At 46.0% G+C, this 249,502-nt stretch overlaps 4 protein-coding genes and 1 non-coding gene across 20 annotated transcripts; 3 read left to right on the top strand and 2 right to left on the bottom strand.

Moving 5' to 3' along the window:
- Positions 1-16,062: 16,062 nt before the first annotated feature.
- LRRC56 (leucine rich repeat containing 56) lies at positions 16,063-94,466 on the bottom strand. Of its 12 annotated transcripts, XM_069017054.1 has the most exons (17): positions 94,286-94,466; positions 92,715-92,796; positions 90,843-91,046; positions 78,051-79,127; positions 74,781-74,919; positions 65,155-65,319; positions 55,440-55,527; positions 48,622-48,682; positions 31,748-31,844; positions 31,152-31,349; positions 26,825-27,002; positions 24,498-24,701; positions 23,095-23,159; positions 21,848-21,978; positions 21,050-21,138; positions 18,257-18,617; positions 16,063-17,528 (listed from the first exon to the last, which is right to left on the bottom strand). In XM_069017054.1, the coding sequence occupies exons 6-17, from the start codon at positions 65,308-65,310 to the stop codon at positions 17,336-17,338; spliced, it is 1,821 nt and encodes a 606-aa protein (XP_068873155.1). In that variant the 5' UTR covers positions 65,311-65,319; positions 74,781-74,919; positions 78,051-79,127; positions 90,843-91,046; positions 92,715-92,796; positions 94,286-94,466; the 3' UTR covers positions 16,063-17,335. The 12 variants fall into 12 exon arrangements, with proteins under 12 accessions (XP_068873155.1, XP_068873156.1, XP_068873158.1 ...); XM_069017055.1 differs by lacking the exons at positions 78,051-79,127; positions 90,843-91,046; XM_069017057.1 differs by lacking the exons at positions 90,843-91,046; positions 92,715-92,796; positions 94,286-94,466 and adding an exon at positions 82,204-84,792.
- Positions 94,467-94,588: 122 nt separating this feature from the next.
- Positions 94,589-135,203, top strand: HRAS (HRas proto-oncogene, GTPase). 2 transcript variants are annotated; one of them, XM_069017070.1, is made up of 7 exons: positions 94,589-94,963; positions 115,776-115,843; positions 124,733-124,886; positions 129,424-129,602; positions 131,830-131,989; positions 132,706-132,830; positions 134,905-135,203. In XM_069017070.1, exons 3-6 carry the CDS (start codon positions 124,776-124,778, stop codon positions 132,823-132,825), a joined length of 570 nt encoding a protein of 189 aa, XP_068873171.1. In that variant the 5' UTR covers positions 94,589-94,963; positions 115,776-115,843; positions 124,733-124,775; the 3' UTR covers positions 132,826-132,830; positions 134,905-135,203. The 2 variants fall into 2 exon arrangements, with proteins under 2 accessions (XP_068873171.1, XP_068873172.1); XM_069017071.1 differs by lacking the exon at positions 115,776-115,843.
- Positions 135,204-141,938: 6,735 nt separating this feature from the next.
- On the bottom strand, positions 141,939-218,407 carry LOC138111390 (USP6 N-terminal-like protein). Of its 2 annotated transcripts, XM_069017069.1 has the most exons (18): positions 218,304-218,407; positions 205,160-205,241; positions 186,792-186,882; positions 184,772-186,514; positions 173,188-173,471; positions 167,355-167,428; positions 166,755-166,840; positions 165,888-165,927; positions 165,072-165,152; positions 157,115-157,222; positions 154,039-154,148; positions 153,392-153,440; positions 152,199-152,319; positions 151,217-151,311; positions 149,567-149,632; positions 148,077-148,176; positions 146,739-146,891; positions 141,939-146,548 (listed from the first exon to the last, which is right to left on the bottom strand). In XM_069017069.1, exons 6-18 carry the CDS (start codon positions 167,418-167,420, stop codon positions 145,254-145,256), a joined length of 2,370 nt encoding a protein of 789 aa, XP_068873170.1. In that variant the 5' UTR covers positions 167,421-167,428; positions 173,188-173,471; positions 184,772-186,514; positions 186,792-186,882; positions 205,160-205,241; positions 218,304-218,407; the 3' UTR covers positions 141,939-145,253. The 2 variants fall into 2 exon arrangements, with proteins under 2 accessions (XP_068873170.1, XP_068873169.1); XM_069017068.1 differs by lacking the exons at positions 184,772-186,514; positions 186,792-186,882.
- Positions 218,408-218,480: 73 nt separating this feature from the next.
- On the top strand, positions 218,481-218,553 carry TRNAA-AGC (transfer RNA alanine (anticodon AGC)). The gene has a single exon. It is a non-coding gene; the product is annotated as a tRNA-Ala (tRNA).
- Positions 218,554-223,956: 5,403 nt separating this feature from the next.
- Positions 223,957-236,766, top strand: RNH1 (ribonuclease/angiogenin inhibitor 1). 3 transcript variants are annotated; one of them, XM_069017074.1, is made up of 10 exons: positions 223,957-224,058; positions 227,757-227,857; positions 229,092-229,262; positions 231,127-231,297; positions 231,944-232,114; positions 232,900-233,070; positions 233,550-233,720; positions 234,653-234,823; positions 235,596-235,766; positions 235,974-236,766. In XM_069017074.1, exons 2-10 carry the CDS (start codon positions 227,772-227,774, stop codon positions 236,059-236,061), a joined length of 1,371 nt encoding a protein of 456 aa, XP_068873175.1. In that variant the 5' UTR covers positions 223,957-224,058; positions 227,757-227,771; the 3' UTR covers positions 236,062-236,766. The 3 variants fall into 3 exon arrangements, with proteins under 3 accessions (XP_068873175.1, XP_068873173.1, XP_068873174.1); XM_069017072.1 differs by lacking the exon at positions 223,957-224,058 and adding an exon at positions 226,115-226,151; XM_069017073.1 differs by lacking the exon at positions 223,957-224,058 and adding an exon at positions 226,252-226,270.
- The last annotated feature ends 12,736 nt before the right edge of the window (positions 236,767-249,502 follow it).

A 249,502-nucleotide genomic window follows, 5' to 3' on the forward strand; every position in this document is an offset into this window, starting at 1 on the left:
ACTTCCTCATGGCTAAACAGCCCCATGGATCCCAGCCTTGTCCCAGGATCAGAGCTGTGCTACAGTTTATCAACAGGAAAGCAGAACACCGAGTGATTTCTCCCTGTAGTGTGTGTCCTCAGCCTACATCAAAGAAACTCAGCCACAGCCTCAACCAACTTATTTCTAAAGTGTGACTTACTATACTTAGACACAGAGTTCCTCCCACTGAAGAATCCCACCATGCCTTCAGAGGATCATCCATCTCTCACACGGTTCAAGCTCCATCTCCAAGCTCATGTGATCCCACTCAGTCCATGGCCATGGCCGTGTTCCTCCACCACCAAAAGCACACTGCTCACATCAGGCGGCACAAAGCCACCCACCTTCCTCCTCCCACCCCCTTGTCAGATGGGAACACAGTCTTGCCAGATGCCAGATGGGAAGAGGAAACCTTTGCCAGCCCCATGCCAACCCCAGGGCAGCAGGTATCCCTGCCAGCTTCAGGTGTACTGAACCATATTTGTCAGCTCAGGCAACCACAGAGCTTTCATGTTTAACCAAGTGAAGGCTGCAAGGGCCTGGGGGCAGTAGATGGCTGGCTGTAGGTCAAGATGCCCATGTGCTCCTTGTCCCTCCCACATTATTTCTTCCTCAGCCATCCCTATGACCTTCCTCGGAGTACACATGATGTGGATGTGGGATGCGATGTCAAACCAGAAACTGCAGCCTGGCTTTTATGGCCTTGTGGGATCGCCAACCCCAATAAGAGCTGCCAGGCACCAGCCAAACCCATGTTGGGTCTGTATCTTGTGCCTATTGGGAACCACCTCATCCTGGCACACAGAGGACCTTGCAACCTCAGAGAGGTCTTTGCAAGTTCTCATGAAGCCAAAAAATGCTGATGCTCCTGCCTGAATTATATTTTGCCAGCTCAAGGACCCCAACCCCAAAGCACAGAACTGCAGAAGCTGTGGCAAATCCCTGTCCCTGGACATCCTGGGAAGGGCACAGCAGAGGAGAGCTGTTTGAACTGGAGCTGCTGCACTCCCTGTGCAGGATAGAAATCTTGCCTAAGCCAAATGTTAATGAGATGGCAGAAGCTCTGGGCAGGCTTTGTGCTTTTTTTCCTCCTGGATTAAGCAGCGGCATGTGAGGATCATGGAGCTGAATGGCTGACAGCTGAAGGTTAACATCAGGTCAACAAGCCCTTTCTTCCTGCCTTTCAGTTCTGAGACCCCGAGGTGGGAGGGTTACCTAAAGCAAACATTTTTAAAAAGGCAGTTCTCATTTCTTTCCTGTCTCTTTCCCTTTCTTGCAGAGGAGCCGCCCTGGGTTTGAAAGCCAGATTGGATGCTGCTTTTCCATGAGTGTCAGGATTTGGGAGCAATGGCAAGCCATGGCTGTTCTCCCATCTGAAGTCCACTGGTCTCCCTTTCCCAGGACGAGCTCACTCCTACGCACCTGCAAGTGTCTGCAGGCACCTGAGCTGTGTGCAGAAAAGCAGGCTTCAGCTCCTGACTCTGCAGCTGATCTCCTGGGAGATGCCAGGTGTGTTGTTCACAGCCTGACTCAGCCACCCTTGGATTTCCTTGTATTGCAGAAGTGTGACCGAGGTCTGCGCTCTGGCGTCTCTTCTCCAAAGCAAAGGTCTTTGCCCTCCCCTCCTCACCCTCTGGTGTGTGCCGAGATAGTGACATTCCCAAAGGAGTGGTGGTTTCTGTTTAACCACCCGGGTGGTACCACAACTCAAACACCACAAGTGGCTTGTTTCCCCCCATCCTCCTGTGCAGAGGGCCGGAGGCTGCCCTGGCCTGCTCCCAAAACCACCCATTCTCATCAACGGCATTAAGGACAGTAGAGCAAAACATGGTACCTTAAGGATCTTTTTGCAAGGCAGAATTTGATGACTCAATTACTAGGCACCTTTTGAAGCAGTGTTCCAACAGCTGCACTGGATGGGGGGATCCAGGGCAGTTTCTCCTGCTAAGAGAAGTGACTTGGGGGGGGGTTTCCTGAAGGGATCCAGCTGGGCAGTGAGGAAACTTCAGAACAATGGCTGTCCAAGCTGCACCCAGTCAAGTGTGCTATGGGGATGAGAAGAGGTTTCCCAATGCTTCCCGCTGCCTCTGCTATGGATACATCAATCCTGAGCAGTCAGAGAGTACTGAGCAGCTGGGAGAGGAGGAAGAGGGGAAGGAACAGGAGGATAAACATGTCATAAACCACCACAGATGCTTCTGTCATCACCTTCTGGCCACTGCTTCAAGCCTTGCTACCATTCAGATGTTACACTGATTTAAAGCTGTTGGAGTAATCAAAGTGGAACAAATTTCCCAGTCATTGTTTCTTCACATAGACACAGGCACAGACACACACACACACACACACACACACACACATATATATATTTGCAGACACACACCTGTGAAATGGAAGCATGATCCTTTACATTGCCATAGCTTTTTCTTGCCTGAGAAGGAGGTACCAGTACAGATTCTCAAAAGATGTGCTATCAAGAGTTGCACCCCTTAAAAGGCAAAACTATTTCACTTTCAAAACACCTGCTACATTTCTGATTGGTTTTTATACCAATAAAAATGTCATGTGTCCTCTTGGAAAATTAATCCAAAATAATTTAGACAGCAATCTAAATTAGTGGAACTACATTAAGTCATGCTGTATACACTCTCATCTTAATTCAGGTTAATTTGTAATTCTTTGAAAAAATCCTTAATTAAATTGAAGGGACCATTAGTCCACTATGTTCCAAATAAGACTGTCAAATACAGCTCTTGGCTGATTTTAAATTGCCTGTCATAATTACACCAGAAGAGAAGCACCTGAGAGTTTCCCTCTTCTTTGGGCAGCCAAGAAGCCCTCAGGGTCTGTGAGGGGACTTGGGGACAGTGATAACACGTCCAGGCCGTTTCTTTAAACCTGGTGCTGTGGACAGAAGCACGAGCACTTGAGCAGAAAAACAGACCTTTTGGGCTCTCTATCCTCCAGTCTCAGCCTCTTCCCACCACCTGCTGATCTCTGATGGAGCTTAGGAATCACTCACTTCCTAAGGGTGTGTGGGGAGGGAAAAAAACCCAATGCAAAATAAAATTGAACAGAAGTGCGGTTGACATGACATGGGATAATTATTTGGACAAATGGAGGACAGAGAGAGTTGTTTTTGCTGGAATAGTCAGCTGGACAAGAAGAAGAATTTCTATAGAAAAGATGTTTTTGATCATAGTCTGTGATATGGGTTAATAATGCCTTGTTGGACAGTTCAAAACATGTCCCTTACACGCTCTGTGCTGGTAATGCTTGTCAATAAAAGTAAGCAATGCTCAAAGAGAGCTACGCAATCAGATAGGGACTGAAACAGTGAGGTGTGCTGGTAAAGGAATTTGGATCGTTTTACCAAGGAAAGGGAGGGCTTTCAAAACAGAATGGGCTGTGATGGACACCAGGGTTGGTGCAGGCAGAATGAAAGCAATGCTCTGCACTGGGGGCAAGGGTGCTCTGGGCTAGAAGGGAGAAAACATCTCTGTGTAGCTGCCAGGATAGCAAAAACAGTGCTGGTGCTACACTGGTGGGAACTGGCAAGGAAAAACTGTCAGGAGAGCCAGGACAGGGCTGGGCAGCATGATGTCACCTCCCCATGCCCTTTCCCCTTGCTCCTTTCCTCCCAGCCCAACAAAACCGCATGTTTCGTTTGACTCAGGCAAGGAAACAACACAGGGGATTAGCTGCCTGGTATCATGACAAGGCAGGTGAGAGCAAACAACAGCAAGGAGCTTATCATGAACTTATCTTTATGTTTGGAGCTCATTGTTGCCAGCTGGATTTCACTCACTGACCATGTGGTTTGTATCACGGAGATGCTGCAGCCTGCAGAAATGAAGGAACAAGGAACAGTGATGGTACCCAGCTCTGAATATTTCCATTTAGATCACTGTCCCTCAGCCTTGAATAGTGTTGCTAGCTGATGAAGGGAAGGAGACTTTTCCTAGAGCTACCAGCGTGGAGATGAGACTACAAAATTATTCTGTTCCTGCACGCCAAAGGCACAGACGATTACAATTTTTCTTCTGACTCCTACTCATCCCGCCTCGTAGAGATCAGATTAATCATGGCACATGATCAAAAAGATTGAAATGAAGAAACCAAAAACCAAATGGCTGCAGTTACACTGCTGAAAAACTTGGGTGCAGATAAGGACTGTAATTTTGCTGTGCAATAGCCTGGGCTCAGAGATGTGAAGAACAGAGTGCTAACCCCATGTGTTTTTATCCTAGCAAATACCCTGGCTGCCCTGTTTCAACGAGAACTCTCTTATCACATTGCTAGCTTCAAGCAAAAAATCACTGCCTTTTGGGAGAGTAAAAGCAAGGTGCGAGACCCGTGAAAATGAGCAGAGCTGCAAAGAGACTTTGCCATGCGGCAAATGCACGTGGTGGCTTCGAGCACTTGTGGGCTGAAGCTCCTGCACACAAAGCCTGACATGTCCCCAGGTCACTGTGGGGTCACTGTGCAGTAGACCCTCCCCTGCACCTGAGCACCAGCATCATACCACACACGAGCCCCTAAACCCACCACCCTTCTCCTGGGACAGAGCAGCTGCTTTAACAAAGGATTACCATCCTGCAAGGGAAACTTGGCAGTGTGGGGCACGTGTATCCCACCCACTCTTCCTCCTTCTCATTCTCCTCCTCCTCTCCTGCTCCTGGCACACCACCCACAGGCCCCGCTCTGGCCACCCTCGGCAGCTCCTGGGAGAGCTCCTGCGAAGCAGAGCCAGATGGAACTGCCAGCTTTCCCGTACGAGATGGCACAGGCTTTCCAAGCCGCCTCTTCCTGGGGCTGCCTACTCCTATGTGGGAGGTGCAAGCGAGGCACGTGTTGCTTCTCCTGGTGAGGTTTCCTCCAGCGTGTCCCAGTGCCACCAGTGCCAGCACTGAAGCCTGTGCTTGGTGGTCCTGCACAGCTGCCAATCATCAAAGCCAGCTCAGATAAGCACCATGTCACCTCTTCCAAAGGCCCTCTGGGTGGAGCACAATTCAAGGCCAAGCATTGCAGCTGGTGACCCAAAAGCCAAGGAATACAATTTTCATGGTCACCCTGCTGTGTGAAAAGTGTCTGCATGCACAAAAACCCCATCCATGGACCCTGGCCCACCATTGCTTTGAAGTGGTGCCAGCAGCAGAATTCCCAGCCTGGGAAGTGAAATTCCTGGGAAGGCCCACCTTCTTGCACACCCCCAATTTGCATTCCCACTTACATCTTTGGGAGGACCACAGGGAAGATAATCCACCACTGCCCCTTAGAAAGACCTGCCCTAGGCATCCTGTGGGCTCTGTTGCCTTGAAGGACAGCTGGCAGGGGAAGATGTCACCTGCTGTGATATGTATCAGATGTGCAGATGACATGTTTGTGCAGGGTGAGAAGAGCCAAGACCACTGTGGGCTGATGGCTCTGGCAAATCCCATCCTTAGGTAAAATCCTGTCTTTAATTCCCAGCATTTACTATGTCAGTAAAGCCTAGCAGACACAAGGGAGGAAGCACAGGCACTCTGCCTGCACTGCAGTTTGCCAAAAATGAATTCAGGTGCTGGCTGTGCTACAGACACTTACCTCATGTTGCTGTGGGGGCTTTACCACAGTTTCGAGCCTGCTGCCACCAGAGGTGCTGGGACTGCTGCCTTTGGAATATGGGAAGTGACCAGTATGGGACTGCATGGGAGCAAGCAGGCGGGTGTCAGGTTTCCAGCGCTTGGGAAGCAGAGTGCACCCTTTTGTAGGCTGGATGAGACCACCCGGCACAGACTCTCATGTCTCTTGCTACCATTGACAGGGATCAGGCTGTCTTGACAGATTTCTGGGAATCTTCATCTGTGCTGGAGAGGCACTTCGGGCCTTGGTAGCCTTGCTGACCGGGGACGGACTGGAATGCTCAGGGATGCAGCATTTCCTTTGTGGGGAGCAGGCAGAAACATCTCACCCTGACATATTTCCGTGCTGAGCTTTCAGCAATTGGATAAACTGCAGGCAAAAATCTCTTGTAAAAGGAGAAAAAAACCCTTTCACATCCAAAATGGGAAGCCTGGGTGCTGCCCTGGGCCCCAGGGCTGCTATTGGGGGTCTATCATCTCCTTGGGAGCCACCACCACTCTTGCACAGGAGGAAGGATGGCAAATGGTTCAGTTTAGCAATGTGGACTTGGTCCACTGTATGTGATGGTGGCATCTGCCACACCAGGCCTAAGGCCACCACCTTCTCCAGCAAGAGGGCTTAGGGGGTTCCTAAGGTGTATTGTGACCAAGGGTGGTGGTTGTCACCTGCAGCAGACCCCATGAGTGACAACAGACACATGATAATAAAACAAATACACAAGAAAATCCCTTTCACCCCCTCTCTGCTGGCCTTCACCCAGGATGCAGGGTGCGTCCCTTCGCTGGCTCAGCTTTCTCCATGGCAACAGATGGATGTCGCAGTCCCATCCCCCTTCGTGATACTGGGGCGGGCGGGTGGGAGACAGATGGCAATGGAGGGGAAAAGAGTCCAGATCCTCTTGAGTGGCAAAAATTGCAGGAATCCCTGATTGCTGGAGCCAAGACGTTGACCCAGAGCTGTGGGAGGGAGGGAAGGTGGAGGCGCGTGGCTCTGCTGAGCCCGGAATAGCAGAGCAGCTGTTAAGTTATCACTTGTAATTATTACAGCATATGGGAGGGAAAGAATAGCTCTCAAAGGGAGGAAAACAAATAAGGGAAAGGCGGGCTGCCGCAGGGCTCAGCTGCGGGAAGAGGGACGCTCGGCCCTGAGGAGGGTCCCCACCAGGTGGGCAAGGGCATCGGGGGACAGCTTTTCCTCTCCACAGGCCTGGCAGGAATTTGAGTGCAAATATTTGCACCTGCAGCATCACGGGCTCACCCATCTCCCAGGGTGCCCACTGGACACTCAGGAGCATGGATATGCTGGGGACAGGATGACAGTGGCCAGGGTGTCACAGAGGGATGGAGCCTGGCATGCTCCCCCCATCCTTCTCCATGCACAGGTCCTACTGCTTGCTCTGTAATTTGAAGGATGCAGGGCCATGGGCAGCAAGTGACAATGCTAGAGCACAAAGTGCCCCCGTAAACCAAAGGGAAAAGCCCTGCCTGGGAGAGCCTGCTCCTGGAAAAACATGGGACAGGGAAGAGGTCACATGCAGCAGCACGAGACAGCGTGGGGAAATTCGGATAACAGTCTGTGAATGAGTAGCAATGACAGTCTCTCTTACTCCACTTGGAAAACAAACACTGTATCCCCTCGTAGCAGTTGTTATTCTGGGCTTTCAATATTAGAAAGAAAAATGGCAATAAGTCCTTGGAAATGTGGAGCCATTGGCAGTTGCACCAGCTGCATCCCAATGTGGGGACAAGGAGTGTCAAGGGAATGCTACCACTGCCCACATCCCTGGAAAAATCCTGGGAGCCTTAATGGAGAAAAATCTAACCATATCTGCTGTGTATTAAATGCAAGGATTTAAGTTCGCTGATGAAATTTACAGCTACTGAGCTACAGATTTTCCTGAGAGCCAGAGCATTTTGGGCCCATTTTAGTGTTTACTTATCCTGCAACAGGCATATAGCCACAGAGGTGAGACAAGATGAGGAAGAGATGTTACTTGTTACCTGGGCATTTGCTACTGCCTACAGTTGGAGATGATGCAGGACAAGGGACAAAGGGTTAAGGGGTTAGAAGGTACTCTGACAGAGAGATTTTTATACTCTCTTATACTCACCTCTCTCCTACTTTTCAGGTATATTTATTTGTCTACTGCTGCCTTCTCCCTGGCAGCACCATGAATTCCCTCAGAGCAGATGAATTGGCACCTATCTGCTCACCTAAGTGAACTCTAGCTCATCCCTGGGTCTCTCATCCCAAGCCAACTTGATCTTTTTGTGAAAAGCTTGTGGCTCCAGTGAGAAGCACCAATATATGTCTGAGCAGGAGACAGGGAACCCTGGACACACTGGGCTGATATGTCAGGACCAAAGCACACCACTCCCAGACTTAAGCCGCGAGCTTGGAGCAGTGCCACCCAGAGGTCAGCAGGACACAGATACAGATGGGTGCTGAGCACCTGCGGGTCTCATGGGAGCCTGGGAGATGCCCTAAAGCTCTGGTAGCCGACTTGGACATGCAGCACAGGCAGCTGCTGAACGGCAATGCTACTGCAAACAAAGCTGTGCCAGAAGCATTGGAAACAGGAGATGGTTCAAACTCTGTGATCCAGAATAGGAATGAATCGCATGTGGCAGACAACAGCCCCAGCACCCGTTAAATAAACCAGCCAAACCCTGCCAGCCCCCCAGGATCCTTGCCAAGACAGGCACTGTGCTTGGAGATTGAAGGACCAGCTCTGCAGCTAGCACATATAAGCTAGTCTGGGTGAAAATCAGGGAGCCACCAGCAGTTTGCACCAGAAGATGCTTTATAAACCACCGGCCCTTCCAGGAGGGCTGACCCTGCCCCACGCACCCGTGTTGCTGCTCAAGGGCTTGCCTGGGTGACATCTCCATGGGTGGCACAAAAGGACTTCTGCTGCCTTCCTCATGAGGCTGAAATGCTGCTTGACTGCTGATGTGTGGGGTGACCCCACGACGCAATTGAAGCTGGAGGTGCTCCCCACTACACTGACACCTCAGAAGAGAGGAAAGCAGCAATGCTGAGATTTGCAGAGCTGCTTGGGCCTCGTGTCCTCTGTCAGCAGTGACCCTAAGCAGGGAAGGGCTGTGACAGGGCAGATAGGGAATGTGCCTTGGGCTAGGACACAGCTTGGGGCATCCCTGCCCACGGCATGGGGCTGGAACTAGGTGATCCTTAAAGTCCCTTCCAACACAAACCATTCTATTATCTAGAATGAAAGGATTCTCACAGTCTTCGAGCCAGAGACTCCTTGGGAGACTGTGCTGGCTCAAGCATCCAGGAGGAGACAAAAAGCCTGCCAAGAGCTGCAAATGGAGGAGGAGTGTGTTTGCAGTTCTTTACTATCTCCACGGCTCTGGATTGGCAGTGGCTGAGCTAGAGACCCCAGCAGGGTGTTGGGGACTAAGCCCTCCTTGTACAGGATGCTCTGCCTAGGTGGGGGTAAAACAGCTCAGACTTTACCCTATTTGCAGAAGTTATCAAGTTATCAGTGGCAAATGGAGTAGGAGGGGTCAGGTTGCTTTTGGTGCTGAAGAATGCTGAGAGGAGGCTGACTCATCAAGCCCAAAGTTAAACATTCTGAGGATGTGAAGAACAATGTTTCCTGACAGAAACTGGCACTGGTGAGGAGGTGGCAGACAAAGCCCCTGATAAAGAAACCAACAAGTGCTAGTGCTGATGACTTATCTAATGGTGCTGAGCTGAAGGCTGCAGAGCTGACACAGGTGGCCTACAAACATATGTTTGACAGTCAATCACTTCATACTGTAAAAACCCAGTCCCACTTTTTAATGGCAGGGTCCTCTAACACCCCCCTTCTTGGGTCTGTGTGGAGATTCCTCTCTTGAGTGGGGATGCCCCTCAAGGCTGAGCAAAAGAGATTTGCCCATGGTCATTGATATGGGTGAGTAACATCAATCTTTACTAAATAATTATTTTGCCAACTTTAATATAATTGTTTCAATATTCATAAAAAGTGGTGCACTATACTAGTAGTTAAAACTATCTGTATTATGTAGTAAACAATTCTGATTAAAGTTTTTTTAGTCTAATCATTAGCATCAACAACTGAAATAAATAATTTATTTCATCCACATAAATATATTTGATTAGCCATCCTTAATTCTGTAGCACAAAATTATATAAAGGCTCAACTACACCTATATAATTCTTTAGACATAAACCATTGACCAAGTCTGGGACTAGGATTGGATCTAGATTCCTCTCTGAGAAGGAGTTTAGAAACCAAGGGGGTCCTTTCTGACCCTTGTGACTTAATGGGAGGGTCTCCATGACAGACCTTGTCTGAAACTTCCATTCTGCCTGCAACAGTCCTGCCTCCCAAACCAACCCTGCAGCTCTCATTCGACCTCCCATGCCCTCTGCTCTTGTCTCAGGGCAGTGTGACAGTGATGCCAGAGCCATCCCTGCCAGGGCTTAGCACCTGGCAGGGAGCAGACATACACACACATGCACACACACACACACAGGTGCACACACACAGTCTCCCTCTTGCATTTTTGGCCACCTTCCTAAATGCCAGCATGACATGGCAGCCCCTTCCATCTCTGTCCCTTCTTGTGTACCTCACTTGCAAAGTTGCTTGATCTTAAGGTAATTGCTTTTCCCACAGCAGCAAGGGCCTCTCATTTGTTTTTACATGCCACTAATCTCATCCACAGGTTTGTGTCTGGACTCCTGCTTCCCCAGGACTGTTCATAATAATTAAAAAAAAAAAAAAAATCAGGATTGGGCAATAGCAGTTGAAAGGGAAAAGTAATACCGCTCTTTTTCTTCTTTAAAACCACCAAAATGACACTAGATAAAAGAGACAGGAGAAATCAGGGAAAATAGAGGCTTTGAGGGCTTTTCCCCTATTTAAAAATTAATTTTGTTAGTGATCATCCAGGGGAAAGAAGTATTTGTTGCTTTGACCCTACAAGACCTCTAAATATTTTTAATTCCTTGCTATCACTGTGAAGCCCCACCTGGGGAGGTAGCAGGAGACATTCCTTGGAGGATCCTAGCAGCTTTTGGGACTGAGCTTCTGAAAAGAGAAGATTTGGTGACTAATCCTAGGAAATCCCCTTCTCCCGGACAAGATGACCTGTCCTGATCCTGACTGTTGTTCCTGGTGTGCAGCATTTTTCTAGTAAGGGCTGACAGGTCCATACCCAGACCCTGGAAGGTTCTTGCCTTGGCAAGACATAGCAGTCATTTGGGTGTTCTGGGCACACCACGATCTGCTCTAACCCCTCCACCCTCGAGGGGCCAGAGGAGGATCTATCACCCCTGCCTGGTTACTACCCCCACCTCTGATCCAGCAGAACCAGCTTGTCCTCCTGTGACAGGACTGCTGGTGCTCCCAACCTGACCTTTGCTGCTGGTGTGTCCATCTCCCCTGTGCTGCCCACTGGAGCTTCCTACTCTGCTTGCTGAGTGCCTTTCCTGGGACAGACCTCCCAAAAGCTTCTACCACTACCTCCCACGGCAGTTTCACCTCTTCTTTCTCCCCTGAACCTGACATCTCTGTGTCTCCTTTACGTGGCAGACAGTGCAGCCACGCTTGCCTGTATCCTCAGTCAGCACATGCCCAGCACAGCCCTGGTCCGGGCAGCCTTGATCGGCCCAGGGCACAACCAGGAGGCAGCACAGCCAGGGCTCATGTGTTTGGGCTGGAGAGGAGAAAGCAGATGCTGTGGTACTCACCTTCATGTCCCTGTCATAGCTCTAGGTGTACCCAGGGGTGTGGATGATGCAGGTTATGGGAGCCTGCAGCAGCAAAGTAGCCCAGGGATGGAGAAGGGACTGAGCTGGTGCTCTCTGTTGGGGAAGAAGGGTCTGACCCTGCCCACAGAGCAGCAGAAAGAATGTGGGCGTTGATTTTTGCCAGCTTCCACATGGGGAAAGGGTTGGGACAGAAATTACACAGGCTGGGTGGTGGCAGATGTTGAGGCCTTGGGACTGGCCTTTGTAACCTGCCAGGGTCTCCCAGTGCTGTCTGGACATCAGGAAGAGGGCCAAGGTCCCTGCAGATGGAGCCACAGAAGAGAGAATAAAAGTAACAAATGCAAACCATGCCTACCTCACACCACTCCTCCAGAGCGGTCCTGCCAGGGAGGCACCAGGGTGCCAGCAATTGCTTGCAGGTGGTGGCTGAGCTGGGTGAGAACCAGGAGCAGGGCAGGGGAAGGGCAGAAGAGACAAGGGTGGGGATAAAGGGGAGAGAAGTGGCAGAGAGCTTTTGCACAGCCAGGCTGGGAGAAGGCTGGTTTCAGACTGGAAAGCAGGGACTTGCCCAATGGCACTGGGGAGCACAGTCCCCGAGGAAGCTCTGCCTGCTCTGCTGGGTTCCAGAGATGACAGGTCCCTGGTCATCAAGGGAGGAGAAGCTGGAATACAAGCCATGCATGGTTTTGAGCCTGTTTGCAGCTTGTAGCTCTAAGCTGTGACAAAGAACATATCTTTGAGACATGTTGGGGTTGCACACAGCATTATCATATGGACATGTCCTATAACACCCCAAAAGCACCTCAGCTTTCCTGTGCCAAGGTGGGTCTGGGATGTTCTCCATTACTCTTCATGGGCATTGCAGGTTTCCTAAGAAAGTATTTCCAAATACCTCAAAGTGGTGTGTGATACAGCAAGCCACTACCAGCTCGGTGCATTTGGGGCACCATAGGAGGTCAGCACATCGGATGCTGGATAGGTAAAAAGAAAATGTTGAGCCCACTGAGTGCCAAACTCCTCCTGAGCGCCCTGGAGCTGCTTGAGTTTGGTTTCCGAGTCTTTTTTGCTTTTGAAAGTTGCACTTGTGACACTCTCTTCTTCCCTCTAGCGTCCATTCCGAGGCATTCCTCTTGCTCTTCAAACCCAGTTGAATCGGCGCTTGCCTGGTTGCACTTGCACGCACTCAATTCCTCAGGCACAGGGTTTACATCTATAAACGATACTGCAACTCTCCACCCGGTAATCCGACCTTTTCTTTCTCTGGTTTACGCTGTGCCATGCAGGAGGATCCTGCTGCAAGGCCTTCGTCTCCTGGCAGCTTAAAAAATTATCTCAGTTACCACCTTAGTTTTAGCACGATCACTCTGAACTCCAGCCGGGGATGCGCAGACACGAGGCTTCTGATGGCAGTGTGGAGAGGACGCCTCGTTCGAGGCATGGGTCAGAACGTGCCCCTGCACTTGTTGCCTCTGTAAGACCATGCTACACCTCCTCTGAGATCACAAGATTTGTCCTTGGGCTGTAGGAAACCGGGGCAGAGATCAGAAATTACTGCCCCTAAGGCTGGATCAAGGCTGTCACTGAAAGGTGGTTTTATTTCTGGTGACAGCAAGAGACCTCCAGGGTAGGATCTCCATCGCCTGGGTCACCTCCCAGCTGGCTGAACTGGTTTCCAGAAGTCCAGCTATAATCTTCCTCTTTGAGGAGAGACATCCCCCCTCTTCTGGGGATGGGGCAGCAGATCTGCCCTCCCAGGTGTACCTGCACCAGGCCAGCTCTCCACCAGCTCAGGGTCTGCTCTGGCACCTTGAATTCAGTCCAGGACAAGCCCTCCTTGCAGTCCTGCTGCCGTCCTGCCCTACCTGCCTGTGCCTCTCTGGAAGGTCCAGAAGCTTCCCAGACGGCTCAAAGAGCCACGAGCACTGAGGAGTGCTGCCCCAGTGCCCACGCACTGTCTCCAAGGCTGATCCTTTGTCTCAGCCAGGACATTTCCAGTATCTCCTGGGATAATTTTAGAGGAGCAAGACATAATAAAAACATGGCCAGGATTCTCTGGTGTAATGAGAAAGCCATTGCAAGGCAGGATTCATCTCACCTGGCATCGGATGGTACCAAGCAGACATCTAAGCCATCACAAACCCTATTTTATCAGTGGAGAAGCTGGCACTACTGGAGCATGAGCCATCTGACTCATCATACCCCAGAAGTACCTGTGTTCTACTATGGGTGCAGATAGTGCCCATGGCAAGGAGCCCAAGCCTGTCAGGCTCTGAACAAGCCAAGGAACCATGTAGGGAATGATCCTGAGTTGACCTGTCACTTGTGTGTGTTTGAAGAGGGAACATGTATGAGATTTTCCTTCCTGAACATCTCCTGGGCTTACTCCTCCTTGACAGCCAAAGAAAATATCTTCTCTTCATCGTCTAACGAAGATTAATTTGTTCCAAGTGCAAAGCAATCCCAGGCCTTCAGTGAGAGTAATGGCCTTGGCACTGAGCACAACAGCCATGAGCCCTGTGCAGGTGGGCTGTGCACACAGCTGCCATGGGGACTGGACAGGGAGAGCATCCTCTTTGGCCTGTTCCCAAATGGGATGCTAATGTGTCCACAATGGACTGGGCTCTGCAGAGCTGGGAGGTGCAGAGCCCAATCCAGGTCTGAGCAGGAGCCACCTTTGCTTGCCAGGGCCCATTTGTCTGGGTGGGATACTGTCGCAGACATGCTCCCCTGCAGGGGGAGGGATGATTCTTAGTCACTGAAATAACTGGCTGGCACACAGCTCCCTACTTCTTTCTCCCAAGTTTTTTTTAAAGTTCCGGCTAAGCGGAGCCTTTCAGTGTGCAGGGCACCGCCAGCCACTTCAGCAGGGCTGTTTGTGGGACACTAGCTGAGTGATGCTGAGAGGCCTCCTGGATGGATCACTCTTCTGCTAATGCTGCAGCATTGTCACTTTGGGCCAAATCCCTTTGCTCTGAGCCCAGCTCCCTGCAGGGCAGCTGTTCCCAGCTAACCACCCCCTCCCTTAGCAGCATGTACTGGTGAGACTTGGCTCCCGGTAGAAAACTCTTCCCTGCAGTGCTGATTTATTAATAGGTGAGGGGAGCAGTTCTCGCCCTTCTCTCCAGCTTACACACTAGATATCAATTTGGCAGCCAGCAGCAAATCCCATTAAGGCAGTGAGATACTTAAAGGCATCAACAGCTCCTGGCCCATTACAGGAATGAGGGGATGGACTCTGGTAATGTACATCTCAAACTGGTCACATCCAACTGGAAGCAAGGATCCTACTGAGACAAAATATTAAGAGTCTGCAAAGGCAGGGATGGGAATAAGCTTATTCATTAAAGGACTTTGTCTATACTCAAGGGACTAATGCATTATTTTAACAGAGGAAACAGTGGCAAAATCCCCACACAATGTAACACCCCACATATTTCCCTTTTGGGCCAAGAGAACTGAATTCACAAACAGCCCATCATGCCTTACATTTCCTAATTAGCCTGTTAAAGACCTGACTGCCTTTTCCATTTTCTAGATGAAAAAGGTGAAAGATGGACAAGCAGAGGCTAAGCCAGGGCAATGATTTGCACTATGGGTCTGTTATAGCTGTGCAGACAGCAATGACCCTGTTTATTTTCCTTGTCCTGGAAACTGCAATAGACAACAGCATGGCAGCCCTGGGAAACCCTGAGGTGTACCTGCTACTGGCAGAGAGAATAGAGTAGGCTACCAGCCCTTTTTCCCCATCAAACTGGGCTGTGATCACAAACTTGCTCTCTCAGCAAGCCTCCCTGCTGCTCCGTTCACAACACCCTGGCCACTCAGTTCTGGACACCAAATCCCCACAAACACAGGAGCAGATGGCATCCAGCCTGTCATACACATCCATCCCTACCAATACACACCTGAGGAGGTGATGGGCCACCAGCTGATGTGGTGATCAAAAGGTAGACTGGACATCTCCTCCTGGCCCTTTGAACACACCACACCACTATGCAGCATTTGACCTTGGTTAGGCCACCAGTGGGGCAGAGCTGATTAGTGAGGGGCAGGTGGCTGTTCTGACAGTCACACATGGCCTGCACCCCTGAGAGTTATCGCTGGAGGGCCTGATGGGAAGGTATAACAGGAAACCCTGAGTTAAATGGTTTTGATGAAGCCCTCAGGCACTGATTTCCCACACACGAGGGCAGAGCTGTTTGTCTGACCATTTCTCATCCTCTCTGCCAGCTCAGAGAAGCTTCTTGCTCTGTGCACATACAGAGCCAAGTGGAGTTTGCTGCAAGATGAATCTGTACCCAGAGTTTGTCTCTGCAGATGCTCATGTCAAGGCCCAGTTTACACACCCACTGATCCTTCTTTTTCCCTCCACCCCTTTGAAATGAAAGATGTCAATTGAGAAGGAGGGTCTGAATATCTGGAGAAGACAGTCCTACCCACCACCCCCTGGTACAACCCTGGATATAGAGAAGATTCACTGCTGTCAGTGTCTTCTTTCTTTTACAAGGCTAGCTTTCTTTTTCTCTTTTTTTTTTTTTTTTTTGATGGTATGGTCAATGACACTGGCAAAAAGTCAAATTTAGGAGCCTATTGAAGGACACAGGCACTGTTGCTAGGTGAAATCCTGCCTGCATCCATAATATCACATAGAATAACATACCACACAGTTTTAAATTATTTTTGATGGATGGTTTCTGCTAGGATACAACAAAACTGGGCAAACTTGCTTCAAGCTCCAGACTCCAGTGCAAGGAGCACTGTGACAAAAAGAAGTTTTATTTCTTTGTCTATTATTCTGCTTCTCTAATTTAAGATGGCCAGCAGAAAGGAAACATAAACCAATTCATTAATTCATCATGTAATTACTGTTTTATAAACTGATTTAAAAATATAATCTAACATAGTAATATAAACTGGAAAAAATGTGATGATGCTTGGTTTCAGACTGCAACATTAATTAAGTTGTAAGGCACAGTCATTTGGAACAGCCTCTCACAGACTGCAGTCACTAAAACAGATAATGTGAATCTCACCCGAACATAAAACAAATGCCCTATTGAAAAAACAAGAGATTATTCCCTTACTTCCCTGCTTTGTGGCATCATCACTTAAAATTATCCAATTATAAAAGTTGGAAAGTCTATTTGATCAGAAAAAGCTAGAAGTGAGATGGAGGTGGAAGGCACATGCAAAGGATGCTCTGACACCTGGGGACAGAGGTCAGCTCTGCTAGAGAAATTCTGGAACGCAATCTCTACTCAGAGGAAGCGAGACAAATCTTCCAGGTAGCTATGGAGCAAACAAACGTTAATATTGGGATAAGCCACTTGTTCAGCATTCGCACCCACAGCCTACAAGAACCTCCATTGCCTGTGCATGGGGTGAGCTCCTGTGGGGGCATAAATTCTGAAACCATCCAGCCTTCCTGGGCTCTTCCTCAAGCAACCCACCCTCCCTTAGAACGTGCTCTACAAAGAACACTTCCTCTCAAGCCCTTGGTTTTGGCCCTCACATGTCAAACATCCAGGGCTGCAAAAGACACATTGCACGCCTGCTGGTAGGTCACCTCCAGCCCACTCCACAAACAGCAGGCTCCATGCTCTGCTTTGTTCAGTGTCCCTGCCTGACTCACAGAGATGGGCATAGTGTGGATGAGAGGAAGTATGATAGGATTTATTCTTTTTTAGTGTGTGAAGCTTGCAAAAATAACCACATTTTTCTGTAATAAGAGGTTAATTATCTCATTGGTTGATCAGTGGTTGCTCTTAAAATATTTCTGGACCAGCTGTATCCTGAATTGAGGCAAATCACGTCATTTGTTTGAACTGCTCTATTTGTACAGCTCTGTGTTTAGCTTGCAGAAGAAGCTGCAAGATAGCATTGATCCTTCATGGCTGCACTGTGTACATGGCTCCAACACATGCTGGTAACTGGGTATCTTCTAGGACTGAGGACTTCTGTTCTGGGATGTTTTTGTGGCAGTGGACTTTTTGGGCAATGACTGCAGAAGGGATCTGGCAGTCAGAGGCCAAGCAGAATTCATTGGCCTAAACCTCTGGGAGGCTTTTGTGGATGAGCGGGCAGCTGGACACTGGTGGTTGATCTCTTTAGAAGGGCTCTCATCCATGAGGGGCCTGAGGAAAAGAGAAAAACTCTGTGGTGAGACTGCACTCTGGATTTAGGTATCTGCATTCTCCTCACCTGCTCTGAAAACTGAACCAAAAGCTGCCAGGCCTGGGAGAAGCCCAGGCACACAAGCTTCCCACATAAGGCACGTGCTCTCTGCCTATGCTGACTCCAAAGTGACTACATCAGCTTCAAACACAAGCTGTCATGTCACAAGCCCTCAGTTGTATTTCTTCAAAGAAGCAACAACATGATGCTAAACTTACAGCAAACAGGTTCAGAAATAACCATGTTTTGGTGCATGTGACACTTCTCTAATGCCTACTTTATTTTCCAGAGCTCATTCTAACATGAACTCGTGTCAGGGAGAAAACCCAAGTGGGATGTCAGGAACTTGTGCTGGGGTTTGCTGGAGGAGGATCTTGAACAAGTGCCACAAGATCTTTGCAACAGACACAGCATTGGCTCTGGGTGGAGAACATGAGAATGGAGCAATAAGAACACAGCAAATTTCTGGGCTATTATTCAAGAAAATACAAAATGTACAGCACTCAAGCTATAAGGAACATGGGAAAATGTTTCATTTAGCTTTAGACAGTCAAAGGTAAATGCCAGTACAAATAAATGGAATTCTTTCTACAGAACAAGCAGGAGACCCCAGAGACAACAGAGAAATCTGCTTTTTCCTGCCATGAAGTCCTTTCCATTTTCCCCAGATACACTGCAGTGCACATACCTGATCCTTGATGACCCAACAGCTGCTGGTCCTAGAACAGGCCTTTTCTGGCTGCTGCAGCCAAGAGGCTGGTGCTGCCTTTGGGATCCAGAGGCAGTGGGCAGGCTGTGCAGGCCCAGGAGAGCAGGTTCTTTGTCCAGAGGCTGGGCTGAATTCTCTTGATGAGCCTTTGACTGGCATTGCTGTGTACACTGCCTGTACTCCTCTTGGGTGGGTATTTTTAGGCCTCTGTGGTTCCTTGTTTTCCAGGGTCTTGTTGCAACATCCATTGCAGAGGCAGGTGAAGGGTTTTTTGGAGGGGATGGAATTAGATACCGTTTTGTGTTGGAGAACACTGCACCCTCCTGAGCCTGTGATGAACCTGAAACAGAGTGGAAAGCACAGTGATTTAACAGCTCATCTGACTGCTAAATGACTAACCCAGGGAGTGAAAGGTTTTGGAGACACTGGGTGATGGAGCTGGGTGGGCAGATGTGTCCCAGTGTTGGGCATGTTGAATTGCTTCCTCTGATAGTTGCTTTGGGTTCACTGCCAGCCTCCCTGCCAGCGCTGCTGGTGATGTGCCAAGCATGGAACAGTTCACAGGCAGAGCTCAAGGGGGACACACGAGCTCACCCACCCTCCTGTTCTCAGGCAGGATCACACCTGCGTCATTCCCTGCCTGTGTTTGCACTGACTTGTTCTAAATACCTTATGACTCCTTCCAGTGATCTGAAGTGCAAGGCACAGGAATAAGCACAGATGAGTGGATCCACTTTTTAAATCAGAGGCAGAGATCACGGAATCTCCTAATAAGTGCCTGACTGCTGGGGAAAATACTGGACTGCATGCAGGGCTACATCCTGGCTGTTCGTGTTTCAGCCATGTAATTCTCTCCATGTAATATGTGCAGCACACAGAGAAGAAAAAACTTGCTGCTGACTTATAAATATAACAAGCAGGCACACATGCTTAGAACCATTCTATAAATAGCAGGGATCTGATTGCTCTTGTCTATTGAAAGAACCAACCATTCTATAAATAGCAGGGATCCAATTGCTCTTGTCTATAAAAGAACCAACTGTATGTAAGTGCCTGATGTGCAGGGTCCAGGGCAGCAACATAATCTAAAGAATTTGCCACCAAAACTCAGGCCTAGAAAGTTCATCTTTGTGGCTCCCAATTGATGGGCATGTATTTTACTGCCTAGGTAAAGCTGATAAAAAGTTTCCATGGAACAGTTTGTATCATTCTATATGCTTTTAAAATGTCTAAACTTCATGTTTGTTTTTAAGTATAGCCACTCTGAGAGACTGGTATGTCTGACTCAAGAGCCTGAAATAACATTCAAGGCCTTCCAAAAAATGCAGTTTATATGGATCTGATGCTGCAAACGTTTTTATGTAAGAGTGGCTTTGCTCAGATGACTTGTCCTTTTCTGGTCAGAAGGACTGCTTCCAGCAACAAGTTCTTCTGTGAGAAATTTATATTGGACTGGCCACATTTCTGGGTGTGATTTAGGATCTGGGTCAGTCCCCCCTGCCACCTTAGAAAATTTGAGATTTCAAACCACTCCATCATCTCCCAGCAGATTTAGTTAGAGGCTGGACAGATGCATGTCCAACCATTGACTTTCACAGTGCCAAAGGGCATGACACTGGTACACTGTGAGGAGTTTATGACACTATCTTCTTAATATACAAATATAATATAAATGAGACCAACATACTCAATGTAAAAAAATAATAAAAATCTGAAAAAGATCAGATTAAATCTAAAGAGACCATGAGATCATAATCTAAGACTTCTGCGGTCACTGGACAATAGGCCATTCCTGTAGATTTTTCCAGGCAGCTTTCATCCTTGTTAGGGAGATATTGTTTATAGGACTGTTAATATACACAGAGACTTCAAAAAGTTTCATGATATTTCCATTATTTTTTCCCAAAATATACTATATTTTTACAAATTTTAGTAGATCCATTTTTGCCCTTTAAAGAAATGTAAAATGAAAACACACATACTTTTATTTATTGAGGAAAAAAAAAGAGTTGCTATTATTAACAATGGAAAAGAGATTGAAGATGTAATTATGTAATGTCCTCTATTTGACATGTATTTGGAATAACCATTATTAATGTTTTTAATATTCTTAAAGACAATATTCAACAAGTAGTGAAGAGTGGGAATTCTGCTTTCATTCATGTAAATGCAATTTCAGAGAAGCCTTTGGCTTTATTCCTGAGTAGAAGATCATGTTCCATTTTTAAACCCTTTATTGAATGCATCCTTTTTGTTGCATATCTTTCCAGAATTCCCAGTTGCTCAGTTAAACCTTAGTCATTAGCTCAGCCATTATGTACATCAGTGCCAACTGGGTTCAAATACAGCTCAGTAGGAATGACAGAGTTTTAGACTCACCTGGCACTGCCATAAATTAGTGACACAAGGTAAAAGACAGAGACGTGTCCTTCTGCTAGACTTGAGGTTAAGCTAGTGTGAGATCACCTTTGCTCCTCTTAATTCTACATACTCCTGCTGAAATATCTCTGCTTAAAAACTGGAATGGATTGCTTAGGGTCTGGCTCTGCAATGGCATTTTCCAATTGCTGCTCTAGGGCACAGATGCCAGATCTCATAAAACACTGGGGTTACCAATGCACCTATTACAAACAGCACTTAGTGCCCAATGCCAACCCTCCCCCAGGGGTTTAGGTCCAGTACCTGAGGAAGAGTGGGAGAAACTGGAGTGGGAAGAAGGCTCAAGTGAAATCCTTTCAATGAGCTCCTCATCACAGGCCTCCCTCAACTCACCCTGTGAGCTGTCAGTCAGGCTCCAGTCTTCACCCTCAGTCACCTTCAATGCTTGGCTGGTTTGTTCTTGCAGACCTGTTTGCAGGCACCTGGACAACACCAAGGATCACACCACTAATTAGCTTTTGAGTGTGGTCAAGTGCAGCTTGGCACGGCCACTCAGGCAAACACCCAGGCAGTGGATTTAGTTACCCACTGTTATTTCACACCTTCCCGGAGATATGAAAAATAATTTTAATTGGATCAGCCATCAAAGATGCCTGTGTGTGATTATCTCAAGTGTCTTTATCAGGTGAAGTGGAGTGGATTTAAAATTCTACCCAGTGAAGTAAGCGCAGAGAAATAAAACTATTTTTACTTCCAAAATAACCATTACCTGTCTGTGAGATCTATAAGATCTCAGCAAGGTGGTATTTGTCTTTCAGCCTTTTGTTTGCTTAGGCCAATGTGCTGCTTGCAGAAAACCTCATCCCCTTTCAGCTCTTTTACTGTCTGAAGTAGACACGGTCAGGGCCAAGAACGGCTCACCAGTTATGAAAAGTAATTTCCTTCTCTTGCTAAGGAGGTGAGCCCATCCTGCCTGTGCTTCAGAGAGAAGGTAGAGGATTCTTCTTCCTTGCCATCCCGCAGATGCTCCAGGCAGGAGGATTGCCGCCCAAAGCAGGGACAGGAAAGCAGGAGGCCGAGACTATCCCTCGAAACCGCCACCAGGTGGCCAAAGCGCTGATTTTAATTTTGCAGCAGAAAATGAATGCACAGTTTATTTAATGAACGGCAAGATTTCCCCTGCGGTCTCACCTCTTGTGCTGCTCCGCCCATGCTGTCTGGTCGGGGGACACCTTTTCCTGGTGCAGATCTCTTCCTCCTCCAGAGCCACAAAGGTTTTCTGTCGGCAGGCCAGACGGTTTCAAAGGGCTCACAGCAGGTGGCTGCGGAAATGGCAGAAGTTATCTGGATATCCCTCGGAACTCTTCCCAGCTCCGTTTCTAGATGTGGATTTTAGAATGCATCAAAGCCCACTGCTGTTTCTGAATTTTTAGATCACCCCTCACCATTTTCTAACTCCTCAGTTTTAAGAAGTCCCACTCCCCAGTCATGTGCTGTTACAGCCTGAGGAACCCAGGGTAGCAGTTAAAAAATTGTTCATTTATATTTCACTGGATATAAGGCTATAGTACCTATACCAATAGGCATAATAAGAGCAGTACCACAGGAACTGCATCACGCAGTATATGACCACAATCTCATTCCACATCCTAGTTTTCAGCACACAGTAATTCACTATAAGGTTCAAATTTGTTTCAGAAAAGCTTCCTATACTGAGGCAGTGGCAGCAGAAGGACAAGGGTGATACATATGTTTTCCCCTGCAGTTCTTTAACATCTGTTGTCAGCATTAAGTCAGCATCCTGTGCATCTCCCTGATTTACCACAACCTGTTTAAACCCACACATGTGCAGCTGTGCTGTGTTGAACCTGAGAGCCCACAAAAGCTGACCATGACAAGCCAGGCTGCTCCCCTTTACACACATGGGTATCCTCTTACTAAATTACTGCTGAAATGAGCAGGCTAACCCGCAGGGCAGGGGTACCACCCCACTGCCAAGAGGAACAAACTTTGGCTTTGTGTTTGTTTAGTCAATAGGAATGACCTTGCAGTATTAGCAAACTAACTGTTTATGCCAACATCAAAGAAACACTGCTGAAAAAACTCTTTTTCTTAATAGCTGTTGTAGAAATACCATCAAATTTTGCAATCCGGCCTTGTACTTGCTCATTGCAGGATGATAGGAAGTCTGCCCCCAGCAGCTGATCTGTGATTTTCACGTGTTCCCTTGCAGCTGATAGTCCACTGCTGCTAACACATGGGCACATGCAACATCATGGCCAGAGACCCTCTGTCCTCCCCAAAGGCAACAACTGCATGTTGGGGGTTCTTGGGCTACAGAAGAGAGGGAGCTGCCACAAGCCACAGTGGGAGTTCAGTTTATCCCAGGAGTTATGGGGGTCACCATGCAGGAATATGAAGTGTACAAAAAAACATACACCTAGCTTTTGCCTCCTTTCTCGAAGGGCCTTGGCGGGGTTCCCACATATAACTTGACGGAGTCCTAAGAAAAAGAGGAAAAAAGAAAACATTTTACTCCAGCATTTAACAAACAGTGCTGTCTTTGAAGCCAGTCCATATAATTTCCCACAGACAGGAAGTTGTAGTATTTCATGGTATAGGTTCACAGTATCACCTGGCATGGCCTGCCACTGCTAAGAGGCAGTTTCTCTCTTTCCATCAGAATCTGTCTTCTTCTGCTCCTGCCCTGTCTCCTTAGTTGTGCTGGTGCAAATATTTGTGTGGACACGTGCTAAGTCAGATCAGGGAACAAATCTGGATTAAAGCAAAATATGATTTTTTGGGGTTCTTTTTTATTTGTTTTGCTGGATCTAGATCAAAATCAGATTAACAAGGTAAGGCAGCTAAGGGTCAGAAGAAGCAGTGAACACTGGGTGAAAAGAAGAAGCAGTGAACAGTGAAACTATCAGAAGTGTTAGCTGCCTAAAAGTGCATGTAAAATTACAGTCTCATTCCCTGACAAGCTGTACTTGGTTTCCATGTACATTTCCAAATGTGCACTCAGCTGTTGACTCTGCATTGCTTCATCTAATCCATCATCCTGAGTCCTACCTAAAGGCAGGGAACTGAGGAGAGATTGGCATCTGAGAAAAGCAGCCCACAATGCCTGGAAACAAACACCATCTTCCTATCTAATCTGCACTCCGTGGGCTGGTGGAGTTACACTGTCAAGGTGTTTTCAGGAGTCAGGGAAGGATGGGTAGTATTTCCAAGTGACTAGGGTGAGAAGGGCAGTGGTAGACCTGTGTTTTGGGCTAGCCTGTAGATCGAGATGTGAAGTTAAGGAACTGACTCCTCTTGCTGAGGGACCAACCTCTGGAAACCCAAACCAAAGTGCTCATTGACAGCAGCGATGCTGCTGCAGTATGACACTACAGCACACACAGTCTGAGCACATGATCCAGGGGGGAGTAAAGGTGCATCACAACACCTTTCTAGGGGACTACCTTGGACCACATTCCTGTGGCTGAACAGGATGTGCCGTCACTCAAGCAGGACAGCTGCAATGAGGTCTGAAAGGCAGCACCAGCAGGGGAGCACCATTGCAGTACGGGGCTGGGAAAAGGGACAGCAGCACACGGTGCATGGGGGCGAGGGGCTGAGGAGTGGGCAGCCCAGGCGACTTGCACCTTCTGCTGCAGGGGGAAATAAAGGAAAGCCTATGCTAGAGCAGGTGAGTCTTATGGAAGAAAACATATGCTGAACCTGATTAGCAGTGGCATGGGTGGGTGGTATTCAAAGCACCCTGGCTTTCATCAGTAATAACATTCAGAAGGAGGTGGAGGTGTGGGAAAGAACAGGATTAAAAAATGTACATTACCATGTGTCAAATCACTGGAGTCATCTTCTGTGAACAGCTTATCAGGAAAAACAGCAGGATGTGGAAGAGGACAGCTACTGGACAAGAGGCTGGCACCACTACACGTCCCTATGTTAGCAGAACACTGTGCATTTCCAGGTCTGGAAGCTGTTGGGGGTTTTGAGCCACATCCAGACTGCTTTGCTACTGCCCCAAGATAAGGATCTAGAAGAGAGATTTTGTTAGTGTGAGCACAGTTGTGCAAGGCTTCAAGCCACACCATCACTGTACCTTGCCAATATCGTGATTGCTGCTGCACACCTGGAGCTAGAGGGACAGAAGAATATGTAACAGCAGCTACAAGAAACATGCTGGAATGGGTCCAGCCTAGAGACAGAGGTCTTCCTGTGCTGCACAGTCATGGCAGAATCTGGGGATCCCTAACTAAACTGATATCCCTTCCCACCCTTCTCTTGCTCCTGGGGACCAGAGACAGACAGCTGGGGTTATGGGTCAGGAACTGCTCTGTGCTCACCACCCACCTCTGATTGTCTCACAGGTGAGCCTGGATGCATCCACGGCTCTGCTACTTTCCCTGCCTGCATGCCCAGAATAAGTGTAAGCTGCCTCTCATTTGCTGCCCACCTGCCCAAAGGGGAACCACTGCAGACTTGCCACAGGCACAGCCTAGGCCCCTGTCTTAAAATACATTGCTTAAATGCCCCGGCACAATGCAGATGGTGATGGACACCCGACCAGAGCTATCAGTCAAACAGGGGAAACTGTGTACCAGGAGTTACAGAAATCTGGGAATGGCAGTGATAGATTTTTCCAGTACTGCCCCAGGGACAGATACTTTTCTACCACAGAAAGAAAGGTGAAAATTGTTTTTGTAATGCTACAGGGCAGGAAGGTTTATACAAAAACTAGCAAAGGCAGACAGAGCCTTGTCCTCTTAGACAGAGCCTTACCTGCTCGACTGCTGGCTGTCCTGGGAGCACAGCACAGCTCTAAGAGCAGCATATGCAGCCAACCATCCACAGGAGAGAGAATTTCATTTCAGTGCCCAGATGAATAACGTGCTTTGTAAACTGTTGAGCATCTACCAGCTCCAAAGTGAGGAATCAGCTCTGTAATAATATGGCCATTTCCTTAAAAGCTGAGTATTAGGGACCTTTAATGTATCTTGGGCTCTGCTGTTAATAGGAACCCATGAAACACACAGCACATGAAAAGTACCCAAACCAACGTTGCTACTGGAAGGGAAAAAGTACTGGGATGTCTGAACCTGACCATATGAACTTATTGGTTTAGAGCTGCAGGCAAGAATATAAGTCTGGTTACACTACGAAATCACGTGAATTCACAATTTTGTGCTCTGCCCCTACTGTTTCTGTCAGCAAATTTTGTTAACTGGTTTTCTGAACCTCAGGTGATGTTGCTAAAGCAGGTTCACTGAGGGATCAGGTTTTAATGGATTTTTTCCCTACCATGACTACTATTACAACTAATGATTTGGACCCGTAGGGATTAAATAAATGACAAATGTACGTACTTATTCCAAAACAAACTAAATTTTTAATGGACTACAGTTGGCAGGCAAACCACAACTTGGGGAGGGGGCTGGGAAGCCAACTGCATTGCTCACACTAATGGGAAGCAACAGGAGCAGTTATAGGAAATACTTTGCAATATTTAATAGTATGTGGTAAAGTGCATGTAGCATGACACATAAAAGCATGGACATCCAAACTATTACCAAGGCTACAGGCAAGGGGACAACAGATTTACTTTCAAACCATTTATTCTCTACTAATGAATGTAATGAACTTAATCATAGTAACAAAGAAAGTGGAACAGATTTCTTACAAGACCATGCAATCTTCCTGAGATGTTGCTACCACTGAAGGGTGGTAATCAAATTGACTTTCCTATTATTAAATTGGAATTGGAAATTCTACTACATCCATGCTACACAGGATTGACTATTACCATGGAAAGAGCTGTGAACAGCTGTTGTTGAAACATTCCTTTCCAAGCTTTGCTTTTTCCCATCAAGCAGAATGAGCCCTAAGTACAGACTCCCAGCTACTGCTGGATTTGCTTGATGCTCTAGAAGTTGTCTGCATTTTTTGATCTTGATTCCCAGATTAGGACAAATTTCCATTTAAATCTGCACTGTTAACTGCTGAATTACAGATTTTTTACTTCCCAAGTGAAGAAGACTACATCCTTTGTCCCTTTACTGTAAGTAAAGATTGGCTTTAAAAAGGTTGGCTTGCTCTTCATCTTTCTTTTTTTACACATCATAACTTGAAAAATGAACCCCAGCAGGAAACCTGTCATACCTAACCATGAAATGTCTCTGGCTAAACCACCTTCCTTGATGGATTCCTTGATGATTAGAGAATCCTCATGCATCTTCTTGGAAGGAAGGTGATCAGTCTGGCTTGCTGGTATTCTGTCCAAATACTTCAAGTGGGGAATGAGTTTTTTTACTTCTGCTCTGTAATTATAATCTGGTTCCTGGAGAAATTGAGAAAGTGGTCAGTTTATTTAACAGTTTGTGGACTTCATTAGCACAGTACTGTTCAATTTGTATGACTGCCAAACAATTTGAAATGCTCCTCACAATTTCTGCTTGAACTGATCATGAAAATGTCCTGAGCAGGGCAAAGACATGGCCTTCACCCAAAGGCTCTTTTGCTGTTTACCCACTGATGACTTTGCTATTTGTCTTTGTTATATCATGTATAACGTGCAAAAGCATAGAAGGCCACTGATGCCCACAGAAAGCTGGGGCACCCTCAGCATTCAGCCAGTCTCTCTCCCTGTTTTTGCAATTCTCTGGTGGTTGCATCAATACTTAGGTGCTAGAAAGATTTGAAAATATGTTATGAGTGTTGCTACACCTGCTGATGGTAAAAGAAAGCATTTCCACGGACTGTGGTTTTAGGCACACAGTAAAAAAACATACAGAGCAAGAGTGCACTGCTAGTGGCAGAATACAAATGGACAGCTACCCACCAATCAACTGCTTCACCCAGGCAAATCTTACGCTTTTCAGGACATTGCATGCAATATTAGAAACCCCCACAAAGCCAAGTCCTCACTCAATACAGAGTGATCACAAACAGAAATCTTTCTGTGGGACCTGGCTGGCTGGCTGGCTGCTCCCTCCCTCTGCATGATGCAGCACTGATGCTGGCAGAGGGAACTCACCAAATAAAATGTGTTAGTTGTTGTTAAGAGGCAGACACTAATTTTCTCAAACTAAGTCTTTAATCTTAATTTAGAAAATGAGGCAACCATTCTCAGCTACAGCCAATTCCCAGCCATGTCCTGTTGGAGAGAAGAATCATGTTATGCTCATGTTACATTACAGCAACAGAGGCTGCAGAATTTATCATCAGGTTCTTGCTCTTGGTTTAGATAACAGGGGAAGATGAGCTCATCTGAAAATCAAATTACAGGGACCAAACAGGCCATCTGAAGAAAGAGCAGTAAATTTAGCTGGACCATTCTGTAGATTAAAAGTAAATAAATAGGAGAGCTTTTACAGACCTTTAGCAAGGGCCAGACTACAAGAAGGAGCTTGAAGAATTAGAGCTGGCCATGAAGGACACACCAAAGTAAGCCCACATCTACTCTTTTCTGTATGGCTTTTCTATACACCAAAAAAATGCAAACATCCATTGAAATCAAGACAGCAACAAAGTCCATGGAGAAGCTCTCAGCAGCCACGGGCAGGCCCCACTTTGTAACCCCCTGAGGGCAAAGCATCTTCCCAACACAGACACTGGGTGGGAGACTATAGTGAACTCAGTCTGCCTCTGCTACAAGTCGGTGTAAAATACACCATTGTGATGACTCCCCCAGCAAATTCTGCCTGGCAGTTGAATGCAGCTACTGTAAGGACTTAAAGAGCACAATTGCCTGTCTCAAACACTGTTTAGGCCACAGAAGGACTTTGCCATGAGATAAGCACAGAATGGAGTCACAGGATGGCACTAACTCCAGGGTGAGGCGAGATCTGGTTGGCACATCCTGGATAATGCACCTGGACAAAAATTCCCCCTGTGGCAAACTGTGTAAAGAAGCAACTGCTCATACACATCACCAAAGACCACCCCAAGTTATGGGACAGATGCCATCTGCAACCAGCAACAACCACTGAAGTTTCCCCAGATATTCCTTTGTGGATACTTGGAACTTGGACTGTAGATAAGATAAAGGTGGTACTGTTGTCCGGGTGTTATCTCAGACTTAGGGGGAGGTTAACAAATCGGGGAAGAAGAATGTACCACTGATAATGGACACACAAAATGCAGAATTTACAGGCCATAAGGAAAGACAAATCAGCAACTGAGATGAAATCAGCTCTTGCTGGGTACAAGAATTCCTACAGGTCGAGACTGAGATCACTGACTCAAAAGAGAAAAAAGACTAAGCACCTGGACTAATTAGCATTGGAGGCAAGAGAGAATCATTTAACCAATGGCATAAGAGAACTGTGTAGTTAATGAGCTTTAATTCCGTTGTTTGCTAAAATGTATAGAGAGGAAAAAGTTTTGAATGACCTTGGGACCCCGAAACCAAGAAGCCCAGGTTGAAGAAGGACCAGCAGGGATGCCACTCAATCCATGGGTGGTGACAATATTCTTCTCTCTTCTCTCTTTCTTTCTATTTCTCTACCTCACATTTACTGTTAAATAAAATCTGTATTACTGACTTTGGCATAAGGTTTGCACTGTAATTTGGGCAGAGGCATCTCTCACTAATCAGATCTCAGCACCTACTTGCACAGGAGTAGAGACAGCCATTCTGCATGGAGAAGAGCAGGAGGGCACACCACCACGAACTACTGCTCTTTGCAATTCCATTATGTGACAACATGCAGAGCCAAGGACTGATTTCCTCACCTGAACAAGCCAAGGGAAATCTGACATTTCTCCATTACAAGTACACTTAAGGACTGAAGATGCCAAATTCTCCAAAAATCCCACTTTCATTGAGCAGCAACAAGGGAGTAGAATCAGACCTTCTGTGCTGTCAGGATACACTGCACCATTTCCATGGTAGGAAGCTATGCTAGGAAGTGTCAGTAGCTGTATTTATCTCTGTGGGAGTAGAAACAGTAAGCAGGCATGCCTTGTCCATCACAAGCAGGCAGTGCTTCCTTACTGCAGAAATATGGTTTTTCCTCTCATGATTGCATCTTCCATAAGGAAGAAATGTTCCAAAATGGAGAAATAATTTTGGTTACAAGCAGTTACAAGTGTGGTTCCTTAAGTATAATTTTACCAGTTCAAACTAGAAAGGCAAGTATATAATATTTTCTTTTGAATTCCAGAGAGGAAAATTATGATAGATAAAGACCTACCTTCCATGGCCCCTTTTACTGAGCAATAAGATCAAGCAACAATTACATCTGAAAAATGCTATTAACTCATATATTTAAGAAGTGCCAAGATTTAAAATATATGTCTATTGCATGATTGAGTTTTAGTGTTAGCACCTGTTTTGAAGTCTAAGTCCAGGAAAAATATCAAACCCAGCCTTTTAGGCAAATTAACAGCATGAGCAAGACCATTTTGAAATACACAGGAAAGCTATGGAATATGTCACAGTAGGATAACAGCATCAGCTCTGATTTTTGAACTCTGCATTATCAGCTGTTTATGGTGCCATTGGGAATTGCACCATCTTTAGTGAGACCTGTGTTTTACCTAACTCTGTGTGTCCACAGACCTTCCAAAAGACCTGGATGGCAATATATTGGTATTTTAATATCCCAACAATGCTTTTTATGAAGCAGGAGAAAGTGAAAGAGAGTAATACAGTTCTGAGGCTGTTCATGTAGAGTTAGATCTCCCTTGCTTTGCTCGCTGAATGCCCTGAAACCCAAATCAGATCATGTATTACTGTGTTCTCATCTTTGTGACACAGAGGCTCTCTCATGCCTTCAACAAAACACCTTAGAAGAAATTATTCTATCATTTCAGTACGTAAGAGGTGAATCACCGTATTTTGTATCTTCAGCTTTTTCTGAAGGTCTTTTTGGTCATTTGATTTCAACCTTTCAGGAGAAAGGGTAACAAGCAGTTCCTACATTATAGCTTTTCCTAGTTACCTCAAGCACTGTGCTTCTGAGGACTCAACTTCTGAATCTGGTGGTGTTGGAGCACTTGCTTTTGGACTGGAGACCCTCCAAAATAAATGCAAAAAACTCAAAACCAGGTATCTAATCACAGAATCACCAAATAGTTGGGGCTGGAAGTGACTTCTTAAGATCACCTAGTCAGGTTCACCTGGAGCAGGCTGCACAGGATTGCATCCAGGTGGGTTTTGAGTATCTCCAGTGGAGGAGATTCCACAGCCTCTCTAGGAAGCCTGTTCCAGTGCTCATACTCCAAGTAAAGAAGTTTTTCCTCATATTCCTGGGAAACAGGCCTGAGTCTTTACTAGCACTCTTTTATTTCATTTATGGTCATCTTGGAGACTATACTGATGAGATCACAAAATCAACAGAAATTAAAGGTGAGAAATGCCATGTCCTCCCACGTCATCATTTAGAATGATGCAATAGGAAGATGCAGAAACGTTTCTCATTTCCAACTCACAGTTAAAGCACTGACAAAAAATTAACACAATATGTGCAAACCAAGTCCTCACCTCTTCAGATTCTGCATTTGGTTTCAGGCAAATAAGGTTGCCCTCCACTGTCAGGTGGCTTAGCTTGCAACAAAGTCGCAGGTACTGCATCTGGTTGATGTCCTCAATATTGTTCCCTTCCAGGTCCAAAACTTCAAGGTGATCCAGCCAGGTCAGCTGGCTCAGGTCAGAGATATTGTTATAAGCAATGTAGAGTTCCTCAGCAGAAATAAACAGAATAAATATGTAAACCATGAGCTTGCACAAGTACCATCCAAGCTTTGCAAAACGTTTTCTAATATTTGAAATACTAAATGTCACAGGATAAAACTAGAAAGGAAATTAACATTTTATAAAGTGTGGCTGCTGCAGCCTTAAATAACAAGTGCTAATTTAGGCATATGCTGCTTTAGGCATACTCAGGATCAGAGCCGAATGTTACACCTCATTTAAAAAAGCTATATTGTAACATCTTTTAAACTAACACATGCAATTCAAGGCATCAGACCAAAGCCAGTCAGAAAAGCAAAAGGTGAGGAGAAGGAAGACTAAAAGTAAAGAGTATCGACTGCAGATAGCTCTGAGATTGTCATTTGGCAGGACACATCCATACTTACTTTCAGAGAGCTGCAGGAAGAGATCCCATCTAAATCTGAGAGCCCACACCGAGCCATCCACAGGACACGGAGATGGGACAATGAGGTTCCAAGATCCCTTATAAAAAACCAATTCAAGCTCTATTTGAATAAGTGAAAAAAGCTCAAGATTTGCTTTCTTTCTCCTAAGACTAGACCACTGCTACTTCCTTCAAATGTCACATTGTTTACAAGAAATTCCATAAAAAATGTTCACCCTCAAAAGTGGGGAATAAAATTATACCCCTCTTTACTTAGCCCACTGTCATCTTTGTTCTTGTATGACAACATGTCACTCCAGCTCTGTTTAATTCAGATTATTCCAAGGGCTACATCATGGTAATTCTGCTGTAAATAACAGGCAATTGCTAAGAATTAAGTGAGATTTTCTTATGCTGGCATCACTGGCTGTACACATATAACCCAAATTAACATATCTGAGCTGACTGCATGGCCAGTCTCACTCTGTCCCTCTTACCTCTGTTCTGATTTGGCAGTTGAAAGGAATAACACTTTTGCCAGATAACATTTTTTGAATCAGCAGAAAATGATAATCCTTTCCATCCTATTTTCCCACCCTTTGGGTGTAGCAAAATATAGCAAAGAAGGATCATTTATAGGAACTTTAAACTTTTTGGTCATAACCCAGAAAATCACACACTGACCTGCTTGAGGCTGCACATGTGTAATGTCCCACTGACATTACAGTGGTGCACAATACAAAGGTAATGCAAAAAGGGTGGCAAATCAAACTGGGAGCTTAATCACCTGCCATCTTTGGTAACACTAAGTTGCATAAAGCCACTAGTCTAACATAAACAAAATAAAACACCTTATCAAATCCAAAACCAACCAAAAGCTCAGAATTCTCTACTGTAGCCATGACATCAGAGTATCTGAATAATAAAGAACTAAACAGTGGGCAACTAAATACAAAGACAGTTTATCAGAGGAGGTAGAGACTAGCATGGAGTTCAAAGAAATACAGTAATGGCTGAGTTGGAAGGAAGGTCACCTTGTCCAACATCCATACTCAAGCAGGGCCAGTTTCTCAGGACCATATAAAAAGCTAAAATACTTCTTAAATAGAAGTTATTGGACTTCAGAATTTTGGATTACCTATCTCTTACAATATTCATTCTTATAATACAGAGAAGAGTAAGTTTTCTACAGAAAATTGCAGAAGATAGAAGTCATGGGGGCCCTTGTGATCTTGGAATAAAGGTAACAGTTCTTGTACTCATGCCTTCTCTTTGTGGATGACAGGGAACAAGACCAGCTTTGCATCGCTCTCTGAGAGCCTCACACAGCTTTGCTACAGCTTTGCAGCAAACCCTGGTAGTCAAGCTGCCTGCTTCAGGGATACCTGGCATCCAGCCAGTCCAAGAGGTCATGAAGGAGTGCTTTTATGAGTGGGGATAGACATATTCTTAACTGTATTTTTTATTGTTTCTGTACCATCTGAGTACTTGGGAAGGGTCTTGTCAGGAGAAAGGAGGCTGCGTAAGGCTGAATAAAGGATGGGTGCAAGGAAAAATATCCCCAGATGCCTCTCTTCTGTGATGGGCCAAATACAGGGTTGAATGGGAGTTTCTAGGTGAAATTGGGGGTTTTCATCCCTCTGCCTTCTAGGGACTGGTATGCCCATGGGCATCATTCAGACCTCTCTCACTTCATCCATCCTCTACTGCTGCAGGGGCTGCAGGCATTGAGCATCTCTAATTATCCCTTCCCTGGATGCTGCCCATTAAGTAAGCTCACAATGGATACACCATACAATGTGTTTATGTAACATTTTATAGCTTTTGAGGTACAAACAGTGCAGCTGTCTCAATGGCTAGAACTAAGCAAAAAAGAAAAATCTCAGTCTCATTGCACATCTCTTTCCATCTAAGGCTATTCGTCCTTTGAGGAGAAAACCCTCAGCTGATATGAACCAGAACACCTGCAGTGAATTTTGTGCACCCAGGCAGCTTGCCTCTAGTGACACAAGGATAAAGAGAGCCAAATCCTTATCACCACATCCCTGGCCTTGCATAAGATCTTTCAGGGTCTATTTACATTGTGTATATTTTCTAAATAAAACAAAAACTGGTTCTAAGGCTTCCTTAAGGAACAGATGCCTCCCAAAGTAATATTTACAGAAAATTTATTATTAGATTTGCAAGCTGCATGCCTATAATAAGAAAGAAATTAAATTAAATTACAAAACCAGAACCTACCATCAAGCAAGGCCAACACATCCATAAACACAAATATGGCATTAGGAATTATATGAAGGGATTGCACTGCTCACTTCATGACCCTCTTCAAGCACGGATGAGGTTTTCCAGTTTTGGGCTAATTTTGGTGCAGAATTTTCTCTTCTGTAAACCATTGAACATAGATAAAGGGAAGTAGTCACTCTCATTTTTTGTGTCATTACAATATTTCTGATAGATGCTCTGTTTATTAGGCCAGCAAAATTGAAGACAATCCTAACCTGATTACTCTACATATTGGAGAGCAAGATATGGTTAATGGACTTTATTTCCCATTTTTAATTTGTCTTGAATTTTCTAACTGAAGTGTTTTTGCCACAGAAGGAGATTGCAGTAACATGCTTGTTCCTAATGTTTCTCTGTCAATATAAAGAATGCCAAAGCAAAGCAGAGGATTAATTCCCAAGCAATTTTTACACAGGGCCCCAAGAATAAACAGTTATTCCCTCTAGTCCTTGATCACTCCATGCATTTGTGGAAGCAGTTTCCTGCTCCTACTCAGAGGTCTAAGACTTCCAGAGTTAAATCCCATTTCTCTTTGTCAGAGTTTTCTGTTCCAGAGCTGACTGTGGTTAAACCCAGTGCACACAGACAGGGTCAGTTCCTGCACACACCATGTGCTAGTTCATGTGTGGCACATGGTCACTATGAATTATTAGCTAACAAGTCCTTAAAGCATTCTCCTGCTGGGCACACCATCAGAAGAAGACCCTAACTGAAATGACTTCTAAAGCCTACTTACCTTACTCTTCACAATTTGTGCTGCCAAGTTTAGCCTCAAATCCATTCCAGTTTCATTCATGGATTGCAGCTCTGACTCTCCTACAGCTAACTGGCATGAGTTAGGAGTAGCACTTTTAAGGTTAATACTAATCAAAGTTGATGAGGATTTGTATTCCAGACAGAGGAATTAGGTTGTACATCCCATGTCTTGGGTACTTGCAAAAGACAGAACCACTGCATGTCTGCAATGCAATCCAGTGTTTGATAATAGGGTCTTGTTATTAAAAGAATGCTTAAATAGACACTTCAGAAAAGAGAAAAATATGGAAGCTAATGGGAAGTGGTTTCTTACAAGGCTGAAGTTGGCTGTCCCAAAGCTCATCTTTAACTCAAGAAACAAAATACTAAGAAAGCGTGAACTTTGTTGCAATGTTTGGCCCAGTTTTGCTCTCTGTTTCAGGGAAGAGAGTTAGCAGCCCAAGGTATCTCTTCTCCTGCCCCTCAAGAAAGGCACTCCAGCTCTTATGAAGAGCAAATGACTGTCATCTCTCCTTCCTGGCTAATGTAGAGGCAGTGAGGAAAAGCAGCAAAAGAACTTTTTCCCCTTTGGCCCCTACTGCAGAACCAAATTCCTCTTGCTGACATCGGGGTCATGCTAGCTGCTAGAGGAGGCTAAAATTCTGGATCATGCAGTCACATTTTGGCCCTGCAGATCTTTACTCCTGCATCTGTAATGAGTCATCCCCAGTCAGAGATGTTATCACAGCAAAGTACATCTGCAAACATTTTATTCAGTAACTAACAAACTAATCTTTTGGAAGCTGCATGACTCATGCTGCAGCATCAGAGAAAATTCCCTTGTTAATTACTACAGAGATAATTGCCCTTGAGAGCATGGCTGCTGTAAGGTGAAATAGCCATCTAACTCAAAGCAAGCTGCTCCTGACAACTGCACGCACCTGCATTTCTGAAAATTCTTCTGAAATATTTTGGCTGGTGAGAAGAGAACTTAAGAGCTTGCAAGAGGTGGGAGTGTCTCCTCTGGGAGCAACTCTAGAGCATCTGGCACATCCACCTTGGAGGGGGTGAGAGCAAAGTGAGGAGTTGTTTGAGCACACATGACCACCATGGGTGTGCAAGTATACACACAGGCATGTTTTCATTTATGTTAAGTGCAGAGGGTGAGATCAGCCCAAACTGGGGAGAGACATCTATTGACTTTTTAAAAGGAAATGGAATTAATGGGAATCTGTGTTCTGATACTGATTTACTAGGGTAAACTATTTAAATATAATCATAATCTCTTAATAACAATTTATCAGTGTAGTAAGAGAGAAGATCCACTATAATTATACATATAGTGTAACAAAACACTCCCCCCAGAATAATCATTGACCAAGGCCAAAATTATTGAGACACATGTCAGAGACCAGGATTCTCCTGTACTGGGCATGATATAAACATACAGAAAATTACAGTACCTATTCGAAAAATAGAAAGTAGGATTGAAAAGTTTGACAGCTGAAAGGAAAAACATGAGACATTGTAGAAGGCTGGTGGCAACTGGTCCTATGATGCAGCACAGGAGTGCTCCAGTGATGTGCAAACAACAAAGAGCTTAGAGAAGGAAAGACTAAGAGGAAACATAGCTGCCATTAATATACACATTAATTCCATTCCAGTGGACAAGTGTCCTGTTCTGAGTGACGTGGAAGCTGGGAACTTTACAGGAAAGGCAAAGAATTAATAACCAAAGCCATTATATATCCTGCTCACCCCTGCTATGCTTCATTCAAGACAGGTCTGAGGCAGAGAGATGGAGCTTTGGATGGGAATGTGTATATCATAACCTTTGGTTGTGATAAACAGAGGATTACAGCCCCTGAAGCTGCCAAACCAGAGTCTTCCTGAGTAATTACTCCACATGTGCCCTTACACACATGCTTGCCTGCAAAACACACACTGAATATCACATCATGTTTTTAGTAACCCAAAGTGCCAAAAAATCAACATAGACTCACCTAGTTTCACTTTTAACCCACAAATTAGCATTTTTAATTGATTTTGAGAAAATAATATTAATAAACTGAAGGGTTTGAAGCCTGGGTTCCAACTATATCCAAATAACTGCTGCAGGGATGGGAACTCATCAAACAGCTCTGTGTTTCTGTGAGGGTCTTGGCAACACCCTCTGCACTTGTGCACAACCATTTAGTATTTTTTCCCACAAAATCTGATGCTCCCATCTTGTCATCACTCCCCCAGGCTGGGGAGAGAGCAGAGGGGCAATGAACAGTTTGGCTCACAGCACCTAATAACAAGTTTGAGAAATAATGTGTTCTTCCATTAATCCAACATCCTTGCTCTTCAGGGACTGATTTGATCCAGCCAAATTTTTACTGGATGAATATCAGACCTAGAGAGCCAAATCCTGCTCTTGGTTTCACCACAATAAATCCTGAATAGCTCCACTGAGCTCAAGCTACCCAGTAAACACAACAGCACAACCCTGAACATATTCATCTGTTTGAACCCATCGTTTCTTCTTGAAGTTGGTTTTGAATCATTTACCTAGAAATGAAGCCCTAAATCCATGGAACTTGGAAGCAGTATCTCAAAGCACACTCGCATCTGTTGAATAAATCTCCAGAAGCAATACATCTAAAACAGCCATTGACACAGATTTTATTTATTTTAAAGATCGCTCTGAAAACAAATGCACTGGTAATTAGAGAAATTAAGATTGTAAGAGAGTGAGCAAACTACAATCTTACAAAATAAAGGCATAAAACAATCCCACCTCTGATCTACAGAAATCAATTTATCAAGCCGCACTGTGATAACATCAATATGGTCGATGTCGGCACAAAATGGTTTGGTTGTACAGATAATTCTGACATCTGAAACAAAAACTTTTAAAGCCTGAATGTTATTTAAATCAGTAACATATGTTCTAATAGGAAGCTTACATAATAGTTTCATTGTGTTCTCAAATAGCTGTATTCAAAATTGTAAAATTGATTGTATGCATGTGTTCCTCGTACTTGATCAAATCCACGACACAGCCCCCAACTCTGCAAGCAGTGCTGAGGCCATGTCCTTATTGTCCTTGCAATGTCCTTCCACAGTTGAACAAATGTCATGTGAATGTGAAGACCTGCCTTGCTTTGCAGCATTGCAGTCTTTGTTGGCTTTGTATTCACCCTTCCAAATTCAAGTAGCAATATGCCGAGAACTGTTGGCTTGGTTCTCCTCGGTCTCACATCTTATAAGGATCACCATGACACACAGGTTGCCTTTTGCATCTTACGCTCCCTTGGGCCAGTGTTGAACCACGGCCCAAGGCTCAAGGTAACAAGGATCATATCTCATCTTTTGCTGCCAGAAGGCCACTTTTTGGCTGAAATACCAGGGAATTGTAGCACCTAATAATCTGGCCTAATTCTGCCTTCTGAACTGTGCAACTTTGCAACAGAAAAAGTTCCTAATCCTGTTGAGACATGTTGTCAGAGACTTCAAAAACTAAGCAAAAAACGAGTTTACCAGGCAATTCTTAAGTACATCAGAGGAAGGCTAGCTTGTTTTAGGCTGAACAGAAAGCATGCATTTACCAAACATCTTCTTAAATAAAAACTGTGTCTATGAAATTCTGTTTTCATAACTCCCTTTTACATGCAAATGAAGAATTTCTGTGTGAACAAAAAATTATTGTTGCCAAAGGTCTTTGCAGTAGCATGTCTCACTTGTTCCAAATTTTTGAGGCAACCTTACTATGAATAAGAAGCTGCTTTCAAAATGGGCTGCAGTGCTAATGCCCCTGGCAATATTTCTCCCAACAAACAAATTTCACTATTTTATTCCAGGGTTGGAGGGGGCGGGGTTTGCTGGTTGGTTGCTTGTGTGTTAAGTTCCAAGTTTGGAAAGGGGCAGAGATCTCGTATATTGCTTTTTTTAGCTGTGGATCTGTGCTGAACACATCACTGACAGCAAAATGGGTGTCTGGGAGGAAATGCAACTGCCTGGTGCTGCACCAGGGGTAAATAAATCAGGGAGAGCATTCAAGGTTTCAGGCAGCCTGTGACTCTGCCTTCTCATCTTTTTTATGCCAAAGGGAGAGACACCTGCCACAGATTTTGTGGGCCCACTAAGGCAAATCACAATTATCAAGGAGCCACATCTTTTGGCCAGCACTTTCTCTAAAGCAAAAGCCTGAAAACAAGGACAGGAGACTACCTGGCTACAGCAGCCAAAACCACAAACTGTCCAAGGCAGTTTGCCTGTTTTCCAGGACAGGAGCCAGAGTGATGCTGGTGGTTCTTGTAAGAGTACTTGAGCTCTGCCATGGACACATCTGCGGCCATTCTTCAAGCAGAGACACTGCATAAAAATCTTTGTTGCACTAACACCAGTGCCCACCACCCCCTGCCTCCCCCTCCAGAGCTGGCAGGCAAGGATTGCATCTGGATACAGGAGATGATAACAGATGAAAAACCCAAACTCAATGAGATACATCTCTGGGCTATTCCTGATTTATAACTTTCTCACTTTTCATTGTTGCTTCTCACTGCCTCATTGAAACCACTGTAGCAACTGCAATACTACCTCAAGTGCTATGTTCCTTGCAAGAACTTTATTTTCCATGTCAGATTATACCTTATTTAAACAAAAAGTACTTTGTGAGACCAACGGGAGAGAGATATTTGTAAGTGAAATGAAGTGCCGATACATACACTTCTGTAACTCATCATACTTGTGTGGTTAAGGTAATCAAATGCTTACTTCTGTTAAAGTTAATACACATGAAATGTAGCTTTAATTTCAAGTGCTCTCATTTTTAGTTGCTGTCAAAAAAAACCTAGAGCAGAATAATGGGCTTGATCAACGCTGATGGAGTCAAGAACAGCAATTCCTTAACACACGAATATGCAACGTGTGGGAAGGATAACGTAATTTTGTGTTAATTTCCTTTTGATCATTAAAACTGCTTGTCAGCTTAGTTACTGCTATAGCATTCTCACAGTGAAAGAACAGTGGCTTTAATTCAGCTCCCACAATCAGAAAGGAGTAGAGGTTGCTGGAGTGTGGTCCTGTGGAACAAGACTTGCCCTTGCCTATTTTTTTTCCACCCTACTTCAGCTCCCACTCTTGGCATAAAGCTGCATCCCAGAAAAACTGTAGGAACCCAACACACCATGGCTGCATCCCACTGGGTGCACTACATCTTCCACAAGACCAAGTGAATTTTCAAATAGGAAAAAGTTGAGACACAGTAAATAAAACTCTCACACCCACAGATCCATTGCCCCTCAGTTTAGTCCCAGAGCTACTGACAGTTCCTATAGCTTTGGCAATTGTTCATTCTCACTGTTGAAAGCTTACATATAAAAAAAATAAAGGATAATGAAACTGTGGTTACAGAGTGAGTTACTTACATTGAAGAATTGAATCCCACAGTGCTTTGAAATTTCCTGCATAAATAACTTCTCAGTCTCCCACATGCTGTGTGCCTGTTTCACAGTATGTTCCAGGTCTGAGCTTTGGCAGAGTAAGACAGATATATTCCAACTTTGCTTTAATATAGATCTCATCCTTCAAAATCAACACTTGAAACTTCTAATGCTTCAGGGTAAGCAGAAGGAATATTCTGTAAAAGATCCAAATCATCTGACAGATTCAGTGGTGTTAAGACACATACCACAAAAAAAAAAAAAAAAAAGGAAAAAATGGAAAAAAAAAATTCCTGAAAAGTCGTTTTCTGTGTATCAGAAAAACAGGAATTCTAGATTAATTGACCCCACACAACTACAGAATTGGACCAGCGTGGAGTAGCTACTCAATTTTTGTCATGGTAATGGCTATAGAGTTTCCACTGTAAAAAAATACTTGAAATATTGCAGAAGTTGGCTGATATGAAAACCTGGAGAGAAAATGTAATTTAAAGTGATTCAGTCTGAATATACAATGGTGGAAATGCAGGTTCCTGAGATTCTTTAGATCAGGCACATTTGAATGACACTAATGATTTTCTCCTGAGGCCGAAGGTCATTTCCTCTTTGTAACTTTTCCTTTTTTTCTTTTTTTAATCTGTGTATATATCTAAAAAGAAAACAAAAAAATACAGAAGCTTGCAAGAAACAGATACAGGTACAGCTTGGACCTGTGAATGGCAGTTGATTTCCTCCAGTTTCTTTCCTCTCTCAGCCTCTAATGTTCACTCCAGATCTGGCATGACAGACTTGCCTCTGTATGTCCCGAGTCAAGATTTCTTCCTTAAACAATATCTTCAAGTGAGATTTTCTGTGCTTGCACTGGCCTCCAGATGTTGTTTTACAACAAGCAAACAAGATGCAAAGAGAAGTTTGGGGGACTGCAAAGCCCATCACAGGACTACTGAGGCAGATGATACCTTAGAGATTTCCATCCTGAGGGTGTTACTACAAGGCAGAGCCTCGGCATTTCCTTCACAGCACACCAGTAGACATCCGCTGCAGGTGTGTGAATTGGATGTAGAGCATCTTGACCTTGCTTTTGAGGCAACTGTAGTTGCAACAATAAGCAGAGTAAACCAAACCTCTCTAAGGTCTTGCCTGTGGTGAGATGAATCAGTAGAAAGTGGAGTGGTAAGATTGTGAGGCTGATGAAGTTCAAACCAGGAGATGCCTGGTTTTCAAATGGTCTTTCAAACACACAGTCTTTCATAAAACTTCTGTAACCAAAAGTGTAGGTGGTAGGTTTCGTTATCAGACCTTTGTGTTCAGGTTCTCACCCCCACAAGAAGAACACACAGTGCAGTTTATGGCAAAGGGTGAACAATGTGCATGCATTACACCTGCTAATGAAATCACAGCTTCACCTCCTAAAACACAAAGGTATTCCAGTATTTCTTTCTTGCAGCTATTGATCCAGCTGTTGATGCATCTGAGAGATCTGATGCATCCTTTAAAGATCTCAGGACAGAAGGACAAAATTTTGCCATACAGCAAATCAGAAACAGAGCTAGATAAAAATAAGTGTGCATGTATTTTAGGGGGAAAATAGCAACAGGCCCTTTGTGTGCAGCAATGTGTCTACAGAAAATAAGAACTAGTAAATCAACTCCTGTGTGGAGAATATTCTATAGAAATTAAACCATGAAACTGATTGTACACAGAAATTCTATTTCTTCATTTTTTATTTGTATCACTTGGCACTTACCAACTGATGAATACAACCATTAGCTTAATTTCTCCTCCAACCTGATTCCTTCCCTTTTTTAAAATCAGCACTTACCTTGCATTCCAAGAACATATTTTCCCACTGAACATCATTATTTTCAATAAAAAAAATCAAACAAGCTGTGGAGAAGCAATTCCCTTGTAGGAGAGAATCAAAACAACCTACAAACCCATTAAACTAATGCTGATTATTTTCCTATTTCCATGAAGACAATCTTTTCACAGCTGGATACCACTCAGGAAGGAGGCACCCAGCTTGAGCTGTTTTTGTGTTATTGTGCCACAATTAAATTCCTCTAAGGATCCAGACATCTGGGACTCTGCTGTGGGAAATTCAGAGCTGAGCCAGTAAGGAAACCCTGTCTGACTGTGTGAGTGTGGGGTGTGCAGGGAGCCAAGAGGGGCACCCATGGGGTCACTGGAGCTCCTGCTGTGAAGGATCTTTGGTCCCAGCAGTGAAAATCTGGGGTGGTGGGAGTGTGACTGCAGGAGTGGCTCCTGGGTGGTCAGACAGGGAAGCTTCCTTAACAGTTCCACTGGCAATGGGCTAATTACTATTGCTTCCCAACCCTGTTCTTTGGTGTTTCTCACACCATGATCATAACCATTCTTTCTCATCACTGGTTAAAATGAGTATTTAGGTGTAAATTTTCATAAGTGAACCCTGACATTGACAGCTGCAAACTGCATAATAGCCAGACACAAAAGTACTTATTTGCTGGCAGAAATCGGCTACTTATTACCAACATCTTTATCATATCTATCCAGAGCATGTAAGCAAGATCATGATACCATTAAGCCAAGCCTTACACACAACTCATTCAAAAGACTGTGTCTGCCCATGAGTAATATATAAAATAAACAACTGAGATGGGAAATACAGCATATTTATACAGCTAACCCAGGATGCTGTAGAAACAACAGCTAACCCAGGAACTAAGTTGTATTCTTTTTGAAGACCTGTTTCAGTTGGATAGGTACAAGGCATGAGAAAACATCCTGAAAGAAAAGGCCACTTTTTACCAAATATACTCAAAGTGGAGTGTCTATTCAGATTGTGGGGAGAGAAAGGGCACAGTTATTAAATGGGCTTGTCTTACCTTGCAGGAGTTTACTGGCAGATTTCCTGCACACATTACCTGTAACTTATTTACTTTGCTATTTCACTAGCCATGTTCATGATGCATAATGTGTTGCTGTGGTCTGTGATGATCCTCTGATGGTTTTCATGCCCTGTACTGTATGGCATTCACAAAATAGGAACATGATAGTGGTGCACCTGGAGGAAGAAACCTGCTGCCATGGAACTGCTCAGATGACAATGAGAGCAGATCCTCTCTGCTCTGTGAGCAGACAGATGCACTGCACTCTCCCCACCAACCTTGTCATAGATACTTGCCAAGATACTCAAACCAGGAGCTGCAAGGGCAGGCCCTGCCTCATCATCCCCTTCCTTACAAGTACACCCTGTACCTGACAGCCTGAAATAGAAGGCAGGGGAGTTTCAGCTAGGGAAAGCTTCAGAAAACGGGGTGCTGATGGTAAGAACCATGGAAAGACACTGCAAGGCCACAAACTTGTTTTTGGTGTCCTCTGTGCTTGCTGCAGAATTAAGCCTGAGCTCCACCTATGCATTTGTACAGAAAAAGCTCAGCTTCCCTTGCTGTGGAATCAGCCTGTCAGATTCCCTGATATCTAAAGTCACAAAGACACACTTTCTACTTTGGGTACCTGACCTGGTGAAATTAAACCAGAGGTCTACCCAGGACAGATAAGTGGTCAAAGCAATCAGATTTCCCAAGGGCCCAAGGCAGACAGGCTGATTGTGCTTTTCTGAAAATAATCCACTCAACTAAAAGCAGCTGTATTTCTCTCCCAAAATCATTACTTTTTATCAATAATATGAATATCCTTAAAACCATCAATGCTAAATAAAACTTGAGGTCACCGCAATTTTGCCCAGGTTTGTAATACTCTCAGGGATTGGCAGGCACTAACACGGAGAAGACTCATTAATACAGAGATTAAGATTCAATTTAAATGCTTTCTGAGCTCCTGGAAAACACTCAAAGTCCTCAAAGAACATGTTCTTGAGATAGACTTCAAAAAAACAAGACCTGTTGCTTTTACATGTGATATCTATGTACCTATGTACACGTTACTATGCATCAAGCATAGTAATCCAGTAATTGCAAAAGATTAGAAATGACAGAAGACAAGGGAGGAAAAAAAATGGAGAGGAAAAAAAAAGAGGAAGGGAATAAGTAAAAATGACAAGGACAAAAAGCAAATGTAGGAGAATGTTGCCCCCCTGTTCCTCCTGTTTGAGGGAAAACTATCCAGCAAATAGTTGGTGCCTAGACACACCATCAGCAGCACATCAAATTTTGGGGTGATCAGTGTCACAGCTCAGTCTTATACAAGATGGTGTAACTTGATCCAGATCCAGCAAAGCAATTGGACCAATGTTTAATTTTCAGCTTGTGAGCAATGCCACTGAAGGCAAACTTCTTGTGGCTTTAAAGATATTATATTTCCTTAAACTCTTTGTTGGATAAGTACCAAGGAGTTGTATTGCTAAGTTAAAATACCTAAAGATCCTGATTCATGTCTCAAAAAATACTTTTAAACATTACTTTAGAGCCCTTATCCTCAATAAAGAAAGAATTAGTTCGGCTCTGGTTTCTTAAAGTCATAAAATGATCAGCAAAATCCTTACTCAAATCACTTGGCTCATATTTACAGGGTTTTTTTTTTACAGCCAAGAGGGCTCAAAACATTGCAAAATGTGAATACAGATTCCTGTGTTGCTAGTCTTGTCTCCAGGAGCTGGTGTTAAAAAAACAAAACAAAAACCTAGGGATCATAAAAGCATAAGAATTGTTGATCTTGAATGTACTCGTCACCTTACTCATTTGAACCTCCTCATGATTTTACTGACTGAAACAGACCAGGATTACTTCCCTCTTGCTCTGGGGGATGCTTCTGCAAGAGTGCAAGACCATTTAAGAGAACTGCAGCAATGAAATGTTAACTCTATCTGGATAAAGAAAATCTATTTTCCTTTCCCTATATCCTCCATACTCACTTCTGTCCTCACACTTCATAGTCTCTGCATTTCGTCTCACTTAAAACATGACAGCCCCTCTCTGTCGGAAACGGTTGAGAAGCCCTGAGAGTGATCAGTCTTCTGCTGGCTACAGTGTGTAGTGCTGAATGGGAGGAAATGAACTTCAGCTGCTCAAACAGCTTCTGCTGGAAACTTATGGGAACCAGGTCCCAAGATTCCTCTATCTGATTTAAAAGCCCTTTTGTAAAGATATGTCTTTAAACATTTTTAAACAGATCTTTTCATTCATCCCTGGATTGAGCATAAAGGCAGTCTGATAAAAAAAGTACATAGGCTACATGCCAAAGCAGAAGTAGTAATTCATGGGCCTTGAAATATAGTTCTTTTACTGGGAACATTACAAAAATGAAGACCGTGGTCATCACAAAAAAAAAAGAGGCAGATTTTAACAGGCACTCTATGGAACAGGCTTGACTTTTCATCCTCAATTATCAGTTCATAAATCTAGAATTTCTCAGTTGCTAGCAAAGGGGTGAAGGTCATCAAACAAGGACATAATAAAATTATTGTGATTTAGAAAATTAACAACAGTATGTACTATTTTCTTTTCACAGAGTACACTGGATTTTCCAGAGCTGTTCCCTTTAGCAAAGGACCAGTAGAAAACCAAAACCCAGAAACAGCCAAAAAAGAAATTCGCTTTCAACCGCCAAGACTGGTTATCTGCAAATAAACTTGGATATATTTTCCTTTCGTATTGAATTAAATAGTTGATAATGATATCCTTTCAAAGTTTCAAGTATTCAAAAGTAATGCAAGCTTTAGGAGGATTGGAGAATTTACAACTAAAGTAGCTCAATCACATTCCCCATCAAAGGAATCACAACTTCCTCAGGAGCTACCAGGAGAAGCCAATATCCAAACTCACTGACCTAGCAAGCCTTACTCTCCCATAGAAAACTGTACTATAAGAACACCTTGATTCCTCACTGCCAGAACATGACTCCTTCAATTTCCATTGAACAGTGCATGGCAATGAACACCTCAGCATCCTCACAATTTAAGTTCCTATGTGAGGTTAACAGGAACAAATGCCTCAAAAAAATCAGTAACTGAAGTCAGGATCATAAATCTTCATTTTGACATCTCCCTATGTCCTGTTTACTACCAAGTAAATTCTTCTCCCATTTTTGAAATTCCAAGTAATTTCTTCTCCCATTTTTAAAATTCCAAGTAAATTTTTTTCCATTTTTAAAATGAAAAAAAAAATAGAAAAACAGTTTTAATTCCATTTCATCCTAAAATAATTAGGTAATCCTACTCTGCAAGACAAAATGAAACAAAAATAAAGTAACAATGCAAAGTTTCCCATCTTATTACCCACTCATGCACACACACTGACAGCCTTTTCTTCATAATGATTCACCAGAATATGTGTTTATCACATAAAAAGAATGCCTGCTTTTAGCATCCCAAGTATACACAAAAACACCCTCTGTCTTTTTTCTGCTTTTCTGTCCTTACCTTCTTTTCTCTAAACAAACCAATCTTCCAGTTGGTCCCTACAAGATGTTTCCCATTATCTGCTGCCCATTTTCGAATTACAACTACAACGATTCTGACCTTATGGCTGACAAAATCTGTGGGAATTACTTTCAGTAAGGAGGAAGAACATTTTTTCTGTCATCCTCAGAAGACTCATTTGCAAGGGTTTGGTTGAATAAAACAAAATAATCACTTTTTTGGACAGAATTCAAATATCAACAGGATTAATTCAGAACTGAGATTCTAAATTTTGGATTAAATGGCAGCAGCCTCTAGAATGCAGCAGCTATGTCACATTAGGTATAGCAGGCATCACTACTGCTGTGGCTGCAATGCTGCTCTAATGGGTGTTAAATTGACATGATGCAGACATCCAAAAATAAAGTTCAAGTACAAGGCTGTGCTTCCATGGGATGTGCCCTTAAATGATCTGTGCTTCTCAATGACAGGTCGTCAAAGATGGAAATTAATAAAAGAAAGCTACTGCTGCAACTATACAGACTGAGTTCATGCCTGGGAGAGCTAACAAAACCTTCTTCTTCCCTTACCTATTCCCTGACAAGTGCATTTAACTAGCACACAGAAGGAGGAGCAGGTAGCTTCTCCTGGGGCTGGAGTGCCTGGGAATCATCACAATATTGGACTTGATACCCAAGCCCAAACATATTTACATTAGAGTAGATCAAATCAAAACTCGAGACCAAGTATTCCCTGCATCAAGGACCACAAGGGTGTCAGGTCAAAGAAAATGGTTTGCCAGAACTTTTCATTACAGAAATTACAGTCTCAGAATACAGAGGTGCAAAATCCTGCTAAAACCATGAGTCAAGCAGCTCCATCTTCATGAACTGCATTCTTATATTCAATACCAACAGAACTGTTTTCTGTTGACACATTTTAAGAGAATATGGATTTTTGATCAAACTAAAAAACACTTTTTTTTTCTTTTTATTATAATAAAATATCTCTTAATATTGTCAAAATTTAAAAGTTTTTCACTCACTACTTACTCCCCCATTGCAATAATGGAGCAATTTCATGCTTATGACAATGGGGCTGGTTGCTATTGAAATAATTGCAGCAATGTAGAATCACCATGTTTACATGTTACGGATCAGAAGGTGAGAAAAACAAAATTTAGACTGCAGATACTTCATCTCATCACCAGAACAAGGGAAAAGGAGATCAAAGCGTAGCAACTGAAGTTCATGAGATATTTTAGAGAGACCAGGAAGAATTTATTGCCATTTCTTATGAGGGAACGTGTTCTCTTCAACAAGAATTGGCAAACCCACTACTTTTTCCCCCATGAGTTTAGCAGATAGCCATACAAAGCCAGAGAGCAGTCCTGTTTAAAACAGTGCCTTTTACATAGCCCTTTTCTGATATGAACTGTATTTTTCCACTTTGCATTAATTAGCAAGGGTAATTAAGATACCAGCACAGGAGAGAGAAGACAGCTCTGCCTCCTCATTGTCATGGTTTTCACTTCACCTTTCCAACCAACCAACTCCCCAGCTGTCTGGGAGAAAACATGATGTTTTCAGGCAGCCCAGCAAGCCAGGGACATGCAGGCTTCAGAGCAGCTCTCATAAGCCTGATTCCATTGACTTCAATAAAGCCAAAGCGATTTTCATCAGCTGAGGAACTGGTCTGACCTGTACGGAACAGGCTACTGTGCACAGTAAAAGCCCAAAGGCTGAAACACTCTGAAATCCAAGCACCTAGACATAGATAAGAGGGGAATTTTTAGCTCCTTTCAAATGTGCAACAAATTTCCACGGACTTCAGCATAGCAGGAACTTCCCTGGTGGCAAACTAAGGCTAATTCACTGGCACTGTTGCAGCTACACTGATTTATTCCACATCAGGTCCTGTCCTTAAGCTTATGTGGTAGTGAAGCATATATTCATGACCTAATCCATTATCATAGCATGGAGAAATGGAAGGAATGAAAGCAGCACACACGAAGATTTTATCACTTAAATAAAATTGAGGGCTGTTATTCTTTATATTTATTTCATAGAATCATTCATTTCTTACCTCACAGACACAAGCAAGCTATTGTTTAACTTCAGTTCTCTCAGATTAGGCAGATGCACACCTGCGGGAACAGCATAAAGGATCACTTTGCAGACCTGCGTTTAGAGTAAAGGAAACTTATGACAATTATAAGTTGAAGCATCTCATTTTACATGCATTTCTTAGCTGTTTCTGCCAGGCCTGTGCTGGACTTCTTCTAAGAAAATCAATGAGATTATTTCACTCAAAAAATATTTCATCCTTTGCATTTTTGAAACACATACGTATTGTCTACATGACTACCCAATTACAATTTTTGAACCCCTCTCTGGAAATTCTGATATGGCACCTTTCCAGACAGACAACAAAAGAAACTGGCTTGATGGGTGTCTGTTTTCTTTGGTCTGATTCCCCATCCTGACTGACTATTAACTGAGTGATACTCTGCAGAGCTAAGGGATACTTCAGAGTGCAGCATTCCATGACCTATTTAATGGCAAGTAGCAATGGACTTACTGCATACACAGCCAAGTAACACTTCTTCAAACTGCAACTTTGAGTCAAACAACAAACACATAATGTTCCACATCACAACATCATCTTTTATAGTTCACAGGTCCCCCAAATATTACATTTTGCAAAGGATTGCTTTCTCCTTTTAATTTTCTGGATATGATCAATTGTTTACCATTGAACTGTACAAGTTTCATACCTATAAAACCCTCAGTATTCTGTTGTTATTACTTTAATGGGGTTTTTTTCCTATCTCTGAGAGACATTTGCCTTTTTTGTTCACGCTAAAGGTATCTCTGAACCAAAATCATACACCAAATCCCTCCGAGTGACAGAATAATTTAGACATAAGCTCAAGTCTCAGAAACCATTTCTTAACGGACAGTAGCAAATGTTTACCCATTCCCACCAGCAGAGTTTATTCAAGGCTGCTGAGCATCCTCCAGTATAACATGCAACCATGTAGAAGTAATACCAATTTTAGACAAACTGGATCATAGCTGAAACACTAAAATGTGTTCTCAGCAAATATTTTTATGAGTTCTCTGAGTTCTCTGTCTGGCAAGGGTGACCTCCCAATGTCCAGAAGGATACCATTCCAGTGCTTTGCAAAGGATAAAAAAAAGAAAGGGGAGTGGGATCTCAAAAGCAAACAAGGGAGGTCATGTTGTTCATTCCCCAAATAGAACAAGAGCATTTATGGCAAAAACATTTTAATAAATCATGTTTTAATAGAAGCATTATCTGCATCTCGTTATTTTGGAGCGACTATAGTGCACATATTGATCCTCATGCTGTACTGCAAGTATTTCAGTTCATGTCTTTGCAAAGCGCTTTTGAAAATACAAAAAATTCAAAACATACTGTACAATTCTTTTAGCCTTGTTTTTTAATCATTTTCCACAATCCATAAAAATTGGAGCACAGGTTAGAACACACAATCCTTATCCTGCAGGGTATGCTTTCTCATGTCAAACAAGTTTTATACATTTATACGTATATATGGCAATCAAATAATTTGCAGTCCTGGCAGAGGAAATACAAGGATTTCTGTTAATTACTCACAGCAGTCATAGTACCTACTGAGAAAAACTTCCTCAGATATAAATCATGCCCTAAGAAATTCCCCCCCCCACAAAAACAAAATAAATCTAGACTCTGAAAAATTTCTATCCTGTTTCTGACAAGGACACAGTGATTAAATGACATCCCCTGAAGTACTAAAGGAAAAAATGAGAGGATGAAGTAGCCTCTCCAGTCCCAGTTCAAAAGTGGGCAATAGCCTTGCCATGGATTCAGTCAGAGAGGTAAAAGGGTTACCACACAAAGGCTGTTGCAAAGCATTACAAAGCAAAGGAGTTTTAAGGACTAGTGTTAAACAGCAGATCTGAATGAAGAGTCAAGAGAAATGGAGACACTTGCTCAAGGAAAAGCTTTCCACTGAATGCCTTTAGGGATGGTTTGGGAAAGAAGCAACTATTAAACGATCCAAAGAGGCTGAGTGACAGGCTGAAGATACAATTTTCACATCTGGTTATTTCATTACAGTAACTTGATCTCCATCTCAGATTTTTGTTTGCATTTTGGCACAATCTATCCCTGGGAACTTCTGACGTGTTACACTTTAACGTGTGGCTTACTAGCTCAAAATAGAAGTATACAGTGCGTGGTGGTGCAAAATTCTACCAGCAATATTCTGCAATGTATTTCTGCAAGTCTGCAGGTTCTTCCCTCCTTTCAGTTTCATATCGATATGAAATCATTCTTTGGTGATAAGAATTCATTGTTCCATTGATTTTGATGGTTTTTAGAGTCCCAAATCCTTATAAATAGATTAGAGGCTGGAAGATTAAATTAAGAAGATAAAATTGTAAAATTAAGTGACAACATAAGATATTTATCCCAATGTAACAATGTATTTCTAATTCCTTAATTTTAACCCTCATGGCACCTTTCCTCAGAGCAAGCACACATGATACGAACATATAAAAATACTCCGAAATACAACAATATTAACTTCTATATTAATTTTATAAGTACAGGCAGTTTATTCTTTATCCTGAAACTGCCTTCCTTTGTATAAATTCGATTTTTAAAGCAAGAATGGTCCACAAGAATGCTGATGATTGCAGGACAAGGCTGAGAATTCAGAATGACGAGCAGTGTTACCTCATCTGTCTATGATTCCCTTTCACTAAAGGCTGGGTTTGTTACATGGCTCTGAAATTACTAACCACCAGCAATGTACTAGTGTTAAACTATTCTACTGTACCAGTGGAACAAAACTAAATGAAGGGCAGAACGAAATCCAACTGCAAGGTAGGGGAATAAAAGTGATACACACACACTCAACACTGCCTGAAGGGCTGCACTTCACAAGCAGGGTAGCAATGTCCAAGGTGCCTTGGTACAGCAGGTGACATTTAGAAAACTGACTAGGAGTAAAGAGAAAATAGCCAAAAATACTGGTTTTATTATATTCTACAAGTTACAACACTTCTATTTCTAACACTTGCTGTTTACATTATGAAGTATTCTTTAGGTAGCATCATATATCTTTGTTTTTCTATTGTTAACAAAAAATCATCATGGCTTGACTTCTTGTGTCTTTTGGAATATGGACTAGTGAAAAACAAACAAAAGTAATTACTGACAAATGCTTGCATTGGCATCAGGCAACCATTGTGCTTTGTTGATCTTACAACACAAAACAGGCACATGAAAACAGGCTGTATTCTTCTAGCAGGAGCAACCTGACATGCAAATTAAACAGTCTGTTTAGTTCACATGAACTGTGTTTGATCAAGTAAGATACATCACTTGGATGCTATTTCTACACACTCACTTTTTTGCACATTTCTGGGGTGCAGAAACTGGGCAATACAACGGAAGGTGAGACCACAGCCCTTTCAGGCAAACCAAGGCAGCTGCAGTCCAGCTACCTGAGATGGGGATCTTGAAGAAAACACATCAGTACAGGGTTTTACATAAGCACGCTGCCCCATACATACTTGTGACTCCTGGAGACGCTGCCCAAGCCCTGCTCAGCAAGTTTGTCAGTACCAGCTAAGCCAAGACCATCCTGGGCAGGAACACCCATCCCAGCCTCGCTCCTCCAGCCTCTGTGCTGCTCCCTGGCTGTGCAAGCACCTGCTGCTGCCACGCTGGCTGCCAGCAAAGGTGTCCCGGCTCTGCACCAGGAATGCCAAAAACAGGGCAAGAGGAAAGAGAGAGGATGACCCTGTGTGAGAAATAGCACATGGCTACTTCTGAACCCTTGGCAGAGCTTTGCCTTGATAAAACATGTGCAAGGGAAGTGGCAGTCTCCAGACATGTAATCAACTTAGTCTGGCCACCAGCAGGCAACAATTCAATAAGGACCAGCGAACAGCACTGTGGGTAACTTGATTTGGAGCTATTAAAATTACTTAGAAATAAGAGGACTACATAGTATCTTAAATTACTCTATCCCATCATTATTTTCAACAGGAATTTCTATGAGCCAGTCATGAATGCAATTCCATACCTGTCAGCAATCAAAACTGAAGGGATAATCTAATGAAAAGGAAATAGTCCCTCTGTTCGAATATGAACTGAGGTCTACATGCAACTGACGAGCACAGAAACCAACTCCAAGATATGCAAAGCTGCCAGTGTTTCATCTGTCACTCAGCAAGGTGCACTGAAAACAGCTAGAGAATTCAGCAATGACCCCAAGTCCTGCAAAGATTCAGATTTAAGCTCTGGCACAAAGCCTTTCCTTAATTTTAAAACTGATCACATGAAAATATTTCAAAATCAGTCTTTCTATGTTTTATCCCAGACCTTGCCCCTAAGAAAAATAACTCTTCCTCTCCACCAGGTCATGCCATTTTGTAGAGGCAGACCTGACTAACTGGGCAAGGCTAACAGGATGGTGCTTTAAAGTTGAGCACACCCCAAAGTGGAATGGTCTCAAGAAAAACATCAAGCAACAAGTTTTAAATTACTCTAGCAATCTTTAGGCCCTGAGTGTTTGTGTTACAGTCTGTAACACAGGCTGTGAATCTTGAAAAGTTTCTCAAGTGGAAACTGCGGTGTAAATTTGGGATTTGAGTGCTGTAAGGTTCCAGGTGACCCAGAGTTATGTGCGGTCTCGTAGCTTTTAACACTTCCACCTGGCCATTTAAGAGCTTGCATGGCCTATTTTATCTTTACACATAAAACCAGTCAAAACAATATTGTTTACTGAGTGTGGACTGATCATCCAAACAATTTGCTGATGATAAAGATGCTCTTAACCACCTTCCACAACCAAGGAATACAGTGAAAGCAAGGTGAAGTGGTTTAATATGGTGTGTACAGAAGGCTTATTAGCCGGCTTTGAAATGTGAAAGAAACACCAAATTACAGAGCAGTCCAGGCTGGAGGGGACAGTCAGAGGTCTCAAGCCCAGCATCCTGCTCAGAGCCAGGTTGTCTATGAGATCAGACCAGGGTGCTCAGATCTTCACCCACTTGAAAACCTACCAGGATGAAGTCTCCAAACCTCTCTGGATACTCCTATTGCTTGACTACCCTAATAGGGGGAAAACTTTATGTCCTGTCACACTGGAATGTCTGTCATTCCAGCTGGTCTGGTTCTTACCCATCTCTTCCTCAGGCTATTTCTCCAGACCCCTGTGACCACAGACCACGTCAGAAGTACAGTTCCAGGGGCATGCAGCCAACAGGGAGCAGGCAATGAGCCCAACACCTTCAACAGCAACTTTGCTTGCACCATTCACAGTGGAGGTGCAAACTGCTCTGCAAAACCCCTAAAAATTTAGGCCTTAGTCCATGTGCCTAAAAATCATCTGCCATCTGAAAAAAAAATGGGAAGAAACTGAAGCAAACTTTCTGCCCTAGCCACCTGCTGACATTTGCAAAGAGATTTTCACAGGAAGGAAACCCAGAAACGCACCTTAAAAATACCCAGAAGGAAATTCAGAATGGTCTTGATGTTCTGTTATTCTCAAAAGCACTGGGGACCTGCAGGTGCTGGTTTTTATGGCCCTCAAGGGCCAACTCTCAGTGTGAACAGTGGGATATAAACAAGATGGAAATTACTTGCATCATGGACATAGTGTTCTGCATTTTGTATTCTGTAAAGGTTGCAAAAGGCTAACCATGGAGAGGAGAAAGGGATTTATTCCAGTAATGGAAAGGAAAGGGAAGTAGAGAGTGATGAAGGTGAAACATTTTGCTAGCTTGTCACAGCTAATGTAAAATGGCATAGGAATGGGAGCACCACTTTTGAGCATTATAGAAATGGCATAATGAGATTTCCTTATCAACTGGAGGAAACATGATTGAATAGATTATGATCTCTGAAAGAAACGGATGTAATTTACCTTAAATTATCAAGTGACTGTGAGAAAGAGACTTACTCATGAAATAAACAGAATAACCAATACAAAGGGGCTATATAATACAAAACAAAAGCCCCCTTCACTGTTCTTGCTCAACCATTCTTGACAAATAGACATCAAAAGACCCATTAAAGCTAATCAACTGTTACATTATAGTAATTTGCATATGAAAACTTAACTGCCTGACTGAAAACACCAGCACACGGTTTTGGGGACAGGACTCCTTTTTAGCACAGAAAATATTACCCTGCAGTAGTTACTCAGCTTCAATGTAGCAGAAGATGGAGTTGGGTGTGGTAGGAATCCACATGACAGAAGATGACTGCCAGTACTGGAAAAAAAGGAAGGCTTTATATTCTCAGTCTTAACTCTGTGACAGAGGGAATTCCTTTGGCACTTCTCATTTCCCTGGTGCAGTGATGATGATATAAAAATGAATGACAGGTGTTAGGGCTGTTTGGGGCTCATCAAAATGATGTATCTACAGGACCTGCCTCCAGCTCATTTTCCAGCACAGCTCAGTGAGGCTGTACAGCGTGCAAAGACAGGCAGCTGTAAGCACAAGCCACCTGATACCACTGGCAATTCTTCAGTCACAGGGAAATCTCACAGTGGAGAGGAGCTGACCTTTGGCTCCTGTTTTGCTAGAGACAAGAGTAAATGCTCTTGTCTAGCATCTCATACAAGAAAAATTTGTTCAAACTAATTTGCTTCAGACAGAAGTCGTGTCACTCATCCCATTGCCAGAGTTTCCAGTCCTATTCAGAGCCTCACACAAGAAGACAGAGATCAAAGAGTGTGAGGTACACCAGGGAGATCCTGTTTCAAGAACTCTTGAGAAGGACAGTACTTTTCACTGGCCGGTTAGTGAGTCCCCAGTCAAGACACGATAAAGAAAAATTCAAAATGGCGAGCAGAAAATAAAGTGTTTTCTTACCAAAGTTCCCCAAGCTGATCTCTCTGGTGTCTACTCGCATCTCTAGGGCCTTCACCTGCTGCAGATCATCTACCCCTGCCAAAATTTGCTGTAAAGATAAGCAGAAATATATGTGTACTCTCATGCAATAAACCAGATGTCACAGCAGCAAAAAGGTGTAGAAAGACTTTCAACTAGTGTTTTGTCAACATATATTTCAGGTCACCGTGGCTAGATGTGCAATCACATTGAAATTAATTTAGTATTCAAAGACCTGTCTTCCTTGTAGCCCCAAAATATTCTAGTCTCCCAAAACTTATACATTGCTGGAAGAGTCAAGGCTGAGGGTTACATTACTCAGACCTACAACAGACCTACATGCCAGCTAGCTTCATTTAAACAGTACATCCATGCTTTAAGATTTGCACAAGTCTTGCACTAATCCTCAGTAGACAGAAAGTGTTAACCTTAAGCATCACTGGTAATTCAAAAGGTGCTAGGTAGTAAAACTCAACAAAATACACAGTTTATCTGTTAACCCAAAACAATAAAAGGAAACATGATTTTAGCTTAAGCAGCTCACTTTTCTGAAAGCAGACTACACTTATTACAAGAATTATTAATTCCTTTGAAAATATCTGGGCAATGCAAATAGAGGCCCTCAAAATCCTTTGTTATTTTTACAAAATTGTAGTAATTGGATGAACCATTGCATTAAGCAAGGGTGTGTGTCAATGCAGACTCTTTCCTAATCTTTCCTAATATCCCAAAGTCTATGTTGATACATACATGTACATTTTGCCTTGGCAGAAGTAAGCAGGAGGAACAAAACTAGCAGAAGCTATACACAGAGGGGAGAGGGAAGCTCTATGACTGCCAGTGAAAACTAAATCAGGACTGTGAAATCCTAAGATGCTAGGCTGCAATTCCACAAGGAGCTGAAGCAATCTCACATTACTGCTGCTCTCATCCCCTATTTCTTCCAGCTATGATCCAGCTTCTCTCCCCCCAGTTCCCCTCATTCAGGGGTACATATCCCACCACCTCCTTTGCATCAGCTCAGTTGCATGAATTCAACCAGAAGAACAGTATCCTTTCTTCCTGATGGGTTAGTGGTTCATGGAAGAGTCTGAAGCAATCCTTGAGAAATGAGAAGCAAGGTTTATTTGTCACAATAACTGCCTGAAATAGTTGATGTTATACATAGTGAAGAACTTCTAAACTTTCACCTTTCTGTGTCAAAAGAGTTAGGATGTGGGCTGAACATGTACACTTCAAAGAAATCAGAGTTCCCTCCTCAATGATGCAACCAAGAGCATGGGTTGAAAGTATTGTCACCAACCTTTTGGGTCTTTACTAAAGGTGAAGGCAGAAAGTCATTCAGTAATCTTCATGTACAGAAGACAAATTTTCTCACTATTAAAAAGCTACAACATTCTTTAGGTTTTTTTAATAAGGGAGAACTTATTCATTAGAAGGGAATGTGTAGGATGACCTCTGCTTATGAGTTTTGGGAAGAAAAAATAACCACGAGAATATACAGTTCATTTTGCAAGGAAAAAATAGTGGTTGCAACATTCCTGCTCGTTAGGTAACATTTTTATTGTGCACAAGTGGCTGCAACTTCCTCTGATGGTTCCACATCCTCTTACAAGGGACCAAAAACAGTCTGAGTGTAACTGAGATAGCAATTTAAAAGGACATGGTTTCCAGAAAAAGCTGAGCATTCCTTTTTGAAAAACTGTCCCCCTTTATAAGGTCCTGACTTGTACTCCTAAGAAACAGAATTACCCAATATCTTCGACTGCTTTTGACCTACTTTTAAAATATGTTTAAAATTATTTTTAATCTTATTCTTTTAAACTGTGATTTTAAGCGGGCTGAACATAAGAAAGCTTCTAGACTCTGTCCCCACATGCAGCCACCACAAAATGTGTGCTCCTGCAAAGGCAGCAAGCTTATCAACTACAGCTTTCTCCCTCCAAGTGAACACAAGATCCCTGATGGCAAGACACATTTTGCAGTAACCCTTTTCAGCAGATGACACTGTCTGTCACATAGCACGAGATTATGTGTGAAATGAGAGCTAGCTGATGTCCTGGCATAAAACCATGCACTCGGATCACTGGATTTGGATGCAAGCTCACTGCCATTAAAGGAAGAAGCTTCTGAAAAATAGCTCCCTGCTCCCCATCAAAATAGTTTTAAGAGCCTACATCAGAACTGGAAGAAGCCTCAGAACAAGTAATAAGCTTAGGGTCACACACTCTGTCAGTTGAGTAGCAGAAGGTGCTGATACCCCAAGGAGCCTTTGCTCCTTATTTTGTCCTTTTCTTCTTTTTTTGTCTGCAAGTTCCCTGCATGCTGTCCTTCCCCTGCTGTATTCCAGCGAGCCTCCCTTCACAGTTCTGCTCCCTGATGTTATTTTTCAAAATCTGAGCATGAAGCCTGCATGAAGTTATATTATCTCCTTGTCTAAGGTTCCCTATCCCTTTTTCTCATACCAGGGATTACCAGTGTCATTCTTTGCCCTCCTTTTCCTCTTCTTGACCCACTATTTGTACCTTTTCCACTGTCTGAGAGATGAGCTGCTTAGTGCACCCGTATTTTTGTACTGCAATAGGCAGAGCTGTGACTCCAGTGCTGGAAAGGGTTATTGGCTGTCATCACCAGCTCTTTGAACTATAGATAGCTGCCTTGAAACATGTGCTAACCAGATGCAACAAACTCCATGTATTCTCGGTGCCCACCTCCCTGTTCCGCGTTTCCAAGAGTGTCTGAAAATTGCTGTCCTTCCATCTGCTGATGGCGAGGAGATGCTGGGACAGCTTGAAACCAATTTGCTGTGGGATGCACAAGTTAGTGTAGGACACGAAGGAAGCGAGAAATGCTCTTGGGTGGAGGATATGAGCTCATTTAAAGGCACTAAAGCACTGAGACCCCAGGTGTTGATTGCAAGCAAGTCAGCAAGCAAAGGCCAGGGCAGCAGTTCAAAAAAAGGAAACGTGGGGAATGGTTCCTGTGGAAGATAGTTAGTACATTACTACCCTCCAGACACCATTCCTGGCATGCTGGTGCACCTGCAAGTGTGATACTTCTCGTGTCACAGCTAAAATTCTGACACCAGGAATGGGGGACATTTAGGGAAGGACGTGGAAACACTTAAGCAAAGATGAAACATATTTAGCAGGATCTTCTTTTTATGCTGTTGTTTAATGTCATGGAAACCTTCATCAAAACTTGAAAGGAGCGATATTTAGGAAGAATTCTGCTGCAAGAGAAAAAACAAAATCATGACCCAACACACTGAAAGGGTCATCAGCTTGGAGAGACAGATGTCTGGCACCATGTGATGCTACAGTGCTCTGTGTCTCTTCATTCCTAGGGCCATCCTAGGTCTAGGACAGGCTCCTGCCCTAATTCAGAGGTGTCCCACTGTGGTTTCAGGTAATGACTGCCGGCCCATAGCTTGATGGGCTGTTCTGACAGCCAGGGACAGAATGTCTCTGCCTGTGCCTCAGGAATGCTTACAGACATGAAGGTGCTTTACCACCTAGGTGTTTCTTTGGCTGTTTCCAGCTGCTCAGCCTCCACGTAGGGCAAACAAAAAGGGACCAAGGATCTGTTCTAGGCAAAGAGTTGGATATATTCACAGTTATCTTAGATCAAAGATATCTTGAAAAAAACCAATACAACTCTAGGCTGACTGTTGTTCAGTTGTTGCCACTCATCTGCAGCCCTGCAAGGTAGGTATCAATTAGACAGAGAAGGGGGATGTTTTCTAAAGAATTAAACATCAAAATCTTTCTGAAAAGTGATGTTCAAGAAGGTGGCCTGAAAGGTTCATTCTTAGCAGCAGTTTTACACTCCACTGTAAATTTGTTTATTTGAAAGGACACATTTCCGTGGTAAAGCACTGCACAAGTCTTTGAAGATACTTTAAATACAGGGTAAGTAAAACAAAGTTCACATTTTTTTACCTTCTTCAAAATAGGAGTAAAACTATTTTTCATATTATGCAGAAGCTATTGGCAAATGATTAAGCCAGTATTTTAAGAAGCAAGTCCATGATGTCTCACAAACCATTTCCACCACACAAAGTGTCTGGCCAAATGTCTGGCTAGTCGGGGACTGCGCACTGGTTTCGAAAGCTTCTTCTCTGTCTGACAAGAAAAGCCAGTAAGCATTCCGTAAAAAATTTGCAACTGAGAAATACTTCTGTGCTTGCAGAGCTTCCCAACTGGCAGAGCAGTCACCTGGTGATGCTGGGAAATCCAGTTCAAGTCCCACTTGCAACTATCTATACATTCCTTAATTGGCAAATAATAACTGTTCAGCCAAAACTGGCATATACAACTGACATCTTCTCTCTTCCCTAAATTTTTCACACACTCTAAGAAAAGGAGGCATGTTGCTGAAGAACAAGTTGCGTGCAGCTGTCAGAGAAATATTTCCAGCTGTGCATTTATTTTGCTGATCCTGGTTAATTTGGCTAAGACAGGAATTCCTGAGTGGTGAGCTTGTTCTCTTTGAATACTACACCTGTATGCAAATTCTAGATTCATGTCCATTCATGTGTTTATTGCCTTTTTTTTTTCAAATTCCCAACTCAACTATAATCTCTCCTTCACAAAAAAAAAAAAAAAAAGTTGCTAAAAGCATGACAAAATACTTCTCCTAAGAAGGAAAGTATTAGCAAATTAATAGGCCTTAAGTGATTGTAAGCCAAGGAATTTTCAATGAAAGGGAACAGAACTTCTCTGTGGTCCCACATGCAAACTTCCTTTCAAAAGGGCTAAATGCTGGAGATGCCCATAATTAAAATATTTAGCTGTATTTCACTACTTTCTGCATATATAAATACATTCTTCTCTCAGCTCAGATGAAGAGATTAGCTAGGTGCTACGAAAAGAGATATTCTTGGCTTATATGGGAAGTGTAGATGAGGGCAGTAAACATGAAATTTAAGTAGTGGTGGATGCATTAGTGAAGATGTCTTTATTCTTGTGCTGAAGCCCCCAAGTCATGCCAGCAGATGCATATGGACAGGCCCTTGCCCAGTCTTGCTGTCTCACTGACTCATGCTGGGGATTCACAGTGCTGACACCTTTTGAAAACCAGTATTAATGGTCTGATGTTGCAAATTGCTGGGAAATCTAACTATTGCAAACTTCATAGGGCATGTAGGGCACCAGAAATTAGATGGGAGGTTTACTGATCTCCCAGAAATAGCCTTTACTATTTCTGTAGGAGGAAAAAAACTCAGTTTCAGCTACATGTCAAATTAACACAAAGGTTAGGAGTGGACAGGATAATAGACATTCTTACCTCAGTTTTTGCTTAGATTTGTTTTAAGGATTTACTTTCCCTCACAGAGATATAAAAATAGTTATACACCAACATTAATTCTTTTTCCTATCTTGGAATTAGGTGTGCAGACAGTAGCTACAATCATTGCTCAAGATTGTGTCACTGAACACGGAAAAGTCAAGACTGTAATGTCATTTTATGTTACTGAAGCACTGGTGGCTGTAAGTCAATTAATATCTGGGTTTTTTCATATAAAAGCATGCATATGCCTGTGCATGCATATAAATATAAAGCTTCCTGATGTGAAAATTTGAATGTAAAACATCAGATGCCTAAGTAGCAGGATGAACACTAATACAACAGATGAACACTAATTTAACAACTACAAGCCTTCACTACTGTAAAGGTATTAGTGTTAGGAGAAGAACATATGAAAAAGGAAAGCTCTGCAACTAAAGGAGGCTTTGTAATTTCTTTCCAGTTCACAGTTATTACCTCCACTATCTGCTACCTCGAGCAATCTGATCTAACTTTGAAACTAGCTATGCTTGGAGTAGAAGATCAAACTGGCAGGCCTCCAGAGGATCCCTCAAACTTCAGAAAATAATTATTATACATTTCTAATGAAGAATTCAGCAGATCCAAATTCAGTCATACAGGAAACATGCAGGATTTGAAGTGACCATTACTTCCATTCCCTAACTCTACCTAATTTATCAAGGTTCTGTACTTCCTTGATGTCCAGTTTTTCTCTCTAGTCCATTTATCTTACAACTGTGAGGAAAAATTCTGCAAAATAAAAAAGGAAACAATTGAGCCATTTCAGCAAGAATCCAATCTTTGTTCCAGGACCCTCCAGCATTTTCTTTTTCCCGTGAGGATGAGTGCATACCATATGAAATACACCCTAACCTCCTGAGCAACAAAACTAAACACCACTTCCGAACACGTGTTCCTGAGTTTGGAAAACATGATTAGTTGGAGCAGGATCAATAAAAAGCTAAATTAGAGAATACTTCCTTTCTTCTCTAAAGATCACACACAAACGTGATTGGGTTTTATAATGTGACAATGTCTGGAAGATCATTTGACCTTGTAAAATGAGTTTCTTCTGAGAAGTGGAATGCTTTTAGTGGAAGTCAGGAAAAGATCCTTTGCAAACAGCAGGAAGAGGATGGAGGTTGATAGAACAAAATAAAAATGTGATTAAAGACAGGTGGCGCCCTTAATTTCAGTTTCTCCAAGTTTAATGAAAAATCTGTGTCACAGCCCTAACAGAGTTAAAAATTAATGGCCCACTGTTAGCCAATTTTCAGAAAAAAGTGAGAATTTGCTCACCCTGGTATTCTGCAATATCTGACAACCATGCATAAGGATGGGCAGAGCAGGGAAATATTAATAGGAAAATAACTAGGGAAATAAAAAGCTGGAAATATTAATAGGACAGGTACAAATGGAAAAACAAGAGTGCCTATTCATATAGAGGAAGATTAAAGAGTACACCAGAAAATTTATATTGATACTAGCAAAAAGAATAAAAATGATATCTAATGATATCAACCCTTGCATCAAAAGCGTTTGACCTGTAGCTTGGATGAAGAACATTCAAATATAAAAGGATGTTACACAATAGTGCAGCAAGAGAGCTGGCAGCAAGCAGAAACTAGAAGATGTGATTAACATAATGGAAATACGGAATCATACAGGATTTGAAGTGAACATTACACTGAAACAAGGCTACAGAAGACCACAAGCTCTGTGGTGAATAAGCATAAAGTCTAAGTGAGGGGATCCACTAAGGAGAGGAAAAAAATGGGCACGAGTCCAGTGGTTTTGTAGAAGTTATCTATTGTTCTACACAGTCCAAGAAGGCAAAAAAAAAAAAAAAAAAAAAAAAATTGATCTAAGCCAAACTTTCCTCTCTTTGGAGGAAAACAATGCAGCAAGTGGATAAAAAAGTGAAGGAACACAAGTGTCACAAGTTTCAGAGAGTTCTTAATAATGTGGACTGCTAATGGAGACTGCTAATGGTTTCACTATAAAATAGACAGCCATCCCCCTGGAAAAAGGGCAAAATGAGTCAAATGTGAAGGCAGAAATGAAGCTGCAGTTCAGTGTGCCCAATCTTCACAGACTCTGCACAACTACACTTTGCAGCTTCCCCAAACTCCAACTGAACTGGTACAAGACAGACCATTGCTAGCGCAAGGGGTAAAGCCGAGGATGTATCTCAGAACAAAAACCTTCCTCAGGAACATCCCTAAGGTGTCCAAAAAATTGCCTACACAACACTGCAGAAGTGTGGCCCATGCTCTTATTTGAATGTAAAACAATTTTCCTTTAAAGAGCCTGTATTTTAAGACCATTAGTTTCCTTCTCAGAGCACTTCAACAGATACAATCAATAACTCCTAAAATATTCACAACAATAAGACAATCAAAAAGATGCTGCAACTGTATTGATTTAAGCAAGACAACCTTTCAAACCATTTGACTGTCAATGGCATGTGGGTCCTTAAAGAATTATGCACGTGAAAACTTGTTTCATATTAAATGTTTGAACAGTCTGAACATTTGCAAATCCAGAAGAAGTAAATTTATGGCAGCAGTGGTTTCCATTTGATCAACATAAAGGTCAGAGAATAGATAGACAGGGTATGTTATTAAAACAAGCTATAAACACTGTAAATGTTTCCTTGACAATGTCATGTAGATTTTCCTCTGAGCAGGAAGTATCCCAGCTATGCCAACACAAATGTCAGGTTCCAGGGCAGGAAATAACTGTGTCCAGAAAAATTAGCAGGACAGTATACTCCATTTAAAAGAATCTTTGAAATGAGATTCCTCTCAAATGTTAAAACCCAGAATCTCAAAAAAGGCAAAACTCAATTATTTAACTTTTTATCTGCATTTTTTAAAAATTACAAAATAATAAACAGCAACTTCATGGGATGTGGGTAACATCGCCTTATACACACTTTTCTGCTTACAATTTGCTGTGAACCAAAGCAGCAGAGAAAGAGAACTTCATGCCAAAGAAAGAGTTTCCTAAGGGTTTCATTCAGAGTTGGTTGAATCAGAGGGCAGCCATTTTGGTTACTCTAATGAGCTTTGGTTCATGTCCTAACAATACAGACGAACCTGAGAGGTTCCCATGGGATTTATACAGGGTATTGTGGGCCACAAACACATTAGACTGGTCAAATTCTACGCCAGGTTTTAAACAAAGACCAAGAAGTAGTTGGAGATTCTCACTAGCCAAAGGAAAGTGAATGGCATAGACCATACAACCATGTAGCAATTTTTCTCCAGAATGCTTCATATATCCACTCTGCAGGAAGGGATTTTTGCACCTCCAACCATTTCATAAACACTAAAAGGCCTGGCTAATAAGGGAACAATAGTTCTAATCTACAGCACATGGCCAAAATGGTGACTGGAATGTAGTTAGGGAGTGGCTAGGGAGTGGTGTAAACCTGCGGCTGGAATACGCTCCCTGCGGAAGCGGCACTGGTGCAGTGGATACACGCAGGATTATAGATACTGTGATCACCACCCTGTCTGCTGGGAGCACAGGAACCACAGCCTTGGCAGCCCCATCTTCTTTCACAAATGCTCCCCAGTGGAAGAGATATTTTTTTGTAGGTCTGCAACACAGAAAGCCTCTCTCCTCAAATTCTGCTCTCGACTCTCCCTTCCTTTAGCATGGAAAAGTGACGTTGTTTGGTCAGCTCCTACACATCCCACAGGATTTCACCCTTAATTAGTCTTGAGCAAGTACAATACTGTGTGCAACCAAGTATTCTTTCACAAATATTTCACAAAGTGAATTCTTTCATGAAGATATCAGCATGTTACTCTCTTTCAACAGGCTGCACACCAAAATCATTTCCCCCAGTCTAAAAGGAACAGGGCTTTCAAGTAGGCTTTGAAATTCCACCTACTTTGACATATATAGAAAGTATTTCTATCATTTGCAGAATATTTTAATTTGCTTCTTAGCAGGACAGAGGATTTCACTACCTCAGAGAAAAAAAAAAGTGCTTTTAAATTTACATTTCCAACCTCTAGAACAAGGTTAATGTATATTCTTTTTCTAATGCTAAGATTCAAGGTACTCCAGATGGCATTAGTGAGATCTGTGTAGAGTATAATTATGCTACCCGTACTTTTCTTCACGCTGCTTCAAGAATCCTTGCAATAAACACAGCCACATTCATGCTGGAAATACTTTTGATATGAAACAAGGTGAAAGGAGGACAAACATTTGATACACCTTCATAAGACAGAATCTACTTTACACAGAAGTCTAAATGTCAGAGAGGCAACAATCCACAATCAGTACAATTGCAGTTGGAAGGTTAATACAGCTCTGTATATGCCAGTTTGCCTCTTTCACTTCATTAAAAAGTTGGATGTCTACTCACCAGTTTCCTAGGGGAAAGATGTTCATCCAGAAGCAGCTCTCCATCATCTTTAATCAGCGGACTGGGATTTGGGTTGCCTTGCCAATTCAAATCAGTCTCCTGGTCTGCAGACGAGCCCAGATGAGAAACTCTGTCAGGATTCAACTTCAGGTCCATCTCAACATGCTTTGAACAAAAGGGTAACAAGCAGTCTGATTTTTCTACCCGTATTTATTATTTTCCTGTCAGCAAAATCTATTTTGACTCCTATTGCAAGACAGAAAATGCCTGTGGAGATGCAGGTTTCTTTAATCAGCACAAACCCAAAGCCATGCATTACATAACATATATTCTTCCTTTTCTTCACCCTCAAGAGCTACCCGAGTCCCACACCTCATTCAGCTTTGAGTGTAAGCTTTAACAGCAAACTATTGTTTGCAGGTATACAAGAAGCCAGGCATACCTATACAAAGAAGAACGGGGAGAACAAACAGCTCAGGGCACTAGTCCTTTCCAGCCTTCTCACTACTCCACTCATCCTTCTCCAGTGTCAGTGAGCTTCCCATCCACACAGGCTCCCCACCTACCCATCTCCTCTCGAGAAATGTGAGCAACACTCAGCAAAACTCTGCTGGACGCCAGACTGCAAGTGCCAGTACCAAGGCACACCACCACCTCTCTCTAGCATTCTGAGCTCTGCCTGCAGGTAGCATGGACAGAACCTGTCTGTATTTGCTGTCCTAAATCAAACATCCCAGCACTGTTACTGACTTTAGGTTAGGAAGGCCATGACTACTGACTTCTAGTTTTGAAGACAGTCTTGGAAAAAATAAATTTAAAATACAATTTAAACAAAACTGTGTGTGCTTCAAGTGAAATGAAATACAAAATTTGAAGATGAAGCACTTCAATTGTGGTCATTCAATTCTCAAAGATATCACTTTCACAGAAATATTAACAATTAACTTTGAAATATGAGAGTAAGCATATGTACACTCATTAGAGTCAAAAAGCAATCTGCTGTACCCAAGTGGTACAAGCATTACTGTGATTTATACAGCTATTTACTACTACTTGGCAAGAAGGAAGTGTCACAGCTGGAAACACTGCTGTAACAACAAAAGGCTAGACTAGAGAAAAGCTGTCTTGCTCTGCTGAAGGGACACCTGCAGTTTTGTTCTGTCCTCCACTGTGAAGCAATATTTATTCTTAGTGCTGGAAAAGTAATTAAATGATCAAGCTAATCATAACTGGCTGACAAAGCATCAGTGGTGGCCAAGACCTGAGAATTACCACTTTCCTTCCTCCTCATACTAATAAACAGTTAAACACAGGAGTAACTTCTGTTAGGACAAATAGGAGTTCTGGCTGCTCAGCTGGTCATCTGTACTTGAGAGGACTGACTCAGTAGAAGGTGAAGGAGGTTTGGATCAAAAAGACTTCTTCCTCTGACTACTCACGTCCAGTCAAAATTCTTCACTCGCACAAGAAAAGGAAATTCAAAGGACTCAGTACTGTCAGAAAAAATAGCAGCCCTTATCCAAACAAAAACAGCAACAAAAACTTGATGACACACCAAACCTCTTCCTGCAGAATCTCCTACATTAGGAAGGGAAGAACCAAAGCCTCAGATTCCTAAGTGCTCCTTCTGTAGACTCATCAGGCCAGAAGAAGCTCATAGAAAGCAAACCCTATTTTTTCCAGGTCACTGCACCTACCTGGCAAGCACTCCTACAGGGGAAGCTGACTGCTCAAATGTGCTACACCTAAGCTACAGAATATTCAATGCCTAAAAAGTATGTTCAACACAAATTCTTCAGAGTCACACAACTCCTTTCAATCTTTCTTACTGGCTTACAAAAGAACCACCATAAAGTGAACTGAGTAGTGATACTTGCAGCTTCTAAAACCTCAGTATGCCTACAGTAGTGTAAGGACAACTTTCATACTTCAGCCCATTAGGAGGGAAAAGAGACCTCAAAAACACTGTGTCTTGCATTTTACAAGAAAAGTTATAATAGAGAAATTTCTATTACCTGTTTCTTTGTCTAACAAATTCTAGAATTTCTCAGACTTTTTTCCTCTACTTTCTTTAGAACAGATCAGTATGATTAAGCCAGTATAGAGTTGCAAGAGTTATCAGTTATCCAAGAAAATTAAAGAACCTTCTGTGAGATGAAGATCTTCTGGTGTTGTCATTATTTTCCTAAGAAAGAATTATCTTGGTCAATGACTGACTTGGAGTAGAATATCTGTCACATAAATTCTGGAATCCTTTGCCAGTTGCACAAGACTTGTGTTGGATTGTGTGCAAGTACTGGTGGTTGTTTCTAATTCAAGTGAGGATTGTTATTATCCAGAGATAGTCATGTATGTTATCAGAGCCAAGTGGAGCAATAGTCAGAGAACACTGATGTAATGTGTGAGTGCAAAACATAATGAGATAAGAGCAGGATTTTGTAGATGTGGGCTGCAAAGTGGTAACACGCTTGCATAAAACAAATTACTGTTCTCCCTCTGTTGGGCCATCACCACCACATTTCAGAACATCCTCAAATCTTTGAAACATGTTGATACAGCATTTACTTTAGGCTTGACAGGGAGATCAATTTGTGGCTTAATATCTGAAGTAATACTTTGTTTTATACTTCCTGCTATTGATCTGCTCTTGTAATTATTGTAACATTGGATTAGCGAGGAGAAAAGTATTTTCATTACAAATTGTTTGGGATCAAGCTGAATTATTGTCCGCAAGCAAAACTATTTTTTTACATGTTTCTATCACTTCAAAGCTTTCTCCAGGGAATAAAGAATCTCCTCCTGAACATGGATCAAAATAACATGCTCAAAATGAGATTGTAGAAAAATCAAGAGCGCAGGAATTCTAATGGTGAGGTGCCAATCTTTTGTAAAATCCAGGAACCTCTGAAATCTCCAGCACTGTGTAGGAGCAAAAAGGGGGCCTGGTGCAAAATTTGTCCTCCTAGAGCCACAGCGGTCACATTGCCCATTTTCATCAGGTCCATCTGATAAACCTAAGGCTCTGCCAAATGCACAGGACAAGCCAACACTGACTCAAACTAATTTTAGCTTCAGTGGGACAGCTTACAGGGACTGGAAAGACTTTTGGTGTCACTGAAGAGGTCTGAAAAGCCACAAATCTGAAGATTTCCCTCATGGAGAAGATGGCTGCATTGGATATATATTGGATCTATGTGCTGAACAGAACCATTCCTGCTGTGCTTTGTGGCACCCGCAAGGATGGAACCTAACTGCACCTAGCACAAACCTGCAGTGAATCCCGTGGGACAGCAGAGCAATGCCAGTAAGCACATGAGTGTGTCAGGGGAAGAGAAAATGGCTGGGAAATAATGGAGTTTTACAGTGCATGTGAACACTGAGAAGAATAAAAGAATGAAAGAAACCAATAAATTAGCTTTTGCAGGATTTGCATCAGAAGTCTTAACTTGGCAGACTCTTATGTGTGTGGATAACTAGAAGCAAATAATCATTGAGTGCACGAGAAATCAATGACCAGAACAGTGAGATGGAAGATTCTGAATTCTACAAAGAGTTAATTTGCCAACTTTCTCCACTGCTGCCACTCTCCTTACCCAAGCGAGTGTGTGTGATCATGGTAAGCTATTCAATTCACAGACATGTTCTGACAGTTCATTAAAAACTGCAGGACATTTTCAACATATATAAATACCAGTAATAAAGACCATTATTAAAATTAAATGATCCTTGGAACAACATGTTATTTAAAATCCCCTCAGAATACTGTAATTTGCTAGAAAGAAATTGGCAGAGAACAGTTATTTGATGTTCTTAGGGTCTGACTAACTGGTAAGACTCCAAGATTTTATTTTCCTGCTACAAGATTTATCGAAGAGTCAGAGATCGGATTACGTATTCTTCATTAAATATATATTAATACGCATTTCAGATTCAAATGTTTGATTCAATATTAATTACAGCTTCTTAAGACCAGGAAAGAACCTCTGAATTGTGTGACTAGGCATGATAATTTCTAATGTAGCTTTCACAACATTACCTAAAGAGCTTGTCCAAGCAATTAACTTACTGTTTAAAACCAAAAGAAATCCCCAAACAACAGCAATTAATTGAGATTCACTCTAGAAAAGGCATATACCTCTATATATTAACATCCCATACAAAAAGGAATCTCTACTGCCTTAGTCCAGCTTCTCAACCAGCATCCCCTCCCGCTCTGTGGCTACTCATGCCTTCACTGGACAGGAAAGGTGACATTTCAGTGGGGGTACTGCAACTTCTGAGCCCTTATCTGTATGTCACCAGCCAAAAATTTCTCTAGAAAAAAAACCCATTTGAGAACCACTGTGCTATCCATCCCTCTATGACAGGAAGCTTGCACTGCAGACTTCCATTTCTCTTGTCTTGCGTGATATAATTTTTGTCTGTTTAATTCAGAATCACAAATTACAGTGGTGCCCATACTGTTACCACTGACACAGAACGAAAACAAAGAATTCTGTATTTACTACGGATTTGACAAAACGTTTGGTTTACAAGTCCCAAGGGAACTATGGGTGCCCTTTTAAAGTGTAATTTTGTGCAAGTGCACTGCAGATAACCTCATCTGGAAAATAACTGTTTGGGCAGCTGGAATTTACTATGATGTCATCAGGAAACTACTGTTACAATAATCCACCCATAATGGCAAAAACAGTTCCTGCAACATTCATGTAATATAAAGCATCCTGCAACACATCAGTCTATTTTAGCAGGTGCAACTTCTAGAAAGCTGAAAAATAAAACACCAGTCCTGTTATTAATATGATTTTTTTGTGTGTGTGTGTATGACTAAAGAGTCTGATTTTAATCTTCCGGTTTTGTTAAGCAGAACAAGGTAACAACTACTTCAGTAATGCTACTTTAATATCAAGGGATCATGCAAACACTATAAAGAGCATTCATAAATATTCTGCTTCTGTGCCCCACTAAAGAAAAAAAGCTTTTAAGAGAAAGCTGAAATATTAAGATAACAATATCCCACTTAATATAATTAAAAATTCACTGACTTTAATGACACTGAATGACTCGAATGCTTACAATGATATTTTTGGGTAACTCTTCAATTTGAGGCCTTGGTTCAAGCATCCAAATGTGCAGACAAAGCAAGTGTACTGATTTATCTCATTTGTTTACCTTCCTCATTTACGGTTTCAAAAGCTGTAAGAGTGTTCTGACAGTTCTTTGCTATTACATATAAATCCTGCTCTATAATTACCACAACCATGGCAGGTGAGCCTTGGGATCTGTGTCCCAGAGACTCCTCAGGAAAAGCTCTTGGGAGCTTTTTGGACTTGTGATACCCCCATGCATGGAGCTGAGTTCAACCTGTGCTGTCACTCAAAGCAGCAGTGATCCCAGAGAAAAAGAATGCATGCTACAAACCCAGACACCTTTGAGATAAAAGATGTCTAATATTCTTTGAAAACATAACAGTAATAATAAAAAGGCAATGCCTTTAAATGTCACCCATTTATCCTTTGTATATCTACAGATTCCATGTAGATATATAAATATACTAATTTCATAGTTACAATTGCATATATAATACTTTCCCCCTGAGATCCTGCTGAGCAGGGTGATGAAAAATGTTTTATCATATGAGCTGGAAATACCCCTATATTAAATAATTTTGGAGCTAGCTTGCCAAAATTTTTAAGGGAACTTCCCCTTCTTACCATCCAGGACCAAAGTCCCTTCAGAGTGGGCACCTCCAGTGATCCCACGGGTGCCCCTCTTGTCCCCTGCACACCCCACACTCGCACAGTCAGACAGGGTTTGGCTCAGCCCTGAGTTTCCCATGGCAGTCTCAGATGTCTGGATCCTTAAAACAATTTAATCATGGTGCAGTAATGCAGAAACAGCTGGAGCTGGTGCCTTTAGGGACAGACCCTCAACAAAGGAATCCCCAGGTTTTGTACCCTCCATGCCTGTGACAGTCTGGGGTCTCCCTGCTGAGTCCTTGGCTCCTGCTGTGTCCAAGTCCCCGGTCACCTGGCCGGTGCCACAGGTCCCTGGGCCCTTTGTCATGCAAAGGGTCAGCACCAGGTCAGGGCCCCTTGCCTGGGGCTCCCACCATGTCCCCCATCCAGGGCACAACCTGCAGCTCCCACTGCAGCTGCACACCCAGCTACCTGTTCTAAGGGTATTGCTGCTCAACAAAATGTCCTCTGATATAAAAGCAGATCACTCTCTATTATATGGTTCTATTACATGTCAAAGAAAAAATAAACCAAAGTCCAATCAATTGGTTTTAGTTTTTAGAGTCCTGTGGTGGAAGGGGGTCAGTGGTAATTTCTGTCTGGCTACAAATGATCATTGATTCTCTCTGCAGTGCAAGTCTCCAGACAGTGGCTATAGATGAGTATGGATTATTTAAATCATTAGATGAAACTGCAAGATGCTACAGATTGGTTTTTTTCATATACAGGTGAACTTCCTGCTGTAAGAAAATGTCTCAAGACCCTCTTCTGCTATCTGTCCCTGCAATGAGCCCTAGAAAAGCAAAGCAGAGAGCAGGATGTGGGGATAGCTGGTGAACAACAGGGGTTAAGGAAAAACAGAGCTCCAAGGTACCAACGCCTTCACTCTCAGCAGGTTGCCAAATGCACTTAGGATTGTTTCAGTGGACTAGATAACAGTAAGTCCCTCACCATTTTATCAAGGTAGCCAGAGATCAGGAAACCAGATTTGGCCCTTCATGGCCACAAGCTTTTATCCAACAGTGTCCAGATATTAAATAAGGGAGAAATGAGGCTGGTCTAGTTAAAATCCTCTCATGTAGGGGTCCTGTCATGGATAGCTAATGACAAGGTACGCAGGAATCAACATATCCGTGCTTGTCACACACACAGATCCTGCCTTAAATGCAAATGTCACAGGAAGATGTATTTACCTTCCTTGCATTTAAAAGGCATAATTCAGCATTTACTTAAAAATTCAGATGCTGGTATTACTAGACATACTAAGAAAGGACGTAAGCAAAGCAAGAATCAGTATCTTTTCAAGATGAACAAATATTTTCTAACCCATGGACTCAGAACTAAATGACAGTTCAAAGCTGCAGAGAAGAAAAACTCTATGGTTTTGGTCTTCACAGCACTTTAAAGTATCCACCATTTAGCAGCATTTCCAGATTCCAGCTAAGAAAAGGACAAAAAAAACAGACCTTTTTTTCCCAGCTACTCTTGCATTGCATTTATGAGCCTTTTGAAATACAAACTTCTACGCAGGATGAAAATGCATGATATAGGGCATTTCTGAGTTTCAGCATACTCTGGTTGTCCTCAAACAATTTTCAGCCCATTTTGTTTGGTATTTAAGCTATTTGAAGCAAGAGATTCCTTCCTGGCCTGCAAAGCCATTTGAAGAGCGGCTGGGAAGTTTCTGATTTCCAATGTTTTGCCCACATGGGACAGACTGTATAAAAAAAGATAGGTTCTAGATGAACTTGTAGAAAAATAGTGAACGGTGGATGATGCCACAGGAGCTTATTTAGTAACAGACATTGCCAAAATTTCAGCAAGGGCAGAAGACTCACAGTGAAAAGGACCTTGGGAAATCAGTTTGGGCTACTGATGAGATGGCATCATAACTGTCCTGCTGGGCCAAGGCAGATCTCCAGCTAACTACTGTAGTCAGAAACAGACCCTTTAAAAACAGTATCAGAACAGTATCAGAACAGTATTAGGAGCAGAGGTAGTCCAAAGTGATCCTTGCCCTGGCATGCTGCTGTAATTTCTGGCAATCAGTATCTCCCAGTCCAAAAGGTGAGCTGTGTCCAACAGCTGGGGAGGTGTACGGGGAAGCAATTATTTGTCATGTTTCCAGACATGACAAATAGTCATCCAATGACTAAAGTAGACACAGAAATTTTATCAGGAAGTAGTTTTAAAAACTGAGAAAGTGCATTTTTGCATTATATTTATTTAAATTGTGGAAGACAGGCATAGGGTGCTTGGAGGCTAAAATTAGAAATTAGGTAAACAGCAGTTAAAATTGTGGAGGATACATCCAACTGTCCAAGCCATTCATTAAGTTATAGCTTTCTTTTGCATAATCTCATTTCATCTCCTCTTCTCTCTGAAGAATTTCATGGCAAGAATTTCTGTTCTGCCATTTACCCTCCAGGATGATCAGCTTTGCACATAAGATTCAAGATATGGCCATAGAGACAGCACATGAACCTCCACTGTTTTTAACTCCTATTCTCAGAAGTTTTAACACTCTGTTTGACCAGCTGCAAGATTGTATTTTCAGATAACAAACACAATAGCTGAATGCTCTTTCCCAAGTAACAATAATTTACTTAAGCCCCTTCATTCTATATTTTTCTTTTCCCCTCTGTGACCTTGGGTAGATACTCCATTAAAATAAAGCAAATCCATGCCCAATCACCACGTATGTTAGGAACATTGAAAAAACAGAAAAAAAGAAAACCAAAGTAGTTTTAGGACTCCATTCTAAAAATTAATTTAGAATTAAAGATATAAAATATGCAAGATAAACAGACAGTTTGCTATACTTTGAATACTGCTTCCAGATGTGAGAAGCTGTAGTCAAAGAAATGCGTGCTTTCTGAATTATTTTTTTTTTCATATCAGATAATGTTTCTTTGAACTAGCCAGGGTCCATAGTCTTTTCCTTTTAATGCAGACACACTAGTATTTATTGCATCTGCCATGGCAAGTCTGGTCTTCTGATTCATATTATAGCAAGTACTTGTGACCCTACTGATATAAAATAGTTTTTGCTTGCAATTTTTTTTCAAGCCCACATGTGACTCCATAGAAAGTATAAAAACACTAACCATTATTTTAGAAAACTAAAATTATGCAGATATATCTAAGTAATTATTTTCTGTGAAAAGCTAATGAATTTTCCAATTAAAAAAAATAACCTCTTCATAATTCCTCACAAATAAATATTAATCCATTCCCATTAGTGACAAACATAGTGATACCAGATTTATGGTATGTTACAAAATGTTACTATGTTGCTGCACTTTTATACTACTTCAAACATTGAGGATAAATGTGTCTTCTTTACCTGTGTCCCCTAAGGAACTTCGGTTAGAAAAGCACATGCATCATCATCATCAATAATATCATTCCAGTCCAGTGCTAAACTCACATCTGGTCTCACATGGAATAAGCACCCTGCTTTATATAGGATCAAGTCCCTTGAATGGTGTAAGAACAGGCTGATGGCATCCCAGGCCATGGGCAGAGCCTGTTCTTTTACTGACAGCAGTGTACAAATAGCAAACTGAGCTGCTCACGGGTAGATGTATCCATATATCAATCCCTTGAGAGGTCAGACCTCCAGGAGCATAGTCATTCTCAGTGGTAAAGCCAAGAGAGAGAACACAAAGTCCAGGAAAAAAAATCACCACAACCTCCATAACAAAACCTGTTATGCCAGCAACTCTGAAATCTGACATGCCTGAACACTGTAGTTTTAATCCAAAATTTTAGGTGAATTGAAACCAGAAAAAATAACATGAAGAAAAATAATACCATTAAATGGGAGAGTAATTTTAAAAAATTCTGAGACATTTTCAGTCATTTGTACACTTGAAATTACTTTACCTTTTCTTCCAATGCCACTGCTGTTCTGCATCATTTGCCATTCCTCTCCTACAGAGATTTTAATTTAGTAGTCACAGCTGCTTATCTTCATTTATCTTGACTGACAGGTGCTCATAGTGTTATTTAATTGTTCCATGTCCTGCTAAAACAACAGTAAGAACACAATATTCAAGAGAACAAAAACCAAAACAACAAAACAAACCCAAGAGATTCTGAGCATTTAACAATTAATAAAAAGAAGTACTTTATTCACTGTAGCAGCAGAAGTCCATGCTCAATAGGGCTTAAAAGTGGAACAGGACATGAAGCAGTGGAGCCTAGAAGAGCTTAATGAAAGTGTAACTCATTACAGTTCCCAAAGAGACCATGAGAAGGTGAAGGACTTGATAGAGAAGAATCTACATAGTTGGGGGAAAACAAGTTTTTTACTGAACAAAAAGAACACTGATTTCCTGGTAGGAGTAAGTTGATTCTGTGTAAGAGAAAACATTGCCATTGGGGTAGTATGGGATAAAAGGTTAATGTCAACATTCAGCATACTTTCACTGTATCAGTTGTCAGAAAATGTTGCTATGTAAAAGCAGTCAAAATGAAAAATAGTAGGTGAGCAGGAACATTCTTATCGGGAATCAATGCTATAGAAGACAGGTGCAGAGCCAGGATAGTACAGGCCTCACAGACAGGACAAAGGGAGAGCTGAAGATATCAAATTAACTAATTACTGACTGCTAAAAACTATGAGTGGGTAAAGCAAGTTCATTTCCAAATCATTTTCCATACCACAGGGCGGTCATGAGCAGGACAGGGACCACACCTGAGCCCTTTCTGCAAGAAGCTGAACAAAGCTTAAAGCCCATAAGCTTGGCATGGGCGAGTCTCTTCAGCCCTTCACGAGAAGCTGAGGAGGCACCACGGAGGAGCCACGTTCTCTCAGTGTGATATACCTGGGAATACTTTTACAACATACACCTGCCCGGGACTATTTATTCATCAACTTTGTTCTCCTCAGAACTCCACCAAAACATAAAATTTAAACACGCTGTTACATCTCCCAGATTCATTGCCAACACTGACATAAACAGAGACTTTCAGTCTCAAACCTCAGGTGATTTCCACCTGCACGTTGGCTGGATTGCTACAGTGATGCACATGCTTTGGGCTCTTCAAACTCTGGGACGCACTGGAGGTGTCCCACACCAGTCAATGCGTCCCGCTCCAGTCCAGCGTGTCCCACGCCGACCACCGTGGTCACCGCGACGGCCTTTTTTTTCAACGCCCCTTAAAGCCGGGTGCACAAGCCATGGGTAAGGAAGGGAACTCAGCCCCACGCCCAGCACACACCCACACCTCCCACCGCTCCCTCCCTCTCTCCCCACGGGCCGGCTCGTACCTGCGGGCCGGGCCGGAGCCGCTGGGCTGCGGGGAGAGCGGGAGAGCAGCGCGGAGGGAGCGGCAGCGGCCGCCCGTCGCCCGGCAACGCCGCGGCCCCGGCACCTGCGGCGGCCCCCGGGCCCGCCCAGCCACCCTCCCCATCGCCAGCCGGGGGAGGAGGAGAGTCTGGAGACTCTCCCGAGCCGGGAAGGGCTCATGGCGGGGAATAGCAGAGGAGTGCGCCTGCAGAGGGAAACGTGGCAAGGCAGACAGCGGGAGCAAAATGGGGGGAGCAGGGGTGGGCACGGCACTGAGGACAGGAACGGGACGGAAAAGGCAACAGGACCTCTGTGTGGGATTTGGGAGACAAGTGATCGCACGGCTGAAGGAGGGGTTGGGGACATCTCTGTTCCACACAACATCCAAAACCATTGCTGGTCGATGAAAAACTAATGACATCATCATACACAAAAGTGATCCCACATGCCTGCAGTGTGTTAAAGACCAAAAAATATAGCTTGTGGCAGGTAACAAGGCTGGTTTCACCAGATGATTTTGCATTTTATAAACCCCGAAGAAACAAACAGATTAAATTTCCAGATCAGAGTCGTCAAAAGATTAGACACGTAAGAATGAAGTTTATCATAACCTGGATCCAACAGATACAGTTCAACTTTTTTTAGTGACATCATCAAAAATCTCGGTGCAAGAGTGCAAGTCTAGTGCAGCTCTTACCATTCTCACTCGCACTTGGAAGATGTCTACATTCCCACATTTCAATATAGGATTCATAGTTCGGGCACCTAGGAAAATGTGACTGTATGCTCAGTGATCCCACGTGAAAAGCCTGCTTTTTCAGGGGTTTACATTAAGGATAGTACCCAGCATGTTCTTGGGCACAGCCCTCAGCAGTGGTTCTCTCGGAGGCAGGAAGGAAAGAGGTCTGGAGGGAAGACACAGAGTCCTGCCTACCATGTAGAAGAGGCTGGCGTTTTGACTTCGTTATTTGCATGCGCTCACCCCCTCACTCCTCCCATATATTCCGTGCCTTTGTGAGGATGTGAGAGAGCAGCAGTTGCGGGTGGATTGCATCAGCATTTCCTCTGCAACTACATTCAATTTACTCTAGGGTTTGGAAAACACTTAGACCATAGGTCAGGAAATGTGTTGACTCCCCTCTTGCAGGGTCTGACGGTCAATTAACATCAGAGAAAATCACCAGGGGCCTGACTTTCCAAGGTGCTAAGCACACTCAGCTCCACCTGGTGTCATTGCAATCCAGCTTCCCATCTTCACAGGAAGGAAGGCAATGGGCCTTGACGTGCTCCAGGAAGGTAGTGTGATTCAGTGAAAACAATACTGAATCAAGCATCTGCCCCTGGAATTTTATTCCCAATTCTGCCATTTTTTTCCAGGTAACTAGCTCAAGTCACCTTGACCCAGTTTCCCAATGTACACCTTCTTGGGACACACTTCCCAAAGATTATCTGTGGAGTATGTGTATTTGTAACCACACATCTGCATGGTAGTTTTCTTCTTTTCCTTGTTTTGCTGGAAATAATCTACTTATGGCCAACGCAGTCTGAACTATTTGAAACCAATTGAAGAAATGCATCTTTTCATCATTGAGGAAGAGAAAATTCTGGCACAATTTCAGGGTAGATACAGAAGCTTTACGTCTCTTTATTCAGAGTTCCTGTAATTGTGCTGGCACCATTCCCAGAGCTGAGCTAAGGTCAGCGGGAAACCTGTAAATTAATAACTGTGGAGCTGATGTGATCTCTATCCAGGAACCATGTCGTACATACATGAAGCTTCATAGGAAAGAAAAGTTATGCTTCAGTTTACCAAGAAAGTTTTAGAATCTTAATATTGACAATTAGCATACCTTGGACCCACCTGGAAACAGTGGACCTGATTCTGATCTCAACTTCACAGGAACTCCACAAAATGTGTTACTCTGGATTAATTATATTGGTGCTACTCAAATGAACAGGAATTGGGTGAAGCCTCCTCTGAAAACCAGGCCTAGATAAACATGCTTTTCCTTGGGATTCTTATTTTACAAGAAGAGATTTGTCTGTTCTTCTGCTTTTATTCAGTCAAAAGCAACATCCAATCAACCCAGTCTCTTATTAATTTTATTGATCAATCGAGAATCGCTGTTGCTACTTGCATTATTAACATTTAAGAATTTCATTGTACTACAACTCAGAAACGCAGAACTAGAGGGGACTTTCTGGTCAGAGGGAAGTTTTCGGCTACTGCATATAACCCCATCAGAGTCATTTAGATATGTAGCAGTGTCTCCCTCCTTCTGCAAGATTGGTTCAAAGTGTCTCTCTGAAGATAGTTCCCCTTGCTGCCTGATCTCTTACCCTCATTAGCCAACCCTGTAATCACCTTTTTTCTTGTGAGAATCCTTTTTCTAGCACAACTAACAATTTCATAGAATCATAGAATCGTTTGAGTTGGAAGGGACCTTTTAAAGGTCATCTGGTTCAAGTCGGTAATACAGAACAAGGATATTCATCTCCATTTTATACAAAAAGACAAAAAACTAATCTGAGATTAAGTGGAGAGCTCATACTATGGTACTGCCACCTCTATCCAGACTGCAGTTCTGCTAGAAAATTCTCCCATCTGCTTGTATTGCATGATAAGCAGAACGCTGGCAACTTTGGTAATTCTTCTATTGGTTAAGAACTAGCAGCTACCAGAGCATTTAAAAAAAAAAAATCAACTCAGGTCTGCAGAAACAGCTTTGAAGTCTTGACTGTGGCATTAACCTCATGATTTCATGTGATTGAAGTCACTGTTTTCAGGAGATGATGTAAGAACAGTTTCGACCACAGCAGGTGTTTAGAAGTTCATCCTCAGAAGCAATGAATGAGGCTGAGAGGGAAAAACAACTGATCCAAAGATCCGGAGGATGACAGGAGTCTGCGAATTGAATTTATTTTGCTGTCACTGCACCTGGCATGGAAAGAAAGGGCAATGAGAGAATCCAGTTAATAAAACATCTTCTCTGATTCAATGAATCTGGGCATTTGTTTTTGCTCCTTTTCAAAGGCTTATGTGAATTCATAAACTGCAATTAGAAAGGAAAGCTTCGTCAGGAAACATATGGCATTTTGTACAAAGCTGTATCTTTTCAAACTGAACTAGACCTGGAAAAACTTTTGATAACAGTTTTTACAGAGTATTTTAACTCACACTGAAAGATGGGCGTTCATAGTTTTATGTTGCCCTTGCTTCTATAAACAAATAAACCAAACTACTGATGTCACCAAAATCACACAGAAACCGTGTGTGGCCTTTGAAGGTGACCACACACTTCCGAGGTCCTGAGCCAGTGCTCAGTGACAGAAACTCTCTCCTCTCACTGCTGCATGCTCGCTGAAGGAAAGTGAACACCCTCCTTGGAGTGGTAGATTTTTGGGGTACTAGAAGGCAATAAAAGCAGCAAATAACACCTTGTCATGGTGCAGGGTCTCTTAGAGAAAAGGTAAGCTTAAGACAGGCTTCAGTTGTGTTGAGATATCTCACTAGCTTAAACCCCAATTCAGCTCTGCTGGGAAGGAAGAACTCTGGTGGAACCCCACTTACTTTCAAACAATACCCAGTGCAGATGCCACACCAGAGGGACCTTTCCTTCCTTTCTACTAATTGCTTTAGAAAAGCAGGTTCTGGTTCATGACCAAGTGATTCTACTCAAGAGGAGCTGCATTACTGCGCAGTCAAGATGATTGATTGGGATGAAAGACACAGAGTAGCAAAGGTGATATAGGGCACTGTATTAATATTTGAGCCACTGAGCCAGGACTACATAATTCCAGAAGGGCTTATTTCCTATTTCTGCCTTAATTTTAATGAAAAGTTGTAAATAAATAAATTAGTAAATGTAATATTTTTCTCCCTTTACATTTTTACAGGAAAAAGGAAACAAAAGCTTCTTATCTGAAAAAAATACTGAGAGCCAGAAAAGTATGCTTGTACTCCCTTGTTTATATAATTCCTGACTCAAGATGAATCAATGGTAACTTGAAATGCCTGTGTATAAATTATTATTGTTTGGCCCTCTGTTCAAGGCCTTCTACCTTTCTCAGTTTCTTTTGGGTCAAACTATTTCCTGGTTTTGGAAAGCTCAAGAATGCTGTCTGCACACATCTGCTTTTTTTCTGTATGGTATCCTGTCCCATGGTATGGGACAAGTCCAAATCTTCTCTACAGCTGCCAGATGATAATTTTTACCAAAGAATTGGTAGGTACAAAACCCAGTGTTGTTACAACTGTAGTACCACTATGGGGCTTCATTCAATTTAGGGGCATCATCGTGCTTGGTGTGGTAGGAATCCTCTGCAAGAGAAGATCTTGCTGAGAGGCATTAAAAATGGCAGGTTCAAAATCAAAACATAAAAGGAAGAGCACTGGCTGCAGGATTAATGCCCCTGGGACACAGAATGTCTCTTCCTGAGGATATTTATAATCCACACCTGGACCACATTGTTGGTGGTCCTTGGATTTCTTCTGGGATGAATTCCATGGTCAATGATTGAGTTACAACTTTGTTTTCAACATTAAACTAAGGGGAAAATGAATTGATGTTGGAAAGGAGTTACGGTCAATGATTCTTTCTCTACAGTTTTTCAGGAGCAACATTTGTTCTTTTGCATTACTTGCTGCAGTGTAAAGGAACCTGTGGCCTCACTGCACTTTTTAGGTTTGTTTTTCCAAGCAGGATTTAGCTGTGATATTCATCTAGTTGTCTTCAGACAGGGGAACCAGCAGCTTTCCAAAGTGTACTTGCTTTTTCTGCCAATGCAAAACGGCCATAAAATGTTACCAAATCAGAAAGGGGTTGTTATTTTCACTTCCCATCAGTGTAAGTGACAACATAAGACGTGAAGCAGTGGAGAAATTGCGGCTTTAAAAAAAATTAATCAGGTCAAAGCCTGTTTGCATGCCACTACACCACTAGTTTGCATGCACTTTGCACGGTTCAAAGCTTACTCTGAATGCAGCTCATGTACACCAAGGCTTTCAGCCATCACAGCAACAGCACCACTGTGAGCCACGCTACAGACAACAGCTCTGGCGAAAGTCCTCAACAAATCCCTGTCCTGCAGGGCAGGAAATAAGGTGGCTGGAGCGCAGTCTGCAGATGTGGAGGGAGATCAGCAGGTAGATAAACGGGGCCAGGCAGCTCTGCAGACTGGAACAAACACTGTGCATCCCTGTGCTCACCCATGTAATCCTAGGGCCAGCATGTGTAGCCTGGAAGACACGGTTCCCTGCCCTAACATTCTAAGAGCCAAAGTGCCCCTTTTGCCTCAAGTGCCTTGCCCGTCCCCAGGGGTGTTTCAGCTCCACAGTCTGGGAGGTGATCTGTGCTTCCTTCTGGCTCAGCATCAGTGAATGAACTGAGCAAAGGCAAAAATGGTCCTCTCTGCTCTGTCAAAGGAAGCCTTGACCCTACACATCTGCTTCTGCTGCAGGCAAGCCTGGGGTCGAGTTCAGCAAATGCTGTACAGGCATGAAAAGTGATGCAACACACCACCATACCATACTGGGATTTTCCCTAAGATTTAAGCAGCTCAGGTTGCCTTTTCCACAGATAGCCTCTTTGGAAAGCCTTGAGATTCATCTGTATTTGGGTCATTGCCATGTATAACTTCCTCTAGACTGCTAGAAGGAAGTAGTAGTAGAAGGAATCCTATCCTCATAGAGAATGAAGAATGTTTCCCTGTCCCCAAAATGACAGGAGAGACCTGATTTCCAGACACTCTTTTTACAGCCCTGGCTCTGATTTTGCATAATGTGTGCTTAAAAAAAGGACTGTGTACTTACATCCCAGCAGCTAAAAAGATGAGAAAAGATGGATTATTGGTATGCTTCTCTATGTTTTATGCACTGTCTAGAAATTTCAGTACAATTCAGCTTCATTACCTAACTCAGCATGCTGGCTGAGACCCAGACAGATGCTCAGGTACTGTTCCCAAGTACTGAAAAACATAAAACACATCCCAGTCCACACAAATCTCACACCCACCTCAAAAGCCTTGCTTGACAGTTTGTTTTCAAGGCTGGATCTGTCAGCAGCCCCATTGTCTGGTGACAATGACAGTCTGGTGACATGGCAGTGAACATGGCATGTTGTCTTCTCCAGGGGACTCCAGTTTTGCTTGTAGGCCAGCTCTTTGGCCACGAAAACCTGCACTTTATCACTGCTCTTTGGCCACGAATGCTGTACTTTTGGCTAAGCACGCCATCCTCTTTTCTTGAAACACCTTAGAAGAGACCCTGGGTTAACCCTTAGAGTGGTTGAAGAGAAACTCCTAGTGCCTGAGCTGGGTGGTGTGCACTGGGCTGAGCAAATGCCTTCAGAAGACAACAGAAATTCAGAATGGGAATCCTCCCATGTCCTCCACAAACTACTGCTATCTGTAGGAGCCACAAAGCTCCTGTAGTACTGTGACTCACCTTCATTCACTTTCTACACAGTCTGAGCAAAGACCTTTTGTTCCCAGACTTGCCCACCATTGTTAGTAACAGAGATGGACTTTTGAGAAAGTGAAATGTGTGTCCCCCCAACAACTCCTGACACATCACCACATGCAGAACCTGTCTTCCTTAGAATACACTTGGCCACTTCCTATGCCATGCTGTGGATGTACTAACACAGACCATTCCAAGTAATCCTGTGTACCAAACACTGGCAGCTGTCTAATATCTAAGTCATCAGTTGATTCCTCCCTGAAGTAGCAGATCATGTTACAAGTTGAGCTGATGTTAAAAATGTATTTCCTTCTCATGCTCCTCAAAAGCCAGTGGAAACACAAGTGTCTAGGATGCAACTATATATACATTGTTTACTGGTTAACTCCTGGTTTGTGGAAGCAGATTTTCCAGGCGCAGATCACAATTTCCTTTTCTAGAGAATTGGGCAGCTGGACGTATGCCTACAGCTGTTTGCACAGGCCACTTCTTTCTTCTTTGAGATATTCGCATCACAATACATGAGCAACACACACAGCCCTTGGCAACCTGGTGAGTGAAATACACTTGGGGGTGTGGGGGAAAAAGGGAGGGAAATAAATAACCACACCATGGGTGTGATCTCAAACCCATTGAAGTTAAAGGAAGTGATTTCAACATGCACCATCTACTCTGCAAAGAGGTGCCAAACTAACTCTAAGCTATTGGGCTTTCCAAAACCTCCACAAAGACCATGTTTATAAATTGGTGTTGTGTTGCTGACAACCGTTGTGATAACTCTTGGTTAGTAATCATTAAAATAAAATCCTTGTTCCAGCAGCATGCTTGGCTGCAGCAAGAGCTGTAGGCAGGTACCAGGGACTAGGGCTAATGACAAAGCTCTGGATGGAGAGAGAAAGGAGAGACAGTAAATAAAATGCAGGAATTAGCCTGAGGAATATTTCAACCATGGATAAAGAAATAAGTAAGACTTGTCTCCAACTTGGACATAGCAATATCTGAGTACTTTTCATCCAGCAAATTTGTAACACTGTTTATGAAGGAACTTTGTATCATTTTTCCTGCTGCAGCATAATATCTGCTTAAACCCAACATTTTAAAATACCTTTGCCACATGGAGATGAGGAGTAACTCAGGACAAACATGCAGACCTCAGCTTGGCCTTTGAATAGGTGCTTCACATTTGTGAAATCAACAGCTACAATATGCTTCTGGAAAAAAGCATGCCAGCCCGAGGGCAGATCTGCTTGCACAGTCACTGCACCTGGCATTACAGCCTGTGTTGCCATCCAGACCATCTATAGGTACCAACCATCTACGACCAGAGCAGCTCAAGGAGCCGGGACATCCCTCAGGATGGGATGTGCTGCTTGCTGCTGTACCAAAGCCAGCTGAATGACGTCTCAGAACAAGGTGCAATTTTTGTGTCAACAATGGGATCATTAATATGAGCGTCTGCAGGCTTCAGACCAAATCCCTTTCTTGGAACAATGCAAAGGGAGTTAAGGGGGTATTTTTTGTTGAGCCCAAGGCTGAGCTCCCCTGCTCCAGACTGCAGCACACAGACAGTGGTAAGTGTGTGCAGACAGACAGGACTTTGCTCTCTAAACCAGCCTGGCTCATTGCCCAAGCTTCAAATGCAGCCTGTGAGGGTTTGACTCCAGACAATTTGATGGATACTGCGTGGATGCTGGAGGCAAGAGAAGCCAAGAAAATGAAATATCTGTCTCTCAGTTGCTCTATTTCCTGAGATATTTAATATATATATCCTTCACTTCTGTAAATACACTTTGCATGCTGCTATAGGTAGGGTATGGTTCTAAGTGTGATACTGTGAGAAGAGCGTCCAATACATAAACCAAAACTGGAGAGTGTTTCATCTACAGGCATCATTCCTTACAAGTAGTAATAATATCCATGTGCTAAATTCATTTATTTCTGCAAACAGGTCATAAATTACATGGCAGCACAATAATCCCCATTTATCCCATTCTTTGACCTCCTCTGCAATATGCCTATTGAGCCTTTTCTACCTGCACTGCTTTTAACTTTATCAAGTGCCTTAAGCCCTCTGAATTTTGATCATTGAATGCCAACAACTGCAGTGATTAAACTGAAGCCTGAACCATCCCCATTACTAAAAACTCACCACTTGCCTTTTCTGCAAGTCTCATTTCAACAGCATTCCTCTCCTCTTCTCCCTTGGCTGGCTCTGATTGAAAAAAATATGCAGGACCATTTCCCAGGGTTAATTTTTAATAGTATCCTCACTGCTGCAGCAGATGAAGTCATTTATTATCCAGCAGGCAGCATGCTAACATGCTAGGCAATGGCAAATGCTGAAGGAGGTGACTCAGGCATAAGCAATCAGGCGGAGCTGTGCATTCCCACCTGCCGGACGGCTCAGCACAAAGAGCCGAGCACAGCGCTTTAGTTTACCCTACGCTTGCATCTTCATCCAGGGACACCTGGATTCCAGCCATGCAGCCAGCGAGGTTTATTTGCTTCACAGTTATGTGCAAAGCATGTACATGAACAGAGGCCAGCCCTCCCTCAGCCTGGGCACTTTTTCCTCTAAGAAAGGTGGTCATCCCTGCTGCAGGAATGTGTCAGCCCAGGCAGTTTGGCCCTAAATAACACTTTGTGATCTCAGGCAGACTGGAGCTCAGCCTACCCACCTGTAAAACAGGTTTAATGGTAGTTGGCTATTTTTATAGAAAAGCTGGGAGGATTACTTCATGTCTGAGATCTCTAGATGAGAATTGCTTAGTGGCAGAGAGCATTTTAAAAGAACAGCTCAAAATTAGGGCCAGAGCAGACTGGCAGCCCAGTGAGCAGGTAGAAATGACTACAGAAGCTGCACTGTTCTTGTCTCATTACCCAAGAGCCTCAGAAAGTCTGGGATGCAGATGATTCACAAACCAGAAAGTGCTTTTGAATTACTTATTAAGTAGGATTCATGTTGCTTTTACTGCTCTGGGACACACAAGGTTGGGCTGCAGAATCCCTTTTGCCATCTCCTCAGAGTGCAATGTGGTGGCAATGCAGGGCTCACTCACCCATGTATCTATCACAGCTGTATTTTTGCCTCCACAGAGTAGGCCAAAGGCCACCGAAGAAGTACATGAACCTCCCTGTATCTGCAGTAAGCTTTGGATCAGACCTCAGTAAGCCAACAAGAACGTGTGGCTAAACATGCTACAACAAGTTCACTGGCATGTGCTGATCTGCAGGAGAGCTGGTGTGAGTGTACTCCTGAAAACCAGGAAGATCTTGACTAAGGAGGCAGCAGCTTCCTGCTTAGTCCTCTCTGGAGCACACCAGTGCCACTTAAATGGGGAAACAGAGCAGCTCTGAACCCATTCCCTCCCCTGTGCACTATCCCAGAGAAGCCAGAGGGAGGGTATTGTTCTACTCTTAATTCACTTTGTGATCACGTAAGTCCCCCAAATCCCACTTCCAGTAAGCTCCAATGATTAAACAGCTCACTGAAGGGAAACTACAGCTAACACCTTCTACCCCTATCAAAGCATACTGCTAATGAGAACTGGGAAATGGCTCAATGTTAATACAACATCTGTAGATTAACATAAGCTTACCCATGTTATCATAGTCAATGGCTGAAATTCCATCAATCACTTGGATTCACATAACATTTGTGATCAGTGTTTTCGTACGTTAACCTCAGTATTTCCCCAACAACTGTCTGCTGACTGAAAGTGGGAAACATGAAGTCATCAGTCTGAAACCAGAGAAGAAATTTGCAAGGTGTTGCTTTGGGCATCTCAGCTTAGGAATCTTGCAGGAGGTCTGACTTCTAAAATGTTTAGCACTGGCCCCCTGAAAGCCCTCAGAGAGTATCTGGGTGATTTGCATGCACACACACACACACAGAGTCACACCACTGCTGAGCTCATGAACATCTGCTTGAAAAGTTACCTAGAACATGCAATGGACCTGCACCAGTCCTGCAAGATGCGAGTGACTACAGGTCCTCTTCTGCTTTTTACCTTCCCTGATGGAGAAGCAGCAGAAGAAAGGGGATGACCAAACTGCATACAAAAAACTCAAGAGGCTGTGGTCAACTTTATGGCTTCAGTGTAGGGTCTGTAATATGGAATGGGGTAATTGCCAGAAAGAAGAAAATCGTGTGAAATAGGTGTAGAAATACCCTGGAGAGGTCAACTACATCATGTCGCTGACTGAAGGGATGATTTCTAACCCTGTGCTGCTCTTGAAGGCATTTGTGCAGAAGGACTATGCCCTCACCTTTACTAGAGGTCTCTCAGGACAGCCTAGACAGAATAGTGACACCAGAGCATAACCTAACTGCCAAGGAGTCCTTCCAATATTTAACCTGGATCTCACTTGATGTGGGAATCCCGCTACCACCACAAGCTCCCAGGGAGCTCTATAATTCAGGATCTCTAGCTCTGACAACGAGCAGCTGTACTGCAGGAGAGCGTCTACCTTTGCTATAAATAACCTCAAGGCTGAGGTCACCTATGGACTTTGTCACTGCAGCAGCGCGTATTTTAGGTAATCACAGAAAGGGATGAAGGGGGACCCGGAAACACTGCACAAGAGCATCAGGAAGAGGCTGCCACAGAGGAAAACAGCTGTCTGTGATGGAAAGGGACCAGATAAGCAAGCTTTACTAAGGTTGGGTAGGAATAGAACATACACTGGAGTGTCAAGAGCACTAAGAAGCAGAAAGATGCTGGGGAGGCTGGATTCTATCCTCCTCTTCAGTCTGCAGAGTGGTTTTATTTGATGTGAGTACTGCTTCACATCTGCTTTACTTGCTTGCATAGATAGGAACCAAGCCTCATGGCATCTCCTTACAGTAGAAGGAAAACCAGAATTTAGTGAGGGCCTTAACAGAAGAGAAAAAAAGGCTCAGCAGCTTGAGTGTGATGACGAGGAGGGATGCATGGCAGGGATAGAGACAATGTGTGGCCAGTATATTAAAAAACAGTCAAAGGAAAAGGAACCAGCAGTTTAACAGATAAACACAAATGTCTTTAATTTTATCTAGTTCTACCGTGTGTGTGCCTAAATAATGCTGTGCAACACTGCTTTGAAATTTCTGCATGAAAGAGATGTAGTTAGCAATTGTTCTTTGAAGCTGAGGGGAAGAAAATCAGCATTAGCTGATGAAGAAGAAGAATATTTTAAAAATAATACCAATAATCATAGTGACTTCTCCAGGAGAACATGTGGGATGGTCTGAGATTTCAGTAGAAACTCATCTGGTACAGAGAGGCCTTGACCTACACAGATAAATCTGTTGCACATCAGTGAATGCAGAAATGATATAGAGCACAAGACATCCCTTAGCAACTCATCCCGCTTCCACTCTGGAAATCTGGCTCCTGCCAGCAAAACTGACAGATGACCCAGAGCATGTTAAGTGATCCAAACTGTCCCATAAAAAAACCTGGTAGCGTATCAGTTGCAAAGTGTTCAAACTTTTCTGTAGAGTCTGAAAAAGAAAATCACATGAGGACTAAATATCACAAGGGCTTCTTAACAAAAAACACGGCTTCTGACTTCCAAAAACCTGAGTTATTGCTGTATGAAGAGAAAGGCAAAAGCCCTCTCTCAGAGTGCAGTGATCTGAAGATCAGGCTCCAAGGGAATGATTGACATTCCATTCAGGCTGACAGCTAACAAAAGCTCCTGTACATATGCCAGCAAGCCACTGCCAGGAAAATCAGTGTGGCTCCCAACTTGCAGATTTCTGCATTACCAGGCCTCCTACCCTATGTGACCCTTGCTGATCTACGCTGGTAGGCTCAGCAGAGAGTGGAAGGAGACACAGGACCTCACCAACCCTGGCAACTTTTGATGAGGTGGGGGCATTTCATGAAAGAATCCGTGTCATTTCTAAGTAACTCAGGCTCCAGACACACCACATGATCAGCTACATCTCCCTGAAAAAAAACATGAATAGTCAAAAAGAACATTTGTTGGGGGCTTAAGCTAACACCCACAGGAACAAACGGGACACTGCAGAGGGCAGTGCGCTTCAGATTAGACTGAAACTAGCAAGCAGTTGTAGAAAGCAACACTGCTTGCAAATACTCAGAGATAAAACCCGTATCTCATCTCTCCTCCTGCTCACTGCACACAGCAAAATCTGAAGTCCACCCATTCCATCATCCACTCAGGTGAGGGCCTCATGTCACCAACTATTGCATACCACATCTAGGGAGATGTGATCGTTGTTCATTCCCACAGTGTCTCTACAAGGAGGCTGACTAGGAAATAACCAGTCTTTGAATTACATCTCTTGTGTGTGCGTGTGTGTTTGGGTTGTGGGGTTTTTAATAGCAAAGAAAGGAATCAGCAGCTGTCTGTATTTTTAAACTATGGAACACAGATCTTCCACTTCCAAGCTCTGATTACAAAGCCTTTCATTTCTGCAATTCCAGAGCATCTTCTCTGCAAGTTTCTATTCTCAGTTCAAAATTGACCAAATCCAAATGTTAGCAAAATTTATTTCAGTCAACAGGAATCTTTCCTCTCTCTAGCTTTGGTGGAGCTTGGGCCAGGCACCTGACAAGATGCTGCCTTCCTTATTTCAAAAAGGAAATCTATGATAAGAAAGATCCTGTCCTGGATCAGATAACCCTCCAGAACTGACGACTTTGCTCTGCCCACCCAGAATCTTCTGCAACATATCAAATGTTGAAAGAAGCCTGAGCACTTTTGTTTAGTAGCATTTAATCCAATATTAATGCCATTATTTTGGGGATTAAAAACAAAGTGGTCCCATTCACTGCTTGGGTCATTTGAAGCAATGTGATGTCTTTGGAGATTATATAGAAGAAGATTTTGTTGATTTATTGAGGATTGATTAATTAATTCAGTGTTTTCTTCTGTTAATTGATTACTCCAGGAGATCTTTCCAGTTCAGTGTCTGTCTTAAAAACCCTTTGCAGCCAGGACTGACTGATCTTTTTTTTTTTTTCTCTGTGTGGTCTTTCAGTTGGACTGCTGCTTCCAAGTCTTAGGTATCTCCAAGATTCTCAGGCCCTTGGGATGACAGTACACACTTGTGACATTTCACATTTGTGATTTCTCTTGTGCCTATGTCTCTCTTGGTACAACCTGCAGTAAGGATTAGCCCGCTGACTTTTTCCAGTCTCTAGGAGACTGTGTTAAATTATAGTGTTGAACAGTTTTAGCATGGTTCCTTTGAGATGACTTTCATTTATCTCATGGTTTCTTTGTGCTGCAGGAGACTCAGATCTTTCCCAAGTCTTTTTATAGTCAGTCACTCACAGTATAAGAATTCATTGTCAAGAGTGAACTCTAGCTTTGCATCTCACATAGATTTATCTGATATGTTCAGAGTTTCTTTTCAAAGGCTTCTTTCCAAGTCATGCTATTGTCAGGGTTTGTAATCTAGCAGTATTTTCTCTATAACCTCACCAGGAAGCCAGAAGAGAATTGTCCGTGAGTCATGAGAATTTTACCTGTGAATTCAGCTAGGCCCCAGGCAGCTCAGAAGGTTGGTCACTGTTTCTCAAGCATTAGTACTAGTGCATGAACAGACTGGGAGAGTGCTTTTAAAATAGAAGGGGGAGCATACACTTCATTCCATCACATAGTTCGAGCTGTGTTACTTGTGGCTCAAATCAGTAGTCAAGGGATTAAGAAACTCTCAGTTTTTCCTTCACTTTTCAAATCTGTCCCACAGAAGACATCCTTTCCAGCTCCAGAGTAAAGCATACCCTAGACCCACTCCAGATCTACAGATGCGCCTATCCTCAGCACAGGGTAGTGACACCAGCCTCTGTGACTCTTTGCACAAACAACAGTTTTCAAAATTGTCCTCCTCTGAGCTAACAAAACTCAGTTTTTATTTTCTCCTAAAGTGATAACTATGAGGGTTTCCCCTCTCTGCCCTTAGCTGATTCCCTTTGCCATTTCTAAATTCACTCACTAACCCAAGGAAGCTGTGTGGCAATGAGTCTGTCCCTCCCAGAAGCATCCCTCTAAAGAGAATGGGTTTGAAGATGGATTTTGCAAGCTTATTTCATCCTCTGTCTCAGGTAACTCCAAAGTACTTACAGATCTGCAGACTTGCTTCACTTAAGAAAAAAAAAAATAGAGGACAGTAAAATAATGGAGACTGTCAGAGAATGCAAGGCAAGTTAATTTCAGAATTGGTTCATCTCTTACTGGCATCTTCAGAGTTGCATCAGCTTGCTGAGGAAATGGATTTGTCCTTGTGTTTCTGAGAATCCAGCCTTGTTTCAATTCTTCTGAACACTTCCTTCTTTCCTTCAGACTGCACTGCAGCTTTGATCCAAGTATCAGATAGGCCCACAAGGCAGATGACTTGCACTGAATTGAACACAAACTTCTACTGACAGGTTCTGCTACCTAGATGATGCATGGCACACAAGTGAACAAAACTGATAAGATCTCAGCTTCTTTCCATGTTATAGTAACAAAGCACCTTGTAATGATAATTTTTTTCTGTTCCATAAGCTGGTTGCCATGGCAAGTTACTTGTGTTACTTTGTCAGATATTACAAGGAAACAATTTGCATTCCCTAGAAATATAGAAATTTTTAAAAGTCGACTGCTTATCAGTTTGTTTTCTGCCATGACACTACTCATCCTCTTAGCTCAGGGAGAGATGAGCAAGAAAACATCCCAGTATGAGAAAAGGACTTGCAAATTTCTTGAGTCTAGTGTATCTGCAGGAGGACTAAATTAAAAAATCATTAAAAATATGGTGCAATGGGGAAGCAAAATCCACAGGGATCTCTGCTTTTCTCAGTATGCTCTCAGAGACATTGTTAAAGGGAGCACAGTGACAGAGCTTTCCTTGAAAACACTTTCCAAGAAAGTTTTGGTTATACAGAAAAAATGTGCATCCACGAAAATGGACTAGGTTGAGTTCAAAAGCCATGGAAAGAACCAGAAAGCAATCTGCATGATTAAAAGTCAGGTGAACTTGTAGATATGGTGAAGCAACAGGAGACCCAGAACAACAATAGCAAGTGACACCACTAATCTACTCTCTGTGTCTGCTGAGAACTGATAAACCCTCCAGTATACCAAAATATATGGTGCATATCTGGATGTATTTAAGTATGTATCATTACGAAGCTAAAAAATTACTGTTACCTACTTTGCTGACGATTTTGATGATCACAAAAAGACCTTCTCATGTTCTTTTGAGTTTGAGGGAGAAAGAAAGAATAATTCAACTTGGGTGTTTCTACTAGCAATCACTCAAAAAATACCCTAATTTTAACAATGTAGCCTTGATCTGTAGCTGATGAGCAAGTTCAGTTGCTCACTAAGCTCTTGGCATAAGTCTGTATGTCACACAGTGGACAGATAAGTTTAGATCTTGGCTACAATTCCCCTCTTGCAGAAGTTAAAGAGGGGGTGAAAATATCAAGGAGTTAGTTTTGGGTCACAGCACCTACAAAAATCAGTGATGCACAGACTGAATTTAGAGTGTTGGCACAAAAAGTCATGACAGGATAAGCATGTCTATGAGTTATGGCCTTCCAACTGCAAGCTACATACAGTTTGGTGAAAACAATCATGAAAAATTGAAGGTATGGGAATGATGGAATGGCTTTTCAACTCCACTGCAGATTTGGGAGTTTTACCATGGCAGTAAGAGCCTGAGATCCTCTCACTTTCCTTTTTATTGCTCTGCATGCCAGTGGACCCAGTATTTGATTAGCCTTCCTTTCCTGTCAAGCAAGGCTTACAACAGTTAGAGCACTGCAAGCCAGACATTTTCCAAGAATTAAACTCAGGTTTAGAGAAAGGAAGGAATAATCTGCTTGGGAAGAAAATTTTTTTACAAACAGAACGGGCTATGACCTCAAAAATTATAAATCTGTGCTCTGACAAAAGCAATGGAGTTATGTTGCTTTGCCACAGCTGAAGATCTAGTCCCAATATTTTGCTTTTTCATCAAAAAGTAGAAGGGGAAAGAAGACACTTTTAAGCTATTATTACTCTCTGTGTCTTTTCAAGTCTGTGCCATCACCCCTCTGCGATTGTGTGGCTATGACTCACCAATAGGTGATTCCGTCTCTGTCTTCCAGCAGTCTGCAAACAAATAGTCCTCAGGTATCTCACAGCCTGATGTGATCTGGCACTGAAGAATGAGCAAGAGAGAGGCAGTTTCAGTCTCCTCTTCTGGTGTTTCTTGCTTCTTGTAGGTTACTGAGAAGCTCAAGAAGCATGAACCTGAGGTTCCCCCATAGCTGTGCCTATTTTACTACCTATTTGGTGCTTGCTCCCTGACAAGTTCTTCTGGGCCACCTAGGTACCGAAAAATACAAGCCCGTTTTCAGAGTGCTTCAAAAAGCGAGATTTCTGCATGCTCCAGTACCCTGCCTGCTCGTTAGAAACGGCTAAAACAAGATGAGACAGGTAGCCCGGAGAGGCGGTGCATGGTGCGTGCCTGTGTCTGCCTGTGGAGAAACCCATCACCTTTGTGTGTGCTGCTGCTCTGTCCTCAGCTCGCTCACGAGAGATGCTGGCTTTCCGTGAGCTGCGGCCCTCGCTTCTGTGGAGAACTGAGAGGTCATTCAGAGTCAGGAGGGCTTGTTAGAAGCAAGGGAAGAGTTTCGAGGTAGGTTAAAACTTCAGCTTTTTTTTGGACCTGTCTGTTTGCGTGCTGGTTTTCGAAAAAGTGCTCTGGCAGGTTTGTTTGTGCTGGTGCAACACGTTTCTGAGACCTGAGAAAACCTGCACAACTCTCTCAACGGGTATCCTTAGAACATGTTTAATCTGCTCTTGCTACAAGCTCTGCAGGGCATGAGCTTTCTTTTTATTGTGTGTCAAGCATAGTATCTAGAACAATGGTTTTTAGATCGATTTTCAGATTACTAGATACTTTTCCAATGGAAACACTAAATTGTGGAAGTGTGCTTGAAACATGTCAGAGAGAACAGTGCTTTTCCAGTACCAGGAGTGCGTACTTTATTTGACATCATATTCTGCATCAAAGCTTGATTACCTCTGCAAGCTGCTGGATAATACAGTGACTATGCAAACCACTATCCAGTTTCCGAATAGTAATAGGGGAATCACAGTGTCCAGTAGTAGAAAATGTCTGGTGTACTGTGACAGAACAGGAAGCACTGCATTGACAGACCCGATTTCAGGACATGAAGCTTGAGTCCATCAATATTTACTAGCTTTGCTTCAGCAGTGCTCCTTGCGGGACCCAAATAAGATCAGACAAGAGCCTTTCAACACGCTCGGACCTTCATCTGAAATTGAAGTAATTCTGCTCAGACAGTGCGTATCTCTGCTGCTAAGCCTAACTGAACTCCATCTGCCTTATACGGAGTCAATTCAGGTATCTTTTCTTTTGTGGCCTTAATTGCTCTTGAATAATTTGGAGTCATCTATTTTTCTAGGCATTTCCAAGGGCCAGATAAAAGCACCCTGTGAGCTGAGTTTAGCGCAAGGGGTAATCAGGCAGGACCGTGACTGGCAATCAACACTACATTTCAGGGGTCTCTGGTCCTCCTCCCCAGAACGCCTCCGTGGGGCGCCGACAAAGGCAGCGCAGCCCCGGGCAGTCCCGCGGGGAAGGGCGGGCTGCGGGAGCGGCCGCCAGGCCTTCCCCTCACCTCGGGTGCGGGGCGCTCCTGCGGAGGGGCCGCCGCGGGGCGGGAAGCGCAGACGGGGTCCCCCGGCGGACAGCACGCGATCCCGGCGGCTCCCGGGGCGCGGAGGCAACAGGGGTCACCCGCCGGGGCGAGGCAGCGCCCGACACCCCCCGCAGCCGCCGCCGCCGCCGCCCCAGGGACCGCCCCGCGGCCGGGGGCAGCGGGTGATTGACGGGCGGCGCGGCCCACCCGGAGGGCGGAGGCGGCGGGGCCGCCAATCAGGGGCGGCGGGCGGGCGCCGAGCGGCGGGCGGGCGGGGCGCGGGCTGGGCGTGTGCCGCGGCCGCCGGCGGGGCGCGCTCCCGCTCCGCTCCGCTCCCGCTCCCTCCGCACGCACATTGTCCGGGCGCGGCGGCGGTACAGCGCCCCGGCGCCCCGTGCCAATGCGGGGCGGGCGCGGCACGCCGGGGGCGCCTCCACCACCGCGGTGGAAACTTCCCCTCGCCGCCGGGCCGACGCGCGGCTGAAGCCCCCGGCGGGGAGGAGCGGAGCGGGGTTTCGCCCGCCTGGGGGGGCGCCTCGTCTAGTTTGGTTTTTCCTACGTTGGAAGGGCAAAAGCGAATAATACTGTTACCCGGCTTTAAACTTCCGCGCCCCGCTCTCCAGGACGCGCATCCCGCCCGGCGGGGTGGACGAGCCGGTGAGTGGCCGCCAGGAGCGGGCTGGCGCTGGGTCGGGGTGGGTGGGACGCGCCGTCGCGGAGGGGCAGCGCCCACTGGCTCGGCGGGGACGGGTCGGCAGCGCCGCCGCCACCTGTTAGCGGGGCTGTTCCCTCCAGCCGCCAAGTTCGTACCCCCGCTGTGCTGGGGCTGCCCCCGCCGTCGCCGGGGCGGCGGTGAGAAGGGAGGGACCCTCGGCCCGGTGGGCGGCGGCGGGGCCCGGGCTGTTGGGGGCGGTGGCGGCCACCCACCTGCTCGCTGGCCGCGCCATGACTATGCTGCCTGGGCGCTGCCTGCCGACCCTAGCCCAGGCAGGCTGCTGGGGTGGGAGGGTGGTGGGGTACCACCGAGCCACAGCCTCTGCACCCCCTTTGCCCTCCATTCTCTCTGCCCTCCATCCCCTACCCTCCTTCTGCACCCACTGTGCCCTCCTCCTGTCCTCCCCCTCCCAAGCTGCAGCCCTGTTTCCTTCCCCCCCTTGCCCTCCCGCTCCCCTCCATATCCCTTAGCTGCAGCCCTGTTCACCTCCTCTTCTTCGCACCCCTAGTTTGCAGCCCGCTGCACCCGTCTTTCCTCATCCCCTTGCATCCCTCACACTGCTCCTGTGATGCTTCAAAGGGAGAGCACCAGACTCGCCACGCTTTGCTAAAGCAGGTGCCTGCTGGGCTGGCACCCTCCAGGAGAGACGAGCTCCACGGCGGTGCCAGGCGCCGCCAGGCCCGGGGCGAGGCGCGGAGGGGACAGGCAGGTGGAGGAGGCGCAGGTATTTGTGTGCATCTGTGAGCAAGTGAGCGAGGTCCCCCGTTCTGCGAGCATGCGGCTCTGCGGAGCTGGTGACACCTCCCTCCCTCCCTCCGTCCTAGGGAAGCTCGCCGCCGGGGCTCTGCGGCGTGCCGAGGCTGCCTGCGCCCTGCTGCCCCACAAAGGGTGTCGCGGCGTCCAGGGCTGCAGCGTCTTCACCCCAAGTGAAGGTGCATCGGATGGCTCGCTTGGCCCATACAGGTCCTGGCTGGGGGTGTATTTAAATTGCCTCAAGCAGTGGAGCGTGCCTGGAGACAAAAGAGACTGTGAGAAGTCAGAGTGGACTGGCGAACTCTGGAGCGGCTGGAGAAATGCTTAGGACAGCTGGAAACAGGACCGTGCAGCAGGAATGGCTTGTTAAGCCATTGCATGGCAAGTCAAGCCGTTGACTATTTCAGTGTCTTAAGCTGGATGGTCGTATCTCTTGTAGCCTGTGACGTGCAGGTTGCTCCTGGGTAGGTCTTTGAAATGCAGAAAGGATACGAACTCGTGGTGAGGCTGTGTCACAATGTATTTCAGTCTGGTTGGCATGGGTAGGATGTGCAGCTTGGAGCAGGAACTGGTTTTGGATGGAGGAAAGTACATGAGGTTTGGTGTGGGCTTAGCTAAAGAGTTGCTGTAGTCAGAATTGCTGATGTGTTTATCCTTCACAGCTCTGAAATATTTTAATTCTACAGCTGGTGATTTGTGTGATTTTCCCAAGTGTTTTTAAGACATGACTGAATCCATGTGTATCCCCCCTCTGTGTGTCTGGTCCTTTCCTTCTCCTTGTAAAACGTTTTTCCCGTGTGATTAATAACGTGCCAACTGCTTCATTTCAGCACTGGGGAGGCTGATGCTGATTGATTTTTCTGTTCAGTCTTCTTGGTGGGTCTGGAGGCTGATGGGTGTTATCACTGCAGAAAAGTCTGCTTTTGGGTGGGAGCTGTCAGCATGTCTATTTTTTTTATCTCAGTGAACCTCTTACTTCTTTTAATTAAAAAGAGATGAAGTATGCGTGGTAATACCCTTCATGTTTACATAAAAATGATCTTGTAATTAGCAATAATTATCTCAGTTTGGGATATTGCTGAGATATTTAAACAGGACTTGTGACCCGAGGGACACTTTTCCGGCCCCAGGAAGTTGCCCTGGTGTGGTTCTCTCCTGTGGTGAGTTTGATTCTTGGCTGCTGCCAGTGGTGAAGGTAGAGCAGCAGTGGGAGTAGCCTCGTGTTCCTCTGATGTCGGCCTAGAAAGCCATGGCCACAGGTTCCTTCTTTAGCCTGATTCTGCTTCCCAGGGCTCCCTGGCAGCCCTGCCACCACGCACGTGGAGATGGTTTACCTTGGTGGCTTTCACCCCATGGTCTGAGGATTCTCAAGGGGACCTTGCTGTTGTCTTGGGGGAGGGGGGATAAAAACAGGCTGAAAAATTGCCAGTTGGTCTTTTTTTTTTCCCTTCTGGTTTCCTCACTGGTTCTCTGAGGGAGGTTTGGAAAAGGCTGCTGGCAGTGTGGGAAAATTTCCTTGTCAGAGTAGAGATCCTGAGGCATCCTTGTCCATCTTTCACCTGATTTCCCTTCCCTTTAAGAGGAGCAAAGCTCAGCTTAAACATTTGCTTCCAGGCTGGATATGGCTCTCACTGCCTTTCCTCCTGCTACCAGTGCACCCAAAATTTACCTTTCTCTTAGGCTGCCCTTGGAGCTCATCAGATTTTTTGGGGGTGAAAAACCTTCATGGAGTAGAAAAGTTGAATATTGGGGAAACATTCAACAAAATAAAATCAAGACAAAAAGTACTGCCTATAGAGAGGAGTTCTTTGTGGGAGGGTGGTTAAAGTAGGAATGTCTCCTCTTCTGTCTCTCAAGATGAGTTATACAGTATACTGTATTTTTGTCAGTCTAGGAAAAGCAAAATGGTTGTCCTTCGAGTAATTTTTATCTAATTGTAATTTATTCCCAGCTTTCTATTTTAACATTTTTGAACTGTAAACTTAGAAGCAGAGCTTATTAAGCAGCAGATAAAAATGTTGAATGTATTTGAATTTTACTTGTATTAATCTAATAATATATTTATGACATGATATTTGATCAGCTCCATACCTGGCTGAAGACCACAAAAGAGTGTTAATCAAACAAATTATTTGACAAATACAGATGAGATTAAATAAATTATCTATTTGCCAGCTGCTGTTCAACTGATCTGCCATGGCATGTTCCTTGTTCTCTTATCTTTCCCTTCCAGTTTTCATTCCATTTTTGCATGGTTTATCTTTTCCTGAACTGTCCCTGGTATCTGTTTCATTTATCTCTTCTGTGTCATGGTTTTCCTTCTATTCTTTCTTCTGCCTCTTTCTTGAACCTCTCTTTCCATGCTTTTTGAGTCCAAATTAGCCTTTTCTCCTCTTTTTCTCTACCTTCCTGGTGGAGTTCTTTATTGAGCACTTCATAGTCAGCTCAACTAAATCTGGTATGTGTTTAAACCTGTAAAAATGTAAAACTGAACCTAGACTGTGTCTAAGTATGAAGATGTTTGCTTGGTGGTAATGCTTCTCTGTCTCTCCCTGTTTTTTCTGGCTGTTTTAGGAAGGGTGTTCCTGCAATTCTGGAGGTTTTCCCCAGCTCTCATTTTTGCTTGTATTCTCCTTATGCCTCTTTCAAAACCGAATTTGACTTTGTATCTTAAGAAAGCAACCAGGATCAAATGGCAGCCCGTGTGTTGTTCCCTGGCTGTGTATCTGCATGCAACCTGCTTCCATCTGCTGTCTGACCAACCCAGCCTTCCTGCCAGCCAGTTTTGCTTTCCTCCTGGCATCATCCTTCCTCCCTTCTGGGGTTTACAGCCAGGAGGTGTCTTTCAGTAGGGCAAAAGGAATGAGTGCTCAGAACATTTTCTGGTTTACCTATTACTTGCAGAGTCTGTATGAAATTCAGGTTGCTGAGGGTAAGTGGCAAGAGGTGAACAGGTCACTGTGCAGGTTATAGTGCATGACTGAGCAGTCACAATACTGAGCTTCGATCTAGTATTCAAAAATTAAAGTCTCTTAAAAAATGAAGTTTCTGTTATAAAGAAGACTTGATTTGTTTTGTGGTTTGGTTTTTTTTTTTTACCCCTGGATGAATTCTAGGGGTGGGGAGGATATTTCAGAAACAATGAGAGGAATATAAAACCTTGCATTTCAGGGGAGGAGATTTGCTCTGCCTTGGCAATAAGGCTCAGGCAGTCCAGAGGGGTGTGATTGGAGTGCTCAGAGTGCGTGATTCGCCTCCGCTGATGGTTGCAGTGATGTTGCAGCAGTGCATGAGCTAAGCTGTGTATGTCATAGCTGTTTGCTTGAAGTACTGGGAGTTATGCCACGATGCCCCCTTGTACCCTGAAGGAAAGGTCTCTGCTGTACTGAAGTGAACAGTTCCACCTCTCCTCTGTCTTTGAGGGGGTTTGGGTAACACTCGGGTGCACTGATACAGCGAGCAATCCAGGCGGCACGTTGTTGCAAAGCAGAATTGATTGGGGAGGATGGAGCCAAGAGGAATATTCTTTCGCAGTTAATTATTTACTGCAGGGAGAGAGAGAAGCTGATGATGTTTGGTTTATAATTACAGATATCCAGAGGTAAATACTTCTAGATGATCTGTTTTATTCTGAGTGTTGCTACCTGTATCTCTCTATAAAGTGGGACCAGCACTGTTTAATGACCGGCTCAGTAAAACCAAAACCCTGTTACCAACTTCTCACCAGTGCAATATGGTTCTACAGCTTCCTGTGTGTGGGGCTAACTGACCCAAATGCCTATGGAGAGGGAATAGTCTTTCCATGCTCACTGTCTTAATGCCTGACCTCCCTGTGGTGCCCATCCGACAGCAATGTGGCCTCTTGGAACAGCTGATCTCTGTGCTGAAAGGTGACTTCATGGTTAAAGCCACAGGATTGTGAACTGGGGAGTCCTGACCCCCCATCTGGCCTTGGCTAAGCTGGTTGCTTATCTCACTGGACTTTTCTTTAGGAGGGATACTGACCTAGCAGATAACCAGCAAATACCCAGCCTATCTGCTAAAAGGATAGGATACCCTGGGTGAGGGGTACTCTAATAATGCAGAGGCAGTGGCAGCCCAGGTACTTGTATACTGCTGTGCTGTGGACCAAACTTTAAGAGGATTTTTCCTTTTGCATAGCTAAAACCATTTTAGATCAGACTGCTTGTATGCAAGTTAAATTCAAGAGCTGGTGGAGCTGAGTTTAAATGTGTGTGTGTGGGAGCAATAACTTGACGAATACAAAAAACAGACATTGCTGCAATGTCTCTGGGAAGATGCCTGTACGTCTTCTGCTTGTTTAGCATCCTTGAGAGAACAGCAGACGTGAGGGAGAAGCTGTGGCCTGTGAAATGAAGAGGATGTCATGCTCTTACTGGGAGAAGAGGAGCAAGATCTAAAAAGCCAGGGAGTAGGAGTGAAATGAGGGATGCAGGTGTGCACAGCGGGGGCTGCTCCAGGCTGCCCTGTTCTCCCTGGGTAAGGCTCTGCAGAGAGAGAAGCGAGGAGGAGATCAGTGGAACAAGGCATTGTGGAGGCTGCTGTTTTGCAGGGTGGTGCGTTGGCTCTCCTGCTGGTCAGGGCTGAACCGAGGCATGGCTGGCTGGCAGTGTAAGTGCATGGGGCCATATTCCTTGAGAAAGGCAAACCAGTGAAAAATCTCCAAAGAAGAGTCTGGTCAGCAAGTGCCTGTGCCTGAGGCAAGTTGGGATCTTGTTTAGAGGGTTGCTGAGAAGTGAGCTCTGTTCATCAGCAGTTTGTTGGGGTAACAGGCAGCCGTCCTGTCGGCCTGCTCCAGGATCACATTGAGTGCTCTGACACTCTGTGCTATCTTCAGCAGTTCTGTGGCTTACATCCAGCTCTATTCACCCTGCTTCAAACCATGTGTATAGAATAAGCTTGAATGTATAAATTTGGAGCCTGAAAATGATGGATTTCATCCTATCTCAGACAGCTACTGCAGCAGCCAGAGCAGTATTCCTGGTGTGGCGCTTGGTCCTCTGTTTCTGTAGGAATTGCAGCAGCCATGCTCCTTCCCTGCTGATGGCTTTGCATTGGATGTCAGGGGGCTTAATGTTATGTGAGGGACTGAAATTCATCTTCCAGGAAAAGGAGATGGCTGGGCTTCTGAAACCAGGCTTTGGTTCGTATGATAAGTAGATAAAACAATAGTTGATTATGTTAAGTAAATAAAACGTCACTGTTTATTATGGGTAAATATGGAACCGATCCTGGCTTGTATGTATGCTAATTCTGTGATTAACTTTTTCATTGTCTCCCCTTGTATCTCTGTCTGTAGATGCAATGGCTCCTTTTGGGTCCCACTCTGTTAGGCTCCTGCTGTGAACAGCACAACTCTCCTTTTTAGAATGCAGACCTAGCAAATGCTGGTGAAAGCAGGAGGTACCTCTGGTGTGTGTGTGCATGCACACCCCTTGCTTTCCCCCCTTGTGTGCAGAGGATGAATGCATAACCTTACAGTATAACCTTGGTCATACAAGGTTTCTCCCAGTCTTGTTTCTCCTGGCCTTTTCCTGATTTGCATGATATTGTAAGAGGCCAGTTGTCTTTTTCTGGAGGGCTTGTCCCACTTTCCACACAGGCAGCCTTGAGCGAGTGGTCTGCTCCCTGACCCGCTTCGACAAGCATGTGTTGGCTTCTTGCTCTGCTGATGTGGGAGGCAGGATGAGGATAAGTGCTGGGGGCTAGGCAGGGGGAGGACATTGCTGTGCTGCTTGGTGGTGTCACCTCCCGTCTGGCAGTCAGCATAGTTGCTGATGGATGAGGAGGTATGCACAAATCCCTGCTTCACTTTCTGCCTCATTGTTCTCCTGGGGTGTGTGGTGGCTGTAGTGAAGTCTTTTAGGGTCAGATCTGCTCTCTCCTAAGAGTGCAACTGTATGTCCTCTGTTCTGCTGTACTCAGTTGCAGCTGATGGCTCTGTAGCTATTCTGGTGGCCCCTATAATTTCCAAATATCAAGGTAATGATTCTCAAAACATACGCACTGGAAAGAAATGACTACCATGACCATGGTGGAGGTCGGAGACAGAGGTGTGTGAGAGTCAGACCCGGACCTGGAAAAGCGCTTCAGCTCCTGCTTTTCCACAGAAACAAGGAGGCTGTGTGCTGGTCACAGGGACATGTGCAGGGTCTCACCAGGTCTGTGGCAAAGCAGGGAGGTAGATGGATGAGGGTGGAAATCTCCGATTCGTGAGCAAATTATAGTCATTTGATCCCCACAATTACTGCCCCTGATTATCAGGGGCCTGACAAGATGTCCTCTGCTTCACGTTACTTCTATGATGAACACATTCATCTGTATTCAGCAGACATCAGTTTATACCTTCGCCGTTCCTCTTCCTCCGTGGTGTATATCTCAAGTAGCCACCCTTTTCCAGTCTATGAAGTGTCCAGGCTTGGCTGCTCCTCATATCTACTAGAAAGTGAAAAACTGCCAAATATCTACCGGTGCCTATAGCTGGGGCACACACTGGGCAGGGAGAGGAGAGACATTACAACCCCTTGTTTTACAGCTGGGAACTGGGGAATGGAAATTCACATTAACAGGAGGAGCCTAGAGCAGAGCTTAGAACAGAAATTGTTGTCCTAGTCTGGCACTTTGACTGCAAGATCAGCTTCTCATTTCCTTTGGTAACTGATGAGCGTCAAAAGATTCAGCACCCAGCTGTTGATGTGTTGCTAGTCTGATTTTCTGATGAGAGAAATGCTTTCTTATCACAATGAGCCCTGAGAAGGTGGGGGTTTGTTTCCTTTTATCCTTTCAAGCAAGGCTGTTTTGACTGTTATTTTAATACTTTAGGTGTCTGGTCTTAGAAGTGATGTGAGTGGAGGGCTGGGATGGCAGTCCTTGCATGTCAGTCTTCCAGGCTGTAAATGGGATTTGTGTCTGAAGAAATGGATAGACATCCCATGATAAAACTGAGTGTCTTGTTGTGAGTTGGAAAAACAGTAAGAAGATTTGATCAATTGAATAGAGATGTTGGAGGCCTTTGGATGGGGATTGTTTTAAAAATCAGAGTGCTTTAGAATTTTAATTTGCGTCGGTGGCAGATGATTGCAAAATGAGCAATCTCCCTATTGGTCATCTGCACCGAGGCACTTTTTGTGGAAAGATATAAAAAACAAGATGCAGTTCATTGACCAAATCTTTGAAGTTAAAAAATAAAACAAACTTCACAGGGAGAAAAAAAAAAAAAAAACAACAACAAAAAATGGTGGGTTTCTTCAAGAAGCGAAAACCCTTTACTTTTTTTTCCAAAGCAGTTTCCGAGGCACCTAATCTAATCTTTCCAAAACAATTCTTTGGCAGTCAGAGCTCACATGTTTTAAAAAACAGTGTAGAAAGGAATGTATCGTGACAGTTTAATTTGTTGCTGAAATATGGTCACCTCTGGGGTAATTCAGAGCAACCATGGAGTGGATTATAAACCTGTTCAGGATGGGAGGTGAGCAAAGGGAGGCTGCTGAGATGAAACCACCCATGCAGAGGTGTAATTCCTGGGATTTAGGTTTGTCTTCCTTCTTTGATTCTCATGGGGCTGTAGCCTGTTAAGATATTCTAAACAGGGCAGTTGTTGCCGAGTCTTTGCTGTGGCAACATGGGAGGTTTTGGTGGTGATTCTCTGAGGGAGGTGGTAGGGAAGAGCCTCTGGTACTAGCCAGCTTTAGAGATGAAATGGGGGAGGATTACAGCATATAATGTACAGGTCCCTGGCTGGGGATTTGTAAACGCCCAGGGCAGCTAGTTGGATTTTGTAGTCACCAATCCACGGGTGCAAACACTGAGCTGTGGAAGTTGGCTTGAAGTTTCTACTGTTTTAAAGGAAAAACAAGGCAATTGCAGGATGCTGTTGAGAAGGCTAAGGAAAGCCCTCCTGCGTTTTAGTGGAAGATGTACAGTTTAAAAAGAAAGATGTATAGAGTTGCTTACCTGAAGTGTGCTCCTTGTGAAGAGGTGGGAAGCTGAGTGCCTAGGAGAGGCCTGGGTTCTCTCAGAGCATGCTACTAAGTACATGTTTTTTTGGGAAGGCCTGCAGTTGCATTGCAACAGGGTTGTGAAGTCTTGTTCAAATTCAACTGAAGCTGGTTGAACTATATTGACTACAGTGACTGGGCTGCTGGGCAGTGCAGCATCTCTCAGGTCAGTTCAGGTTCTCATCTCCTTTGTTTCAAAGTCTCTGCACCTGGAATTAGTTTATTCAATTCGCAGCTTAGAGCAATTTCAGAAGAAATCCCAGAGGAGGAGGAAACAAAAGGAACACTACCACCTGAACAGATCAAAATAATCAAATGGGTTGTGTTGTGGAACTGGGATTGACTGGCAGCTGCTGCATGGAGGTGGACAACCAGCAGTCACACTTTCTCATTGTGGCTTGCTCTGCTGGGGCATTGGGAGCAAGTACTGTTGGGATTAGAATGCAAAGAGATAATGTTTAAAATCTGAGGTAGGAGCCTGTGAGCTTGGTGATAACTGAATGCTGGGGTGGGAGAAAAAGCTCTGCCAACAGTAAGTCACCCTTTCAGGGAGCTGAATTAAACGTCTCATTTTCTTCTGAACTCCTCAGTTCAGTCCCACTGTGGGTGAATTTTGTGCAGTCTCTTCCATGCTTGCTTTTTCCCCCCCTATTTGATTTGCGGGCCCTTTGTAACAACTTACTCCCCATGCATCCTGTTATCACGGGAGTTATTCTGCCTGCAGTCCCTGTCTGAGCTTAATTTTGTTGTTTTCTGCAGCACGAGGGCTGATGGCTTCACAAATCTCAGAATAGCTCCTCCATCTCTCCCCTGGCCAGCCCAGTAGCGTGACAGCTCCATTTAACATGCGCTGTCTGCTTTGGCTTCCTGCCCCTAGACTCATTATTTTGCAGTTGTCTGCATCAAGCTCCCATGTTGCCTGCCCCAAAGGATTGTATATCAGAAGTCGTGAAAAGGAGAAGAGTCCTCAAGGTTGGCCTGTAAATCCCAGGTCTCTATACTAGAAGAAATTGCAGTCTTTTTGCTCTAGCCTTTCCTCTCCCATGTCCTTGACCCAGCCCTGCTGCATGTGTTCATCCTTCCCTGCCTGTCATGGTGCATTGTAGATACAAAAATGCTGCTAGCAAGGATTTTCTTGCTATTTTCTAAGTCTGTGAGAGACTTTTCTCACACAGAAGAGGTAGCAGAGTTCTGTAAACAACCAAACACCTGCAGCCTTGAAAAGTCTTGTTTATAGTACAGTAGAAAAATATTTTGACAATGGATGTTTTAGGATTTTAGCCAATCACCCCAAGGGGTGGCTGATCCTTTGTCCAATTAGACTATGAAGAAAAAAGTCTATAAAAGAGTTTGTAAAATAATTAAATAAATCAATCTTGCTGCACAGTTCCTGCGTGCTGGATCTTCTCTCCTCCTCCCTATGGCTGCAGGACACGGTAAAATACCCTAGGGTTGCAGTAACAGTGAATCTCTTGATGGGCACAAAGGGAGCATTGCGGGCTACCTGGGCAATGCCGTTCTTGTGGCACAAAGTGTTTGGTGCCTGGGATGTTCTCCTTTCTTCACCTGCTAACACAGAGGCAGGCTGAGACCTGCAGCTCTGCCTTCTCTTCAGCCATCCCCCAAAATTATTTGGATCCCCTTGGAACATCATTACAGGGAAGGTGTTGTGAAGTTTTCTTGATGGCAAACACTTAAGGGCATGGGCCTTTCATCTCCCACTTGAAGTGCAGTGTTACCTTCAGGCCTTAGGGGGTGAAGTGCTTTCATGTTAGGTGCAGGGTGAGATAGTCTCTCTCTGAAAAGCTTACCAGCAAAGTGCAAGATGGGGAATGTCAGGGTGCAATTCCCCTGTCCAGATGTCGGCATCTAACATCCCAGCCCCTCAGTCCCCCTTTACAGGCAGCAGAGGAAATGAGCACTTCCATCTCATTGTACTGCAGGTGGATACCTGAAACAGGTCAGGCAGACTGTGCCTGTCTCTGCTCATTGATGATAGAGGCTCTGGATGATGGGCTCTTGTGGAGAGGTCTGTGCTGTAGGTGAGATGAGCCCCACCTTAACTAGCTGCATTAGGCACGCTGGGGTAGCACAAAAAGGAGGCAAGACTGTTGAATGTGGTCTGTCCTTGGCTGTCTCATCTGGTAAGCATGTTCATCTTCCTTTGGTCAAGAAGCTACCCTTCATTTTGATTCCTTGCTGGCCAAGAGTGGAGGAGAGGGATGTCATCCAGACAGCAACTGGAAGACAGAGTTAAACACCTCTCAGAGGTGCTCCTAGGACAGAGCTCCAAGCCTGTCCCAGCTCTGGACCAAGGGCTGTTTTAACCAAGTGAAGGTAGAGAGTGTAGGTACAAATGGAAGTTTTGTCCTTGGTTCAAACTTCCATACAGAGGCCAAGTAGCTGCTAACATAGGTCAGGTGTTATTCAGATACTTCTCAGGAGCTCCTGACCTCCTCCTGCATGTGCCCAAACAGGTATTGTATTGCACTGGGGAAAGACATGAGACCTCTAAATCTAGAGCTGAAACTATGGCATGGAGACTTCAGATTGCAAACCAGCAGGTGATAGCAGGAGCTCTCCAGTGCCTCAAAAAGTGCTGCATGTCTGGGTGTTCCAGACTTGGTGGGTCAAACTCTTTCTGTTAGGGGAAAAAGAGCCTTTTTACTAACACTGAAGCACTGCTAAATGGCATTGGGGCTTTGAGGATGATGGAGCCAGTTTCTGTAGATTTTTATCCCATTTGACTTGAACCTTCATGGTTTCTCTGAAGACCCTGGTATGGTCTGCTGGGAGCAGGTTGGAGGAGACCTAGAGCTGCTCTTGACGGAACTAGAAAAATGAAGCTGAGCCAACTGAAAGGAATAAAGCCTGATAGCCTGGGGAGGATTTTCTTGGCTGGCTGAGTTTCCCCTTTGATTTGGAGCACTTGTTCCATCATGCCTTTTGCTGGGGAATAATTAGCCCAGTGGCAGAAGTGTGGTACACTGGGCTTTTTGGGAGCGAGAAACCTGTCTGCAGCAAGAGCCCACAGAGCTTGAACTCAGCCTCTGAGTCCCTGTGCTGACAGCTGGTTGCAAGCCTGCTCAGTATGGGATGGTGCCATGCCAGAGTCTTTACCCTCCATCTCACGACTGTAATGTCAGCATGATTCACTGCTACAACCCTGAAGAAAAAAAGAGTCAGTTTTATACCCCAATTTTGTTGTTGATACTCATGCTATAATTCCCATCCCTTCAGACATCCATTAAATGGTGCTCTGGAGAGTCTGTAGAAGTCTAGCGTGTGCACTGCAGTCACTTCAAACTTTACAATAGCGGGTAGTCTATTGGAGGTGAAATTTCTGGCTGATCCTAGGTGGGAAACACATATACTGTGCTACAGAAAAAGGCAAAAAAATACCTTCTATTCCATTATATGGTGTATTTTCTTCACAATGCATCTGATCTCTCCCTGCTCTCTCTCCTGGCTACATATGCCCACCACAAACTTTTGTACTTTTTATTTCATGCTTCTCAGGAAAAGAGAGGGCAAGTACGAAAACCCTCAGGAGATTTTTAATTCAGTAAGGACAGTATATCAGGGCTTGCAGTTACCATATGTTTTTGCTCTGATACTTTCCTTGTTGTCCTTTCCCTCTGACCTTCGGTACAATAAACAGGGTCTGTGTTTGAAGAGTGTCCCGAAAGGGAGGCACCTGGCACAGCATCGGGTCCTGGCAGCCCCTGTGCGCTCCTAGGTACGTGCTTAGGACCGGCCTTTTGCTGGCATCAACCTGCTGCTGGCTGGATGCACTGTGGCAAAACAGTACTTTTTACTTGTTAATTTTTGCGACCGACAGCACGCTGGTTGCCTTGTCAACAGGAGATGGTTTATAGGTTTCTGGAAGATTTGCAGCAGTGTCACTTGGCTGTTTGCTCTCCTGGTTGAACGTGCATGCATATGGGTCTTTGAAAGCTGGCAGGAGAAACTAGGATCCATCCATCCCTTTCACAAAGGTTTTGTAACTATATGACCTTCTAACTAATTTTCCTAACTCCCTAATAACATATATATGTAATTAAATCTAGGAAGACAAGGCCATATCAAGCCTTGGGCTTGGGAAATTGTGTAATGCAGTCAAGTTGTCTTTTGTGTCCAGGGCAGACCAACCTTATTGCATCAAGAACTTCCTTAAGATTTTACATTTAGGGTGGGAAGAGAACTCCCATCGCAGGAAACCCAGTTCCCTCCTGTAGTCCATCAAAGGCTGCTTTGGTTTCTGATTCAGCTCTGCAAATACTATCTGGTGGCTTCAGACTGGATATGAATTTGGCTAGTATTATTTCCCCCGTGAAGGCTAGAGCGAGGGAGAGAAAACTAAAGCAGCTTGTCTTAGCCTGAGTCAGCACTGCAGAGTTGCAAATTTCTGTAGATCCTAATGAAAGGTCCCTGCCTTATCTGTCTTGGCATTTTGCTGGTTACACAACTTGCACATCCCATAGATGCAAATATTTTCCTGGGGTTGGCCCTGGTTGCCCAAGGAGGGTGTTTGTTCAGATTCTCATGCTTTGCAATTAATATAAGCTTTTCAACTCCATGTGAGAGAAAGAAAGGGAAGTGGTGCTAAGTGGTTTGTGTTTTTTTTTTCCTCTCTCCCTGTTGTTGTTCCTCACCAGCTGGCTACTTTGAAATGAGTATGTTGTGGTTTCTTCCTTAAGAAGCAACGTGTTGCTGCAAATTCAGCTTTGGAGAGGTTGTGGGAGCTTTTGTCCTCTGGCGCTGCAGCTGCTGTGGGCAAGGCACAGACAATACGTGGTGCTGCGGGTACGCGGCCTGCGAGCCTGATCTGGCTGCAGGGGATGCCAGCCCAGCCGAGCGGCAGGATCCTTCCTTCCCACTGCATTCCTGCACTCACTTGGTGGTGGCTGGGAGATGCGAGTCCTTGCCTTGCTCCAGACTGTGCAAGAGCAGTGAAGTTCACACCATGGGATGTTGTCAAAGGAATGAGAACCTGTTGCAAGTAATATCTTTACTCTGCCTCATTTAGTATGGCAGCCTTATCTTAAGAGGCTGTATGAAGTGTGCTTGTCACAGCTGTGTCAGGCACCCACCCAGCTCACAGAGATATCTTGCGTGTTCTCTTCTGAGCTACTGGATGAAAAGCAGCTACTTTAGAGGGTAAATTGCCTCCCCATGTTCAAAAAAAGGTATCTAGTTTAGACCTAGAGAGCATACTTCAAAACCTTTGAGTGAACTTTATGAAGTCTGTGTTCATTGTGTTTTTCAGAATACTCTCTGAACTTGCATTTTTGTTTTGTGCTCTGCAAAAGCAACAATTCCTTTGGGGCTGTAGAATAAAGGAAACACTTGCTTAAAGTGGTGTGGGGGAGTTGTTAGCCAATAAAACTCATCCTGGGCCTTTGGTTGTGTGTTTCACAATGACCTTGGCCAATCACACTGGTGTTGTCTTAAGACCATGCAGCCACTTGAAAGGGAGGAAAAAAAGAACAACGACATGAACTTTTGTATCTGATCAGGGTTTTGACTGTTAGCTTAAGTCAGATTTCCTGTTGGAGTTGACATAGTATGTCCTGAGTTTGATCAAAACTGAGGAAGTAAGGGAAGAATGAAGCCTGTGGAATGGCAGCCACCACTTGGAACAGCTTCTTAATGGAAGATCTCCATTTGGGCAAGAAATACTAACCTCAGATATATTTTCCTTCAATGCAGGTCTTCACCCTCTCTGTCCTGTCTTAGGTCTACAGGTGAAAGGCTATAATGGTAGATCCTAGAGCCTAATCAGCCTTTGATGGAGGGAATTGATTTAGAGCAAGGCAACCTCTAGTGTAAGTTTTTAAGGATGGATAGTTGACAAACTTTCAGTCTTCTGAGCTCTATTTTTTCCTTGCTGTTAGAATAGGAATTTTCATGTTGTGTTAATATACTCACATTACAAAACACTGCAGCTTGTCTTTTTGCTTGAGTAGTGCTTCAGTTAAAAGTTGGCTGGTTTGGCATGTGAGATGGTGGTTTTCTGTGGGATTTTTCCATTTCTAGAAAAAGCTTTTTGCAAACACTTGATTCATTTCTTTTAATTTCATTTTATTTCTTCAGTTGAAGTTTCTGTGTGGGAACAATGAGAGCTGTGTAGGAGCTGTACCCATTACACCACACTGTGGCCTTCAAGGTTCATTGTAGGGACACACATGGTCCTTGGGGAGCTGCTTTCTGAAAATAAGAGGATTTTAAGGGAGAAATCAAGCAGCAGTGTATTTCTAGCTAGGTGTGAATGATGTACAAGAGTGAGAAACTGCTGCCTGTGCCTTAGGAACCCTGAAAAACAACACTGGTGAGCTCCACTGCCCTTGAATGAAGAGGGAGCTTTATCAGCACATCACCATAGTTCAATATCTAACTGGTGGCTTGTCTCTGCCAGGCTCCTGTGAAGGCACATGATCATGTTTGAGTTCTCACAATATTGACAAGACTGTAAAAATTCAGAGTTCAAGTTTAAGGTCTGAAGTTATTTTTCTAAGGAAAGAGGATTTTGTCATACCAAGGATCTGAGGAGATACGGATCCACGAAGTGGAGCCTCTGACTGCAGATACTATTGTGGTTCTCTGCTCCCTTAAGAAAAAAAACCCAAACCACCAGAACTCTGAAAGAGTTCTTGTCCAAAAGTGAAGATTTTCTGTAGTTGTTCCAAATGACTGTTTCCTCAGGGGGATCATTTTCATAGCTTATGCGTAATTCTTTAATCCAGCTCGAAGCCCACAAGACAGATGGGGTCGTGACAAGAGCCAGGAAGTTTGCATGATCTTATTAGACTGGATCATCTTTAACAGTGCCAGTTCACATCACCTGTCCATTTCTTGCTTTTTCCAAACACTGGGGGAAGAAATAAAACTCCTAGCAGCCTTGTGACATTTAGCATTACTCAAACACTCTTGCAGTCTCAAATGGTCAGCAAAGAGCAAATTTTGTGGGTGTGGGTGAGCAGAATTGGAGAGGAACCTCAGACCATGCGTAGGACCAGGCTCCCACTACTTGAACAGCGCCTTCTTAGCTGTTACAGTCTATATTTATAGTAGTAGACCAAAAAAAGCCTGAAGGTGTGAAAAGGGATGATGGAGCCACCAGTATGAGCAAACTTTGGTCTTCTGGTGCACATCCCATCTCTATGTCCCCCCAGCCCTGCCTGGAGCTGCTTTTAGTGGTATTTGCTGTAGGAGGTAGTTGTATAAGCTTTTGGTGCCCCGAGGTCCAGTTTTCAACCCTCTTTCCTGAGATCATCGCTTAAGTATCAGAACTTCAGTTCTTGTGTCTTTGCTGGTGTTTGTGAGGGCAGGGATGACCAATTGAATAAAAGGTCAGGACTCATTTGCTGGGGGCTGATGGCAAAGGGTGATAGCATTAAATACTCCCAGCAGTCAGTGATTTGCAGAGTGATGTAGGTTGTGTAACAGATCTTCACACACACGCTCTAACAGCACATAGAAAATACAGTAATTTTACTTGTAGTAATAAAGTTGTATTATTATGCGCCGGGGAATTGAAGGCAGATGCTTGGATTTTTCCCAGTGGGCTGAAGGGAGGTTCAGGTTTTGTTTTATTTATTTATTTATTAATTATATGTTAAACCAAAGCCAAAGAATTATGAGTCAGCTTGATCTTCACTGCTTGAGTTCCTGTGCTGTGGTCCCCAGGCCACTGTCTAACAGATGCCTGTACCCACACGAGGCTGGATGAACCTGGAGACTGCAGGCTTATTTTTGTCACCCTGTTGCAGAAACTCCTTAGGGAGGCTCCGTGTATGCTTAGGAGCCAGCAGTATGGGAAAGCCTCTTAGCAGAGGGTCCTGGGAAAACACTCAGCTGCTGATCCCAGGAGCAAGTTCTCTGTGCCAGCACCATATGCAATTCTTCATGGCAGCCAGATCTCCAGGGAGGAGGAAACAACTCTGCCACCTCCTTCCTTCTTCTGCTTTATGATGGCTGAGTTTTTTAGCTGTTCTGTAGGCACTCTGTGTGCCCCTCTGGCTGAACAAAGGTGTATTTGTGCTTTCAAAGGTAATGTCAGTCTGCCTCACTGCTGTCTCAAGATGCAGAGAGGGATAAGTGCTCCAAATGGGCTAAGGTTGAAAATAAAAATAGACAAGTGAGATCCTCAACCAGTGTTGACTGTCTTGGCTTTAGTGGCGTCCGTGCAAGGACTCTATTTTTGCCCTTTCCTTAGGGTAAACCTTCAAGGTGAGATCTCAGTTGTGGGACTCACTTGTTTGGTTTTTACTCCTTGGCTTGGGCTGTCCTCTCCCTTCCTTTGGGAAGCTATAAAACTTGCACCTTGTCCATACTACATGCAGATAATGGCTTAGGGCTGCCAGGAGAAGTCATCTTTGAAGTTCTAAGTTTGCCTTTTGTGATTATTATTTTTTCAGGTCAAATACAGAACTGTTTGCATGAGCCTTATAAAGTCCAAGAATAAACCCAATGAAGGCTGCTGTGTTTCTTTTCTAAATGTCTCTGCAATGTGTGCTTCCCCAGCGTTGCAGAGTTGTGCTTGAGCAGCAGGACCAGAAAATCTGACAGGCTGTGGGGGAGATGGCTGGACACCAGGAAAGAAGATGGGAAGCCATGTATATGCATATAAAAAGAAGTGATGTTTATAGTTTTGGTATCTCATTGCTGCAGGGTTTAGGGAAGTCAGTGGCTTCAGAGGATAAAGATTTGAGTGTTGTATGGACAGCAGGCACAACCAGAGTTAGACATTTTTCAAAGAGAAAACTGCTGTAGGGGTCTCTTTTTGGTTTTCAGATAATCTGGCAGGATGAGACCCTGCTCTGGAACCAGAGATGGTTTCCACTTAAAAGAGTAGAAGAAGGTTTTGGGCTGCGTGAGAATCCCCAACAGTGTTGGGGATTTGATGTTGAGCCATCGCTTGCACTGCTCTAGTGAAGTTACATCACAGTAATTGTAGTGCATTACAGTTCAAAGTTCAGAAATCCTTTTTTTCTTTCTTGGTTGGTTGTTTGTTTGTTTTGGGGCTTGGTTTTTTTTTGGTTTGGTTTAGTTTTTTGTTTGATTTTGGTTTGGTTTGGGTTTTTTTTCCAATGTGCATGACCTTTGCCTGCTGCTGCATGGGGTTTGCTTGGGGACTTTGCCATGTAGAGGTTGATCTGTGATGGAGGTTGCATTGTCACTCCTGACAAAAGGGTGCTTCAGATGGAAGGGCACCTGCAGAATCATGACGCCCCATTTTACTTTTCCCAAGATGTGACTCTTCCAGCTCATGTTGCAGCTATTTTGGGTTGTACTTTGTGTGGTCTCTTTTTGTGCTCTCAGGATAAATCAGGTGCTAAGGACAGAGTGTTGTGTCAGCTGTGTCTGGTCACCAGGTGCTTGCCAGGGCATTTTCACGACCACCAACTGCATGCAGGTGCTGGTCTCTGGCTGATATTGCCTACTGAAGATGTCCTTGGTCTAAAGACTTTAAGGTTTTCTTCTTTCTATTTGCAGTTAGGGGATTGTGTCCAGGCTCCCTTGCATCTCTTTGTCCATTCACTTCATGGACTTTCTGACACTATTTTCCACCGCAAGATGTCATCCCTGAAGCTCAGAGCATGGTGTGCTTCCTACTGTACCTCTTTCAAACAAGCAAATCTGGTTCATGTGACTGGAGTGAGTGTGCCCACTATCTTGTGCCTGGTGCAAGTGAGGACCAGACCCCAGTGTTGCTCTTTTCTCCATCAGTTGTTGATCTGTGTAGAGGAACACCTGTGTTGAGTCAAAGAGGTAGGGCAGGGTCTTTGGAGCTTTATGGCCATGTCAAGTGCACTGCCAAAGCCAGATCTGGATCTACTCATTGCCTCTACCAGGGTTGTCTGAGGGACTGGAGTTGAGGGTTTCTATGAAGATGTAGGTACACCTAACCTTTAGGCATTATCAGAGGGACCTCAACCACCCTTTTGCTCTCAGGCGCTTTGCTTATTTGTGAATCAGCTAGTTGAGCTCCAGTGTTGAGGAGCCCCATCTGACACAGGCTTGGTGTCTTGCATTTCTGTGGTTTCTTTCCAGCCTTACTTGGCCTGCAGATGCTGGCTACGAGCCCACCCAAATCCTGCTTGTCATCGTTGCTGTGGACTCCCAAGGAAGCTCTGGAAGGAAACCCCCCCGGCTTTTGCTGATTGTGCAGGTCTTGCAGCAGATGCTGGAGGCTGCGACAGAGGTGGTGGAGAAGGCGTTGTGCTCCTGTCCCCTGCGCACTCAAACGCAGCCATTGATGAGCACATGTCTTACGACAAAAGCTCGAATTGGGGGGGAACAGAAATCCCCAGCTTCACCATACGTTTCCTGTGTGACCATCAGGAAGTCACTTAATTGTTGTGGGTTCTTCATTGCAGGGTGGAGTTTCTTGTTCCTTGATCTGCTGTGCCAGTCATGTGTTGTTGAGCAGTGGGATATATGAACCCATGTGGAGGCCATTTAGAGCTGAAGGAGCATGTCTCCTGTGTCTGTTCTGTGATGCTTGCAAGACAGGCAGGATGAGTCCTTGGGCAGTGTCCCTTGGTTGCTCCAGAGCCAAAAGGGAAACTCCTTCCTTTTCAGTATGGAGAGCTGCAATCCTCACATTCTCAGTCTTCCTTGTAGCAGGTCTGTGGTGTGACAGTAATGCACTTAACTCACCCACAGCAACATTGCTTGGATTTTTTTAAAATCCAGACTGCTGCAGAGAGAGGGGATATGAGCATCACATTAACAAGTCTGACGAGATTTACTGTGAGCAGCAAAGTGAGGTTTGGGTAATTCAGGACCCTAACTTAAAGTTCTGCTGATCCAAACTTAAATCTCGCACCATAACCTTTGGATGTCTCTGTTCCTGCTGGGTTGTGTGATGGTTTCCCAGCATTGTGCACAGAATGCATTGGTTGGCTCTGCATGGCTACAGACTTGGTCGTGATGAATTCATTCGCTGTGGCTCTTGAAGGGGCTGGGTTTGGAGGTCCTTTGTGGACCTCTCTGCCAGCCGTGCTCACTGTCCCCATCCCTCTAGGTTGCAGCTGGCTGGTGCTGCAGCTGCCGGGTCCATAAATCAGCAACGTGCCCCTGAATATCTCCTGCATAATAACTGATGCGTATTCATGTTTGCTACAACATTGTGTCACCCTGCTAATAAAGTATCCTGGTGAGAAGGAGAGCAGGGACAGGGTCCGAGCAGCTGGTGCCTCCTTGCTTTATTTTATCTCCTCTTTCTGCTGCCACCTTGTCTTTGGCTCCCTAAGAGACCCTCTCTCTCTTGCTTTTCTAATGTATTTTCCTCAGCTGCTTCTCCCAGATGTGCTAAAGCAAGCCCTGCAGGTTTGCTTTTTGCTGTGGTGCCTCCTTCCCCTTCATCCCTGCTCTGCTAATAAATCAGGGTGTGTGCTTGCAAAGGCCCTATAAGGACTAAATGAACATGGGAGGATGATTGTTATATTTGAGCATGTAAATTAAAAGGCTTACTAATAAAAAGACACTCTGGAAGTATCTGGTCTTGGCTGTTCCTTTGAGCTCTGTTTTTGAATGAGCTTTTATTAGTGTTCCATTGGGAATGGAAGGGTGAGAAGGAAATTCATTTTTTGTCCCTCATCCCAAAATGGACTGTTCCTCACCCACAACTCACCTGTGGAGAAGATGGTGTTGCACCTATGCTGCTTTACCCTCTGTCTTGGAAAAACAAGGAGGAAGAAAAATGCTGTACCACCTTTCCCTGGAAAAGATAAAATTTTGTAAGATATGACTAGTGGCCTGTGAAATACCACATGTGAGAGAGGATGGATGGGTGTTGACTCTGCTTTTCTTCTTTCAGTACAAGATCCTAAGTGCTGTCCAGGGAAGCTGGGGAAGCCAACTTGGGTACTAACCAAAGTGTGTCCCGAGATCTGCCAGAGTCCAACACAGCCAGGACTGCCTGTCCCTGCAGAGAGGGATCCCTCTCATTCCTACTCTGTATTGCTTCTTCTAGGGGGACTTGAACCATTCCCAGACGAGAGAACCCTATTTCTCTGTGGAAGCTCATTAGCCATCCAGAGGGTGAGTGCCACATGGGCAGGGGCAGATATCCCAGGATACTCATTTGTCTGCTTTTCTGCTGCTGGCCAACGGCTTCCACCTTTTATCACCCAAACCCAATGCCACTGGCTGTCTGGAACCTTCTGCTGCAGGAGCTGTAGTGCAGTAGGACATGTGCTGTGTGAACTGTTCCATTCCTGGAGACTGGAGTTCACCAATAGTCTTATAAATCCTATTTTGCTCCAAAACCTGACTTCTTAAAAAGTCTCTTAACTATTAAATGCTAAAAAAACCAAAAAAACAAAACAAAACAAAAAAAAAAAACAACAAAAAAAGAAAAAACAAAAAACCAAAACAAACATCTAAAAGCATTATCAAAACAATTCTTGAAACTTCCCAGATGCAACTACCCTGCTTTCTTATCCATGTATTTGCTGGTAAAGTACATGTCTTAGGATTTAAAGCAAGCAGGAAGCTGAACAACTATACCTATTTCCATTGTAAATTCTTCTCAGTGAAAAGGGCTTGTATGCATTTCCTGAAACTAGTTTCCTAACTTTTTCTTTGTCAACAGTTGTTTGGAAGGAATAAGGAAGGACAGGGAAGGGGAGGAGAACAGAAAGCTCGTAGGGAGAGTGCATTTCTTGACTCTGGGGTACTTTTTTTGCTGTGCATCAGTGGTGCTGAGGTTGGGATTGGCCCTTTTCTTAAGTGATGTAGAAGGCCACCTTATCCCAGTGATTTCCCCCTTTCTTGTAGCTGGGCTTCAAGTGAGGAAAACAGCAGCCGTGCTCAGCCTGCCCTTCTGCTCCCAGCCCTACCTGCATCTCTGGGTGCCTATCTGTGGATCAGAGCGTCTGCCTCTCTGCTGGCTGCCTGTGCCCATGACCCAGTTGTGATTTCATCAGGATAATTGGATAGCAGGGCCTCTCTTACAGCACTCTGGCCTTTCCCACTTGATGTACTCTGCCTCCCCAGTTGTCTCTGCCTTGGGAAGCTGGGCTGGAGATGAGCTGCCAGCTCTGACAGCCCAACACAAAGACTCAGCAGGAGACCAACAGCTTTCCCATCCAGAACTTCTGCTGGGAGCTTTTTCTCTCAGGTGAAAACCCCAGATGGGAAATCACATTGCCTGAATTTAGTTCCCAGCTTTACCACCCATTGATGGCTTTGGGCCAGTCCCTTGGCTTGTTTGCATCCCCTTGCCTGTCTCTGTAGTGAGTAGGATGGTGTTTCTGTTCATGCATGGCCACCACCTCCAGCTCTAGCACACCATCGCTTGCAGCTTAGTGGTGAGATCTGAATTTGTCCCTTCTTGTGCTGTTGCAGCAGAGCCAGATGGCTGCAACCTGCCCTAGCATGATGACAGGACCGCTGGGCACGGGAGAGGCTGGACCTTTCCCCGGCAGCTTGCCTGCAGCTGCTCCTTTCATCACCAAGAGGACCAGGCAGAAGATACCAGGTACCTTAGGAAACCAGCCTGGAGACAGCATCTCTTGTAATTCCACACCATTACTGGGCAGCGTTTTCCCCAAAGCCTAATATTCTCTAATAGCTGTAATTACAGAGATCCACTTACACTGGCGCTGCATACTCATCTGCTCCAAGTTTCTACTTCATTGCACCTTATATCTTGTGGGAAAATCAATACAGTTTGGAACTGAGACTGGCAAGCCAAGAGATTGTTCAGAGCCTGGGTTCATGGTTGTGTACCATGTGATTTAACAGTTAACATTTACTATCATCTATAATGTGGGTCTTGTTTTAAAGTTTCCTGGGTATCTGTCCGTCTTTTTATATATTCAAGATACATCACACTGCCTTTCACCCCTCCCATTAATGCTTATGGGTGGGATTTTAATGTAAAGGAAAGTGAAAAGTTGCCCTTCTCTTGAGCTCTATTGTAGAGTACCATTTGTTTTTCTGAAAGAGGCCTGAGAGAAGTCTCTTTTCCAGGGTGAGCTGGAGGGCTGCCAGCCCAGGCAGGGAAATGTCTGCCTCTGAACCACCTGCTCAGCCCTGGGAGGCTGGAGAAGAGATGAAAGTGGAGGAGTCCTGGCAGTTTGCAGGCTTCTGCATCTCAACAGTGAGAGCTTCTCCTCCCTCACACTGCTTTCCCACACATGCTGGTACATTCAACACTAGGTCCTAAGTCCTGACTGCAAGATAAGAGTTCAGGTTTTATTTAAGTGTCCCACATTGTCCTGGCCTGCATTGTGGCCTCTTAATGCCTTTGCTATCCATTCAGACACAACCAGTCTCCTCTTTCCTTACACAGGTTATTCTTGCTCATGTAGAGTCTCAAAAAGTGCTGAAATGTTGTATCATAAATCACAAGTGTAATTTAAAAACTGTCTTCAGTTTTTTCACATCACTGGCCCCATCAGATGCAGAGAACTGTGACTTGGGTGCTAGCACAGGTGGTCTCTCCCATCTGCATGTTTTGTTTTTTTTTTTAAGGGTCCATGTTCAGCAGTGGTGTGGGATGTATCATTTGCTTGCCTGTTTCTTTCACCCTTTCCATGGGCTGGCAGCAATCAACCTGCAGAGCAGTGTGCTTTCCTTCTGTGGAAGTTAGCTTGGAAGATTGGTTCTTCTGCAGAGACTGTGATGGGATGAGTGACTTGTTCTCAGGGAGACGAATAGAGTAGTGGTGGTGGGAGGTGAAGGTCCCACCATGATTCTCAAGCATATCCCAGCACCTTCCAGAGTTTCCTGACTGCATGCTGCTCCTCGTGCCACATTCATGATGCTGGAGATATGGGCATGAGCAGTCCTGATGTGTAAGTTTCTGAGATAATGGGCCTGCTCATCTTTCTTTGGAAAATAATAATTTTGGTGGCCTGTATTGGGTGTGGAGAGTGGGGTGGGCGGCAATTCCTTCATCCAGAGGGAAGCTCTTGGGCAGCTGGTTTGTTCTCTGGGTTTATTGTGTTACTGACTTATTTAGGTTGGTTGCTGTTTTGGGTAGTTATATCTACCTACCAGTGTTTTTTCTTGGAATAAGCTGCCAACAAAGAACTTTATTAAGAATATTTATTATTTGAGAGGGAAAGCAAGAACAGTATAGTCGCACTCTCTTACTGCTAACAGCAGGTGATTGCACAGCTTCGTGTTTGACTACCTGATAGCTGAAGCAGGACCTAGGGAGCAGAGAAGGGGTAGCAGCTTTGGAATGATACTGTCTTGTTTTCCTTTGCTCTTCCATATTTTCCCAAGCCCTTTGTGGTTGGGTAGTCTCTGGCAGAGGGGTTGTGTTGCCAGAGGTGCTTCGACTGGAAAATGTGAGGGCTGGGCCTGGTGCAGTGACCAGTCCGTGCCTGTTCAAGACCTTGTGCAAAGCTGAGGCTTGCACATTGCTGCTGGCACATGTTTCTGGCTGCTGTGGAGAGGCAATCCCTCTCTTCCAGATCTGCCTATGCCTCGGACCTGCCTGCAGCTGCCTGTTGCTATTCCTCACAGGTTTCTCTTTGAATGCACATCTGTATTTTGAGCCTTCTACATTACGTCATTCCTTACCTCTTTTCTTGTTTTCCTCTGCAGCAATATTTTTGTGCTCAGTCCCTTGGGACAGGCTGCCTTTTCCTTCAGACCTTGAAGAGCTAGCAGAGGATGGAAGAAGCCATTCTGCTTCTTTTTGGCTTTTTTCCTTTTTTCCCCCCTAATAGAAGACATTTATTATCTCCAAGTCATCTTTCCAAAGCAGGGCTAGTATTTGTAACTTTTATTCTCTCTTTGGCATCCCTTACTCTGTTTTCATCTGTGAGGTGCAATGTCTGAGTTTGCAGTTATACAGCCAGCAAGCCAACAAGCACAATTGGTTAGATTTGTAGCTCAGTTGTTGATTTAAAAAGCAGCAAGTAAATTAAAATGAAGCACTGTATAGGCTTCATAACAGAGCATCAGCTTGCCAGCCTCAGTTCCCTAATCTCTTTGAGGCTGGACAGGCTACAGGGTACATCAGCATTTTGGTCCTTGAGTGAAGACAAAAGGTGGCATTTCACACCACCGGAGAGGCTCCTTCAGTCCCTCCACAGGCTGTGTTTTGTGATGTTGATGGAGGAGCCTGGACAGTCGCTGGGATGAGCCAACAAGGTTTGCTTTGTTAATGCTCAAAAATCACTGAGTAGGATTCCTGATGTGTGGGTGTGGATGACTGCTGGTAAAAGACTGGGATGAGTGTTGTTCTCCTAGAGGACTGCAGACCATTTCTGCCTGCAGGGCATCTCTGCTGAAGGGAAATAGAATCAAACACAGCAGCATTTGTGGTCATATGGCTCCTCTGGACAGGGCTTTGGAGGAAAGGGTGCCCGGTCTGAGATGAGTCCAAAGAGATTTGCAGAGTTGAAACTTACTTCTGATGCCTTTAAATGCAGATACTCCTACTGGGAAGGTAAATGGTGAATGCTCAGTAATGAACAGTTGTAAAACTTCTGTCATGGCTGGCCTCAATACAGTGGTGTTGTGCAAAAATCCGTCTCTTGACTTGTTTAGTTGGCTTGGTGTCTGTCCTGGGAGAGAAACTAAGTGATGGGAGTAAACAGAGGACACAGAGAGAGCTCCTTCAGTTAGTCTGTTGGAAGGGTGTCAGAGGCTCCCTTGTGGTGAATGTGTTGGAAACCCACTTCCGCTTGATGCCTGAGCTCATGTTGAAACTGAGGTGGTGACATGGGAAGTACTGATGGGGCCAAGCCCCTTGAGTTTCTCACCTCTGGTAAGTGAGTTTCTGGAGGCTTCACAGTCAGGTCCCCCAAACCACCTCTCTGTGCCAGAGAATAGGGACCATGAAGAAGATCAGGTTGTTTTTTGCAGGCCACAGCTGGATCTCTGGGTAACACCACCTGTAGCCTTGATTCTCAAGACCTACTTTAGGTCTTAGCCCTGTGAAAGCTTCTGCCAAGCATCTTGGTCCTTGTTTCTGCAGGCAAGGTCTCCATGCTGCCACCCAGCATGTACAGGCAGGGGAGGTGGTGCCTTCTGTCCTCACCCACACCTCCATCCCCTCCCTGAGAGACAAAGGTAGGATGTTGATGTCCACCGGGGCTGGGTGCTTGCTCTCCCCACTTCCTGCACAAGACTGGCAGATGGCTCCTGTTTGCTGGAGCTGTGTGGCTCTGGCTCCTGGGCTGGGAGCAGCTGCTGCTGCCAGGCGGAAGCACTCAGTGAGGCTTTCCTAGACAGCTTTGAATGGGAGCCAGGAGCCCTCTCGCTACAGGAGAAAATCCACGAGGTCAGGAAATACAGCAGCGGCAGCTCTGGCTCCACGCTGGGGCTGTTGGCTTGGCACGCGGATCCCAGCCCTCCTGTTTCCAGACGGTGCTCCTGGAACTGCTCTCCTCCTTGCTGTCTCTCTCACCTGTTGCTTGACAGCCTTGTGTGGCTTTTGGGGGATGCAGTAGTGGAGTGCTGCAGAGGTGATAAATTCAGATAGGGAAACACTAGATGGTGACCTGGATCAGACTTTCAGATCTTGAAGAGCTTGCAGAAGATGGAAGAAGCACTGTTCCTGCTCTGTGTAGGACTGGGAGGCTGTGCTTTTGTGTTTCCCTGTTATTTTGTGGTCAGCTGTGTGTGGGCTCTGTGCTGGCTGCTGAGCAATAGAAACTGGAAATCCTCGCATCAGGAGAAGCTTTCACAACCACCAACTGTCTGTAAACCTCCATCCGGTGTGTCACCAGCATGAAAACTGTGGGGTGTCTGTTACTGTCTCTCTCACAGGAACCCCGCTCTCTCTTCCCTGCGTTTGTTTTATAGGAAGCCAGAAACATTACCTTTGAGATGGCTGTTGCTTGAACCAGACCCTGTGGTGGTGATGATGGTGATGTTCCTGTGGCGTTGAGGAACAGCCACTCCTGTGTTGAAACCATGGGTGGGTGCATCGAAGAGCAGCCTTGCTCTTCCCATGTTCAGGAGCAAAAAGTGTGGTGGGGGAGTTATGGTGTTGGTAAGGTCACCTCAAGGATAGGACCAGCTGCCCAACTCTGTGGCAAAGTTTGCCCATATGGAAATCCCTGCTTTCCCTGCAGCTGTTGGCCAGGCTGCTTCTTCTGTGGGATTTGCCTTTGCTCTGGTGTGCAGTTGGGTTTGCACGCTGCCTGTGAGGAGCTTGCATTGGGGAAAGGAAGCGAGCTCGCCTGAGCATTGATTTTAGCACACATTAATTCAGGCAGCTCTCATGCCCAGAGCTGTCCATCATTCCCCACGCTCTCGTTCTGCATTAGGACATGTTTTGCAGCAATGGTATGGAGCAGTCAGGTAGGCTGCACCTGCCCTCCTTTGCAAGCTGCAGAATCTCTCCTGCCACTGCAGGGGTGAGGATGGCAGAGCAGTGGAGAGTTAGCTGAGGTGACAGCACCTTCGAGGGATGGTGTCAGTGAGCAAACACCAACACTGCAGAATTCTTGTATGTAAATTGTCCATGTGCTGGCCACGAGCGGTGAGTAGCAATAGCTCCTTTGCCCCCCTCATTTTCCTTGCCTCTTGGGTGGGTGGGGAGTGGGAAGATGTGGGTCTGTGTTTCTGTGGAGGAGCCAGATCTCAAAACTCTGTGCTAAGGTGGTGTGCAGGGCTTGCTAGTGTGTGGTTGCCCCTCTGCTGTGGAGTGGAGCTCAGCTGGGGTCTGGAGCAGGGGAAGACACTCAAGCTGACGTGGGTGACTACCTTGTCCACCACCTCCTGCTACACTGTGGACCATAAAGCTGCTATGGCTTTGTGGAATGGGGGTCTTCCAAAGGAATAGGCAGTGCCTTCCACTGGGGTGGTCTTGAGGGAGAACCCCCTCCTTGAGAACTCATGTCTTCTCCTCCCCATGTTGAGTCAAAGATTTTCTCACTGCCTTAGCAAGTCCTACAGGCCTGGGCAGTTGTGCCCTTCTCCTTGAGCATCTTTGTAGCAACTGCTTCATTGTCAGCATCAGATGCAGAGCAAGGACCATTGGAGCCACTCGTGGGCCTTTATTTACACCCTCCATGTGTTTTGCTGGGGGTTGCAGGTCTCCCTGCTCTGTAATGAAAGGTGGGAGCTGGTTGTAGTGTTTCTTCAGACCCTCAGGACCCCTCTCTGTTGAGCTGTGAAGCTGTTTGCTGCAGGAGTGATCCCCTCCTGGACAGCTGTGCTGGTGGAGATGGTCAGTCAGCATTTGCTCCTCAGTCCCCTTTTCATCCTAACTGAGAGATCAGAAGCTTGGGGTGGGGATCTCTCTTGTCCCTGAGAAGCAGTGCATGTGAGAACATCATGTACGTGAGGGCATGCATTAATGGAGCAGAGCAACGTGTGTGCAGTCAATTAGTGAGATCACTTAGATTCTCTCCTGTAGCCTTGCTTTCAATCTGCATCTCTTCCCGGGCTGTCAGAACAAAGGCACATTGGACTTTTCAGGGGAAGCACTGGGTAGGCACTTCTGGGTAGGCACCTAGGCTATGACATTATTTGCACTTCATGTCCCCCCACCATCACCACTCTTGCATCACCACCTTAACTGCTTCTCCAGCAGTGAAGGACAGCACAGCAAACCAGAGGTCCTGCTTGGCGTCATATTTGTTACCTGGTTGCTCTTTTGCATCCCTTCCTTTGCCCTTCTTTAGGATTCTGGATGCTGAGAAGAGCATGAGCTTTGTTTGCCTTTCTGCTACCAAGGCAGCAGCTTAGAAAAGGGCTTCAGCAAGAGGTGGTTGTGTCTGATTGCTGCCTGCTTGAGTGGGAGATGGAACTGTCTGGGTGGTTTAGGGTTGCAGTCAGGTGGGGATTGAAGGCAGAAAATTCTGGCCTCCTTGCCATTAAGTCTTTGCTGTGTTAGCAAATGCATCAGCTGCAGTCTGGGTGTAGAGCAGCCTTTGCCGGCACAGTTCGTACCAGCTTCCAGAGTTTGGGAGCAGGGCTGCCAAGCCTGGGGAGGAGGGTGGAGTGATTCAACTCTCTGGGGTGGGGGGGTGGAGGGGGTTCTAATCCCTGTGAACACGAAGGGCATCTGACAAGGGGAACTGTGAGCTTTCCTTCCTGCTACCTGCTGCATTTTGGGTGGCTCCCCAAAAGAGCTTGCAGATGGTGGCTGAGAATGAGTAGCTGACCCTGGAGTGACTTTCAGTGGGCAGGGCCTGCAGTCCAATGAGGGTGGATTTCTATTTAAACCTTTGGGGTTTTGTAATCTTCCTGAGTTAGTTCCTCTTTCTCAGCAGACTTGGAGCAGAAATTTAAGGGAGGAGCTGGGGGGATGTGAATCTTCTTCTGCTGAAGGGCCATGGGAGGTACACAGTACTGCAGAAGTGTGGTTTGCTCATCCTGACCCTAATCATCATTCTGTCAGCACCTTTTGTGACAGCATCTCTTTCCCCTCTGTTGGGTGTGCCAAATTCAGCTCAGGGAGCAGGGATGCCCCTTCTGCCGTCCCCCCTCTCGAGATGGCAGCGCCGTTAGCTGGAGGACGGGCAGAGGGTGTGGATGTGCACTGTCTCAACCCTGCCATGTGGATTGAGGTTTAATGCAGCCTTGAGGGTGAAGACATGGAGGTAACAGCATATTTGGGCAGGGCTGGACCTTTTTGCTTGCTCTCATCGGAATTGACATCCCAGCCTCATTGGCCAAGGGTTTCAAATCTATCTAAAGATTTTGGATTGTCAGCTTGAGATAAGGTCAACTGGGGACAGTGCTCAGCAGTTCTGCAAAACCAGACCTCTTAAACTGGTTACTTTACGGGTTGATGTACACAGCCTGTACCCCTGTTTTCTCATCAGTAATGCTCTCCTACCTCTTGAAGTTTGCTCAAGGAACCTGTGAACTTTGCATCCAGACAGTCAGGCTGAAGGATTGCAACAGACCACGGGATAAACAGAGTTTTTGTGTTCGGTTTGATGAATTATTTTGCCTATTTTAAAGTAACCTCTCTTAGCATAGTGACCATGTTTGTCCTTGCAGGTGGTGGTGCTCCTGGAAGTCCTGAGCTGGAGTCAGCTGGAAGATGACCGAATACAAGCTGGTGGTGGTGGGAGCAGGTGGTGTTGGGAAGAGTGCTTTGACGATACAGCTCATTCAGAACCATTTTGTTGATGAGTATGACCCCACGATAGAGGTAGGTGGCTCTGGGCATGGGGTCTGTCTCTCTGTCTGTATGTTTTCCTCTTGCTTTTCTCCACTTTGTCTCCAACCCAGAGCATGCTCAGTTTGGTCTCAAGTCTGAACTCGAGCAGGGATGTTCCTCTTCTTTGCAGAGCTATTCTGAGTCACTATGTGTGTGTTCAGAGGTCACGGTGACCGACTTACATCTCCTGCAGAAGGATAGTGGTGTCTGCTGAAGAGAGCTGTCATGGGAGGCAGCAGAGGCAGGCAGAGCTGGGCAGGGGCTGAGAGGCAGCACAGAAGTCCTCCTTTCTGATGAAATGACAACATAGGGAGGGATTAAAGGTTTAGAATTGAAGAGCCATTTTGTGCCTGTGCTTCCATTTCTCTTCCCGTGAAATCAGAGTAAATGTATTGACTTTTTCTGCAGGATGTTTTGAGCTTTACTGATGAAATGGGTTTTATCAGAGCTTGGTTGTAGTACGTATGTCTTGCAGTTTGAGTAAGACATGCTGAGCAGCTGAACTGTTGTGGCTCCCAGAGTGCTGCCTCTGCTTCTTCACAAGGGGTTAAAGGGTGATGTGTGTGTCTTAGTTAGTGTGCATGGCAGCACTGACCTGAAGAAGCAGGCAGGGACCCTGTGGCCCTCACAGGCTGTATGGGGGCGGAGGGGGATCCAGTCTTCAGTATCCATTGTGCTATTACTATTTTCTTTAATTTTTCAAAACCATATTCCATTCTCCGTCTGCTTTCACTGTAGTTAGCGACGTGCTAATTAGCCTCTGCATGACTTACACCTTTGTTGGGCGAGATGTGGGCAGCAGCCACCGCTCTGCACAAGGAGTAAAGTCCACCCTGGGAAGGCAAATTGCAGCTCTGTCATGCCTCTTGGACAATAACCTCTCTGTCTGCAGTCCTACAGGATTCTCTACCAGATGTGTATAAATGCAGCTGTGGTTGCTGCAGTTATTATTATCATAATGGCAAAAGGCCCCAGCTGGGATGAGAAATCTATTCTGGTAGGTGTTGTATGTGTAGTCCCCACCCTGAAGAGCTTACAACTTACATAAACAAACAAGACAAGGCTTGGTAGAAAGGCAGAAACAGTCTTACAATCCTACAGATGGGAAGGAGAGAAAACACTTAAAAAGCACGTGCTATTACATCATTTGGCCAAGGTCACCTAGAAAGTCCATGGCAGAGACTTGAATTTAATTTAGGGCTCCTGAGTCTCCTTGCTTATGGATGCAGTTGCCTTCTTCCCCAGCTCCTCTCCCCTCATGTGGCTGTCCCCAGTAGCATTGTATACTTTTCTCAGAAACCCATTCCAGGTTGTTTTTGGCAAAAGAGCTGCTCATGGAGAGCAACCTCCCTGGGGAGACATCTGCATGGGTGCATCCTCTCTTGGACCTTAGGTGGGCAGAGGCAACTCTCACCCAGTGATGTGTTGGGTTTTGGCATCCTGTGGTTTTTGTCTCCAAGCTGCCTGCTCCCTGTACGTACCCTGCAGGGAATTTTCTTCATGTAAACAGGCAGCAGGGAATGTAAACCTTGCATGGCATTTCCCAGCACACCCTCCTCACCCTACCCTCTTCTGCAGTGCCCTGGGAGACGCCTGCTCTTTTCTCCACTGTTCACTCGAGCCCCATTCTGTTTGTCTCCTCTTCCAAAAGCTGCCACAAGCTGCTCTTCAGCCCTCTCACCCCTGGTACTTTTCCACCTGCAGGTCCACCAGCCCTGATGCCTTTGCAGCTCCCTTGGTTGTACCCTGCTTCCCCTGCTACCCTGGCCAAGTACTGATTCATTTCAGGGTGATTCCTTTTAATTATGCTTCATTTTATGGGGATTTAAGACACAGAGAGCTACCTGCCAGCCATCCAAATGTGACCAACAAACCACCTTCCTGTGACTAAGCTGCTTTGGATCATGCCCAGGAGCTGACTATGACTGTTCAGCCAGCTAACAAGCAGCAGAGCAATGCTGAAACAAGCAGGATAAAAGGGGGGGGGGGAAGAGGATACGTGCATGGAGCAAAGGCGTTACCTGTCACCCACATGGATTGAGCACAGGCTGTGCTGCAAAGGGGGGTGCAGGTGGATTGGGGTGCACTGAGAAGATGCTCCCCACAGCAAGAGGGGTGGAGGTATGTCCCCTGTCTGGGGCAGAGACCCTGACTGGGTGTCTGCTCCCCTTCTTCCCTCCTGATTCACCAGTGCAAATGTTTGGCTGTGTAACTCAATGCTGTCTGCTCCACTACAGCACACTCTCACACAGGCCAGCCCTTGGGCTGCCAGGGAGCTTTAGAACCTTTGTTTTGGGAACAGGAGAGCAAGGAAATGTATGCTACTGGCACTGTCCTATGGTGAGTAAGCAGGGATGGACTAAAGAGTTTCACTGTGTTGAGAAATTCTTCAGTTCATCTTCCAGCTCTTAGCAGCTTAAAGGGCTTCCCAAACCTCTGGTCATATCCTGACTGTAGTGTTTAGCAAATGGGCTTCTTGGCCTGGTCTGCCAGCACAGCTGGGATGCCCCCCGCATCCACCTGGGATCTTCAGTCTGAACCCCAAACAGGTGTTGTTTCTGCTGCCTGGCACTTCACAGCTGGGTCTGGCTGCTTTCCCCTCTGACAAAGGTGGGGTGGGGGCTGCAGAGGAGCCCTGAGGCTGCAGGGTGCTGGTGTGGGCTGGTGGCAGCTAGCCCTGCAGTGGCAGTCGTGTCACCTGGTAGCGTGGCAGGGATGGCTGAGCTGCCATCCTGAACTTCCTGCAGAGGGGGAGGTCAGATGAAGCTGTACACAAAGCATTGATGGGGAGAGCTTGTCCCATTCCTTTGCAAAGCATCCTCTGCAAGATTGTTTTATGTCTGTGCCTTGTAAGCCAGCTGGCTGGCCTTATGGGCAGTCTGTGATGACCTGAGCTGAGGTGTGGGATCTCTTGTCCATCAGCATGGTGGATGCTGGTGAGACCTCCTGGAACTGGAGACTTGGCAGTTAACTGTGAACATGTGTGCCGAGAGGCTGGTCCTCTGTCCCAAGCCAAGGTGAAGAGGTGGGAGGATGCTTTGTGGGGCAGAGGAAGCACTCAGGTCCCCTTGTGAAGGGGGAAGGAGGCTCCAGATACATTATTGATTAGAAATGGGAGCACATTCCTGCAGGGTAGCCTGCCAGTTGCCTTCAGAGCAGTTGGCTGGAAGCCAACCTTTCACTCCACACTTATTCTCGATGGGTCAGCAGTCCACTTTTTGGGAAGGCACAGCTGAGAAGGTCGTGGCAGAGCAGATCTCATCTCTGATTTCATAGCCCTCTCTGCAAGGTGAGGAAAGACTTTAATTAGCCCCAGCAAATGACGTTGTTGTAATGAACCAAAGGATAGAGGTTGTGTTGGCCCCATTCCCTTTCTGTGCTGCTGCTGGTCCTGTTGGTGACCTTTGCTGTGTCGGCTGTTTGTCTGCAGACCTGCAGAGCTCATCTGATAACATTGTTGTGATTGTTGGAAGAGCAGCCAACATTTGAATTAATTTTAAACTGCAGCTGTAGCCTCTGCGAGTGGCTGCAAAGCACTGTGTGGTCGTACTGCTGACTTGCACCTTTTTCATACCTTTCATTCTGGCTTCCTTCTCTCACTGAGAGTTGAGGATGCTGCACTGTCCACAGGGGATGGCTGTTGGTGAGGGATGATGGATGCCCTCCAGCAGCCCTGCTGATGAGACTGAGCACAGGGAGAAGCATAGTGGGAAGGAGCAGTGCTTTGAGGAGCCTGCCGTGAAAATGAAACTTTTTGAGGGATGCTCTGGGTGATTTCCAGACCTTCTCACATCTATGATAAGTTGTGATTGCCTTTGCTGCAGGGAAAATCCCCAACTTCAAAGGACCTGCCTGGATAGTTCTTAGCTCTCCTGGAGCCCTCTGGGCACAGACTGGTTGTGGGAAACACCCTGTTCACAGTGTGATTTTATTTTATTTTTTTCTCATGTTTAAAGAAGGGGTTTACCATCAAACCCAGTTTGAAACCTTACTGGTGGCAATATTGCCTCTGGTGCCTGATTTGAGATGCACTGGAGGCACTGGATTTCCAGCTTATCTTAAACACCTTCCCTGCAGATCACAGATAGCGACTGGAAGCCCTGGCTGGCCAGAGCTCCTTTCCTGAGTATCCTTCCTCTTCCAGCAGAAGGAATTAGAGCTGAACAATGCTTAGGAAATAGTTGTTAAGGGCTATGCAATGTGGTAGAGATGAAGCCGCACCTGGTCTGCCAGAAGCAGGGCTGGGAATGGGGAGAGCAAGCCAGGAGCTGTCTTCTCTGTGGTTCTGACAGACAAGGAGAAACCTGCTTAGCTGCTCCCTTTTTCCTTTGTTTTTTGGTTTTGTTGTTTTTTTTTTCCTTTCCCTCCCATTTTTGAAGCAGATTTGAGTTGTCTCTGTAATGGAAGATGAACACAGGCAGAGCATGACCTGGCATCTTCCCAGGGATGCACTCGCTGCATCCCTTTGTTTAGCCAGAGCCAAGCCCTCTTAATGTATCCTCCTCCCTTTCCCTCTCCTGGCCTGCAGGATTCCTACAGAAAGCAAGTAGTCATTGATGGAGAAACCTGTTTGTTAGACATCTTGGACACTGCAGGGCAGGAGGAGTACAGTGCCATGAGAGACCAGTACATGAGAACGGGGGAAGGATTCCTGTGTGTCTTTGCCATCAACAACACCAAGTCCTTTGAAGATATTCACCAGTACAGGTCAGTATCCTGGGAAGGGCCTTTTCCTTCTTGCTCTGTGCAAAGGGGAGGCCTTGCTGCTGCACACTCCTGCCCACCCTTTTAGATCAGGCCCCATGGTGGAAGCACAGACTGCCAGCAAAGACAATTAGCTCAAGTGGCCATTCCCCAGGGAAGAGACAGAACAGACTGCTAATGTCAGTGACTCCAGTAAAACCCTTCCAAAGGGATTGCTTGTGGCCTTTGGGGACCTGGTAATGTAATGTTTAAGTGTTTATGGTGACTAAAGGAGAGCTGATCCTGTATGACCCCCTCCCTTCCCTCCCTAATTAGTGGAATTGCTTTGTTAGCGCAATCGATCTCAGTGACTTCTGCTGGCCCCAGAGCTGGGAGAGGAGGCTGGGAAAGACAGGGAGAGCTGCTTCCCCTGCTGTCCAGTGTCATGACCAGGCTGTGGTCTGCCAGCTGCACACATGTGGGGAGAGACAGTCCTGTCCCACTGGAGCTTCGTTTCAACCAGGGCCAAGATGGAGCAGAAGGGGAGTCAGGGCTCCAGTGAGGTGATTTGCCCAAGATGATGTATGGGGAAGCGGTGACAAAGCAGGGACCCTGTCCCGGCACCCATCCCATTTCTCCTCTCCGTTGACATTACCCCTGCAAAGCTGGAGAGTCAAGGAGATGATACAAACACAGCAGGAATCTTCCCTGTTCACCCCAATGCTATGTTAGGGAGGGATTGCTCTGCTTGTGCCTTTTTCTGAGACTTGGCTTGTGACGGCAGGCACTTGGCAGAGGATGCAGGAGATGGCCCTGCCTGTCCCTGCTCTGTCCACTGCCCACAAGGGACTGTGTATCCCAGTCCCTCATCATAAACCAGGGTCCCAGTAATCCTGTTGTTCTGAGGACAGGCACATCCCTTCCTTGCTCCATAGTCAGTGGTGCTGCTCAGAGCTGCTGAGATGCTTCAGTCTCATCCAAAAGGCTGTTCAGTGTAATAGCTGCACAGGTACACTAATTTGACTTCTTTTAGCTGAACCAAAGGAAAAAGGATGGGATTTTCCTAAAGCTCCTGAGGGATTGAGCAGCATTCATCTTGTGCTGGGGCTGATGCTTGTGAAGTTGCTCATAGGATGGCTCGATTTCAAGCCATCATGATCGTGATGTAAATCACTGGCTTTCGTCTCCTTTAGCCTGTGCTCTTTGTGTTTGCACTTTTAAAAGAATATTCCCCAGAGAAATGCTGGCTCTCCCTGGTTAGTAATCATTTGGAGGTATCTCCTTTCAGCTAAGTGTAGCCTGTGCACTAAATTTAGTACTTGCATTTGCTGATCAGGATGTTACATAGAACATTTAAATGGCTTTATGGCATATCGTGCCATATAGTCAGACTTCATTTCTATGTTCTACTACATTAGAAAAAGATGATTGATTCTTTTGTGTGTGACACATGTCCAGCTGCCTTTGGATGGAGATTTGCATTCAATTAAAACGTAGAAATTGGCATTTTAAATCTTTTAGTAGTTAAATTAAAACCATGTTAAACGTTCTGGATTAATGAGCAAAAGAAAAGCTGTTTTGCATCTGAAGCTAAATGATTTATTAAGCAAAGGAAGTTATTATCTATCAGAAGGGAATTGAATGGATTGTTTGTGGTCATAATGGCCTTCAAGATTTTTAGAAGTGGTAGATCTCATCCTCGCCCACCTAGTTTTAGATCCAATGTTGGAATGAAGAAGTGAGTGTTACAGCTTTTTTAGTTCCCAGTTGGTTTCTCAACTTTGAGTGACCTGAACTAAACTGAAAGGGAGCAAATACTGCCTGTGCATCTGCAGAAAAGGTTACAGCTGCCAAAAGCTGCTTTATCAGCTCAGCAAATTCTGGTTGCAGGTGAATGGTTCCCCCCCCCCCCCCATTTGGGGGGGATTACTTGATCTAAAATGTTGGAAATAGCACAGCTAACTGCTTGAGAATTCATTTTTATTTAACTTAAACTATCTTAAGCTCATGTCTTAATATAGATTGTCGTAATTCACATTGTTTTGTAAATAGCTGCATTTAAAGAGCAGAAGTATGTTTAGTTCTCATTTCCAGACTGTGTTGCTGTTTACTCACTTGTGTGCCGTAGTCATTTACATTTTCCTGAAAGCTCAACACAAGGCACTCAACAGGAGCAAAGGGTAGCTGTCAAAACTGGTGGGGAGTGTTCTGGAGCTGCCCCTTCACTTTTTCACACTTCCTCCTCTTGCAGGGAGCAGATCAAGAGGGTGAAAGACTCAGATGATGTTCCCATGGTGCTGGTGGGGAATAAATGTGACCTCCCTGCCCGGACAGTGGAGACCCGGCAAGCGCAGGACCTGGCCCGGAGCTATGGGATCCCCTACATAGAAACATCTGCCAAAACCAGACAGGTAGGAGGAGACTTTTAAACAAAACGCTCTTTTTTTCTTCTTTCCTCCTTTGCTGCCCTGGAGGGGCAGCAATGGGCAGGCACCACCTTGCAGACAGATGGGTGTTAGGGCTGGGTTTAGTTGCTTCCTTGAGGCTAAATGCTCCCTCATGATGTTCCCTCCCCAGTCTGGGCTTGAGCCTCCCATCACAAGAAAAGCATCATCATGCTGTGGCAGCAGTGAAGATGCCTTCTCAGGGCATTGTCCAAGGCTCTGGAATAACCTCCATAGTCACTTCAGGTCAGCTAAGCTCAGGTCACTTGGCTAACCTCACCCATGGTCTATTTTGGCAGACCTACAGGCAGAATATACTGGGGCTGGAAGGACTGTCCGGGGCCCACAGAGCACAGAGGTGGAAATGGAACAACTGACACCTTCAGTGGTCTAGTGGTGGCTTTTCTCTTGGGTGGTAGACCTCATTCAGACTGCTGAGAGCTGATGGATCTCAGGGACTTCAGAGCTCCTTGTCCTTGTGGTTGTTCATTCAATCTTGCTCTCTGTTTGAGGGCCACACTCAGGTCCTTGTTAGTCTTCCCATCTTGGTTCTGTACTTTTAACACTGGAATCTGCACTGCTGGACAGTGCTAGAGACACCTTGCTGGGGAGCAGAGCCCTCTCCTCTCTCCACTGTCCCTCCTCAGAGTGGGCAGCTACTTCAAGCTGTGCTTTTTCCCCAGGGCGTTGAGGATGCCTTCTACACCTTGGTGCGGGAGATCCGGCAGCATAAGCTGCGCAAGCTGAATCCCCCGGATGAGAGCGGCCCCGGCTGCATGAACTGTAAATGTGTGGTATCGTGACTATGGTAAGTGGTGGCAGCAGGACATGGGGTGCACTGGGGGAGCATTGGAAGCAGGGCAGGAGGTGACTGCAGGTGCTCTTGCCTGCAAACAAATGCAGCGGGATCAATTTCAGCAGCAGGTATTTTTTTAATGAAACACCTTTCAGACTGAAATAGCATTTTTCTGTCAAAACATAGGTAAGTCAAAATTCCCACTTTCCTGAGGAAGTGTGTGGCAGGAAAGGGTTGTTTATTTTTCCCCCCTCATTTTGTACAACAAAATTTTATACAACTGAATTTTTTTAAAAAGCATGTTTTGTTGTGCTTTCCCCAGAAAAGCTTCTTCCCATGCTGCTGCTGTGAAAGAGGAGTTAAGCTGGTGTTGAAGGTGTACAGATCACTGTATGCTCACCAGACTGGCTCTAGAAGGGTTCAGATGTAGAGCTGGCTGGGTGCATTGCTTCCTAATGCACTCACAGAAATTGCCTCTTCCTAAAGCTTTAGAGCAGACCTGTCTTGCTGTGAAAGTCCTGTGTTCCTCAGAAGAGTTTTCCCCATTAGATATATCCCCTGGGATATTTGGAACTGATGCAATGTTGAGAATTAGCCATAAGGGGGCTGTTTGCTTTTATAAATTTTGTGTGCTGGAGCCAGAAACTGTGTTTTTCAGATTGTTTATGTTCACTTGCCTGTTTTTCTTCCTTTTCTTTCCTTGATTTTTTTTTTTTAAATTATGGTTTATTTAAAACACTGATGGATAGCAGTCAGGGAGAGTTCCTATTGTTGTCCCTGCATGTGCTGGCTGGCCTTAGGTGAAAGGCCTGGGAATATCCATCTGTGTAACCAACTCCTTCCATGGCAGAAATTTAGAGAGGTGTAATTGGTGATGAGTGCACCAGGAAGATCTGTATCTATGGACATCTGGGACTAGGATATGGGACAAAAGCGTGCATGAACATTGCCCTTAATGGCTTTTGGGGAGTCTCCCAAGCACCTGAACTGGCCCTTCACCCTTTTAAGCAACTGCTGGAGTCCTAAAGAGAAGTGCACTGTATCCAGAGTTGGTGTTAAGAGGGTTTTATGAAGGTGGAGATGGGCAGCAGGTTTCCTCTGACGCTTTTTGAGCTAGAGGCCGTGAGTACAGCAGAGCTCTTCCTCCTGCGCCCCACTCCCAAGGAAGAAAAAAGGCAACTAAACAGTGCTGGCAACATTTGCTTCCCTATGAGCACAAACCCACTCCAGAACCCCACCCCTCTGCTCCCAGCTGAGGCATGTGAGGTCGGCGGGGGGCCGAGCCGAATGCTGTGCCCAGCACACTTATCACTGCTAAGGGAGATTTTCCAGATGTTTGTGTCCTCCAGATGTTCAGGAGCGTTTCCTCCGGATGGGGATATGAGCTCAAGACTTGTTTCCTGCTCTGGCTCACAGCTGACGGCATGGGCTTGGCAGGCGCTGCTGCTCTCTTACAGCAACTGCCAGGAGCCCAATCCCCATCACAGCCCAGTGGCAGCACCAGCTTGGGCAAGAAGGGCTGGGAAGGGGTCACTTGGAAACACTCCTCTCTTTTAAGAGAACATGCCCTGTGAGTTGCCTATGTCTTTTTCTGGTCAGGCAGAAATTGGAAACCAGAAATCCCAGCTTAATGTAGCTGCAGTGACCAAGAGTAGAGAGGGAGGAACATCAAGGCACAAAAGAAGTGAGGCAAAGACATGCTGGGATTTGGGGAGGAGAAAGGTGGGTGTGTGGCCAACAAAATCTGGCTGCATTTGCCTTAGACTCATTTTGTGGTTCCCATCATCCTTGGTGGAAACATCTTGCCAAACAGTGCCCCTTCCCACAAGGAGGTTCAGAAAGAGGCATGTCTGGTGAGGTGCCCAAGGCTCACCCATCACTCCACCAATTCCAAGGCTTGTTCTCTTCAGCAGATGTGCCGATGCTTTGCTGAGCCAGGCCCACACCTCTAAGACCTGTGTAGCTTTTTGCTTTTGCTCTGTGGGCACTAACAGGGTCATCCCAAAACGTGACAGGTGAGTACTGGGAACAGCCCCACTGGCTTTGACGAGGAATGGGTGCTCATGAGTGTCCTCTTCTGTTTCAGCTGACTGGACCGTGTCTTGGCGAGGTTCCCACTGTGCAGTGCGCAAGGAAAGAGGTGAAGCGAAGGAAGAAGCAAATGGATTCAGAGGAGGAATATGGGGGGGAGAGGAGGAGGAAGAGGACAGGGGGAGCATGAGCCCCTCCAAGGACTATCTCGCACTTCACCCAAGCCTGCGGCAAACAACTTTTTTTTTTTTTTTTTATCCCCATCCCCTCATCCTTTGGCCTCCTCCCACCCCGGCAACTGTACAAAGCCACAGATTGAATCACAGTAAATTATTATTTGATCGTCTCAACAAATCACCTTGATGGCTGTGTCCTCCTTCCAGAGGCTGCTTCTACCGCTGCTCCGGAAGGATCGCTGGTGGGATGGCAGGGAGGAAATAGTGCTGAGATTTGCTCTCCACAGACCAAGGTCATGTTGTAGATCATGGACGTGATTGGGGTGGGAGAGACAAGCTCTCAGGGCAAGACAGCTTGTCTCTGTCTCCAGTAAGTCTTTGTCATGTCCTCCCCAGCCCACCTGAAACTCTGCTGGCCCCAAGTTTTGGGAGGGTGGAAGAGTGCAACCAGTCCAAGCCCGTCCTTGGCACCCATTGAGTGCTTTGCTTTCAGCCTAGTCCTTGTGGGATTTATGGCCTCAAATGCAATGCCCAGAAGGGAAGAAGCAGCATCGAGGGAGGAGATTCAAGAGCTGGGTTCACCTCAGCTGGTACCAGTTTGTTGCTTTCCTGATTCCTTTCCTGTCAGCTTTCTGCGACAAGACTTCCATCATGCTCTAGAGGTAGAATTAGGACTTTTTAGTCCCTTCCAGCACTAGCTACGCTAACACCTGTATAGTACATACACCTCAGGCTGCTCCAGTATGTACAGGTAAGCAAATCCTCCTCAGCCCTGTGCACAGCTTCGTTACTGGGAGCAGGTCCAGAAGGGCTCTCTTGCACTGCACAAGCTGTCTGGCTGCTCAGCAACTTAAGACTAAAGGATTCAGGCTTCCAGTCCTTGGGTTTAGAGTGGGTAAGAGTGTTTTGGGTAAGGACTGATCTCTTGGGAACCTTGTCTCTGCTCAGCTCTGCTCCTTTGGGGTTTTTGCCTGAGGTCTGTCCCATGTGCCTTTCACTTTCAGCCCCAAGACAAGGCATTGCACTCAGTGCAGCAGGTGGCTTGGTACTTGCTGTCTTTCCCTCTTCCAAGCTATTGCACAGGCTAATTTAGCTGGCATCCAGAATTAGGAGCATCAAAGGGGGAAGGTGATCCAGCTGAGTGTGGCAGGGAGCTGTTCTGCATGGGCTAGCCCAGGCCTGAAAACGTGCTGGGTTTGGCAGCCAAGGCTGGTCTGGGTTGGGAGCAGCGAGGGTGGCGTGTGAGTCACATGCCTCACATGGCAAAACCAGTACAGAAACCCTGGTCACCCCCAGCACAAAGCCACAGCCCACCCAGGGCTTCCCACCATCCATGTGAGCAGTCTCCCATCACACTCCCCATCCAATGTCATGTCAGGTAGCAGCAGAATTAAAGCAGCAGAATTCAACTCCCATACTCCTTGGGGGTGCTGCCTTTGCTTTTGGCCTGGGCAAGAGAGGACTTGTGCTAATGGCTTGCTTTTTGTAAATGTCTGCTCTGAACTGCTGTGGGGCACAGCCCCCACCCTGGCTGCAGCTGCCTAGCACCCTGTTCCCGCAGGAGATGGGCCGATACCAGCTGGAGTGGGAGAAGTTGCCCAAGGGGAGAGTGCCCTGCCTTTAGCTGGGTGTGCTGTTTGCAGCAGCATCTGTCCCTGTGCTGGAAGGATTGCTGAAGATGCTGAGCCTGGTGTTATGTGATGGGACTGGACCAGAGACTCAGAAAACCTCCCACTCTGAGCTGTTCAAGTGTAAAGCCTGGAAGTATGGGGTTTGTTCCTAAAGTTGGCAGCTTGTGCCCAACTGGTCACAGGACAGAGGGAAGGGGTACTTTGTCCTTCTTGAAGATGACATGGGGGCCTTTGCTTGGTAGTGTTACTGCACTAGGAACCTGGTGCTCTGCAGTAGAACTTATCCCATCCTTCCCCAGGCCCTTGGTGAAAGAATGGGACAGATCTATCTGGAGGCCTTCAGAGGAGAAGTAACACTCTGGGGCTCTCTCAAGGACTGGATGGCTCTAACCACTGAGAGTCTCCTCTCATTTCTGGCTGGGAGTCAAATGCCATAGTCAAGGAGTGGGAGCTGTGGTCAAGGAAGCTGAGGAGCTCCAGGGAGCACCAGGGCTGAGGTGTCTTCATAGGGCAATAGCAATAGTTCCAAGAAACTGGCACATCTTGGTGAGGGTGTGCTAGAACAGCACTGGCCAGAGTATAAACTACTTACAAGACTTTGGTGAGGAGCAGGAAGCTGAAGTAGGAGCATCTCCCTTTCAGAGAGGTTTCTCCACACAGGGAAAGGTTTTCAAGCTTGTCAAACAGTCCTGGTCAGTAACAGACCATCAGAGGAGCTGGTTAGCTTTTTGCCATAATTAGAAGGTCACAAGTCCTCCTTGTCACACCTCCTCCTAAAAGTTGGAGGTAGGTTAGGAGCAAAAGGAGGTGCTAAAAGCTTGACACCACAGCTCTTCTGTGAAAGCCATGTATTAATTGTGTATTAATGTCGTACTGCATCTTTGTTGCAGGAGGAGAATCACAACAGATAAAGGTATGTCAGCTGTGATCTGGTCTCATCTTTGCTGTTGGCAAAAACCAGATTGTATCACTTCTCTCAGGTGGAGTTGTTAACTCTGGACTTGGCTTTTTCACTTGCTGCCTTGGTGCTGGTAACTTGGGAACAGGACAGCATCTTGCTGGCCCCTGACAGGCAGGAGGTCGGTACATGAGCTCACAATGTGTTCTCTGCTAGCTGAACTTCTCGAGTCTGAAAATAATACCAGGATTACAGTTTCACTGGAGTGAATGTAGGTTTGGAGAAGAAATTGAGGGATTTGATTTTCCCCATAGTTATTCAAGGCACATTTGTTCTAGAAGTACCTGCACTGGAAGATGGAGTTTCCAGACACTGCAGTTGTTTCCCTTATGACAAGGAGTTTGTTGTGTATCTCAGTTCTGCTTCTGTGGCACGTGGTCAGGTGAGCAGAATGTACAGTTATTCTGATTATTCCTGGTGCATAGCTGAAGCTGGAAGAGTCCACAGAGGTGAATTTTTTGCTATATTTGGGTACATCAGCTCATCTCTGGTTGTTGGGATCTCTTCAGCTGGTCACGGCAAAGCTGAACTAAACTTGGCGCTGTGCTGTGGATCTCCAGCCAGTGTGAAAACCGCCTCTGAGAAGGCTTCAGCCGGCATCCTGATTATGTTGAGACTGCGTATCCCATGATGGAGGAGTGCCACCTTTGAACCCATACTTAAATGACAGAATAGCTGACAAGGTCTGGTCTAGTCTGGTCAGGTCCAGACGTCTCAGCACAGATGTCTAATACGTGTTCTTCTCTCACATCATTCAAGTGCCCCACACCCTGTTACAGAGGGGTTGGGGCTCCAGAGACATCACAGCTGAGTCAACTGACAGAATTGCTTACAAGTCCTTAAAGATGCTGACTAAGTGCTGGAACAGATCTCATGCCTTTTGGTCTGTGAGGGCTTCCATAGGAGCATTCTCTCCAGCCAGCAGAAGGGTGACTCCAAAGCAGGTGAGCGCATGGTGCTTGCTGAGGGCTTTGGCCAGGAGACATTTCAACTCTGGTTTGGTTGTGTCCTGCACTGTCCTGGTGCCCACATCCATCTAGGTAAAGAGGATGCTGGTGTATGCTCTGTGGGCCTCCTCAGCTGCTGAGGCTGTTGGATTTGGGAGATGGTTTGGGAAGTGGTCAGGCCTGCCTCTTTCAACAGCCGGGCTGTTATTTTCTCCATACACTGCTTTATTCTTTGGGATGTACTGTAGGAAGGGGGTGACATTGCTCAGAGGATGGTGTGACAGCTACCATCTTGGCCACCAGCAGCTGGTGGGAATGGGAACAGGCAGATGGGCCTGGCCCCATGTGCAACTCCTTTGCTCTTGCTGGGGGTTGAGTACAGGATCTGTAGCTTAGGAGAGCCAAGGAACCAGCCCCAGCCAGGACTGCTGGGGCTGGGGGTGCCCTTGCTCTGCTCCCCAAGTCCCAGCCACTGCTGCCACGGCCCCTCTGCAGCACACGAGGAGCATGACAGCACCATGCAGCTCCCACAGGTGCCACAGCAGCAGGTGACAACAGCACACCAGGACTGCCATGGCAGCAGGACACAGCAGCACGTGAGCAGCAGGTGAACAGCCCAGCAATTCCAAGAGGAGGAACACTCCCAGGCCCAGCCAACCTCTGACTGCCTCTGCCAAACTGGCTGGGGCACAAAACTGCCAGACACAGCACACCCATCTCTCTCCCCCTGCTACATCCTGGGAGCAGAGCCTAAACCAGCACAAAGCATTGCTCCCTCCCTCAGCTTGGCTCTGCTCCAGGCTCCACTTAGCATCAATTATTCAGTGCCGACTGGCTGAAGCCTTGCGAAGGCATGCAGGGGTTGATGAGCTTTCCCTGTCATGGGAGGTGGGCAGGGATGGTGAGGAGCAGCCTGGGCTTGGCAGAGAGCCAGTGAGCAGCGAGGACAGACATGGTCACCCTGCTGGTTTGGCTGTTCTGAGCCAGGAAGGACAGGAGCCACAGGGGGCTGCCTGGGCACCAGAGCTGAGCACAGCCTGGGGAGTTTGCAGTTCTGCCTTGGGGAGCAGCCCTGGGAGCTGGAGAGCTGGTGTGATGACAGCAGTGGCTCCACCAGGAAAATGGGGATAGAGAATACTGGCAAATACCAAGTGCAGAGGAAGAGGAGAACCAGGCCCTGGCTGATAAGACCACTAGACTTTAAGCAGCAGCCTCAACACCATCTCCGGCATTCATTTGCCACTGGTCCCAGTGCTGTCCAGCAAGAGTGTGTCTGTAACCTTGGGCTTTGGGATTGTCCTGCTCTTTGTCACCTGCGAGCAGCACTCAGGCCCTGGGGGCACAGGAGGGGGCAAGGGGTACTGCTGGAATGATGCAGGGGCTGTCTACCCTCCCATCCCCTCAGGGACACGAGCACATCCCTGCTGCAGGGAGCATGCCACCACCTGGTGCTCCTAGCAGCAGCTGGAGGCCAGGCATGGCTTATGTTCACCATAAGGTCTTACACTGCTCTGGTAAGAGAGGGAAGGGCTTAGGCTTGCCTGGGGGCAACTCCTAAGGGTGGCCTTGCCCTGGGAAGGACTCTCTGCCTTGGGTGCTTGGCACCCCAAAACCATACCTGGGAGCCCCATCAAGCACCAGTTCTAGGCTGGGTATCCGTGTGGCTCCTGCATTAGCTGGAGGGATGCTGTCAGAGGAGGTGGTGGACCTGTGCCTGTCCCTTGGTCCCTGCAGGGACAAGGTGGAAGTACCACACCCACAAGGCCACAACTGGGCACATGCAGGGAGTCTGGGGATCAAGGATACCAATAAGCAGTATCTTCTTTTTTTTTTTTTCAACAACCAAGTGAACCAAGGCTATTTAATGGGGGAACAAAACCCTCAAACCTAGCACAACTCACTTTCCCTTAGGGAAACTGCCCTTCTGCTCTCTCCTTGGCAGAGATGCTGCTTTAGCAGTTGGTCCAACACTGTATCTAAACCCTGCACTGCCTGTCACGTAACTAACCATGGCAGATGTTTAGACCTGGTCCCACCTGGCACTGCCTGAGAGCCAACAAGTTCATGGGAGCTGAGGGCTGGGAGGTGACACAAAGCAGCTTGTGCAATGGGGCTGCTTGTGAGCACCTGGAACACAGGAGGGATGAGGTTTGCTTCACTCCAGCCCAGGCATCTCACCCTTGCTCAGGGCGCTGCATCCCTGTGCTGGCATCCAGTGTGAAATGGCACAGGAGATGTGCCAAGAGCTGCATCCTTAGGGCACTCCTGTACCAATGAACACTGGGGTGTTCAGTGGTCCTGGGGTTTTTTTGTAGTGTTGCAGACCAGGTTTTAAACAGTTAATATAAAGGAGCTAATTTAAGGGCACTGGAGAGCAATTTTTGTTCCTGTTTGAACTCTTAGGTGAGGCAGAGCAGTGATAGAAGCAGGAAAACCAGCCTACAGCACTCAGCAAGTGACACATGGGGATGCCAATTTCAGGCACTGCTCTTAAATCCTAGGGTGGCATTTAGCTAATTGTGGCCCCTCCATTTGCTGTCGGTCATTGTGCCCTCTGTGCTACTCTGGCACAGACAGATGCCCTGTGTTTACCATAAACATGCTGCTTAACACCAAGTGGCAGCTTTCTCTTAGGGGAGCCAGAACACTGCTCACATTTAACACCTCAAAGGCAATAGCACCGTGGTCATCTAAGTCCAGGAAGCCCTGGCCATGAAATCTGGGGTGTGCCAGAGGTACTGCTCACTCACAGCTTTTTAAAATGCATCTTCAGCTGTCAGCAGCACCACCTTTCGCTCCCAGTGACTGCTGTAAACGTGACTCAGCCCTGACTCAGGAGTGTGAGTCGCACCCACCCACCACCTGCTGTGCAAGGAGCTGTGTCCACCCGTTCCCATCCTGTCCAATTCTCCCTCCACTGCCTACGGGCAGGAAAACAAACACAAAATCTTGGCCAAAAAAGAAGCTTTGGCAGCTGTGTATCAGATGGGATGCTGCCCTTTACTCAGCTGGGAGAGGACAGTGGTAAGTACAAAGGTGCATTTTTCTTTCCACTGCTGCTGGGGATGCCTGGATTTAACTACAGTAGAAAATCAGGGAGGAAAACAGAGATGGAGCAGGATGGACCTGTTGCAGCTGAAGCATACCCAGTGAACCAAGCTGAAAGTCATCAGGAGAAGGCAACCAGTCTTGCTGCAGCTTCTGTTCCTGTAAGAAACCTCTTGGAGTCTGAACTTATGCTAAACTTCTTTAGCCATTATTATTACAACCATGTAAAACACAGCATCGAACACTCTGGACAGTGTAAAAAGGAATGATTGACTTTTTTTACCCCCAAAAACCTTCCTTTAAAAAAACCAAACTGAACAAACAAAAAAGCAGACATAAAAATGTTTTTTTCTTAAAAGTAATAATTATGATACATTAGAAAGAGTCATGGAAGAAGCGTTCCACGCTGTAAACAAGAATAGCAAATAAAAAGAAAAGCAGATGGTAGCCAGGCTCTCAAAGTGCATGGCTGAGAAACCCTGACCTCAACCTCCAGCCCCTGCTGGAGCTGGGTCCTGTGGCTCCTGCTGCCTGCCAGTGCTGCAGCCACTCAAAGTGCTCTATCACAAACAAACAACACAAAGGAAAACAAACCAAACCTAAAATAACCCAAACCCACAGCATTGGTCTTTACCTCTACAGGGAAGGCAGCAAGGCCAGCGTCGTCTCAGGGCTGCGAGAGCAAGGATGGGGGAAGCTGCTTTCCCATGTTTGCTCATGGTAAGAGTGGTTTTTGCTGAGGGCTTGAGACTGTTGCAGGAGACTGGGCAAGGGCTGCAAGTGGCTTGGGTCAGGTAATTTGTCCTGCTGAGCTGTCACCCTCAACCTTCTTCCCTTCCTATTCCCAGCAATAGAGCTGAGGCTGGGCTAGGCCTTGCTGCCACAGACCCACCATGGCTGCAGCTTTGTCTGCAGCAAGAGGCAGAGGAGGAGAGAGGAGCGAGCATCTCCTTGGGGATCATGCATTGATGTGTTCAAGAGAGAGCATCACACCAAGGACAGCAATGCACGTTGCTGGTTCCCAGCCAGCTGGGGCAAAAGGCCTCTTCCCAAACCTACCAGCTTGATAAGACCTGGAGGATGGAGAAGAGTTTCTTAGGTGGCAGAGTGAGGAGCTTGGAGACCTTCCCAGCAAGAAGTACACTGGTGGGAAAGAGGACCCTGTGTCCAAAAGTTCCTGAAACCAGCTGGTGGTTTCCCTCAGGCCTGAAGGTGACTGAGGGCCTTGCTGCTTGTTCCCGTTAAGGCTTGGAGGGAAAGACAACCCCCCACCTTTTGCCCCATCAAAGTTCATATTGAACATCATGCACCAAATGCCATGCAATGAGTACTGACAGCTCTCCAAAATTAGAGCAAACCACCTTTCAAAATGTTAATACTGCAAAACATCCCAGACAGACACTGGGTGAGGAGTCTGGGTGCACAAGCAACATGATGTCCAAAGGCTGTGTGCCTGAAGTAAGGGAAAATGGGTCAAAACAAGGGGAAAGAGGTCTCAGCTCTTGCATGCGCGATGCTCAGATGCGTTAGGAGGAGTCCTGTGTGGGCTTCAAGAAGAGGACAGAGCCCCAAGCTACAGAAGCCAAGCCAAGATGTGACCAACAGCTCTCAGATGCTTCTTGTTGCTTCCCAGCGAGCGCCAGTGGGCTGCTAGCAAAAGGCAGTGGATATCTGTCCTGAAATACTGCTCAGGTATTTTAACACACAAATACGTTTAACTATGCACAACTACAGAAAAACATACTCTAAATTAAAAACAATTCAAGCACCATTGTCCTAGAAAGGACCTGTGGTGTCTCAAAACACAAATACTGAACATTCAAAGAGCACTTTCCCTCAAACAGCAACACTTGACTCCTCACAACACCCCTGCGAGGTAGCTAATAGGGTTATCCCTGCTCTGCAGAGGATGGGCAAGGTTGGAGGCTCAGTGGAAGATGGGGTCTGGGACAGAGCTGGGGCTGCAATGGAAGCTGAGGGTGCTGTGGTCTGGCTCGCTGCATCCAAACAAAGATCCTGTGCTCCCTTCGACACTCCCTGCTGCAAACATAAACCACCACACGTACACAAGGCAAAATAAACCCTGATAAATCATAGAACCATAGAATTGCTGAGCTGGAAGGGATCCACCAGGATCATCAAGTCCAGCTCCTGGAACCCACAAAGTAATTTAGTGGAAGTTTTCTGCTGGGCTTTCAGTAGGCTTTAGATCAGGTTATGCAATTGAAGCAGCCTGTGAGATAAAAAAGTAGTTTTCAAAGCCTCCTTAGAACTTAAAGGAGCTTTTTCCCAGGATCTCCACTGAAGGGATGGGAGTCCCACCTAAGGTGGCATTTGCAGCCACCCCTTCTGGACAGCAAAGTCAAATCCACCATATCTGGACTACTTCCTGCTTTTTCATTGATCTGCCTTCCTGATGAAGTCCTTTCATCTCTAGGGATGAAGGAGATGCTGGAACCAGAATTTTGGACCAGCTCTTTCCATGGGGTGTCTCCACAGATCCCTGCACACCTCCAGCGCCCTGGGATGGGGAGATGGACAGGCCTCTAGGACTTGGTCCATGAAGGGCATGTGGGCACCCATCATGTCCAAGTTTCCTTCCTGTTGTTAATTCTGTGTGGGCTCTACCAGCAGGGCTAAGATCATGTTCTGGGCAATGTGCTCCCCCTTCCCCAATTCCTATGCCCTTTTCACCCTGACACTTAACTTACTCAAAGCAAACGTGGACTTATCTGGGGTACTGTGATTAGATGCCATCACACCTCCCCTGCAGCTTGGTAGTGCAGGCAGGTTTCCCGAGCCAGCAGCCCCTTTTCCTGTTTGGGGAACAGAAAGGCAGCGAGCCTGCTCGCCACACTGGCCCTGCAAGGGAAATGCCAGCAGAAAGGGCACTCAGCCCAAGAGACCAGGCTCCACCTTCATCACTGGCCTTGCTACCTTGAGAACCTGGGAAAGAACCACTCTGCTGGCAGTCCCCCACCAGGGTGATACCAAGGAGACGTCACAGGGACTCAGCAGCTGTTAAATCTGTCCTCCTGGACACTATCCACCATGGCAGCAGGAGCCATATACAGCCGGACACTGCTTTGTGGAATTGCATAGAGGGGGCAGCAGGCTGCCGGTGTCCTGCCAGGATGCCATGGCACTGCCTGGAAATCCTGCTGCCTACAGCTGCAGGTCTGGGAAATGAAATAAAGATCTATTGCTACAAAGGCCTTTGAAAGCAATGCTGTGGCTGTGCCGATGGGGCATTTTAAAGGAAGTGTTTCGGACTCCGACACCTTGCACCTGCTTCCTTGGCTGTGGGATCCCACAGCAGGCAGGAGCAGGAGAAAACACACAACACACTCACCAGCCCTGCCTCTTCCCCTAAGCAATGAGGCTTGGGGAGCTGTGAGGAATGACAAATGAAAGCATTTTCCAATTTGTCCATAGGAAACATGCAAATCCAATCTGCTGGTGTCTCCTAGGGCTGGTGGCCACCGCTTTGTCTCCTTGCTGGGCACTCGTACCGAAGCACAGCTTGATGTGCAATGGTGCTGTGCTGTCACCCTGACAGCCCTGCTGACAGAAGGGGATCCTGTAAATGGGGCAAGGGTGCTTTTCCAGAACCTGCTTCTTCTCCCTCACCTTTCCTATCCCCACTAGAATGTCACTGACTTGGGCAGCTTTGCCAGGGAAGGAGAGCCTGAAAGGAAACTGTTCTCTGAGCGGGATTTGGCAACCTGCGGTGGTAATTTTGGTTTGGGGCTCAGCGGGGGTCGTGGGGCTTTCAGTGCGTTTAATGGTTTCTGGAGGCTTTTCTGGACCTCCACCTCTTCTGGGTCTGGCGTAAGAGGTGGTGGCATGGGGGTGGCAGGCAGGGGATGTCCAGTCTCTGACAGAGGCAATGCCACCTGCTTTCTGTTCAAGAAGTCCTGCTCTGTCGCATGGGCCAGGTGGAGGGGAGTGGTGGTTTTGATAACAACGTAGGGGCTGTTCCCTTCCACCACAGGGGACGATGCCCGCTGGGTGGGGCAGCCCTCGGCCAGCCCTGCTGCCTCTGGCTCTCTGCTGGACAAGATGGGCACACTGCCCCCCGCCTGCCTGTGTGCAGGCAGCACGCCCACGGCCTCGGGCCAGCGCACAGTGCCAGTGGCACTGCCCAGCCCGTTGTGCTGCAGGCTGAGGAGCTCTCCTGTGGATGCAGCTTTGGATGCCGAGTGCTTCAGGCCCGTTTTGTCCGGCAGCACCGCCCTGCAGTGCCTGTCATCCGCCGCCTCCTCCCCACGCTCGCTCTCAGGGGAGCCATCGCTCTGTGATGTGCAAGAGAGCCGCCGGCAGCCAGCTGGCAGAGGATGGGGGGATGCGTTGAGCACTGCGTCTCTGCTCAGGGAAGATGCCTGCTCTCCTGCTGCCAGGGCAGCGGGATTTGCCTGCCACACTGCATGGTCCGTAGTGGAAAGCTCAGCGGTACTGGAGTCGGGAGGAGCCGGCCTGTTTTGGAGAGAGGAGTCTAAGGAGCTATGCTCAGCTGCGGCATGGAGGGAGACTCCATGGTACACCATGGCACAGCCAGGAGCAAGAGGAGGCTGCTCTGGAGATGGGGCCGTGGGCAGGAGGTGTTGCTGGGCCTGCATCTTGCTTGCCTTCAGAAGAGATGATGGCTGCCTGTCCACAGTGGGCTCCACCTGACCCTCCTCATCCAGTGGCCGCCCACCTGAAACAGGCACGTTCGTTGCTTCAGCCGCTTCACTGTCGTGGGAGGTGGGAATCCTCGCTTCCACCACTGTCATTCCTCCTGGCGTGCCAGGAACTCTGTGGGGATGGGGCTCCCTGTCTGGGGTGTGCTCACCCACCTGGCCGTTCTGGCCGTTGGCCGCTGCGTTTTCCTTTATGGCTACTGGGTTGAGGGAGAGCTCCAGGCCCAGGGGTTTCCTTGGAAACTCCTCCGGCTTTGCTGCATTGGAAGCAGAGAAAACAAAATAAAACCCAAACTGTGCATCAGTTTGTTTTTGCACACCCTGATTGTAGGGAAGACAGATGCTTCCACCCAACACATGCCAGCCCTTCTGGGCTGCCCTGGTTCCCAGGCACACCAGCGGGATGCTCTGGTCCCTGCTGGGCTGCCCACCTTCCCCTCTACCCACCTGGTGGGGGCAGGTCAAATTTCATCTTGCGCAGTTCAGTCATTGACACCTGCAGCTGCTCGATGACAGCATCGTCCTCGTACTGCAGGGAAGCAGCAATTTTCTCCTGCAGAAATTCACGTAAATCTTCCAGTGTCATCTTCAGCAAGCGCTCTGGGGGATGGGAGAAAGGAGTAATGGCAGTGGCACAGACAAATTTCAGGGTAGCACAAGCATGGGTTACACCATGCTTTGGTTTTATCTGGGATTCTGCTGCTGTTCCCACTCCACAGTGAAACAGCCTGAACGCTTTTGCCTCTCTCCCACCTTCCCACTATTTCTCAGGGTCATCAATACACGTATATATCCATGCCACCTGAGCAGTAGCTCCTCAATGGCAGGACAATGGCAGGGGTGGGAGCTGTGCTGATGAGGATGCAGGTTTTGGGCCATTCCTGGAAGTTCTCACCAATGCCTCTAGGAGGAGGAAAAGCTCCATGAGACAGGCCCTGAGCGTCAGGCTGAACAGCCACTGCTGGCAGCTGCCACCACCAGCCAGGGACACCAGCCTGCACCAGCCAGGAGGCAGGGATGCAGGAAGAGGTGCTGGCTCTTACAGGCAGGAATGGGTTGTAGGGAGGGATGCCAACCCACACTACACATTCCTCAGGGAGGAGAGATTTCACAGCCAGACTGAAACATCTGCCTGCCTGCCAGTTTACTACTTTTTGAAGACAAATAGGATACTTCAAGATTTATTTCTGGATAGCCTGTTCTTCATTTAACTGAAGGAAGAACAGGGTGGCTGTTTGCAAAAGCCAACACATGCAGTCCCGTAAATTCTGCTGGCCCAAAGGTTCTCATCATGCACTCCTGCCCCAGATGAAAGCCAGAAGAGTGACAGAGCAAGGCTATCAACTTATGGGAGTGAAGGGGTTTAAAGTTACAAAGATCTCAAGGTGGAAACATCACTGCCTTAATACTATGCAAGAAAAACAGCTTTTGATCATTTTATAAGTGTATTAATAAATTTACTTGTCCCTCTACAAACTTTTCAGTTGAACCACCACATAAAGCTCTGCAGATAGATGGGCTGCTGTCTGTATTGCTCCTAAAAGCAACTTGTGGGGCACAGCACACAGGAAGAGGTGGCTGGGAGTACTTCAGGTGTGGTTTCTGTGTGCTGAGCACAGCAAGTCAACCCTTGTGACATCTCATTTCCTCCCCAGGACTGTGCCTTTTGCAGCCAGCACAAGGCACCAAGCATGCTCTAAGTGGCCAGCTAGGCTTTCCAGGTCAGCAGCACAAGGGTGGCCCAGCACGGTGCCACCACAGCCACAGGGTCAGGTATGACCTTACTTTTGTGCAGTTTGAGGATGGTGTAAGCCATGGCCGTCAGCACCCGCTCCCCTTCCAGGATGTAGATATCCCACAGCCGCAAGGTCAGGGTGAACGGGGTCTGTTTCAAACACACAAATACACAAATGGGATGATGAAACAGAGGCTGCTGCCATCACTGCATCACCTTGCACCAAATCACACAGCAGGGTTAGGCTTTGCAAGCCAGGAATTCATCTAAAACACAAATATGTCTTTTATCATCTATGGTTTTGCCTTAAAGCTAATGAACTTGAGTGGCCGGGGAAATAATTAAAACCCATCCACGAATGCAGAAAAAGGAGAAACTTTCCTCACAAGCATGCTAGCACATGGATTCCCCTACCCTGGAGGGAGCACCATCATCTTTCAGCCTTGTGAGCACAAAAAACACCACCTGTATCCATCCAGATTCCCCAGAAGGGCTATTTATGGGATAGGTCTGAAAGCCCAATGATTGAATGTATCACTGAGCATTAAAAAATCACTCATTTGGTGTCCAAAGAAGAGGTCTTTCTTATATACAGGCTTATTTCTACCTGCTAAAAACACTTCTGCAAGAGGTTTTCATTTGCACCCAGACCTAATCTGACAACAGAATTGAACTCATACCCAAAATGATGGAGCAGGCCATACCTCCCAGCAAAGATCTAAGGCACTTCACGAACACAGAAATTAATATTAATCCTATTATGATGTTTAGGTTCAAATTTAGGATGCTGCACTTACTCTCCAGAGTTTGGCACAACTGACCATTGCAGCTCTTTTACCACATGCTACTGCAGTTAAAGGGATTTTGCATTTTATACAGCTTTTAGTGGCAAAAGCACTGAGTTCCCTCTTGAGGGGAAGGGGCCATCCACTGTTTTACAGAAGATGGGGCAGCAGAAAATTGAGACTGAAGCACACAGCTGTCCTAAATATTAGCAAGTCTGGACACTGCATTCAAGTCCAGCAGGCACAATGCTGACCCGAAAAATAAAGTAGTCTTGGCTTGGGACTAGCAAATTAGCTCTGGACAAATCAGGGTAATTTTCTCATGCTTTCACATGTTTCTAGTCCCAATCTGCTCCTCTGCCTGCAGCTGCTGCACTGCTATTTGCTGAGGTTTGTGCCCTCAGCTCTTTTTCTTCCTATGTTGTTTCCAGAGCCAAAGTGAGGTTAATTGCCTTTGCAGCAGTGCCAGTGGACAAGAGAAAGATCTCTCCCAACTCTGAAGCTTGTACTGCTGATGCTGAGCCATCTCCCAGCGACTGCTTGTGATGAGGCAGCAGGAATTGGCTTGTCATCAGTGACGTGCAGTTATTTTTAGCTTCTCCCTTATTAATATTTTTTGCCTTATGTGAGTGTACATAATATCCCACCTTATAAAATATTAACACCTTCTTCAAAGTATATTTACAAAAAACCCCAGGCAGATTAACTGTGCATGCAAACAACAGAGCAGCAAAAAACCCCCAGAGCATCCTCACCCGGTCAATGAAACACTGCAGGAACCACTTGGTCGTGTAAATCCCAGTAGTCATCTGCTCCTTGTCCTGGGGGAAGACAGCAAAGAGAGACAGTCATTTCACCTGGTAACCAGCTGGTTACTGGAGATTCAAGCAGCTCATAAGGCTTTGGGGGAGGTTGGCTGGCTGGTTGGTTGGTTGGTTGGCTTACTTATTCTGGGGTCTGGGTGCAGGATGTGGCTTGTCTGCCATCTCCCAGCAAAGCCCCTGCTTTAAGTACTAGTGTTGAAGCCCTGCTTTGGCCCTTTGCCCAAGACATGCATTGAAACTGATCCTCGATGTGCCCAGACTTCAGCCACAACACTGGAGAGGGATTTCTGGGAGAACCTTTTCTGGCCTAATACCTACTTCAGGAATTTACAAAAACCTTCCAGGAGCCCAAACCACTTACTCCTAGCAGACTACCATTTTTGTTTCCATAGCAATTCCCATGCGAGCCTCTCTGAGCACAGTCAAGCCAGCTTTGGAAGCACCACCTTTGTTGCATGGCATGGCTGTTGCAGGAGCAGGACAGCCTGACAGGCTAAAGAAAACTTTTAAAAACCTCACCATCATCACCTCGGTCTAACACTTGTCCATCTGGTGCACAGTGCTGGGATGCACAGAGCTCTGCATGCATGCAGAGCTGACATGACCTCTGCTGCAAAGCCAACAAAGCAGTGGGAATGGGAAGAGAAGAAGAAGCTCATGGGATCAACGGCTGGCTCCAGCCTTTGCTTTTGGCTGGTGCTATGCACCTGCAAGCATGGAGAGCCTTCGGGAGCAAGAGGAATGAGCAGCTTTCTGAGTTATTCCCATCCCCTCCCCTGCCCATGACTATAATTATGTGAAAACCTAACATGGCTCTGTTTCACTTTTACAGCCAGGGCTGGATCACTTGCAGCACAAAGCAAGAGCTGCTGCAGATGATGGTAATACAAACACCTTTTCCTGGAGATCAGAGCCACCAAGCCCCTTGGGAGCATAAGAAAACTTTAGGAGTCTGGCCACTGAACACCAACTGTCTACACCAAATGCAAGGGGGAGAAAGGCAAAAAAAAAAGGGGGTGAGCAGGTGCTGCAAAACAGTGGTCTGGACATTAGACTGCAGTCGGTGTGTCCTGCAGATGCTCCTGCAGCCACCAAATGGGCCTGTACCATCTGTTAGAGAGAAAAGCAACTGGACATGCCCAAGCAACAAAGCACCCAGCAAATCTTATGTGCCTCCTGACTTTAAACAACAGCAAAGCACTTGGAACTAATAATTACTGAAATAAGACTCCAGACAGACCAGCATCAGCCTTTGGGCTTTGCAGCTTGTGTAAGAACACAGCCCAGCCTCACTGCTGTTCCTCCTGCTGCAGGCTCTGTAAGCCTTCCTGCCTGGCTCTCCTAGGGAAGCCTTTAAATTTTAGCAGTCCCTCCACTAATGATGACCAGCAAGCCAATGATTACCATTCACCTCAGCAAGATTTGGGCGACCCATTTAATAAATGCCTGCCTCTGCAGCAGAAGCAGTCCTTTATGGTTAGAAATACATTCAGCTGTGCATCTGTTTGGCAGAAGACTATATGAACTGCTTTATCATTAAAATGTGGCATTATTATAGAAAGACTGATAGTAAAGAGATACCATGTGCTTCTTCAGTTTGGGAAACATTTTGTTTAAAATCTGCTCGTGGTGGGCTTGAAACCTCTGCAGCTTCGGGAACCCAGGAATGAAAAAACCTTAACAAGAAAAGACAAGAGAAATAAAAAAAAATCATGAAAGCTCTGGAGCAGTGACAGGGACAGCCTGATTTTCTATAAACTCATCTCTTGCATTGCCTTTTGAAGTTGGCTGAACCACAGAGTGCCCAGCTACCTCCTTTTCACCTTCTTTCCCAGAGGCCACCCTTCACTCCATCTGGGCAACAGGACCCTCAGACCAAGCACAGCTGGTCCTTCTCACCCAGCCCCACAGTGCAGGCCCACACAGCTCCTGCTGTCTGCCTGCGACTTGGCTTGGCCAAGAACTCTCCCAACACGCCTCTGTGCTTGCCAAGTTCAGAGAAAAGCTGAAGATGTTTGAACATCACAAGCTTGTGCAGTGCCCTGTAATCTAGTGGAATACAGATTTAAGACTGTAAAGTTATCAAGCCATAAGGTTTAGCTCTCTGCCCATAAAATAACCTTCTGTGCATAGATTACCGCTAACCACAAGTAAGATGAAGGTATCTTTAATGTGTTTGAAGTAAAATAATACACCACGCATTTAGTGGAATTACATCCACATTTAGTGTGGATATTCTTGGATGTACTTCTGTGAGACTTCTTATAAACTCATAACCTTGAGTTAATTGATTGCCAAGGGCAAGGTACCCTGGAGGGAGGACAGCACTTCTGTGAAAGTGTTAATTACTGAGCACTAAAGCTCAGGTGGATAAAACTCATTTTTTTGATAAGAACTTGTCTGCCTCCAAGAGTGAAGTTCAGCTCTCCCTAGTCAAGCTGTGCAAGTAGTTAAGCCTCACCCACTTTAATTAAAAATGTGAGGAGAAACAAGGCTCTACCAACCAACCTGAACAACCTTCCCTTCTTTTGCCCGACAGCCCCTGCCCCCAGCCCAGCCTTACCGTGCATGGCGTGGCGCTGGTTGGTGAGCAGCTGTGCCAGCGCCCAGAACGCGTCCTCTTCGTTCAAGTACATCAGGAGGATGGCTGCAATCTGGCTCATCCCTTGGCAGTAGCTCACTTCCTGCAACAGTCAACAGGGGCACACATGCTGCCGTGCTGGCAGAGCCTACCATAATGCTAAAGCTGCCTGTACTTCCCTCTCCTCTTCCAAGGTCTACCCCATTTCAAAGTCTTTACCATTTATGTCCAAAGTCACAGCTCCCATACGTCTACAGCACCTACCACATCACTGACTCACAGAGTAGTCTGGGTTGGAAAAGGACCTTTGAAGATCATCTCGTCCAATCCTCCTGCCATGGGCAGGGACAACTTCCACCAGACCAGGTCGCTCAAAGCCCCATCCGAACGGACTTTGAACACTTCCAGGATAGGGCATCTACAACTTCTCTGAGCAATTATTTCCATGCGTCACCACACTCATTGTAAAAAATGTTTTCCTTATGTCCAGTCTATCTTTGGGACGACAAACAGCATGTGGCTCTGATGCTGTTTTGGATTCCTTCAGCCATATGAGCACTGAAGTAATTAAACAGTAAATAAATCTGGTAAGCATTTATCTGGCATGAAAGAGGCTCCTTAACTAACCCCCTGAGCATCTTCTGGGAAAACTGTCCCCTCCTGGAGGTGGAGGCAGTAGGTTCAGCTGCTAATTTAGGCTTATTCTGCCTGTGTCCTTCAGCTAAAAATGACTGGTTTGCTGTAGTAAATCAGTTTTCAACAAGGATGCCATTTGGTGTAAGACAAGAAGTCAGAAACATGACAGACTGCCAGAAGACTAGTGTTGCTGAAAAGCCAAGGAGCAATCCCTTGCTCTTTGCTGACACTCATCCACACTGAATCTGCCAGATGTCATTTACCAGGTAACAAAATGAACAAGGGAATGAAACAACTGTGCAAAGATTCTTATGCTGCCTGAGAGTCTTGCAGCTCTCTGTACAAGACAGTATTAGGACTTAAAAGTGGGATTACCACTGGCTAAATTAGTGTGTGTTTATAGATATATATACACACGAAAATATATATGTCTACACAAATATATAAAGCTTTTCTTTAAATCTTTACATATATGTATATATATAAAAATAAATATATAAAGCACCACGCTCTTCCTGTTAACTGGACTTACTACTTACAGTGTTATAAACTGAGTATGCTGAGAGGACGTGGAAGAGTGCCTGTTGCCTGGGGAGAAAGAAGGATATTAAAACACCTGAGCACGAGGTCTCCAGCTTCATGAGCGCACCACTGCGTACACAAAGAGAGCAAAGATTCTGAAAACACCCAGACAACTGGTACTTAAGGCTTTTGCAAGGAGCAGGGCTCACAGAACCAGAAAGTATGTTCCTCAGAGACTGTGTAGGGCAGCCAGGTGTGATTTATCCCAGTGACAAAGTCACTTTGTCAAACCTCTCCAACCCCATCTGCTGTGGAGACCCCATCCCTCCCAGATCCTGATGGGCCCACCCCATCATCCTAGCCACCCCAAACCAAGCCTTCTGCAACTGTCACCCTTAGGGGACAAGGCACTGCAACAAGCTGTTGCTTGGCTCAAGAACTGGGGCTGAGCCTGGTCCAGCGTGGACCTCTCTTAAGAGAGAATCAGCAGCCCAGCATCTGTGGGTCGCACCGTGTGGTGATGGTTTGAGGAGAAGGCAAAGTTGGCTTTGCTCTCCTGTGAGCCACTCTGAGCCAGGGTGCTTCTGTCCACCCCATCCAGCTCATCCCTCACATATGCACTGGCACCACTGCCCATATAGCCACGGAAGCCTTCCATACTCACTTCACTCCATAGCGATCCCGAAACATGATGTGGTTTCGGAAGGTGCGGTTAACATCCAAATCTATCTGCTTGATTTCCGATGAAAAGCACTTTGCTTGCTCTTTCATTTGCTGGAAGGGAGAGGGGCAGAGAAGAGGCAGGAATCAGACACCATCTCAGCCCATACCTCTCTCCACACAGTGAGAAGGAAGGATTCCTACAGCCCAAGTGGCAGCTTGATAGCTGCACAGAGCTATCCAGAGCAGGGGACACTGATGTCTTGCAGTGAGCAATGAACTGCAGCCTGGCAGTGAGCCCCTGACCCCTTGTCTGTGCTGCTGGCCCAGGGAGAAGGGGATGACCCCACACTCACGCTAAGACAGCAGCAGCTGCCAACCCAGCCTTCGCCCACCTTTCAATGCAGATACTGCATTTTCAGAATCTAGAACCTTTACAATTCAATTCCACTCTCATTTATTTTGATTTCTTTGCCTGTCTGGCTGTCATAAAGTATTGAGAGCTCTGTTGATCCTTAAGGAACCAATATGCAGATGTACACAGCACTCTCAGCTTTTCAGAGGCTCAGTCATAATAAAGTCCAAATTGTTATGACAGACTCTGTGATCTCCAGCTACTACTTTCCCTGCAGAAGAAAATAATCTTAGATTTAAGGAGTTTCCACTAGAAGAGCAGTCCTGGAATATTCCCTTGGACTGGTATAAATTTTAAGAAACTGGCAGAGTCCAGAACAGAAGCTAAACTCAAAGCCAAGAATCCCCACGTTCCCCCCAGGCTGGCTAATCATTTAAGGCAGCATCACACAGAAAAAGGACTGAAGTCCACTGCAAAAAAATGGAAACTCAAATGAAAGTTTAAGACCACCTTAACCAACTGTGCCCTCAGAGCCCCAAGATGAAGATGCTCCATGGACAAATCCCACTGCAGTCCCATTTGCAACCCACTGTTCAGCTCTGCACTGCCATCAAGGACCATTATGCTATAGCTAAGCTTCTCATCTCACAGCCTTTAGATACCACAAGTGACCATGCCCTCCTCCTTTAATGTCTCCAGGGTTAATTGCATGAAGAAAATACATTCTATGACTGTCTTCAGGCACACTGAGATTCACCAGCAGGTTTGGAGGCAGCAGAGATGAGCAGCAAGCCCAACTTGCTTTAAGCCCAAGGTCAGGACCCCTCCTGGCTCACAGAGGAGGCAGAAAATAGAACACCTGCACAGATACTTATCATCTCTTCCAGCAGCTGCCATCCTGTGAATGCTTGTCAGCCTGATACCAGGCACCTCCAGGCTGCTGTTGACCTCCCAAGGTGGCCACATCAGCTCTGGGGAACATCAGAAGGTCATTAGAACCCTCATGTGTCCAGCACAGCCAACAATTAGGACAATCACAGCATCTTGGGAATATTAACTCCAGCCCTGAAAGAAGCTGTGTGGAGGAGCAACAGTACACAGGCTATTTTGAATTACTGCCTGCACAGGACAAGTGAGGCTAAAAGTGATGATGGAATGAAGATCTGATAAACAACATAATTTCCCTGCTGTGGTCTCTGTATCCTATGGCTCCTTGCCCTCTATAAAGCAGGCAGACTACCTGAGAGAATATGACTATTCATGTGCACCGGGTCACTTCAGTTCAAATCTTCCTGCTAAAGGGCCTCTTGTTTTCCCTGCCAGAACAACACAGAAATCTCCCAAAGACGGTAAATGCCATACTTTGGGTATTTTTAAAACCATTGCACATGAATAGCAGGTAGGTCACACAGCACTTTGTCACCTCCATGCACCCCAGAGGCTTTATTAATTGTGCAGACATTAAAAAAAAGAAACTCAGAATGGATTATTCTCCCTTTTTCCCTTGTGTAAGTAACCTGGGGGCTCCACAGATGCTCTGCTGAGCTCATTAGTGCTGTGAGCCCTTCAAGCTGGTGGCAGAGCAGAGACTGGTAAGCTGGAAGTCCCATCCAAAAGACCTTGTACAAAGCAGTGGGTAAAGCCAGGATGCCTCTGCTCTGCCCCATGGCCAATACGTTTCTCCTGCTCCCTTCTCAAGCTCCCCCCAAACCCTCTGGCTGCAACTAACAAACCCCAGGGAGGCAGAGCATCACACCTACATCAAAAGCAAGCGTGGCACGTCCCATGGTAGCCTCCAGGCCTTTGTCCCATGGGTCATGCCCCAGGGAGAAGTGGGGTGGCCTTGTTCCTCCAGGACACAAGTCTGAGGCTTAGTCCTGTCTTGAAAGCAAAACCCCTCAACCAGGACCTGCACTGCGCCTCTCCTGGAGGAAATTAGGGGAGAGCTAATTACTGGCAGCAGGTGGCACCAAAGAAGAGGTAGATTAAGATGAGCTTGTAAAGGGTTTGCATTCAGCAAAGCCTATTAGCCCTGAAGCTCCTGTTTATCGCAGACCCCTCTGGAGCACAGATAAACTCCTTGTGACTTTCATTTGTTTGGATTGCTTCCCTGCCTGTGCAGCACAGCTTTGAGGGAGAGAGCACAATTTTAATCTGCGTGCTGGGAGAGCTTCCTTATCTGTGCTTCCTGCGGTGAGCCCAGCCTTCCCCCAGCCCCTGCGTGTGCCTCCATCCCCACGGCACCTCGCCAGTAACATCCACGCTTGACTAACTATAATGAGTGTTAGCATCATCCTGCTTAAAAGGCAGGGATTTTTAGAAACACCTGTTGGAAGCAGCACTCAGCCTCCTGCCTCTGAAAAATAACTGTCTCCACAACACCCTGATCCTCGCCCAGGTACATGACGCAAGATGAATCATAACACAGGGTTGGAAAATAAGTTAATTATCAACCAAGGAGACTTCCACACCCTGCCTATGGAGGCTCTTCACTGCATCTTTCCCTAAAGATGCAACTTTGCTCCCAACTTCCAGAAGAATAAATGGAACCAGCATATTACGGAAAGCAGCCAGCTAACATGCTAAAAGACCCCAGCTTAATATAAGCCCATGGATGAAGAGTTGATACCCTTTGCATTTTCAGTCCTCACCAAAACAGCTTCATCAACCAATCTAACCTCCCTATCCCCTTGCTCCTGTTGTCTTTGCCAGGTAGAGCCCATACCTCATATTTTCCTTCATTCTCCTTCTTCATCTTCTCAACATCCAGGAGAAGTGACCAGACCTGGCCTCGCACCTGAAGCGGGATCCCTTTGTACACGCGCCGGCACATCTGCAGGGAGGAAAACACATGCAAGGTTAGCTGGGTCCTGCTGGTGGCAAACACATTTTCTCCATGGTTTGCTGCTGCACATCATCAGCCATCTGAGCAGACACCCCAGGCAATCACTTCCTCTGCCTGTGCTGGTGCAGGAAGGGCATCTCCAATCTGATGGATGAGCTGAGTACCTGCATCCATCGAAGACAACTACTCAGTCAAAATCACAGAACCACAGAATCATAGGACAGTTTGGTTGAAAGGGACCTTACAGATTATCTAGTTCCAACACCCTTGCCATGGGCAGAGACACCTTTCACTCCACCAGACTGTTCACAGTCCCATCCAACGTGGTCTTGAACGTTTCCAGGGATGGGGCATCCACAATTTCTCTGGGCAACCTGTGCTAGTGCCTCACCACCCTCACAGTAAAGAATTTCTTCCTTACATCTAATCTGAACCCGCCCTCTTCTAGTTTAAAACCATAGCCTCTTGTCCTATCACTATCTGCCTGTGTAAAAAGTCAGTCTCCCTCATTTTTATAAGCCCCCTTTAAGTACTGGAAGACCACATAGAAGTCTCCTCAGAGCTTTCTCTTCTTCAGGCTGAACAGCCCCAGCTTCATAGGAGAGGTCTTTGTTCACTTCATCTCACAGATGCTTCTTCCCTTTTTCTTGTCATAAAGCCCCCATTACACTTCAATGGAAAACAGAAAAAAAAAAAAAGAGCTTTTGTTCCATTGCTGACTTCTTCCATTAAAAGAAAAAGCTTCATAAAAAAGAAAAAATATCCGTTTCTGAGTGTTTTGCTTCCTTTCATTCATCCCATCTGTGAAATGCCTTGCAGCTGCACTACAAAACCCACTGTAGCACTCCTCCAGATTCCTGAGGATCCTTGGGTACATTGAAGGACCTGTGGCACATTCCCAAGCTCCAGTCATGGAGGGTATTTATGTTGCCTTATGGTGCTCCCTCAGAACCAGGCAATTCCTTGGGAGGGGACAGAGGTGCCAGATTTCCAGTCAGAGGAATGAGCCTGGAGCTGAGAAGTACAGTGCCTGACCAGGCAATCAACTGGAGCTACTGTCACTGCCTGGTAAAAATGCATCCAACCACCTTCAAAATCCCTCTTCTTTTGGCATAGGGTGTTCTGCTTCATGCAATCCAGGCTGAGGTAAAAGAAGGAATGCAATCCACAAAGAAGCACAGGATCCTAGTAGAAGGTTTTCTGGACGTGGGCCTGCTGCACTGAGTTTGCCACAGCAAGTTGAACACCTGCTCCTCTTTCCTTTCAGACTCACCTCACACCACCAGGTTTATTTCCAACCTGACTTTTTAAGGTCAGCCTCTTACAAGGGCTATAAAGACCTTAACCATGGCACTGTGCTGGCTCATGGCTTCCATGAGCACAGACTGACACTCCTCGTTTCCTTACTGCCTTCATGGCAGCAGTATGCCTACAGAGGGCAAAACCCAGGAATTGGTGGCCCTTGTCCCAAAGAGTTACAAGACCAGGAGGTAAGACAGGAGGTGGACAGGCTAGGGGACAGCAAAGAACTAACACCACTCTCCCAGTCAAGAGAAGTATATAAAATAACTGTAGTAAATGCCAAGATCACTATGTAGGACCAGGAGAACCAGGTGTTTGTGAGAATGCTTTTCCACTCCATTACGATAAATATTTCAGTATTTCTGCTGACAGAGAGTGTCTGTAATGTATCCTGATCCTGAAAGTGTAATGGACATTCAACATTTAAAACCCCATCCTCAGAACTTCCCAAATGCTTGCTCTGTCCCAAGTGTTGCTTAGCACCAGCTGTGAAGGTCCAGTGCATAGCCAGGACCAAATACTGCAAAAATCCTTTACCAGATCCTGCCCTTCCCTCTGTATGCACCAAATAAGAGCTGTCCCCTAAAAGCAACCTCACCAGCAAGACATGCCCATGGAAGGCCACCATCCTGTTCAACAGCATCCTGCATTTTAAGTGGGACATCACTAATTCACCATCTGCATACCCAAAGGCCAATATAAGGAGGTGCTTCTAAGGACAGCAAACCTTCGTGCCATGTGGGACAGATTCATACCCACAGCTGAAAGACCCATTTCACAAGAGTCATTAAATCAGGATGAAAGAAGTGCAATGCATCAAGAGACACAAAGCAAAAGGATTAGATGAACCACATCCCCAAAGTAGTAGGTGCCCACAAAAGCCTGGCTCCTGCAAGCACTCATGCCTTTATGATGCAAAAGCTGAGGCGTGATCAAGAAACTGGAACATGTACCAATTCTGACAAAAACACCAATTCAGAAAAGATTACTTATTTCCAATGGATTAGGAGAGACTGACAGCTGCCAAGGCATATGATCATACTCAGGTCCAGGGAAGGAAATAATTTTGTTTTGAATTTCTAGAGCTGGTGGTGTTGTACATTAAGGAGTGCAACCCTCAGTGGCATATAGTAAATGTCTCTAATGATTTTCTTTGCACAAGTGCTAAAGAAACAGGGGAGGTACAAAACATGCTGAGATGGAACTGAACTGAAATGCCTTCCTGTTATTTATCCAAGGGCTTTCCTCCTCCCACCACCTCCAGACACGAAAGTGATAAAACCTCAGAGCTGTGAGTCACCCAGAAAAAAACGAGCATTTTCTTCATCGTGAAGCTTGAAGTAAAACAGAGAAGTTACCACTACAAGCAGTATTTACCGCTGGGATAAGTAACAGAGGTAAGGCAGCACGTGGTAACTCCTGTTCCACGTGACAGTCAAAAATGACCCTCAAGGTCACTCTCTTCTGTCCCTTAGAGACCTCTCAGCCCCTACAGAGACCCTCCCTTACAGGGAAGAGAGCACCTAGATCATGGACCATGCAAGCTGACAGACCAATATGCAGAGGCACAAAGAACAGCCACCATTCTGCTTCACAAAGGGAGATGCTGGTGGTCAAAGCAATGGTTCAAGACACTGTAGAAAGGCTGTGTCAGCCAAGGACTGAAACCACAGTGTCTAAAACTTACTCCAGGTTTTGCCATAGGATCGTCTTCCCTCTCCAGGCTTTAACATACAAAGCTCATGGCACAGAGGCCAGCATCACCCCATCCCTATCTCTCCCCTCCCCACGTATTTTCTTTCTGATGGGATGGGGAAGACAATGGAAGTATAGACTTGAGCTCCATCTTCCTGCACCAGCCATCTCCTCTGAGAGGTACCCAACCAGTTGCTCCAGATCTTGAATAAGATGGATGTAGTCACTGCCTTTAAAGACAGAACATCTTTTTGCAGTAGTTAAGACAGTGAAATTAAAAAGGATTTGGGAGAGGTGGGTTGGTTTTTGAAGCAGAATATACACATTGCAGTTCACCTTCACACTTTGGAGTCTGGCACTGTTAACTTCTCAGCCATGTACATGGATCACCAGGAAGAGACTGAAGGAGCAATGTGCAAATTTTGGGTATGCATGGCAGTATTCCCTTCAAGCCTTTCCATATATCCAGTGTATCTCTCCAATACCCTAAAGTGGGGGCAGCCCTTCTTCCTCAATTCCTTTAGGGCTCAAAGAGTGATCCTTCTGGAGAGATCCCTCTTCACATCCTCTACCAGCGATGCACCAGGGGAACTGAGCTGTGCAAATCTTCACCTGGAGTGGTGGGTAAAGCCTCCACCACCACCATGACCACTACCACCCTGGAGAAGAGGATTTCCTTTTAGTACCACGAAGCCTGCTGACTGATGATGTGGCCATGCAGGACACTTGGCAGAATGGACATCACCACACATGGCTTTCTTTCCACATGGTTAATGCTTGCTCCAAACTTGGCTGTTGTGCCTGCAGCTAGAGCCTATGCGACTGCTCCTGATGGGGTCCCAGCAGAGCAGGGGCAAATTTAAATCCTAAAGCTGGTGGGCCATGGGCAGGCATTTACAGTTCTTATCCAAGGCTACCTTTGGAGGAGAGGAAAATGCTACCTGCCTTTCCAAAATGGAAAAAAAAAAGCAGGTGAAGCTACCCTGCAGCTCCTAGACACAACCCCCTTTCCTTCCCATAGCATTTGCAGGCAGGAGATCTGACTTCAGCCAGCCCTGGCACAACAAATGTCTGCTGGCTCTCCCTGGCATTAGCAGACTGTTCACTCCTGGGGGTCTGTGCCAGTCCATACAGATCCCTGATTCATCCTAAACCGCTTTGCTGGCATGCACTGGATTAAGAGCCCTGCACTCCCATGACCTTAGCAGAGACAAGGCTTCCCCCCTGCACAAAGGCAGGCTTTGCCTAAAAACCAGACATCTATGACCAAAGACATCCCTCTCTTAAGGTTCCATGCCACATGGCCAGCAGCAAGATGCAGCTTGCAAATGATGCAGAGGTCATATCCTCCTCCTATGACTGATGGTTCTGGCTGAAATCCATTTCAGAGCAATGAGGAATAAATTATCCCACTGTTGGAGTGCACACAGCACAGTCTTCTTTATCTGCAAAACTTGTGCTGCCTGAACCGTGTAGATTCTTACATGGCACCAGCCATTTCCTAACCTTCCCAAGTAGAGTCAGGCTGGTGTTTTAACTTGGGCTCAAATCAGCAGTGAAGAGGACACAGACCATGTGAGCCTCCCTGTGCTGAACCCCAAATAACACAGTTTAGCACTTCTTTGCATGTTTGACATACCTTAACTCTGCAAAACAATGTGGTCCTTTCACGGACTCCTTTATTTTTGTACCCTTTCCCTTGTGGAAGTTTAGACAGAAAAGGGCACCATTGCATCATTCTAACCCCACCCATATGAGGAATTGTGCTGGGTGTCACTTTTTGCTGATCTTGCTACTGAAATTAAATCAGCTACAAAACGTGTCTAGGACAGAGATGGAGACAGATCCGAGGCAATGATGAGCACAGGGAGCCCCAGTTCATTACTTTAATTAAGATAATCCTATTTGTTGCTCATCCTGAAACAGGTTATGCCAGAAATTATTTCAGTTCCTAGCCAGGCCATTCTAGGCAAGGAATTGTAAAAGGTCTCCCTCTTTTTTTTCAGCCTTATTTCCTATAATCTGTGACAATCACAAGACCCAGACTGCAATCTGCAGCACGCAGGGATGCACACAGGCTGCAGGTGGGGGAACAAAAAGCCAAACCTGCTGCTCTCTGGCGATGGCTCATGCCAGGGGTCTGAAAAAGCTGCTTTCTTGCCCACTGACAGGTGGCTGCTTTGGGGTCAGTGCCCTGGATGGATACACAACCTCGCTCCTCCTGCTGACATTTCACAACACAGAAGATGAGATAACAACCTAAGCCTCAATCAGGTACTGAGATGCTGCAAAACACAAGGGCCTGCTTGCTAAGTCCCTCTTCATCAAGCACTTGATATGATCAGATGTCTGCCAGCTCCAGTACATGAACTGGGACTGAAAAGGTTGGCCCTGAAGTCCAGGAAGTCCCAGTCTGGAAAATAAGATGGGTTTCTACCTCATTCCAGCAAAGTCAGGGCAACTTCCTTGTGAAACTGCCTGCAGTTCCTGCAACAAGACTTTTTTTCCCCTCTAATAAAGCACAGCATATCAAAATTAACATCAAAGGGAAGGGTCTTGTTTTCAATAAGAGGATTTTTTCAAAGATGACATCTTAGTCATTGTTAAAATAACACAGAGCAGCTGTCTTGTGACACTCGAGTTTCTATCATGTCAGCCAAGTGGTGAAAACAAACCTGAAGGAAATATGCAATGCAGATGTGGCAGCCTGAGTGCTCAGAGAAGGAACAAAACCAACCCACTCTGCTTTAGAAAAATCAGATCAAGGGCTTGTCACATTTATTTTAGCTAGAAAAAAACCCGTAGCCATCTGACAGGACTGTGATCCCAGCATAAGGTCCTTGAAATGCCACAGTTGAACTGCACCCAGCTGTGGCAGCAGGAATATCTCAGCAGCTTCTATGCTCCTGACACAAGATCATGGTGTTGCACATCAAGGTAAAGGATACAACCTAATTTTACTTTTTTTTATTAAAAGAAGGCACACTTCTTTTGTGCTTCTCAGGGTCTTTGCATTTAATGGTGTGTGGCTGCTACAGACCTTCCTGCCTGCACTTGCCTTGGTGCAAGGCAGCAGGTGTTAGGCTGGACAGGACTAAAACCACAGCTCCTTTCTACTCCCCAGGGTCACCAGACTGCTCCTTCCTTGCTTGGAGCCAAGCACTGCTTCTCTGTTTGCTGGGAGAGGGGATGGCTATTTCCAGTCTCCCAGCATGAGACAATGCCATCTCTGTGCCCAAGAGTCATTGACCATTTACAGGCTGTTATTTATAACATCTTTTATTCTACTACAAGAGCTTTCTGATTTTCTGACCCAAAGATCCTCAAAAGCTACTTGCCGGTCTGACCCTTTGCCATCCAGCAGATCTGAGTGACATCAGCTACAGCATGCTTAACACACCCACTGATTATCAAGGGAAATCCAAAACAGAGGGATCAGAGATCGCTACCACTCCACTGCACTCATGCTGGGTCCTCTCTGTCCCCACCATCTCATCCAGGGAAGCCAAGGTGTGCTAAAACCACTCATCATTACTCACCCCAAATACCCTCCAGGACCTGAAGGAGTTCCCTGTACCCTGCTGGAATTTGGTGGTTTACCCACAAGGTCACTAACCAATTAGTGCTAACTTCTAATTAGAAAGAACCAAGTCACAAGAGAGCCTCTGATTTTGCCTGTGGAGCGGCACTGATGAACAAAGTTATTAGAACCACCCTGAAGTGAACAGAAGGATTATAAAACCCCAAGCCTACCTCCACCACACCCCTGCTGTCATTAAGATGATTTTGTTTCTGTTGGTTTTTTTTTAAAGGGTGAGACTACAGCAAGTCGTTGGCTGGGTGAACTGGACATGACTCCTGATAGCTGGGCAAGGAGGATGCTCAGTTCCATGTTGTCCCAACAGCTATGCAGATACTCTTCAGAGATAATTCTCTCTATATAACCATTTCTCTCTTTTAACCAAGCTCAAATTTCTCCCAAGGACTCCCAGCAGGAGCTAGAAGCAGTCCAGCCAAACACCCCACTCCTCCTGCTAAACATGAAGGCTGCAGAGGCCATGGCAACAAGGTAATGCCAGGCTTCAGCCCTCTCCTGTGCAGAGTGCTGCAAGCAGAGCAGGTCACACACAATGCTCCTCTCCTTACGCAGCAAGGATCCTGTCATAAGGTTCAAAGGGTTTTTTGTTTCAAGAGGTTTGTAAGAAGAACATATAACAGATACTATTTATTAAGAACAATTCAGTTTTGCAGTGGTGCTTGGTGCAGAGTTTAACACCAAAGCCAAGACATAATGTCGGCATCTCTATCCTTGATTTCCACAGATGGCTGTACACAATATAATACCTAAGTCACCTCTCACAGGCACAGCTAGAAGCAAAATACAAAATCTAGGTAATGTTCTAGACAAATAATTCTTCCCCCAGGGAGAATTACAAGGAACATCAACTGGGAGTCACATCTCCCACATCGCTGCCAGGAGGTGGAGACACAGAAGCGACCTGTGGTGTGCACTGCCCTCTGCTCTCACAGGGCAGGGAGCCAGATGGGCACACGAACATCCCTGCTGTGCTCCTGCTTGCACAGGAAAGCAGAAGTGCAAGCATGGCAGCAGCATTTAGGAAACCCTTTTTAAAGCTATGTAAGTCAGAACAGGACTTTACCTTGACTGGTAACCCAGAAATTTCTAGGAACGCTTTAAAATATTAAAAGACTAACGAGTAGATTCAGGCAATGTTCCAGAGATCTCTGGTTTCTCTACTGACTTTTCAAAAACCTGACTCATCATAAGGATCCATCACACCTGCCCTTACAGACACACACTCTTTCTTTTCCTCCTTACCTTGTCACTGTTTCTGTATTTGCCCCATTTCTTCAGCATCTTAAGCCACTTGTCCACACGTTCAATTTCCTGCTGTTTTTGCTGGTGCAAGGGAAAAGAAAAGACAAGACAAATTTAAGAAAAAAAAGCCCCAGGAGATGCCTCCTGAAAACACAAAACTTCATTCTCTTAGGTTTAAACTTCTATGCAAAGACCTTGCATCAAGGATGGGAATAATCCACAGGTGCGTGCAGAAACTGGTAATTTCAGCACTTGGTAATTAAAAGCGGCATTGGCAAAAATGACAAGACACACAGGCTTCACATAGAGAAAGCATTCCCAAGAGTATTCCCTGACAATAAAAATCTTTGCAGGTCCAGCTAGACTCAAATCTTATCACTGTATCAGATCAGCAGAAACATGATTCAGTCCCAGTTAGCAGGGTCCTAACAGAGGACATGCTCTCATCTCAGGGGAGATGAGGATGGAGATGATGGTTACCTAGAACTTCCACCATTTTCCCTTGCACATGCAGTCCCCTTTATGAGCCACAGCTGCTGAGCACTGTGCCAAAGCAGAGGGGAAAGCCCAATATTGCTTTAAAGAGGTGCTTTTCAGTGCAGTGTGGAGGAGGGAAGATATCTGGCCCAGCAAAATAAAAGCTCCAACAGCTGGGCATCGTGCAGAGCTCCCACATCTGGGCGAGCAGCAGTGACCAGTGGGTGCTGGCTGCCTGCTTTGCTCTTACTTGCTCACTTGTTTCCTCAAAAAACATTCCCTCCCCAGCTGGTGTGATAAGGATGCCACATCCATGATGACAGAGCTGGCAGCTCTCACCTTCTCCTCCAAGGCGGTGCGGGTTGGCAGCTCCTGCTCGCTGGAAAAGCAAGGGGTCACTGGTTACTCCATAGGCAAGAAAGGGTGTGGAGTAGCACGGGGTGCTGCAGCTCAGGGACCACCTCAGACACCTGAGTCCTGGGGACTTTGTGCCTTTCCTACAGCTGCCCCCAGTATGAAAGAGGCAGGGGAAGCACCATCCAAAATCCCACCACCCAACAGGAGCTCCTGGGGGGTGATCAAGCACTGGATATAACTGGAAATCCTGGGCATATATCTCCTCTTCAATACACATATGATCAGCAATTGAAATGGTGGGGAAGCAGAATGTCTGGACAGCAATTGCTTAAAACCTCCTGCACACAGAACACCTACTATTGTAACTTTTGATCAGAATCAGAATAAAACCAGTTATTTTAAGCACTCTTTCCAGGCAGAGGGTATGCATTTAATTCATGTGCGCCTTAGTTAGGATGGGGATTTCCTCAGGCAGCCAAAGACAATCAGATATCTTGTCTCGTCTCTCCCTACAGTTCCCTGCATCAACAGGTGCAAACACAAGGGCCTCTCCCTCTGTGACACATCACAGTGGCACAGGAGCACCAGCCTGCACCTTCTAACACCAGGCTTGTTATAGGAAACCACATCTAAGCCCTGCCTTGCAGGAGATTCAAAGCATCAGTGTGTTTGGACATGCACAGTTGAGGAAGGAGGCCCATTTAGTCTCTCCTCCTGCATTTGGGATTGATCAAGCCAAGACACAGAGCAGCTTATGTGAGAGATGCTGGGCCTGTCATGCCCAGTGCAGAAGGATGGTGCACACACACACACAGGTCAGAGAGGAAAGGAGACAGCAGGAGAACTTACTGCAGGAATCCAAACCGGTCTGTAACTTTGTACAGCGTGAAATCAGCATCTTCCCACTGGTCAATCTGAGCTCCTTCCTGCCTGCCCTGAAAGCAGAAAGGACACCTGTGAGCTGGTCCCAGCATCAGGAATGCCCCAGTGCCTGCATCCTGCCCCCAAAGTCCACACCCCTCTCTCCTGAATAAAAGGCACAGAGCCAGGAGAGCAAAACCTGAACTAAAGAGCCAAATACAAGACAGGCAAGAGAAAAATGCCAAGTTCAGCCTATCCAGCATTCCATGTGTGCCTCTGCTAGGGGCTGGGAAGGGCTGTACATCAGAAAAAACAGTGCTGTTGGGCATAAGCCATCCTGGTGTTAAGGGAGCACTGAAGCACCAGAAGCTCAGCACCTTTCAGTATCTATACTAAGCACACATGGGACCCTCAAGAAACTTCAGGTATTTAGTGAGAGGGGATGTACAGGCAGGGAGAGCTGGCATGAAGCCTGATGGCATGAGGGTTACTGGGGCGATGCCTGCAGGGAGGCAAAAGTTCTTATTTGACGCATTCCTAATTGATTAAACAGCTTCAGCATGTTGGGGAGATACACAAGGCTGGTACCTTCTCATACTTGGCGACGATCTCTGCTTTTTCCTGGGCTATTAAAGACTCTATATCCTTCTTCATATCAGAAGCTGTAAGGGAAAAAAAGCGGGAGGGAGGGGAAAGGAGATAAGTAAATGTATACACAGCATGTGAAATATTTTAGGAAAGTGCTAATACATGAAACGTTTGCTGAAGATTTTAGCTTTCAGCCATATCCCACAGCTAAAATTAGGCCGAGGTTGCACAGCTGCTGTACAGAGCGTTTGTGGAGCTTGCCTGCATGCAGCAGGACCGCCAGCTCCCTGCTCCCTGCACTGGGACACAGCCCAGCCTGAGCAAGAGGAGTCTTGCCTTTGTTCTCAGGCATATACATGACAGTATGAAAGACATGGCTTTTAAATCAAGATGCACAAACCAGCCACAGAGCCCCGGCCAGCACAGGACAGGCACCAGCCAGGCGCTGCTTGGCACAGTGTCCATGTGGATGACAGCAAACCACCACACTCCTGCCCCACCTCAGGATGGGAAGCCAGGAGATGCTCTGTAGGGGCACCCGAAGGCAGATTTAACATCAAAGAAGAAATTAAAAGGAGAAGTTTTTGCCTACTGAAGTGCGCATGAGACAAGTGAATTGGCCTCTAGGTGGTTACCTTCTACATACAACTCCAAAAGAAAAACAACACGGTGGCAAGATGTTGAGACAGACCAGTCTTGGTCTAAGCAAGACCCAGTCTAGGTCCCTGAGATCTGTGCCCACTGCTCTGCTTCATCCCATACACATATGTATGAGCAAGGTAACTTCCCACGTCAAACGCAACTTGAGCGTTGTCCTGTACAAGCCCAAAGGAGCATCCTATCCTCCCTGTCAAGCCACAACCAGTTCCTCATCCACCAAAGGTGCATCTAACACACCAAGGAGAAAACATGGGCAGACAAAACCTCCGGAGGTGGCTGCAAGGAAGAGGGGTGAGGGAAAGTCCATCAAGTCCTCCTCCTCTGAAACTGTGTGGAGCCACAACCAGCCCAGCTCAGCTATGGCACCACTTAAAAGCCAGGCCACCACAGGCCACATTACCTAAACCTTTGGGCCATTGTAGCTCTCTAATGGATAGCTTAAACCACAACAAGGAGCCATACTGACCTCCCTTCAGGAGGAACCTGAAGGGTTCTTCCCATAGGACATGTTACCCCAGCTTCCAGATGAAGATGCATCTCAGCAGCGGTGCTTGCCACTGAACGAGCCAGAGCAGCCAAAGGCATTGCTTAGGATCATCTGAAGGGTGGGATTATAAATTAAGGAGGAAAAAACCTCGGGGAGATATGATGAGCAAAAGCATCAGCACTCTCCAAGGCTCACTCCATTTGTCTGCACCTTCAGACACCTGCAAGAGACTATTTGTCTCAACAACTCCTTAATTCAACCTGCTTGCTGCCACCATGTCTTTCAGGCATGGATGGAGATGGCCAAGAGATCCAACTTTCCCTAACTCTTCATTTTGAAAGCAGCTATCTCTCCTAGTTGCCAGCAGTGTGATAGAAATATTATACCACATGCAATATAATCGGGGCTCTTCCGTGACCTGTTATGAGGCAACAGCACAGGCAGGGCACCACTCTACACTCATCCATTCAGACACTGGAAAAATGCAAATTCTTCAAATTCATGGCAGGAATGGGTGTATCTTCCCCTGTTATTGGCTCCACAATCAAAACAGAGCAATGACAGGAATATTAAAGTGTATTTTGTTCCTTTATTTTTCCAAGCTGCAGCTCCTACTTCAGATGTGAACTTTGTTACATACTTTTGATCACAGCTTAATTTTTCAAAGTAGCAAGGTCTGAGTAACTGTCTCACTGTGACACCTAATATTTCTGCGTCTCCTCCTTCTCACATCTCCTGTGAAATTTAACTCCCCCAATTATGACTTTTTTGTTGTTGTTGTTATGGGGCCAAAAAATTCAAATGATGTCTTTTACATGTTGCTAAAAATACAAATACTCTACAGGCTACAGGGAAAAAATAAACTGTACATCAGATTAAATGGGCAATTTTTCAAGACACTTATAAAGTGAAAGCTATTCTGAACATCTCTGACCACACTCTGTAACAGAGTAACAAAGGAAGAGCAACTTGGCACCATGGGAGGATTTACACAGCAAGAACACATATATTTTGGCATTCACCTCTGCAAAAGCCTCTCTGCAGCCAGAAACACCAGACTCGTGCAAAGGAGCCAGTTTTGCATCTCATGCCTGGACTATGCACATTTGTTTTCTCTTTCTAGAACAGTGCAAAAGTCCAAATTTAGGAAAAAACCTGAAAGCAGAGAAAATGGTTGATGGCAGTGAGAAGGACAGAGATGGCAAGTGGCTGCACCAGCCTTGGGGTGTGACCACAATGCTGCTGCTCGGGAGAGCACAGAAACGGTGCTGCGCTCAACGAGGTGATTGTCAAAGTACTCTGGAGAGGGAACAGAACAAAACTGAGCTCTGTAATGGCATTCATTGAATAAGGGTATTTTTATTATTTAATTCTGCACATGCTCAAACTCCAGAGTAGTTTCGACACCATGGTGTTAAATAGCATTTGCTTGAGGGAAAAGACACCTTGTGTACACGGAAACTACTGAGATTTATTTCCTGAAGGATTTGACAAAACACAGCATTTTTTTACTTGATGTAAACACAGGCTTCCTATAAATAGGAACAGGCTGTACCTGCCACGCTTCTCCATATACCTGTGTACGACTCCATACTTTCTTTTTTTTTAATGTACCACTCAAATTAGTTTCTCAAGCCCGCCACCCAATTTTCTCCTGTGAGTATGGTATTTTCCTAGCAAAGAGATATTTTTTCCACACAAGATGAAACTGCTATAAACAGGAATAGTAAGAAAATGTGAACAATGTAACAATGATATTAGATAATTTACTGGGATATAAGCAACAGAAAACCCTGAACCATGCACATGTAAATTCAACCCCAAAACAAAGTTATGAACTAGTTCCTTTTAGAAAGAATGAGTTGAAAACACCCACAATTTGTCATCTCACACTAAAACTTGCAGCTTCCAGTTTACAATTTAAGGAGGTAAAAATTAATACCAGCAACAATAAGCCTGAAGATGCTAATGAAAATACATGTTACTGCCTACCCACATTGAACATTATCTAACCATCAGCAAACCTGAAATAAAATACCCAATTTTTGAATGAAAGCAACTTTCCTTAAATTAATTCACCAGCTGGGATCTCAAGTATTGGCAGCAAGAAGAAAGTATATGCATCAAAAATCCAAGACTTCATGTCAAAATTGTTCTCCATAAATCAGATTTACTGTTATAACCTTCCCCACAAGCCCCGCATTTTTCCAGTCAGATCTGCCAAGCTCCCACTGTCCCACATGGGATAGCACCTGCCGGGACCAGCCTGGCTGGGAGAGGGGAACCTCTGCCCACCAGCTCAGTGCTGCAGCCCTGCTCGCTGCCCAGAAAAATTGAACATTTCCCACGGCCTAGCAGCAGTGCTCCTTGTGGCACAGCCTGGGACACACAGACGTCCCCTGTCACCCCCAGCCACGACACGACGTGTCACACTTACAAACCCATCAGCAAATCACCCTGCCAGCACTTGGCAGATGGGCTTTTGAAAATGAAAATATCAGTAAAATCTCTTCAGCATAGTAACGTGTTCTCAGTCTCGGGCTGGATTTGAGGATATTCTGGAACTCAATTTTTAAATCTTTTGTAGTGTAGAACAGTATCTACTCAAGCCATTTGAGATTAAGACTACATGTTTGTAGTTGGTTTTTATTTGGCAGAAGGTCATTGAAAAAGCAGAAGTGGGTTTAGGTGAATGTGTGTTCTCATTCTGAATGGGTCCTCTTAACTTTATATAGAGACTGCTGCTAGGAGAAGAAAAAAATTCAAGTTTTGATACACCACTCTGGCTTCTATCAGAGTGAAACTACTGCTGTGGAATAAAGTAAAAAAGGTACGTACTTACTACAGTCACACCCACCACTGCTGAAACACAAGTCACTGTTCCTGTTTCATGTTCCATTTTAAAAGCACATTTTAACACAGCATTTTATGTCTTTAGCCATCTATGGCATCAGCCTGCAATTTTTCCTTTAGGGGAACAGTTTTAAGGGAAAAGCGTATACATCTATGCAAGTGCAAATGCTTATACATCTGCTAAGAGGCAAGACCCTCTCACAAGGTACACCTGCAGTCTGCACCACTTCCCAGCAAAGCACTTTTAAAACTACTACTCACTTGTAAAGCTACTACTAGTTGTAACAGTGACTCATGGACTTGCACACCCTGGAATAAACCTGGCCATGCGGAGCAGTGAAAGCAACTAAAGCAAGCTGTGAAAAGTTGAGTAAGCCCCATCAGGGCTTTTAAAGTGCATGAAACAGGCACCTTGACACATTTCAAACGGCACAGGCTAAGGGCTTGGAGCAATCTGCCCATCCTGGCTGCCTGGTAGAATCTGGGGGGAGAGTCAGCAGCTGCAACCCAAGAGGAGCCGTCATCAGAGGCTCTTCTCCCACAAGCTCAAAGCCTTTGAGGCATCTACACAGCAGGAGCCAGTTGTCTCTGCTGCAGGGTGCTGAGGACACCCAGTTGCCACAGCACACTGGTCAAATGCTCTTTGGCTCAAAGCCTTTGGAAGCAAAGCTACAGCATTACACCACTGCACATACCTACCAAGCATAGCCAAAGTGAGTATGGCTTTGGGACTGCTCTGACTGCATCACCACAGCCTGAGGAAACCTCAAAGCCCCTCAAGGCACCCAGGAGGCGCTGCGGGCAGTTACAGGTGGCACCAGCACGCCTGGCTGTGTGCCCACAAGGTGACAAGCCAAGGAGGAAGTGATGGCCACACGCTGTTGACTGCAGGCAGAGCTTCCGCTTTGTGAGAACCAGCCCCCATGTGGAAGCCAACCTGCTCTCAAGGCCATGGTACAAGACTGGCCAGCATCCCCATTTCTAGTGTTGCAGCTGCTGCAGCATTTTTTCACTATACCCCCAAATTTCTCTTCCAAAATGAACAACACATTCAATGCACTTGCATCGAGGACTTCTACTCATTCCCATGTGCAGATTTTCTCTCATTAACAAACCCAGACTGCAAACATCCTGGCCAGGCACCAGCTTCAAAACACATCACTGGACTGTGCATCCCCAACCTTAGCTCAAATCCGGGACATGATTATATCCCTGTTACCAGAAAGTGAATCAAGACCTGCACTTGCAAAGTGAATTACGGCTTCGGGAATGAAATTAACTATCAAGCAGGATGAACCAAGATACAGGAGATCCTGTTTGCATGTTTATTTCCTTGACTACAACCCAAGAGCACACAAGCAAGCTTTTCTGTTTGTTTGTTTTAAGAGTATAGGAGCACTAAGCCAGCTGAATTGCAGGAAGGTTTGTTTTAACTGTCTTGGGGTCTTTGAAAATGACTGCCCATAGATCACTTTAGATGAATCACAGATGTGCTACAGAAAATTCAGATGATCTCCTGTCCTAGTAAACTTGCATTGTATCTGAAACCGCACTGGATGCTGCACTGGAGAAAACACAGTCATCTACCTCAGCAGAGGTACTGGGAACACCAAGGGAGAACCTCTACTGCAACTCACTTTTACACCACCAGCAATATCCCAACAAGCCAGAGCATCCAGCATCATCATAGATGAGATCCTGATGATTTATTAGCATGTGTAACCACAGTATATGGCAGCTCTCAGGGTGATTCTCATTTGTTCCAGAGCCTGCCTGTAAGTCTGGAGAAGAGAGGATGAAAATACAACCCAGCTCCAAGCAACGTGCCCTTACCTGAGCCTTGTATCAGGTGCCAAGATTCATCAGTTCAGCTGGAGTTGTCCACTCCCCTGAAGGCATCTACCCAGCATGAGCCAGCTGTCTTTGCTGCAGGGTGCTGAGGACACCCAGTTGCCACAGCACACCAGTCAAATGCTCTTTGGCTCACCCACACTGCCCCAGCTTTGCGTGGCTGCTCTCCTCCACCCTCGTCCTCTGGCACGTGAGAGCTCACTGCAGGTGCCTGGGAGAAGAGGCAATGCAGGAGGCAATCCACACTCTCTCGTCCCTTGGGCTCACTGCAAAGGAAGTAAGAAGTTGGTCAGTTTTTCAGTTCTGGCACAGGCACCATCTTTACCAGGGGTCTTTGAACACAGAGGAAAGGCAGGTCCCTTCAAAGCTGGTGGGGAAGGAGCAGGCTGTAACTGCAGGGCACACAATGGCAGAAAATAAACTATGCTCGTTTGCGTTGCAAAAAAACCCGAAACCCTGGTGTGGTTTTTCTGGCCATTTTCCAGCCTGGTTGAGTGCCAGGGCTTCCCAAGCAGGCCTGAGAGACCAACACACCTTTGTACCAGCCTGCACATTGCACTGGTAACTCAGCAGGCAGAAAATGCCCCCTACCCAAGCCAAAGGCACAGTATTACACCCAACTCCAGCTGATCTAAGAGTATGTTGCCCCCAAGAAGGGCTGCAATGGAGGGTTCAGACCATTCCTTCAGGACCTGGGACAGGTTAAAACCAGTACATGACATCACCGACTTGCACAGCAGAAGAGCCAGCACTGGCTGTGTCACCTGAGCCACCTTCCGGCACTTGCAGTTCTCCCTGATACATCCAAACAGCTACACAGTCCAAAGGAAAGCAGAGCCCAACACAGAGCTATCACTTATAAAAACCAACTTTTTAATTCTCACCTTCAGCAACTTAGAGAAGCAACACATTAGTTCCACAAGTGTGAAATCAAGACAGAATCTCAAAGCATGATGCTTTGCTTGAAGTCAGCAAGCACTGGGGAGAGGAAGCACAGCTCACTTCGGTCATGAGCCACCACTTTAATAACACCATCTCTCCTCCAATCCCCCTCATAAACACCAGCAAATGGACTTTTACCAATGTTTCTGAGCTGTCCTGTGCTGAATTTCCCTGCTGTCACCTCTCCAGCACCCAGGCACAACGACTTGGAGGCCCTAAGGTGCAGAAGGCCTCGTACCCTTTCAGAGGTGGTCACCATTATAAACAAGCAATCCATTACACAGATTATAATTTATGTATGTTATAACCTAGTAGGTTGTAGTGTGTCTTACACACATTAAATGCAGATTACACACATTTCCCTCTATTCTCACAATTTGCACTAAGCTTTTACAGTACAATGGCAAGGTGTGGTGACAACGATGACAACCCTTTGCCACTAGACCACAGCAATACCAAGAAACCCAAATGCTTTGTCCAAGTCTTCTAGTTACAGAAATAACTAAAAAGCCATGTAATACTGCGACTATATGCTATCCACCCCCCTCAACACAAGCAGCACTTCCAATAAATAAAGCCTCCCACAAGCCTCTCCCCATCATCCCTCTTCCTTTGCTCCCAGTACCTACATCTCACTCTCCTTCTCACACACGTTTCTGGTGGTGTGCCTTGGCGCTCTTCTCCCCAAGGATGGAGATGGGAGGAGATAAACAGGAGGGCTGATAAAGAGATTTGGTCTCCTCCCTGCTTATGCTCAGTAAGCCCAGCCTTGGTGCTTCTGCACAGCTCAGTTGGTGCAAAGTCAGAAGACGCAGCTTTAGTTGTAAGCTAAACCCTTTGAGCAGAGCAGGGAGTCTATAAGCAATTCTTTGTCAGCTTCTATTTTTAGACCTCACAGGGAATAAAAGAGCATCCAAACATTCTTTAAGCTCTTTTTAACGTGAATCCATCTTCTAGAGACAACAATAGCCAAAAAAAACCAAACAAAGGACTGCACAAAAAATTAAAGATGCCTGAGTTATTTTTTTAAAGCATCATTATTTAAATGATATTTTATTTCAAAAAAAAGAAGTAAACTGAAGAATGCAAAAGTCCACACGCTGCTTTTGGGAACTGAAGAATAATTTTCTTTCTGCATTCCCTCCTTTTTCCATTCCAGTGTCTATAAAAAGGAAAAAAAAAAAAGCCAGAGGGAAAACAAAAAACCCCTCTTTTTTTCGGGTGATGCACTGACCTGGAAGGGAACTGTATCAACACAGAGCTTGGGAACTGGCTTCTTCTGTTTCCTTGAGACTCGAAGGGCAGTTTGCATTTCTTTAACCATAAACTAATGGAAGCTACAACAATAGTCATTCTCTCTTGGACACGCATTCCTCCTAAAACACTGTATTTTATTCTTTTTGGTACATGCAGCAACATTACAGGACACACTACTCTTCCCTTGTCATTCTTGCCTCCAGCGACACTTGGCAATTTTGGGTAAGCTAAAGGCTCCTTTTGCTATTTAAAACTTTCCCTGGGTTTGGCTGGGCGGGCACTGTCAGCTAGGGGCCACCCACACCCAACACGTGCCTGAAGCAGAAGGGTGAGGACACGTGTCCTGGCTGCTATCCAAGGTGTCACCCTGGGCACTGTGGAGCTAGTGATGCTCCCTAGCCAAAACCAAAGGAACAAAGATGCAAACATAAGCTATCATGCTGCCAGCAGCCTGCACTCTCTTTGGCACAGACAGGCAGCATCTTTTTTAAAACACATACAAGGAAATAACAAACGAACCGTTATATAAAGTTGCTGGTACAGCCAATGAAATAAAGGAGTATGAAGTTAAAAATCCACTAACAAGATGCAGCTTGGCTGTGAAAAACTTGTCCAAAATAATTATTGAGGGGAATGACTTGTACGCTACAGATATCTAAGTTGAGTTACAGTGAGACCTTTGCTGACTCTGTGTGTCTTACACTGCTTCCAAGAACCTCTAGCTTCACCTTATTTTTAGGAGGGAGGCAGCTTCAGCCATTAGCCTGACCCCAACTAATGCCCAGCCCCTAGGAACCACCCTCATTCCTTCAATCACTTTAATGACTTTAATCAGCTCACACTGCCTCCAAATACAGAACCCTCACAGGAAATTATTTGTCTTTGGCAGCCTCTGCAGAGGACACTCCCTGACCATTTTACTGGCAGTATCCTGGACTTGCATTACCTTCAAACAGCATCTCCAGATGCTAATGCATGAGCTTTTGTTAACTTGTTTTTTTCTATCAAAGCCCCATGCGAGCATATCCAGTAATAGAAAACTTGAGGGAAACAAGAAGTATTTCATCCAACACCGGAAAGTACTGAGAAAACGTCTCCCAAAGCTTTTTTATCAGCCTTGGAACTATATGCAGGACAGCATTAGGATACGTAGTTTTTTCAAGTCGTATGAAAGCAATCTTTTTAATTACGACATAACTTTTTGCTTGTTGTAAACTTCTAAAATCACCCCAACTTAAGAAATGCAGGATTTGTGTGTGTGTGTGCAAATCCAACCTTTTATTAAAGTCATAGAATCATAAAATGGTCTGGGTTGGAAGGGACCTTGGAGATCATCTAATTCCAACCCCCATGCTAAGGACAGGGATGCCATTCACTAGACCAGGTTGCTCAGGGCCCAACTGGTCTGGCTTTGAACACTTCCAGGAATAGGGCATCCACAGCATTTTTGGGCAACCTGTTCCAGTCCCGAGTTCCAGTCTTCTTTTAGTTTGAAATCATTCACCCTTTTCCTATCCACAGGTGCCTGTGTAAAAAGTCACTCTCCCTCTTATTTTCTAAGCCCCGTTTGAGTATTGGAAGGTCCTTTAAGGTCTCCCTGGAGCCTTCTCTTTTCTGGGCTGAACAACCCCAGTTCTCTCCTCCTGTTCTCACAGGAGAGGTGCTCCAGCCCTCTGATCATCTTTGTGGCCCTTCTCTGGACCTACTCTAACAGGTCCGTGTCTTTTTTACACTGACAACTCCACAGCTGGACACAGCACTCCTGGTGGGGTCTCACGAGGGCAGAGTAGAGGAGGAGAATCCCCTGCCTCGCCCTACATTTACTGTTTTCCATGTCCTCAGCATTTCTGATGTGAATAATGGACAGCAATGGAAGTGGGATAAAAACAAGTCAAAGGGGACTCAAGTCTATCAATAGAAATACTTGAGACGGGTTTTTCCAGTGAAAGCTGGAGCTTGCATAAAGGAAGTGACAATGTGCATGGAAGAACTAAAAAACTCACAAAACCTCTTCTTGGATGAGATAAAACGCAGAGGCGGAAGTTTAAAAAAGCAGAGGGAGAAGTTTAAACAAATGAGAGCTTGTGGCAGTGCTATAAAGACAAGCATTTGGTATGACGGAGACCCATGCAAGGCTGTCCAGAAAAGCAGCAGCAGATGCTGTTCTCTCCAGGAAACAAACAAACAACTCAAGTATTACCTGCATTTCAAGATGCAGTCTGACTTAGCTGAAAACATACTCAGCTGAAGAAAAAAAAAAAAAAAAAGGTACTTTGAACTTGAAAGGTGCATTTACCTTAAAAATGCTTTAACATTCACCCAACAAAGCAACAACCAGACAGTTCACTTAAAACAGTTCACTTATAAACACAAAATTTCAGTTAACTGCTACAAAAGACATTTGCAAACAGGATGATGATTTCCTCAGCAGCTTGGGAAATTAATCTTCCTGTTCCAAGATCAAAACCTGGGAGACCACAAAGCATCCTACTGGAGGGCAGCTGGACTGTGCACTGTGCAAGAAAGCTTGGAAAAGGGAAGTTGCAAATAAATAAGCATCTAAGCACAGTGGAGTGCCTTTTGATAGGAAAGGAACTTTTTTTCCTTAATGTAAAGAATGGGTCCAACACAAAGAATAAGATCCCTGTGTTAGAACATGCCTGCAGGCCTTCAGATAAGACTTCAAATCTAATATTGCATGGGAGCTTTCTGCCATTTCTTTTTTTTTTTTTTTTTTTCAAAATATCAGGTCCTTCAGCAGGAAGGATCTTTCCAGAGAACAGAGATCAGAGCTGGTTCACACTTTATCATTACTGTTAGCTGAGTAGAGAGGGGCCTCCCTTTAATTTAAAGCACAGCTTGCTTTGCTTCAATCTTGTCCTGGCTGAATACAAACCAAGGACTTCATCTCCCTGGTTCCGATTTCCCATGTAAGCCTGGACCTGGATTTCCATCTTGGCCACAGACCTTCCTTTAGCATCTGCTTCACACAGATGCACTACAGCAGCAAAACAAAAGCCATGCCTTTCCCACCCACTTCAAGCAGCCCTTCCTCATGGATATCTCCCCTCCTAGGACCTGGTAGAGGAATGTGTGCACTAAATCTCTTTTCCAGCAGTAAAGCCTGTGCTGCATTAGAGTTACTACAAGTTTCTCCCACTTCCTTCCATTGACAGCAAACAAAAGCTTGTTGCTCACCGTTATCAGAAAATATTTGCTTTCCCAGATTGTTTCTGCCCCCCTTGTTTTGGAACAGTTTTCAGTAGAGTAACAGCTCACTCCCAACAATAAGCAGCAGGGGGTGATTTGAGACAGAGGCCCGTCAGAGCCCACCCAGTAAATCCAGCCCAGACTGGACACAGCCCGCTCCTGCCCTTCCCAGCTGCGCAGTCTCCAGCACCTCCTCCATCACCTTACAGGTCCTGTGGAGAAGACGATGTTCCAGCAGTGTGGCTTGAAGAGACAGGGCCATTTTTGCACCACTGACCTGGCTTCAAGTGGCTGCCCCTGTTTTCCAGCTGCAAACCATCCCCAGAAGATGCTGTGCCCACCCTGAGTATCTGCTGTATTGTACTCCAAATACGCTACTTTGAGAACATGCTCTTGTCACCACACACTGCACTTCCTTCCTGCCAGATCTCTTATCACCATGTTTCATCCCCAAATGACACAGATGAAGCTTCCACTCTTGCTGGGGCTGCTCCTTTATTCAGTGACCAAAGGAAACATTCTCACACAAGGCACTTAGCCCGCGTGAGCTGGCTCATTCTGCTAATGAGTTATGATAAAGAATTAAACACAGGTGTCACATGAAAACAGGGCACCAAGGTTACAGTTCCCAAAAAAGCCCTACTCAGTCACTCTTTATTTTTAATTTAATCTTTTTTTAAGCAACCAGAGTATCAAGTGTCAGGTCCTAAACCTAAGAAGGGCACCAAAAGTCCAAGTATTATTCAGGATACAAAATACTCGCTCTGGCCACATAAGCTGACACCTTGCAGACTCATGACTGAAACCTGCCCACAACTGCCAATGCCAAGCCCAAACAGCTTTCATCCACAGGTGGGGGTTCCCTGCAATGAAAACATCACCCAGATAACCACTTTGTGTCCCAAATTCAATGTAAGGGAAAATGCACAACAGGCACCTGCAGGAGATCAGCACCAGCCCTGCACCATCTCCTGATGAAAGCTCCCTTAAAGGAGCCTAAGGAGGCCTTAACTCGGGCCATCACTTTGGCATAAGGCTCTGCCCAAGACAGATTTCAAAAATATGAGCTTCAAAATAAGTAAGTAATTTCTTGGTCCAAGAATACAGGGGGAGGGCTGTGCAGAAAGGACCGCTTTAGCAAGTTTCTGATGTTGAATGATCCATAACCTCTTTCAAGCAAGATCCCTTTTACTGTGATAAATCCTGCCCAGCCCCAGAGCAGTGTGGGACTTGCAAGTACCCCACACCACATAGCCCACTCTCCCCCACCAGTGGCCACAGGAGGTGGGCTCAATTTTTTTGAGGAGCAGCAAGCTTTTTCTGTTTCCTGACTCAATGCTGGACATGTGGTGTTAAACAACTTCAGAAGACTGGGCTGTCATTTCTGACTGTGCCTCTGGTCATTAAAAAGGCACCACAGCATGAAAGGATTTGCTGGAAAGCAAAACAGCCTGAGATCATTTAATTTATTAGCAATTAGCAGAAACCACTGATCACTGATTTGGGTTCTGAAAAAAAGAATTACATAAACAAGTAAACAACCAACTTAAACACCTTCCTTGTCCCTTCAGCCAGACACCTCTTCAGCCCCATCAGGTTCTTCCTGGAGAACTTTCCTGATACTCTCTGAGATGGAGCAGCACACCACAGATGCAACACAGACAGACCACTCTTGTCTGTCCTTCTTTCAGCTTGCTTGCTTTCATGTGTGTTTATTATTTACCCTCAGCTTAATTGTCTTCCTCCCACAATGCCATCAGAGGCAAGCCCAGGGAAACACATAACTGCTGTTCCCTTTGGAGAGCCAGACCATCTCCATGGGTAGCTACTGAGACACAGACAACGTCAACAACTCAACCTGAAAATGCTTCTTCTCTCCTATCTTTTATACCAACCAGCTTTGAGAAACTTTTTCACAGCCCCTCTGATGTTCACAAAAGCCCAGGATCAGCCCACAGGACCCTCAGGATCCGTGCTTGCTTTTCAGTCTGTCAACAAGGGGTGAGGAGAAGCCCAGCAGACGGTGGATGATGAAGAACTTCAGGTTTCATATGGGAATTTATTGGCTCTCTCAGAGACAACACTTGCAGGTAAATCCCAAGAGACTCCAGTCAGTCAAGCCACACCCCAAACCAAAAAGACCTACATTTAAACTGCCATTTCTTACACCTGCCCTTCCATGGGATTCCTGCACTACAGTATCTCTATCCACACATCATTCCTCTGTCTAAGCTTTCCTCTTTCAGCTAGCTAAACCTTCTTGATCCTGTTCTCAACTGCTTTTAGGAGGCAGGCAGTGGAAATCTCACAGTTGCTACAGCCAGAGGAAGCACAAGCCATGTCTCTGACCTGGGAAAGGTCCTTCACGAGATACACCCAACTCTAACATTGCACCCCCTTAGGTGCCAATATTCACCAGAACACATTTCAGTAATTCTCCTGCCAATGGGCTGCTGCTCCCTTTTCTTCTCCCCCCATCTTTGTCTGAAAAAGCTTCTAGAACTACAAAAACCCTAAAGTATTAAAGAAATGTATTATTAGGAGAAGGTCACAAAACAACAACTTGAGAATAGCCGCAGCTAAAAATACCCAATCCCCACACCCCATCTTTAGAGAAAACATTATCAGATGTCACTTCCCAGTGGTAAAAACATATTTGTTTTTTAATTAAGGTTGTATTTTGGACACTGGATTTTTTTTTTTTTGCCAAGGATCACAACAAGAGACCCTAGGAAAAGACTTTGTCCCCACAAAGATCCTGCTTTTCTGTGCTACCTGATTGGAAAACTCCCGGAAACTGGCAGCTGCAAATCTGTATTTTCTTCTAACAACACCTAACTTTGCAAAATAAGTTTCTAGAAAGAACAGAGTATTTTGGCCACCCATACAATGTTGCAGAGTATTTGTGCAATATAGATTTATTTTTATTTTTTAATAACTCAGAGTATCAAGGAGGTCAGTTTGGGAAGGACAACAAGTGGAGCAGCAGTGCAAAGCAAGTATCAGCACAGGGCTGGAAACTGCCTCTCTTCTGACCCAAATTCTAGACAGGACTGGAAAAATCTGCATTATGGTCACACTGAATTGGTCAGTCTGCTGCTAAAAGTCTCCCAGCTCTAAAGAGCAATAGCCATGATGTGCACCAACCTTAGGGCTTACTTCAACAGTAGGATGAGCAGAATTCAAGGAAGTCAATTAACCTCCCTCAGCCTTTTATATCTTTCCATTAAATAAATAAGCTCTGGTTTATTGATCACATAAAAAACCACCCAGGAGTTACTGCAGGCAGGTAAGGAAACACCTGTGATAACATTTTAACAAACTGAGCACATACAAGGGGAAGCTTAACACACCACAACAGGCTTTCTTCTCCAAAGCTGTGAATGAAATCCAGGAATAACTTCTCCAGAAAGTCCACAAGCCTTGTCCAGGTCACACACACTACTTTTTAACCCTTAACAAATCTACACCCTTCCCCACTTAAAAACACTCAAACCAACACTTTTTTAAGAAGTCACACACAAAATAATTTTGACAGTCCATTACATTGGTGGCCAACTCTTGCTCTGCTGCCCCCCTCCAGATGCGCCCTTCCCTCCACCACAACACAAGCAATACATCTCATATGTGCCCATTCCCACTGCCTTCTGCCTGTCCATGCAGGCATTTGTACCTTTACTCCACCTGCTTCCCTGTCAAAGTTATTTGAAACTGGCCTGATGCAAAACTTGGTAGCACCAAACAGACTGAGTGTGCAAGCTTCCTGCTTCCCTGAGAAGTCAAGGTGAATACCCACCAAAGAGCACTGCAAAGGACTAACCTGGAAGTGATGAGTAGAAAGACAACCAGACCACCACAGCTATATTCTACTGCTAAAAAGTTTGCTAAAGAGAGATGCACCAGTGTGCTGGGGGCCTCCCTGTTCTCTCCCCAAAGGAGGAGGAGCAGGATTGGGGTTATTTTGAAGGACAGCCACCAAGCACAACCAGAGGGGTGTACTGGGAAAGAGGCAGGGCTCAGATTCACAGCCACCACCTCCCTCTGTCCGCTCAGCCTGAAGGAACTTCCAAGATGTGCCCACATGATGTCATTACTGGGTTGGTGTCTAAATAAAGGAAGCTTTTTATAGAATTTCTCACTGACAAACTTATTCCGGTAAACCCCGATAGCCAAGATGTCAAGCAGAAGGGAAGGAAAAGGGAAAACAATACCCCATAGCCTTGCTGGGGCCTGGACAGGTGTGTGGCGTCTCAGGAAAGAAACCTAAACAACCTAAACAAATTTACTCCCTCATACCTGCTTGTTGGATAAAAAGCACAGGGAAGAACAGCGTGCAATGTAAGGGAAATGTGCTTTTTCACCATCTGTCACAAGGACACACAGCCTATTTTGGCATCAGGGTAGGGGGGAAAAGGATGAAGGTGAGGGGAGAGAAGAGTGAGAGAGAAAAAAAAACTTTGCTTAGAGAGAGTAAATAAAACATACTTCCATGTCAGAGGGGTTTTCCAGCTTCATATTAATCATGTGGCAATTACTGTGCTTCCTAAAAGCAAACTGGGGGTTTCTGCATATTCAGAAGACTCTTGGCTGCAAATGCCTTAAGTTCAAATCATCAGCAAATACCATTTGCTGGAAGTTCCAAAAACAAACAAACAAACAAAAATTACCAAACAAAAAAAAATCTAACAAAAGGAAAGTGAAGTGTTCACGTATGCCCGCACGTCATCCTCTTCTTCCGTAACTCTTTATCACTTCCACAGCGCTACGGAGCAGTTCCCCTTCCTCCCTCTGTTCCCGGTGCATCTTCAGCCGGGCATCCACATGGAGAGCAGTTGCAATAGCCTAGTGACTCATGCCGCAGTAATGTGGGTGGGAACTGCTCCCATGCCCAGCTCCTAAGGACACAGCCTTTTATGGTATTTTTAGCGTGGAAGCCGTTGTGGTTTGTAGTACTTCGCGTTTTGTCTTTCAAGAAAAGAGCTCATGTTTCCCCCCCGGGGTTCAAGGATCCAACCGTGGAGCCCAGGCAGGTGATGAGCAAGCCAGCCCTGGAACTTCCACACCCAGCCACGGTAGGGATGCTCAAGGGTGTTACACTATGTCACACTACGGCCAATCCACAGGCTCCCCCTGCAACCTCCAAAGAGTGAGGCACGCATGTCACTTTTCTGTGGACACCTTAACTACTGCAGCCCAATTTTGTAAGGAGTCATTCCCTGTGTCCCCGAGTTCTAACCACCCTGTGGCAATACGCTAACAAGCTCATCCTGGCAAGCCACCAGACATAGTTTCTACCCTTGATGGGCTGCCGGCATATGAAAAGCTGGCAGGTCCCATCTGTCTTCCCTCAAGTAACTTAAGACTACATCTCTCCAGAAAGTAGAAAATAAACTCTGTAGGGTTTCTACTCCATACAAAATGTAGGTGAAATAGAGCAAGAGGTTACTAGGAGAAAGCAGACAGGGGTGTTACATTGAAACCAGGTTAAAGCATCAGGCAGAAAAGTGGCAGTGGCAGAAAAGCCACTCTCCGGGCTTGAGGACCACAACATGTGGGACTAAAACTTGCCAAGGTGAAAAAGCAGGCTCAGCCGTGCTCTTTAAAAGCTGAGGGTCACACATGAGATTAAAAGAGCCGTAGGGCTTGAAACAGGACTCTGGCTGCAAGACGTGCAGTGGATCGCTTCACAGGACAGCGCCCCCATTATTCCCTCTTGCACCTGAAGCATTATCTGCTGTAGAAGAGAAAGGCATGAAAGTTTCTGCATCCCCAGTCACGATTCCAAACAGCTACTGATTTTAGTCCTTTCAAAGTTATTCAGTTAAAGGGGAAATTAAATTATAATCTGCACATGCCCAAGAAGTCCAGGAGAAAAGCTAGCAGGATGAATGAAAAAGCAGTAATCAATCCTCCTGATTCAAGGCCACTGACATTAAAGCTATTTTTTTATTTCTTCTGAAATTCCAGTGAGCTCTGGAAGGAGTCAGCCTACTAGTCGGGCCAGATCAATGACAGACTGCCCGTACAGACAGATTTCACCAAGTGGGAAGCACCAGTGGAGAGGTGCTCTGGAGTGACTTCTCAGGTATGAGACACACAGTGAAGAGGAAGTCTGGGGGAGGTTCTGTAGGCGAGCACTGCACAGCCCACAACATACCTTGGAGGTGAGCCAACAGGAACAGAGGAAAAACCCTCCAGCCCTAATGCAAGTTTAAAGGTCACTCAGTGCATCGCCCTGGGCACAGCAACCCCCAGCATCTGCCAAACAAGATGCCCCACACCAGGGGAACACCAGGGCTCTCTAGACAGACCAAGATGGAATCTTCTGCTCCTCGAGTAGATGAAATACATTTCCAAGTTTAGGACGTCTTCCTCCTTTTAGATAACAGATCAAGATTACAGAATTACAAAGTTTAAAAAAAAAAAAATCACGTGAAAGGCTCCATCCTGTTCAAAGGAATACAATGCTTTTCCTGTGGTCTTGCCCTAAAGACCACAACATCACACTCGATTACTATCCCATCTTACTCCTAAGTCCTGCACAGCCAGTTTGGCCATATGAGAGCAAACTGAGCTCTGCCTTGCCTCATTTCTCATTAAACTGCTAACTACACACAGCAGTGGCTGTGTAAGAGGCAGGCCAAGTTACTTAATTTTCATTATCCTTTACTTGGATCAACACTATGAAATCTAAGTAAAAAATAAAAAATAAAAAATAAAAAAAAAAACAGGAAGGAAAACCTAAAGGGAACAGAATAATCAGCCTAAACCTTCTACAGACAGAAAAGGAACACATCCAAGCCTGAACTGAGGTTTACATATCCCTCGCTAGACAGACCTCTCTGTATGAAGCCTTTAGTTCTCAAAACCTGCCATCTGCACTCCTGAGAAAGCCAGGAAAAGGAGGAAATGCCAGTTTGCCCCTACATGCTCAATTCTGCAGTTGCTGCTGGCAACCTGGTGCTGCTCTGACCTTGGTGTGCTGGCAGAACCCAGGAACCCTGCCCCATGAGACTACCTGCCTGCCCCCACCTCCAGCTGTGCAGTACACCTGCATTTAACTTACTTTTGCTACTCTGGCCTACAAACAAAAAAGCTTTCCCAGCCAGCAGGTCTCTGTAAACCTAAAAGCATTGGATGCTGATTCTTACAGAGCAACAACTTTCCTTAATGCAGAAGTCAAGTGGTGCCAGCACACTCTGGACATGGATGCACTGGTGCTTGGATGCATCCAGACTTTGCAGCTGATGGTATCTTCAAAGGAGCAAGTCCAGATAGTCTCTAAGTGCTTGCAGCCCTCTCTTCCTCCAGCGGGTGTCCCAGCGACCATCCTGCCATACACCTCCAGAGCTGGAATATAGCTTCCCCCTGGAGCAGACCAGACTGTGGCTTGCTGGGACGGCTGTGGGAAGGGATGGATGCATTTCTCCCCCTCTTTTTAGGGAAAGGGATAGGTGCATTTCTCCCCCTCTTCATAGGAAAAGGGATGGATGCATTTCTCCTCCTCTTCACGGGGAGAGGGCTCCCCTTAAAAGCAGGCTGCAGAGGATGTGAGGCAGATGTGCCTCTGCAGAGGAAGAGGCACAGACTTAAAGCATTGGTTAGCTGGAGATGGCAACCCTGGCTCCACTGAAACAAAGGTGAATGCTGCTAATGAATTTACAACACAACTCAGATTTCCAGTGCTCTTCACACAAGGCCCATCTGAGCTAGCATGTAGTGTTTGCTGAAGAAGCTGAGCTTTACCAAGCTTCAGTTCCTTATAAGTTTTCCATGCTTTTCTTCTCACTTCCCCCTCTCAAATTTGCAGATGGGTTTAAGGACAGCAGCTTCTGCTCTGGACGCTTCTCAAAGCAGTTTGCATCATCAGGGTCGAGCGTGATGTAATGACTACAGGAACCTTTGCAGGGGAAAAGAAATAATTCAAGAAATTACATCCTTTACAGGACCTGCAGATGGTGTGTTCCTCTCAGCAGTACCAAAATTGTTTAAAGGACAGTAGGAACCTCCCAGAAGGAGATGCAGATATTGCCATCACAGCCAGGTGAAAAGAAGGAGGCAGTGGACCATGACACAGGTAGTGTTTAAAATACACCACCCACTGTTTTACAGGAAGGGAGGGGAAAAAAACAACCGAAAGAAGCATCCCACTGTGTGCAGACTTCATGACCCATTACCTTCATCAGTCCTTTGCAGGGCCACAGCCTTCAGCTAAGGATCTGCTTAGCTGGAACCAGTCTGCAAATAGTAACTGGAGGTTTTAAAAGCCTTGCAAGAAAATACAATAAAATAAATAAAAATCAGCTGGGCAAGTTCTGTCTGACAACTCATTTTTTTCCCCACTCAGTACATGGCCATGTGGAGAGACATGGTATGAATCAACCCATTTTGGTAGCACAAGACAAGCCAGGATACATCACTGCTCCAGTACATGGGGAATACCCTCCAAAAGGCTGTGTTTACCCAGCGGGAGCCAATGCAATCCCTACACAAAGCCTGTAAGTACATTTAAAGCTCAAAAGTAATCTGAAACAGGTCCATTCTCCCCTCCAACTCCATAAATACAATCCAAATTGGGTCATCTCCTAACAATAAATGAATGATACTCACTTAAGCCTCCGCTACACTGCTGACATAATCTAGGTCCTTTCATTCTCCTTGTACTGCAAGTACTAAAGATGCTTTTGTACATCCTCTGAAGTACTCCATTTAAAAAACCATGGTAACTAGGGCACCACATTCAGCTGCTCTTGGAGAGAAAAGCCATTCCCCTTCCCTCTCAATAGGCTCTTAGGAGGCTTGGACAGAAAAAGATTGCCTAATTCAAACTCAGCTCCGTGAGGATGGCTGGAGTTGGGTGCTCGGGATAGGGTGAGCATGACTACTGGGTACCACTGGGTCTGTGGTATGTCAAACACCAGTAATAACACTGCATGTGGGGAAAGAGAGCCATTACCTGCATGCCATGTCCTGCATCTAAACAGCACCCAAAAGTCCCATTTTAAGTCACCAAGTGTGACAGCACAACTGCAGCATTCAATAGGAAAAACATCGTATTTTCTTTAAATGCTATTGAGTGCTCCTAAATATCTCTGGTTCTTTTTAGGAGATGACAGGATTATTCAGTTTCAGTACCTTAGCATGACAAGGACTAGAGGAACCAAGAAGCAAATTTTTCTGTTATTTTTGCAGGCAGTAAAAGTTTAAGGGATTTTTGTGTTGTTTTATTTCTCACTCATCCCGAATTCCTCAGAACTGTGAACTTCCCTGCATGGCAGCTTTTGAAGTTTGCCTGCTAGCACCAGAATCCTCCTCCTTTCTGAAATGGAAACATTCCGAGATGTGGGCACAGACATCAGATGGAAAGAGCAAGGCAGCTCCCACTAAAAAAGCCATTTACTAGGAAAAAAAACACCATCATAAAAAAGGGACATTTGTCTAAAATGGAAGGTCTATTATTTGTATTTTTAAAAAGAAAAACATTCATTTAAAAAAAAAACAAACCAAAAGACATGCACTAGCACCAGAAAGTCTAACAACTTTAACATGACCTAACTGTTTCACTGTTCTGTATATACAATTTTAGCAGATGTTTTCCAAATCCCACTACATACTGTTATGGAGCCACATTCCAAGATTTAGGGTTTTAAAAATAGAAGCCTTTAACCACAACATCTGCAAAAGTACCTTTAAAAAACTAAGAAGAACCCCTTTCAAGTTCTGTCCCTATCAAGTTCAAGGCCATTCCCCAACTGCTGCAGAGAAGCACTTGGAGCCTCTCTGTAAGAAGCAGCATCGGATTCAGGACAGCATTGCTGCAGAGGACTTTATAATAAAATTTGTACCTGTTTGAAAGAGATACAAACTTGGGAGAAAACAGGCAGTTTTAAAGGGCACATTCTTAATTGGGGAAACTGAGGCATGTAATGATTAGCCAATTCCCCAAACAGCAAAAAATTTATTTCTTCTGGCTAACACACTGTCATCTTTGTTAACACAGGCTGTCGTGGTGAGAGACATGAGAGGGTGAACTGAGGACAAGTGCAGCAGTTATGCTTCAATTCCTGACTCTGCTCTTCACACCATCCACTGTTACTTTTCAGGAGGAAAACAGGAGAAAACTTAAAAAGGAAAACAAGACAACAATTTGGGAAAATGCCCTCAACCAGATAGGTCAGCCTAGCCTGTGTGGGACATGGGCCCATAAAACCAGGTACCAGTACACCTGGCTGCCTTGAGAGGCATGCTAAGAATGAAGGTGTTAGGAGGCTAAAACACTGTACCCTTATTTCTAAATATACGGGAATACTATTAAAAAGAGTATTACAACTTACATATGCAGCAAAGAGTAAAAGCTAAAATAACAAGGGGCTTGCATGGGATGCCCCCATTGTCACATTTCAACACGTGCAACACATAAGTAGGTTTTTTATAGCCAGTATTTAGCACTGTTTTGTTGCTATTTTTCTTGAGACTCCAAGAGCACTCTCCTCCATATGAACCTTACAGGACAAGGAAAAAAAAAAAAAATAGGAAAAGCTACCACTCCGGGTATTGCTCTGGCAGGCCTCTGCTCATTTAGGCTTTTGAAGGTGGAAATTTGTTATGGGACTTAATGAAGGGAATTAACTTTGGAGCCTGCAGCTCCCTGCCATCTCTCCTGGGATGAGTACAGCAGCTCCTGGCTGCACTCCCTCATCTCCACTGCGGATGAGGCAACTGGGAAGTCTGCTCACAGTCAAGTTTATGAATGTTTCAGCAATTGCCTCCTCCTTCGAGTAGCTGCCCAAAAGCTTACCCAAGCCCGGGCCTTCTGCCACACCATCCGGCTGCTCTAACTAATGAGCTCCTCTGTTTGCAAACCCATGCCTTGACAGACACTCTCTGCCACGTGGGCACCGAACACGCACAGCCACAGATGCTCCCTCCTCCTAACCTGCTGCAAGGCTTCTCCATCCCCTGCACCTTGGGGGACAACAGCCCCTTGACTTCAGATTGACAAAGGCTGGCACTCTGCAGGCTCTGCTCCAGCAGGAGGGCAGAGGGTCAGGAGTACGTTCTCCAACAGCATTTTACTGTGCTTTGCAAAGCCAGACTGTGCCAAGTTTCGTCTCACAGTGGGAAGGACACATGGGCACACTACGCCCCACAGAAGTTTATCTCCCAGGACCACTGATGCCAACTACACTGTGGCAAGTCACCTTGTTTAATGCATAACATCAGTCACCTTTGGTCCAGGCTCTGCTCCTCCCCTCAGGGGAAGGATATGTCCATGGCACAACTCAACTTGAACAGCAGAATTTTGGTGTAGCGTTGCCACAAGGTTCTTCAGGAACACAAAAGACCAAAGAAAGCTACCTGCATTTGGAGCAAAAGACAGAGAGTCTGCAGTGCTTTGTTGCAGCATAAGAGAAAACAGCAACCAAGTGCTTTTTGGAGAGCAGATGACAGCTACCTGGTTCTGCTGCTGTTATTCCTAAAGAAACACCAGTCACGTTCTGGTCACAGGTGAAGAACAAATCCCACATGCACAGTGAATACAAGTCTCACAGGAAACTATGACAGGTACTGTGGGACCACCCAAAAAGCAGGAGGAGAGGAAACGTCCCGCCAAGCCATCAGCATCTGATCAGGCAGGCAGCTATTTGCTCAGGCCCATCATCAGTTAGTCATCTTAGTGATTGGGAGCCCTTGCCATTGACAAAGGCCCTTCTCAATCTGATACAGGAACAGAAGATGGGGAGAGAGTTTCAAGGAAATTCCATTGGAAAGAGAAACCAAGACACACAGAAAAGTTTCACCAAAACCAGTTACCACACAGTTTTTACTCTACTGCTGTTGATGGATCTCCAAGCCTCCAATATGGACCAGCACAGAGAAAACACAAGGCTTAGCAGAGAAGTAGAGATCTGTAGACTTAACTTCTGGCCTGCTCCCTTCCTCACCAAGCAAGAGCAAGAGCTGGCAGAGCTTTCCCATTGTCCCCAAAAGTCCATACCAAGCAATACCTCTATATGCACAACACAGAAATCCATAGACATTCAAATATAAATCTTTGCTGAGGGGAGATCAGAAAAACCTACAGCCAAGACAGGAAATTAAGCTGCTATTAAGTGTACTATCTATTGTGGAACACAGTGATTGATTCGCTGGATGCAACGTTATTTCCATCAAGCCATCTCAAGCAGTGGTGCTCATGTATAGGAACCTGTGAGTTGGACTTCGGATGTGTTGGATTTTTCTATGCACATGGACATCAGCTCTGGAAAATTTTAGGAAATGGGACTGGTTATTTTCTTATCACAGCATTAGGAAAACTGAAATGAGTTCGTTTGCAGCTTTCAGTACTTTAAGTGAATAAATGGAGAGAGCAGCCAACTTCTGTCTTCGTCTAGATGAATTGCTGAGATCATGCTGTTAGCTAAGATCACTCTCACTTCGTTTCTGGCTGGAGAGGCAGACAGTGCAAAGGGGTGTCCAGTTACAGAATGGAAACACTGATAAATTGCCTAAAGTTTTAGCAATAAAATAAATGCAAGATGTGCAACAAAAATGCCTGCTGAATAATAGGTAAGGGGTCATGTGGGCATGTTTCTAAATTCCTTCTCTTTGGTATGTTCAACAACTCTTCCAGCTACAAGCACAGAATGCTTTTGCAAATAAGTCTGGTATTACTCCATTTTCTCTTCAATTAAAGGTCAGTTCTAATCCCCTTCAAAGCATCCACAAAGCGCTTGTCCAAATTCAGACTCCAGAGCAGCACAGTCAAAGCAGACAGTGGATCATCATGAAATATTAAGCTGTGGGCACCACAAAAAAAGGTACCTATGTACTGAGGCTAGAAAGAAAACAACCTGCAGGACCCACTGGTGTCATGCAAACCATGTTAGGAGCAAAGAACAATTCTTCACAGTGAAAGACCATGAGAGAGCAGATAGAAAAAAGTCAAGCAGAAGGATAAAATACTTCTTCCAAGTGACCCCCAGTTATGTGGTGACATGTTCTGCTACTCAGAGTGAGCTACAGAAAGTGTCTGCAAAGTACCATGGAAACTGCAGGAGGACAACACTGGTGCAGCTGTTAAACCTAGAGACTCGTCCTTCCCTGAGGATCCACTCTGGTTGTCACCAGGGGAGGGGATACCTGTCAGTCTGGACCTTGGCTGGGAGCCAGTGTGGCAGGTCTTCTACTCTTGAGCTACCACACATGGGCATTACAGCAAAGCTGGGAGAGGTTTGGGCTCCAGCATTTAAACCCTTTGACCTGGTGTCTTAAGAGACTGTCTCTGACAGGGCTCTGAAATACAAGCAGATCAAGAGGGGATCGCAGATACTTTCAGCTGTTCTTGCAGAGAACAACCACCACCTGCTCTTTCCTGGGCAAAGGATTCAGAGGGGAAATGTTTTCTCTGGTGCAGAGCCCAAACAGTGAGACACAGAATGTCCTGTCTTCTCTATAGTGTTTCACTCAAACAGAAGCTGCAAATGTTGAAACAGACAAGAACAAACGCAGCCCTTCATCAATCAAAAGGCAGCTCAAACTCCAGGACTGAGATCCCCAATGCATGGCACAAAATTTATCCAGCATCTACAACCATCAGCCCATTAGAAAAAACACACACTCACGATTAATGGGTCACAAACTTCACAGAAAACATTTGAGGGCAAGAGGCATCTCCATCTGCTTGGACATCCCTCCCACACAGACCACTGCAATCTTAGATGTTGCAACAAGCAGACAGTGCTTACAAAACTTTTGCGCCACCTGAGATGACAATCTTCCAGGAAGACACAGCAGGATCACCTCTCTACACCACAGCTTTCCCATGCACACCAAACCCTCCCAAAGCCATTAACTGGTAGCTGATAGTGGAAGGCTGTGAAAATCAGTGCACTCACAAGGAATGCCACACTGCTGAACTGAAGGAGTTTTAAGCCACTTTACTCCTGCACTTCTCCTCAGGCAGCTGAAGGACCAGGGCACTGTTTTCAAGCTGTTCCTCTGTTTCACTAAGTATCCAAGTCAAAACCTGGCACAAACCTACCTGCCAGGGTGGCTTTGGGTGTGTTTTTCCTCCAAAACAAAAATATCTTTCATTAACAGTGGAAACATTCATGGCAGGGAGGAAGTAGATCCACTCGACTCTAAGGCTGCTCTGTCTGTTAGAAGAGGCATGAGCACAAGGTCCAGGAAACAGGTTCATGGCTCACAGAGAGGACATCTCTATCTCCTTGAACCAAGAGCAGATCCAAAACCAGTAACACAGAGCAAAGATCCCTCTCCTTGTAGCAACCAACCCTCCAGAACAAATTAACAACAACGAAATCAGACAGGTCTCTTCTTCTGAAGGTTTTTTAGCCACTTCTGCTTTGAGAGAGGAAATTGTAAGGACTTTATGCAGATCATTCAACTACTTGTCCTCCAAGCCACAGCAGCTTGTCAGCATTCTGCCTGGATGTCAGACACTGCATGTGCACATAAAAGGAAGCATTTACTCACTGCTGTAGCTGCTTTCCAACCAGGCTGACAAAATGCTTGTTTCTTTGAACTCCTCCTGTGCTTTCCATCCTAGGCAGCTGCTTCAAGTGTTCATGCACACTATGAGTACTGAGGTACTCTCACACCAGGTTACTCATTTCTGATTACAAGAAGCCAAGGATTTTAAGGTACTAAAATGATGTTACCAAAATTTCATGAGGATTCTCTCACCAGTTGCTGGTTAAACAAAAAACTGAGCTCTGTGGACATTGCAGACAGTAATAATGAGAGTGATGATCACAATTAGAAATTGTGGGCCAGTCACCTCTCGCTCCACAGAGAGGTGCAGATAAGCAACATGGCACTAACCAGCTCTGGGGCTGGCACGGACCACTCAGCAAAGGGTGCGAAACCCTTTGCTACTGGAAAGGTGCACACAGAAACATGTTATGCTTTGGGGCTGACAAATCCCTGGACTGAGAAGGTTAAAACCAGGACATCCCATCAATGGGGTCTGTGCATTCATGGTCCTCCAGCTGTGAGAAAATGAGAGCTGACAGCAGTGCTAATACAAGCAGTCTGTCCTCTCTCCTGTTCACTAGGTTTATGTGCCGACGATGCAGCCTGTGGGTACATTATACTCCCTCTTTGTATTTGGCATCCAGCTAAAACAGCCCCTTCTCTTCTTTCTTCTCTCACCTCGAACCAGTTGGGCTTCTGGCAACTAGGAGAGTAACCAGAACAAATGGTCCTCCTGCTCATGTACTTGCAGGGATGCATCCTTAACCCAGCATTACAAATTCTACAGCAATAAAAACACTGACCTAAGCATCGCTGCCTTGTGCCAGGCTTTCAAATGAACCAACCCACCTCAGCCTGAAGTGCCCTGCGGACCAGGGCTCCTACCATGTTGTCATGGAGAGATGCTCATTCAGCACTGCCACAAACTCATGCCACACTATCTGCTTTACTATGCAAGGTGAAAATAGAGGCCAATGCTGGGACAAAGTTTCCTTCCTTCCTTCCTTTAATACCTCTCATTGCATCAAAAGCACAGTGAACAGAACAAGAGCTGCCCTGGAGAGGTGCATCTCAACTCTTCTAAACAGAGCAAGACCAGAGTCTTCACCTTCTTGCATCCTAGATCAGCATCATCAGCCACTTCTCATCACCCAGCCTGCTTTTACCTAGGATAGCACCATAGATCCATCTGCATCACCATCAGACTGTAAAGTGCCTGCCATCTCCAGGCTGCAGTTTCCAGACCAAAACAGCAAGCCTTTGGAAGTCTCTGATGACTTGTTTTTTCCTCCCTCACCTATATCAGTTCATCTGAATACAGATGCTTCCTTTGTTAGTTTTGGTTTCTGTTTTGTTTGGAGGTTTGCTTGCTTTTCTTATTTAAGCTGCTCTTAACAAAAAGCCCAGCTCCAGGCACCGCATGACCCATGCATTAGGAAGGCTGGTAAATTGCTCTTTTTTGATCTGCTAATACAGCTGATTTTTTTCCTCTTCATTTCCAGGGAAGGAGAATAGCTCAGCCCCTGGGAAAGACACACAGCAATTACATTTACCTCAGACCAGCAGAGCATTTTAGTGCAGAGTTTACACTGAGCTGGTGCCCTCCAGCATCTGCTCTGTAGACAAGAGCATACCAGAGGACAAGCTCACCAAATGGGGAAATCTGACAGCTCCTTGTCTCTTTGCTGCAAAGGGTATCTCAAAAACCCTCTCAAGAACAGCCAATAAGCCTTTGTCTCCCTGCAACTTTCATAAATTGCAATTCTAGATTTGGAAGGAAAACAATATGTAACTGAAATCAATCCAAAGACTTCTCTTTGTTAGGGTCACATTTCCACAAAAAAGGAAGTGATTGCCCAATTTACAAATCAATGCAGCTTTATAGAGTTCTCAGTAAGCACAGCCATTGTGACTTTTCAAGTGCAGTCCAATATCTAATCCTTCATTAGATATATTCACAGTTAGGTATAAATATGAATTTATACACCTACAAGTGAGGCTTTGCATAGGTAAAAATTCACATGGTATACCTTTTGCAGGGTGTTCCTATCAATAAATGAATCATATTTTCCTGTGTACAACTGCAACTCTTAAGAAAGCATCAGGCATCTTATACCTGATCTAGTAGAAGGTGTCCCTCCTTACGGCAGGGGAGTTGGATGAGATGATAGTTAAGGTCTCTTCCAACTCAAACTACTCTGATTCTATGATCTAGCTTCTAAATTATTAACACCAAGTCTGTTTTCCCACGTATCATCCTTGTGGCTTTTGCAACCTGGTTAGGAAGAGCAGGGAATTATTTTATCACAGATACCAAAACAAACATGAGGGAGGAAGTACAGAAGAACAGAATTGCCTTGTACCTTTGCAGCATGCCAAACTGGAAGGACAGAACCAAAGTGAACCCTGGTTGTACAGCAGTTGTTTTAGCTAGACTAGTACACCACTATGATTACCTCAACAGCATAATTAATGAGTTATGGCAAGATTACAATAACAGACTCTTTAAAAGGTGTGCCAGCTGCCAACCCTATCTGTATCAGTTTGCATGACAAAGTGTGCCAAGCCTGATACTTCGCTCAAGCAATGGAAAAAACAGATTTTTGGGCAGATCCCCAGGACAAACTCTCACAAGCAGACACAGCAGCTGGTTTTTCCACAGACGCCTAGAGACGAGTATGCTCGCAGGCTTTTCTATACCAGACATACAAAGTCCCTTGAGTCAAAGAAAGTTTTCAAAGGGTTTCCATCAGGGAAGCAGGAGTCTCTTTCACAACATGCCTGCCAAACCTCCAAGGCTAGAAAGCTCAAGCACAGACTTCTTTTTCCCTCACCCCCCCCCCCCATTAATGTACTGATAGCCTTGGAATCGGGCTACTTACAGAAATGCTCTCTCTCAACACTAACAGTAAAAAATATTCAAGAGAGCTTTGTAGTTAAGGTAGAGGATAAGCTAATTTAAACACAACCCAGCCTATCTGGAGGTATTTTAATACACCAGGCAAAAAGAGTGAAAGAGAGAAACCACTTCAGCATGAAGATGTCTACTTGCCTTGGAGGCCTGAAGGGGACCTCGCTTTCGGTGGCAGAAAGATACAGCATTTTCACTCAGAAATAATATTCAAAATGTCAAATATGAGTCCTTCTTAAAATTAAGTCTTTTAAATTGACCTCTAATTCTAACCAGATTTTCAAGGAGGGGCATAATCAAGTTCTTATTATGCCTTAGGCATTTTTAGATGACTACACCTACCTAAGGGATGCTGCAGTGCCAGGGTTAGGTCCTTCAGTAAATTACCCTTTCATTTAACCTACATATCCTTCTGAAGGCTGAACACCAGTATTTTTGGCTGGTATCTGAAAACAGCCAAAGCAACAGCTGCTTCAAGCAACCTTAAGTGAAACTAAATTAAAGAAGGAAAGAAAGTGCATCTTTTCCCATGGAAATAAAAGTCATCACCGTGCTTGGAGCATTACTCTAGGTGAATATAAGCAAACAGTTTTGAAGAAAATGGTTTTCTTTGAAAGTCATACTTCAACATTGTTTTGAAGAGGAATAATTATTATCCCTCCACACCTATCACCAGCTCCCTAGAGGGGTTGATACAGCATGGCATGACTTGAAAAGTGGACAAGGGCTGAAACAGGAGGACAAGCTCCTCTGCTCTGAGGCCAACCCGTCGCCAGCTGCAAGCACTCATTGCTATCCCACCACAAAACTCAACAAAGAAAAAGCATCTCTCAAAAAAAACCCAACGGTTTTAACTGCTATTAAAAGGACTTGAGTTTGCAGTTTACAGATATGAACTCAGAAGAGATGCTCTGAGAAACGTTCTTCTTTTGTGGTTTCTCTAACAGCATCATCATTACATCATTAAAGTGGAGAAACTAATTCATTCAACATGCATTCAGCCTCTAGTCCCTTAATCCAAACACTTCTCTATGGCCATTTGAATAGTCAGATGACATGGAGACTGTTTTGACTAAAAAACACAGCATTGGTTTCTCCCATGTATATTTTATTACAAAATTCTGTTGTTACACTAGGGGAAAAAAAAAGATAATTCAAAGGATAAAAGACAACAAAGACCTGAGAAAAGGTTATTAACCTCTACATGTGCCCCCTTCTCTCCCTCCACACTCTTCCCCCCTCCCCCCCCCCATCTTATGGGGAATTACAGCCAAAGAAGGATGTTGTCAGAGAGTATCCAACTTGGCTGGTCAGCTGCAACAGGTACTGGGATTGCATGTTCAGTTACCACTCAGGAAACCTATCTCCTGAGCATCAGATCACACACTGCAAATGCTGCAAGGTCATGATAATGAGTGGCAGCTGAGAAGATCATAGTGACTTGCTGTGGTTGGTAGCTCACATCCTGTCCCTGAGCAGTTGGCTCACCACAGCCTCTCACTGCTGGATCAGCAGACTCCCAGTATCCAACAGGCCAGGAGACCTTGTGCCCCCTCAGCAAGACCAATGATCATGAGCAGAGAGTGGAAGAAGTCGGACACATCCTAGGAAACATCACTGCTATGCCACAAATACCATCAACAACTCAAAGCTGTTCACCACTGTTGCAGCACAAGGGAGAAAACCCAAAAATGCAAATAAAACCCCCATTTCAAATAAACAATATTTAGTTCCACAAGAACCTGAGTGGGTACATTCTTTATTGCAACTCATTTTAAATTAGGGAAGCAAACCTAGGTGTTTGCACAGCCAGATCATCATGCTCTGAACAAACCAAGGGAGGTTTGCAGATGTACGCCATGCTGACCACAGGATTCAGCTTCTGAGTGCAACATAGGTAAAGAGAGATTTTAGTGCAAAGCTATGTCCACGCCTGGTAATCACATATGCATAAAGATCCTATTAATAACCTGTTATTTCTGCAGGAAACTTGGGGAGTTTGAAAACAGGCATTGATCTGGAAGAGTGGAACACATTTAGCACGTGGGATGCTCTGTAGAAACCAGCAGTAGCAGGGTTATGTCACTAGAAATGTTTCAACGAAACTCAACTCCAACAAGGTTATGAAGTCCTGCTCAAAGGTAAACTCAGCACAATCTTAACTGAAACCAGCCAAAACCAAGCAAAAGCTGTGCAAGAATCATACTTTCAGAAACTCCAATGTGAGTGCTGCAAACAGCTTTCCTGCCTGGAGCTTTGAATATGAGGCCTTCTATAACAGGAAAGAAATATTTTCTGCAAAGTGACCCAAAAGACTCCAGAGGTATTTAGGAGACTGCTTTAGTCAAAGTCAAAAGGGGAAAAAAGCCCATAAAAGTGGAAAACAATGTGAACAATGCTGAGCTATTCATTCAAAAATGAAAGCTGCTTCTGAGAGAGAAGGGAAATGCCCACCACAATAGCTTTGGAAAACACTGCCCAAAACCCTCGGGAAAAGAATAAAACAAGGAAAACATACTTTCAGAAATCAAGAATGATAAAAGTAACACAAAAGAATCACAGCAACTGCATGCTAGGAAATAAAGACCAAAAAGAAAATCACCACGGTCAAACCATTTATCCCGGCTCCCATCCATTTGGTTTTTGCCCTGTTTAATCAGGACTGCATTTAGCGGAAAACTGGCACAGGCATTTTGGCAACTGCTGGGCACTCACACCATTCAGGGTTCCACCCGCTGATCCTCCCCACTCCAATGCTCCCAACAGCTTCCACCTGGATGTGGGACAAGCCCAGCTACCACACCTGGACTGCCAGTACTGTGCCAGGGCAAAAAACAAGGAGTAGAAGATTGATTGTCAATTCCTTTAAAAAATCTTCTTTGATTTAGATGCAATCTGCTAAATCCCTGGGGGACAGTGCTTCTCCTTGGTGTGCTCCTCACCATGCAACATGGAGGTTTGGAAACACATGGGGCTGATGGCAGCACTATCAGCACCATCTAAGGCTATGCATGTGCCTGGCCCTGCCCTCCTGAAGAACCCTTTGACAGTCTTATTTCCACTCAAAGCATGACCACAGAGGCCCCAAAAACAGCTACCCTAGAAACTATTTTTTTTTTTTTTAGAAGAAATGCATATTTCAGGAATGAGTTAATACACTTGGAAGGAAGCACTAGCCACCTCCTTGTACTGGCATCTTTCCAGCCTCCCAAAGCCTACTACCAGCCCTGCCACAGCAATTTTGCAGGGTTAGATAACAAAATAAAGAAATGGCCAGCAAGCCACAATGCTAGAAACCTACCAGAAACCTTTGCCATTTCAGGTTGCCATTTTCACCTATTTTCTCAGCCTCATCTTCCTGCACCCTGGTGCGGGACCCTCCAGCATCCCCTCCAGGGCACTTAGAGAGTGAAGTCCAACCACAGCTGCACACTGGCTGGCTGTGACTTAACTCTGCTTCTTCTCTACAGCTAAATGGCCAGGAGCAATGCAAGACCATTCAGGTTTTATGGTCTGTGCCATCCACAGCATCCTGGAACACATCAAGGGGTCCAAGCAAGAGGCTGTAACTTCAGTTTCCTAAATCACCAGCACACCAAACCCATGTTTTCCAGCAGTGTTATTGTTCTCCTCCCCTTCCCCTCTGCCACAATATCTCAAAGGCCTAAAAACACTCATTATTATCAATCCAGCAATTCTGAGAGCTACTTAGGAGGAAAAAAACACCCCAACCCTTATCAGATGAGACCGGCAGGACTCCAAAGCAGAGCATTGGCACTTGTCTGGAAAAAGTGGAGCCACTCAGACAGTCTCAAGCAAGGAGCAAAACATAGCCAAAACCACCCTTAATGAAAGCTGTACCTTTTCTCTGAGGAACACAAACAAGTGAACTACATGGAAACTCAGCCAAAAAGAAAAAGCAACACAATCCCTTGCGAACTGATAAAATATGAGATAGCCCACTGCATTCCCAGCTTAGAGAGAGATGCAGCAGAATATTCTTAGTGTTTCTTTCTAATTCTGGGAAATGTTTTTTTGGCAAGCCTGGGTTTCACCTGAGGGTAATGCAAAAAGGAACATAAAAAATTCCAACATGAATGACAACTGAAGAACAGCCATCTGTGTGGGCGTCTCTCTTTCCAAACAAAACTTGGAGTGAAAAGGGTTTTCCAATGAGCCAGCCAAGAAAAGGGAAACTTCATCAAGAATCACAGTGGGATCCTGCCTGGAGAGTATGCTGAATGCAAGTACCAGGGCTAAAACCACACCCCCTGCCCACTACCAGCAGTTCTCCCGGATGTCCATCTGTCCACTGTTCCTTATCTTCCCTTTTAAAAACTGCAGTGAAAGCTGCTGGGGAGGATACAATGCGTGGCAAGTAATTACAGAGCAAAGCAGAGCAGAAGCACCTTTGGGGATAAGCAGCAATTCAGGCAGTTGCTGAAAGCTGGCCCTCCATGAGGGCTGCAGGAGGTCTCTGCTGGCAAAACCAAGCTGAGGGACACTGGCACTGGCACAGTTGTGCTGGGAGGGCTGGGTGAGCACAAATGATGGAATGCCCACGGAACTACTCACCTGCACTAAACAAAGGTTTTAAAACCAGCAATCTGAAGTCAGCTCCATTCTTCGCTGCAGGTAACCCAGAGACTGCCAGAATTCCCGCTGCTGCACCCTCCCATGCAGACGTGCGTTCCAGCATTCAGCCACAGACGTGGCAGCTCCTCACCTGCCCCAGTACCTGGGGCTGGAGGCTGCCAGCCAAGAGCAGCTCTCAGCCTGCTTAAAACCCAGCATATTTGCAAGGCACAGGGTCAAGCTAGAGCAGATGGAATGTTGAATTAGGCTGCTCAGCCTCCATCCAGCTCCTTCCAGAGCAGCTCCTCTTACACCACTGGAGACAGGGTATTGATTCAGACCTTAGCAGTTTACATGCACCTTTGGGCCAACCCAGGACAGCTATTTTCAGTGACATTGCCAGGAGATTACAATATATGCCCACATACTTTAAGCACAGTTCAGTGATATCAGCAAAAATTCACTGATAGAAAAAATATTTTCCTATCAGAGTACTCAAAACTCAAAGTGGACATCTCCTCCTCCACACACTCACCCATCTGGAACAAAACTCTACTTGCTTTAACCTGAGCATCAGAAAAAAAGCTGACCCATGGATGCCCTGAGATTCCTGCTCATTTTGTAGCAAGCCACTCTAAGAGGAAATTGAGCTGAACATTGACATGCTCAAGGCCATTTAAAGCAGAGGCTGGCTTTCCTGACATATCAGTGTTCTTCCAGCCTCTGAGGGCAAGAGACAGAGAGGAAGAGAAGTGCTTTTGGAGAGAAAGCACTAGTAAGATAGGAGCTTCCCTGAAATAATTAGCAATGTAAGGAAAAACCACAAAACCCAACCACCCACAAACTTTCCCTAAAGAAAAGCTTCAAACTTCTGAAGTCTCTACATCCACAGACCATCAGGTGTATGGCAAGCACGGAGGCGACTGCTGCATCAACACTGGGGCACACAAGATCATCTGCATCCCACAGGGATAGGGGATTTGGAAATAGGTTTGCAACTAGAAGTCCCCAGGGAACTAGGGAAAACTGAATAGCTAAAACAATCCTGATTTGCCAGCTAATATAGATGGTTTTTAACAGAAAGATAATAACAGGTCTTAGGAAGACATAAGCCCCCTCCCCCACGGAGAGAAGACTGTCATTTTGGCACTTATTTTTTCCTCGTTTCTCAGGAAGCTTGGCAGGAAATGGTGACTTCCCCCACTGCATAAATTCTTTTATCAGGTTAAATTAGATTAATTCCTTCAGGAAGATTACTGCTCTAAGCAGTTGATGAGTGCTCCTACCTTGATTCTCATGGTGCTTCTACTCCAATGACTGAAACAGCACTTAAAATTTTGTTTCATCCCCAATCCTTTCACAAAGATACAAGTCTGTTACCTGCAGGCAACATGTACCCACTTGGACCAAATGCAGAATACACCTAAATTCCTAGTGTTACTTCCTCTCTTTTTTCTGGTTTCCAAACATTCAGAAGCAAATTGGAACTGAAGGATTTCTCCTTGTTTTCTTAATGGAACCATGACAAAGCTGCTGTGCAATTGTCTGCTGGCTGGGGGGGAGAAAAAGAAAGATAAAGCAAATGGCAGGAGTTAACCTGCAGCAGGAAACAAATCATTTACATGCCCATATGTGGAATCAACTCTCATTTTTTCAGAGAAGTAAGTACCAAAGGCTTTGAACACAGTCATCTGCTCTCTGATGTCATTCTCAGATGTCTGGTGCTTGCAGCACTACCAGCTAATGGTAAGAAAGATGACTCTGTTAAAGGAGTGGTGGAAACATCCGAGGAGATGCAAGACCAAGAAGAAAATATCCCTCCACCCCTGAAAGATTGCTGCTCATGTGAGAAACTAGTGCAAGACCCAGAGTGGTTAGAAGCAGTTGGTGAAAGCAATGAGGCATGTGAAGACAGTTTGTCCCTGGAGCAGCAGCTGGGGAAGAGAGGAGAAGACAGCTGCAGCACTGCCCCAGGACATCCCATGTGCCACCCTATTCATTTTAGGGTATCTGACAAGGGTACTCAAACACGGGCATGATATATCCCATATCATCAAAAAGCTCAACCCTCGGTGAGCCTCCAGTGGCCCCAAATGCAGGTGCAACAGGACAGTGCAATGCACTGCAGGGACAGAACTTTTCCCATGGACGCTGCAGTTAACGTGACTTTGTTAATTCACTGCTCAGGGTCAGGCCAAAAGGTTGGCTCATTGACCACCTGCCCCTGAGCAGCACCTCTCACCCACTGCTGGTTAACCTCTGTGGCAGCCGTCACAAGGAAAAGCAAGAGCAACCCAGACTGAGTTATCCACTGCAGCAACACAACGCTGCTCTCAACTTGCATTACCCAACCCTTGTGCTCTCACAACAGCGTTCTAAGCTATTTTTCAAGTCAGCATTTAGCTTTTTGGCTAGCCAATATAACGTTTCCTCTCCCTTCCCCCAGTTTGAGGATTTGGCAAAATTACTTCTTCTGCAAATCCTGCTGCAAATGCTGAACTTTTGCCAGTTAGACAGGGAAAGTCTTGACTAAAAATAAACCATGTTTCAGAAAATAGATCTCCTTCCAGTACAACGAAGTAGTGGATAATGCATGCAAGCAGATCTGCCAGGAGAACATAGCCTCCAGATTTGCATAAGAATCTCCTCAAGCTCAACAGACAGCTGCAACGCCTGTGACTTATCCCATCTTAACAAAAAAAACATGGGAGGAAAAAAAAAGGAGAGAAGCAGGGTTGAGGGTGCTGAGATAAATCAACTTTCCACCTGTGGTGGCAGGAAGAGAAGTGCCACCACCACCACCACTTGCCTGCATCCCCAGTGAACCAAGCCGGTCATAACCCATACGGGAGGGAGAGGATGGCACAGCATTCCCTACATGGTCACTACAGAAGGCGAAAGTTTGTTACAGGAAATTCGCTGCCATTCAGGCATGAGAAGGGAATGACCTGGGATTTTGCCACCTGAGTCACCAGGAGTCTGGGACACTGACTCAGTGCTGGCTCCCCCAACTCAGACACACCTGCAACAGCTTGCTAGCAAATAGAGGCACACCTACCTTTGCTGTTCCCCTTTAAGAAGAGGCCTTTTACACTAGACAATTAATTGAAGAAAAGGAAAGCATAAGGAAAAGGCTGACATGGGAAGCACAAGCAGTGCTCTACTAACCAGCTCTGCTTTCAGCTCCAAAGCAGAGGGCAAGTTTGCTTGCATGCTGTGATAAACCCCAGGAAATACAGGAGAATTAGATGGAAACAGCTCCACCCTGACTCCTACTCCTCCAGCACTTCTGCAGCACCACCCAGACAGTCCCGGATAAACCAGGTTTTCAAGAAAGATCTCTTTCCATAATGAACGCATTTCACCTTTTCAGGGATCAAGAAAGCTTTATGCAGCAAGTTATGGTTATATCCTTATACAATCAAATGGGCCATTCAGGCAAGCTAAATGCAAGACAATGCCATTTTGATGAGATCCATCAGGGATGGACGTTTGCAGAAGGAGCTTCTTTTGCTTTGTTAGCTCTTAGGGCAAGCTGAAGGTTCAAGCTCTGCGTGCCAGGCCAACCCTCCTTGTCCATTAACACTCCCACAGCAGGATCATCCACCCACTTTTCAGACCTCCCTCAAGCAAGCACAGATGGCAAAATATTCCACTCCAATTCCAGTGGTTGCACACACACCTCTGATCAGCTGGGAACACAATTCCAGATAATACAATAGTAGACTGCAACCCAGTCCTATATTTTCCCCTCCTCAAAGTAATGCAGAAATTGAAATCGAAGTGCCAGCAGACCTGCTAGTAGCACAGCGAGAGGCATCACTGAAAGCATGTTCGGCATCTCAGGGACTTCGACTCAGGCAATGCACTTAGAATGTCAAACAGTTGCAAAGAGAGCAGATTAGATTTTTCATTTGAGCACTGATGCCTTAAAGCAATAACAAACCAAATAACTCAGGCAAAAGGATGCACAGGGCGGCGCAGGGGAGGCACTACTCCACTGCTCCTGAGAGCAATCAGTGGCAGAGCAGAGCAGTAATTATCCAGGGAGGAATAAGCTGCTACAGGCTGTTCTTGCCATACATTAAGAAAACAACAGCAGATTTGTTCATGGTTGGATTCCAACACGCACACAGCTCCCTCCCACCCCGCTCGGGACGCAGGCGGACGCACGCCACGGGGGAGCTGCAAAGGCCAGCTGAGCAAGAGGGCGCAGCAGCCGCCTGCGCAGCCGCGAGTTCGGCCGGGATTCCCCAGCTGGTGCTCCAGGAAGGAAAAGGCAGTGCCTGTGCTAGCAAGGAGCACGGCCTCCCAGGAGCTGCTCTGCAACGATGCTGTTTTTCAACCTGCTCCTCAGAGGGCTGTCAGCAAGGCTAAATGCAAACCTTATCTTCTGCCTCAGTGTTTTCTCAAAACCTCTGGATGGAAAAAATCACTATTCACTGCAGAGCAGTCTGCACCACAGGATCCATTCCACACCCGTCAGGCAAACCCTGCACACATTTCACCCCATGCCACATACAGCCCCTCTTCCCCTTGCCAGGAACACGACAAACATACCTGTTCAGAGCATCAGCATCTCCTATAGCACTGACACGGAGCCATAACACGATTCCCATCGGCATATAGGAACTGGCAAATCCTGTAAGCATTACAGAGAATAGTAATTAGTGACATTAATAAGAGCTGGCTGGTGAAAGGGAAGGATGCCAAAGCAATCTCGCGAGAACCAGGAGGGTGTTAGATCCCAGCCCTGAACACACTCCTGTCTAGCCCTGGCACCATATCAGAGGTACATGGCATGAGGCTGTCAGGGGACTTCTCCAAAATCACAGAAGGAAGCCAAAGTAAAAGGCAAGATGATGAGTACCAAACCAAGGCTGTTAATCCAGTAAAGCCTCCTCAACAGCCAATGCACTGAAGACAGCATCTATGTGCAGGGGTAGAAAAGAGGCTGGTAAATGGGATCACCTACAATGTCCCTACTGCACCCCCTGAGATGCTGCTGAAGATCTGCTCCACAGCACCTGTGTGATTTCTTCTAGTTTGCAGAGGAGGCAAATCCCACATGATGTCAGAGCCAGGCTGCTTCCATTTTTTCTTCATCATCATTATAGTTCATAATACAAATGGCTTTATATTTTCCACTGATTGCTGTATAAAGCTTTTGTACCTTAGTCACACAAAAGACATTTAGCCAGCACTGAGCAAGAGCTGTGATAGAAGTCACCTCTGTGGGCTGCAAAAACACCTCACTTTGGGCATTTGAAGTGCCTGCTGCATGCCAAAGAAAAGACAGCAGAAATGTTTTACTGGAAACAATTCTAAGCAGCCATAAGAAGATGTTTTTGTGATGATACAACTGAAGCAAAGGTCACCACATCTAATACAACTTTACTTTTCCAATCCTGTTCATGCAATTGTTTGGGGATAGCAAGGAACATGGTGGATGAGGGACCATCCTCAAACACACTGTAACATAGAGAGGATCTGGAAGCAGAGGGAGGTAAGAAAACTGTGAGACAATGTCTCTAGTCAAAACACCAAACCAGCAAGTGGAAGGTACAGAATCAGCCTGACAATGTCTCATGTACTTCCTGCCAACTGGACCTCATTATGTACTGTGAGAAAACTTATTCATGCAGCACATTGGTTTACCTTGGACTGAGAAAGAGAGACTCACTTGTTTCCCCAGGCTCTGCAGGTGATTCAGAGACCTGTCATTGCCAGCTGGTATTTAAAGAACTGAGAAAAAGTGTAATCCATTCATGGTTCCCCCTCACTCATTTTCCCCTTTCTCTTTTCCCATTATGGAAAGGCTGAATGCATTTCTAAGGATGAAAATGCTGAAGGCCACAAGACCACAGCACAGACCTTGGTCTCCAGCCTCAATCACAAATTTTCCATCACCCTATTGCTCTGCATTAGCCAAAACACAAGAGCTTTTTACTCCTGTTATGTACCTCCAGGAGGGTCTTCTGTTGTTCTTTTGAAGCCAGTAAATGAACACTACTGTTCAGCAGTTCTACAAGGGCAGAAATAACAGGACATGGACAATAATCTTCAGTGGCAGGTTATGTATAAAGGTACAGAAAGCAAGGAAATTCATACCTTAATTTTACGTGGCTTAAATCTGAAGGGCCTGCTTTAGCTTTGTAGGACTTCATTTGCACTGGCATTGACCCATGCCTACACCAGGGCTCAGCACATGGGGAGAATCAACACGCTGATAACCAGAGAACCTTTTCTCCCTTCCTCCTCGGGTTCCTTTTTCCATTAACAACTTTCTCAACGCGATTCCTACTCTTAGACAACGCTGCAGAAACATCACTGGCAAAGTTCAAAGTCCTCGCCTCCCAGTACTGCCGAGCAAGGCTAAAAGAGATGCCTGAAGCTTCCTTAAGTGCTGCTGGATTTAATCAAAGCCATATGAAGGTGGCCTGGCTTGCCTTCCCAAAGCAACTGCAGCTCTCAGACAAAGCATTCTGTACCGCAGCAAACAAATACACTGGAAACAGAGCTGAGTGCCAGGGAATCAGACTGCCCAGCCTGCCCCTTGGTTCCCAAACTTCCTTCTCACAGTGCCCAGCAGAGTCACTCGTCCCAGGGCTGCTCCTTGCCAAGATACAACCAGGCAATGCAGAGCATGGACGACACACTCATGACAGCTGAGCTCCTCTGCTACCTTCCTGCAGCTCCAGCTTGTCCATCAAAATATGCATTTCTCAGTGTCACCACCCCAGTGGACCCTCTGTCCTTGGCCAAGACAAAGATGACTCATTGCTTGTTGCAGACTGAAGTAGTGCTGCAGAAACATGATAACCTTTTATTTCATCTAATGCAGCAAACAAAGATTCAACAGTTTATAAGCAGGTTATGAAGCAAGGCAGCAGAGGACTGAGTGATGCCAGGCGACTACAAAGGGAGAAGGAAGCATCTCCAGATCAGGAGTGAAGGACACAATGATGGGGCAGAGAAATAGGGCAATTCTGCATAGCAGGAATGACCAGAAGTCTGCCATACCAGAAGCAGTAAAAAGTAAAAAGAGAAGGGTGGCATTGACCAAAAGTGCAGGCACATGACCTTGGAGGACCTGCTAGACCCCAAGTTCGATTATGCAGCTTTGCTAATACCCCCATCACAAGCAGATACACTCACCATAAAAGAAACCCTACTCTGAAGCCTAAATAGGGAGATTGGTGTTTCCTGACAACTTTGAGAAATAATTAAATTTTCTCTAAGAGGCTTATGCTAATTTTCTCCCCCCATCCTGTGATGATCTTCCAACATCAGCAATTTCCAGCTCAGACAAACAGCTCTGGCCCCCCACAATCAACATCAAGGCCAAGTGTGCTGCTTTTAGGAGGAAAATGCACAACTCCCTTCACATATGTGATGCGCTCCTCAGACCTCAGCAGGAGAGTGCTGCCACAGCCATGCCAGCTGCCCAGCCACCAGGCCCTGAGAAGTCATCCTCAAGGTGACAACATACTTGCAACACGGACATAATACAATGTCTTTTCATCCTGAGATGGGTCAGATAAAGGTTTATAACAAGTCAGGAAAATAGACCTATCCCCAGCCTTAGGGCTAGAGGAGAACAGGAGAGCAGAACTTCTCCCTCCCAGAGAGGCACTAACACATCAGGCCTTGATCTGCTGTATATTTAAGCAAGGAAATCATAGAAACACAGAGTGATTTGGGTTGGAAGGGACTTCTTAAAATAATATAGTCCAACCTGCTGCCATGGGCAGGGACACCTTCCACCAGACCAGGTTGCTCAAAGCTCCATCCAACCTGTCCTTGAATGCTTCCAAAGATGGGGCACCTACAACTTCTGGGGGCAACAGGTTCCAGTGCCTCACTACCCTCATCACAGAAAACTTCTCCCTTGTATTCAACCTAATATTCTCCTTGATACATTCAGCAGAAAGTTTTATTTAAAAGCTGTGCTCAAAGTCCTCCCAGAGGGAAGCCTCCCCTGGATTAACTGGGAAGCCAAACTCTTGCAGCATGGACACAAAGCCACCTGTCAGCAGTGCCCCACAAAGGACTCTACCAACACTGTAGCCTCCCAGAAGTATTAACGCACTTGGCAATCCTTACCACCCTTTTACATGGACGGAAACTGAAGTAGAAGCAGGACTTGTTCTACCAGGGGCTACACAGCTGCCCTTCAGCAAGCCATCCCCACTCCCACATGATCATCAGCTTAACTGATCCAAAACTACCCTCTGCTGCCACAACAGACAGTCCTGCCTTTTCCCTCCTCCCCCTTCTACACATCCCAGTCATCTCTACACTTGAGGTAGCAACCATCATTTGCTTGATCCAGCTGGAAGCCATCCCAGAAAAAAAAGAAAATGAAGGGGAAGAATTTCTGGCAAGAGAACAGCCTGAGATCAGCTAAAGCTGATGAGAAGCATGACCTCAGAAAGATGGCACAGTGGTACATGTGGAAACCTAGATGAGGCTTCAACCCATCATATCTTTGTCTTTGCACAGGGGTAAGTCATGTAAAATCAGTTTAACAGCTCCATTCACTGCTGAGCATGCTCAGTCACTCACTTTTCTAAAGACCCCTCCAAAACAGCCTGGTGATTTGCTCTCTGAGGTCTCCAAACTAGGCTGATGTACCCAAACAGCAACACACCACAGCTATGCAAGCCTTGCAGCTTACCAAGGCACAGTGGTAAAACGAAATTCCTCCAAGAGGTTTGGGGATATTTTCGGGGGGAGGGAGGGGTGTTTTGTCACAGCTGAAGGGTGTTCTCAAATGGTTTCCAGGAGCAGAGGAGCAAGGACAAGCATATGCAAAGGATCTAGCAAAAGCTCTTAAGCAAAGCAGACAGCAGGAAGCTGAAAATAAATATGCAAAGCCCTTTGCAGCACCAAAGTTCAAATCCATCTGGATATTTCTAAGGCTGTCACAGCAGCCTATAGAGGGGATTTTCCAATTCCTTGCAGAGAAACCCTGGAAAATAAAGATGGAAAAGTAGACACACAGGCTCAAACTCTAAGCCAGATCTTCATCCCGACATGTGACCACCTTCAACAGCACCAGGAGTGCAGAGGGAGGAGCACAACACAGCCCTGCATGGTCCCCACAGGCTGGCTTGTCCCCAGCATCTGGAAGCCTGAGCCCCCTCCACCCCCATCCTGCTTTGCCTCTGGCACAGGTGTGGATGGAGGGGTTGCAGCAGATGCAGGTGCAGCTCAGGGTATCTATCAGAGGACCTGCCAGCACAAGCCTTCACATCCCAGCCAGTCACCTCACCTCCAAAACCAGCAAGAGGCACAGTCCCCAGCTAAAAAGTACAGGTCACAAAGCTGCACTGAGTGGAGGGAGACGATCCATCAACGTGCTCAGAGGTCCCATCCAAGCATCTCAGCAGCAGTCTGATGGAGCTCCCCACCACTAACTCCTTACAGAGGGGAAGGAGGTAGAGCTAATCCTGCCTTGTTTTTCTGAATTACACAGCATTAGTCACACAGGCTCCTGCCCCAGGGCCCCCAGGCAAGCCTTGCCTTCGATGGTTGCATGTGCTCCCACTGAAACCACCAACTCTGCCAGCTCTCAACACGAACAGACAAGCACAGTTCAAAAACTCACATTCGAGCCTCCTTTAAACACCTTTCACAGAAATACCGAGAGCTGCCCCTCTACTTAACACAGCTCTTTTTTCACCCCACCAGAAAAAGCACCAAGTTAGTAAAACTGAGTTTCCATAGGACTAAAATCAATTAACCCGCTACACATGTCCAACTGACCCGTTGCCAGTTTTCCAGACAACTTTTACCATGCAGACCACATGTACACCCTCAGAATATCCCAAAGCATCCTTAAGAAAATCATGGACTTTGTAATAAAGCTCAAGCTTTCATCTCTGCAGAAATTCATCTTAGTAAAAGAAAAAAAAAAAAAAAAAAAAAGCGCACCACAACAGATCAATTCAGGTCTATTTTTACTGAGAAAAGCTTCAGAAGTCAGCTGCAGCTTGGTGTAACCACAGAGCTAATGTGAGACAGGACACAAGAGCCATCACATCACATGTCCAGCATTTATGCTGGGGACCTTCCAGTTGCCTGCCTACCACCTCCCAGCAGCAGGGACTCCGGGCAGAGCACGGCTCCTCAGCTTGCAGAGAGAAGCAGCTCATTGCACTCACCAAGACACCAGTGACCACTGATAACAGATGGAAGCAATGCCCACACCTGTTTCTAAGTGGAGACGAGCTGCCAAAGCAATCAGCCCTTCAGCTGCACCTCCACAAAGGTCTCCTGGCCCATGCCACAGCTCTGCCTTCCCCACCGGCTTTGCAGCACCAGCAGGAATCGCTCTGCAACGCAGTTTTGCAAGCAGATGCCTGCAGCGGAAGCAGCCTCCAGTGCACAGCCTCTCTGCTCATTTTAATGCAATTTCTTGAACTCAAACAAGAACAGCTAAATTCATCCCCTCTGAGCTCCAGCAGGATACTGGCTACCCCAATCTTTTCATTTCAGTCTGCCACTTCCAGCAGTTGGAGAAGAGGGAATAGAAACATTGAGCTGCAAACTAAAGACCACGGATGCATTTCCCAGGGGCAACTACCCCTCCTGCCCAGCCTCTCTGGGGATGGACCCCTTTGTCCATTCAGCCGTCCCCATGCCAGATCCAGCACCCTGCCAGAGGTGATGTGCAGTCTCCCAAGGACTGATCTGCTTGGGTATGCCACAGGAAGACATCAGTGGAGATTCAGCTGGCATCCATGCCCAAGGCAGGAAAGCAGTAAGGGAAGAGATCCCTGTAAAATCCAGACAAAAATCTTGAAAAACAGTTTCCTCGGACACACTGGAGGCTGACAATAGTCCACTGCCAAAGAGGGGCAGAGACACCCCCTGCCCCTTCTCCCTCCTGTTCCCTCCAGTCTGCTGGAAGGAAAAGCTCTGGCTGCCATGAAGCCTCTGCCTGCCATCAGACTGAGTGCTCTCACAGAAGAGGGCAAGATGACAATGACTTCCATCCAGACCTTCAGATGTTAAAAGCATGACGAGGGCAACGCTGCAGGAAGGAAAACTCCTGAGTTCTCACGAGTCTGTAAAGAGCCAGAATAGCTGAAGGGATTTATAGACCAAGCCTGAAAGCACACACACTCTTGCTCAGCTGAGTCCACCCCTTGTATTGACATATGTATGGTGCAATTTTTTCCACAGAAACTGGATTACAGCACCCTACTTTAGGAGGTGACTAATCACAATTTAAACACATCAACTGGAAACAAGTCCAGCCCCTTCAGTGGTTAAGGTCTTGTAACGCTTACTTGGTTTTCTCAGCTATATATTACATTTGCCCCCTTCCCACTCCAAATTCGACTTCAAATTCCACCTGCTGTACCTCATGGCATCTTTCTCTCACAGCATGGGAGACCCTGAGCAGACTCCAGCCACATCTTTTCAGCACACAGACGTATCAAAGCACAGCCATCGGGTCACCCCTGCCAAGCCTGCTGTGGGATTTACAACTTAAGTTCAAGGCAGGCAGAAGGACCATGCATCAGGCTCTGCTCAGCCTCCAGTCATTTAGAGCATCTCTGGGGGTCAAGTGATGGTCCTACCAGCCCTTTATCTAAGGGAGCCGAGTGGCGGGTATCTGTCCACCACAGCTACCACCATCAGCCTGGTCAGCTCTGCAGCAAACCTGATGGGAATGCAGCCGTAGCTCAAAAATACATTGGGAAAGAAAAAATCCAGTGTCAGGCCACCTAGACTGTGGCAGCAACAAAGTGGCTCAACTGTGCACCTAGGCCACAAGAGCCGTCAAACAAATCAATGCTTTGCAGGTCAGATACAAGCTTCCCTGTGAAACTCATGCAGCAAGTCAGGGAGCAAAGCAAATAGTGAGGCTTTGAAGTAATTTCAGTAACTTTATCTGCTTAACATCATAAGCAGCAGCAACAGCACAGGTAACACTTCTGACCCACTTCGTTACCACCAGAGGATCCTTCCTGCTAAGTTCCCCCCAGTCATACATCAACACTCTCATGACCACTTTTGACTCATGGAACTGAAGGGGGAGGAATGAGAGATCTGTAAGAATAAGACACCACAGAGACAATTTTTCAAGAAACTGAACTTCTAAATATGCTGGTCATTTTCTTACCTGCTCCATCTACTCTGTATTGAAATGTTTGACAAGACACACAACTCACTATCAGTGGAACCTTGCTCCACTCAAGCCCAAATCACATGTCAGAGCTTTAAAAGGAGACACTCAAAAATTTTAACTTGGGGTGAGAAAACTAAATAATAAAGCAATAAACTAAACTAAGTAATAAACTAAAACTTGTGTAGTCAGCTATGATGCAAACAGGAGAAATTTTTTTTTAAAGCAACTGCAGTAGCTCAGACTGATACTGTATTCCCCCAAAATCCTACCACCGTGGTGGTGAGTGGCAGATGTGGCTCTCACATGCATAACCCTCACTGATTAATGAAGAAAACTGAGGGCAAGGGGAGGCAGGAGATTTAAAAACCCAAGACAATCTGCATTTGATCCTGATTTCTGGTGAGTGAACTGGCCCACAGCATGCGCATGAAGAAGGTAGGCATGTCTGCACAGCACTGCAAAGAGAAGTAAGAGATGCAGGAGCAGCCTGCAGACTTAGGCTGGCTGTCCCAGCTGCTGCTAGGTCACCAGCAAAGCATTGCACGTCACTTTGCTTAATGAGCCACTCTCCCCCACACCTCTTACAGCAGGAGGCACTGGCAAACTGCTGAACACACCAACAAACAAGCATTTTGAGCAAGCAGGCTTTAATTCTGCTGTCAGGATGCCAGCAGGGACCCAAGTCCTAACTAAGGAGATCAGATGTGTACTGATGGACACTCAGGCAAAGCTGGAATGATGGGGGTATGAGAGGGCCTGAGCACCCCCAGCACCTGCTTCCTCTTCATGGACCTTTTTCCCTCACCTTGGACTGATCACAAGTAGTTTCTCACAAGGAAAATCCTTCACTGAGCTCCAGAAGATGAGGCAAGTGATTTGTTTGCTTGAATTTTGGGGAGGCACTGGGGCTCACTGGCACCATGAGCTCTCACCCTGCCGGACACAACTGCTCAGCTGCTGCCTGCAGCACAGGAAGTTTCTCTGCAGAAAGCAGAGAATGGTGCTGGCTCCTGTGTTTGATTTCCAGGATCCAAGCCACAAGGAGAGCTAAAAATATCCCAATTAACCACTCCTTTTCAACACAAGACTTGATGACAATGCCACAAACATATTATACAACAGCAATCAGGAAGATGTGATCTGCAAATCTAACTAAGAAAAGTGAAAAATCAGAAAAAAATTATTTCAAAAAGAAATCAAACTGAGAAAACAGCTGGCCAGGACAGTAAGCTCTGAATTCAAGTATGGACCACATCGCCAGAAATGTAGAGAAGCTTGTGCTACTTGCAATTGTGGTGGCTGGCTCTGAGGTGCTTGCAAGCTTTCTGGTGCGACACACACGGGGTATATAATTTCTGTTCCGCATTGATTATACAAAGAGAGCTCGTTCTGGCTATAGCCCATGCAAGCTGTCTCCTGGATCAGCTGGCTGCTTAGCATGGTGCCATCATGCATGTCAGGAGTTAAGCAGGAAACTTTTATTCCCGGTAAAACCCGTTGCAAAGAGACAGCTATGCTCTGGAGCTAAGGATTTCCTCACATGAAGATTTAGCAGCAAATTTTTTTATCACTGCCCAGTCTTTGCAGTGACATGTAGACTTTCAACATCGTCTGTGGGTAATACCGGAGTACATTACTCACAGCAGTGCACCCAGGAGAACCAGCAAATCCTCTCTGTTTGAGCCCGAGCATCAGCTTTACCCTGGAATTACATTTATCTCTCTGGCACTAGGCTCTCATTAATGGAATTACCAGGCAGGCTGCTTCAGACTTAACACTTGAGAGAGGCGGGCTGGGATGGCTCCGCTCCAGCCTCAGCCCGCAAAGCCGGCACTGTTTCTCTATCCTCCAGTGAGCTGCTGCCCGAACGAGCCCGACCCCGTGACGAGAGCCAGGGAAACAAAAGGAACAACCCCGAACTGTCCAGGGCAATCAATATCTTTCTAGGAACATCCAGGCTTCTTGCCAGTTTTCTTCCAACCCTGATTTAGCTCTTCTGCAGTGCAAGGGGGATGGCACGCGCAGGAGCAACCCGGCGGGATGCGGAGCCGGCAAGCATGGCTGGCACTCGAGCAGATACTTACAGGGGACAATCTACAATGGTCCCTCTACAAATACCTCAGGCTGAGGGTGCCAAAGCAAACCCACAGCTACGGAGAGCACCCACCCAGCTTGAAAATCAGAGCAAGCACTCCAGTCCGAATACTTGCTTCAGAAATACCCACTGCTGCTTCAAATGGGGAGGTGTATGGTAGCAAACCAGCCGAGATTGCTACCCTCAGCACACGAGAGTATCTTGCACATTCTAGAAATCTGCCTTCCACCACAGCAGCTCTTGCAGTGCCACGCTGAGCAATCTGCAGCGTGGCATGAACCAGCCCCTTAAAGAACCCCCACACTACCCAGTAAAATGGACAACTGGGAGGTCCCAGGCTGCCGAAAACCAAAGAGGATGCAGCAAGCAACCCTACCACAAAGCTGCATGGATAGCTCTGCAACTTCAGCATCTGTGGGGGCTGTTCTTCACACAGAGCAGCTGTAGGCTTCTTTAGGTGGTATATTCCCAGCCACCTGCAAGAGTACTTCTCTAATCTCAGTGTGGAGGGAGCACAAGGAGAAAACAGAGATCCACCAAAACACGAACAATGCTTGCCCAGCACTGTTCAAGAGCACAGCTCTGCCAGAGCAAGTGGAAGATAGAAAGGGGAAAGCAAGGACAAAGTTTATTTGCAGAGCATAGACATGTCCTTCCAACAGCTTGAGCTGTGGGAGCTGAACTACTCTCCCCTGTAATTAAAATGAAGGAGAGGAAAGCACAGGACTTACTCCAGCGTGACTGTGAAGGACTGAAAAGCTTTGAGTTTCAAAGTCCACCTTAACACACAATTCTTTGGTGAGATTTTAATTCTAAAGAACAGGAGAAAAGAGGTTTTGCTGTGGGAAAAGCTGCTGTACAACCCTGTTGTTAAACCAAACAAGGCACAAATGAGGGAGGGCTGTGGCTGGGGTTGATGAAGCAAGGCTGAAGACAGGCCTCTGTTCCCCCTGCCCCTGCATTTGCTCTGCCAGGAGCTCCCAGCAACACGATTCAGAGGCAGACTGCCCCGTGACAGGAAAAACACATGTAACACCCAGGCGGTGAAACCTCACATCTGAGAGCATCTATGCAAAACACAGCCTGAAACATATTTTCCAGCTCCACAGAGTCAGCTTGATACTTAGCAAAGCCGAGCTGGTGAAACGCTGTCGTGTGTGTTGAAGGTGAGATTCCTCAGCAGGAGATATTCTCAAGCATCTCCTTGTTTTCTCCATATCAGGAAAAAGAAAAAAAAAATAAAAAGAGAAGCCTAGGGTAAGATTATGGGGTTCTGCTGCTCAGGGTGATGTAAAAGAGACAAGAGGACATAAGAAAAAAGAAAATTACACAAGTGCAATGCTCTCCAGCGTGTCACCCAGGGGAATAGCTAAGAAAACTACTTTCTTTTCAAAAAACCCAGTAAGGATAAGGAGCCATCAGAATTATGAGTCAAGCTCTAAGATAAGAAATCATACTGCTGGATGGGTGCGGCTGCCTGCTTGTTTGGTCGCTGTTGGGTTTTTTCTTAAAGATAAACATGTCTTTCAGAACATGTTTGTTGGCCAATCTTCTCTCTGATGAAAAAAAAAACCCAAAAAACAAAACAGAAGGAAGCTCACAACCGTGAAAACGATAAATGAAAGGCAGGAGAGTTTCCGAAGAGCTCTGAGGTCATGCTTCACAGGCCCTTCAAAGTAAGATGCAACACGTCAAAAAGAACAAAAGAGGGGTAAATTTAAAATTCCAAGTATTTCAATAAAATGTCATTCAGAGACGCTATTAAGCAAACTCTGCAAGAAGCAGACCCCATTCACAGAGCCCGAAACCTGTCAAGTAAAATATGTAATGTTTTGTACCTATTTAATTTTCAAAGCTGTTGATATATAGGAGTATTTAATCAGAAATTCATAGTCTGGGGGAGGATAGCTCAGCAAATGCATCCCAAAAAAGTAACTTGTATATCAGAGGCAGAACTAAGGCAAATCCCTTAGGAAGGCTGTAAAATTGAGCACAGAATGGTTTTGAATCCAACAGAACAATGGCTTGAATATGGCCAAGGTAGAAGTAGAAAAGTACTGCAGGAAAGCAAAGTGTAAAGCGCCCAGGAACTCGATGGAGCAAAAAGCCACAGCAAGTCCCATCACTCTCACCAAATTCCCTGCTGGCTCAGTGAATTGCAGTGACCTGGACCATTCCCTGCAACCCGGCCTGCTCAGCCCACGACACTGCTGCTCTCCTCATAGCTAGGTGTTAAGCAGCCCCCACGGAGGTTATACAACAAGGTTATTTTGTAACCGCTTTGGTTCAGAAAGTATTTTGCACTGGCCACCAATGCTTTTTGGGTTTTGTCTTGTCTTACTCAAGAACACCAGAGGGGAAGTGACTGAGGACAAGGCAAGACATTTACCAGAATGACAGGTTTTTAACTAAGCCTGGATATCGCTGCTTCTGAACACAGCTTTAATTAAATATGGCAAGCCCATCAATAGCTTCATCTTCCTCAGCCTAGCGCTCACAGAGAAATGAACTGATGCTCTTACCTGCTTTGCTATGCACCCCTTGCTTGGCGGCACTCCTTTTCCCACATCCAGAATGGGGACCAAACTCCCATCTGGTCAATGCAGCTCCCCAGAAGACTCCAGTACATGCCCTCATCTGCCATTTCGGCAGGCACCTGAAGTTCCCTGCTCCAGAGCCAGCATCTCCCTCCTTGTCCAGCAAGGAAACTGTTGCCTTTAACTCCAGCTGGACCACAAGAGCAAACGGAACCATTTCTTGAGGGAAAAGACCTCACGATTCACCACGGTGCCAGATTTCACTTCTGTGGGTGTTGTTTACAAAGGAGACATTGCAAGGCAAGGCGGGGAGAACCAACTGCCCGCAGCAGGTTCGCTCACCCAGACACTTGGGCATCCCCAGCTGCCCCAGCCACGCACAGGGACCCAGCCCGGATGTCCCAGCATAGATGGCAGCAGGTATTTGGGCAGCAGGTATCTGGGGGCTCCCTGGGCTGCCCAGCCAGCCCGAGTGTCACCCCGAGTCCCTGCGGGGCGCAGGGGGTGGTGCGGGCTCTGTGCCCCGAGGGCCGTGAGGAGCTGCTGGGGACGCGAAGCCTCCCCGAACAGTAACCGGGGTCACCCGGGCAGCTCCTGCGCCCTTCATCAGCTGGGGGGGGCTCGATATTTTGTGGGGGGTTTTTTGTTATTTGGTTGTTTCCTTCTGTTTTGACCGCAACGCAGCCCCGCCGCGACTCAAAGGACCGGCCCAGGCCCCTGGCAGAGCCTCTGCCGGTTGTTCAGCCCCCCGCTCCGACCTCCACACGCACCGCCGCCCCACACACACACACACACACACACACACAGCCCTACGCATCCTGCCCCCCAACACACAGCCCTTTGCAGCCTCCCACCATTCCCATTCCCGCTCCCATTCGCATCTCGCTCCCACTCCCGCCCTGCTCCCGCTCCCGCTCCAGGTCTCACCGCGGGGCGCATCCTCCTCTCCCGGCGCGCGCCCAGCCCGGCCCGCCGCCGAGCCCCGGCCGTCGTGCTCCCGCGCAGGCGCACTGGGAGCTCGGACCGGGACGTGTAACGGCCGGCTGCACACGGCATCTCGCGAGAAGTGACTATCTGGGCTCTTGGCAAAGCAGCCACCGGTGCGGGGAATTAGCTCAAATGGTAGAGCGCTCGCTTAGCATGCGAGAGGTAGCGGGATCGATGCCCGCATTCTCCAGCTGCTTTTCCTGCCCTCCGTTGTTAGCCTGCAACGGGCTTCTTTTGTAAACCAGAGCGTTGCTGGTTTTGCCTTTTGAAATTCTTTATATTTTTATTCGCTTTCTTAACATTCTTAAAGACCATAAAATCACAGAATATGCCGAGTTGGAAGGGACCCACAAGGATCATCGAATCCAACTCCTGGCCTTGCACAGGACACCCCAAGTGTCACATGATGTGTCTGAGAGCATTGTCCAAACACTTCTAGAACTCTGTCAGGCTTGGTGCTGTGACCACTTCCCTGGGGAGCCTGCTCCAGTGCCCAGCCACCCTCTGGGTGAAGAAGCTTTTTCTAATCCCCAACCTAAACCTGCCCTAATACAGGTTCAGGCCATTCCCTCGGGTTCTGTCACTCTCACCAGAGAGAGGAGATCAGTGTCTGCCCTGCTCTTACCCTCACGAGAAAGTTGTAACTGCAATGAGGTCTCCCCTCAGTCTCCTCCAGGCTCAGCAGACTGAGTGACCTCAGCTGCTCCTGGTGTGGCTACACAGATGCATTTACCTATCCCATGCATAAGGCAGGCAGAACACTGTGTATTCCTGGCACTGCAAGAGGGTCTTTTGTTTCCTTACTGAATATTGGACAAGGCCAGAAGAGTGAGCAGCACCCACTGTGTCCAGTTCTTCCCTCACAGCTCTGGTCCCAGCCCTCCCCTTCTCATCCCACCCAAGAGCAGGAAAGCCTTTAGAGATCCCTTCTCCTGGGGGCCTCTGGTAGAGCCAAAACACTCGTTTGCTTTCAGTAAATTTAAGAAGGAACCAAAACATCTTAAGGAGTCACTGATGTAGGTGCCATTTACTAAAAAAAAGGTCAAGACTTTGCTCCCTGAATTTATCCAGGTGCAAGGTTCAAGCAAATGCTTCACATTCTGCCCCTATTCTACTGCAACAAGCCACAAGGAATAACCAAAAGCTTTAAAAAATAAAGATAAGCCGTTTTTAAGAACTGAAGGTGTATCATGGAAAAAAACCAACCCCACAGGATTACACGCAGTTGGCATTTCAATCCCAGTCACAAACTGAACAGGGAACCAACGGGAGAAAACAATTCTGAGCACTTTCCTCTGTTACATGCAAGAGGAAATGACCTTTCTGGCAAATTTCAATGACAAAGAATGAAATTCAGCTTTCAAGCTGCTCACAGGCCCCAGCTTACACCCTAGGAGACTTCGAAATATCCCACCCCCAAACCTTTGCAGCTAATTAATTCTGAAAGTCCAAGGAAGAACTGGATTGAAGAGAGGATGCAGTGGCTTTTTTATGGCACAACTTTTATGGGGAGCAGCTGAGGGAACTGGACTTGTGTAGCCTGGAGAAAAGGAATCTCAGGAGACCCTATCACTGTCTACAACTACTTGAAAGGAGTTTTAGTGAGGCGAGGGTGTCTCTTCTCACAGGTGACAAGTGACAGGATGAGAGGAAATGGCCTCAAATTGTGACATGGGAGGTTTAGATTGGATATTAGGAAAAAATTCTTCCCTGAAAGGATGGTCAGGCATTGGAACAGGCTGCCCAGGTAAGTGCTGGAATCACCATCCCTGGAAGTGTTCAAAAGGCATGTGGATGTGGCCCTCTGGGCTATGGTTTAGTGATGAACACGGTGGTGCTAGGTTAATGGATGGACACGATGATTTTGAGGTCTTTTCCAACATTGGTGACTCTAGAATACAAAGTGATTTTTTGGGCACAAATACCCATTAATTCCCTCGGGTGCTCTCATGGAGACTAGAGAGAGATGTCTCTACTGACAGAGGACATCTACTATTCCTTTCTGCAAAAAGGCAATGGTAACATGCAAACTGAAGTCTGAAAAACAAGTGAGTGTATGGTTGTTGGGGTTCTTTTAGCTTCGAGATTTCATTCTTGCCTTTTAAAGCTGATTTATACTCACGCTTCTGAGTCCTGTACAAACTCATGAAATAACCAGCTGTCCCTACAGTGGTCTTCAAAATTTCAGCAAATTATTCAAGTCCTCCTATGCAGCAGGATTTAACAGGAAAGTGAAATCCATTGCAGTCTCCTATTTCATCAGCTGCTACACAGCTGGCATGAAGAGACTGTGTTATGAAATACGTTTGTGTCTTTGGTCTGGTCCTCTCATTTTCCCCTCTAGCTGTGGCCCCATCTCAATCCTCAACCCCTGCAATTTCTTGGTGACCACGGGCAACTTCGGGACGATGGAAAACCAGAGGACCCTAAGTCTGGTCTGCATCTGATGCATCTGGTCTGCATCTGCTCAAACTGATGCTGCATCGCCCTCTGCAGACGGGCAGGCAAAGACTGCCGCAGGCTGAGGCAGAAGATGAAGAAGAAAAGCAGGGATATGAGAAAAATTCCTCTGACAGTACTTTTCCTGAAGGTGTGTTGGTTGATGAACATATCTGGAAAGCTCCTTTTTCTTGGGCTCCAATTTCGCTCGACCCACGGTGAAAGACTGTATCCACAGGGATAAAATATTACACATATACTCACAGCACTATTTCATTATAAAGCTCTCCACTCCCCCCAAAAACAAAAACAGTGCAAAATGGAGAGAACAGCTTTTCTTTTACAAGAACAAGGCGACCACATCAGAACAGCAAGAAATTCTTCCCTAATGGTTTTCTTGTGTGAATCTATAATGAGCTGCTACAGTATGGAACATCCATATGCGTGTGTGCACACATGCAAGTCAGGATGAGCAATTGCCTGTATTTGCTGAAAAACCCAAACCTTGCTCAGCCACCTCGCTACCAGCATATGTTTATTGACCTCCTTTTATTTTTTTTTTAGCTCCTGAGGCATCAGTTAAGCCAGTGTCAGGTTCTCCACTCTAGCTCCACAGATATTTCGCTCCCCAGTGCTTAATCAGCCCTCTTCAGGAATGACCCAAGTTTTGCATTTCCTCACCCTACAAAGGCTTACTTCAAGCCTGCACACAGGCTCAAGGAACAAATGGCTTCCAGCAATGGATCAAGTAGGATATAAACAAATCACTCAGCGCAACAAATGGAGCTGGGCACATGCTTGCAACTCGCTGTTTTAATCTCCACAGCTGAATTTATGGAATGAATTTTCTGGTAGGGATCACATAGCCAAGTTAGCAAAAGATCTACCACTACTCTAAGAAGTTTACTGTCTTTAATTATAATTAAGTATATGCACAGAGGCATCATGAGAGCAGAGAGGACAGAACAGGAGACTGCTAGAAGGGGAAAAAGTGGAGTTTTCAGCTTACACTAATGGCCTTAATTTAAGTATTCTTTTGTAAGTTTGATCTACAGTTATGTGTGTAATTTAGTTTTAAAATAAAGTAATCTTAAATGTAGAGACAAATCTCAACTTCCTCAGATGCCAGGACACAAGACCTACACTTCATGTGCTCATGCCAGCTGTGCTCAAAGGCAGCAGGGGCAAGACAGGCATCACCGTGCTCTCCCTCCCTGCTACAAAGACCAAAGGAGGGGGAGGATCTAAAAAAAGAGGAGATAAATTTGAATGAACTCAGGAAGATAATGGGAAACTGTGATAAAGAAGGGAACACAGGGCAGATGTTACCGTCAGCCTTCTCAAGGAATCTTCAGGGAATCAGCCTGAGTCTGTACAAATAACCAAATGGACATGCCTTCCATGTCAGGAGTCTTCCACTGTTTCCACGGCAAGACATACACAGATATTTCTCACTGGTGTTTGCTGTTTGCTTCATCAGCCCCATTTTGCATCATTTCCTCTGGATTTGTGTGTATCTCAATGAGCAGGATGGCCTGGTCCTGCTTGCTGGGGAAGGGCAATAGATTTTTCCTGAGGTGCCTTTTGTTGTCCCCACAGTGAGGGCAGCCAGAGAGATGACAGGGAGATAGAAGCACACAACTTTTTGGCATGGCTATTTGGCCTGTAAATCTAATATTTCTCCAGCACAGACCAGAGTGTATTGGGTGCTTTGCCCAGGACAGGAGGTCAACAGAAGATCCACGTGACATGAACTTCTCTGAAACCTCTAATGTTAAACACTAGACTTTGCCCTTTAGAGACTCCCGATATGTGCAGCCAAGCAGGAACCAAGAGCAGACAGATGCCAGTGGTGGCTGGATAGGAAATGACACCTTTGCTGTTGGGCTGAATTACAGGCATCTGACTTCAAATTGCCTGGTTGACCAGGGGATCTCCTGCCAGCATTAACTTTCTTCCTAACACTAGCGGTCTTCCTGAAAGCATTGTGCCGAGCAAGAAGGGCAGAGACATCCTTCAGCAGCCACAGCATCCCATCCGTTTCCCTGCCAGGGAGCATCCTAGCAAGTACCGAAGCTGGGAGGGAGCTTGGGCCATCCCCAAGCTCTTGCCTGTGGTTTAGCAAGTTTCAGGTCAGACCCAGCAGCACAAGGACTGTTCTAGCAAACTCTGTGTGGATGACCCTGTTTTCCTGAGAGGCAATGCGGAAGAGGTGCACTCCCTGGCTTTCAACTCTCTTCTGGGCACTGAGGAAGGTGGGTTTTAGCTCAATGAGCTCTCTTGGTGATTGGTTCCCATCTCCTCCAGAAGAAGGATAACAAAAGCAGTGGGGGGGAAAACCTCTAGTGTTTCTCCCATGGCTCAACAAAGGCTCTGTTTCTCTCATTCCGCCACCATCTCTGTCAGCATCTGTAGCCACAGGAGGGAAAAGTAGATCAGGTCTTCTGCTTCTGGATCATTTGCAGGCTATTGAAACATTATTTCATCTTCACACCATTGAGAACGGGGGAAGAAAGCAGGTTTCTTCAACCCAAAACTATTGTGTGATGCAGCTTGAGTGATGGCAGGGTTTTCCTTGAGGAGGAGAAGAGCCAGTGGGAATTTGGGAGGAGGAGGCGTTGGGAGTGGGGTCCATGCTTGCTGTTGAGGGGCAGTTTTAGGGAGACAGAACCAGGGCTGTGCCCAAGGGACCCTTCCAGGCAGTGTGAGCATTCAGCTTGTGCAGAAGCAGGGGGCTGCCTGTGCCCTAGCCTCTGCTGGGAGGTGGGATGCATAACCCCCAGGTGAGGTGAGAGGTAGGCAGGAATGTGCTCATCATCACTCCTAGGCCCGGCAGGACAGGGCTTGCCTGGAGAATGGAGAAACTATGCAAACTCTACCATCTTTATCCACACTTTACACTGCGGTGGCCTAATTTTCGGCTGGATCCTTCAGTGGCAACTACTCCCTTGCTCTGGGCTAAACCACGGCAAGTGGCCACATGATCCAGAGTGAGAAGTTAAAGCTGCCTCTGTCATCATCAGGGGCTTTTTGCGACATTTGCTTCGTCACAAGCCAGACACAATCGTGTGCACAGTTCTTGCTCCGCAAGGCCCTGAAGGGCTGCCACGGGAGGAAAAAAGCCGTCAGAGCCCAAAACTGCTTCCCTCCCTCTAGCAGGCACCATGTGTACGACAGCAGAGGTTGCGTGGTAACGGCAGCAGGAAGGCGCCAGCTCTGCCCCCCTCGCTCCCCGCACAGCACCGACAACAGCAAGGTACGTATCAGCGGCAAAACCAGGCTCTGAAACTCCCGAAACTTTCCCTCCTGCTTTCCGCGGAGGAGCACGGAACCATTTTAAAGCCGTGATTTGTAGGGAACAGCTGGTTGTGCTTAGTTGAACTGTTGTGTGAGCCAGGGTTATGGAAAGAGGATGTTTGTAGGAAGAAAAAACTGGGGGAGATGCTGAGATTTTGGGGGTGGAGGGAGGAAGGGAGGCAAGTCGGGATGTTGCTTAGTGCCTTTCGGCACTTCAAAACCTTTCTTTGTTCTGTCTTGTGAAAATCTGCATGCGCTTTTACTGGGACTAAAACTACCGGGAAACAATGGAGAGGGAGACAGGGAGTAGCCGGCAGGCGGAGGAGGAAGCGAGCCAAGGGGTGACGAATGCCTTCCAGCCCTGACCAAGCTCTGCCACCCTCGCCCCGCCTCGGGACGGATGTGCGGTGCAGCCACTGGTCACTGGGGTCGGGTGGGGGCAGTGGCAGAGCCCGGGGGGGCAACAGGCCTGGCAGCAGCACAAGCCCGAGGCGCCCATCCTCCACTGCTGTCACAGCTTCGTTCCAAACAGCTCAGAGAGAGGCCTTTGTGCCAGCGAGGTGCAGCTCTGCTCAACGTGTTGTGCTACTGAGGGACACAGATATGAGAGAAGATGCGTCCTGGATAGGACTGGTGACGGATGGGGAGCAGGGACATCCCAGGCCCTCCAAGCTGGCCCCCGTGCACAGCTCTCTGAACGCTGGAAGTCAGGGACACCACTGAGGATATTTTTGTTTTTTCCACCTCAAATAGTTCCTAGTTCTGAGCTCCCTGGGGAAGTCCTGTGTCCCCTGGCCGAGACCTTGCCATGGTACTTCTGCCCATGGTGACCTGCATGCGTTCCCATCTTGCTCCAGGTCCCGGCACACAGCAGAGGTTGCCCTCCCAAGTGGTTGGGACACTACCTAATTTTGTTTGATACTCCCACCCTTTGTGCATCCCCTCATTATAGGGATTTCTCCTTCTTCTGTCTTGTTTGCTGTGTATCCCAGTGCTCCTTCTCAGGGGGGAAGAGCAGAAAGATCAGGGTGGATGGAAAAAAAAGGGCAACAGGAGATAGGAATAAAAGGAAAGGGAGGAAAAGAGGATGAAAATGGAGAAGTTGGTGAGAAGATGAAAAAGAGGGAAGACATAGGCTAAGAGGAGGGATAGCAGAAAAAAGGAGCACAAACAGGTGAAAAATAACAAAAGAGGAAATGGTGAAAGAAGGGAGAAGGGGGAAAAGGAGATAAAAGAGGGACATGAGGAAGGAAGGAAAGGAAGGAAGGAAAGGAAGGAAAGGAAGGAAAGGAAGGGAAGGAAGGGAAGGAAGGGAAGGAAGGGAAGGAAGGGAAGGAAGGGAAGGAAGGGAAGGAAGGGAAGGAAAGGAGGAAGGAAGGGAGGAAGGAAGGAAGGAAGGAAGGAAGGAAGGAAGGAAGGAAGGAAGGAAGGAAGGAAGGAAGGAAGGAAGGAAGGAAGGAAGGAAGGAAGGAGGGAAGGAGGGAAGGAGGGAAGGAGGGAAGGAGGGAAGGAGGGAAGGAGGGAAGGAAGGAAGGAAGGAAGGAAGGAAGGAAGGAAGGAAGGAAGGAAGGAAGGAAGGAAGGAAGGAAAAAATGGGGAAAAAAGGGAAGAGGGAAGGAGGAAGCACATGAAAGAGGAAAGTAGAAAGTGAAAGGGGAAAAAGAAAAAAGGAAGTGAGGAAAACAGGAAAAAAAGGAAGGAAGGAGATATGAAAGAAACAGATAAAGAAGAGTGGAGGGGAAAGAAAGACCGGGAAAGGGTGAAAGAAGGTTGGAAAAGAGGGGGAGAGGGAAGCAGGGACAAGTCAGGAGAAAATTAAGAAAGGGAAAGACAAGAAGTGCGAAAGAGAGGAGAAAGGGCGTTAAGTGTCAGAGGAGGAAAAAAGGGAGAGGGGGGAAAAACGGAGGGAAAGGAGAAAGAAAAAGGGAGAGAAAGAGAAAAAGGGAGAATAAAGGGAAAAAAGGGAGGAGGGACAGATCCTGCCCCTCCCCGCCGCGATACGAGGCGGAGCCGGGCCGAAGCTGGCGGCAGCTGCGCGGTGGCGGGGCGGCGGTAGGAGCTGGGGAGCCGGGCCGGGCCGGGCCGGGGCGGAGGGAGCAGGGAAGGAAGGAAGCCCGGAAGGGAGAAGCGCTGCCTGCGGTGCGGGAGGCGGCGCGGGAGGCGGCGGGGCTGTGAGCACCGGGGCGGGGGGGACCGGGCAAGGGCGGCAGCGGTGGCGGCTGTGCCCCGGGGCAGGACCGGGCCGCTGCCCGGGACCCCGAACGGGATCCTCCCTCGGCTCGCAGGAGGGTGCAGAACTCGGGGCTGGGGGGAAAACCCTTTCTCGATCCGGGGAAGGTAAAACGGGAAAGGGCCTGAGTGACGCGGGGAGGGCTGTGACGGTCTGGCTGCGACTGTCCTCTCGCCTGTCGCCGCTGGCTCCGATCCCTGTCACCCCGCGACAGGTGGGGCTGTGGGGCCATCCCACGTAGGCCGTGGGCCGGGATTCCCGGCAGCGCTCGCGTTGGGAAGGGAAGGGCAGAGGCCGAGCACGGCCGTGAGCTCACGATCCCGCTGGCGCCGTGTGCCGGTCCCGCCGCCGTTCCCGAGCGCCGCCCCGCGCTCGGGCGTGGCCCCTCTCCACGTGGGTCCCGGGTTTGTTGTGGGTGCGACCTGACGGGAGCGTGGTACTGAGCTGGCCTCTGAAAAGCGGGTTTGGGATCCCCGCGATGTTACGGCGGCGGGAGGGGACTGGCATGCGGGAAGACTGTGGCTGACTGCAGCTCACATTCCGATGGGATAGCTCAGGGATTATTTCTTTCACAAACGCCCCGTAGTCTGAGTCATGCTGGGCAAAGCAGAAGACCAAGGCTGCGTTTTGTCACCTACTGCAGCGCTGCCTTTAACCCCATCCCTTGTAGACTAAACCTAGAGCACAGCTACTGGCCTTGGCATGTTTATGTGCACTTTTATCTGGAGCCGTCCTGCAAAGCGCTGTGTTTACATCACTTCAGAAATGCAGTTTGATCGCAGAACAAAAAAAAAAAAATCTGCTTACCAGCTTCTCTGTACTTGGATTTGCCTGACCAGAGCGACCTTTCAAACCCTGGGTATCACATTGTGGAGGAACACTTCTCCCATCCATGCAAGTTCCACTTCTCACATACAGACACATGTCCAGCAGGATTTTTAACTTCAGCCCAGGCAGTTCTCATGCTCATGTTCCTCATTCACCCAAATTCTCTCAAAAATATCCCAATTTTAAGTATAGCTTGAGGTTCCACAGCGGGTCAGGTGTGCCACACTTGTGGAACTTGGTGTCCGTGTGGCTCAGCAGTGCAATAGTGAGCGAGTAGCACCAGTGCCCCTATAAAGCTCCTTCTGGTTAAGCTCCCTTGAAGGGGGAAGGGGAACATCTTATTCTCACACAAGCAGCCTTCAGATAACAGGCTGTTGCTATATCTCTTCAGGATTCCTGTGCTTTTTTCTTCTCAGAGGATGGCCTTCCCAAGTCCCAGACAAAACCATTCCAATTCTCCTGGCCTTGTACTGGTGTTTGCAGGAATCTGTCCCCTTTGCACAGTATGACTCACGGCTGAGAGCTGGGGGATTGAAGAACACTGTTGCTTCTCAGTCAATTAAAAAAAAAAAGTGGGTTTGTTTTGTTTTAATTTTCAGGTCTTAACTATCAAAATGGAGCTTGACATCCAGTGTGAAGAGATAAGCCCATCTAGATGGACTGAGCTTCTGACCACAATGAAATCCTGCAAAACCATCAGGTAGTAACTGGTTATGTATCATCTCTTTTAAGTAAAAACTTGCATTTCTCTCCTGTGCTTTTCATCTTCAGAACTGTTTGACCTGGGACTTAGAAATTGCACAGCAACAGGAATGATTCTACCCGTTTTTATCCAGAAAATGAATTTAAAGGGGGGATAAACTCCCTCCCTCTTGCAAAGTTTTTTCAAGTACAGATAAATATCCTTTGGTATGAAGTAATGTTGCCCTGTTTCTTGGCATGCCATAGGGCTCAGCTAGGTAAATGTGATTTAAATATTTGACCACCATTTTGATTATTCTGCCTTTTTCTCAAGAGAGAGGGAAGACATATCTCTGTGCTTATTAGGTTGCACACTTTGGGTTGCAGGCTTGATGCTGTCAAGCGATTTTGGCTTTGAAAGTCAGGTACAAGCCATGTGCCATCAGCTTTTAATTCTTCTCTTGACCTTCAGAAGTACCAGCCTTTTTTGTTGAGCAAACAATGGGAGGGAACCATCTCCTGGGGTGTAAGGTGTAGGACAGGGCCCAGAAGAGTTGCTCCTGCAGTCTTTCCCCTCTGCTGGTTGGGAATTCACACTTTACGGGATGGCATCATCCTGCTGGGGCTGGAGAGAATGGGTCACATAGTGCCAGCAATGCCTCGACGGCACTGGACCTGGTGAGGGCAACTTCCTTTTGTTTCGCAAAGGAGCCTTTTACAGGCAAAGCTTCATGGGCCTGGCTGATGCCCAGGGGGAGAAGCCACTGCTGAACTGCAAACTCAGGGTTTGTGTGCTGAGATTCCTGCTGGAGGGAGATGGTGCAAACCAGCATGACTCACCTCCAAGAGACCAACCTGCTGATGAGTGCCTCTGGGGCTGGCTTCGGACCCAGTGTGGCTGTTCTCAGTGCAGAACCAGTCTGACAGCCTGTAAGCTGGCAGCTGGTTTGTCACTGTCACTGTTTAAAGGAAGGTGCTTCCTCCAGGTGTAGTGGGATGACTTGTGCCCTCTTCTGTGCAGCACAGAGGAGGAGCAAGGCTTGTGGAGCTGCCGTCCAGCCCATCCTGTGGTGCAGCCCAGAGCACACCTTGGTCTGGGCCACAGTCAACACCCAGCAGGTCGTGCACACACTGATGGAGGCATCCCAGGAACTGCAGCAATATTGCCCACTCTGCTTTCACAAGCAGTACTCCAGCAGGGAGAGCAGAGCAACTCTGAGGACTGAAGTGCTCCTTCTCTCCTTATCTTTCAGGTTGGATGACTGCAATCTCTCCAGCAGTAACTGCGAGGATCTCTCTTCCATCATCAACACAAATCCATCCCTCACAGAGCTGAAGCTGAACAACAACGAGCTGGGAGATGCAGGCGTTGAGTACCTGTGTAAAGGGTTGCTGACTCCAAGCTGTAGCCTACAGAAGTTATGGTAAAGCCCCACTGTCTGTCTTGCTCTATCATGCTGTCACAAATGAGTGTTTTAAGGTCTCTTAAAGAATCACTGGCAAAGACAGGTTTAACATAAAAGTGAAAGCACAACAGTTCGTTGATAAGGTTCATTCTACTACTTACTAGATGGTTAAAGCACAGAGAGAAAAAGCAAACAAAAACCTAAAGTCAATATCCAGTGTCAACCCAAAAATTATCTACAGGGAGGCTGGGAGAGGGCGGAAGGGTCAGGATAGGAAAGGGTGAATAAAAAAGACACTCCTTTTGAGTCCCAAGGTTTAGAATCCTAAACTGAGTCCTGGACTGGACTAACACTCAGGCCTGAAAGTTTTAACAGCACTTAAACTTAAGATCACTTAATTAATAGCTTGGGTTAAACAATTTAACAAAGGTTCATTTAGAATTTACTATAATGCAACAGTAAGTCACAGGCCTAACTTATGTATCTAAAGAGTTTAATAATCTAGGACAGCACCATTCACAGTCCATTTGCTGTAGCATATTCCCACCCACAAGGACACAAAACTAAAGGAGCATGTACAAGGTGCTCACCTGTGGAAAATTCCCCTCGGATTCAGTGAAAGACTCACACTGGATGCCTTTGAGGTTGAGCCTTGCAGAGTGGGGGTGTCAGCCCAGGATCCATTGTCATTTGGCAATCATTGCAGCAAACTGGAGAGTTTTCTGAGAGGCATTTTATAGAGGCACCCCACTACATTATAGCATTAGTGGGCTTCCCTCAGCAAGCCTGGTGTAGGAGCTTTAGTCAGAGCCTGTAGCTGCTGCCCCTGCTCCTCAGAAGGCCTCAAAGAGATGCCTTCTCTGTCCAGAATCTCTTCTGCAGGGTACAGGAGTCCTCCAGCTCCTGAGGGGAATCTGGGATCTTCAGGACACTACCTTGTAAAAATCATTTGCCTTTTAGATCAGATATTAAAGTCCCTGTGCCCCCTGCAATGAGGACTCAGACAAATAAAAAGAAAGTTGACTATGAAGCTGATTAAACTGCAACTCTCTGATGGGCCTTCAAGAAATAACTGGTACTGTCTACTGGAAGACTCGAGTAGTATTTCAGAGAGTTTGCCCTAGGCTTCAGACTTCTCCAGATGCTCAAGGAACAGTCTGGATTGGGCACTTTCAGTTCTGTAGAAATGTAATTGTCCATTTTTGAGGTTCTGGTAAGGTGCCTTAGGAAATAAAAGAGCAATAAATAAATATGAGCAATAAATAAAAAATGCAGTTCAAACCTCCCTGCACAACACCCTCCATTGCCACAAGTCTTGCACGCTAACTCTATAAACACCCCATAGCAATACAAGCACAGTTCCTATGCTACTTCTCCAAGCCTGAATGCTGAAGGATCAACTTCATAGATCCTTCTTGTACTCTACCATTAAACTTCTAAATTATATCTGTGGTTGGATGAGATTTTAACCTCTGCGTACTCTGGATCATGTTTCTAGTGAGGGCAAGAAATCCTAAGATGCCTTTGCTTTATCTCTGGGGTCAGCTTCCTGATATTTAAACCACTTTTGTAAAGTAGTTGTGGGCTACTTCTTGTAGAGTGGATCCTTACCCTGCTGGAAATGCTGTATGAGCAATTACACTGAAGGAAGCATGGGAGCTATTGTTTGTGTCACAGGTATAATACCAGCTGATAAAATATATTGGCACACCTGTAAAATAACATTAACTAGCCTGGACAAACCACTTCCTAGAGGGGTTATGCACTGTCAGAGCCGTGGTGTCCTTTCCAAGCTCCAGCCATGGCAGATAAACCTCTCTGAGAAGAGCCTCTGTAATTCTAGGAGTGCATTTCCCTCACCCCTGTTGCCTCTCTCCTGCAGGCTGCAGAACTGCAATCTGACGAGTGCCAGCTGTGAGACCCTGCGTTCTGTCCTCAGTGCCCAGCCGTCTCTGACAGAGCTGCATGTAGGGGATAACAGACTGGGAACTGCTGGAGTGAAGGTGCTGTGCCAAGGGATGATGAACCCCAGCTGTAAGCTGCAGAAGCTGCAGTAAGTAGTCACTGTGCTCTTCTGGTCATCAGACAGGCCATGCTTGCCTTTCCCTTGACACAAGCAGGAGTTTTGTTGCCAACTGTGGATTTGTTCTTGTTTTACCTGAAATTGTCATGCTTATTCATGCTGGTGGGTCTTGTGGGTTTGGAATAGTCGGGGGTATGTTTGTTTAGCCCTCCTGGCAGTGGTGGCTGTAAATGCAGGACCTCTGAGATGCCCAGGAAACATCAGATTCTGCTGCCCTTGGTCCTTGTTTCATGGCTGAGCAGGACCAGGGTGTATTTGCAGCCCCCAGCTCCTCCCAGGCAGGCCTGGAGGTGACATTCATGATAGTGTTGCAGCACAGAGCTCAGCCCTGTGCTCCAAGGCTGCCTGTGCACTGGTTTAATGGAGGCCTAGTGTAAAAATGAGTCTTGCTAGGGTCCCTTGGGATCTAGTTTAAGATTTAATGCTTCCTGAAATGAGCAGAGAGATGCTGTTAAAAACTCTTACAGTTATCTCTGGTTTTATGTGTTGCCTGGTCTCAACTCACATTGGCATGTTTTCTGCCCTGGCTAACACACACCAGGCCCAGCTGATTCTTGTGGTAGCAGAATGTGTGAGGAAAGTTGTCTTTTTGCCTGGTCTTCTTTTCTTCTTGCAGGCTGGAGTATTGTGAACTCACAGCTGATATTGTGGAAGCTCTCAATGCTGCTCTGCAAAGCAAGCCCACCCTGAAGGAGCTCAGCCTGAGCAACAACACGCTGGGAGATACAGCTGTAAAGCAGCTGTGCCGGGGCCTGGTGGAGGCAAGCTGCAACCTAGAGCTACTACAGTAAGGAAGAGCTGGTCATCTCTCATGGCAACTAGTGCTGCTGCCAGTCATACCATCCATAGGACAGGAAAAATTGTTGTCAGCAATGCTTGAAATGGAGGCCAGATTTTTTGCTGGCTCAGATTTATGTAACTGGAAACTGCACACAGATGTCTGGGGATTTCAGTTTTGGAGTTTTTGGCACTCCAGGTTAAACCACCACTTACTAAGGGAGACTGCTCACCCATGTCTCAGAGCAGAGGAACAATTGCCCTCAGTGGCTCTAGTTCTTAAACTGGAATTACCAGCCAGTTGAGTATACTTATTCAAGGCCCTTTTTTGCTACAAAACAAAGGTGCTGGGTTTGGCATCATCTTTGGGGTAAAGCCTGTGAAGGGCTTTACAGGAGAAGCACGATTCTTTTTGTCTTGCCCCTGTGGTTCAGTAGGTGTTGGCTCAGCAGGGACTCATTGTGCGGTACTGCCAAAAGTTCCTCTTAAAAAGGATAACTGATATAAAGGGAAAGTTTGACAAGAATGATCCTTGCATTAATGAATATTAATGGCTGGGTCCAAGTGCCCTGCAGCATCATGAAATGCAGGAGCAGTGTGTTGCCTCACCCAGACCCCATCTCAGACACCTGTGTCCTCTCTGAGCCTTGCAGGATGTAGCAGTGCCTGGCTGAGCTGCACTGGTTTGCAGCAAGGAGCCAGCCCATAGACCCTTCTCAGTCTGAACTGGGGTGTTGGGGTGTATCTAACACAGTGGGTCTGGAGCAGCAACTCCAACTGTGCTTTTTCCTGCAGCCTGGAGAACTGTGGCATAACCAGTGATAGCTGTCTGGAGATAAGTGCTGTTCTCAGGAGCAAGTCATCTCTCATGGATCTTTCTGTGGGGGACAACAAGATTGGGGACTCCGGTCTGGCTCTGCTGTGCCAGGGACTGATGCATCCTAGCTGCAAAATCCAGAAGCTGTGGTAAGGGTGGGCAGGGGTTTCTTAAATCCCTTCTGCAGCCCCTGAGCTGTTTAGGTTGTGCTGCTGGTTTGCTCTTAAGTGGAAAGTTTCTCAGTTAACCTCTACGGTCAAAAAAGTGTCTCAGCTGCAAATCAGTTCATTCCCAAAACTGGGTGGGGACACCATGAATGAGTAGGGCCACACTGAAAGTGCTTGGATCAAATTCTGGGTAGAGGGCAAAAGGAAGTTTGTGATGGCATTGTCTTGGCTTCCACTTGAGTTATCTGTCTACTAGAATTGCATATTTCTGTTTCTTTTTTTGTGTGTTCAGAGCTTTTGGTGCAGCAGTGGAAAGTAAGGAAAGGAGGAAGCTGTGTGGTATGATGTATGAAAGGATACAAGAAAATGAGATAATGCAACCAGAAATTCAGAATACTAAAACTCTGTTTTCTAATCTCAGTCATTCTTGGAAGAAAATAAAATGTTGTTCTTCCCTGCAGGTTATGGGACTGTGATCTCACAAGTGCTAGCTGTAAAGATCTCTCCAGACTCATCAGTACAAAGGAGACCCTCACAGAGATCAGTCTGATAGACAATAACCTGAGAGACTCAGGGATGGAAATGCTGTGTCAGGCGCTCAAGGATCCCACATGTAAACTTCAGGAGCTATGGTGAGCTGCTGTCAAGTTTCACATACCCACTGCCTTCTTTGGAGGCCTCACTGAAGAAAGATGTAAGTGAACTAATGCCCACCCAAACAGATCCTGAGTTGCAGTGGTTCCATAAGCAGCTCCTGCTGGTTGTTACTGAAAGGATTTATAGAGTTAAAAAGGGTTTTTCTAGATTTAAAGACTTCAAAAGGATTTGTATTTCTAAACTTGTAGACACTTTGAAGATCTGCCCCATCACAGTTAGCCTGTTACAAGCAAAAGGAGATCAAGCGTCACTTGCAGAGCTTCTAATTGTTTTATTGTGCAACAAATGGCAGTTAAGGGACTTTTGAAGTTTGAAAGGCCTGATGGAATAGCAAAATGAATGCCGTGATCAGATATTTCAGGTGCTCCACTGGAGCTAAGCTCTCTCACTGATTAGACAAAAGAAAGCTCTAGTGACACAAACATTTCTCAGCATCCTGTGCTTTTGACTGTGTTACCTTTTAGGCTGGGATGGTCTGGTGTCTGGGAGAGGAAATTTGTTCTTTCACTTAGAACTTGAATTTTCCTACATTGCAGATTCATCTCCTGCCCCCAGCTGGGTTCTTCCCCTGCCCTGGTGGCCTGGAAGTCAGTGAGGTGCCTCAGGAGTGCACAGTGGAGCCAACAGTGACTGTTGAAGCAGAACAACTTCTTTGTTCCTCTGCTTTTTGGGCAGGTGCCTTTCCTAGGTGCACACTCCACAACAGACATCCCACATATAGAATGGGAGAGGTGCTGCCTAGAAAGGACTGAGCAGACAGGCATTGAGAGGAGTACAGTGACTGCAGGAAAGCTCTGGTTCCTCTGTTCCCACTGTCTGGACTCCTGTTAAACAAATGTAAAGAGCAAACAGTGCCTTATAGTCTCCAGATGTCCCACCTAGATCTCACGTCACTTTTGCCTTGCAGGGTTAGGGAGTGTGGGCTCACTGCTGCTTGCTGCAAGGCTGTCAGCTCTGCTCTTACCACCAACAAGCACCTGAAAGTACTGCACATAGGCGAGAACAAGCTGGGAGATGCAGGTGTGGAACTCCTGTGTGAAGGGCTGATGCACCCCAACTGCAACATCCAGTCCCTATGGTAAGGTGCACTCTCAGAAGTCATCTTCTGTCTGAATTCATCCTTTGCCTTTAACTTCCATGGTCCCTATGGGTGCCAGCACAAGTGCTGGTCCAGCCTCACCAGAAGGAGCAGGCAGCCAGCTGGAGCATCACCTCCAGCCCTGGGGTGGGATTTGCCTTCCCCATGAGCCTGTTTCCTTCCCAGTTGGGCCCAGCTCTGGGCTGTGTGATGCTCAGTGCCCCATGCTTGTTCTCTCCGTGCAATTGGGCAGAAGCCAGAGTTGTGCTCTGATACCTAAATTCACAGTGAGTGAGTGAAGCAGATGGGTCATGGGAGACATCAGTAAGACTTGTAAGTCTGTCCCAGAAATGTACGTCTTGAAGCTTGAAGCTACTTGGTCATCAACTGAGAGGCCTCAGTTGCCCTCTTTAGAGAGATGGTTGCAAGTCTCAAGTATAATAATAAAGCTTAGAGCTGATTTATGATCAGTTTAAACCAAAGAGAAGATGATGCATGATGGTGAAATTGGGAATAACTTCAATGTTCCTTCTACCCCCATAGCCACACACTATTAACCTTTAGGGAGGCCTTTGAGGTGTTCAGCAGTCACCACGAGGGCAGCTGTCTCTGTGGCAAGACCACGGGCTAGCCCCTGCTGATGTCTCAGAGATGCCACCTTTGCAAGGATCTCTGGTCCTTGCTGGGGATGTCCATGCCTGCTGCCCGGGTGTGGGCAGTGTTTCCTGGCCCCAGGGCTCACTGCACCGGCCTCTCCCTCCTCTCCCTGCAGGCTGGGTAACTGTGACGTGACATTAGGCTGCTGTGCCACCCTTGCCACTGTCATGGCCACCAAGCAGTGCCTCACCGAGCTGGACCTGAGCTACAACCCTCTGGACGACGAAGGCATCAGGAAGATCTGTGAAGCCTTGAGGAAGCCCAGCTGCAACGTGCAGCAGTTAATGTGAGAGATGGTGGTAGCTCTGGCAGGGGTGGGAGGCTGGTGCTGGTGAGGGAGTAAGGGGTCTTGGGTCATAAAGCATGTTTCTGGCTGCTCTCAGACCTAGATGGGGCCCTTCCTGGTAAATGACCTGCCCATACTGGCTAGTTGGGCATCTTTCTCTTCTCTTAACAAGCACTAAATCTTGCTTGCCTTTTTGTTCTGGTGTAGTTTGTACGACATTTTGTGGAGTTCTGAAGTGGAGGATGAACTGAGAGCCTTGGAAGAGTCCAAGCCTGGAGTGAAGATCATTTCATGAGTGGTGACTGCCTGCAGAACAACGTCAAAGCAATGTCCTCTTCTTAATCTGAACTTTCATACGTAAAACTAATTAACTTAATAGGGAATTTTCTTGTACCAAAACCATTTGTGGATTCCCTGAGTGGGTGTCTGGGGAGCTGATTGACCTTCTCAGCATCTCTGGATGTACTAACTCTGAGATTCATGAAAGCTACGGCATCACTATCCTTGAAATAAACAATTACTGTCTTGTAGAAGTGGGTCTCTAGCCTTTAGGAGCTCTTTAATCCTATAATCCCTTCTAACAAATTAGTTGGGCTTTAAAGAGAGCTCCTTTCCCAAGGCAAGAGAACTACCCACTGCATTGTTACTGGGTGGTGCTTTCGATAGGTCTCTGGGGAAGGCTCTCAAAAAAACCTAAATGTTTTTAATCTAAAATTGTGCTCTCCCCTGTCTTTCCCTAAAAGAGTTCTTGGAAAAGCAGTGGTGGCCAAGGCACTAGAGAAAAAAGAAATGAGCAGCTGTTCAGCTATGTAATGTCAGAATTCATGCTCTTTGAAAAGTGATTTTCCTACAAACAAAAGATGCTGTGTGCATTTCTGCTAGTATGGGAAATGAGTAAATGATTGATATGTTTGATCTGGCAAAGAGTGTTTCTACAGGAACTTTATACTTAATTTTTCTACTTATAAAAATAAAATATATCTGTATATTTCTCCTTTAAGACCAATCTAGTTACTTGTGAACTGCAATATTACTAACACCTTGTTTTACTTGTTTGTTTTTGGTAAGTCCCTAGCTGAAACATGCCAGGAAAAGATGTTAGTCAAGGCCTTAGGTAAAGAACAAGCCTAGAAGACATTTCAGTTTTCAGGGGACACTGGGATTTCATGCTCAGAGTTGAAATAAACCTTTGCTCCAACATAAAATGCAGCTGCTGCACACCTAAACCACAAAAGAATGGATATATCTTTAAAAACGCAGAAGGCAAGCCTGACATTGCCCTTGGCTGGCCTTGCAGGATGAATGCCAAAAAAAATCCCATTCCCCAACGTGTCCTGTAGTGGTCACTTGGTGTTTCCTTCACTGGCAAATTCTGTGTGGACACCCAAGGTAAAGGTGTCCTCCAGGCTTTGCTTTCTGCTGCTCACATTGATCCCATAGAGGCCACAACTGGCTTCTCTTTGAACTAAGCAGTTTCTACAGTAGCCTTCACAAATCTAAAATGGTACATGAGAAATAGCTTAGTTGTGTCTTCAGGCAGGTGTGAAGGACAGGATTTGGTTTTTTCCTAAAGGCATGTCTCTCACAGCTGCCCAAAATGCTAAAAACCCACTCCTTTTTGCTTTGGTCTTCTCCATCAATAAAAACTTACCCATTCTAAGGGGCTCATAAATAGGCTTTTCAGTTCATGGTCTCTCCTGGACTTGGTGTGCCTGGATTAATTTCAGGCTGGGGGAAAAGACAGAGCTCCAGAGAGTAAAGAGATGTGTAGGGAGAGCCAGAAAAATTAGGCATCTAGGAGGGTGTAAAACCAGCCCTCTAAAAAGACACGGCAAATAGTATCAGAAGTGGATTTCCCCTGTCCTGGCTGCCCGAGGGGGGGCACTCTGCTGTCGCACTGCAGCTGCAATGCCTGGAAAACGCCGCCTCTTCCTCCCCCGCAGGCAGATGAGCATTGGGAAGGGTCTTCCAGCACGGCCTCACAGGGGGCGTTCAGCCTGGGACAGCCTGCTCCCACCTGGGGTGAAGCCCACGCCTGCCTTTGATCCCGGAGTGGCTTTGCATTTCCTCCAAGAACGCAGACAGGATTTGGAAAAGTCTCTGCAGCAAATGCCACGTGTCCAGCTGCCAGCCACAGCAAGGAAAACCACAAGAGCCATATTTTGCCACCTCATGAGCTCAGGGCATCTCAGGCCAGGCCAGCCTGGCAGAGCTCTACAGTTCCCCCCAGATGGGCATGAATGTGCACTCAGAGCCTGTGCTGTGCTTTAGGACAGTGTGAAGTCTTGTGCTTAGCTCTAAAAAGTAGGTATAAATCCCAGGATCCAGGAGCAAGCCCCTGTAGCAAGAGACACTTGTACTCATAAACAAGACTCAAGCAAGGATTTCTATTCCTAAAAACGCATTTGTTTTTATTCATCTGGTAGTTGGTCCGACTTACTTCCCTGACAAACCTTGTCACAACTGTGACCTTGGGAGAGCTGCAAGACACAGGAATTTGCTTCTGCATTTTAGATGTGTGGGTAGGCGCCGTTTTAAGCTAAAGTAGTCAGGAACTGAGTCACAAACCTTTCATGTGGACTAGGTAGTAGGCTGGCAGGCAAAGCCTTACTCATACCAAGACCACAGCTGGAGCACTCAGCAGTTTCTGGGACACTGCAGTCACATCCTGGTTCTCAGGGCAAATGCTTGGACTCCCTTGCAAACAGTGGTTTGCAAGTACTGACTTTCTACCAGCAAGGGCTGAGTTTCACCTCATATAAAGAAACTTAAGGACAAAATTATGCAGCCAAAATAGAAGATTAAGAAATACCAGTATGACTTTCACTTTAAGCAAATATTAGAACCTTAAAAGACATGCCCCAGAGATTGAAATTCAGAGAGAACAGGTCTCTATTTTGGACCTCAGTAACAGTGGTTTAGGGTGTAGTAAAACTTCATGTTTTTGCTAGTAGTTTCAGATTCTACAATAAATCTAATTTTTTATTCATCACAGCAGATAATCTTGAGCTGGGAGGTCACAGTGTTCCAGTTAACACTGCCAGAAGCAGTTAAACAAATATTACTGTCCTCACAAACAGTTTATATCCCAACCAAACCTCCTACTTGCTTTGGAATATCAAGTCATGGCTGCCTTGGCATCCCTGAGTGCTCTCTTGGTGGCTGGGCTTTTTGGGAAGGCGTTCCAGCAGAAGGCCCCAGGCACCAACTTCAAATAATAGTGATACTACCAGCAATTTCAGGGCTCCAGTTGAATCTGAAAGGGGAAATCAAGCCCACTGTGTTTGAAGAGTTAACCACACACAGCACCCTGCTTTGAAAACAGTGCTTGCCATCTGAGTCACTCCCAAACCTCTACTAAAACAGTCTAAAAGGGACTTACTGCCTGAATTCCCCTTTTGCACAGATCATTGTGATTTTAAATTATCATTTCCAATATATCTCCTCCTTTCTGTGTACCAATTTAATCAGTTGCCTCTTCCTCCACCACACCTCCTTTTCATTTCATCTCTTTTACTAAAGGGGAAAAATCATGGGGAAAAAACCCACACAAACCACTAAGGAGGAAAATCTCTCTCCCCATAAGGGAAGAAGAATTTTCATCTACTTTACCCATTCCCTTCCTCATAGCTGCAAATGAACCATGGACATTTCTCCTCCTGGAGCACAGCATCACAGCCCCCTCCTTTCTGAGTCATGCCCCCTCCTCTGACAGTCACACCATAAATGCCAGCCAGTTCACTGCACTTCCAGCTTGGCAAGGACTTGCAAACTGGCATCTTGATGAATATGTGAGGTTAGTCTTGCCTCTCTCAGCTAAAGCCAGCTGCATCCACCACGAGAGGAAAAGCAGCCCCCAGCAGGAGGAAGAAACTGTGCTGGGTCAGATGACTGCACAGATGATAAGCCTTTCCAAGCTAGAGGGCAAATCGGTGGCATGTAGGTTGCAGGACCGTGTGTCTGGGGGGGATGGAAACTTTAATTGGCCAATATTGCGTCAGAGCCTATCTGGTTTGCAATTAGAGACAGGTATGCAGTGGAGAGGTGAATTGTTGGCACTTTCTCAAGCCCTTGAAGATGTTCCAAAGCAAACACTCAGGAAAAGTCCTAAGCCAGGCCATGCTGCCCTCATGCTGGCACATAGCAGCCCATAATATCCAGAGGGAAATAAAGTAGCAGCACAGCTGTCACTTGCACTGGCACCCTACATGCAGCTCATGCAAATCCTCCTCTGCTGCTCCCCGTTTCGTGCTTCACTGGTGATTATCACATCCCAGGAACAGCCCAGTGCCATGGGGACAGCGCACAGACCCAGCACTGCCCACGCCAGCTTCTTTACATCCCCTCTGTGTTGCTTCTGCCTCATCTACCCTTCACAGAAAGGCTTAGTTCAGACCCCAGTTACGCTTGCCAGATGATTAAAGCACCTCTTTGATCCTGGGTACAGAAGTGCTCTGCAGGCCATATTGGGATTGTCTGGGAAATGCTGCCTGCCTCCATGACTTCTGGGTGCAGCTCAGCTGGACCAGCTCCTCATGGCTGGGTTGGAGGTGTCACTCATCTCTCATGTGCCATAACTGCAAACCGAGGCATAAGGCTGCACTCAAGAGATAATCAGAATATAAAGCACCAAAGAACTTGCTCTGTGGCACTTCCCACAAAGAGGGAAAAGAAGACTCTTGTTCATCCCTGACTCCAGTGGGAAGGTGTTGCTTTCTACACATCAGGCTCCCACGGGATCCATTTCCTGCTCTGTGCCACAGGATGCAAAGCAAATTTAAATTAGAGAAATACAGGGCATGCAGCCCTGTCTCCTAACTACAGCAGGATCAAAGATAGCTGTAATCCCACCAACGTGGGTTAGAGTCACCTAATGAATGCTCTGGGGAGGAAATCTGGCTGGATTTGGATCACTTGAGAGAAACCAAGCAGAGCTTCCAAGGCTGGGGAAAGAAAATGGGACCAATCTGAGAAATCTCAGGGAAGGTTCATTGAAGCCCAGGTGGGATGAGGAGTGAAAACCAGATGAGGGAGGAAGGAAAGCACTGGAGGATGGTGTTCTACATCCTTTCTCACTTCCCTCCAGAGTTCTCGGCCCTGTAATCTCCATGTAATTTAGCACCATCTTCTGAAAGAGAGAACCACTCCTGCTTTTCAGATGGCTCATTGCTGCTAAGTGTTTCAAGCCTTTCTAGGTTCCTGGATTTTAGGCCTGGCAGAACTGAAAGGATATGGGATGGCTTTGGCACATCTGAGACTATGGATCTAGCTCCACAAGTGTGTGCAAAGATTAAAGAGTACTCACTGCTGGCATCAAGCTGCTACAGGACATGTTTGTCAAAAAAAAAAAAATCCTACTGCTTTGGATAGAGAAAGTAGAGTTAAAACAACTGCATAGCAAAAGCAGGTGGAAAGCACATACTCTTGGCCCGTTCATTTATGCTGTGCCCACAAAGGGCTTGCAGACCTGGAAGGACTTCACAAGTCAATATGGATTGGTGTCACCAAGTCCAACAAGGGGTTAGAATTGCTCTCCTGCAAGCCCCTCAGAGCTCAGCCTTTTCCTTCATGTCCTGCCCGGTGCCTGCTGGGCCTCTCCCAGGACCTGCAAGGGAGCAGGTATGGAGCAGCTCTCATTGTGACTCTGACAGCTAGATTTTCCAAGCAGGCACCCAAAACACCAGCCCTCCAGAGTTTTGGTGGAGTTAATGAAGCAGCACCTCTCCACCTTGTTCCTTCCCCACATATGCCCTGTTCTGACCTGGCTTCACCAATACTGGCTCCCACCTTGCTGAGTGATTTCTCTGTGGTGAATAACAGTGAGTGAATGAGTTTGTTTGGAATGAGAGTGTCTGCTGCAGAGATGGAGATGTGCTAAATACACCCTACACTGCAGCTGGGGATCAGGGGCTCACCTGGAGTCTCTGGCAAACAACCTCAGGAGAAACCTGAGGTCAACCATTAGAGTTTTGGAGCTAGAGTTATCCAGGACCAGAAGCCCACTATACTCCAGCTGAGAAAGAGATATGAGCAGCCTATGAGGGAGTTCAAGCCACCTCAGAAGTTGCTGGGACAGAAGCATCTCCTCTTGGCACAACTGCCTGTCCTACACTGGATGTTCCAAGGAAACATCCCCTCAACACATCACACAACCAACGCTAGATGGAGTAAGTGGGTAGCACTGATTACACAACGAGCCCGAATGGGAAAACCTTACTTCCTAGGAATCCTAGAAGAGATTATGGGCTGGCCAGAAGGCAGAGATTTTGGAGCAGTGCCTGAGGTGACTTGTGCCCAAGAAGCACCACCATATAACGTGTTACCAGAAAATGAAAGAGGCTATGGGAGCTGGGAGAGTGTTGATAACACACCAGCATTTTGGCTACTGCCGAGCAGCACTGTCCCTGTGACATTCCTTCCCCCATCAAGGGGCTGGGAGTGGGCAAGATCCTGGAAAGGGACACATCCAGGCCAGCTGACCCAAAGCAACCGAAGGGATATTCCATACCATATGACATCAACTCAGATATAAAACCTAAGGGAGGGAGAAGGAATTGGGGGCATTTTGTTATCCTACACTGTTTGCCTTCCAGAGCAACCACTTCACATGCTAAAGCCCTGCTTCCTGGGAAGTGTCTGAACATCCTTGCTGATGGGAATTAGAGATGAATGTTTCCCTTTGCTTATGTATGAGTAAAATTTTGTTTCTCATTTTTTGCTTTACTAAACTGCCTTATCACAACCTAATAGTTTCTATGTTATTTGGCACACAACCAAATGACAGTCCTTTTTGGAATTCATTCTCAAAAGAGAGAGGAACCCAAGACAATATATTTTCTACACAACACTGCACTTCCATTTCTATCCCAGTAATATCAATCCTGCTCTTTCCCTCAACCATAAACCCTTCCTACATTCCATTTATATTATAGTAATAGAAAATATTCCTCTTTCACTCCAGCAGAAGCTCTTCCCAGGTGTGCACCACAAGTGCAACAGAGTCCAAAAATACTGGAGATGCAGGGTAGAATAGAATAACCTAGAACAGAATGGAACAAAACAAAACACAGTATATTTCATATGCAATTTTGCACTTCCATTGATATCCTAGTAATAAAAATACTGCTCTTCCACTCCAACAGAAACTCTTCCCCTGTGTGCACCAGGGCCACGACTAGACCAGTCACAGAGATGCACAACAGGGAAGTGAGGAGATGAGCTCTTTGAGATGCAAGCAAAACACGGCAGAAAGGTATCACAGTGTGGGACAGGGACCTTGGCTTGTTTCCTTGTGCATTAAGGGCAGCTTCAGAGCTTTTGAAGTACAAGACTGAGAGAAGTGAAAACACTGGCAAATGAGTTCCTGGGCACACTGTTGCAAAATCTCTCCTCTCACCTGATCAATAGTTTTAACTTACTTCCTTCTCCTTTAGCCATCTCTTAAATTTTTCACTGAAAAAAAGTAATTGCAAACCATTCCCATACTTTCTTAATCCCCTATGACCAAACGGATCCAGTTCCTTCTCCCACTCCAGCCTGTGTCTTGGTTACTGGATGTGGTTTCCAGTAAAATTATTCCTCAAGTTCCCAGTGACCTTCCTGCAGCTGGCCATGGCTCACTGGGGACAAGAAAGCTTGGGCAGGCAGCTCTGCAGTGGGGGAATAGCCAGCTCAGCAACAGGAGAGAGGAGGCAGCACCAAAATACCACCGACAGCTGCTAAGAACTATTAGAAGCTATTAGAAGGCTGCAGCTGCTCCTCTCCGATTAAGAGAAGAGACAAGGACAGAAAAAAAAGCATGGCAAGAGGGGGATTAAAATCGGAAAGAGCCTGTCCTGCATGGCCAGGGGTGAGAGAAGCAGCCTATGCTTGCTCTCCCTCTTGCAGCACAGAGCGGGCTGTGCAATTCAGTTGCTGTCTAGCCTGAGCTAACACACAGCTCCTAAGCAAGGTCCTGCTCTTTCCAGCTCTTTCTTCCCACTGCCTGAACCAGGACTAAATGCTCATGGAGGCAACCTGCCAGGGGTCCTGGCTGCACCACACAACTCCTTGTGGGCCCCCTGGCTCTACTGCAAAGGCACCAGGTCTAAACATACCTTGTTTTCTTACTACCACTGTAGGAACAGGAGAGAAGTTCAACATGACCAGACTATAAAAGATCCATACCTCTCTTTTCCTCTTGTCTTCATTTTCCTTAGGTGGAGTTGTTACAAACTGAGCTGAACAAGCTATGCTCCTGCACAATCTCCTCCTTCAACAGGACCAAGGACCTCAGCAGCATGAATTCAGGACTCCTGCCCTACTACCAGAACCAACGCACCCTTTCTTCCTTCCTGCCTTCCCATCTGGGTCCAGCTGCTGAGGCAGGTCTCATCTCGCATCTCCAGACTCCAGTGTGTGGTCCAGGAAGGCAAAGATGGGTGGTGAAGAACTACAGCAGACCAGTCTTTGCAGACCAGTTTGCTCTCTGCAGGATGCTAAGATGGAGAAAAGCACCCTGACGTGGGAAGTGAGACAGGGTGTGAGCTCAGTAGCCATAAAGAAGGGGGCCTTGCCCAGAGAAGAAATGTGTAATGGCTTCTGGAGATGTCTCCTTCTCTTACCCCTCTGAGAAACAGAGTGGGGCAGTCACCAGGCCTCACGGTACAGACAGACCAGAGGCTGACCCTTTGCAACATGAATAAGACCCCAATTGCCACCAGCAACCAGAGGGGTCAGAAAGCCCAGAACCCCCAAATCTCCTTAATTTTCTAATGGGTGCCCTACCAATTTCCTGGACATTTTATTTTTGGGCTCTGCATTATTGATGTGGGGGGGGGGGGAATTGATTTCCCCAAAATCTGTGTTTAATTTTTCAACCAACTATTCCCTGCACACGTTCTGCAGACACCAGGGGCTGGCAGTAAGAGAGTGCATGAAACTGAAGGCTTTGTACTCTGAACCTCTTTCCACATTATGCCATGGTGCCCAGGAGCTCAGCTGGAGGCAGAGGGAAGAGGGTCACCCAGAAATCTGGAGTTGCACCACCAGCAGGATAAAGACAAGCTGGTACTGCAGAGTTGGTACAAGCGCACAGTTCTCCGGGTGTTAGCTAGGGGTGTAACCAGCCAAGGATTGATGGCTTTCCTGGGGCCACATAATCCTTTTCTGGTTAGGCATGTTTGCTCCTCCCAGGAGCAGCCAGCAATTGCTGGCAATTTTGGAGCAATTGATGCTCCTATAAGCACTGCTGGACTAGATGACTTGAGGGTCTAAACCTGAATGGTAGCTCCCACGTGTTGCTACAGATATCATGTTCCTTGACAAGTGTTCAGCTGCACATTATTTCAAAGCCCCTTTGATTTGGCCACTAAATTTTCCTGGGGTAGCAAGCAGAAACCCAGGGAGCTTAGACCGGACACAGGAAATGGCCGCATGCTGGAGAAACAGCTGTGGAGGGGGGACACAAAGAGGGGACTGAGAGCTGAAGCCATGTGTGAGCACAGGCAGTGACAGCCCCAAGCTGCCATGGAGCACGTGTGGGCAACTGGCAGAGGATGTGCCCTTGTGCAAGGGGATTCCAGCACTCCTGGCCCTCCATACAGCCCTGGCAAACTTTGCATGGAGGAAGGGCAGGACTCAGCAAGGTCAGAGAGGTCATGGCCTCCACACAGCCTGTTCAAGGCGGTCTGAGAAAGGGGACAGGGTGACTTAATGCTGCATGACAGCCAACAGCACGAGGTCATTAGCTGGGTGGAACCCTAGCAGAAGAGGTTTTTTGGGTGATACCACTGAAAGAAAGCACCTGAATTTTACTTCTTGATATGGGCCCCTTTGATAGCATAAGAGCCCAATCCTGACTTCCCCAAAAGCTTATGGCTGTGAATGGAAACACAGGAACACAGGCCCTAAAAGCAGGTAGCATCCCTTGAATGAGTTCAGCTGTAGTCCATACAGATGCACAACTAAAGATAAAAAGACACTAGAAAGTTGATTGATTTGTCTAATCTCAAAAAAGAAATGTAGCTGGGAGCTTGAATTTGTATTGAGATCCTCTCTGGCACCTCAGAAAGCCATCACTATTTTTTTTCCTAATAGCCTCCCAGGCTTGGCTTATTAGGACTTCCAAATTTGTTACAGAAAGAGTGAAAACAGAGACTTTGGGGCTATTGGAGTGAAACTGTCTTGGGGTGAGCCCTACTGTGCTTGCCCAGAACAGGTTGGTAATGGGAATGCATCCCCCATCTCTCTACTCTGAGATACCAGTCAGAGGCTTTCCACGGCAGTACAGCCATCCCCAAACTGAGCATGGGCACCTCTCCTGTGCTGCAGGCACAAGGGTCGTGTCTCATCTCTGACCTCCATGCAGAAGCAATTTCTCCAGGGTAGGAAGCTGCTCCCAGCACCCAGCACTGGCAGGGCAAGAACCCGGCAGCACCAAGGTGGCCATGGCTGTGGGGCCCTGCCCTGTCTCCACATCCAAGGGAACACCGGTGTGAGACACATCAGGCACCTGCCTACCTCACATCATCCTCCTGCTGCAGGAACCTGGGATAGATCCTCAAGGAGGGCTAAAGCTGGATCTGCTTCCCCACCCTTCTTCTCCCCACTCCAGCTGGATCTAACGGCTCAAATGTTTTCTGCACCCTGAAGCAGGGAGTTTAATATACCTGATGACATTTTTACTGCCATTAATTCTAATGAATCCTGGTATTCTTGCTGTCCATATCTATTTAGTCTTTCTCTGAATCTTAATGTTTTCTGCCCTTGGGAATTTCTGGGGCATGCTCACAGCATGTCACAGGGGAAAATAAATTAAAGAAAAATAGATTTTCACAGCTTAAAATTTCCTTTCACCTGTTTCACTGTCATGATGTGATATGAGAGACCCATTTATCATTTCCTATACTCCCAGCCTGTCTTACGGCTGATTTCCCAGGCTTTCAAAGTGGCACATTCCCTCATAAAAGAACCATCCTCTGACTTGCCTGCAGGCAGGTGTGGGTTGGAACGACAGTTTTCCTTTGTTTTGCGTCTTTTCTTAGTGGCACCGCTTAAAAATCCTGCCACTATGCCCTAGTCACAAGATATGTAAGGTTTCACCTTTCAAGAAATCTGTTAAATATGTGGAGGGGTTTTGCATAGAGTATCACAAAAATAAAAAAGTAAGGTCACAGAGGCTTACGTTGGTGTGGAAAGCAAGCCAAAGGAGGCCAGTAGAAAAGGGGAGGGAGAGGTGCTGAGTTGAAATGGGTGACCCTGCAGCCATCCCCATCTTCGCACATTTCCTCTCGTGCTTGTTTGCCCTACAGAATGTCTTTGGGTGGCAGCACAGGCCTGGCTCCCTGGTCCTCTGCAGGCAGGAAGGAGGAAGCTTAGAGGAGGAAGATCTGAGGAAGGCTTTGATGCACTGCAGGCTGGAGGGGGTGTGTGAGCTGGGATGGGGTGTCCCCAGAGGCCAGTGTTCAGCTCTCTGGAGTTGGGCTGAAGTGTCCCCAGAGGCCAGTGTCCAGCTCTCCAAGGTGCAAAGCCCAGGCAGGGTCATGGCAGCAGGTGACAGCTCAGGGTTGCTTGCAGGAGGTTGGCTTCTGGGCAGTGGAAGTTCTCCAGGTAAATAGGATTGTAGAGCTGCAAAGAGAAAACAGAAAGGAAGAACTCTTTTTGTCATTCTCTGCCCGCTCCTTCCTGCAGAGGCCAAACATAATTTGGTTGTCTTTGGGGTTTTCCTCCTTTCATCCATGACCATTTTCAGCCCTTCCAGGCTTCAATCTCCAAAGCTGTCCAACAGCAGCAGCAGCACTCCTTGATGTCTGTCACCCTGGCTGCTACTCTGGAGCAGAGGCTTTCTCTGGCCTCTTTGAGGATGTACTATTGTCTGAGTGTAGAGACAAATTTAGGAGAAGAGACTCTGGAATGAGTCGTCTCCTCCAAAAAGGTTCCAACAAATCCACCAATAGGAAATGAATACTAATGGAAGAAAGTGGAAAAAAAACCCCAACAGTTTATTAACAATCAAGGCAAGGGGGGAAAAGTAAATAAATGCTAGATATTAAACTGTCAGACCTTACCTCCCCCACACACCGGAACACTACCGCAAAATGCAGGGAAAACAGCCACTCATGATGTGACGCGCGGTACAAGATGGCGCCGGCGTCTCCCTCAGGGAGAAGAATTCAAACAGGAGTTTCACGCAGCAGTTCGGGTAACAGATGAAAACCCGGTGACTCTCTGGCGTCGACCTCCTCTCCACGGCAGAGGAAGCAGCTGGGCTGGAGCCTCTTGGTTTGCTTTCTCTCCCCGGCTCGGCTTCCCGAGGTTTGGGGCCGGAACGGAGCGGCCCCTCTCCCGCCGGTCCCGTTTCTCTCGTCTCGGACTAACAAGCTGTCCAGTTCACCTCAAAGATAGCTGAAGGATTGCTGCTGCAGCTTCTTCGAGGGAAGAATTTCTTGCCTGGGTTGACAAAACCAAGCTAGCCAAGCAAAATCAGACTGCACCGCACCCTGGGACGTAAGGCTTCGGAAAAGCCCGCCAAAGAGCCCAAAGCTCCCCCTCCCCCGGCCACACACCTTAAAGATACGACAACCATTTGGGGCATAAAGCGGACGATCATTGAATAGATTATCATCATAAATCACCCCAAGACAACCACTTGCTCAGGTCTTCTACAGTGGACAATTTTTCTCTCCCAGACACAATATATTAAATTTCACTTGAAGTTCACCAGGCCTGTTGCTGTGCTGCCTTCACATGAGCATGAATGGACAACAGGTAGGATTTTAGATGCAGCCAGGTGATGCTGAGTTGAGGAAGAAAAAAGAGACTTATAACTAAATACATAATATTTCTATATTAATATATATTATTATGTGTCTATAAAAAGTATTTAAATAAATATGTACAGAGGTACAGATAGTTGCAAAAACTACCAGAAAAATATCACTGGAGCAAAGTACTATCAAACCACAGAGCTATAACTTTCCTATCTTCCTCATGCAGATTTCCCTATCTCAAAGCAAAGGTGTGGAGAAGCAGCCAGCTTCTGGCTCAAAGGTGAACACACTGCTCAGGAGACTGTTATTCCACCCTCAAAATAATGAGTCAGTGTGTTTATACAGTTAAACTATTAAGATAATTTTACTCCTCAAAGTCTCAAGGCTTCCATAATTAGCCTCTGGCAATTTTAGGTTTGGAGCTATTAACATGAATTCGAGGCTCATTCCTGTACAACTACCTGTCCTGGCTGTTGGCCGTGTTTGACTGCTTTGGGGGATAGCTCTGACAGTGAACTGCAGGCTCAAGTCCTCACACAGCTTCTCCTGCCTACCTGTAGTAACTACAGGCAATGATGTTCTTGGGATTATAAAGCAGAATGCCCTACTGAAGTAGCAAAAAACGTTTTGGTGATCCACTGGAGAGTCCCAGGAAACACACAGTGACAGGGAACTGTCTGAAAGCAGCACAGAATAGAGACATGAAGACTTTTCTGTTTGGTCTGGGTGGCTTCAGCAAGAGGGTTTAATTACCTGGGATTATTCCTTGTGTATTCCAGGGTTTGTGCTTCCTTTTCCAGGCTTGGCTTTGTAGTGCCAGGCTCTCATGCAGGTACCAGCAGATTTGCATGAGCTCAATGCGTAGCTACTTTGCTGGAGCTGTCAGCAGTTTTGGCGACAGAGCCAGGATCTGGCCCCAAGGGCCCAGTGCAAGTTCAGCCTGGGACCAGCAGGTTTCAGCATCACCAGGGTTTCTCTCCACAGACT

The sequence above is a fragment of the Aphelocoma coerulescens genome, chromosome 5 (genome assembly GCF_041296385.1).
Source record: "Aphelocoma coerulescens isolate FSJ_1873_10779 chromosome 5, UR_Acoe_1.0, whole genome shotgun sequence".
In the NCBI taxonomy this organism is placed as follows: domain Eukaryota; kingdom Metazoa; phylum Chordata; class Aves; order Passeriformes; family Corvidae; genus Aphelocoma; species Aphelocoma coerulescens.

Coding starts and splice junctions, on each gene's coding strand:
- LRRC56 (XM_069017055.1), bottom strand. CDS start 65,310: ATGGACCTGAAGTTGAATCCTGACAGAGTTTCTCATCTGGGCTCGTCT. Junction 23,160..24,497: donor CTCCAGTGATTTGACACATG/GTAATGTACATT, acceptor TCTTTTTCTTAG/GACTCCGTCAAGTTATATGT. Junction 21,139..21,847: donor TGGGCGGAGCAGCACAAGAG/GTGAGACCGCAG, acceptor GGTGTTGTCCAG/GTGCCTGCAAACAGGTCTGC.
- HRAS (XM_069017070.1), top strand. CDS start 124,776: ATGACCGAATACAAGCTGGTGGTGGTGGGAGCAGGTGGTGTTGGGAAG. Junction 124,887..129,423: donor AGTATGACCCCACGATAGAG/GTAGGTGGCTCT, acceptor CCTGGCCTGCAG/GATTCCTACAGAAAGCAAGT. Junction 129,603..131,829: donor GAAGATATTCACCAGTACAG/GTCAGTATCCTG, acceptor CTCCTCTTGCAG/GGAGCAGATCAAGAGGGTGA.
- LOC138111390 (XM_069017068.1), bottom strand. CDS start 167,420: ATGAAGAAGGATATAGAGTCTTTAATAGCCCAGGAAAAAGCAGAGATC. Junction 165,153..165,887: donor GCACCGCCTTGGAGGAGAAG/GTGAGAGCTGCC, acceptor CCCTTGCACCAG/CAAAAACAGCAGGAAATTGA. Junction 148,177..149,566: donor TGCAGTGTTTCATTGACCGG/GTGAGGATGCTC, acceptor TGTTTGAAACAG/ACCCCGTTCACCCTGACCTT.
- RNH1 (XM_069017074.1), top strand. CDS start 227,772: ATGGAGCTTGACATCCAGTGTGAAGAGATAAGCCCATCTAGATGGACT. Junction 227,858..229,091: donor AAATCCTGCAAAACCATCAG/GTAGTAACTGGT, acceptor CTTATCTTTCAG/GTTGGATGACTGCAATCTCT. Junction 231,298..231,943: donor TGTAAGCTGCAGAAGCTGCA/GTAAGTAGTCAC, acceptor TTCTTCTTGCAG/GCTGGAGTATTGTGAACTCA.